Raw genomic sequence first — 236,640 nt, forward strand, 5'->3', positions numbered from 1 at the left:
CACCGTTCCCTCTATGTAGGGCAAAACCTCACAGAGAGCAGGATGTCCATTAATACAGTGACACCAAGATGGCCTGTCTCCTCCTGGACACTCCATTGCCATGGTTACCACCCTCATGATTACAGTATGTCACCCATCAGCGACTCTGAGCCAGAGGGGAATCCCCCTGAGGATGCCATAATGCAGCCTCAACACCACCACCACTCTCTGTTCCAGTTGGAACCACAGAAGCTAATTGCTCATCTCATTACTGGCCTGTGAAGAATTGGCCATTCCAGCTAATTAGGATAAAACAGTGACAGTCATTTCCCCGAGCTGAAATGACATCATCGTCGGAGACTCGCCATCTGTTGTCAGTCTGGGACCAAAGGGTCAAAGGTTGTGGGTGAGGATGGGACTGATGATGATGCTGTGTTTATATAGACTCCGTAAGGAACTGACCTACGCTGTGGTGAAATACAGTGGGGCAAAAAAGTATTTAGTCAGCCACCAATTGTGCAAGTTCTCCCACTTAAAAAGACGAGAGAGGCCTGTACTTTTCATCATAGGTACACGTCAACTATAACAGACAAAATGAGAAAAAAAATCCAGAAAATCACATTGTAGGATTTTTAATGAATTTATTTGCAAATGATGGTGGAAAATAAGTATTTGGTCACCTACAAACAAGCAAGATTTCTGACTCTCACAGACCTGTAACTTCTTCTTTAAGAGGCTCCTCTGTCCTCCACTCGTTACCTGTATTAATGGCACCTGTTTGAACTTGTTATCAGTATAAAAGACACCTGTCCACAACCTCAAACAGTCACACTCCACTATGGCCAAGACCAAAGAGCTGTCAAAGGACACCAGAAACAAAATTGTAGACCTGCACCAGGCTGGGAAGACTGAATCTGCAATAGGTAAGCAGCTTGGTTTGAAGAAATCAACTGTGGGAGCAATTATTAGGAAATGGAAGACATACAAGACCTCTGATAATCTCCCTCGATCTGGGGCTCCACGCAAGATCTCACCCCGTGTGGTCAAAATGATCACAAGAACGGTGAGCAAAAATCCCAGAACCACACGGGGGGACCTAGTGAATGACCTGCAGAGAGCTGGGACCAAAGTAACAAAGCCTACCATCAGTAACACACTACGCCGCAAGGGACTCAAATCCTGCAGTGCCAGACGTGTCCCCCTGCTTAAGCCAGTACATGTCCAGGCCCGTCTGAAGTTTGCTAGAGAGCATTTGGATGATCCAGAAGAGGATTGGGAGAATGTCATATGGTCAGATGAAACCAAAATATAACTTTTTGGAAAAAACTCAACTCGTCGTGTTTGAGGACAAAGAATTCTGAGTTGCATCCAAAGAACACCATACCTACTGTGAAGCATGGGGGTGGAAAATCATGCTTTGGGGCTGTTTTTCTGCAAAGGGACCAGGACGACTGATCCGCGTAAAGGAAAGAATGAATGGGGCCATGTATCGTGAGATTTTGAGTGAAAACCTCCTTCCATCAGCAAGGGCATTAAAGATGAAACGTGACTGGGTCTTTCAGCATGACAATGATCCCAAACACACCGCCCGGGCAACGAAGGAGTGGCTTCGTAAGAAGCATTTCAAGGTCCTGGAGTGGCCTAGCTAGTCTCCAGATCTCAACCCCATAGAAAATCTTTGGAGGGAGTTGAAAGTCCGTGTTGCCCAGCGACAGCCCCAAAACAACACTGCTCTAGAGGAGATCTGCATGGAGGAATGTGCCAAAATACCAGCAACAGTGTGTGAAAACCTTGTGAAGACTTACAGAAAACTTTTGACCTGTGTCATTGCCAACAAAGGGTATATAACAAAGTATTGAGATAAACTTTTGTTATTGACCAAATACTTATTTTCCACCATAATTTGCAAATAAATTCATTAAAAATCCTACAATGTGATTTTCTGGATTTTTTTTCTCATTTTGTCTGCCATAGTTGAAGCGTACCTATGATGAAAATTACAGGCCTCTCTCATCTTTTTAAGTGGGAGAACTTGCACAATTGGTGGCTGACTAAATACTTTTTTGCCCCACTGTATAGTCACAGTCCCCATAGACTATTATGAGAGGAATTCAGGTAATATTCCCCTTATGGTGTTCTGTTTTAATGTTGAAGGCTGGGAAGGCCTGCAATTAAGCAGAAATATTGCATGGGGATAGGGAAGTATACAAAGAGGGAGAGTAAATATGTGGATACACAAAACATTTCGAGCACCTGCTCTTTCCATGACATAGACTGACCAGGTGAATCCAGGTCAAAGCTATGATCCCACCTGTTAAATCCACTTAAATCAGTGTAGATAAAGGGGAGGAGACAAGTTAAAGAAGTATTTTTAAGCCTTTAGCAATTGAGTGAGGGAATGTGTATGTGTGCGATTCAGAGGGTGAATGGGCAAGACAAAATATTTAAGTGCCTTTGAACGGGGTATGGTAGTAGGTGCCAGGCGCACCGGTTTGTGTCAAGAACTACAATGCTGCTGGATCTTTCACGCTCAACAGTTTCCCGTTTGTATCAAGAATGGTCCACCACCCAAAGGACATCCAGCCAACTTGACACAACTGTGGGAAGCATCAGAGCCAACATGGGCCAGCATCCCTGTTGATTAGCTTTCGACACATTGTAGAGTCCATGCCCTGACAAATTGAGGCTGTTCTGAGGGCAAAAGGGGGTGCACTCAATATTAGGAAGGTGTTCCTAATGTTTTGTACACTCAGAGTATGCGTCTGGATGTTTCATGGATTTCAGCAAAGACGAGCTGCTGAAATTTCACCGAGCGGTTGATATGGGGTGCTCAGAATATAAACTACTGTAGCTAGCTAGGTGAATAAAGAAAATGCTATAGACAGCAACATCCCTTTAATAAAGTTTGTTAACTTTTTCTAGTGAGTCAGAAAATCTACTCTAATTGAATGGAAGGTGCTGTCCTGAAATCTGTCTTCTCGACAAAGTAGTTTAAATCCCACACGTTGAGCAATTACTTATAGTCTGAACAAACACACAAACAAACATTTCTCACAGTGAGCCAGCACAGTCTCAACAAGGAAAACCATAGAACGCAATGATGCAGTTCTCCCCGCCTCCCGTGTACACAGAGATCATTTATCACTGCTTATCAGTGGTGAACATAAAGCCTCGGCTGTTGACAGTGTACCTGATGTTTGTGACAAGGTAATTCATCAAACACATCACGGATCGCTTTGTCAGAAAACAAACGAAAAACAATTAGATACCCTCCTGTTCCCTGTCACATTATTCAAATTGATTGGATAGCATAGCAACATAGACAAGCGCACAAAGTAAACCTCTAACCTTGACTACCTCTCTAGTGAGGCTTACCTTGCTTGTTGTTTAAAAGATCAACAACATGAGAATTCAGTGAGATTGACGTAGAACTGAGTGGATATGTGGATGCCACTTACGGTAATAACTACGTTCTTTAAGTGCTCGCTGTCCATTGTCTGTCACGCACCACATCTCCCAAAAGATAACTCCTGCTCTACCTCTCCCTCCCTCCTTTCTCTTCCCGTCCCTCTATTTCTCTCTCCTTCACTTGTTTGAGAGATGAGGTGGATCCAACATTGCATTTTCAAATGTTAATTAATTATCCTCTGTGTCTAACCCATCCAATCCTTCTCTCACACCCCCAAACCTCTTCTATAACCACCCACACGTGTGGGCCTCATTAAGCCTCCATGGTCGGTGGCTTGTCATTCCCCTGTGGAGCACCATGGGTACTTGGAGGTGAGGGAGACACACTTGAGGGATCAGAGAGAATCTTCACACTCCTCCAACCTCGTCTCTCAGCGATAATAGTGTCAGACCATTTTCCTTAACAAGTGACTCTGTATCCTGTGTCCCTAGAGCCAATTTGCAGTTTGCCCTAGTAAAAAAGTCCTATAGGATTCCGAGAAAAAAAATCCTATAGAATTTTGGAACCTATCTAATCTAATTTTTCTATTGGATTCTTGTATTGGAATCCTATAAAATTGTATAGCATAAAATCATATAGGATAGAATTCCATAGGAGTCCAATAGGACTGGTTCCAAAATCTGATAGGATTTTGTTATTGGATTCTTGTATTGGAATGCTATAGGATCCTATAAGATAAAATCCTATAGGATAGAATTCCATAGGATTCCAATAGGACTGGTTCCCAAAATCTGATAGGATTTTTTTTATTGGATTCTTATATTGTAATTGTAACGGCTGCTTCCAACTCACACTCTCAAACACATAGATCCCCTGAACGCAGCTCACTCTCCAGATCCCAATCACCTGAATTCTGATCACCTGTTCACACACCTGTATGTCATTATCACACACTATTTAGTTCAGTTCTTTGCACCCCATCGCTGTGAGGTATTGTTTGTTTTGTGACACGCTTCTATTCAGAGTGCTGGTTTTCCTGTAATTTAATCCTCCCGTGTATGATAGTGTTGGCCTGCCTCACGACGCCTCTTCCCTGCCTGTACTTTAGCCTATCGGATTTCCTGTTATCAACCCATTGCCTGATCTCCCGGATGACGTTACTAGCCTTTTCTCTGCCTGTACTGTTACCTTTTTGGACCCCTCTGCCTGCCCCTGGACCCAGCTACCTTCCTCCTCCTGTTTTCCTTCACAATAAACACCTGCTGTGCCCTGCGCTTGAAACCAGATCTCTGTCTCCTATTGTGTTCATTACAGTAATCCTATAAGATCCCATGAGATTCAATATTATAGGATAGAATCCCATAGGAGTCCAATAGGACTAGTTCCAAAATCTGAGGATTTTTCTATTGTCATACTGCAAATTAACTTGAAGCCTTGACTTATTCCCATTTTGTGAATATGGGTTGAAGAGGTTGAGAACCTCAGGGAATTATCACTGGTGTGAGTAGGTAAAGATATGGAGATTGGGCTTTAGAGACATGGGAGAGAGGCTGTTCCACAGTTTACTGGTCTTTCATCTTGATTGCAGTTTAACATAAATGTTCCGGTTTCTGTGTGATATTTAGCTGTGAGAACTGTGTTTATCCAATTGTAGTGTCCATACACTGTGGTCTGAAATAACAACGAATAGAATAATATCAGTACTATGGCTTGACAGGTTATAATAACTAAGCAGGGTGAATGAACGGGCTGCTGCACAGTCACTACGGGAGCTCTTTCTAGAGCGGCAGATTAAATTGTGCATTAAAGCATTTTTTACTCTGTAAATGGGTAAACTAGTGAGAAATACAGTGCATTCGGAAAGTACTCAGACCCCTTGACATTTTCCACATTTTGTTACGTTATTCTAAAATGTGTTACATTGATTTTATTCCTCATCAATCTACACACAATAACCCATAATGACAAAGCTAAAACATATTTTTTTTGTAAATGTATTTACATACACTACCATTCAAAAGTTTGGAGTCACTTAGAAATGTCCTTGTTTTCAATGAAAACATACATGAAATGAGTTGCAAAATGAATAGGAAATATAGCCAAGATATTGAAAAGGTTATAAATAATGATTTTTAATTGAAATAGTAATTGTGTCCTTCAAACTTTGCTTTCGTCAAAGAATCCTCCATTTGCAGCAACTACAGCCTGCAGACCTTTGGCATTCTTGTTGTCAATTTGTTGAGGTAATCTTAAGAGATTTCACCCCATGCTTCCTGAAGCACCTCCCGCAAGTTGGATTGGCTTGATGGGCACTTCTTACGTACCATACGGTCAAGCTGCTCCCACAACAGCTCAATAGGGTTGAGATCCGGTGAATGTGCCGGCCACTCCATTATAGACAGAATACCAGCTGACTGCTTCTTCCCTAAATAGTTCTTGATTAGTTTGGAGCTCTGCTTTGGGTCATTGTCCTGTTGTACGAGGAAATTGGCTCCAATTAAGCGCCGTCCACAGGGTATGGCATGGCGTTGCAAAATGGGCCTTCCTTCTTCAAGATCCCTTTTACCCTGTACAAATCTCCCACTTTAACACCACCAAAGCACCCCCAGACCAACACATTGCCATGCTTGAAAGATGGCGTCAAGCACTCCTCCAGCATCTTTATTTTTTTTCTGCGTCTCACGAATATTCTTCTTTGTGATCCGAACACCTCAAACTTAGATTTGTCTGTCCATAACACTTTTTTCCAATCATCCTCTGTCCAGTGTCTGTGTTCTTTTGCCCATCTTAATCTTTTCTTTTTATTGGCCAGTCTGTGATATGGCTTTTTCTTTGCAACTCTGCCTAGAAGGTCAGCATCCCGGAGTCGCCTCTTCACTGTTGACATTGAGACTGGTGTTTTGCGGGTACTATTTAATGAAGCTGCCAGTTGAGGACTTATGAGGCATCTGTTTTTCAAACTAGACACTCTAATGTGCTTGTCCTCTTACTCAGTTGTGCACCGGGGCCTCCCACTCCTCTTTCTATTCTGGTTAGAGGCAGGTTGCGCTGTTCTGTGAAGGGAGTAGTACACAGCGTTGTACGAGATCTTCAGTTTCTTGGCAATTTCTCGCATGGTATAGCCTTCATTTCTCAGAACAAGAATAGACTGACGAGTTTCAGAAGAAAGTTATGTGTTTCTGGCCATTTTGAGCCTGTAATCAAACCCACAAATGCTGATGCTCCAGATACTCAACTATTCTAAAGAAGGCCAGTTTTATATCTTCTTTAAGCAGAAAAACAGTTTTCAGCTGTGCTAACATTATTGCAAAAGGGTTTTCTAATGATCAATTAGCCTTTTAAAATTATAAACTTGGATTAGCTAGTACAACGTCCCATTGGAACACAGGAGTGATGGTTGCTGATAATGGGCCTCTGTACGCCTATGTAGATTTTCCATAAAAAAATCAGCCGTTTCCCACAACAAAAGTCATTTACAACATTAACAATGTCTACACTGTATTTCTGATCAATTTGGTGTTATTTTAATGGACTTTTTATCCCTTTGTGACCACAAACCTTTGAACGGTAGTGTAAGTATTCAGACCCTTTGAAATTCAGCTTAGGTGCATCCTGTTTCCATTGATCAGTCTTGAGATGTTTCTACAACTTCATTGGAGTCCACCTGTGGTACATTCAATTGAATGTGCATGATTTGGAAAGGCACACAACTGTCTATATAAGGTCCCCCAGGTGACAGTGCATATCAGAGAAAAAACCAAGCAATGAGGTCAAATGAATTGTCCGTAGAGGTCCGAGACAGGATTGTGTCGAGGCACAGATCTGGGGAAGGGTACATAAAATATTCTGCAGCATTGAAGGTCCCCAAGAACACAGTGGCCTCCATCATTCTTAAATGGAAGACATTTGGAACCACCAAAACTCTTCCAAGAGCTTGCCGCCTGGCCAAACTGAGCAATTGGGGCAGAAGGGCCTTGGTCAGGGAGGTGACCAAGAACCCGATGGTCACTCTGACAGAGCTCCAGAGTTCCTCTGTGGAGATGGGAGAACCTTCCAGAAGGACAACCATCTCTGCAGCACTCCACCAATCAGGCCTTTATGCCAGCGTGGCCAGATGGTAGCCACTCCTCAGTAAAAGGCACATGACAGCCCGCTTGGAGTTTCCCAAAAGGCACCTAAAGGACACTCAGACCATGAGAAACAAGAGTCTCTGGTCTGATGAAACCAAGATTGAAATCTTTGGCTTGAATGCCAAGTGTCACGTCTGGAGGAAACCTGGCACCATCCCTATGGTGAAGCAAGGTGGTGGCAGCATCATGCTGTGGCGATGTTTTTCAGCGGCGGGGACGGGGAGACTAGTCAGGATCAAGGGAAAGATGAATGGAGCAAAGTACATCGAGATCCTTGATCAAAACATGCTCCAGGACCACAGACTGTGACGAAGGTTCACCTTCTAACAGCACAACAACCCTAAGCACACAGCCAAGACAACGCATGAGTGACTTCTGGACAAGTCTCTAAATGTTCTTGAGGGGCCCAGCCAGAGTACGGACTTGAACCCGATCTAACAACTCTGAAGACACCTGAAAATGGCTGTGCAGTGACGCTCCCCATCCAACCTTGCAGAGCTTGAGAGAAACTCCCGAAATACAGGTGTGCCAAGCTTTTATCGTCATACCCAAGAAGACTGAAGGCTGTAATCGCTGCCAAAGGTGCTTCAACAAAGTACTGAGTAAAGGGGCTGAATACTTACGTAAATTTCATTTATTTTTATTTTTAATACATTTGCCAACATTTCTAAATATCGGGTTTTTGCTTTGTCATTATGGGTATTGTGTGTAGATTGACGCATAAAAAAAAAGATGTAATAATTTTTAGAACAGGGCTGTAACATAAAAAAATGTGGAAAAAGACACAATACTTTCTAAATTGCGCTCATTTCCTGTACGTGGACTGTATGTGTTACACAACCTCATGTTTTGACCACATCGAATGGAAGATAATTGCTCATGCTTTTTTTCCTCAGATTGGTAATATTAGTAGAAATGTTTATAGTTATCACAATGACGAAATCGATTGGTTAAAACAGATCAAAATCATTGGTTTTGTTCCTTTGATTTTGTCACGTGCTGACGATCTTAGGAGTTGGCATTCTACTATTATTTCTATCTGAAATGGCAGGGAAAATGTATGGTGTTCTCTGTATAAAAGTCGTTGTCCTCACGCCTATACAGTGCATTCGGAAAGTATTCAGACCCCTTGACTTTTTCTTCATTTTGTTTAACGTTACAGCCGTATTCTAAAATTGATTAAATTGTTTTTTCCCTCATCAATCTACACACAATGCCCCATAATGACAATTAACCACAGGTGGACTCCAATCAAGTTGTACAAACATCTCAAGGATTATCAGTGGAAACGGGATGCAGCTGAGCTCAATTTCGAGTCTTATAGCAAAGGTTTTGAATACTTATGTAAATAAGGTATTTCTGTTTTTAACCATTTGCAAACATTTCTAAAAATTTGTTTTTCGATTTGTCATTATGGGGTGTTGTGTATAGATTGATGAATAACACTTTTTATTTAATCCATTTTAGAATAAGGCAGTATTGTAACAAAATGTTGAAAAAGTCAAGGGGTCTGAATACTTTCCGAATGCACTGTATACAGTATACTGTATATTTTTTTGATACATACAGGGGTCCTAAAATTCCAAATCAAATAGCTTAATAATCCATGATGTGTCCACCTTAAAACAATTCCATATGTTAGCTTAGTAGACTCATTATGTGCCCATTGAATGACAGATGTCATTATGTAGGAAGCCTATTTAAAAACAACAAGTTGTGAAAAAGTCTGCTTACTGTTTTACATTGATCATTTTGTTTAAAATAATTAATCTTCACTGTCCTCTGTTGAACTTAAAAAGGTCAAATCACGGGAATTCTGATACCGAAATCCGAATGCAATGTGTTGGCTAATATTTGAAGCCAATTAATTTTTTTTAGATGAAAAACTGGATATAACTAGGCCTATTATAGGGTTACTGTATGTATTTAATAAACTAGTAGGCCTATCTTCAACAGATAGGACAAACATTCATGCTCTCCTGCCTGAGTTTATGACGACGCTACATCAAACACAGTAACTTGAAGCAACCACATAAAAAGCTTCGAGGCAGGTTTTCATTGGCCAGTCAGTGATCAAGCCCCTCGTTACACCTACAACTTATTTATTCGTAGAAAGCCTGCCTCTTTACGTTAACGCCAGGAGCGTGTCCAGCAGGACACAACGTCTTGGAACATTCAGATAAAAAGGTGTTATGTCGAACGAACATGCCTCTATTGTAATGTGATGAAGTTGGACCCAGGAGCAGAGAAGAGACCAGACAAGGAATCAGTGGATTAGGATAAACATAAATATTTCTGACACACCCACAACTCAACTGTGTTGAGTGAGTGCACTAAGATTTACTGTTGGTTTGTTGAAGTAAAGCCCTGAGACTGTACATTCACAGGAGGGAAACATATTTCAGAGAAACTCTTGCTGCCACTTGGCTGAGGCAAGGATGTCCCAGCTCTGAGTGTCACAGTGAAATGTATACCATATATTAAAGGCCCGGTGCAGTCAAACACTAGATATTGCTGTGCTTTTACATAACTTTCCACACTAATACTGTAAAATTGTGAAAACGATGATAATGCCCTTTTCGTGTAAAAGCTGTTTGAAAAGACCTGCTGAAATTTCAGCCTGTTTTGGTGGGATGGAGTGTTGGCCTTTCTGGTACCATCCCCAGGCGGCAAATGAGTTAATAGACCAATAAAAAAGAGAGTTCCAAACCTCTCTGCCAATAACAGCTAGTTTTAACAATAGTCCTAGCTAAATTCTTGCTTGTGAATTTGCTCTTTGCTAAGAAGCTATCTTTGTTAATTTTTTTACCATTTTAATTGAAAACGATCACATTAAAGTACTTAATATTACCCAGAAATGATTTGATGTTGAGATAAAAACAGCTGCATTGGACCTTCAAAGATATACAAACAGTGAAGAGAGACAGGAAAGTCAGAAGAAGAGACGGTTAGCTAGTAGGGCGTGGGCCAGACTCAAACCCACGCCAGCATTGGCGTACATGGGTGCTCTGAAGGCAGCGGCAGTAACCACTAGACCACCCTAGGCCATGGAGATGTGCTTATCTTATCAAACGCCTGTTTTCATGCTGCCATTGTTGAATATGATCAAATCTGAAGCTTTGTAAGTGTGTAACGTGGAGACTGCTCCTTCTATGAACTGTACTGTAACTGCTGTACCAAAACCAACAACAGGTAGAGCAACAGCCATGCATCAAAGTTTAATTACATTTTATTTCCAGTGGCCAGTTCTGCTCCACTTCACCGCTCTCAACCCTGGCAACTGTGAATGATGCATAGCCCAGTCTTGGCTAAACTTAAAGCCTTTCAATAAAATATAACCTCATATTTCACTGTGAATTATTCATGATCTCTGTTCACAAGATCCGGGGGGTTGCGGTTCAGACGTGAGCTGCTATTGAAATTCTCTCCTCTTCCCCAGACGTTGGTAATCTCCATCTATTAGTGAGTGTTCTGCCCAGCCTTTCACCCATGGTCACAATTCATTTCAACGTGTTAATAAACCTCTAGCCAGATTCACAGGCTGAGAAAGAAAACAAGCCTTTCACTTAATGTCGGTTCTATTACTGGCCTGCTGAGAGTATTAAATACTGTGGGGCTGATATTCTATTGAAATGTGATATTAATCATGGACTCTGCTGGGCCACGTCCACAGCACAGTGGCAAAGGACCAGGGACTCCAGGGATTTTATTATTATTGCCATTTTATTCTTTATTGCTTTGTGAATGTGGTGTTTTTTGATGTGTGTGTTGTAGTGGGTTCAGTATGATGGGAAAAGCACAGTGTACACAGCAGTTGGTCGGTGCGGTTTCTTAGTGATTAATGGCTAGTGGGGATATGTGGCAGGTTGACGTTTATTGTCATGAATCTTGCCATGGAGGCAGAACTGAGCGATTTCCACTAGATGGGCCAGCTGCAAAGTCAAAGTTGTCGATACTGTCCCTTATTCATACCCCTTGACTTATTACACATTTAGTTGTGTTACAGCCTGAATTTAAAAAAAATTATAATTCTCACCCATCTACACATAATATCCCATAAAGACTAAGTGGAAACATGTTAAGAAATGTTTAGCATAGAACAAAAAAATGAAATACAGAAATATCAAATTTACATAAGTATTCGCACCCCTGAGTCAGTATGTTGCAGAAGCACCTGTCTTTCTGGGTAAGTCTCTAAGAGCTTTCCACACCCAGATTGTGAAACATTTGGCCATTTATTATTTTCAAAATTCTTCAAGCTCTGTCAAATTGGTTGTTGATCATTGCTAGACAAACATTTTGAGGTCTTGCCATACATTTTCAAGTAGTTTTAAGTCAAAACTGTAACAGCTACTCGGGAACATTCACAGTCTTCTTGGTAAGCAACTACAGTGTAGGCCTTGTGCTTTGGGTTATTGTCCTGAAAGGTGAATTCATCTCCCAGTGTCTGGTGGAAAGCAGAACCAGGTTTTTCTCTAGGATTTTGCCTGTGCTTAGCTCCATTCCGTTTCTTTTGTATCCTGAAGAACTCCGCCGTCCTTAACGATTACAAACATACCCATAACATGATGCAGCCACCACTGCTTGAAAATATGGAGAGTGGTACTCAGTAATGTGTTTTATTGGATTTGCCCCAAACATAGCACTTTGTATTCAGGTCAAATTTTTTTTTTTTTTCAGTTTTACTTTAGTGCTTTGTTGCAAACAGGATGCATGTTTTGGAATATTTTTTATTCTGTACAGGCTTCCTTCTTTTCACTCCGTCAATTAGGTTAGCCGGCAGGTAGCCTATTTGTTAGAGCGTTGGGCCAGTAACCAAAAGGTTGCTGGATCGAATCCCTGAGCTGACAAGGTAAAAGTCTGTCCTTCTGCCCATGAACAAGGCAGTTAACCCACTGTTCCCCAGTAGGCTGTCATTGTAAGTAAGAATTTGTTCTTAACTGACTTGCCTAGTTAAATAAAGGATAAAATAAAAAATTTTTTTATTGTGGAGTAACTACAATGGTGTTGATCTGCCCACAGTTTTCTCCTATCACAGCCATTACACTCGATAACTGTTCCTGCAGTCAAATGACCAAATCGCCCTCTGGTGGCCTCATGGGTGGAATGTCATTAATATTTTTCATGATTAATAAACATTATTTTTTACAAAAACCCGGTGTTTTTGTGTCAAACGGTTTTGTTATATTTCAGTCTTCTGTGATGTATATAAAGTGTAATATTGGGATGAAACCTCAAAATTGAATACATTTCAACTCTATATCTGACATGGTACAGGTGTCTTCTTTTTTTAAACCTATAACCATATGTGTAAGGTGTATACTTTTGTTTCAAAGTTAAAAAAAATATGAAATTCACTGATTGACTGAGGGACCGTACAGATAAATGTATGTGTGGGATTCAGAGATGAGGTAGTCATTCAAAATGTATGTTAAACACTTTTATTGCACACAGAGTGAGCCCATGCAACTTATTAAGTGACTTGTTAAGCAAATTTGTACTCCTTAACTTATTTAGGCTTGCCATGACAAAGGGGTTGAATACTTATTGACTCAAGACATATCAGCTTTTAATGTGTTATTCATTTGTAAAAATGTCGAATGACATAGTACCACATAATGTCAAAGTGGAATTGTGTGTAGGCCAGTGACAAAAACATCTCAATTTAATCCATTTAAAACTCAGGCTGTAACACAACCAAATGTGGCATAAATCAAGGGGTATGAATACTTTCTGAAGGCACTGTATTGTTGATCTCAACATCAACTGTTCAGAGGAGACTTCGTCAATCAGGCCTTCATGGTCAATTTGCTGCAAAGAAACCACTACTAAAGGACACCAATAATAAGAAGAGACTTGCTTGGGCCAAGAAACATGAGCAATGGACATTAGACCGGTGGAAATCTGTCCTTTGGTCTGATGAGTCCAAATTTGAGATTTTTTATTCCAACTGCCGTGTCTTTGTGAGATGCAGAGTAGGTGAACGGAGGATCTCCGCACGTTCGGTTCCCACTGTGAAGCATAGAGGAGGAGGTGTGATGGTGTGAGGGTGCTTTGCTGGTGACACTGTTGGTGATTTATTTAGACTTCAAGGCACACTTAACCAGCATGGCTACCACAGCATTCCACAGCGATACGCCAATATCCACATTTTGTAATGGTACTGTATTTCCAATTTATTTATAGAGTCAGTTATGTAGCCTCTCCCACCGTCTACCAGACAATACAAAGCCTTTCAGAAGACCATATTTGAGTTTACCAACTTTTATTATTGCTTCAGCAATGTAAACATCTGAACAATCACCAGTTACACTCAACCTTGAAAGCGAGGGGATTCAAATCATCAATACAAAGTAATACATCTCCTTGAAATAAACTGCTTTGGTTGTGCCACTACATGACAAATGAACTCAAGTAAGCAGTTATAGATTGGAAAGTGAGTGGTGGACATGAGCAGCTCAGTAGAAACCCCCAAACAGCATGTCTTAGCTTGTTATAGGAGGCCAACGGTGCTTAATGCTGGGCTGCATTCACAGGGCTCTGTCTGGGGCGAACACGCTTCACTGATTCCGAGGAGAAACAGAGCACAAATGAGAAAGACCACAGTCATTCTCTCTCTAAAACTCTCCATTAGTCCTCCCTCTTTTGTGAGTAAGTACTGAGACTGCCCAGTGTGTCCAGGAGCACTATCCACTGTTCCCCATCTCTCTCACATGAGCAATTTGTCTGTCTCCTGGCCACTGTACGGAAGAAAGCTCCACTGTCAAGACGTGTGTGTAGGTGGCAGAGAAGTCAAGCGCAGGAGGAACAAGCTAGGTGGAACTGGAGTAGTTTAATAAAATATAACACCAAAAACACCAAAACTCCAAAAACCAAAGTACAATAAAAAGGAAACATGGGTACCAAAACCCTGTTGCGCACCAAAAATGACAACACGCGCAAAACAACAAACAATCTCTGACAAGGACATGAGGGGAAACAAAGGGTTAAATACACAACATGTAATGAATGGGATTGGAACCAGGTGTGTAGGAAGACAAGACAAAACCAATGGATAATGAAAAATGGATCAATGATGGCTAGAAGACCGGTGACGTCGACCTCCGAGCACCACCCGAACAAGGAGGGGCATCGACTTCGGCAGAAGTCTTGACATCCACTCCATCATTCTCCACTCATTTTGTTAAAAAGAATCCCCAGACCAACACATCAGCTAAAACACAGAGGCACACACACAACTAAACAAGACACGCAAGCGGACTTGCACACGCACACACAGACATACACAACCACACACATGCATGCGCGCACAGACACACAGATGTTGCTGAGTGTAGCTTCACTATCTGGCAGTGCCGCTAACTGTGTATTTCAGATTGATTATTTCTGCGTTGACATGTGTTGATTAAGGGGTTAGAACCTACTGTATGGAGTGACGTTAACAGGTGCTCCACCTGCAGTGGAGGCCATCACTCACGTCACACAGTACGGTACCAACACTAGGCTGTACCAGGTTGGGCTTTACATCACTCCTCAGTCAGTACTGCTGATATCATGATATGAGAGAGAGAGAGAGAGAGGGAGAGAGAGACAGAGAGATAGACAGAAAGAGAGAGAGCGATAGACAGAGAGAGAGAGAGAGGGAGAGAGAGACAGAGAGATAGACAGAAAGAGAGAGAACGATAGACAGAGAGAGAGAGACAGAGAGAGAGACAGAGAGACAGAGAGAGAGAGAGACAGAGAGATAGAGAGAGAGACAGAGAGACAGAGAGATAGAAAGAGAGAGAGCGATAGACAGAGAGAGAGCGATAGACAGAGAGAGAGAGACAGAGAGAGAGACAGAGAGACAGAGAGAGAGACAGAGAGAGAGACAGAGACAGAGAGGGAGAGAGAGACAGAGACAGAGAGAGAGACCGAGAGAGAGGGAGAGACAGACCGAGAGAGACAGACAGAGAGAGAGAAAGAGAGAGACAAAGAGAGACAAAGAGAGAGAGATACAGAGACAGAGACAGACAGAGAGAGAACAAAGCCTCACATAGAGCCAGTAGAAAAGGAATAGAATTTCTGTTTAAATCTCAGAACTCCGACTGATAACACCCAGTCAGTCATGTCATGTCTCATCGGCAAAACACTAGTTTCTGATTCTGAAAATCACTCTGCTCTCGGTAGCTATTGGCTAATACGGCAAAGTTGCTACAGCTAGCTCTTAGTGCAAGCTTGTTTGAATGGCCATACGGTAGCTATTTTGCCAGCTTGTTGATGAAGTTGTACGGCACCAAAGTTTTGGGACTGTTAAAAAATCACATGTATCTGACTCTGAAAGCTGGCACTGTGCCTTGCTACTTTGTAATATTTGACCAACGCGATAACGTTGCGGAAAGCAGTCAGCTGTGCTGTAAAACTCAACGCACTACTCACGGCAGAACAGATATAATGAAAGCTAATTCGTGCATTAGCTAGAACGCCCCTACACTAGCTAGCTAGCTAGAGGGAGTATTCAGCATTGAGTGAACTGGCGTTGTTAGCATCACTGCCTTTCATTTCATATGGATTGATTTGATACTGGTTCAGACAGCAAGCAGACATTTTTGTGCACATTTCAAACTTCATAAATACTGATTCTACCACCACAAAACATATTATTTTATATAGAATTAGGTAGACTTGCTCATGAAAAAAAAGTAAATATTAGCTACAGATTAACTCTGACTCTTTTGAGGATCAAAGGGGGTTCAGTGGACGATGTCCCCTTGGTAACATTTTGACGATGAAAGGAGGTTCAGTGGATGATGTCCCCTTGGTAACATTTTGATGATGAAAGGAGGTTCAGTGGATGATGTCCCCTTGGTAACATTTTGACGATGAAAGGGGGTTCAGTGGATGATGTCCCCTTGGTAACATTTTGAGGATGAAAGGAGGTTCAGTGGATGATGTCACCTTGGTAACATTTTGACGATGAAAGGAGGTTCAGTGGATGATGTCACCTTGGTAACATTTTGACGATGAAAGGAGGTTCAGTGGATGATGTCCCCTTGGTAACATTTTGACGATGAAAGGAGGTTCAGTGGATGATGTCACCTTGGTAACATTTTGAGGATGAACTATCAGACAGATCAGTGCAGACGGCCTTCACACTTTCTGAAATATTTTTTTACATGATTGTTTAATTTAAATGTTTTACCTTTATTTAACTAGGCAAGTCAGTTAAGAACAAATTCTTATTTACAATGACGGCCTACACCGGCAAAACCCGGACGACGCTGGGCCAATTGCGCGCCGCCCTATGGGCCTCCCAATCACGGCCGGATGTGATGCAGACATGAGACAATGATGTAGACTCAACAATATGTTTGTCTGATCAGAATGGGGACAGACATTAGTAGTATTAGAACTACTAATAACAAATTGGTCGTCAGCTTATTAATGCCTTCTATACTTCTGACTACTTTAGTCCCCTGTGTCCCAAAACAGGATCCTATCATGATCTCACTAGAACTACTAATACCAAATCCTGTTCAACAAGAAATGATGACCCACACTTATGGAGCACTAATATTACCAAAGGGATCAAAGGTCAACCAATAATAGGCCTACAGGTAGACTGTAGAGAGGTCATACATCACAACGAAGATGGACACAAATCCGAAATAAACTGACCTCTCTAATGGTGTCAAATGGAAATGAAATTACCATTTGAGTGGTACTGGTAGCGGAATGAACATACATGGCAAAATCCCTTATGTCTGGATCACTTAGGGAAAGAGAAATTACTCCGGTCGGTGTGCAATGTATAAATGGGTATTTCAGACTGTTACAATTAGGTGTCTGTGGCAGAGAATGGAAAATAAAAGCATTTGGGTGAGAGATAAAGAAAAAGAGTATTTGGAAGAAAGTTAGACGGAAGAAGATGGAGCCTGTGATAGATTGCATCAGAACATTTTAAGTATCCCATTTAAAATAATAATGTGACTAGACGCAGTATTGTGTAAAACACTTGATTTGATTAGATGCTCTCATGTCTGCCTAGAGCTGTGCCCTAAAAAGTAACATGGGATTTCATCTGCCAAATAATCAATATTCACTTAATAGCCTCTTAAGAATGGGCCCCAGACATCATCCGTTGTGACTGACTACAATACAGCTGCCATAGCAGTGCTGTACTACCCCCTTTTGGCAGCTTTCACAACTGAAAGTCACAACAGAATCCTGAGGGTCTGCTGACTAGCTGAGGGTCTGCTGACTTGTGAGGCTACTCTGAGCCTGACAGAGCGTGTTCTGCCGGGTTGCAGTTCCTATGGTGCTGGGTTACAAGACGCCAAAGCTTTTTAACTGGTTCTGCTATCAGAATCCATGCGTTATAGCTGATCACAACAGACCAGAATCACCTCTCAGAGTAGAAGCTTTTTGAAGTTGATTTGGCAGTGTGTCAGACTGGCAGTTATGGCTGAGGCTGTTACCACCTCAGTGTGAAATTAGTGCCAACCAGTTATTATTGGTTAATCAGTGCCAATCAGTTATTAGTCCTACAGTAAAAAAAAAAATAATCCATCAAACATTTTACAAGACAGCAGATACCAGACATCTACACTGCTTTGTTCAGTGCCTTCGATCTGTTGTACATGGCACCTAGTGTGGCTGTTTCTGTCGGGGTGTTGCTGTTGAACGACTGAGGCACTAACACTGACTTGAGATTCAGCAACATGTGCCAAAGGAATTACTTCATTGCTATGTTGTGCGACCTCTGCCTTGGCAGGAATTGGATAACTGGGATAAACTTTGATCACAGGTACAGCCTAAATGTTAATAGGTAATCAAGCAGTGTAAACCTACATTCCGTGTGGTGGGTTGGTGAGCAAGAGGTTGAAAAGGCAGAAAGGGTACGGTTGTAATGACGTATGTACAAGTCGCTAGTTCATACTGTATTCTGAAGAGAAAGGCCTTTACCTGACTCTACCTGAGGAAGAGGATGCTCCAGCAGGGACCTACAGCAGCTCTGGAGGACGAGCTCAGCTGTCCCATCTGCTTTGAATTCTTCCAGGACCCAGTGAGTCTGAAATGCCCAACACAGCTTCTGCCGCGGCTGCCTGGGAGCACCAGCATGGATACAACAAAAGCTGCGCGAATGCCCCGTCTGCGGGCGAAGGCATTCCGTGGACGATTTACATCCCTCCATGTCCAACATGAAACTAAGGAACATAGTGGAGGCCTACCTGCAGAGAGAGGAGAAGGAGGGGAATGAGGGGAGAGCAGTGTGTCTTGTGCTGGGTTCCATACATAACAAGAAGCTCAGGTTTTTCTGTAAGGAGTGTGAGGAACTTGTTTGTGCTGTGTGTGTGGAGACCGAGCTGCATGCCAAGCATACACACCTGTCAGTGAAGGAGGAAGCGCAATGGCGTAAGGTACTGTTCTCGCAGGAATACACATCTACTTGCAGTCTTTTCCACTTGCTAACCAAGTTCCCTTCGGAACTCAATATATTCAATATACTGTAAACACAGAATAGTTGAGAAACTCGTTTTTATTTCCATCCTTCTTCTACTGTAACCCCTCCTTATCTCTCCACCACTATCCCCCACTCTCTTCCGTTATCTACCCAGAGGGAACTCACGGCACTGCTCTACAACCTTCCTGAGAAACTGGAACTGGACATAAAGCAAGCGAGAGCATCAAGAGAGCGTGCAGCACAATACATCAAGGTATGTCGCTAGCTAAATAACACAAAGATATTTACACAGATACATGTCTATCTTATTGTACTGTTCCAGACCCAGGCCCAGACCACAGCAGGACAGATCAAGAATGAGTTTGCGAAGCTCCACCAGTTCCTGAGAGCGGAGGAGGAGGAGGCCAGACAGGCAGCTCTGAAACAGGAGGAGAGCAAGAAGACAGGGTTACTGACTGAGAGGATCAACCGCCTCACCAGCGACGTGACTTCCCTCTCTGAGAGAATCTCAGACGTACAGTACAGGATGTTAAACAGATGATGTCTCATTCTTGCAGGTTCATCTCACATATTTTAACAACGTTCTATATTCATGGTACAACTGTTAAATGTACTGAGGCTTTCTCAAATTATTTTTTTATTTTTTTACTGAGATCCACGTGTTTTTTGTTTCAGATATACAAGGACTTGAAAGACACGTATGCAACATTACAATGATCATCATAAGTCAAATATTTGATCAGTCTCCAACATTATTGACACAAAATGTGTGAACTGTATGTAATTTCAGTACACTGCAGGATCCAGAGCCTTTATCAGGAACACTGATAGATGTGGCCCAACACCTGGGCAACCTGAGGTTCAAGGTCTGGGAGAAAATGCAGAAAATGGTGCAATACAGTGAGTACACAGATTTTATAAGCAACAGTCCACATTTTGAGGTTAACCATTGACTTGCTTCCATGGCGCAGCACATTGATCCATTTATAAACATTACAGTCCAATATCCAGGCTCCAGCCTATAGCACTCTTTCATAGCCTTGAATACCAAGTGAAGCAACAACAAAATGTACCTTTTCTGAGCCAGTCTGATTTCTCACAAAAAGCTGACTCATGTTGGGATTCCTGACTGACCAGTGATGCAAATTCCTTAAATAAAAATAATTTTACTTAAGTCGTATTTTGGGGTGGATGCATTTTTTTTATTGAATCGCATTTATTTTGGTTAACAGACATATACAACAAAATGTACAATGTGAACAAACTTAACAGTATTAATGAAAATGCTTGTCTACAACGTGGTCCTCATTGTTTTTACCTTTAACATACAGTTGAAGTTGGAAGTTTGCATACACCTTGACCAAATACATTTAAACTCAGTTTTTCACAATTCTTGACATTTAATCCTAGTAAAAATTCACTGTCTTAGGTCAGTTAGGATCACCACTTTATTTTGAGAATGTGAAATGTCAGAATAATTGTAGAGAGATTTGTTTCAGCTTTTATTTATTTCATCACATTCCCAGTGGGTCAGAAGCTTACATACACTCAATTAGTATTTGGTAGCATAGCCTTTAAATTGTTCAACTTGGGTCAAACGTTTTGGGTCGCCTTCCACAAGCTTCCCACAATAAGTTGGGTGAATTTTGGCCCATTCCTACTGACAGAGCTGGTGTAACTGAGTCAGGTTTGTAGGCCTCCTTGCTCGCACACGCTTTTTCAGTTCTGCCCACAAATGTTCTATAGGATTGAGGTCAGGGCTTTGTGATGGCCACTCCAATACCTTGACTTTGTTGTCCTTAAGCCATAGTGCCACAACTTTGGAAGTATGCTTGGGGTCATTGTCCATTTGAAAGACCCATTTGTGACCAAGCTTTAACTTCCTGACTGATGTCTTGAGATGTTGCTTCAATATATCCACATAATCTTCCTGCACCAGTCCCTCCTGCAGCAAAGCACCCTCACAACATGATGCTGCCACCCCCATGCTTCACGGTTGGGATGGTGTTCTTCGGCTTGCAAGCCTCCCCCCTTTTCCTCCAAACATAACGATGAACATTATGGCCAACCAGTTCTATTTCTATTTCATCAGACCAGAGGACATTTCTCCAAAAAGTAAGATCTTTGTCCCCATGTGCAGTTGCAAACCGTAGTCTGGCTTTTTTATGCCATTTTGGAGCAGCGGCTTCTTCCTTGCAGAGCGGCCTTTCAGGTTATGTCGATATAGGACTTTTGTACCTAGTTTTGTACCTGTATCCTCCAATACCTTCACAAGGTCCTTTGCTGTTGTTCTGGGATTGATTTGCACTTTTCGCACCAAAGTACATTCATCTCTTGGAGACAGAACTCATCTCCTTCCTGAGCGGTATGACAGCTGCGTGGTCTCGTGGTGTTTATACTTGCGTACTATTGTTTGTACAGATTAACGTGGTACCTTCAGGCATTTGGAAATTGCCTGAGGCCTTGGTTGATTTCTTTTGATTTTCCCATGATATCAAGCAAAAAAGCACTGAGTTTGAAGGTAGGCCTTGAAATGATGACTCATGATATCAATTAGTCTGTCAGAAGCTTCTAAAGCCATTTTTTTGAATTTTCCAAGCTGTTTAAAGGCACAGTCAACTTAGTGTATGTAATCTTCTGACCCAATGGAATTGTGATAGAGTGAATTATAAGTGAAATAATCTGTCTGTACTTGTGTCATGCACAAAGTAGATGTCCTAACCGACTTGCCAAAACTATAGTTAGTTAACAAGAAATTTGTGGAGTAGTTGAAAAACAAGTTATAATGACTCCAACCTAAGTGTATGTAAACTTCCGACTTCAACTGTATATAATGATTAAAAGGCAAGACAAAATTACAAACAACCATAAATACATTCATTTAAATTGACATCCTAAAAAGTGCCACTATTCACTGCACTTTTCCCTATCCTTAAAAATCAACCATATATTAATTTCACATTTCAACCTTAAAAAAACTATTCATTGCACATCATAACTATTATTCAAATACTGTGACGATCGTCATAAGGAGCAAGGTGCAGCGTGTTGAGTGCTCATGATAAATATTTATTATTATACTCAGAACACAATACAAAAACAATAAACAAAGAAACACGAATGTCACGTTCTGCAGGCTTCACTGAGCAATACAAAAACAAGATCCCACAACACCAGGTGGGAAAAACCTACTTAAGTAGAGACAACGATTAGAGACAATGAGGACCAGCTGCCTCTAATTGGAGATCATCCCAAACAAAACCAACATAGAAATACAAAACTAGAACATGAACATAGAAATACAAAACATCTAAAAACACCCCCTGTCACGCCCTGATCTACTCTACCATAGAAAATAACATCTTACTATGGTCAGGACGTGACAAATACATACACCTGACCAGCAGTAGGGGGGGCACAAGGGGCAGTGGAGTGGTTTCTCTTACTTAGACAACCTTGTTCAAATGAAAACCTTTGCCTGCTTTTTAAAGCTATTTTAAATTGTTCTTTGCTTGATCTCCAAGGGGAGGCTATTCCATAGACCAGGTATTCCCAAACTGGGAAAAAATTCTTCACATTTTCAAACAGTATATTTATATTTTCCATCGGGGCTATACATTTGGGTGAGTTTTTTCCCTCGCCTGAGTAGCCTCGTTTCACTGCCAAAAATAAAATTAAACTATCTAGTGTTCAACAAAATAACAACACAATGTCAAATACAGGTAGCCTAGTCCAATAATTAACATCCAATCACATTAACCGTTACTCTCTTGTGGGAGTTCCACTAACAGTCCGTATGTAGCCAAATGTAGCTGCTGCTCATTCTGTTTGCTCGAAAATTGATAAATGGTAAAAAAAAAAAAGTAAGGCCCACGTCCATAGACACACAAACCAGCTCTACTGGTAGTACTGCTACTACCAGCAGTACTACACCTGCACCTGTCAACGACACAAGTTGTTCTGCTTCCACGAGCACATCCAATGCTAGCATCAGTAATTCTACATTTGTTGTTAGCTCAGCTAGCATGGACACTGACAGTTGTGAATCTGATGCAGCTGAAGAGCTACTGCCCCCTTACCCGGGAAAGCACTGAACAGCAGACAGGGACGTTGGACCATCGAAGAGGCGCAAATATGATGAGAACTACATTGAGTTGGGGTTTCTTTTATATTGGGAGTAGTGCCTTTCCTCAGCCACAGTGTGTTGTATGTGCAAAAGTACTATCTCACAACTCGATGAAACCTTCAGTCATGCGCAGACATTTAGAAATAAAAAATGGCAATTTGAAAAATAAGCCATAGGACTTTTTGGAGTGAGAATTAAGATGACTTTCAAATAGTAAGACATATATAAAAGCAACAGTACTACTACTATTGTGGAGGATTTATTGGTGTCATGTTCAATAAAGGTACAAATTCTGTTTACTTCGATTCCATGCCTCAGTCTTTAAGTGGAGCAAATCAACACCAAAACACTGGACCAGTTTGCCAGCATTCCAGACAGCGTCATCAGTCCCTAGCCCAGCCACCCTACGGTAGGTACACCAGCTCAGAACAAGCACACATCTCTCCATCATGGCTGCCACCTGGACCCTGGAGGATGACATGTCCTGCCCTGTGTGCTGCGATGTTTTCACTGACCCTGTGGTGCTGGGCTGCAGCCACAGCTTCTGCAGGAGCTGCCTGGACAACTACTGGAACACTCAGGTCATCAAAAAGTGCCCCGTCTGCCGCCTCCATTCCCTAACCGACGCTCCACCCAGTAACCTGGCTCTGAGGAACATCGTGGAGACCTTTGCGAGGGAGAGGAGCCACAATACCACCAAGCAGGAGGAGACGAGAAAGGGGGAGAAGGAGAGCCAGGGAAGGAGGGAGTCAGGAGGGAGGAGTGGGTTGGTACGGGATGGGGATGAAAGGTGCAGTCTCCATGGGAAGAGGTTGTTGTTGTTCTGTGTGGAGGACCAGGAGGCTCTGTGTGCGGTGTGTCAGACCTCCAGGAGACACAGGAGCCATCAGCTCTGCCCTGTGGATGAGGCTGCTCAGGAACTCAAGGTATGGCTAGTACTGTCTGTCATTTCAGGGCCAGCAGCTGCATGTCACTTCGCTAGGCTGGTCTGGTTGTGTTACAGTAATTCGTCTGTTTACTGTTTTACTGTAGTTTTGCAATTACCGTGAGTAGGTACTGTAAGTCATTTATGATAAACAGATGAGCCCGTGTGACTCACTTCGTAGAGCAGCTTACAACGCCAGGTTGTGGGTTTGATTTCCATGGAGGACAAGCACGAAAATGCATGCACTCACTACTGTAAGTCACTCTGGATAATAGTGTTTGCTTAATGACTTAAATGTTATGTAAAATTCCACCTTATTGGGATTATTCACTACACTGAAACTATAGTTCTGTTTGCTTAGTCTTGTTATTTAGCAATGTGTTGTTCTTTTTCGTGTTCTTATCTGTGCATCAGATGAGCTCATGCGTTTTGCAGGAATGTTGGCATTGCAGTTTCTGAGAATCAATCAAAACGGTTTCGCCGTAGGTAGAACAAATATGATATATTGACATTAATTCTGTCTGTTGTGTCTAATAGCACACAGGCGCCTCAATACCCGAAACTGTATGTGGCCTAAACCCCTTGACTTCTCTCGTCCTCTCTCATCGCCTCCTTCTCAAAACCCATTGGAGGAGAAGGTCCGAGGGGAGGGACCTCTGACTTTCTCGTCCAGTGGAGAGAGGACACGAGGAGTCAAGGAAATGCAATTGAGATTTTCCTCTGGTATGTGGCCAGGAGGAAGTGAAAGCATCTATCATCCCCCTGAGGAGGAAGTTGGAGACATTCCAAAAGTTGAAGGAGGATTGCATGAAAACAGCAGAACACATCAAGGTAAGTACTATGGAACAAACAATTATACGGAGAAATAAAGTTTACTTTACTCTCAACATTTTGGTTTCCTAGCCTTTTTCAACAGTTTTGCACTATGAAACCATTTTCATATTGTATCAGAAAGTATGAGAGGTCACCCACTGACCCTTTGACCTATTGACCCCCAGAGCCAGGTCAAGCAAACAGAAAGAAAGATAAGAGATGAGTTTGTGGAGCTGCATCACTTTCTGCGTCTGGAGGAAGTTGTCCGGCTGTCTGCCCTCTCTGAGGAGGTGGAGATGAAGACAGTTATAATGACAGAGAAGATTGAACACCTGGCCAAGAAGATGACCTCCCTGACCAGCAACATCAGAGAGATAGAACAGAATATAGAGGCAAACGACCTTCAATTTCTCCAGGTACAGAGACACTTACTGTAAACATACACATTCTAAAATACTATACATTTGATTTTCAAATTTAGCCATTTTATCTCACACAACTATGTTCTTTCCCCAGGCTTACAAGAACAACAAAGCAAGGTAAGGTACTACTTTTTCAAACACATTCTGCCTGCTTTGAGGTTACAGTCCTTTACTACAACAGCCACTCCATCTGTATTTTTTGCTTCAGGGCCAACTGTACATTGCAGGATCCAGAGCCTGTATCGGGGGCATTGATCGATGTGGCCCAACACCTGGGCAACCTAAGGTTCAAGATCTGGGAGAAGATGCAGGAGAAGGTGCAATACAGTGAGTAGTAGACCAGAGCAAATGAATGGTTATCAGATCCTAGATGCTCAGAGTACCACACTTTAAAATGTAAATTGTTATATAGCATTGCAGTCATAGCTGTTTGTCTTTCCCCCCCAGCCCCAGTGACTCTGGACCCTAACACCGCGGCCCCCTGGCTCTCTCTCTCAGACGACCTGACCAGTGTGTGCGTCAGTGGAGAGAAGTCTCACATCCCCAACAACCCAGAGCGCTGTGACACGTGTGTTTGCGTGCTGGGGGCCGACCCCTTCAGTTCCGGCAGTCACTGTTGGGAGGTGGAGGTGGCGGGTAAGACCAGATGGGACCTGGGGGTCCTGAGAGAGAGTGTGCGTAGGAAAGGGGTCCTGAGTGTGAACCCTGTCCACGGGTTCTGGGCCCTGTCCCTGAGGGACGGCGGCCAGTACAGCGCCTGCACCATGCCCTGGACCCGTCTCACTCTGAAGAGGAGGCCCAGAAGGGTCAGAGTGTGTCTGGACTATGACGCGGGAGAGGTGACTTTCTATGACCCCACTGACATGTCACTCATCTATACATTCAGGGACAAGTTTAAAGAGCCATTGCTGCCCTACCTCTGTCCCTGTGTGAGTGACAGTGGCCGCAATGCTGAGCCACTAAAGATATGCCCTGCCAAAGTGTCATTGGTTCATGATGTTGGTGATTGTCATGTCCTGACCCTTGTAAGAGGTCATTTTCTATAGTAGAATGGTCAGGGCGTGACAGGGGGTGTTTTGGGTGGTTTTTCTATGTTGTCTATTTCTATGTTTTAGTTCTAGTTTGTCTATTTCTATGTTGTGTTTGTTTGGGTTGATCTCCAATTGGAGGCAGCTGATCCTCGTTACCTCTAATTGGAGGTCATATTTATGTTGATGTTTGTCCCTCCTGTTTTTGTGGGTGATTATCTTTTGAGTAGTGTGCTTTCCTCTCTGCGTCACGGTTTGTTGTTTTTTGGGTTTCAAGTATTTAGTGTATTGCATTTAGTTTCACGGAATAAATAAATGTGTGGAACTACGAACACGCTGCATTTTGGTCCGATCCTTTGAACAGCCGTGACAGAATCACCCACCAAAAAAGGACCAAGCAGCATGCCAAGGAGGAGCAGGGATCCTGGGCCAGGGAAAGGAGAGAATGGAGGACGTCCTGGACATGGGAGGAGGTAATGGCAGGGGACAAGACCCTGTCATGGAAGCAGGTGGAGACAGCGAGGGAGGAACGGCGACACTACGAGGAACTAGCCCAACGAAGGAAGCACGAGAGGCATCCCCCAAAATAAATTTTGGGGGGGGGGGGCACACGGGAAGTTTGGCAGAGTCAGGGTGGAGACCTGAGCCAACTCCCTGTGCTTACCGTGGGGAGCGGGTGACGAGGAAAGCACCGAGCTTTGCGGTGATGCGCACTGTATCGCCAGAGTGCATTCACAGGCCGGTGCGATCTGTGCCCACGCCCTGCATTAGTCACGCTAGGTTAAGCATCTAGCCAGAACGGGTTGTGCCAGCTCTACGCTCGAGATCTCCAGTGCGCCTCCATGGCCCAGTATATCCTGTGCCTGCCCCACGTACCCGGCCTCCAGTGCGCCTGCCCAGTCCAGGGTGTCCTGTTCCTGCTCCCCGCACTCACCCTGAGGTGCGTGTTACTAGTCTGGCGCCTCCTATGCCAGCCCCATGCATCAGGCCTCCAGTGCGCATCCTCAGTCCGGAGCCTCCAGCGACGTTCCTCAGTCCGGAGCCTTCAGCGACAGCCTGCAGCCCTGAATCTCCAGCGGCGGCCTGCAGCCCTGAATCTCCAGCGGCGGCCTGCAGCCCAGAACCTCCAGCGGCGGTCTGCAGCCCAGAACCTCCAGCGGCGGCCTGTAGGCCAGAACCTCCAGCGGTGGTCTGCAGCACAGAGCTTCCGGTAATGATCTACAGTCCGATTCCTCTGATAATGATCCACAGGCCGGTGCTACAGAAGCGGAGGGATCTGCGGGCGGAACGGGGTTACGCCCTGAGCCGGAGCCACCTCCGTTGCTGGAGGATCGGAGGGAGAGGAGGGTTCTGGGTGTAGCACTAGAGCCGCCATAGACTTTTGTCACCCTCCCTACCCTCCCTTTGTGTTTTGTGGTTGTTTTGTTGGGTTTTGTTTGTGTGCAGTCGGGGTCTGCACCTTTGGGGGGGGGGGGTACTGTCATGTCCTGACCCTTGTAAGAGGTCATTTTCTATAGTAGAGGGGTCAGGGCGTGACAGGGGGTGTTTTGGGTGGTTTTTCTATGTTGTCTATTTCTATGTTTTAGTTCTAGTTTGTCTATTTCTATGTTGTGTTTGTTTGGGTTGATCTCCAATTGGAGGCAGCTGATCCTCGTTACCTCTAATTGGAGGTCATATTTATGTTGATGTTTGTCCCACCTGTTTTTGTGGGTGATTATCTTTTGAGTAGTGTGTTTTCCTCTCTGCGTCACGGTTTGTTGTTTTTTGGGTTTCAAGTATTTAGTGTATTGCATTTAGTTTCACGGAATAAATAAATGTGTGGAACTACGAACACGCTGCATTTTGGTCCAATCCTTTGAACAGCCGTGACAGTGATAAAGTTTTGTAGATTACAATATGTATTTTTTAGAGGAGACATTGCTAATGCATCCATATGTCTCACTATCTATTATTAACACAATGGATGTATATTTTCTGTATATATATGGATGTATATGTGAATGGAACAATTCTTATCCTATATCATAAGTCATATTTGTGTCATATGTGTCAAATGGCAAGATAAATTAAACAAAAAAGGTGATCATTACTCAACATTAGTGTTAATATTCTGTAAGACTTGTTCTAAATGCTTATGAATGATCATGCTTATAAATGTGTATAAATACAACAATTAAAAACTTTTATGTTTATGAATTACATGATTTATTCATGGTTTATTGTTTATTCGTGAAAGTTCTTAATAAAGTGTTTCTTGTCAACATTGAGCTTTGTCAGCCTCCTGGAGGTGAGTGACAGATGGGTGTCCCAGCCTGTGCCTGATAACGCTGAGCGATTCGACAGCTCAGTGAGCGTGCTAGGCTCTGTGGGTTTCTGCTCAGGCATTCACAGCTGGGAGATGGAGGTGGGGCCTAAGAAGGCCTGGACTCTGGGCGTGGCCAAAGAGGGTGTAGCCCGGAAAGGCAATGTGATGGTCAGCCCAGAGGGCGGGATCTGGGCGATGGGGCTGTGGAACGGGGAGCAGTATAGCGCTGGAACTGCCCCCCCTGGGTACCCATTTGGTTCTTAAGAGGAAGCCCAAGAGGATCATGGTCAAGCTGGACTATGAGAAAGGAGAGCTCTCCTTCTACGACTCCAGTGACATGTCACTCATCTATACGTTCGAACACAGGTTCACAGAGAGGCTGTTCCCCTACTTCTCTCCCTGTCTCAACTCTGATGGCACTAACCCTGGAGTGCTGAGGATCTGCCCTGAGAAGGTCTCTGTGACTGTGGCACCTATTCACTGAGGATATAACCTGGTGATTCTATTTCATGATCACATACTGAAGCATCTGTATTGGTAAAGTCTGTCACAGTGACTCCAGTGTATTGATTTTGTCTGTCTATCGTTTTGTATATTGAGGTGAATATCCTCACCTCCACTGGTGACGTGATGTCTGTGACACCAATGTGTATTCCGGAACTTTGTCTGGAGCAAATATAATATTTGCTGTTCATTTATTTATAGAGAACAAGTGTCATAATTTAATTCCCTACTTCTTGGTGTCATGTTCAATAAAAGTACATATTTCGTGTACTTCGATTCCATGCCTCAGTCTTTAAGTGGAGGAAGTCAACACTGGACCAGTTTGGCAGTATTCCAGACAGAGTCATCAGTCCCTAGCCCAGCCAACTTACGGTATGTACACAAGCTCAGAACAAGCACACATCTCTCCATCATCAAATCAAATCAAATCAAATTTATTTATATAGCCCTTCGTACATCAGCTGATATCTCAAAGTGCTGTACAGAAACCCAGCCTAAAACCCCAAACAGCAAGCAATGCATGTGAAAGAAGCACGGTGGCTAGGAAAAACTCCCTAGGAAAAACTCCCTAGAAAGGCCAAAAACCTAGGAAGAAACGTAGAGCGGAACCAGGCTATGAGGGGTGGCCAGTCCTCTTCTGGCTCTGCAGGGTGGATATTATAACAGAACATGGTCAAGATGTTAAAATGTTCATAAATGACCAGCATGGTCAAATAATAATAATCATAGTAGTTGTCGAGGGTGCATCAAGCACATCCGGTGAACAGGTCAGGGTTCCATAGCCGCAGGCAGAACAGTTGAAACTGGAGCAGCAGCACGGCCAGGTGGACAGCAAGGAGTCATCATGCCAGGTAGTCCTGAGGCATGGTCCTAGGGCTCAGGTCCTCCGAAAGAAAGACAGAAAGAGAGGCTGCCACCTGGACCCTGGAGGATGACATGTCCTGCCCTGTGTGCTATGATGTTTTCACTGACCCTGTAGTGCTGGGCTGCAGCCACAGCTTCTGCAGGAGCTGCCTGGACAACTACTGGAACACTCAGGTCATCAAAAAGTGCCCCGTCTGCGGCCTCCATTCCCTAACCGACGCTCCACCCAGTAACCTGGCTCTGAGGAACATCGTGGAGACCTTTGCGAGGGAGAGGAGCCACAATACCACCAAGCAGGAGGAGACGAGAAAGGGGGAGAAGGAGAGCCAGGGAAGGAGGGAGTCAGGAGGGAGGAGTGGGTTGGTACGTGATGGGGATGAAAGGTGCAGTCTCCATGGGAAGAGGTTGTTGTTGTTCTGTGTGGAGGACCAGGAGGCTCTGTGTGCGGTGTGTCAGACCTCCAGGAGACACAGGAGCCATCAGCTCTGCCCTGTGGACGAGGCTGCTCAGCAACTCAAGGTATGGCTAGTACTGTCTGTCATTTCAGGGCCAGAAACTGCATATCACTTCGCTAGGCTGGTCTGGTTGTGTTACAGTAATTCGTCTGTTTACTGTTTTACTGTAGTTTTGCAATTACCGTGAGTAGGTACGGTAAGTAATTTATGATAAACAGATGAGCCCGTGTGACTCACTTCGTAGAGCAGCTTACAACGCCAGGTTGTGGGTTTGATTTCCATGGAGGACAAGCACGAAAATGCATGCACTCACTACTGTAAGTCACTCTGGATAATAGTGTTTGCTTAATGACTTAAATGTTATGTAAAATTCCACCTTATTGGGATTATTCACTACACTGAAACTATAGTTCTGTTTGCTTAGTCTTGTTATTTAGCAATGTGTTGTTCTTTTTCGTGTTCTTATCTGTGCATCAGATGAGCTCATGCGTTTTGCAGGAATGTTGGCTTTGCAGTTTCTGAGAATCATTCAACATGGTTTCATCATGGGCAGAACAAATATTACACAGTACCATTCAAAAGTTTGGACATACCGTGGAGAGAAGCCTCACACCGACACACGATTGTTACATTGTAGAATAATAGTGAAGACATCAAAACTATGAAATAACACATATGGAATCATGTAATCCTGTGTTTGGCCCCAGCCCCAGTGACTCTGGAACCCAACACCGTGGCCCCCTGGCTCTCTCTCTCAGACGACCTGACCAGTGTGTGCATCAATGGAGAGAAGCCTCACGTCCCCAACAACCCAGAGCGCTGTGACACGTGTGTTTGAGTGCTGGAGCCCGACCAGTGTAATGGGACATTTCTATTGTATGTGACCTCATAACTGAGGATGTGACTAACTTCATGAAACTGTGTGAAACTATCCTATTACAAGTTTCTGTTCTTGGGAGTATCATCCTGTGTTGCAAACCAGCTGCACCTGTGTCCTTGTATAGATAAAAAACAAGAACTAAGAGTTCCGTTCAAGAACCGAAACTATTAAGATATGTGTTTATCACCCAATGCTTCGGAATGCAGACGGTCTGCATTGCGCTGTGTAACTCTGTTATTCTCCTGAACTTAGAAAAGTAAAGAATTGTACAACATCCACCACAATTTGGTGACCCAGATGGGACTGACGTATCGTTGACCAGTGGCTCCTGCGGCTATGAGGGTAAACTGCCGGCAGAGGCTCGCTGCGCTGTGAGTCTAGGGTAAATTCCTCCTCGTCGAACGAGGGAATGGAGAGACCCGCCTGACGTCCACGGGAGTTGAGGGTCAGCGATTGCTCAGTAGATTTTTTACTAAGCTTGTGAGTCACCAGTCGAAGATGCTTTATGAATGAAATCACTTTGCGCTAAGTGATAGAGAAAATGATCATTGAAATGAGAGGAATTGTGCATTCCTAAATCACTTCGCGCTCAGTGATTGAGAGCTCTACCGCATAGTGTGATGCGGGTGGACTGGTTAGGACGTCATGTTAGACTAGAATATCAGGTTAGGGATAGATTAACCAGTGGACAGGAAGAACTGTTTGTCATACAGTTGAAACTGAAGTTCATAGCAAAACTGTGTTTACTTTTTATGCAGGTAAGATACCAATTTGGATTAGTTCTCCAGTGGTTCAATTATAAGGGCACAAGGCGAGACCCAGATGCAGATGGTAGAGTCCTTGTAGTTCATTTATCATACAAAAGGAGTAGGCAAGAGAATGGTCGTGGAAAGGCAAAAAGTCAAAACCAGATTCTGAGTCCAAGAGGTAAAGAGCGGCAGGCAGGCTCGGTGTCAGGGCAGGCAGAAGGGTCAGGCAGGCGGGTACGGAGTCCAGAAAAAACAGGCAAGGGTCAAAACCGGGAAGACTAGAAAAAGAGAATAGAAAACAGGAGCACGGGAAAACACGCTGGTTGACTTGAAAATGTACAAGACGAACTGGCCCAGAGAGACAGGAAACAAAGGGACAAATACACTGTGGAAAATAAGCCACATTGTCAGTGTCAGTATAGTGGAGGTGAGGATAGAGTCAAGCGCAGGACACCGAACTGAGTAAAATAATGTAATTTTCTCTAGAAAACTGATAAGTCAAAATCCACGCAGGGATAAACAATCTTGACAATACACAACTAACACGACGAACAAGAAAACAATAACGCACAAAACATCATGAGAACCAGAGGGTTAAATAGGGAAAATAATCATAACGAGATGAGAACCAGGTGTGAACAATCAAGACAAATGGAAAAAGAAACATGGATTGATGGTAGCTAGAAAGCCGGTGACGATGACCGCCGAACGCCGACCGAACAAGGAACAAGGAGAGGCACCAACTTCGGCGGAAGTCGTGACAGTACCCCCCCCCCCCCCCCCCCCCGACGCGCGGCGCCAGCAGTGCGACGACACCGGCTTCGGGGACGACCCGGAGGACGAGGCGCAGGGCGATCTGGGCGGCGACGGTGAAATTCCTGCAACAAGGAAGGGTCCAGTATGTCCTCCGCCGACACCCAGCATCTCTCCTCCGGACCGTACCCCTCCCAATCCACGAGGTACTGAAGACCCCTAGCCCGACGCCTGGAGTCCATGATAGTTCTCACAGTATACGCCGGGGCCCCCTCGATGTCCAGAGGGGCCAGGAGAACCTCCCGTACCTCAGATTGCTGGAGAGGACCAGCCACCACCGGCCTGAGGAGAGACACATGGAACGAGGGGTTAATACGATAATTAGGGGGAAGCTGTAACCTATAACATACCTCGTTCAGTCTCCTCAGGACTTTAAATGGCCCCACAAACCGCGGACCCAGCTTCTGGCAGGGCAGATGAAGGGGCAGGTTTCGGGTCGAGAGCCAGACCCGGTCTCCCGGTACATATACCGGGGCCTCACTACGGTGGCGGTCGGCGCTCGCCTTCTGTCGCCTGATGGCCCATTGCAGGCGTACATGGGCAGCATTCCAGGTTTCCTCCGAGCGCCTAAACCAATCATCCACCACAGGTACCTCGATCTGGCTCTGATGCCACGGTGCCAGAACCGGCTGATAACCTAGTACACACTGAAACGGAGTGGAGGAGTGGCGGAGGGAATTTTGGGCCATCTCTGCCCAGGGGATAAACACCGACCACTCCCCCGGCCGGTCCTGGCAATAAGACCGCAGAAACCTACCCACATCCTGGTTAACTCTCTCCACCTGCCCATTACTTTCGGGGTGAAAACCCGAAGTCAGGCTGACCGAGACCCCCAGACGTTCCATGAACGCCCTCCAGGCCCTTGATGTGAACTGGGGACCCCGATCAGACACTATATCCTCAGGCACCCTGTAGTGCCGGAAGACGTGTGTAAACAGGGCCTCCGCAGTCTGTAGGGCCGTAGGGAGACCGGGCAAAGGAATGAGACGGCAGGACTTAGATAACCGATCCACAACTACCAGAATCATGGGGTTTCCTTGTGACAGAGGAAGATCCGTCATGAAATCCACCAATAGATGTGACCATGGCCGTTGTGGAACGGGTAGGGGTTATAATTTCCCTCTGGGCAGGTGTCTAGGTGCCTTACACTGAGCGCACACCGAGCAGGAGGAAACATACACCCTCACGTCCTTAGCTAAAGTGGGCCACCAGTACTTCCCACTAAGACAGCGCACTGTCCGATCGATGCCAGGATGACCAGAGGAAGGTGAAGTATTAGCCCAACAGATCAATCGATCACGAACATCAGACTGAACGTACTTACGTCCAACTGGGCACTGGGTGGGAGTGGGTTCCGCACGTAATGCCCGTTCGATCTCCGCGTCAACCTCCCATACCACCGGTGCCACCAGGCAAAGAGCCGGAATTATGGGAGTGGGATCCATGGATCGTTCCTCTGTGTCATACATGCGAGACAGTGCGTCTGCCTTAGCGTTCTGGGAACCTGGTCGGTAGGATAGAGTAAACACAAAACGGGTGAAAAACATGGCCCACCTTGCCTGGCGAGGATTCTTTCTCCTCGCTGCCCGGATGTACTCCAGATTGCGGTGATCAGTCCAAATGAGAAAAGGGTGTTTAGCCCCCTCAAGCCAATGCCTCCACGCTTTCAGAGCTCCCACTACAGCCAACAGCTCCCGATCCCCCACATCATAGTTTCTCTCCACCGGGCTGAGCTTCTTCGAGAAGAACGCACAGGGGCGTTTAGGTGGCGTACCCGAGCGCTGAGACAGTACAGCTCCTATCCCAGCCTCGGACACGTCCACCTCTACTATGAACTGTAAGGAGGGATCAGGATGAGCCAACACTGGAACCGAGGTAAACAGAGCCTTCAGTTGATTAAAAACCCTGTCTGCCCCAGCTGACCACTGCAGTCGCACCGGTCCCCCCTTAAGCAGTGAGGTAATGGGAGCCGCTACCTGCCCAAAGCCCCGGATAAATCTCCGGTTGACAAACCCTAAGAACCGCTGCACCTCCTTTACCGTGGTTGGAGTCGGCCAATTATGCACGGCTAAAATGCGGTCATTCTCCATCTCCACCCCTGACTCTGACAGACGATACCCTAGGAAGGAGACGGACTGTTGGAAGAACAAACATTTTTCAGCCTTCACATACAGGTTATGCTCCAGCAGTCGACCAAGCACCTTGCGCACCATAGCCACATGCTCGGCGCGTGTAGCGGAGTAAATTAGAATGTCATCTATATACACCACTACGCCCTGTCCGTACAGGTCCCTGAAAATCTCGTCAACAAAGGATTGGAAAACTGGTGGAGCATTCATCAACCCGTACGGCATGACAAGGTACTCATAGTGCCCAGATGTGGTACTAAATGGCGTCTTCCATTCATCTCCCTTCCGGATACGCACCAGGTTGTAAGCACTCCTGAGATCCAATTTGGTGAAGAAGCGCGCCCCATACAAGTACTCAGTCACACTGGCTATAAGACGCAGAGGGCAACAATACTTCACAGTGATCTGATTTAAACCCCTATAGTCAATGCACGGGCGCAAACCTTCATCCTTCTTCTTCACAAAAAAGAAACTCGAGGAGGCAGGTGAAATGGAAGGTCGAATGTATCCCTGTCCCAGAGATTTGGCGACATATGTTTCCATAGCCGCCGTCTCCTCCTTAGACAGAGGATACACGTGACTCCTGAGAAGTGCAGCGTCTGCCAAGAGATTTATCGCACAGATTAAATCGGGTACGTTTTTTATCCAGCCGTGAAAATACTGCCCCCTAGCCATAACAGGTTAAGGGGGCTAGGGGGCAGTATTGACACGGCCGGATAAAAAACGTACCCGATTTAATCTGGTTACTACTCCTGCCCAGTAACTAGAATATGCATATAATTATTGGCTTTGGATAGAAAATACCCTAACGTTTCTAAAACTGTTTGAATGGTGTCTGTGAGTATAACAGAACTCATATGGCAGGCAAAAACCTGAGAAGATTCCAAACAGGAAGCGCCCTCTCTGACAAGTTGTTGTTCATCTTGGCTCTTTTTATTGAAGACTGAGGATCTTTGCCGTAACGTGACATTTCCTACGGCTCCCATAGGCTCTCAGAACCCGGGAAAAAGCTGAACGATATCGAGGCAGCCTCTGGCTGAAACACATTATCGCGTTTGGATAGTGGCTGGTCAGAGTACTCTGAGACTCACGCTCGTGCACGAGGGCACGAGATGTATTTATTTTCTCTCTCTTTGTACGTATACACGCTTTCCCGGTCGGAATAGTATCGCTTTTTTACGAGAAAAATGGCATAAAAATTGATTTTAAACAGCGGTTGACATGCTTCGAAGTACGATAATGGAATATTTAGAATTTTTTTGTCACGAAATGCGCCATGCTCGCCACCCTTATTTACCCTTTCGGATAGTGTCTTGAACGCACGAACAAAACGCCGCTGTTTGGATATAACAATGGATTATTTGGGACCAAACCAACATTTGTTATTGAAGTAGCAGTCCTGGGAGTGCATTCTGACGAAGAACACCAAAGGTAATCAAACTTTTCTAATAGTAAATCGGAGTTTGGTGAAGGCTAAACTTGCTGGGTGTCTAAATAGCTAGCCCTGTGATGCCGGGCTATCTACTGAGAATATTGCAAAATGTGCTTTCACCGAAAAGCTATTTTAAAATCGGACATATCGAGTGCATAGAGGAGTTCTGTATCTATAATTCTTAAAATAATTGTTATGTTTTTTGTGAACGTTTATCGTGAGTAATTTAGTAAATTCACCGGCAGTGTTCAGTGGGAATGCTAGTCACATGCTAGTCACATGCTAATGTAAAAAGCTGGTTTTTGATATAAATATGAACTTGATTGAACAAAACATGCATGTATTGTATAACATAATGTCCTAGGGTTATCATCTGATGAAGATCATCAAAGGTTAGTGCAGTATTTAGCTGTGGTTTGGGTTTATGTGACATTATATGCTAGCTTGAAAAATGGGTGTCTGATTATTTCTGGCTGGGTACTCTGCTGACATAATCTAATGTTTTGCTTTCGTTGTAAAGCCTTTTTGAAATCGGACAGTGTGGTTAGATTAACGAGAGTCTTGTCTTTAAAATGGTGTAAAATAGTCATATGTTTGAAAAATTTAAGTTTTTGCATTTTTGAGGTATTTGAATAACGTGCCACGGGATTACACTGGCTGTTGAGTAGATGGGACGCAAGCGTCCCACCTAGCCCATAGAGGTTAAGAGCCTTCTGTTGCCACGAAATAGTGGGGTCATGATAAGCCAACCAGGGAAACCCCAATACCACTGGAAACGCAGGAGAATCAATCAGGAAAAGACTAATTCTCTCCTCATGACCCCCCTGCGTTTTCATGCATAGAGGAACCGTGACCTCCCTAATCAGACCCGATCCTAAAGGACGACTATCTAAAGAATGTACAGGGAAGGGCACATTAACAGGAACAATAGGGATCCCTATACTACGAGCAAACACACAATCAATAAAGTTCCCTGCTGCGCCTGAATCTACTAGCGCCTTATGCTGAGAATTCGGGGAAAAGTCAGGGAACTCTATAGATATATACATGTGCGCAACAGGAAGCTCTGGGTGAGTTGGGTGCCTACTCACCTGGGATGATCCACCAGTATCCTGCCTGCTGCCTCGATTTCCTGGGGTACCTCTCCAGCACCGACCAGCAGTGTGTCCTCTGCGGCCACAGGTAGGGCAGGAAATAGCTCCATAGGTGTAGAATCGGAGGTACTGGGGGATGGAATGGATGGACCCTGATTTGGACGTCCGCGGGTAGCCAACAGGTTATCCAGCCGGATGGATAAATCCACCAGCTGGTCGAGGGTAAGTGTGGTGTCCCTGCAGGCCAGCTCTTGACGGACGTCCTCTCGTAGACTACATCGGTAATGGTCGATCAGGGCCCACTCATTCCATCCCGCGCTGGCAGCCAGGGTCCTAAAGTCCAGTGCAAACTCTTGTGCACTCCTCATCACCTGTCTGAGATGGAATAAACGTTCACCCGCCGCTCACCCCTCAGGTGGATGATTGAAGACTGCCCGGAAGCGGCGGGTGAAATCCTCATAGCGGACCAACGTAGCGTCTATACTCCGCCTATTCCGCGTTGGCCCACTCACGGGCTTTCCCAGACAGACGGCGGACATGCTCTCGTATCTTGAGGGCACTGAGTGAACGGTCGCCAGGTATAGTTTCATCTGGAGCAGGAAACCCTTGCACCCGGCAGCCGTTCCATCATAAGCCCCCGGAAGCGAGAGCCTAATCCCACTGGGTCCAATTGACGGAGGGGTGGGCAGCGGTAGGGGTAGTGGTGTTGGTTGAGGTGATGTGGATGAAGTTGTGGGAAAACCCCCTTATTCCCAACGCTCCATGGTGAGCAGCACGCGATCCATGGCTGTGCCAAGATGTTGTAGCATTGTCGAGTGCTGCTGGACTTGTTCCTCTGCTGGTACCGGAGGAACTGATACGCCTGCTGACTCCATAATATGGTGCGTTATTCTGTCTGTGTCAGTATAGTGGAGGTGAGGATAGAGTCAAGCGCAGGACACCGAACTGAGTAAAATAACGTCATTTACTCTAGAAAAAGTCAAAATTGACAATCTTGACAATACACAACTAACACGACGAACAAGAAAACAATAACGCACAAAACATCATGAGAACCAGAGGGTTAAATAGGGAAAATAATCATAACGAGATGGGAACCAGGTGTGAACAATCAAGACTTAATGTTGCATCACAGCGTGGCGCGAAATACAAAAACCTCAAAAATGCAATAATTTCAATTTTTCAAACATACGACTATTTTACACCATTTTAAAGATACGACTCTCGTTAATCTAACCACATTGTCTGATTTCAAAAAGGCTTTACAGCGAAAGCAAAACATTAGATTATGTTAGGAGAGTACATAGACCAAAATAATCACACAGCCATTTTCCAAGCAAGCATATATGTCACAAAAACCCAAAACACAGCTAAATGAAGCACTAACCTTTGATGATCTTCATCAGATGACACTCCTAGGACATTATGTTATACAATACATATATGTTTTGTTCAATCAAGTTCATATTTATATCCAAAAACAATTATTTTAAGAATTATAGATACAGAACTCCTTTATGCAATCGCTATGTCAGATTTTAAAATAGCTTTTCGGCGAAAGCACATTTTTCAATATTCTGAGTACATAGCTCAGCCATCACGGCTAGCTATTTTGACACCTGCCAAGTTCGGCGCACACTAAACTCAGAATTAGTATTAGAAATATTATATTACCTTTGCTGATCTTCGTCAGAATGCACTCACAGGACTGCTACTTCCACAAGAAATGTTGTTTTTGTTCCAAATAATCCATAGTTATGTCCAAATACCTCCGTTTTGTTCGTGCGTTCAGGTCACTATCCAAAGGGTAACGCGCGAGCGCATTTCGAGACAAAAAAGTCAAAATGTTCCATTACCGTACTTAGAAGCATGTCAAACGCTGTTTAAAATCAATTTTTATGGTATTTTTCTCGTAAAATAGCAATAATATTCCAACCGGACAATAGTGTATTCATTCAAAGAGGAAAAGAAAAAACAGCGTGCACGTGGGACCGCGCATATCCAATCTCTTTGTCCCCAGGCAGACCACTGAGAAACTGAGCTACAATACTCTGCCCGGAGACAGGAGACGGCTCAATCCGCTTTCTGAAGGCTTTAGACAGCCAATGGAAGCCTTAGAAAGTGCAACGTAACCCCACAGATACTGTAGTTTTGATAGAGGATCAAAAGAAGAACTACAAATTCTCAGACAGGCCACTTCCTGCTTGGAATTTTCTCAGGTTTTTGCCTGCTATATGAGTTCTGTTATACTCACAGTCACCATTCAAACAGTTTTAGAAACTTCATAGTGTTTTCTATCTAAATCTACTAATAATATCCATATTCTGGGCAAGAGTAGTACCCAGTTTAAATCGGGTATGTTTTTTATCCGGCCGTTAAAAATACTGCCCCCTATAGCGAAGAGGATAACAAATGGAAAAAGAAACATGGATCGGTGGTAGCTAGAAAGCCGGTGACGATGCCCGCCGAACGCCGCCCGAACAAGGAGAGGCACCACCTTCGGCGTAAGTTGTGACACACATCTGGAGGAGGTTGGTGTCAGACAATCACAAGAACAGGTGAAACAGATCAGGGCGTGACATCAATGACAAATTAGGCAATATTTTAGCAGCCATGCAATTATGTGGTTTAGGTTGTAGGAACTGATCACTCCTCTATTTTGTGTGTGTGTGTGTAAGATAGGAACTCAAGATGGGATCATCCTGGAGAAAAAAGTGTTCTCCAGCCACCACATGCTACACAGGGCCGTTGAAGGGGATGGTAAGCAAATGGGGTCCGAGTGTTGTCGAGGACGTGTCACAATGGCACCGCTTAGCGAATGGAGATTTTCCATCAGTGTCGCTAAATTGAAATTAGTCAGAGAACAGTTGGAGAAAGTAGGGAAAGGCAAGAAAAATAATACACGCTGGGATAAAGTGGGAAGTTGAAGCCGAGACAAGGACAGAGAGTGAGAGAGAGAGAGAGAGAGAGGGGAAAAGTGCAGAGAAGTTTGCAGAGGTAAGGATGAAAGCTGAAGAAAAGGCAAAGCAAGTAGGAACAGACGTAAAGATGAACCGTATCAACATCATCCATCACCCACCTCAACAGCTACCACCTCCACAACAAGAACCCCCAGCAGCAGGAGTACGGGCTGTGGGGGCAGACGGCGGAGAATCTGAGGATGACGAAGAAGGAAAAAGACACGACGCTGGTCACCACACACACTGAGTACCGGGGTAAAATACCAACACCTCAGAGCCGCCCCCGCCGAGACCCTAAGCCTCCCCAGCGACTGGTCACAGAAATGACCTGTGACTTTATCCAGACTTACCCCTCCCCTGTTTTCACACCACCCTCTGTCGCACTGTTTCCCCTGATGTCAATACCAAATCCAGTGGCGGGCCGTGATGTGAACGCCACTCCGACCATCCTAGTCCAGTGGAATTGGGAAATGGGGGAGATGATGGACATCGTGAAGAAGCTTCCCCCTCCCTCTCATAGCAGGGCACAGCGGTGGACCCAGTTTACCACCATGATAAAGCATTAGCTGGGCAGTTGGCAGTTTATGAGGGAGGGTACAGAGGGAACTCAGGAGACAGTTGAAGAGGAAGGGGGGCTGGAAGAGCAAGAGGAGGAAGGGGCCGCGGAGGAGAAAGAGGTGGACCATGGAGGTGCTATAACTGCCAACAGCCTGGCCACATTTCAAGAAATTGAAATTGCCCCCAGAACAGGGGTGATGTGGGTGGCTATGATGAAGCTGAGGACAGTGATACATACTATCCACCACCACCACATGTGACAGCATCTAACCCACAGGGTAGAGGGGGAGGCTGGAGATAGGCTGTGGAGGAGGTAGAAGGAAAAGACAGCCAACAATGCCACTTTGGTGAGTACCCGGTTTTATCTTCTAACAGCGCAGATTCACCTAACATGGATGTGTGTGGGCGGTGTGAAAATGTCTTTCCTGGTCGATTCAGGGGCAACCACCTCTATTTTATCTAAATGCAACAATTTAAAAGATCCATTATCAAGAGATGTGTCACGTCTACTCCCACTCCTCCCCTCCGGCGTTCGACGTCGCCGTTTTACTAACCACCGGTCCTGACATTCACCATTATGCGCACCTGCGCTTCATCATTAGGCACACCTGGACTCCATCACTTCACTGATTACCTCTCCCATATCCGTCACCTCCTTAGTTCTATTCCTTAGGCAGTATTTACTATGTTTTCCATGTCTGTACACTACTCCTGTGTCTTGTTTTGTTCCATGTTCCATGTTCCGTTTGTTCCAGGCCATGATTGGTATTATTCATGGTATTCCTCTGACCCCTTTGACCTACTGAATGCATTTGCTCGACCAGGCCAAACTAACCCGACCACTTACACTGCACTGCCAGATGTAGTAATGGTCGAAGGGACCATTTGTTTTTATCACTGTGGCATTGTGTGACAGAGCAGGAAGAGTTGACAATAGGTCATGTGTATGAAGAAACTTTGGGTGTGGTAGCTGATGTGAACAGTTTTTCTCTGGGCCCCAATCAGTTCCCCATGCAGTATCTCTATCTCCAAGATGGGGGATACCAAATGGGAAGAATTTGGTACATGCGTGAGGTTTGGCAACAGACTGGGAGGCTCAGCCATACGGGAGAGCATTCTCCTCTGTGGTTGGGGCTCACAGAACGTATGTGAACAGCACGCACACAGTGCACAGAGGGGACAATGAAGCCCCTGTTCCTGTTTCCCTTGCACCTAACCAGCCCGCCCCTGACAGCGCGCTGTTGACTCAGGTTCTGGACTGTTTATGGGCAAGGGCTAAATATGACATAGGGGAAATGAGAGGAGCAACGCCTGTGACCGTCTCTCCTAAAGGCACATATCGGCCCCACAAAGCACTGTACCGCTTGCAAATGGAGGAGGAGCCAGGCATTGGCAAAATCCTGACCTCTCTGTTGAGCAGGGGGGATGTTGTCACATGTATGTCATCACCTTGCAACACGCCAGTTTGACCTGTTAGAAAATCATCTGGTGAATGGAGAATGGTACAAGATAGAGTTGTTAACGACGCAGTGTGTGGCAGGGCCCCAGTTTTGCCAAACCCAGTCACTATCCTTTCTTCTGTCCCGCCAGATTCAAATTGGTTTACAGTTGCTGATTAGGCTGCACTGCTACATTTCCTGGCTGATAATGGCCACAATGCCTCGAAAAACCAATTACAATGTGTCCAACAGACTGTTAAATATTTGGGACACGTTATCACACCAGGAGGCAGAAGGGTGAAAGCTATTTTAAAAGTTCCTAATCCAAACACCAAGGAACATATGTTGTCACTGCGAGGAATGGCAGGTTATTGTAGAGTTTGGTTCACCTCTACGGGATCGGTATTTACCTGGGGGACAATACTGCTTAGCCCTATTTACCTGGGGGACCATACTGCTCTACGAAAGAAAATAAACGATGTAGGAGAGGCAAGCGGTCGAAGAGGAGACCAGGATCACAGGCCGTGGACACGGAGCTACAGCAGGACGCGGTAATTAACCTCTCCACAAAAGACATTACTGACGCTCAAGTCTCAGTCTTATCTAAGGGTCTCTCTTTTGTACCTACATGTACAGATAAACCATTTGATACGAAAGTAGATCTGTTCAAATTCTTCCGTAAGATTAAACTTAAGCATGTGTTTTCACAAAACACTGTTTCGGGCCAAGAAACACATCAACGAACTGGCACACATTTTAAGCCCAAAAGCAAATTCTGTCCCATAGTTAACAACTCTTCGATTAATACCTATTGTAGGTTAGTCGAACAAGAAGCCATGTCAGTGTATACGAGACAAACAAACCACATTCAGAAAAATCTCACTAGAACAGAAGAACAGGCACTTAATGAATTAATGAAAGATTCATCGTTGGTTATTAAACCTGCAGACAAGGGGGGTGCTGTGGTTGTTTTAGACTATGAAAAATATAAAGAAGAAATTCAGAGACAACTCAGTAATGAACGTTTCTATAGAAAACTAAGTGTTGATCCCACACAGGTGTTCCAAAGGGATATATGCTCTAGTTTGGAGCAAGCCCTATTAAACCACCTTATCTCAAAACCTGAATATGAATATCTTTGCTGCAAATGTGCCATACATCCATGCCTTTACATTTTACCGAAATTACACAAACCTAAAACACAACAAGGCAATTATCCAGGCAGACCAGTGGTTGCAGGAATAGGCTCAATGCTAGAGCCATTGTCGAACTTTGTAGACGCTTTTATTAAAACTCATGTGCAAGCATTGCCATCATATGTAAAAGACTCTATAGACTTCATAAACAAGATCTCACCAATAATGGGTTTGAAAGAAGACTGTATTCTGGTCACATTAGATGTCGAGAGTCTATATACCAGCATTCCCCATGCGGGGGGGCTGGCAGCACTAGCTCACTATTTGGGAGACAGAGATACTAATGAATATCCACCAACAAACTTTATTTTAGAGCTGGCAGAATATGTTTTGAAGTATAACTATTTTAGGTTTGATGATGAATACTACCTCCAAACGAATGGAACGTCGATCGGCTCCACATTCGCTCCGAGCTATGCTAACCTTTATGTGGGTCTATTTGAAGAACGTTTTGTCATTAACAAAAACGAAAATCCATTTTTGAATAAAATCCTGAAGTGGTATCGATATATTGACGACATTTTTTGCATATGGGAAGGAACTGAACAAGAGCTGTCAGATTTTATGGCACTACTCAATGACATGGATCCCAATCTCAAATGTACTATTGAAAGTGACACTCAACATGTTCATTACCTCGATATGTGGATTGAGAAATCAAATGGAACCCTGTTTACAACTCTGTATCGAAAAGAAACAGACAGAAATACTCTACTACAGGGGGACAGCTTCCACCCTGAGCCATTAAAAAGAGGACTTCCTAGAAGCCAGTTTTTCAGACTGCGCCGTATATGCTACTCCAATGATGATTATCTAGAAAAAGCAGCGGAGATGCGCACTAGGTTTCTAAGAAGAGGCTATTCGCCACAATGTGTGGATGAAGCTCTTCATTTGGCATTGGGAAAAACACGAGATGAATTGTTACAAAAAAGACAAGCTAAAGCAAAAGAACAGTCCGTTATGTTCACAACCACATATACTTTGAATTCGCGAAAAGTGGGAGGTGTGGTTAAGAAACATTGGCATATTTTATCATCGGACCCAGCTTTGCCGGCTGAATTTAAGAATCCACCACTCATTGTGTATAGGAGAGGTCGCAATTTACGCGATAAATTGGTTCATGCCAACTGCCAGCCACGAAAGAAAATCAGCCAGGCTCTTTTACGCCCTCTACCAAATGGTAGCTATAAATGTAGAGGATGCGCACAGTGCAACAATATGATGAAGTGTGAATATTTCTGCCACCCACACACAGGAAAACGGTTTCAAATTAACGATATCATCACGTGCACCACCACCCATGTTATTTACATTATTAAATGTCCATGTGGGCTCTGCTATGTCGGTAAAACCTCCCGCTCTCTCAAACAGAGAATTAGTGAACATAAAAGTTAAATCAGGAGAAACGACAGGGATTATCCAGTCGCAGTACATTTTAATGACCGAAAGCATGACATTTCTACCTTTAGATTTTGTGGTATAGAGAAAGTCAAGATATCAGACAGGGGAGGTGATATTAATAATACTCTGAGCAAAAGAGAATGTTTTTGGATTTTCACCCTCCAGACATTATTTCCTAAAGGACTTAATGATGAAATGCCTATGTATGTTATGTTGTGAATTTAAAATATGTTCCTATTTAAGATTACTTTGTTTTTTCGTATGATGTACCCAATGATTAATGAAAACTTGCTATGCCCTCGTTGTGATTTTATGGACGTGTTCGGTGCGTCTTGTCTATACACTTTTGTAATATTTGTGAAATGCATATTGTTATGTTTGGTAGCACTTATTTATTTTTCCTTTGCCTCCAACTCCTTTCCATACGTGGAACGGATGTGGATGGGGCTAGGTCTACATAGAGGTGCTGTTTTCAGAAAATTCACAAAAGCTCTGACGAAGGCCGTTAGGCCGATACGTAAGCTTATTAAATATCAGTGATACTATCAAGAACAGTGTGCGGTTTCCTTTTTTCCTTCATCCTGTTTCAACTGTTGCCATGCACCTGCAATAAGATTGCTCAGATGTGCAAGCCACTGCGAGGAATGGCATGTTATTGTAGATTTTGGTTCACCTCTACGGGATCGGTATTTACCTGGGGGACAATACTGCTTACCCCTATTTACCTGGGGGACCATACTGCTTATCCCTATTTACCTGGGGGACCACACTGCTTACCCCTATTTACCTGGGGGACCACACTGCTTACCCCTATTTACCTGGGGTACCATACTGCTTACCCCTATTTACCTGGGGGACCATACTGCTTACCCCTATTTACCTGGGGTACCATACTGCTTACCCCTATTTACCTGGGGTACCATACTGCTTACCCCTATTTACCTGGGGGACCATACTGCTTACCCCTATTTACCTGGTGGACCACACTGCTTACCCCTATTTACCTGGGGGACCATACTGCTTACCCCTATTTACCTGGGGGACCACACTGCTTACCTCTATTTACCTGGGGGACTACACTGATTACCCCTATTTACCTGGGGGACCACACTGATTACCCCTATTTACCTGGGGGACCATACTGCTTACCCTTATTTACCTGGGGGACCATACAGCTTACCCCTATTTACCTGGTGGACCACACTGCTTACCCCTATTTACCTGGGGGACCATACTGCTTACCCCTATTTACCTGGAGGACCACACTGCTTACCTCTATTTACCTGGGGGACTACACTGATTACCCCATTTACTTGGGGGACCACACTGCTTACCCCATTTACTTGGGGGACCACACTGATTACCCCTATTTACCTGGGGGACCATACTGCTTACCCCTATTTACCTGGGGGACCATGCTGCTTACCCCTATTTACCTGGGGGACCATACTGCTTACCCCTATTTACCTGGGGGACCACACTGATTACCCCTATTTACCTGGGGGACCATACTGCTTACCCCTATTTACCTACCTGGGGGACCACACTGCTTACCCCTATTTACCTGGGGGACCAAAACATGGTTTATGTGCTCAGCTGAGCTACCCTTTAATGCTGAAGACAGTAATGTTTGACCTGTTGCACACTTACAAATGCGCTTGTTGTAGACAGAGGTTTGTCTCAGTGGGAGTGGAATATTGGCTGAACATCCAGACTCTGCGGTGGCCAGGTGTTCTCTCCTAAGCAAACACACTCTGAGAGCAATTGCTTTGCTGAGAAAGGACGCACTTTGCTGTCTTTGTTTTACCTAATCCTTAGCAGAAACGGGCAAGTTGGAACTGTACATGATGTGTGAAGGGTTGAAGGTTTTAAACTCAGTTTCACAAAGGATGAGATTTACATGGAAGAATTGCTACATTTACATTTAAAAAAATTATTGTTAAGGAATTAACAACAGGGAGGAGTGTAAAGGGACATTTTAATTGTATGTGTCCACATAACCGAGGATGTGACTAACCTTGTCAAACTGTCCTATTATAATCTCCTGTTCTTGGGAGTATCATCCTGTGCAGCAAACCAGCTGCACCTGTGTTCTGTCTAAGAACAGAAACTATGAAGACATGTCCAAATCCTTATTTTATAATATCCACCACAAGAGGTGGAGGTGGCGGGTAAGACCAGATGGGACCTGGGGGTCCTGAGAGAGAGTGTGCGTAGGAAAGGGGTCCTGAGTGTGAACCCTGTCCACGGGTTCTGGGCCCTGTCCCTGAGGGACGGCGGCCAGTACAGCGCCTGCACCATGCCCTGGACCCGTCTCACTCTGAAGAGGAGGCCCAGAAGGGTCAGAGTGTGTCTGGACTATGACGCGGGAGAGGTGACTTTCTATGACCCCACTGACATGTCACTCATCTATACATTCAGGGACAAGTTTAAAGAGCCATTGTTGCCCTACCTCTGTCCCTGTGTGAGTGACAGCGGCCGCAATGCTGAGCCACTAAAGATATGCCCTGCCAAAGTGTCATTGGTTCATGATGTTGGTGATAAAGTTTTGTAGATTACAATATGTATTTTTTAGAGGAGACATTGCTAATGCATCCACATGTTTCACTATCTATTATTAACACAATGGATGTATATTTTCTATATGGATGTACATTTTTGGGGTATATGTGAAATGAACAATTCTTATCCTATATAACATCTGTGAAAGGCCGTACCTATTCACTGACGAAATCCTAGGCGGGACAGCACGAAATGAGACGCAGAGACGTGACTTCAACAAAAAGAAGGAAACTGTATTGGGAGTTCTTCTTTCAACTCCCCCCCCCCCCCCCCCCCCCCCTCTGCCCCTTCAGTCAGGCCCTTAAGAGAGCACAAACAATAATCAGTCAACTGGCCCCAGGTGAGCTCATCAGTAGTGGCTGTACTGTGGCCCACCTCCAGGAGAGAGCGCAGTCGGACCACTTGATCCGGCTGATCCCTCACACACGTCATATTTTCTTCCTGTGTTTGTCAACGACAACAGAAATTAAACAGAAATGGTGATCATTACTCAACATTAGTGTTAATTTTCTGTATGACTGGTTCTAAATGCTTATGAATTATCATGCTCATTAATGTGTATAACTACAACAAGGAAATACTTTTATGATTATGAATAACATTTATTCATACCTTATGAATGGTTTATTGTTTATTCATGAACATTATTAATAAAGTGTTTCTTGTCAACAATGAGCTTGGTCAGCAAACATAGGTGAAGTCTTATTTGAGTGTTCCAAGACTCCAACTGATAATGCCACAGTCATGTGATGACATAAGACACCATTTCCTTATATGGAAGACATTTTAGACACCATTCTTTAATCCTGAAATCCACCCTTGTCAAAACTGAGTGTATGCCGTGCCTGTCACTGTGTGGGTGTATGTGTTCCTGTCTGATCACACAGTATAAAAGCAGAGGTGCTCTCTGCCCCTCCAACACTTTAAACCTCAGATTTATCCATTGCTAAGAGAAGTCTTCGACTGAGACCAACAATGAGAGCCTACCTGGTCCTGCTTCTGCTGCTCCCTCTGTGCACAGGTAAGTCACACTTACTTACTTCACTTAGTGCGTTGAGTTCCTTGCCGAACATAGGTCATCAACGAACTGCTTCCAACCCCTTCTATCTCACAGACAAACTGCTTCCAACACCTATCTCACAGACAAACTGCTTCCAACCCTTTCTATCCTTAGCCAGTTGTTTGAGTTATTGTTGCCATGTCAGTCGCTCTATCTTAATGCCTTGCTCTGTGAGGATGCGGGTGGAGGAGTAGATAAAGGTGGTCTCGGGCCTTTCTCTCTTGCGTTTAACTTGTGGGCTAAAGGTAAGAGTCTGTTTGTTGATCCACGCAACGCACATTTCTTCTTAGAGTGTTGCCTAACCAGCACCACTTCCTCCTCTTCATTTGTGCTTCAATAGGTTCTTGTTTTTGATTTCCACAGTCAAATGTTGCTGATGGTATCTGATGGTATCTGTCTAAGTAAGCTTTAGAGGCATCGGTTGGTGAATGTTTGTACTTTTTAAAACCTCTTAGATGTAAAGTTCCCTATTTAGGGGAGTTTGAGCGGTTCTGGACCGGTTCCGACCCCAATTGTTGCGCTCCGTGAACGGCGCTCCGTGAACGGCGCTATCTTTGGTTGTCCCACTTCCCATGCTGCTCTTAGCTCTCAGCTGAGATGCAGTATGTGAAATCTGACACCTCATTTTGCATAAGGAGCGACATATCACACTTTCTGGCCGATCCAGACAAAGGATCAAGTTCCTCTGGCTGGGAACCTCGCAGCTCCGCTCTAAACCAGATGGATTTAGAGCTCTCAACGTGAAAGAATATCAAATCATTTCGTCGAATTGAAACAAGACCAATTTCTCATGGTCACAGAGGGACGATCACTTTGTGCTTAAAGCTGAAGTTGTAACGAGGCAGCAGGCATTTGAACGGCGTCTCTGCGTCGCACAAAGTTTGTTGGGCAGAACTCTCTGTGGTCAGTTATATGAAATGGTCCCAATTTTGTACTGTCACCAAGTATGATCATATTTATTTTACAGTTATAAGGTGCAATCTTATAGTTAGTCATTATAATTAATACAATATTTAGAAAGCATTTCAATCCCTATTCACACTTTTATTGAACATTTTAAAATATGATTTTTCATATTTGTATTTGTATAGTGTACTTGAGATTGTGTCCTCAAAAGTGACTACACCTCAGCAATTTATTACTATTTTTACCAGAAAGGTGATATTTTTATCTTTCTGACAGTATAAGAAATGCTAAGACCAATGTTCTCTTTTCCAGATGAGCCCTGTTTAGTACATCAAAATACAATATAGACAAACTACACATCCATATACACATTAAAATACACTTTTATTATTCACAGCAATACATGAAAAGCGAAACACAATCATAGAAAACGGACAAATTCTTCAGTAAAAAACTTTGCATGGTAGGTGTTCTTGAAGGCTTCCCTGGCATCTTTCAATCTATTTACATTTACATTACATTTAAGTCATTTAGCAGACGCTCTTATCCAGAGCGACTTACAAAATGGTGCATTCACCTTATGATATCCAGTGGAACAACCACTTTACAATAGTGCATCTAAATATTTTAAGGGGGGGGGGGGGGGGTTAGAAGGATTACTTTATCCTATCCTAGGTATTCCTTAAAGAGGTGGGGTTTCAGGTGTCTCCGGAAGGTGGTGATTGACTCCGCTGTCCTGGCGTCGTGAGGGAGCTTGTTCCACCATTGGGGTGCCAGAGCAGCAAACAGTTTTGACTGGGCTGAGCGGGAACTGTGCTTCCTCAGAGGTAGGGGGGCCAGCAGGCCAGTGGTGGATGAACGCAGTGCCCTTGTTTGGGTGTAGGGCCTGATCAGAGCCTGAAGGTATGGAGGTGCCGTTCCCTTCACAGCTCCGTAGGCAATCACCATGGTCTTGTAGCGGATGCGAGCTTCAACTGGAAGTCAGTGGAGAGAGCGGAGGAGCTATTTCAAAGGCTTTCTCAAAGTTCCAATTTATGGGTTGTTTTATGATAATCCTGAGGTTGGCAATTTGGTCTCTGAAAGATCTACCACTTCTCCGGGGTTGGGGAGTAATCTGTTACATGTAAGGGATTACAAAAAAAACGGTATCTGTAATCCGTTACATTACCAGCAAAAATATTGTAATTAGATTACAGATACTTTTGAAAAACTAGATAATGACTTTGAGGATTACTTTTACATTCACAATAGATGTTTGCAAAAAAAATCGGAGACTTCTCTGTTTTCTCAAGGACATTCAAATAAGCATTGAAAAAAGGCGCAAATTTAAGTTTGTTCCACCTGAGCGACTCTGACCACAAGTCAGAGACCACTATGATGACACACCAAATGTGCTTGATGGATCGTGGGAAAAGGGCAAAATCCAAGCTATGTCTTCCAATGGTGCGACTGCTGTCGGCATCCAAAGATGATCCAACTTGAATAAACGTTTGGTAAGGATAACAGCAGTGGTGTAGTCTACGGCAATACGGATATCACTTATTATTGATATTTACATAGCGCATTGATGTGATTGTGAATAACACTGCTACTCTCTGATTTAGCTATTTGCGCCTTACGGATTGTGGTTGTTGAGGATGGCTGTTCACAAATTCAAATGTGTATTTGAACCCAATAATAGTTGAATTCAAGAAGTTTAAGCTGCCTATCAATCATTGTTTTTGAAAACAGTGGACAGCCAGTGAAAAATGCACTCTTGCAACAGATGCATAGTGCGGATCCCAGCCTATGAGCAATGAAAGCCCCACTTTTTTCCCCCAATCTAATTCAGGCTGGTAAACATCAATAATCCATAGATATAATGGACACAAACTCAAAAGGCAATCTGTAGTTGCTTCAGCCATTTTTGGACTTAAATTATATATGATATATATATCCATTGATTCTTGAAGAATATAATTTATGTCTCATGAGCTTAGTTCAACTGTCACGCTCCATGAGAACCCAAAATATAAGCTTGTTTTTCTCTGTTTGTAAACATTGTAAATGTAAACAAACACTGTATAGCCTCATAACATGGTTAAAACAATAATTGTGATATCATGGATGGTCAGTCCTTGCATCTATAGCTCTGTCTGTTAATCCGAGAGTGGTTACATTTCTCCAGGCCCATCACTCTTTACCAAAAAAACAAAACGGTTTCCCCGCCTCTTATCTGTGGATTTGCCCTTTAAACAGCTGCATATTGTCAAGATATCAAAGTGTCACCAACAAAAAGGTGAACAATAGGCCTATAGCAAATGTAGCATATGACATTCACTTTTCACATGTAAATAGCACTTTTCAGTAGTGCTCAAACATGCCATTCCATGAGCGCAGCATTTATTTTTCAACTTGAATCAATGAGCCCAATCAGTCCTCCATGACAACAAGATCATAAACAGAGTAGGGCTGGCTAATAAGTCCTTAGTTTTGAGGTTATCCTCAGGTAAGACAATTAGGCTAATCTATACATTCATATTTCCATGTCCTATTCTTGAAGATCAAGAGATATAACATTTATTGGAATGACTGGAATTCTGACTTTGGCTTTTAATGTGAAGATATAATTTAATCATATTATTATCTGTAGTAGAAAGTGATGGGTTAGAAGAAGCCTAAATTACCAATAAAGTAAAATTTAACATCCATATATGGCCAGCTATGTAAACTTGAACAGATTTATCCTGCAGTAGATGTCGTTCAATTGGTAACATACATTTTTGTCTTCTTCTAATGCCTCTTAAGGGGAAAGTAATCTAAAAGTAACTTAATGTAATCAGATTACGTTACTGGGTCTGGGTAATCTAAAAGTGATGTTACTGATTACAATTTTGGACAGGTAACTGTAACGGATAACATTTAGAAAGTAACCTATCCAACCCTGCACTTCTCAAACCAGCCTAATGTTTTTCATCCACCACCATCCTATAGGAGGATGTGATTGAACACGTTTCCTGGTGTTGTCCAACATTATCCTGAGGTAGCTTTTACACTCCCTTAGGTCTCCTTTCTTCTGTATTTTGAGGTCTAACACATAACCCAAAGACACACACACACACACACACACACACACACACACACACACACACACAGCAGCTCACACACACGCAAGTACAGTACACACATGCACATCTGAATTCCTGCTCTGCATCATTCATAACCGTGCTGGCAAGAGATTGAAGTACTTCCTCAGACCACATCATTATGCCATTACGTTGGTTGTCTCTGGTGATCTGTGAACCAGCCTAAACATACCGTAGTCATTGATGAGACCTAACCCTGACCCTCTTCCCTCTCCCTTCCCTTGTCATAGCCGACTACACCATTGAGTGTTACGGTGAGGACTTCCTGATGCTGAGGAACCAGCTCCTACAGTGCTCAAGCAAAACAAAGCAGGCCTGCTACACCAGGAGTGAGTATCACCACCAATAGTCCTTCACTTGGCTCCCGCTACACAAGGGCCGTGTCCATCCCTCTCTCTCTCTCGTGAGCTCATTGGAGGAGAGGAGAAAAAGGGGCCCACCCCTTGGACTTCCTTCACCAATAACCTTTCGAAAGGGAGGCGACGAATTCAGAAACGAGGACGGCGGAAGCGAGGATTTGACAGCTAGTCACGTTTTCAGACAGCCCAGGACTGAGCAATATTACTTGTTCTTGGCAAGGCTGGTTCTTTGGATCAATTGGTAGATGACATTGGCTATCAGATATGCCCATAATTACGATGGATTGCAAAATACAACAGTTAACACAACGTTTGGACCTTCAACAGGGCAACATCCAATTATCATGGACTTCTGACCATAACAAAATCAGTGACACAATAATGAATTATTCAACTGGGATACAAAAAACATAAGTGATCAAATCCGTAGCCTAACAATAAGTCTTATTGAATAAAACAGTTTGTGATAATAAAATCCTTGATCCTAGTACATCTTCTGATAAAGACCTTCATCCTACTACATCTCCTAATATGTTGTGCCTCCTCTACAGAGTCTGGGGAGAAGGGCTGTGCTAGGCTGGAGTTATGCTCTCGAACAGGCTGGAAGTGCTGCCATCAGAACCGCTGCAATGCCTAGAACTGATTCCAGGGGACACTAACTCCACGGCCCAGGACAGGCAGAGGAAGAAGAGCAGGACAGATGAGAGAGGATCTGTGATATCAGCTGACAGTGACTTGCTGTTTAGCACTTGGTGATTGAATGCGGTTGTATAAATAACTTGAGAAAAATTACTTTAATTTGATGTAAAGTCACATGAAATAAAGTCTTACGAAATTTTAACAACATATCTCGGGTCTGAAATTCTGCTATAGTATACATCATTTCATCAGTGTTTTGTAAGCATGCAGAACTATTCAAGCAGGACTCACAGGGTCACTTTACTCAAGTTATTCTTTCAAATGTGGCATGCTGAATCACGCTGCTCATAGGGACGCTCTTGCATCCTTCCCTTTAGCGGTACAGACAGACAGAATTTTCTCCTGTGTGTGTGGTGCCTGGCAGTCTGTGTGGTAGTCAGTCAGCAAGATCTGCTGAATCAGAACGACACCACTCCTCGGTTTACCCACAGAGTCTAATACCACAGCCAGAGAACTCTGTCCACTGTTTACCCACAGAGTCTAATACCACAGCCAGAGAACTCTGTCTACTGTTTACCCACAGAGTCTAATACCACAGCCAGAGAACTGTCCACTGTTTACCCACAGAGTCTAATACCACAGCCAGAGAACTCTGTCCACTGTTTACCCACAGAGTCTAATACCACAGCCAGAGAACTCTGTCCACTGTTTACCCACAGAGTCTAATACCACAGCCAGAGAACTCTGTCTACTGTTTACCCACAGAGTCTAATACCACAGCCAGAGAACTCTGTCCACTGTTTACCCACAGAGTCTAATACCACAGCCAGAGAACTCTGTCCACTGTTTACCCACAGAGTCTAATACCACAGCCAGAGAACTCTGTCCACTGTTTACCCACAGAGTCTAATACCACAGCCAGAGAACTGTCCACTGTTTACCCACAGAGTCTAATACCACAGCCAGAGAACTCTGTCTACTGTTTACCCACAGAGTCTAATACCACAGCCAGAGAACTCTGTCTACTGTTTACCCACAGAGTCTAATACCACAGCCAGAGAACTGTCCACTGTTTACCCACAGAGTCTAATACCACAGCCAGAGAACTCTGTCCACTGTTTACCCACAGAGTCTAATACCACAGCCAGAGAACTCTGTCCACTGTTTACCCACAGAGTCTAATACCACAGCCAGAGAACTCTGTCTACTGTTTACCCACAGAGTCTAATACCACAGCCAGAGAACTCTGTCCACTGTTTACCCACAGAGTCTAATACCACAGCCAGAGAACTCTGTCCACTGTTTACCCACAGAGTCTAATACCACAGCCAGAGAACTCTGTCCACTGTTTACCCACAGAGTCTAATACCACAGCCAGAGAACTCTGTCCACTGTTTACCCAAAGAGTCTAATACCACAGCCAGAGAACTGTCCACTGTTTACCCACAGTCTAATACCACAGCCAGAGAACTCTGTCTACTGTTTACCCACAGAGTCTAATACCACAGCCAGAGAACTCTGTCCACTGTTTACCCACAGAGTCTAATACCACAGCCAGAGAACTGTCCACTGTTTACCCACAGAGTCTAATACCACAGCCAGAGAACTCTGTCCACTGTTTACCCACAGAGTCTAATACCACAGCCAGAGAACTCTGTCCACTGTTTACCCACAGAGTCTAATACCACAGCCAGAGAACTCTGTCTACTGTTTACCCACAGAGTTTAATACCACAGCCAGAGAACTCTGTCCACTGTTTACCCACAGAGTCTAATACCACAGCCAGAGAACTCTGTCCACTGTTTACCCACAGAGTCTAATACCACAGCCAGAGAACTCTGTCCACTGTTTACCCACAGAGTCTAATACCACAGCCAGAGAACTCTGTCTACTGTTTACCCACAGAGTCTAATACCACAGCCAGAGAACTGTCCACTGTTTACCCACAGAGTCTAATACCACAGCCAGAGAACTCTGTCCACTGTTTACCCACAGAGTCTAATACCACAGCCAGAGAACTCTGTCCACTGTTTACCCACAGAGTCTAATACCACAGCCAGAGAACTCTGTCCACTGTTTACCCAAAGAGTCTAATACCACAGCCAGAGAACTGTCCACTGTTTACCCACAGAGTCTAATACCACAGCCAGAGAACTCTGTCCACTGTTTACCCACAGAGTCTAATACCACAGCCAGAGAACTCTGTCCACTGTTTACCCAAAGAGTCTAATACCACAGCCAGAGAACTGTCCACTGTTTACCCACAGAGTCTAATACCACAGCCAGAGAACTCTGTCTACTGTTTACCCACAGAGTCTAATACCACAGCCAGAGAACTCTGTCCACTGTTTACCCACAGAGTCTAATACCACAGCCAGAGAACTGTCCACTGTTTACCCACAGAGTATAATACCACAGCCAGAGAACTCTGTCCACTGTTTACCCACAGAGTCTAATACCACAGCCAGAGAACTCTGTCTACTGTTTACCCACAGAGTCTAATACCACAGCCAGAGAACTGTCCACTTAACGGACCCAACTAGAGACTGAAACATCCAGAATTGACTAGGGAAGACCGTGAAATGAATAACCTCTCCACTATACAGACATAGACATACACATGGACGCATGCGTGCGTGCCCACATACACAGTCAGCAGGTCAGGTATCAGAGGATTCAGATTGTTTTGTGTCAATCTCGTCACAGTTTGGTTTTCAGGATCAGTGACTTGTCGTCAGAGCTTGACAAAGTCCACATTTAATCCTTCCTCAAACATCTATGTCCCTGAGCCTGTTTCAGGGACATAGAGATGTTTGAGGAAGGATTAAAAGGTGGACTTTGTCACGCTCCGACAACAACTCAATGTTCCTGAAAACACAACAGTGACTCAATGTAAACTGAAATTATGTATTGAAGCGAACCCTTTCATACCACAAAACATTCACACCAAGATCAACACATAGATCAGTGGAAATACTCAAACATAAAAGCGTCTCTCTGTTTTAAAATGTTTATTTGCATTTTTTTTTTTTTAAATCTTCAGTATTTTTCTAGAGACAGAGCGTCTCAAACATTGTCACGTGAAACATGTTTTTTTTTGTTTTTTTGTCGTCATTCATACAGTATCTCATCACCATCAAATCATTTCAACATTTCATCAGTATCCCCGTCATCGTGGATGGTCACAACCATGTTTATTTTGAATATCACAAAAGGTTGTACATGTCTGTGTCCCCCCCCCCCCCCCCCGCGCTCCTTTATGCCCTCCCCCATTCCAACCACGGTGTCCCTACCTCCCCCATCCCCCCCCCCCCCCCCCCAGGACACTTAGACATTCATTCACAAGGCTGAGGTTTCAGACCAGTCAAGGAGCTTTGTGTTTTCAACTCACTTCTCTCCTTCCCCTTTTTTCCCTTTGTGTCTTTTGGATACTAGCCATCTAACTCAAAAAACATGGTTCTATACAAGCCCTTCAGAAAAACTTCCTCTAAAAAGATGGTTGAATAGAAATAATGGCCCTCTACCTCTCAAAATCCTTAGATCCTTGTCAGGGCCCAGTACACGGGATGCCCTGGTGTCCAAACCCTCCACACCTTACTAATCCTCCCTATCTTCAAAAAAAACATTTCCCCTCCCTTTAACCAACACAGGCAAAACCTACCGAACCCCCACCCCCGAACCCCTCTCAACGTGGACATTATGTCAAGGCCATTCGTCAGAGCAACATTCAAAGTACATAACGGCTGTAGGCCCCCCGATTGGTAGACCACTAACCAAGTCTACAAGGGCGAGGTGATTGGCCATGAATACACTGTAAAAACAAGAGGAGCGACACCCCCCGGAAAGCCAGTTCACTGTCCCCACCATAACAACCTGTCATGGTAAGAAGAGCACATTATGCGGACTCGAGAGAGACATTATTTCACACTGTATTGTACGTGCTTGGCCTGTGGATGAGCTGGAGGAGTGTGCCCCCTAGTGGTAAAAGAAAGCAATGAAAAACGGTTCAGAGGATCTATCTATATCTCAAGATGAAGAGACCAGATATATACACACAGGCATACCATTATATACATAAAGTAGCCACACCTGAAAGTACAAAATGAATGAGTATGGGAGGGGAAGATCTAGCAAGACCACATGCCCCCCCCCCTGGGAAAACTGCTTTGTAGCGTTCCGGAAAGACTCCAGATATCGTAAGGTACGAGTTAGTTTATAGATTGACACCTGTAATTGAACGAGGTTCAAAAAGCGTGTTCACGTTCCATGCACTCAGCATTCTGGGAAGGAAATCCCATGTTCACTACAACCACAGAACCACAGGGGGAAACAAACTACAGGACCAACTACAGAGAAAATCGACCTATAGAAAAGCATTCCCAAGAAGGAAAAAAAACAGTTGATTTGCAAAAACAAAAGAAATCTGAAAATGCTCATAATATAAAAAGAGAAAGAGGTTCTTTGTGGGCCAGCTGGAAGTCTACATATTTGAGGGCAACGCTAGAATAACATCGGCATAACATCGACACAACCATGCCCTCATGCAGTCTTTCACTACGATTGATAACGTCTCTACCTCTTCACTGCAACCCTGTCAATGCCACATTACCGACTTTAGTACACCATTACCGACATGCACTTTACCTTTCACAGTCAGTCCCATGTTCACTACAACTACACCGTTCTACACCACATACCTTTTTACAAAGTCCTCCCGCTTCCTTCTGATAATGACAAACCTGGAAAATGACTGTACTTACTATCAAAATCTTTACTGTGCATTGCCACATAGGCCTTAGTCATGGGTATGCATATCCCTTCTATCGTCCTTCAGTCTTCCTTGCTATAGAAAGCCTCCACTTTCTCTCCCTAGTCACGGACGGACAATTAAAACGCAATCTCTCAATTCTCTATCCTCTACTTCCAGGCGACAAACAGAAGAGTCTCCCTCTCTCTCTAAATGTACCAGCGCATTCCCACCGAAGGGAGACAGAGAGGGCTGTGTAGAAAAACACAGAGGGGGCTCTCTCCCTCCCTCTGCTGGCTGTGTATTCCTGTGAGAGTGATCCAGTCCTGATTTCTGCAGAAAGGGGGGGGGGGGGGGGGCGATGAGCCGGAATGACACAAATGTAGAAAACGGCGGTTCGCAGACTTTTAAGACTTTTTTTTTTCAAATCTTTTTTTCTTCTTAAATACATCTCAGTCCATTCCAGCAGAGAAGGAACAGTCCCCAGGATAAGATTTTAAAAGGTATAAATCCAAAAGGGAAATAAAAATAAACAGGAAAAAATGGTAGCATGTTATTGTAGGGCGAGCAGGTGAGAGTCTGCTGGGCACTGGTGGCTGGTGGTTCAGTGTGGTCATTGTGTCCATGGTCACAGGATATCCTATGGCTCATTTTTAACCTTTCTGGCCACTACGAGGCTGGATGGATGAGTTTCCTGCAGGGACTCTGCTAGAGAGAACAGCTTATTGCCATGGAAAGGCAGTCTGCATGCATGTCAGCCCTTACACACACACACACACACACACACACACACACACACACACACACACACACGTCTTGCGCAGCTAACCTTGTGGGGGACATACAATTCAGTCCCATTCAAAATCCAATTTTCCTTAACCCCTAACCTGTACTCTTACCCAAAAACCTAACCCTAGCTGCTAACCCTAGCTGCTAACCCTAAACCTAATTCTAACCCAGACACTAATTCTAACCTTAACCCCCTAGAAATAGCATTTGACTTTGTGGGGATCAACAGTTGTTCAAATATTTGTTTGTTTACTAGTCTTGTGAGGACTTCTGGTCCCCAGAAGTATAGTTAAACACGCGCGCGCACACACACACACCTGTTTGAAAGCCCAGAGTGATGGAGTATGTTTTCATCAGCTGTATGTGATGGTATATGTGATGGTATATTACTGGTTGTATGTGGTCGCAAATGATGCTATGGTGTGTTATTGCAGGTTGTTGCATTCTCGAGTAAGGATTAGATGAGTATACGTTTCTATGGCAACATAGCTTAGACATGTGATCAATATTGAATAAGGGCTGGACTGAGGAGTGAGCATTAGCAGACACGACTTAACCGTATGAACCAGAACAACCACAGCATTCTCTCCTCACACTCTCACAACGTCGGGTGATCATCTTTAAAACAACATAAACCACTAATATCACTGCCTTGTCTCACGTACACCCTCCATCCTTCTCCAAATAACGCAGACATCAAAAAGAAACAAAAAGAAGAGCATGAAGATAAAACTAAAACTGAAAACAAAAAGAGACCTGAACAGAGATGGAACCCTCCTGAGAGACGCAGCGACATCGAGGCGCCTCCAGGGGGGAGCGCTGAGCAGGTGTGAGAGCTGGGCTGCGTCACAACTGAGGCTCTTCACGAGGGTGGGGTGAAAGGGCGGCCCTCGTCGCTAGGCGTGGCCGTGTCGTCGCTGGGGTCCAGGCTGTCCTTGAGGCTCAGCGTGCTGTCAGAGGGGGGCGGGGTTAGCTCGGCGGGGGGAGGGGTTTCGGGGGAGCTCTCCTGCCGTCCGTTGGTCGTGGGGGAGGTTGGTGTGGGGGGAGGTGTGACAAGAGCCACTCCCCCGCAGTGCGCCGCTGTGGGGTCAGAGGTCAGGTCGAGGACGGTGGGCGGGGTAGGGGTTGGCGTCGCGGCCGGCTTGGTGGGGGTGGGCGTCAGAGGCACCGCTGGGATGGCGGCACGGAGGATGGAGTTATGTAGGAGCCCCTCCCCTAGAGAGAGGGAGGAGTCACTGGGGACCAATGAGGGGGTCTTCTCCACCAGACGCCACTGCATGACACTGGTATCCTTCCCGCCCGTGGACACCAGGTGACTGTCGTTGTGCATGAAGGTCACATTGGTCACGTGACTGCTGTGGGCGCTGTATTTGTGGCTAGGTGCCTGCGGAGGAAGGAGCCATGTGAGCACATTATATTAGGATTTGAAGCCAATATTACAGTAGGCAATACTACATACAGTATGTATACCACAGGAGGTTGGTGGCACCTTAATTGAGGAGAACGGCCTTGTCGTAATGGCTGGAGTGGAATGGAATAAATGACATCAAACACATGGTTTCCATTATTTGATGCCACGCCATTCGCTCCGTTCCAGCCATTATAATGAGCCATCCTCCCCTCAGCAGCCTCCACTGATGTATACCGGGACAGTACTGTTGAGTAGTAAGGGGACTCTGCTGGTGCTTAGGGGCCAGGGCCCGGCTTACCTTGGGTCTTGCGCAGGGGTACTGGAAGAGGTGCACTTTGCAGAAGTCATCAGCCAGAGCGATCACCTTCCTGTTGTGGGACCTGATCAGGGCGTTGATGTCTGTACCATCGGAACCCTCAGGCCACACTCCTGGAAGACACACACACGGGTTGTTTTGACCCGCTATCGTAGCAGTGAAACCTGCCCTGAACTTTAGCCTCTGTTACTAGCCAGCTATCAACTGGTACTCTACCCTGCACCTTAGAGATATGTACATAGTCATTGAACACTGGTCACGTTAATCATGTTTACATACTGTTTGACCCACTTTATATGTAGATACTGTATTCTAGGCAAGTGTTATCGTATATAACTACTGCTGTACACAGATTTTCTATTCATGTACTGTCCCTACTGTCTATACACACCATCATACACATTTATATTCAGGACTTTGACATTGCTCATTCTAATATCTGTATATTTCTTATTTCCTTTCTTACATTTTCGGGGATTTGCGTGTATTGTTAGGTATTACCGCACTGTTGGGAGGAACATAAAGATTTCACAACACCCGCGATAACATCTGCAAAATGTGTGTACACAACCAATTTGATCGGATTTGATTTAGTGTCCTATCCACATGTTCAAGTACGTGAAGCCATGTGAAAAGCACACCACCAGGGGGCAGACCAACACTATAGGGGCCTTCATCCACACTAACGTGCACAGTAAACACTCCCCATCTTACCTTCTCCCTCTCACAGGGAGATACAGGTACATAGAAATGAATAGTGATCCCTTTACACACATATGCAATCTCTATTCTCAGGGGTCTTATCAGTTCCAGCATAAGCGAGGGACAATCTACTGGCTGAGAACTGAGGAATCTGACAGTTGAGAGATAACTATTTTTCCAGCCTCCTAAAGAACTAAAATATGTGGAGTCGGGGGGGGGCTGGTGTCGGGCTCTATTTTTTTGCTGGGACTGTCCCTCCCGAGACAATGAGAGAAGAAAGGGGCGGGGAGCGATAGAAAGAGATGGACAGAGAGAGAGAAAAAGAAAGAGGGAGGGAGGCAGACAAATAAAGACGGAGCTAGGGAAAGATGTGGGGAAGCACTGCGACGCGCCGTACTGCAGTGGGACAAAACCTGTAGTGAAACAGAGCAGGGTGAATTCTGGTAGCAGAGTTCAAACGGAAAGGACACGCGTTTGCTGCTATGCGCCGTTACAAACTTGCGTAATACGGATACTTTTTTTTTTTTTTTTGAAACAGATTGAGAAAGAGAGCAGAGGAAGACAGGATGAAGAAGAAAAAAAATAGGGAAAAGCAGAAAGTCAAAAGTGCGTAGGGCGAGTCCCAAACCACACTTTCTGTTCAGTAGCAGGTCTCACAGCCACAGAGGCTTTATCCACCCACAGCAGTGAAAATAAAAACACACAGTCTACACAGATCCGGCATAGCACAGCCACGAACAGAGCCAAAGCATTCCTGCCATATCCCTATTGCCCAAGTAGATACTGACCGAAGACATGGTAGCCCAGCACACAGGTATAGGTGGTCCAGTCGATGTCCTTACACTCTGAGCGGTTACGGATGTACTTGCAGCCGTTTGGAATGTCCCCTGCAAAGAGGATAGAACCAGGGCATAGGTTAAGGGAAATCTTCACAACAGCAGCGTTGGCTATTACGTAGGCTGTTTAAGAAAAAGTTCATGGGAAAAATAATCATTTGTCTGATTGCTAAACATCCCTTCGTGGATCACTAATTTAGCACCATGCTCCATCAATGAAGCTGCTGCTGCAACCTTACTAAGGCATGACACTCATTCGAAGGTGTGTTTTACGCACAGTAGAGGATCTCGTAGTCTCCTGAGTTGGACATGATGAACTTGTTGTCGGGGGACCAGTCAAGATGTGTGATGTAGCTGGAATGTCCCTGTTAAACCACACAGAAGGCTGGGTAGGTGATTTTAGGAGGAGAGATTGAAACAGTTCACGGTACATTCATGGAGCTAGAGACAGGTACAGCATGCGCAGCGCGGGCTAGCTTCGTTTTGCTAATCGTTTCAGAGGAGATTGTTTGCCTTTATTAAAACTAGCCCACGCAGCGGTTAAGTGCACTATCCTGGGAGCGAGCTCCAGTCTTCCATCACAGCCCATTGGAGGAGACACTGTGTGCGGCTGTCCTCCCCCCACACTCAGAGTCAGGGAGGGAATCTCTGTTTGCCTATCTTGGCACGTTGTTTGATTTCCTTCAGGTCTGCAGGCTTCCATCCAACACACAGACCCATACACACATGGAATCATATCATACACACAACATGGAGTCATACACACACACACACGTCTCTGACATCCTGCCAAGTTAAGGCTAGTCACTCCACAGCTGCTGAGCTCACTTTCTCACACAAACGCATACAAATCTGAATCCCATACTGACCGAAACACACACACACACACACACACACACACACACACACACACACACACACACACACACACACACACACACACACACACACACACACACACACACACACACACACACACACACACACAGAGTAGATGTATTTCTGTCTTGATGCATTTCCCTAATTATACATGCAATCCTAGGCACTTCCTTATCTGAACTAGAGGACTCGTATACATATTTGCATGTGTCCCTAGAAATCCCTACAAATAACTGCATATACTTATACTGTATATCTGCTTGTCTCGCTGCTTTGCTGTGGAGCTGTGGTTACAGACAGGGGCCCGGTCCTCTGGCAACGCCAATAAAACCTCAAACCAACCTTCCCACAATGTCTTTATTCCCTCTGGAGCCCTGAGCCTTTGAACCGTACCAAATGAGAATCTGGCTTTAATGCTCTCTCATGCAACCCCAAGCTTGTTTTTCAAAAATCTAAAATGTAACTGCTGTGCTCCTGATCTCTGATCTGTTATTAAACTACCCAACCCAAAGCGCTATACTGCCGCATGCTCTGCTGTGGCTGCCAGGCTATGTACGGTAAGTTGCCTGGGGGTTAACATTGGTAACGTTACGTCCCACAATAGGGTACCAAGACCATAGTGGTCAAGCACCAGAAGCAATGACCGTGACCACAACCTGAGCACCGTGGTCCTGGCCATTGGCATCCAACGCACAGATGACCAGAACTCCACAGGCATGGAGAGGGGGAGAGAGAGAGAGAGAGAGAGAGAGAGAGAGAGAGACGGACGAAAAGAGAGACTACATGAATAACGGGGACATGAAAGAGAGGGAGAAGAGTGAAACGGGGGAGAAAGAGCGCGAGAGAGGCGGGAGCCACGAGTGAGAGACACTACATACAGAGAAAGAGAGAGGAGAGAGGGAGGGAGACCACATTGAAAGAGAAATAGAGAGGTCGCAGACTGAGCAGCAGCCAAGCGGAGGCTAGAGGAGGTGTAAAACAACAGTGGAGTGATTCACACGGGCCCTGTGGGTCTCCAGACCGCTGTAGAGTTGACCTACTGGAGTCCCAGCACAGCGTACTGATCACCCTCTGTATACAGCCACCTCTACCCTGCTGGGGGTCGCGTCTTTCTCTCTGTGTATGTCTCGCTCTTTCTCGCTCGCACTTCAAAACAATTCAAGTCAATTAAAACGAGCTTCGCTGGCATAAAAGGAGCAACCCGACGGTGCCAAGGCAATACAAAATGTGTTAATAATTCATACTCTCTCTCCCTCTCGGTTTTCTCTCCTGTTGCTTTTCCTGTGATTAATACACTGTGAAAGCACTGATCAAATCCATCTCTCCAGCTGCAGGGAGACAGCACTCCCCAGGGCCCCCCCAAACACACACACACACACACACACACACACACACACACACACACACACACACACACACACACACACACACACACACACACACACACACGTCATTCAACACACCACAGCAGTCTGCATAACTCACTTTGATGAAATGCCTTTACTGTGGCTATATTTCTAAGCTAAAGGCCTCTTCCATGCTGGGTACTGAACTACTCCATTTCCTGTCATCACAGGTTCACTGAGGAGGTCAAATATACAGTCAGTAGACAAAGACAGAGTCTCTTTGAGGAAAATTATCTTCACACATGCATATAGGCACACACACACAGAGACACACACACACGCACACACGCAAATGGTGCTGTACTCACAATGCACTTCCCGCATCTGGTGTACTTGCGGCCTTTCTCCGACACGGTGTGGAGGTAAATGAAGTTGTCATGTGATCCCACTGCCAGCAGGGTGCCATCTGAGGAGGGAGTGAACAGGATTGTGGGTAAATGATCCACCGCGTTCTATTATCCTCCCAAATCCAATGCTACAGTTTGGATAGGATGTAAGACCAGCTCCACCCACCTACGGAGAAGCGCATGACTGACAGCTGCTCGTTGCCGTCTGTGTGAATGGCCACCAGGTCTCTGGTCTCTGCATCCAGAGCGTACCACCTGGGACACACGGGGGAGGGGAGAGAACAACACAAGAGGATTCAGAAGAAGGGACTTTTCCCATACAGGAGGAGAGATGGGACAGATAGACACTAATGTGCTTCAGAGTTAGAGATGGGGTTCAGCTGAACTTACTTTCCTGAGTGAGTACCGATGGCCACAACAGCACCACTGGGGTGAAAGTCGGCACAGTGGCCATGCTCCTGAGGGAAAGAAAGAGCAAGGGAGAGAGAGAGAGAGACACAAAATAAATGTACGTTTGAAATGTAAGGCCTGACTCCTAACTTGAGATTTGTTTGCATCTCAACGGAAAACTTAGATCAACATTTCAATTTTGTCTGTGAATAAAATCAAAAGGGTAGTGGATGAGTGTGGATTCTTAAATCTGATGTACAGAATAGTTCCCGAAAGGGAGGTATAAGTTCTTACATCCAGGAGCCTGTTCCATTCCAGGGAGTGGTCCACAGAGTTCCACAGGCACACCTGCCTGTCCTGGGCACAGGTTAGGAACAGGTCCTTGAAGGGGTGCGACGCCAGCCCCCATAGCTCGTCTGTGTGTCCCTGGGGGCGAAAGGTCAGAGGTTAGAAAATAATGCTGATGGGGTTATGCTTTCATTCAAAGTGACTTAAGTACTTAACACGACCTACTGAGAAGTAAACACATATTCTGCATATTCTGTATGTTGCCCATTTAAAGTGGGAATCAAAACCCAGATGGCCTCCTTCCCACGGGGCTAGCGTGCCTCAGAGGACAGAAGAGGGCGGGATCAGTTGGGTACCCTCAAAAGACGGGAGAAATACCTCCGCCTAGGCTGTTTATACAGCGTTCAAATCACTGGGAATAAACGAAGACAGTTATACAACACGGCTCTCTGGAAAATAGCAGCGTCTCGCCCGCTCTGCTCTCTGGGAAAGCAGCTAGTGAGGTGGCCGACACTGGCATCCTTACAACAGGGCTGGTATAGCAGGGCCCTGCAGTCCTGAGATGCCTTTAGCTATGTAGCTAAAGGCCCCGGATGTTTCAGGCGTGCCACACCAGGAATATTTAGCGGTGGTGGTCAGCTAGTCAACAGTGAGAGATAGAGAGGACGAGAGAGAGAGAGAGAGAGAGAGAGAGAGAGAGAGAGAGAGAGAGAGAACGAGCGAGCGAGCAAGAGAGCGACATAGAGTGAAACCTCTCACCTGCACTTCCACCTGGAAACCGTCATTAAATGTCCCCCTCAGGATGAAGTTACGCGAAGTGCCCACCAAAAACTGCTCCCCCTTGCCCTCGGCCACAGCGCGAATGGTTCCATATTGATCGGGGACCTGCAGTGGAACAGATGCACCGAGATGTATAACAAACATCTTCCCAAAACAGTTCCCAAATCTGATCAACATTGAATGATAGGTTTATCATCCTATTGAACATGTGGTATTTGACATATATGATACACTGTATATCAGTAAGTATATATGTTTGTGCATAATCCATGGTGTTCTGGTGTATATGTGCCTGTGTTGTATTCTGTATGGCTGTGACTGGCAGCATTATGTTCTGTGTGGCCCACTGCACCTCTATGTCCCTCTCTGGGTTGAGGTCGTGGTCCCAAAGAATGATCTTGTGGTCCTTGCCCCCTCCGGTCAGCAGGGTCCCGTTCCTCATCTGACACAGAGTGAACACACTGCCGTCATGGGCCTTGATCTGACGGCTGATCTGGTACGCACCTACAGGGGGGACGAACAGAGGGGAGGGGAGAGAGAGGGAGAGGGAGAGGAGAAAGAAAATTGCCCAGAAGGAAAGAAGAGGGAGAGAGGAATGAGAAAGGGAGTGAGGGTGGTCGTAAAACAGCTCACAGCGGAGAATTCTGGGAATAGGATACAACAGATATTTGACCTTTGCTAATGTAGTTTATGTGCCACGGTACAGGCCAGCTCATTGTTCCCTCTAAAACTCGGTTGCTCAGTGACTTTCAACGTGGCACAGTCATAAGAACAAATCAGTTCGTCAAATTTCTGCCCTGCTAGAGCTGCCCCGGTGAACTGTAAGTGCTGTTATTGTGAAGTGGAAACGTCTAGGAGCAACAACGGCTCAGCCGTGAAGTGGTAGGCCACACAAGCTCACAGAACGGGACCGCCAAGTCCTGAAGCGTGTAAAAATTGTCTGTCCTCGGTTCCAGCACTCACTACTGAGTTCCAAACTGCCTCTGGAAGCAACGTCAGCACAATAACTTTTCATTGGGAGCTTCATGAAAGGGGTTTCCATGGCCGAGCAGCAGCACACAAGCCTAAGATCACCATGGACAATGACAAGCATCGGCTGGAGTGGTGTAAAGCTCGCCGCCATTGGACTCTCTGGTGTGATGAATCACGATTCACCATCTGGCAGTCCCACAGACGAATATGGGTTTGGTGGATGCCAGGAGAACGCTACCTGCCCCAATGCATAGTGCCAACTGTAAAGTTTGGTGGAGGAGGAATAATGTCTGGGGCTGTTTTTCATGTTTCGGGTTAGGACCCTTAGTTCCAGTGAAGGGAAATATTAATGCTATAGCATACAATGACATTCTAGACTATTCTGTGATTCCAACTTTGTGGCAACAGTTTGGGGAAGGCCCTTTCCTGTTTCAGCATGACAATGCTTCCGTGCACAAAGCAAGGTCAATACAGAAATTGTTCATCGAGATAGGTGTGAAAAAACTTGACTGGCCTGCACAGAGCCCTGACCTAAACCCCATCAAACATCTATGGGAAAAATTGGAAGGCAGACTGCGAGCCAGGCCTAATCGCCCAACATAAGTGCCCGACCTCACTAATACTCTTGTGGCTGAACGGAAGCAAGTCCCTGCAGCAATGTTCCAACATCTAGTGGAAAGCCTCCCCAGAAGAGTAGAGGCTGTTATAGCAGCAAAGGGGGGACCAACTCCATATTAATGCTTGACGAGCAGGTGTCCACATACTTTTGGCAATGTAGTGTACTTGCAGATTATCACTCCTCCTGTAATAATACTAAATTCTATGCTAATAACACAGACAGATGCACAGCAAGAGGCCCATTCCTCGAGTCTAGCCAGACTGAAACTGAGGCAGTGGAATTCTCAATGGAGGTAATATTGAGTGGCAGAGGGAGGTTATGTGCTAGAATGAATATGCATCAGACAGCGTTTCAGTCTCCGTATCGCTTCTGCTCCCCCACGTTGGCATGACCTCCATCCCTGCAGAGCTCAGACAGATGTGGACACACGCACACACACACACTCTCCCACCATCTAACCAGCAGGAGGCACTGTGGCCCAGCTCCACTACAGCAATTTGAGCAGAGTTGGTCAATAAAGAGATGAACAGTTTATCCCTGGCATCTGGCCAAAGTTCTGTTCATCCTGTTCTGCAGCATGCCAAGCAAAACCATTACTGCTCAAAACCCCCAACACCCCCCCCTCCCCAGGCACTCTGGCCTGCCAACAATCACACCCACTATTCTTCTCCTCTACCCCACTTTTCTTTCTACTTTTCTTCCCCGTCTTTCTCTTTCTGTGTCTCCTTCCAGGCGGTATTTCTTTTCTCCGATCTCGAATCACCTCTTTCAGTTGCTCTTCTCCGTGTCTTTGAGACTCACTGAGAAGGTAAAGCGCTTGGTATTACTCATTTGGGTATGTCTGATACGGTCAGACGGTTCTACCAAAGTGACTAAGTTGAACACAAATATTCATATGTACGTGGATCATGAGGGACAGCGCCATGGTCCAACCAACTGTGCCATCAGTGGCACTATACGGGCGGGTGAAGGGATTGTGTGAGGAATAAATTACATTGTATTGTGTAAGGTGCTGGCTCCACTACGGGCTGGCTCTATTAGGTCTAGAGGCCTGTTTGTGAGGTATAAATTACATTGTATTGTGTAAGGTGCTGGCTCCACTACGGGCTGGCTCCATTAGGTCTAGAGGCCTGTTTGTGAGGTATAAATTACATTGTATTGTGTAAGGTGCTGGCTCCACTACGGGCTGGCTCTATTAGGTCTAGAGGCCTGTTTGTGAGGTATAAATTACATTGTATTGTGTAAGGTGCTGGCTCCACTACGGGCTGGCTCTATTAGGTCTAGAGGCCTGTTTGTGAGGTATAAATTACATTGTATTGTGTAAGGTGCTGGCTCCACTACGGGCTGGCTCTATTAGGTCTAGAGGCCTGTTTGTGAGGTATAAATTACATTGTATTGTGTAAGGTGCTGGCTCCACTACGGGCTGGCTCTATTAGGTCTAGAGGCCTGTTTGTGAGGTATAAATTACATTGTATTGTGTAAGGTGCTGGCTCCACTACGGGCTGGCTCTATTAGGTCTAGAGGCCTGTTTGTGAGGTATAAAGTACATTGTATTGTGTAAGGTGCTGGCTCCACTACGGGCTGGCTCTATTAGGTCTAGAGGCCTGTTTGTGAGGTATAAAGTACATTGTATTGTGTAAGGTGCTGGCTCCACTACGGGCTGGCTCTATTAGGTCTAGAGGCCTGTTTGTGAGGTATAAAGTACATTGTATTGTGTAAGGTGCTGGCTCCACTACGGGCTGGCTCTATTAGGTCTAGAGGCCTGTTTGTGAGGTATAAATTACATTGTATTGTGTAAGGTGCTGGCTCCACTACGGGCTGGCTCTATTAGGTCTAGAGGCCTGTTTGTGAGGTATAAAGTACATTGTATTGTGTAAGGTGCTGGCTCCACAAGGGGCTGGCTCCATTAGGTCTAGAGGCCTGTTTGTGAGGTATAAAGTACATTGTATTGTGTAAGGTGCTGGCTCCACAAGGGGCTGGCTCCATTAGGTCTAGAGGCCTGTTTGTGAGGTATAAAGTACATTGTATTGTGTAAGGTGCTGGCTCCACTACGGGCTGGCTCTATTAGGTCTAGAGGCCTGTTTGTGAGGTATAAAGTACATTGTATTGTGTAAGGTGCTGGCTCCACAAGGGGCTGGCTCCATTAGGTGTAGAGGCCTGTTTGTGAGGTTTAAAGGTCGAATGCAGCCATTTTTATCTCAATATCAAATCATTTATGGGTAACAATTAAGAACCTTTATTTCTATTTTATTACAATGATAAAACCTTAATAGCTTCTTAGCAAAGAGCAATTTCTCAAGCAAGAATTTAGCTAGGACTGTCTGGGAGTGGTCTTAGTGTGGAAGGGAAAACTGAAAACTAGCCGTTATTGGCAGAGAAGTTTGTTACTCTTTCTTATTGGTCTATTACTATTAACTAATTTCCCGCCTGGTGATGTCACCAGGCAGGCCAAAACTCCATGTCACCAAAACAGAATAACATTTCAGGCAGTCTTTTCAAACAGTTATTACACTAAAAGGGCATTATCATAATTTTCACAATTTCACAGTATTAGTCCAACCTCATAGTGTGGAAATATCAACAAAAGAAAACACAGGAAAATCACATTTTTGACTGCAATGGGCCTTTAAGGTAGTGTAAGCTAGAAGGTATAAAAGGTGTGTGGTGTACCTTTGGGTCCCTTCCCTGGGGTCGGCTCCACTGTGCTCCTGCTCCATATCAACATGACGCCTCCAGAGTCTCCAGTCAGGATGTCCCCGTTGTTGAGGAAGGCCAGACACTGAACAAACTTGGGTTTCTCGTATTTCTGAGCAGGAAGAGAAGTTGAACGAGTTATTTCATAATAATTGCATTGTGGATGTGTTTAAGGGAGACTAGAGAAAGAGCAGGTGTACGTGTAATGTTATATTACGTAAGGGATGCATCCTTTTCTGACATCACACCATTATTCAAGGCACTTAAGGTGACACGGTTATTGTGACGCCAATCTGTGAAAACAACCGTTAAGTGTACTTCTCTGTTTTGCTCGGCTCACGCAGATCTTTACGCGCTTTTAAGTCCTGAACAAGTGAAATACTATACAAGTCCTTTTTAAAGAGTATTAAGGTGTGTCCTCACCCCGAAGATGCCCTGCTTGCGTGCCAGCGAGGTGCCAGCCCAGGTCCAGAAGAAGATGTGGGACTTGCCACAGGTTACTATGGTGTTGGCATCAGTAGGGTGGAACTCCACCACAAGCACCACCTCATTTGTAGACTAGAGAAGGTGAAACAGAGATCGTATACAGTTAAAAAGAAGATCCATTTTTATAACCCAATCGTCAAAAAGGCAACGATTGACGTATTTTACGCAGAATTACACAGTATAAAACACCCCAGGTATCTCTGACCTTGATTTCAGCGATCTTGGATTTCTTCTGCCAGTCCCAGACAGTCAACATGTGGTCGTTGCAGTCATCAATCACCGCCAGGTGTGTGCCGGAGTCCTGTAGGAGAAAGCCAGGAGGAAGCAAGGTGTCTTCATGTCAGTAAAGCTTGTACCAAACACAGATCCTATTGTCTGCAATTCAATAAATCTGCCATAACATAATTCCAGTTTATGCCTGCAACTCTTTGATAGTGCATATTAACTGTTATATGCTGTAGGTCGGTGAGAGGGCATGGAAGATTCTAAACATGAATCAACCTGTTGCATAAATGGCCATAAAGATAGCAGGAATAACCAATAAACTTCTGAGCGGTTAACCATTAAGTCGACTTGGCATATGGTATCAGCAACGACATACGATGATGGCTCATCATCCTTCATTCAGGATGTACTCGTCTTTAACAAAGCAAATCCACTGCTTAGCTAGACCTCCGATAGCATAACAGGATAATGATTCACTTAACCTAGAATGTGTGTGTGTGTGTGTGTGTGTGTGTGTGTGCTCGTTTTTATGGAAATGGGTCATGGCGTATGCGTGTGAGTGTGTGCGTGCGTAGTTCGCTTGTGAAGGGAGCCAGACAGTAAAAACAGAGTCCTGGAATGTGCTAACGGAGGACAGGGAGAGAATAGTAACGGTAAACTACTACTGATTAGAGAGCATATGAGGTGCTCAACACCACAACGACACCACTCGGGACCCGCGAGCCTGATCACGAAATGGCTCGGTTCAGAAACACATCCCCCAGAACCCCAGACCTGATTCTAGAACAGCTTATCTAGACCCACTAACCACTGGCTGCGATGTGATTATGTTGAACTATGATATGTAGGATCTGTACACATCCCAGGATGGGGTCTCACATGAATTACTACACTATCGTACCCATATTTCCCATAATGACTAAAACGTCCTGGATTATATCATTAGAGGTGTTAGGATTGGTGCTAGTGGTGCCCACCGCTTTGGAGAAGGCCAGGGAGCCCACCCCTCTCTCGAAGGTGCCCAGGCCGATGACCTGCAGGGTGGACAGGCTGACCGAATCCCACACTCTCACATGGGGCTGCAGTGGCTGCAGGGGGAGAAGAAGAGAACGCACACGTCATTGAACTCTCAGTGTAGCCAAACTCAGACCCTATGGTTGCATTTAAAGTGTATTCTTCTTGACAGCATCCTTTCCTTGTTTCCTTCCCTTCACAATCAGTGGCAGATGAGGAGAGGCCAACACAACATTTGACCAGCTCTCAGCTTTTCACTGTGTTCCCTAATCAGAAACGTGCGTGTCTGTGTCTCGGTTGGGTCGCGATACTCCTTTCCAACTTCCTTTGCTTGTCTCCTCATCTTCACAAGCACTGGTAGATAAAATAACTGGATTGAATCACACCCAATTGCTTTTTACCTATCGCATCCTCTAAAGATCAGTGATCATTAAGGAAAAGTGGAAGGAGGTGAGGAAAGGAAGCCATTTTGAAGTCTTGAGAAAGCATTCAACAGTTATAGTCAGTTAGTTGTAAAATATCTGGCTCACTGACAGACAGGATCCTCGCCTAGGGAATCATTCGAGGAAGGTTAGAGCCAGTTTGACATGTTTACACCCAGAGAGCTTAAATATAATGAGTTGCATTAGAGAATGGATTATTGGTATGCTTGAGTAAACATGAGGTACCGGTGTCTGGATGTGCCCGTCAAAGACATGAGTGAGCCTGATTGTGCAACGCAAGCAGAAATACTCATACTGTACACAAGAAGAGACATTGTGCAAACAAGGATTATGTTTTTAAATATGACCACAGAGAGACATGTCATTCTGTATTTGGCAGGCTGGTATAAGACTACTTAAAGGACTGCTCCCATTTATTTGGGTATTTGTTTCGTTCGTCCATTGTTGACATAGTCCCAAAATGTTTTGCTCGTCTGCATTCAGGTTTTCAAGATATGTACGTTTCAATATGATGTAAAATGCATCATACAGGGATGATTTATGTATTTGCGTATTTTGAAACTTACATATCTTGAAAACTTGAATGCAGACGAGCAAAACATTTTGGGACTATGTCAACAATGGACGAACGAAACAAATACCAAAATAAGTGGGCGTTTTCCTTTAAGTTCCTTGGAAAAACCCCTTGGTGTCACCTAGGTGACATGTGAAGCCCTGTGACTTGCCCAGTTGCCTGTGTGGATGTATGACGGGGAAGAAAACAGGTTGAACAAACATGAAACGTCACACTGCCGATCATATTACTAAAAGACTTAGCAAGCAGAAAGATGAGGGGTGAGGAATGGGTGAGGAGGTGGGACAGTGACTCACCCGCCCATCCTTATCCACTCCTGCAATCTGTCCCGTGGCAATGCGGATCTTATCAGGGTGAACAGCAAGGCTGAGAGAGACACAGAGAGAACGAGATCAACAACAAAAAACAACGAGACATGTCTCGTGCGGAGGAAACTACCTCCCCGTTGAAAACACCCACAGTCAGCAACAATCAGTAGTGATAAGTGGAGCACGTCAGGTGTAAAACGAAGCCAGATGAGAGATAGCTGTTTGACTGAGCAGGCCTGTGTGCATGTCTGGCCCACGGCCTGATGGGAAGAAGCGAGGCGTATCGTTTCAAACGTAACACAGGTCTGAGTCAGCGCGCCGCTATCGCAGAGACTCATTTGACTCCCCCCCCACTTCTCGCTCACCTGGACAGAAGACATTTACATCTCATTTGCATAGTGTGTTTATCTGAAGAGGCTCCTGAGAGGCTGGGAGCCGGAGCCGGTGGAGCTGGAGGTGTCAGTTACACGGGCGGTTAGTGTAGGAACCATTGTGTCTGTGGCAGGTACTTGCTTAATCCGGATGAAAGGTTTTGTATGAAGTGTTTATACAATATTCAGACACTTGGGGACATATCATACTACCTTCTGTATCTAGCGTCTCTTATCTACTGTCTCCAGGATACGCAGCCCATGATACCGCGTAGGTTACCGTATGAAATGGACACCATACTGCACAACCGAGTCTGACCAAAACTCCCAGTTGCCACCAACTCGCCGTTTTGTGTAAAAACAATTCAAAACAAAACAAACCAAAAAAGGAAATGACAGTGGAACAGGATACCAGCTCACCATTTGACGCTGTCTGTGTGGCCGAGGTAGTGGCGCTGTGTCCTCTCCTCACAGTTGAAGAGCACTACCACAGAGGCAATAAAGTAAACACTCTCCCCTGTAGGGAGCAGGTACACGTTGGCTCGGCAGTCTTTCCCCCTGTAGCCATACCTGACATAGGGAGTCAAGGAAACACAAGGGGCCTCAAACGGGACATCTTAATAGTATAACTGGCTCATTCTACTAGTCTCCTTTTGTTCATCTGCAATGTGAAAACAACTGGAAAGGTGAAAGTGAAGACCTAGAAGACATCCACCATTTTGTTTTGATCCACAGACAGACAACAGAAGGACCGAGGTCAGGGACATACAGAGTGAGAGCGTTTGGGACCAGACCCTGCTGAGACGAAAGGATACACCCACTCCAGTTTGAGTCTCTCCGGAGGCAGCTCTGTGCGCACGTCCTCATAGTTCTCCACGTCGGCGGGGATGAACATGGTGATGGGTCGACCTCGCATGAACATCTTGATGTAGTCTCCCTCTGCGGAGGAGACCGACAAAAGAATGTCGCTAGCTTGCTAAATCACGACCGCCATTTTGACTTGTTACATACAGAGGAAATCTGTTGGTACTAAACCCATGCTTTCGCACACACATTCAACATTCAGTATTCGGCACAGGTAAACATATTAGCAGGGGCAGACCTGGGTTCAAATACTATCTGAAATGATTGAAAATACTTTTGAAGTATTCAGGCAGGCTAGAGCAAACACTCAAATAAGTATTTGAACCCAGGTTGGGGTGGTATTTCTCACACAAGAAAACGCTGTTAAGGTAATAAAGGTTAAAATGTCATGAGACCGAGACTGTATGACATGAGTTTAGTCCATTAACAGAAGAATTTCAGCAGCCTGACTGCTCACCACTGCACACATAATCACTTGGTTTGAGAACACTTTTTTTTTTCCTTTTTTTTTTTACATAAACACCTCAAAAAGCCTAGAAAAAGCCTTATGAGTTTGGTATATTTCTTTTTTGTATTATTATTTGATATACTGTTCAGTTAGTGTGCAGCACATGCTTTCCACTCGTCGAGGGATGAGATACTGTACAGACAGACGAGGAGACAGACATGGACAGACTGAGAGAAGCGGTGGGTGCCGTGCACCGGCGCAAAGCAGTGAGTCAGCAACACCAAACCCAGCTGAAATAAGAAAACGTGAGAGGGGGATAGAAGAACGAAGAGAAGAGGAGGAAGACAGAGCAAAAAGAGGGGTGGGGGGGGGTAAGATTTGTGGGAGACTGGGATCAGTGGAATGTGTGCGTTTCCCTCGTCCACTTTTCCAGCTCTGTGGGGTTAAGGCTCTCCTCTCCAAGTGAGAAGACAATAGGGGGAGAGGGAGATTTGGTGGAGAGGCACAGAATTTCAACATTGCTCATAAAATAGTGAGGGCTTTCTTCCAGTTTTCTCAAATTGAGGGGGAGGATACAGTAGAGCCCAGCACTGAAGGATCAGAATCTATCACAGGAATTACGTAGTTATGACCAGCTAGCATTTACTGGTACAAAGGGACACAAATAAGTGTAGCCATGGTCTGCGATATTCTTATTTAACTGATGGTTTCCCCTCTATATCTGTGTCAATTAATGCCGGTAAAAGGCCCGAATTAGCTGAATTTTAGTCCTAAGTGTCGGTCTGTCTGTGGAGCTAATCGAGTTAGCTAGCGCCCAGCCCAGCCATCTCAGAACCAACCACATTCCTCACATGACCTGCCTGAGCCAAGAGAAGGACACTTTTAGCCGGACGACACTATGTTAAGTGGCAACGGGGCACAGTGGGGCGTGGCATACTGGCAAAGCTATGCCCTTTATTTAGGCTGGGCATCGCCTGAGGACAATGGCATGGAGGAGGGTGAGAAAGTATGGGGGGGGGGATTTCTGTATTTGAGGGAGTGATAGAGGACAGAGAAAGATGGAGAGAAATAGGCGAGTGAGGGTGCAGAGGGGAGCGAAAGATAATGTCTGTACTTGACCCAATGAAGGGGGTGGCAAAGAAAGGTAGATGAAGAGATAAATCAGCCGAAAAAGCGGAGGGTGGAGAAGCGCTCGCTCCAAGGGTGCTAGCTCTCGCTCGCTGTTGTCAACTTACCAGCTTGGCTGTTTTTCTCACGGGTTGACATTTTGGCTGGTCATGAGACAGAAACAACATCACTCAAAACACACACGCACACAATGACGAGCTCGAATGATCTGAAGAAGACAACGATGACTAGTTGGGTGTACACAATAGGATAAGGACACGCTGGAAAGAACCACAAGACTCTTTGAAATACAGCTCGTCTTACCTAGAGGCACTCTAAAAACAGAAATACTACAGTGTAGCATTTTCATAAAGGCCAATGAGAACATACTTTAGTTCACTTTGTATCATATTGTACAAAGTTCCAATTGTTCCAAAAAAGTGCCGAATCGTGTGGCTATACTACAGTGCATAGGTCTCGTGCTTCCATTATGTGGTGGTGGATGGTTTACATGGAAAAGACAGTAAACGATATGGGAGTGTATTCACCTTGGCTGATCACTGGGTCTTTATGCCTGGAAGAGAATGGAGAAATAGCAATTAGGTCAGCCCATGACTTGATGTCGACAAAAAACAAAGTGACCGGTTGACAGTCTGGTCAATTTAGCAGCATCTTATATTAATAAGGGACTTTGGATGAAAACAATATAGGGAATGAAGGGGTTGTCATAGTGATTCGAGGATAGTGTCATGTCTGAAAGGTACAGCACTCTCATATACCCCATAAAACGAATGCAGTCCAGTATCAGCTCTTGATTCAAAACATGACCAGAATTCAATTCTGATGTACCACTGTATTTGGATTACGCTGCCACACATGCGTTTACACTGTATAAGAGTTGTGAAGGGGGTCCCATCAGCCACTCACTTGTCTGCGTTCTTCACCACCTTGGCCAGCAGTTTGGAGGTGGAAGCAGCCTTCACCAGCTTGTTCCTGCTCTCCTCGCCACTCTCCCACGTGCTGCTCTGAGAACGCTCTATCCCCGTGCCCCGCTTCGCACTGTGACCCCTACACACACACACACACACACACACGGAGGAACGCACATGAAAACCAACAGCTGTATAGCACACAGATGGATCAAGAGAGGAAGAGAGAGAGAGAGTTAGCTAGACAGAGAGAAAATAAGGAGTATGGAGGAGTGCCATGGTGATAAGGGAGACTGGTTTGAATTGGCTATTGCTACTCATTTTCGATATGTTAAACTGGAAAAAGTGCATTGAAGTGTGTAACTGTGTTATTTTTTGCAGTCTACATTATACTTACGGCCCAGAGTTTGAACTTGACCAGGCCCCCATGTAACCCTGACAAGGAAAAACTCTGTACCCTTAATGAACATTCATTTCACCCATGACAACCCTCCTGTTGGGTTAATCTGAACCTGAAGCACCACACACAAACACAGAGAGATGGCACCCAGGTACGCATTAACGCAACCCCTCAGTGCTACAATCACTGCACCCCAAGCACAGGTTAGTACACATTGGCTGGCCGTCCAACTCAAGCCCCAGGGTTCAGGAGACAGAGAAGGCCGAAATGTTAAGAACCACACCGCAAGTGTAAAGTTAGAGGAGGAGGAGGTTGGGTAACATTGCAGAATGAAAGGTTTTGGAGAATGGCTAGAGAGAGAGAGAGAGAGAGAGAGAGGAGAGAGTGAAGAATACCACTCCTCGTGCGAAGCTGTGAGGAGGAAGGGTTATTTGCAAGACGTAATGTTTTGGATCACTTCTGCGTGGCGTCTGCTCAACCTCCAGGGGGCAGTTGTGACGCTGAGGGGCAGATGGTACTGCGGCAGACGGTTGGGGGGGAGGGGCGGTTTAATGATGCCTTACACTGCTACTTTTACAGAGTCTGTACTCTGTCCTTATCTACACTATACCATACGTGATTTAGCAGCCGATTTGATCCAAAGAGACTTACAGTCATGCGTGCATACATTTTACATACGGGTGGTCCCGGGAATCAAACCCACTACCCTGGCGTTACAAGCGCTGTGCTCTACCAACTGAGCTATAAAGGAGCCTGGAGACGGAGAGACAGGGACGGCGAGGGAAAGACACCTAGGCATCCTCTGCTTATTTTAACTGCCTGCATGGAATTTGACAGGAAAAGAACAACCTGGACTGAACAGAAGTGATCCATAACCCCACCACAAACACATGTGTGCGCACACACACACACACACACAAAGGCCTGGGGCGGGCAAGAAGAGCACACACAGGAGTGAGGGGCGAGCGAGAGGAAAGCTAACAGTCCCACAGATGGATCTGGGGGCAGAGCTGAAACGCTTCACTCTAAAGGGGGGTGTGTAGGGGGGGGGCAGGAGCGGGTATGTCAATAGATATGGGGAGAGAGAGAGATAGAGAGAGAGCGGGAGGGGTGACAGATGGATGGAGTGGTAACTAAAAGGAAGGATCCATAAAGGGTAGACGAGTGGTATAGTATCATTGCTATACAGCACATACGTAACGTTGGTTAAAAGCCCTGAATGGTGCACTCACTGCATCTCAAGGCTTTATTCTAGCTAAGCGAGTGTGAATAGAAGCCTATTTGAGACTACCATGCCATCCATTCCTCTGGTTGGATTGGAAAGGGACCATTTAATAGGTCAAAATCACCCTAAAATACTCGCATGCCTCTCCTGCCCAGCAAGGGCCCTGCATGTGCACTGCGCTGCTCAGAAGCCTGGTCCATTTCATATTGGGTGGACACGCACAATTGCTAGCAGATGAGCTTTCCAGCAAATGTGTCTGGCACGTCAGCGGTCCTGACTAATAACCTGATACTGCCCAGTCTAATGGGCAGGGATGGGTTCCCAGAGTGCTCTTTGTAAAACTGAATTGGTTTTCAATGTTTCTGAGAATAATTGATGTTGATCTATGGTATGGGTCATGAGTGTGAGGCTGACCAGTGCTTTGATTAGTGAGTGCAGTCGGTCTATGGGCTGGAGCTTGTGTATGTGTGTGTGTGTGTGTATCCTGACTGGTACGGAGCACAGCTGGTACATGACAGACAGGGCCTCTCCTATTCCGAATGATACAGTGAGAGGGCTCACACTGTTGCGGATGAGTGCAGAAGGGACATCTGCAAACCGTTCCACTCCTCTCTTCTATTTTCCTCTCGTCTCGTCTGAATGAAAGGGCTGTGCTACAAGTAGCCTAAAAGGAAAAAAGGTAGGTAGTGTTGAAAGCAGGTGGAGAAGCGAAGGTCTGCAGTGGCGGAGTCTGTACGTGGAAAGATAGCTGAGCGTACAGGTGAGAGACGGCGACAGACGGGAGGCGGTTAATAACGTGAGTGATCTGAGAAGCAGGCCGCCCCCGCCCCCAGTGAAAGGTAAGCTAGGGTCAAGAGCGTTCAGAGTGTCGGCAGGGCATTGGGTTGGTAAGGGAGATCAAAGTGTGCGTCGGCAGAACCTTTTGGCTGGGGAGGTGCCCTTGCTCTCCTGGGCCTGCCTTTGGGACTGAGGGGGGTGTGGGGAGAGTGGGTGGCTGGAGCTGGAGGGGGACGGCGAGGGCTGCATGGGGCTGGCAGGGGGGGCTTTATCGTTAGCCTGGTTGGGCTGGGAGGGCCCCTCCTGCTTCTCCTTGATGCCCTCCATCGGAAGGGTGTCCTTTTTCCTCTCTGCTGTCTGACCGCTGTGGAGACAACCAGGGGGTTAACAAAACAGGGGACACAACCAGTGAAGACAGGGGGACAGAAACTCTTCTAAGAGGACAAGCTGGTCCTAACTCTGTGCCTATGCGAGCAACTTCACTACTGCGAAGACTTGCAAAGCCCCGACTTCCTCAATAGGCAGTGTAAAGCCGACTCAGCATATTTGATTAATGTCTAGTTACTCATTGAGGAAGTGCTCAGCCACAGGTGTACATACAGGCTGTGACAGGTACCCAATCACAACATTATTATCCTGAAAGAACCAGGGTAAATGTACAGGCTTTATTCTGTTGAAACACTGCAAGTGTGAACACGTGATGAACATTAAAACAGGTTGACAAATGAGATTAATGTGGCGTTTCAGAGCAAAACATCATGTCAACACAGGCACTTCATCAATGGCTGCCCATCTGATATGAGCAGGTCTAGAGTTGAGTAATGACTGTTTTTGAATGGGAAGTGTGTGTGTGTGTGTGTGTGTGTGTGTGTGTGTGTGTGTGTGTGTGTGTGTGTGTGTGTGTGTGTGTGTGTGTGTGTGTGTGTGTGTGTGTGTGTGTGTGTGTGGTACAGTACCTCTTGGCTGCTGAGGAGAAGGTATCCTTCCTGGCGACGGACACTGTGGAGCTATCTCGGTCTCGATGGCTGGGCTTACGGCTGCTGGAGCTGCCGTTGGGGATGCAGGACATCGAGTAGGCCTCGCGCAGGGGATTATGGCCTACAGGGAGCAGGAGAGAGCACATTCAGAAGGGACAACTACAAGATATACACTGAGTGTACAAAACATTATGCTCTTTGCATGACATAGACTGACCAGGTGAAAGCTACGATCCCTTATTGACGTCACTTGTGTAGATAAAGGGGAGGAGGCAGGTTAAAGAAGGATTTTTAAGCCTCGGGATGGTTGAGATGTGGATTGTGTACGTGTGCCATTCAGAGGGTGAATGGGCAACAAAAGATTGAAGTGCCTTTGAACGGGGTATGGTAGTATGTGCCAGACGCACTGGTTTGTGTCAAGAACTGCACCGCTGCTGGGTTTTTCACGCTCAACAGTTTCCCATGTGTATCAAGAACGGCCCACCACCCAAAGGACATCCAGCCAACTTGACAGCTGTAGGAAGCATTGGAATCAAAATTGGCCAGCATCACTATGGAACGCTTTCGACATCTTGTAGAGTCCATGCCCAGACGAACTGATAGCTGCCCTGAAGGCAAAAAGGGGGAGGGGGGGGGGGGGGTCAAGGGTCAGAATCTTTCATTGCTAGGTATTACTGCACTGTTGGAGCTAGAAACACAAGCATTTTGCTCCACCTGCAATAACATCTGAAAATCTGTGTACGCGACCGGTAAACTTTGTTTTTGATTTGAGTAAAGGGGAGACGAGTATAGGGGATGGGGAGTGGTTGAACAAGGGAGTATGACTGCTCGACAGACAGACAGACAAACAAGGGTCTGATCTGAGGGAGGACAAAGGAAGGATTAGGGAGAGCAGATTCCTGGCTAATCCCATCTCACCCCCCTCCCTCACCCCGTTAACCAGACAGCCTAATTGGATAAGGAGGGAAGAGGGAGCTCATAGGACAGAGAGTAGGCGTCTCGGTGAGATAAACCATTGATTAACGGTCCTCATGCAGAGAGCCGGAACACACGCTAGATACACTATAAACAGCGGTACGGACACCATGATGCAACACACCGTAGGAAACACACTCATATGAGATTCCTAAGTAAAGTGAATGATGAGTATTTGATACAGCCGAGATTCTAATGGATGACAACACAAACAATGCCATGCCATCTCGGAGAGAAGACGAGATGAACGCACTCTTCTTCGGTGGGGTTTTAATTGAAGAAATAAACTCAGTCCTTTCGAAGCACTTCTGTAAGAAGTACTGTGTGTGGAGTACGTCTGTGCCCTGACTGGAGGACGGGTGAGGGGCGGGGTTATGTTCGGGGGCGCGTGGTGTCCCAGGAGAGGCCTGATCCCGTGTCGGCGACACATGGCCCAGTTTCACGGCCCATTACCCCCCCCCCCCAGTTCAAACACACACAGCATGGTGGAGGATCTGGTCTCCCTCTGCAGGGCCGGGTTAGGGGGATACCCCATCCACCAACACCCCCCACCGCCACCTCCCTGCTCTCTCCTGTCTCATCCCCTCCCCCATCGCCATCAAGGCCAAAGACAGCCGGAGACTAATTAGGAGAAGACTGGCAATGCCAGTACACAAGGCCTGAGGGAGAGTCAATGAGTCTGATGAATGAATAGTCAAGCAAAATCAACCCTGGCCTATTCTAACGGCTGTGTATTAATAATGATTGATGCCTTGCAAGAGGCAGAGTCTTCATCCATCAACCTGGCTTCCTGATCTGATAGACCTATTTATCTCTCCCATCGAACTGCTGTGATTGACAGGTGTGTGTGCGTGTGTGTGTGTGTGTGTGTGTGTGTGTGTGTGTGTGTGTGTGTGTGCGCGCAGAATGAGTCTCAATGCTCACACAGTCTTACAACAAGAAAACCTCCCTATGGATTGGCTTCCTCATTCCTGATAATAAATGATTTGGAAAAGAGGAAGAAAGGGTGGGAAATAACTGGAGCTGGAAAGTTAAAGATAAGGGTCAGGAAAAAGAGAAAAGTGAATGAGAGAAAGGGATACAGTGCTGAGCAGATCAATCAATCAAATGTATTTATAAAGCCCTTCTTACATCAGCTGATGTCACAAAGTGCTGCACAGAAACGCAGCCTAAAACCCCAAACAGATGTCAGATGTCTGATAAAAACCCAAGAATGTACGTAGTAGAGGGGAAAGAAAGACTGAACAAGAGACAAAAAGAGAGGAAGAGATTTCTGGTAATTGAGTAAGGAAACGGGGGTCTCAGGAGCAGGAAGGGGCCCTGTTTGGGGGGGGGGGTGGTGGTTTGCAGACTCTCTGCAGAGTTGGCCTTGCAGTCAGAGAGCATGGGTGTCTGAAGAGAAACTGAACTGAACCACGTGATTTCCTTAGCTTCCTGTCTGCTTCAGTCCCGGATTACTGCCCACGTCACTGAGAGAGCAGGGCAACAGAGCTAAAATATTCAAAGCACCACCGTTGTACGTGTCAAACTGCCAGTGCTGTAACACATCAGCTCAATAACCTCTTAACTGCATCCATGTACATTTCCCAGGAGTGCTTATTAACCCACTACAACAGACTTCACACACACAACAGACTTCACACACACACACACACACACACACACACACACACACACACACACACACACAGCAGGGGTTGCCAGCAGCCATCGCTATGGCAATAGATGGTATTAAATAGGAGAGTGATGTCATAATGAGATAAAAAGGTGACCAGCCAAATAAAGAGCTGACCGGAACGAGGGATCAGAGGGTGTGAGAGGGAGGAGAGATGGATGATGGATAGAGGGATGTGCAACGAAAAGGCTAAGCAAGGGTGACACGGTGAGCACTTCAATTAGGGCTGTGGCGGTCATTACATTTTGTCAGCCGGTTATTGTCATGCAAAAGACTGCCGGCCTCACGGTAACTGATCGTTAATCAGCATTAACACGTTTAGCATTTCCAGGCCTCCCCACATACAAGCCGCTGATGCATGCCTTTGGAACATCTGTACTGAACCAAAATAAAAAACGCAACATGTACAGTGTTGGCCCCATGTTTCATGAGCTGAAATAAAAGATCCCAGAAATGTTGCATACGCACAAAAAACGCATCTCTCTCAGGTGTGGCATATCAAGAAGCTGATTAAACAGCATGATCATTACACAGGTGCACCTTGTGCTGGGGACGATAAAAAGGCCACTCTCAAATGTGCAGTTTTGTCACACAATACAATACCGCAGATGCCTCAAGTTTTGAGGGAGCGTGCAATTGGCATGCTGACTGCAGGAATGTCCACCAGAGCTGTTGCCAGACAATTTTATGTCAATTTCTCTACCATAGGCTGCCTCCAATGTTGTTTTAGAGAATTTGGCAGTATGTCCAACCGGTCTCACAACCGCAGCCCACTTGTAACCACGCCAGCCCATGTCCTGGCTCCCAAGAGGGTGGGGCCTATGCCCACCCATGGCTTCGCCCTTGCCCCGCCATGTGAAATCCACAAAGGTCCTATTTTCTAGATTTAAAGTTATTCGGCAACTTTAGTTGTGAATGATACAAACCTCAGAATGTCTTAGAAATCAAAAGATATATGGGCTGCATGGTGCGACTACAGTCTATTGAGGATTTGAACAAGCAGCAAAAACAAAAAACCCTGCGCTCCGTTCCTTGCCTCAGGCTGCACAGCTGCTCTCTCATCAAGTGATCATATTTTCACCCATCATTATTCTCAATTTAACTATTCTCAATTTAATCTGGTCTTCACTAATATGTAAAATTAGTTTATTAGTAAAATAACAATTTTAAAATGGGCAGGAACAGAAACAGGAGAAAAAAAAGTGCAGTGCATTCAGAAGGTATTCAGACCCCTTGACCTTTTCCATAGAAAACAAATCGTTGTTTTTTTCTCGCTCATCCATCTACACACAATACCCCATAATGACAAAGCGAAAACAGGTTTCTTTACATTTTTGCACATTTATAAAAAATACAAAACTTAAATATAACATTTACATAATTACTCAGACCCTTTAATGAGTACTTTGTTGAAGCACCTTTGGCAGCAATTACAGCCTCGAGTCTTCTTGGGTATGACACTGCAAGCTTGGCACACCTGTATTTGGGGAGTTTCTCCCATTCTTCTATGCAGATCCTCTCAAGCTCTGTCAGGTTGGATGGGGAGAGTCACTGCACAGCTATTTTCAGGTCTCTCCAGAGAAGTTTGATCGGGTTCAAGTCCGGGCTCTGGCTGGGCCACTGGAGGACATTCAGATACTTGTCCCGAAGCCACTCCAGCATTGTCTTGGCAGTGTGCTTAAGGTCGTTGTCTTGTTGGAAGGTGAACCTTCGCCCCAGTCTGAGGTTCTGAGCGCTCTGGAGCAGGTTTTCATGAAGGATCTCTCAGTACTTTGCGCCGTTCATCTTTCCCTTGACCCTGACTAGTCTCCTAGTCCCTGCCACTTTTTATTTGTTGTTTACTTAACCTTTATTTAACCAGTTAAGTCAGTTAAGAACAAATTCTTATTTTAAATGACCGCCTACACTGAAGAACATCCCCACAGCATGATGCTGCCACCACCATGCTTCACCGGAGGCATGGCGCCAGATTTCCTCCAGACGCATTCAGGCCAAAGAGTTCAATCTTGGTTTTTATTCAGACCAGAGAATCTTGTTTTTCAGGGCCTGAGTCCTTTAGGTGCCTTTTGGAAAACTCCAAGTGGGCTATCGTGTGTCTTATATTCAGGAGTATCTTCCGTCTGGCCACTCTACAATAAAGGCCTGGTTGGTGGAGTGCTGCAGAGATGGTTGTCCTTCTTGAAAGTTCTCCCATCTCCACAGAGGAACTCTGGAGCTCTTTCAGAGTGACCACCGGTTTCTTGGTCACCTCCCTGACCAAGGCCCTTCTCCCTCAATTGCTCAGTTTGGCCGGGCGGCCAGCTCTAGAAAGGGTCTTGTGGTTCCAAACTTCTTCCACTGAAGAATGATGGAGGCAGCTGTGTTCTTGGGGACCTTCAATGCTGCAGACATTTTTTGGTACCCTTCCCCAGATCTGTGCCTTGACCGAATCCTGTCTCAGAGCTCTACGGACAATTCCTTCAAACTCATGGCTTGGTTTTTGCTCTGACATGCACTGTCAACTGTGGGACCTTATGTAGACAGGTGTGGGACTTTCCAGATCATGTCCAACAAATTGAATTTACCACAGGTGGACTCCAATGAAGTTGTAGAAACATCTCAAGGATGATCAATGGAAACAGGATGCACCAGAACTCAATTTTGATTCTCATAGCAAAGGGTCTGAATACTTATGTAAGTACGGTTTTTCTTTTTTTATATACATTTGCATGCCATGGACTCTGAGATCTTGTTCCCGTACCTACCTAGTGCTTAATTTTGGAAACAAGTGAAATCTGTTCGGGAACATCAATAGTAACGTTTTCGCAACTAAACATATTTCACTAAACCGTCTACGCACTGAAGAAAGGAATATAGGAGATTGCGGAGATGGAAACGCTCGGTGGCGAGATATTATGCACAGATGAAGGTAATGTGTCACTCACTTCATTACGAAAAATTAAAAAAATATCCTGATTACTAGGATATTCAAAATCAAATGCAAATTCACTAACTGTAGGCAAACTTTAAACCGCCAAGCATCCTCAATGAAGCAACAGCATCGCCTAGGGCTATATGACCTCTCCCAGACTCATGGATAGACAGTTTGGAGTGTAGCATAAAGTAACCAGTCCATCCAGTATGCATAATAATACAGTCCACACTCAACTGCGATTACTTGAGTTGGTTTAATTTTGAAGTATAGGCTAGACCAATTATGTACCAAGACATCTTAAATCAGTTTTGTTTTATGTTTTTCTTCCATGCATAATTTGCGGTAGGCAATGTATTGTATAACGGCAGAATCGTCATTTGAATTCAGGGTTTTTTCGGGCTTGGGCTCAGAAGCATTTTGATTGAATCATCACCGTAGAAAGCGCTGTCCATTTCGTTGTGTTAGGCTTTAAAACAGCATCCACAACAACCATGTTTTACACTGTTTTAAAAGTATGATAGACCTACTGTTCTGATGATAAGTGTTTGATGTGATTTTCCATTGTATTTGCATTGATGTTAGTGGTTAGAGGGACAATAGAGAACTGAGTACCAGCCCATTAGGACCTGATGGTAACAATAGAGCCCTGAGTACCAGCCCATTAGGACCTGATGGTAACAATAGAGCCCTGAGTACCAGGCCATTAGGACCTGATGGTAACAATAGAGCCCTGAGTACCAGGCCAGTAGGACTTGATGGTAACAATAGAGCCCTGAGTACCAGGCCATTAGGACCTGATAGTTAGCAAGTTGGGTACTACCAAAACATGTTCAGAGTGCATAAAAAAGGGGATTACCGTGACTCAAAGGTCACGTGGAATTTTACTGCAGTCATGGGCCGTGACTCATGACTGCCGGTGTGGTGGTAATACAGTCACCACAACAGCCCTACTCCAATCCTACCATTCATACAGTAAAGGGTTCAGTTTTTTTGCCTTTTTTTATATAGTAAGGCACTTTTTAAATGCATCCTTTGTTTCCGGGTTGGGAGTCGCTGGTATCACATATCCGGTATACATTCTGTATATTTTTTAATTCATTCCGGATTAAATACATTTTTGGCCATTGGTTAGTTTTGTGGCGCTATATTATTTATCATATATATTGCTCTTCCATATAAAACCCACTGAAGAAGAAGAAGACACACCCTCGTCCACTTACCCTTGCTTTATGCCCTTGGAGGAATCCCCGTCACCATCTTGGTGGGCGGTACAAATGATTAGCCAAGCAAGGGAAGTTTGCAACATAAGCCCCTCAGCCCTCGTTTTTAGTGGGCTTTGCGGGTGTACAATTATGTTCACCCCGGGGCCTGAAACTCCCCATAATTCAATTCGCGATGATTGTACACCCACTAACAAAAGTCTACGAAAACTTCAAAACATCATCAATAGAGAAGTCAACATACAAGTGTAAGTAAAAACAAATGTAAATAAGTTAGAAATTGTGCTACTAATGCACATGATGGCACAAACACGTCTTGTAAAAAGCTGTTTTTGTTTGGAAATTGTAGAAATAAAACATTTCCCTTCTTCAAGTTCCAGCTAGGCAGGCTAACGTTAGTTAGTTAATTTGCAAGCTATCATACAGTAGGCATATATTAATAATTATAAAAATCCCAAAAACTTCACAGATCTTCATTGTAAAGGGTTTAAACACTGTTTCCCATGCTTGTTCAATGAACCATAAACAATTAATGAACATGCACCTGTGGTACGGTCATTAAGACACTAACAGCTTACAGACGGTAGGCAATTAAGGTCACAGTTATGAAAACTTAGGACACAAAAGAGGCCTTTCTACTGACTCTGAAAAACACAGAAAGAAAGATGCCCAGGGTCCCTGCTCATCTGCGTGAACGTGCCTTTGGCATGCTGAAAGGAGGCATGAGGACTGCAGATGTGGCCAGGGCAATAAATTGCTATGTCCGTACTGTGAGACGCCTAAGACAGCGCTACAGGGAGACAGGGCAGACAGCTGATCGTCCTCGCAGTGGCAGACCACGTGTAACAACACCTACACAGGATCGGTACATCCGAACATCACACCTGCGGGACAGATACAGGATGGCAACAACAACTGCCCGAGTTACACCAGGAACGCACAATCCCACCACTAGTGCTCAGACTGTCCGCAATAGGCTGAGAGAGGCTGGACTGAGGGCTTGTAGGCCTGTTGTAAGGCAGGTCCTCACCAGACATCACCGGCAACAATGTCGCCTATGGGCACAAACCCACCGTCGCTGGACCAGACAGGACTGGCAAAAAGTGCTCTTCACTGACGAGTCGCGGTTTTGTCTCACCAGGGGTGATGGTCTGATTCGCGTTTATCTTCGAAGGAATGAGCATTACACCGAGGCCTGTACTCTGGAGCGGGATCGATTTGGAGGTGGAGGGTCCGTCATGGTCTGGGGCGGTGTGTCACAGTATCATTGGACTGAGCTTGTTGTCATTGCAGGCAATCTCAACGCTGTGCGTTACAGGGAAGACATCCTCCTCCCTCATGTGGTACCCTTCCTGCAGGCTCATCCTGACATGACGTTCCAGCATGACAATGCCACCAGCCATACTGCTCATTCTGTGTGTGATTTCCTGCAGGACAGGAATGGCAGTGTTCTGCCATGGCCAGCGAAGAGCCCGGATCTCAATCCCATTGAGCACGTCTGGGACCTGTTGGATCGGAGGGTGAGGGCTAGGGCCATTCCCCCCAGAAATGTCTGGGAACTTGCAGGTGCCTTGGTGGAAGAGTGGGGTAACATCTCATAGCAAGAACTGGCAAATCTGGTGCAGTCCATGAGGAGGAGATGCACTGCAGTACTTAATGCAGCTGGTGGCCACACCAGATACTGACTGTTACTTTTGTTCAGGGACACATTATTCCATTTCTGTTAGTCACACGTCTGTGGAACTTGTTCAGTTTATGTCTCAGTTGTTGAATTGTCACGGCTGTCAAAAGGAGAGGACCAAGGTGCAGCGTGTGTGTAGTTCCACATTTTATTTACTCTGTGAAACTATGCAATACATAAAATAACTGAATAGACAAAACAACAAACTGTGACGCAGAGGAGAAACAAACACTACTCAAAAATAATCACCCACAAAACTCAGGAAGAAAAACCACTACTTAAGTATGATCTCCAATTAGAGTCAACGAAGACCAGCTGCCTCTAATTGGAGATCATCCCAAACAAACCAACATAGAAATACAAAAACTAGAACCTAAGAACATAGAAATAGAACACATAGAATAAACCAAAACACCCCCTGTCACGCCCTGACCTACTCTACTATAGAAAATAACATCTTACTATGGTCAGGACGTGACATGAATCTTGTTATGTTCAGACAAATATTTACACAAGTTTGCTGAAAATAACTGCAGTTGACAGTGAGAGGACGCTTCTTTTTTTGCTGAGTTTATATTTAATATTAGTAGACATGCACTCATAATTGACTGTTGCGCATATAAAGCACACACAAGTTACCGATGGCTGAAAACACAATCATCGCGGGATGAACGACTGACCAATTTCCAGCCAAGGGTGGTCCATTTAAAAATCATTCCTTCCTCCCTCGCCCCGCAAGTGTATACTCATCAAACATCATGATACGTCATCAGAAGTGTCCACTTAATTTGAGGGCTGAGGGGATAGGGTGTGTCTTTTAAGTGTTTGGACCGCAACAAAGAAGATGAAGAAGAAGGAGACAAAGAAGAAAACGAAGAAGACGAAGAGGACGAATGTCAGAGATAAAGTATTTCTGAAGAGGTGCACACCAATGATACACAATTCTTTCCCAGTTACTGAGTGTTGGTCCCATTAGCCAATCGGATGGAATGCAAGGGGAGGGAGCAGGACGAATACGGATAGCCAGGGGAAGGAAGTTGAAGCTCAGGAGAATTTGAGTGAGAGGCAAAGGCGAATGCAAACTTTTGTACATATGTTTTAAAACAATCCCCCAATCGTTTACTTTTCCAACCTTACCAGCCAGAGTTGGTTAGTTGTGTGCACTATTTAGTAGGATGTGATTGTTGATGTAAAGATGAGTGAGCGAGTTGTAGTTCTCTCGTGAGTTGTCATGTGCTAGCTAACCTGTCAGTAAACTACCTAGTTGGACGGGTAGCTATCACCAGCAGGTTGTTTTCCACGAGGACTGTGTGCACCAAGCCATTTATCCCTCTACGAGCTAGCTAGGTAGTGTAAATAATCTCAGTAGTTTCTATATTTGGGACTTATTGCCAACTGTCCTGGGCAGTAACCGCTTCCTCTATACATTTTTCACAAGGAGACCAGTTAGATTGCGTCCACATCCCTGCACGCTGATTGGGTTCCTCTGAACCGAAGGGAGTTTTTCCTTTGGAGATCAGACAGCCACGGCCCCGCGAGCAGCTAGGTTCCTCTGAACAGAAGGGAGTTTTTCCTTTGGAGATCAGACAGCCACGGCCCCGCGAGCAGCTAGGTTCCTCTGAACAGAAGGGAGTTTTTCCTTTGGAGATCAGACAGCCACGGCCCCGCGAGCAGCTAGGTTCCTCTGATCAGAAGAAACGTAACATTGTGAGTGAGGAGCAGGTGTCAGTGCGTATCTTGTTTTTGGTGGGCTGCGTTCAGCCTGACTACTTCACCAGTAGTGTCAGGTCTGCAACGTTAAAGGGGTATACCAACTACTTTGTACCGGTACATTTCTTTCGGGTTCTTTTACACTTTCAATTGTGTATTTCTCATTGTGATTTTATAGTGTACTTACTATTCCTGATTTAGTGTCAGTAAGGTGATAATTATCTGCAAGAGTATACCAGTTTAACTGTATTTATCAACTTTGATAAGGTCTTTTAGATAGATGTTCACCACGGGCAACAATAACTGGCGACTCATTTCCTGGTGACTCGTTTATGGATAAATATGTTCCACTCATCATTAGTTTATCCACTAACCACTGCATTTAGACTCATTACAGTCCTTTAACGGTTTTGAGAAAAAATTGTTGCTGCGTTCAAATATCGCCGCACTGTACCCGTCACTGTGTCATCCTGTGAACCCCATCAATGCTGCTCGCAGCTATATTTATGAAACACATTCTCTTCATGGTGACATATCCTGAATAGGTAGAGAAATGGGGACGGGATCTCTCTTTACCAAGGAGCCATGGCTTCCCAGCCAAGACACTTCCCGAAGAGAGAGACTTCCACATGATCATACAGTAATTGGTTTCATTAGAGAAAGTGAAATGTCAGGACAAGGCTGCCCAGTCACCACACACAGATAATGTTCGACTTCCCAGAATTAGGTGCACGCACGTGAATGTGCGTGGCCACAAACACACACACGGGCTCACACACACATGGGCTCGCACACACACGGGCGCGCACTCACACACACGGGCGCGGACACACACGGGCGCGCACTCACACGCACGGGCGCGGACACACGCACGGGCGCACGCACACGCACAGGGAGCGCACACGCACAGGGAGCGCACACGCACAGGGAGCGCACACGCACAGGGAGCGCACACGCACAGGGAGCGCAAACGCACAGGGAGCGCAAACGCACAGGGAGCGCAAACGCACAGGGAGCGCAAACGCACAGGGAGCGCAAACGCACAGGGAGCGCAAACGCACAGGGAGCGCAAACGCACAGGGAGCGCAAACGCACAGGGAGCGCAAACACACACACACACACACACACACACACACACACACACACACACACACACACACACACACACACACACACACACACACACACACACACACACACACACACACACACACACACACACACACACACACACACACACACACACACACAGGCCCAGGAGACAGATGGTCTTATTGTGTGCAGATGGACAGCTCTGGAGTCAGTTAGCCAGGATACGGGTGAGTGGGTGGTGGTTATTACTGAAGCGTGATTACAGAACCCAGACGCTCGCCAATGACTCTGGGCGCGACACATTTTATCGCTCTCCTTCTCTCCTTCTCCCTCTCTCTCTCTCTCTGAGAATGTCATCTCTTTCTCTGCCTCTCTCTGAGAGTGCATTCAATCTCCCTCTGTCTTTCTCGCTCCCTCTTTCTCTCTTGCCCAGTCGGGGAATGATATTCCTGACAGGGACAGCCACAGGAATTCCCTCCCCCTCCTGCTGGCTGGGCATACGAGCCTCTACTTTGTCACTGAGCTCAGAGAGGACCTCAGTTTGTTATAGTGTGAGAGAATGGAGCGGGATTTATTCCCCACCGACAGATTTCATTCCCAGTGAGAGACTGGATTGTGATTATGTTCCTGTGTTAGATTGTGATTGAATTGAAGTCGTCAGCACGTGTTGTGAAGGTGTGTGAAGGTAGAATAAGCACGTTCCTTGCTGTGACCTCTCTGGTAGACGGTATTAACCGTGGTATTGCAACACTCCATACTGGCCCTTCCGCTAGCCCCAAGCACGCGCTCACACACACGCATAGGCCTACACAGCTGCGATCTGAATGGAAACGTTTTGCACCGGGAGTCAAGGTCGGAGTGAAACTGTTAACAGATCCAGGTTCTGGCGCCGCTCCAGAACTTCCTTTGTGTAAACACAAGCGGAGGAATACAAGATAGCTGACTCTCACAACTACGACCTGGCGAAGGAATCCAAGGGAGAGGGGCCAAACGAGCCATTGGGAAAGTGGAGATGAATGGAATTTACAGTGCTAGAGCATAGGTATGGTAAGTTGTACAGAAGCGAGTGCAGATGGATTTGACAGTGCACGATCATCTTATGGCGGAGAGATGATGTTTCAAACTGTCCCGTTGTAGGGTTTCTAGAGGGTTTAAAAAATGTAGAATCATGAGAGCACATCGGATGGTGACAGTGATGGTGACTGGTGGTTTCGGTGAGAGTTCAGGGGTGGGGGGGTGGGGGCTGAGGTGACCGACTACCTTTGGCGCTGGTCTGTTTTTTGCCGGTGGCGGCCGTGTCCTCGGAGAGCGCTAGGCGTCGCAGCACGTCGGCCAGCGCCGCCTTCATCACGGTGATCTCATCCTCCTGCTGATGGACACGCAGCTCCAACGACGACAGACGATCCTGCACGTCAGACGCACTCGCCGCCGAGATACTGTCATCTACACAGAGAGAGAGAGAGAGAGAGAGAGAGAGAGAGAGAGAGAGCGAGAGAGAGAGAAGGAGGAGACTGGGTTAGATACTGTAGACAACAAACATTTAGATATCTACCCAGCAAAGAGACCCACGCCCGCAAACACAGAGAAGCATGAACAGTAGGGCTGGGACGATACCCGTATATAAAACCTGCTGTATGTAAAATATTGCGCGCTATTGTTTGGAAAATAAATAAATGTGACTCTGGATGACAACATAATGATGTTTGTTTCCAACATTAGGGCTGTTTATCTAAAGAAGTTAAATCCGCTTCGTGTTTTGCTTCCTTGCCACGATACTAACGAGCATTAAGATGCTGGTATGTATATATGCACCAAACACACACAGGCTGTGATAAAACTTCCATGGGTGAATTCTGAACACAGGAGTGTGTCACTGTGTAGGCCTACTTGTCGCAAACTGGTGACTTCCTGAAGACCCTACTGTGAAACAGAATGGGAAGTGAGAAAGAGTGCAAAATACAGGCATGATACTGTAAGCAACAGAACCTACTGGACTCTGATTTCTTAATGGACAGTGTGTGTGTGTGTGTGTGTGTGTGTGTATGTGTGTGTGTGTGTGTGTGTGTGTGTGTGTGTGTGTGTGTGTGTGTGTGTGTGTGCGTGTGCGTGGGGGGCTCTACCTCTAAATACAGGGCACATGTTCAACTGCTCAAAGTATTTGTGGGTTGGGGCTGCTGCCAAGCCTAGCTGTGGTTTAGGGCCTGATTGCTGGACGGGATGGGGGTAATTTGGCAGTGGAGAGAGTGAGGGGGCCTCAAAGCCAATGTTGGCCTGTTAAAGGGGTACTGACAACCCCCCCCCCCCACCTCCCTTTCCCCAGAAGACCCCCGTCAGAGGAGTTTGAACCCCCTTTCCACATGACACAAAAAACAAGCATCAGACACACTCACAATTTAAGAGTGGTAAAGAGAAAACAGACACCGGCATAATAGTTCAGAGCAAACTATTAACAAGTTAAACACATTTCTGTCTAACAGCTCAAGCCATGAGAGCACTTAACCCCGAACTCAAAAGTGGATTATGTTTGTGGCACTAACAGATCAAGCTAACTTTTACTGTAAGCCCAAAGCACCGTTTCTGGCCAACAAAGTTCACGGTTTTTTTCTTCTTCATATTGTGGCTGTAAGGAAATGCCTCACCCCTTGACTATGTGCAGAGAATGATAGTAATATGGCACATGCCTGGGCAACGTAAACAAGCCTGTGCAAGGACACAGTCAAGGGGTGAGGCATTTCCTTACAGCACCGAGAGGTCAGTGAGGGCAGAGGTGGTGAGGCAGTGCCTGATAGCAAGCCCCGGATGGCTGGGCAGCAGTAGACCGGAGGGAGGGAGAGAGGGAGAGAGAGCGCCCAGGGGAAGACTTAACCCACCACTCTCTCACTAAGCACACACACACACACCACAAACAACACCACACTACAGAACAATGGGCCTCTGTACACTGAGGAGACCTGAGCCAGGAAAACTAGCCCAGCACAGAACCAATCTACTTCTACAGGGAATGTAAATCAAACACAAAGCCATCAGATAGACAAAGCCAGGGAAATTAGCTCAAAAGGATAACGCCACCACTTTTAACATATGGGTTGCTATTATTTGGTATTTTATTAGGATCCCCATTCGCTGTTGCGAAAGCAGCAGCTACTGTTCCTGGGATCCACGCAAAGCATGAAACATGACGTAATACAGAACATTAATAGATAAGAACAGCTCAAGGACAGAACTGCAACAATTTAAAAAAAGAAGAAGCGATGCACTCGTAGCCAACGTGTGGAAAGCGTTCTACAGGCATACTGACCAACGTTGACTCCAATTCTTCCCACAGTCGTGTCAAGTTGGACAGATGTCCTTTGGGTGGTGGACTATTCTTGATACACACGGGAAACTGTTGAGCGTGAAAAACCCAGCAGCGTTGAAGTTCTTAATACACTCAAACCGGTGCGTCTGGCACCTCCCACCATACCCCAGTTCAAAATCACTTCAATCTTTTGTCTTGCCCATTCACCCTCTGAATGGCACTCATACACAATCCATGTCTCAATTGTCTCAAGGCTTTAAAATCCTTCTTTAACCCGTCTCCTTCCCTTTCATCTACACTGACTGAAGTGGATTTAAGAGGTGACATCAATACGGGACAATAGCTTTCACGTGGATTCACCTGATCAGTCTATACATTGGAAAGAGCAGGTGTTCCTTATGTTTTGTACACTCAGTGTATATTTAGATTAAGCTTTGTCTGGGCTTGATAGCCAACTAAGCTGCAGGCTAACTAGGCTGGGCATTGCATCATGGGAGACTAAATATACCCCGGGAATCATATTATGCTGTAGAAGAGGGGAATAGAAAAGTTTCGGCCACACTTTTACTTGACACACAGCGTCATAACACGGTCATAACCATGTCATAACAGCTGACATAAGCTGTCATAATATGGCGATAATACTGTCACGAAACATATTTAGCCACGTTATGACATATATTGCTTTATTTTATGGCTGGTTATGACACCTACATAAGAGTGTTAAAACCCACAAACCCTACCACACAAGGCAAAACATTCCATTACACCATAGCCTACTTGTCAACAGTATGTTTGTTATATAACATTTTCTGAAATTGAACATATTAAAGTATCATTGTAACTGCGCACACATTGATGTCGGACATGCACCTACCCCAATGCTCTGTTGCTGATGACTGGGATGTATGGAGAAGCATATTTAGCAGCAGGACAAGACACCTTCTTTGTGACTGATGACCGACATAAGGGCATGTACGTGATAGGCCTATCTGGCTTATATGATTATGATGGTCATAATGCTTCATGACAGTGTCATAAAGTGTATGTCCTACAAGTTATTTAAAATATGATGAAATGTGACTGTAAAGAATTCATTACAACAACGACAAAGGACTTAAGGAACTAAAGGAAACTTCTTGGCAGGGAAAAAACACATTTGAATAAATGTGGGTTTTGAGATGTCATCACCAGCCATAAAACCATACAACATATGTCACAACAGGTTGGTCATGACAGTGTTATGACATATGACATGGTTATGACCGTGTCATAACGTGTTATGACGCTGGGTGTCAAGTAATGTGTTACCGAAAGTTTCAAAAGGACAAAAACAAGGATTCGTGCAGCATGACTAACAAAAACAATAAAACAGAAAAATGTGTATAATCTCACAGTTGTGCACATATACAAACAGCATAATAACTGGCTAGAAAGTGGTTTAATTGTCCCTTAATAAAAGCCTTAGTACATAACTGTCAATCAACTGACTGTCAGACAGAGCCAGGAAAATTAGACCATCATAGAGCTAATCAACCAGACCACCATTACAGACTAGCTGAGCGCCGAGCCACCACCCACCAGAACGCCCAACTCAGTGAGTCCAATCAATACACAGGCTCCGGATGTAGTGTCCCGAAGCTAGCAGGTGCCCAGACTCAAACACGCACACCACACACACACACACACACACACACACACACACACACACACACACACACACACACACACACACACACACACACACACGGTTGTGATAAGAGTTCAGCGGGCGAATCCTAGGCACAGAGGAGCTTTGTCTGTCTCTCTCTCGCTTTCTCTCTCGCGGTCTGTCTGATAATACTGTACTGTTAAAACATGTGTCCCTCTCTCCTCGGGTCTCATGTAATACACAATGTCATGCGCATAAAGGACAGACAGTGGTGACTTACAGACAGCGGTGACTTACAGACAGTGGTGACTTACAGACAGACAGTGGTGACTTACAGACAGCGGTGACTTACAGACAGCGGTGACTTACAGACAGCGGTGACTTACAGACAGCGGTGACTTACAGACAGTGGTGACTTACAGACAGTGGTGACTTACAGACAGCGGTGACTTACAGACAGCGGTGACTTACAGACAGTGGTGACTTACAGACAGTGGTGACTTACAGACAGCAGGCCTCAGTGTTGGCTGCTTGCAGTGTGAAAGGCTTTGCCTTCATAATGCGTCTATCCAGATTTACTGAATCGCTGCTTAGATGTGACACAGGGCTGGGGGAAGCAGCCAGAGGGTCTGTGAGATTGTAGGCTACAGTGTATTCTCTAGTCCTCCTTTGATACTGACTCCTGACTTTGATGTGAAACAAAAGCATGTACTACAGCATATACTACAGCATGTAGTACAGCACTGTGCAGGTGGCACACAGACAGCGGTGACTTACAGACAGCGGTGACTTACAGACAGCGGTGACTTACAGACAGTGGTGACTTACAGACAGTGGTGACTTACAGACAGTGGTGACTTACAGACAGCGGTGACTTACAGACAGCGGTGACTTACAGACAGTGGTGACTTACAGACAGTGGTGACTTACAGACAGCAGGCCTCAGTGTTGGCTGCTTGCAGTGTGAAAGGCTTTGCCTTCATAATGCGTCTATCCAGATTTACTGAATCGCTGCTTAGATGTGACACAGGGCTGGGGGAAGCAGCCAGAGGGTCTGTGAGATTGTAGGCTACAGTGTATTCTCTAGTCCTCCTTTGATACTGACTCCTGACTTTGATGTGAAACAAAAGCATGTACTACAGCATATACTACAGCATGTAGTACAGCACTGTGCAGGTGGCACACAACACACATAGAGAGGGAACAACCCCCCTAACACACACACAAAAAAAAACACGCACAGCCAGATTGTTCTAGCAACTTCATTGGGGGGGAAGGATGTTTGAAATTCTTTTTACATTTGAATCACAAACCATTTTTGAGAAAATCATGATGAAAGTGGCCATTTTAGACCTATACATGCCTCCTGTAAGACATTATGATCTGCATACATGATACAGACAACATCTTGGTGTCATTATACTATTTATAGTGTGATTCTGAAATAGATTTCTCACATTTATTTATTCATTTACATTCAATAAAAGTACCCTTTTTGATTTTGTTCATTTTTAAGACGTAGAGTGTATTGCTCCAAACAGTATACACTACAAGTACATAACATTTCCAGAGTGGACTCTACTAATTATGAAGGGATGATACATGTTATGAGTCCCGCCAACACACTGAATGGGAAAATGGATTCAAAGGAAACTCCCTCTGCTGGTGACTTGCTGAATGTGCAATCCTAAAGGAGGGCTGTGATGGGTTAATAACCTGTAATGTCAATTTCTATGTAGAAAATGGGTCATATTATTAAAAGTACCAGAGAGCCCACTGGAAATGACATGTTTTGAAGAGCATATTGTTACGAACAATATGTCTAAATATAAGATCAATCAAAAAGGATCGTTTTTATATATTCATATTTTCAATGTTGAATAAATTAATGTGAACATTTATTTTTCAGAATCTATACATAGTCCATATGTATGGTTCACAGGTCATATGGTCTTACAGGAGGCATGTATAAAAACCACCTAAAATGGGTAATTTCATCATGATTTACCACCCAAAAATGGTGATACAAATGTGAAAAGCAAGCAAAACATTCTTCTTCTGAGTGAAGTTCCTATGCGAGAATTGCCAGAACAATTTGAGATACCAAACATATTTTACACTCCCACTGGCATGGAATCGCCCTACACCCAGACTCTGCTGTCAATCACTGACATCTTGTTAATAACGAAACACCATAGTTACACCAATACCTTTATCAAATATATTTATAGATCAAAGACACAAACTAGAAATGCAAGACAAAAAAGGTAGAGAAGTGCCTTGTTGGCTAACTAACTGGATACAAGAAGCAACATATCAGTCACATCGAGTTCACAGTGATGAAACCATGAGCTCATTTGTCCTCCCTGACTCTGCTCTTTTGTTTCTTTCGCCTCAATTTCCCCTCGGCTAAGTCTAGCTTCAATAATGTAATCTTATCATAACCTCTCCACAGCTTGACGAAACACTCCCTTGAGAAAAGAATACAGTAGAGCTGCACTCTGCAAGGCAACGTTCAGGTGCATGAGTAAGTCGGTGTGTGTGGGGAGGTTGCGTGACTCGGGTACTTGGATTTGTGTAATAGAATATACATCAGACGAGAGGTGGCATTAGGTTACCGTTCGATTGAACGTTAGAATGGGCAAAACGAGTGACCTAAGCGACTTTGAGCATGGTATGATCGTCGGTGCCAGGCGCACCGGTTCCGGTATCTCAGAAATGTCCTGCCTTCGGTGCTTTTCACGCACAACAGTGTCCAGGGTTTTACCGAGAATGGTGCAACAAACATCAAATACCAGTCAGTGGCAGCCCTGTTGGCGAAAACAGCTCGTTGGTGAGAGGTCGAAGGAGAATGGCAAGAATCGTGCTAGCCAACAGGCGGGCCACAAACAGGAAAATAATGGCACCGTACAACAGTGGTGTGCAGAACAGCATCTCAGAACTCACAGCTCGTAAGTGCTTGTCACGGATGGGCTATTGCAGCAGACGACCACACCGGGTTCCACTCCTATCAGCTAAAAACAACAAGAAGCGGCTCCAGTGGGCCAGAGTTCACCAACACTGGACAACTGAGGAGAGGAAAAATATTGCCTGGTCCTATGAATCCTGGTTCCTGTTGCGTAATGCTGAGTGTAGAGTCAGGATTTGACGTAAGCAGCATTAGTTCATGGCCCCATCCTGCCTGGTGTCAGCCGTACAGGCTGGTGGAGGTGGTGTAATGGTGTGGGGAATGTTTTCCTGGCACACGTTAGGTCCCTTGATATTGAGCAATGTTTCCATGCCCCGAAGAATTCAGGCTGTCCTGGAGGCAAAGGGAGTCCCGGTACTAGACGGTGTACCTAATAAACTGTGTATATATGTAATACAATAGGGTAGAGCTGGGTGATAAATTGCCTGAATTAGTGCGATAACGATAAATAGAACGATACATTTATAACATTACAAGTGCACTACAGTTTTAATTGATTTATTATCCTTTAAACCAATACAACTAGGGTTGGGCAGTCTATTGTATATAACCGTATCCCAGGGTATTTTTGAAATACTCTTGGTATGATTTTCCAATACCGTAAATAAAATAACTTGTGCACTAGGTAATTGATAAAGCAGTTCACGTTCATTATGTCGCCTGTTAGATCATTTTTCATTATAAAGTTTACCGGTACTGGTTTCCAAAAACAGTTGTTTGAGGCATTTGTTTACAAAGAAACATAACGAGCAGAACGGGCTTGGTGAGGTGAGTCACTCCTGCGGCAGCGCAACTTAACACTAGAACCGCCATAGGCCAACAGCCACCGACGTTCGATTTTGTAAATAAATAAAAACTCTGTCCACATTTTTTAAAAAGGTATGTCCTGAGTTTTCATAAAATGTTTGTATTTTACATTGGTCATTTGTCTGATAAGAAAACAGAAAAGTATTTAGAGCCTTTTTACAGCTTTTTTCCCACAACTATTCAGAACTTAACCCGCTAAGAGAATGTGCTGTAGGATGTAGGTACCCAGCCAGACGCTAATGCGTCTCTCTGTCCCCACTGAGTGAACGAAAATAAATGGGCGATAATTGTGCCCCTTACTTCATAACTGAATTTAGTGACAATATTAGGCTTATCAGTTGTCAAATTGTACATGAAGCGTTGGGCGCATCTTGTAATTGACAGATGCCGGGAAAGGGGAATCACATTATCAAATCCTCCTTCAGAGTCACATGCAGGTAAAACATTTTGACTTCTATATAGTATCAAAAAGAGCATATTCTGCAGTTTCTATGACACTTACCTTTGTCAAATAAAAGGTGCAGCTCTATTTACAGATTTCACTTTTTCCAAGAATAACCGTGCTGTCCATGCATTCAGCACGACTGGGAAATGCAACTTTTAAATTGACACATTACCTGTTAGCAAAGGTGTCAGCTAGAGACGATGTGCAGGAGCTTGCAGGGATATGTAGTTTTGGATGTCTACTTTGATGCTAATTAGCATTTTCGAATCTGAGAGTAAATAGAGCCGAATATATTGATAAAAGTCACCTTTTCTTAGAGAGTTTTACACAGTTATCAAAATGTCACGCCAGGGTAAGCCTACACGAATCACAGCCCATATTTTAAGTGTTTCTAAAATCTCCTATGGGAAAAATGAATGGTGGAAAAACGATTGGAACGATTTCCCTGTTTGACCGCTAGGTTTTATGGGTAGTATGACTAATACTGTGGTAGTCTATACAGCGTCTGATACAAACAAATGACTCTTTTATATCTTGTCATGAATATATTTCCACTAATTTTTCTTTAAGGAATTCATCCATTTCAATTGTTCATGCACAAATGAAGTTGATCAAATGGATTACACTGTAATGTTTTTATTGCAAGGGAAAGGAAAATAGGCTAATAGGCCTACGTTTTTTTCTAGGACTTCGTAGAATTATACAAAACATATCCTTCACTCTATCTAAACAAATAACTATTATTTGTATTAATATATTTCCACTAATATTTCTTCAAGCAATTAATCCTTTACAAAAGTTGATGCACTATGTATCAAGTGCTGGTGCTTATGATTGCGCACCTTGCGGGTTGATATGCATATGCTAAAGGTAAACAACCCAGAAACATTCTCTAGCGGGTACTTATAGGCTGTAAGGCTAGGTGGTTCTAGTGTTTAGTGAGGTGATCAAGTTACACTTATGAAATTCACTAGGCTACTAATGTTTGCCAGCCATATATATACATATATACAGTTGAAGTCGGACGTTTACATAGACCTTAGCCAAAAACATTTGCACTCAGTTTTTCACAATTCCTGATGTTTTATCCTGATAAAAGTCCATGTCTTAGGTCAGTTAGAATCACAAGTATACTTTAAGAATATGAAATGTCAGAATAATAGTAGAGAGAATGATTTCTTTCAGATGTATTTTCTTTCATCACATTCGCAGGGGGTCAGAAGTTTACATACACTCAATTAGTATTTGGTAGCATTACCTGTAAATTGTTTAACTTGGGTCAAGCGTTTCGGGTAGCCTTCCACAAGCTTCCCACAATAAGTTGGGTGAATTTTGGCCCATTCCTCCTGACAGAGCGGGTGTAACTGAGTCAGGTTTCTAGGCCTCCTTGCTCGCACACGCTTTTTCAGTTCTGCCCACAAATTTTCTATAGGATTGAGGTCAGGACTTTGTGATGGCCACTTCAATACCATGACTTTGTTGTCCTTAAGCCATTTTGCCACAACTTTGAAAGTATGCTTGGGGTCATTGTCAATTTGGAAGACCCATTTGCGACCAAGCTATAACTTCCTGACTGATGTCTTGAGATGTTGCTTCAACATATCCACATAATTGTCCTCCCTCATGATGCCATCTATTTTGTGAAGTACACCAGTCCCTCCTGCAGCAAAGCACCCCCACAACATGATGCTGCCACCCCTGTGCGTCACGGTTGGGATGGTGTTCTTCGGCTTGCAAGCCTCCCCCTTTTTCCTCCAAACATAACGATGGTCATTATGGCCAAACAGTTTTATATTTGTTTCATCAGACCAGAGGACTTTTCTCTAAAAAGCACAATCTTTGTCTCCATGTGCAGTTGCAAACCGTTGTCTGGCTTTTTTATGGCGGTTTTGGAGCAGTGGCTTCTTCCTTGCTGAGCGGCCTTTCAGGTTATGTCGGACTCGTTTTACTGTGGATATAGATACTTTTGTACCCGTTTCCTCCAGCATCTTCACAAGGTCCTTTGCTGTTGTTCTGCACTTTCACACCAAAGTACGTTCATCTCTAGGAGACAGAACGCGTCTCCTTCCTGAGCGGAATGACGGCTGCGTGGTCCCATGGTGTTTATACTTGCGTACTATTGTTTGTACAGATGAACGTGGTACCTTCAGGTGTTTGGAAATTGCTCCCAAGGATGAACCAGACTTATGGAGGTCTACCATTTTTTTCTGAGGTCTTGGCTGATTTCTTTTGATTTTCCCATGATTTCAAGCAAAGAGGCAATGAGTTTGAAGGTAGACCTTGAAATACATCCACAGGTACACCTCCAATTGACTCAAATGATGTCAATTAGCCTATCAGAAGCTTCTAAAGGCATGACATCATTTTCTGGAATTTTCCAGGCTGTTTAAAGGCACAGTCAACTTAGAGTATGTAAACTTCTGACCCACTGGAATTGTGATACAGTGAATTATAAGTGAAATAATCTGTCTGTAAACAATTGTTGGAAAAATTACTTGTGTCATGCACAAAGTAGATGTCCTAACCGACTTGCCAAAACTATAGTCTGTTTACAAGAAATTTGTGGAGTGGTTGAAAAACGAGTTCTTCTGACTTCAACTGAATATATATATATAATATAATATAATATTATATTATATTATATATATATATATATATATATATATAAATGCATCTTATAACTATTAAGTTAAATAGCTAAGAAATTCTCTCCAGCTGGGTTTTACTAAGTTGCTAATGTTAGCTAAGTGGCTAACGTTAGCTTGCAAGATAAAGCTTATTGTAACAGCAGCAGAGACAACCCCTTTCTGGATTAAGAGCACTGCTGTCTAATATATGTATTGTGTGTGCCGCACACTGGGTTTTGAGATAGCTACTTGCATAACTTTATGAGCTGGGTTGTCTGTCTTAGTAAATGTTCACATGCGCTCGTTAGCATTTACCTAGCAACCAACCATGGGAATTGCTTAGTACTTGTTAGCATTCTGCTAACTGAGATTTTTGGGTCATTTTTTGGGGGTGTGTAAAAAAAAAAATTGCCGGTGATATTGTATATCCCAGGGAGGCACAGACACGGTATGAAGGTATGTAAATCTGGATACCGCCAAACCCTAAGTACTACTAGTTTGATGGTTGTAGCCATCAATTGTTCCATTAACAATCACCCATATTAGCAAACGTATTTCATTTCAAACATAACAATTCCTCTAGTATAGGCTACTGCAAAATGCTCATGATAAGTGATTGGTATGGCCGGTGTCGATTCATTTTGGTTTATCGTCCCAGCTGTAAAATAGGACACAATGTATAGGATGGGCTGAATTTGCATTTATTGATACAGAACGTTTTTAAGGCCCTGTGTGAATCCCCAGCCTAGCCCAGGAAGGAGGAAACCTTGAGAATTACTCAGGAAGAGATATGGTGAAAGAGGCCGGATGTGAATGGTGATATCCTTCTCAGTAATAGATGCCACAATCTACTGTGTAACCCACTCCAGCACGATAACACACTTGTTGTTATCATTAGAGCATTGCAAAAACTCTAAAGACTGATTGGAGGATAAGTAGACTATTACACAACACCCTGTCAAAACATATCGTAGAGAAAATGTGCAATTCAAAACCTGACTCCTCTGCCTCTGCTACCTATCCTGTTGTAGTCTGTGTGTTGAGAACACATTTGGTGTTCTCAAGTCATGTGAAAGTGATTACTGAGTAATAAGCACATGAGAAGTGAGTAATTGCACTTCCGAATATCTTTGTGAATGTTTTCTGTGGGATGATATGTTCAGTGTGTGAGTGTGGAAAGTTGTTAAGAGGCTGAGGGACTAGAGAGAACAGATGCTGCTAAAGGACAAGGACACTAGCTGGGACCTGCTGGAAGTGGCATCACAAAAGGAAGTGAGGACACGCAGGAAGTGAGATCACACAGGCTACAATCAAAGCTGGAGAAAGAAGGAGAAGAGTGAAGCAATCAGCAGTCTGAAATAATGATTTCTTAAGAGGGAGCATAAGCACAAAACACACATCCTGTCAAACAGGAAGCAACACTATACAATTAATCAGAGTTGTTTTGGTTTGAACACTGAATGGCTGCTCGAATGGTTGGTGTTGACACTAACAACTAACCAGGGTCTTTCCAATGCTTGCCTCACTACTGATGCCTTCCTCAACTACTCTGTGTTTCCAGACATGCTCCAGGGCCCACATTCAAAAACTGTAGGAGTGCTGATCTAGGATCAGGTCCCCCCCCCCCACGTCCATATAATCGTATTGATAATTATCTAAAATGCAAAACTTATTCTATATCAGCATTTATAAACTGAGACACTTCATGAACACGGACTTATGAAGATGGTCTCCCTCTAACTGAGTAAGCCTGTATTTATCCATGTTAGTCCCATTGACAGGAGGTTTAATACAGCTCAACACTTCACCCAGGAGGTCATCATCTCCAGTTAAGGATCTTACTGGGAAGACTGGTTCCGGTTGGCTCCAGCTGCACATACTGACTTTGCAGGGTAAAGGGTCATGACATCTGCTCTCTCCCAGCCCAGGTCGCCGTCCTGTCAGTGTTTGACAAACAGGTTGCTACTGGAGGTACACACTCGTCTCCCTCGACCTCCCCTTCTTCCATCTCTTCATCGAACTCCTTCTCACAGGTTTTAATGAAGGAGGCACAGCAATGCTGTATTTACATATTGTAATGGAATTATGTGTGCTTCTGTCCCCTGGGGTATATCTGCAAGAGTACAGACACACACACACACAGTGTGTGTTAAGACAGTGGCAGAGATCAGTACCTGTTCTAAAAATGGGACTGGGTTAGAGAAACCACACTAGACTCATGCATTCAAATGCACACATAGGAGCCATTTCAGGCTTATTTCCTGTCCTCACACACTCTGGAGGCCTGGTTATTCAGATTTATTACAGCAACTCACTCCATTAATACTTAATCACCATTACTGATGCCCGGTCTGTAGTATCTAATCCTGTTAATGAACAAAGACACTCTCTCTCTCACACACACACACACACACACACACACACACACACACACACACACACACACACACACACACACACACACACACACACACACACACACACACACACACACACACACACACACACACACACACACACACACACACACATCAAGGAGAGGAAATAGGAGTGTTGGAAGAAAAAAAAGATTATTTTTTTAACCTTTATTTAACTTCTTTGGGATAGGGGGCAGTATTTTCACGGCCGGATAAAAAACGTACCCGATTTAATCTGGTTACTACTCCTGCCCAGAAACTAGAATATGCATATAATTAGTAGATTTGGATAGAAAACACTCTAAAGTTTCTAAAACTGTTTGAATGGTGTCTGTGAGTATAACAGAACTCATATGGCAGGCCAAAACCTGAGAAGATTCCATACAGGAAGTGCCCTGTCTGACAATTTGTTGTCCTTCTGTTGCATCTCTATCGACATTACAGCATCTCTGCTGTAACGTGACACTTTCTAACTCTTCCATTGGCTCTCAGAAGGCGCCAGAAAGTGGAATGGGGTGTCTGCAGTCTCTGGGCGAAGAACAGCAGGAGAATTTGTGAGTGGTCAGCCTGGGGACAGTGACACTGGAGATGCGCGTCCACGAGACTACTCCATTTTTTTCTTTCAGCCTTTGAATGAATACAACGTCGCCCGGTTGGAATATTATCGCTATTTTATGAGAAAAATTGCATAAAAATTGATTTTAAACAGCGTTTGACATGCTTCTAAGTACGGTAATGGAATATTTAAAAAAAAATTGTCACGAAATGCGCTCGCGCGTCACCCTTCGGATAGTGACCTGAACGCACGAACAAAACGGAGCTATTTGAATATAACTATGGATTATTTGGAACCAAAACAACATTTGTTGTTGAAGTAGAAGTCCTGGGAGTGCATTCTGACGAAGAACAGCAAAGGTAATCCAATTTTTCTAATAATAAATCTGAGTTTAGTGAGCACCAAACTTGGTGGGTGTCAAATTAGCTAGCCTGTGATGGCTGAGCTATCTACTCAGAATATTGCAAAATGTGCTTTCGCCGAAAAGCTATTTTAAAATCGGACATAGCGATTACATAAAGGAGTTCTGTATCTATAATTCTTAAAATAATTGTTATGTATTTTGTGAATGTTTATCATGAGTAATTTAGTAAATTCACCGGAGGTTTTCGATGGGTATGCTAGTTCGGAACATCACATGCTAATGTAAAAAGCTGGTTTTTGATATAAATATGAACTTGATTGAACAAAACATGCATGTATTGTATACCATAATGTCCTAGGAGTGTCATCTGATGAAGATCATCAAAGGTTAGTGCTGCATTTAGCTGTGGTTTGGGTTTATGTGACATATATGCTTGCTTGGAAAATGGCTGTGTGATTATTTGTGTCTATGTACTCTCCTAACATAATCTAATGTTTTGCTTTCGCTGTAAAGCCTTTTTGAAATCGGACAATGTGGTTAGATTAACAAGAGTCTTATCTTTAAAATGGTGTAAAATAGTTGATTGTTTGAGAAAATTGAATTGTGGTATTTTAGTTGGTTTTGTATTTCACGCCGTGCGATGCCATTGGCTGTTGGCTAGGGATTCCGCAGGCGGAACGGCGTCTGTCCTTAACAGGTTAACTAGGCAAGTCAGTTACGAACAAATTCTTATTTACAATGATGGCCTACTGGGGAACAGATTTGTACCTTGTCAGCTTGGGGATTTGATCCAGCATCCTTTCGGTTACTGGCCCAACGCTCTAACCACTAGGCTACCTGCCCCACCCGGCCAAACCCTCCCCTAACCCGGACAACACTGGGCCAACTGTGAGCAGCCCTATATGACTCCCGATCACAGCCAGTTGTGATACAGCCCGGGTTCGAACCCAGGTCTGTAGTGACGCCTCTATTACTGCGATGCAAATTCCTTAGACCACTGCGCCACTCTGGAGGCCTTGTGTAAAAGCATAGTATCATGTGTAATGTACTGATTTATGACCCCAGTCTCCGGCAGTATATAGTGTCACACTAAGCAAAAAAAGACGCATGCAAAAACACAGACAAGCTAGCACGCACGCACGTACGTACACACACACTGAAGTCTGAGGTTTTAGCCTCCATAATGAAATGTGGAGCACAGCCATGCTTTGACAAAGTCTATCATCAATCTCCTCTCATCTCTCACTCTCCTGCACTTAGTCAGTTCCTATAAGCCTTGCCACTTGCTCTCTCACACTCATGTTTGGATGGTATCCATTGATGACAGTGATCAAAAACGTCTTCTTTTTGCAAACTAACTCAATGCTATGTGTATGAGCAAACAAACAAAAAAACATCTGTCTGCCATTTTATGAATTAATTTTTGCTGGGTGTGCGTAAATGAACTGTATGGGCAAGTACAGTGCCTTCGGAAAGTATTGAAACCCCTTGACTTTTTCCAAATGTTGTTAGGTTACAGCCTTATACTAAAATGTATTAAAAAGTTGTTTTCCCCCTCATCAATTTAACACAATACCCCATATTGAGGAAGCAAAAACAGGTTTTTAGAACAGGAAATATCACATTTACGTAATTATTCAGACTCTTTACTTAGTCCTTTGTTGAAGCACCTTTGGAAGCAATTACAGCCTCGAGTCTTCTTTGGTATGACGCTACAAGTTTGGCACATCTATATTTGGGGAGTTTCTCCCATTCTTCTCTGCAGATCTTCTTGTCCTGTTGGAAGGTAAACCATCACCCAGTCTGAAGTTCTGTGCACTCTGGAGCAGGTATTCTTCAAGGATCTCTCTCTAATTTGCGCAGTTCATCTTTGCCTCAAACCTGACTAGTCTCCCAGTCCCTGCCGCTGAAAAACACCCCGACAGCATGATGCTGCCACCACCATGCTTCACCGTAAGGATGTTGCCAGGTTTTGCCCAGAAGTGACGATTGCCATTCAGGCCAAAGAGTTGAATCTTGGTTTCATATGACCAGAGAATCTTGTTTCTCATGCCCCGAGAGTCTTTAGGTGCCTTTTGGCAAACTCCAAGCAGGCTGTCATGTGCCTGTTACTGAGGAGTGGCTTCCATCTGGCCACTCTCCCATAAAGGCCTGATTGGTGGAGTGCTGCAGAGTGTGAGTGTGCTGCAGCAGTGCTGCATGGTTGTCCTTCTGGAAGCTTCTCCCATCTCACAGAGGAACTCTGGAACTCTGTCAGAGTGACCATCAGGTTCTTGATCACCTCTCCGATTGCTCAGTTTGGCCGGGCTGCCAGCTCTAAGAAGAGTCTTCGTCCATTTAAGAATGATGGAGGCCACTGTGTTCTTGGGGACCTTCAATGCTGTAGACATTTTTTGGTACCCTTCCCCAGATCTGTGCTTCGACACAATCCTGTCTCAGAGCTATAAGGACAATTCCTTCGACCTCATGGCTTGGTTCTTGCTCTGACATGCACTGTCAACTGTGGGACCTTATATAGACAGGTATGTGCCTTTCCAAATCATGTCCGATCAATTGAATTTACCACAGGTGGGCTCCAATTAAGTTATAGAAACACCTCAAGGATGATCAATGGAAATAGGATGCACCTGAGCTCAATTTCGAGTCTCATAGCAAAGGGTCTGAATACTTATGTAAATAAGGTATCTGTTTTTTTCTTTTAATGCATTTGCAAAAATGTCTAAAAACCTGTTTCGCTTTGTCAATATGGGGTTTGTGTGTAGATTGCTGATGATAATAAAAAATACATATATTTTAGAATAAGGCTGTAACGTTACAAAATGTGGAAAAAGTGAAGGGGTCTGAATACTTTCCAAAGGCACTGTATGTGAGTACACAACAGTGTATATGTACAAGAGTGTGTGTGTATAAGTGGAGTGTTAATCGTAATGGTGCTCAGATTCCTGCGGGCTGCTCGTAGGGGCTTTTAATTGTTTTCTGCATGCGGCAACATGTTTGTTGTAAGACATTAGGCTGTGCGGCCAGGCCAAGTGTGTGTGTGGGGAGAGGGGGGAGAGAGAGAGATCGAGAGAGAGAGAGAGAGAGAGTGACAGAAGCAGGGATCTGATGATGGATGAGATTGGATTAGCAGAGAGAAGCTGCACACACAGCCCAGCGCTCAACTGTAATTTACAACTCTATCACTGTAATACACTCCGTGTTACTAAAGACACACGTTACAGCCTTGTCAAAGGACACTGCACATTCACTATGCACCTACATACTTCACGGCTCGATCAGAAAATTCTATACACTAGCTAGTCGCCATAAACACACACTTTACAGCTCTTTCAGTGCACAAACACAAACACACACTGGGGAAAGAACTGTAAAGCTCGAATCAGGCCATCTGTGAATGCTCTCAGAGTGGTGATTCTCCCAGATGGCAGAGAGCCTAACACACAGCACCTCCTGCTCTATTAAACCCTAACTCTTATACACCACACAGATACATAGTGTGTGTGTGTGTGTGTGTGTGTGTGTGTGTGTGTGTGTGTGTGTGTGTGTGTGTGTGTGTGTGTCTATAGACCTGTATCTGCATATGTCAGAACATATGTCTGCCTATTAGTATGCATGTGTAAATCTGTGTGTACGATAAAGTGAGAGGGGAGAAGAGAGAAAGACAGAGGTAAAGTGTATCTGTAATTGTTGACTGCCTTTGTGTTTTCTCCTGCCTCTCACTCAACACCACTATTTTTCTTTCATTTATTTTTGTTTGTCTTTAATTTGAGGAGGGTGTGTGCTTTGAAGGAAGGTGGCATGGGGGAGGGGGGTACGAAGAGCGAGATCATTTGCCCAAATGAAGTGTTCTAACATCTCCCACAGCCCTAAAGGCATCCACCTGCTTCCAAATCCAAAACACTTCGGAACAGTTTGTGCATATATTATGACAACCTTTTGTGCCGTTTTTGTTCATTTTGGTCTTCGGCAGTTTCTTTTAGGACTGTTCGTGCACACAAAATGTTTTCTTGAGGCGAGCCGAAGTCTGTAGCTGAAGTCTACACTAGGGATGCACGATATATCAGTGAACATATCGGAATAGGCCGGTATTAGGTAAAAATGCCAACGTCGGCATCGCCCCGATGTCTAGTTTAACGGCGATGTGCAAAACCGATGTCAAAGCTGACGTGCATACCAATATAATGTAGGTAGATGCAGCATTCCTAACCTAGCCCACAATGTCTGCTGTGTGGATCGAGCAGTCAACAAGTCGAGCAGTCATTTGAAAGAGTAAGAAAATTTCAGCCAGACAACTCAAAGGTCGAAATCCATTAACGCCAAGATAATGGAATTCATTGTCCTTGACAATCAACCGTTCTTTGTCGTGGGTGATGTTGGCTTTCGCTGACTGGTAGAGCAACAGTACACACGTGCGAGTGCACCAAGTGTGCTATTCTTCAGATGTTGCCCTACCGGAGTTACACAGTAATAGCGTCACTGCTATTAGCTTCACGACTGATATTTGGACCAGCGATATCAGCCCCATGAGCATGTGGAGTCTGACAGCACAGTGAGTCGTCGAGGATTTTGTACTGAGGAAAGTTGTATTGCATGCTCATAAATGTGCTGGTTGTCATACCGCTGCTTCCATTTCAATGGCATTTGAGAGCATGTTTGAAACTGGAACACACTAGCTAGCTCCATTCGAACAACTGACTCGAGAAATAAGCTCATCAACTGCGCCTGCAGCAGATGTGATACCCTCTGTCATGGCATCGAAACACCTGCTCCACAAAACTGCCAACACAGGCTGTGAACAAGCGATTCGGTGGCATTCTCTCTTTACTGTGTCACCACCATGCTCGACGCTAGGTACAAGGACCGCTACTTCGATGCAGATAAGAAACAGGGTTTACGTGAAATGTTACAGACCCAGCTGGACAAGATGGAAACGGACACAGTGACAGTGCGCACCAAGGAAGAGGCCACGGACAGACAGAGCTGAAACTTCACAGCTTGACATGTATGATGAAATCCTGGTTGAGAATGAAACGACTGAACAAATGAACAACGAAACAGCACACCAAGTAGTGAAAGAAATAGGTTTTGATTATGTTTTACGGGTAACGGGGACATACGTAAATGCCACCAAAATAACTTTTTGGTCAGTGTGGTGTGGTGTAGAGGTTGACCGATTATGATCTTTCAACACCGATACCGATTATTGGAGGACCAAAAAATGCCGATACCGATTAAATCGGCAGATTTTTATATATTTGCAATAATGACAATTACAACAATACTGAATGAACAATGAACCCTTTTATTTTAACTTAATATAATACATAAATAAAATCTATTTAGTCTCAAATAAATAAAGAAACACGTTCAATTTGGTTTAAATAATGCAAAAACACAGTGTTGGAGAAGAAAGTAAAAGTGCAATACGTGCCATGTAAAAAAGCTAACTTTTAAGTTCCTTGCTCAGAACATGAGAACATATGAAAGCTGGTGGTTCAATATTCCCAGTTCTTCAATATTCCCAGTTAAGAAGTTTTAAGTTGTAGTTATTATAGGAATTATGACGCGTCGACTATTTCTCTCTAAACCATTTGTATTTCATATACCTTTGACTATTGGATGTTCTTATTGGCACTTTAGTATTGCCAGCCTAATCTCGGGAGTTGATAGGCTTGAAGTCATAAACAGCGTTGTTCCTCAAGAATTGATAAGAGCTGCTCGCAAACGCAGGAAAGTGCTGTTTAGTGCTGAGTCAATTGGAGGTGTACCTGTTGATGTATTTCAAGGCCTACCTTCAAACTCAGTGCCTCTTTGCTTGACATCATGGGAAAATCAAAAGAAATCAGCCAAGACCTCCGAAAAAAATTTGTAGACCTCCACAAGTCTGGTTCATCCTTGGGAGCAATTTCCAAATGCCTGAAGGTACCACGTTCATCTGTACCAAAAATAGTACGCAAGTATAAACACCATGGGACCACGCAGCCGTCATACGCCTCATGAAGGGGACGCGTTCCGTCTCCTAGAGATGAACGTACTTTGGTGCGAAAAGTGCAAATCAATCCCAGAAGAACAGCAAAGGACCTTGTGAAGATGCTGGAGGAAACAGGTACAAAAGTATCTATATCCACAGTAAAACGAGTCCTATATCGACATAACCTGAAAAGCCGCTCAGCAAGGAAGAAGCCACTGCTCCAAAACCGCCATAAAAAAGCCAGACTATGGTTTGCAACTGCACATGGGGACAAAGATCGTACTTTTTGGAGAAAAGTCCTCTGGTCTGATCAAACAAAAATAGAACTGTTTGTCCATAATGACCATCGTTATGTTTGGAGGAAAAAGGGGGAGGCTTGCAAGCCGAAGAACCCCATCCCAACTGTGAAGCACGGAGGTGGCAGCATCATGTTGTGGGGGTGCTTTGGTGTAGGAGGGACTGGTGCACTTCACAAAATAGATGGCATCATGAGGGAGGACAATTAAGTGTATATATTGAAGCAACATCTCAAGAAATCAGTCACACCAGCTCTGTCAGGAGGAATGGGCCAAAATTCACCCAACTTATTGTGGGAAGCTTGTGGAAGGCTACCCGAAACGTTTGACCCAAGTTAAACAATTTAAAGGCAATTCTACCAAATATCCTATTGAGTGTATGTAAACTTCTGACCCACTGGGAATGTGATGAAAGAAATAAAAGCTGAAATAAATCATTCTCTACACTATTATTCTGACATTTCACATTCTTAAAATAAAGTGGTGATCCTAACTGACCTAAGACAAGGACTTTTTACTAGGATTAAATGTCAGGAATTGTGAAAAACTGAGTTTAAATGTATTTGGCTATGGTGTATGTAAACTTCCAACTTCAACTCTATATATACAGTAACAGTCCAAAGTTTCATAATACCTAATCATTCAAGGGTTTTTCCCTTATTGTTACTATTTTATACATTGTAGAATAATAGCGAAGACATCAAAACTATGAAATAACATATGGAATCATGTAGTAACCAAAAAAACTGTTTGAGAAATCAAAATATTTTTTATATTTGAGATTCTTCAAAGTAGCCACCCTTTGTCTTGATGACAGCTTTGCACACTTTTTTGGTTCCTACATGATTCCATGTGTTATTTCGTAGTGTTGATGTCTTCACTATTATTCTACAGTGTAGAAAATAGTACAAATAAAGAAAAACCCTTGAATGAGTCGGTGTCCAAACTTTTCACCGGTACTGTATATATATAATTTATAAGTCAAAAAACGGATGTAACAAATACAGATTGCCCCTTTAAGTCTATCAAAAGTGTGCGAGTTTGAGCATGTGTCCATTAGGCCTATTGATTTTACCAGCAGGAATTAGATTGAGGAATAAAAGCCCCACTTTTATTCCATAGGATGGGATCCGCACTATGCAGCTGTTTCAAGTGAGCATTTTTCACTGGCTGTCCATTGCTTTTAAAAACAATGATTGATAGGCAGCTTAAACGTCTTGAATTCAACTATTGGTTTTAAATACACATTTAGATTTGTGAACAGCCATCCACAACAACCACAATCCGCAAATAGCTAAATGAGAGAGCAGCAGTGTGATTCACATCAATGCGCTATGTAAATATCAATAATAAGTGATATCCGTATTGCCGTAGACTACACCACTGCTGTTATCCTTAACTCCAAGCATTTATTCAAGTTGGATAATCTTAGGATGCCGACAGCAGTCGCACCATTGGAAGACATAGCATGGACTGTAGCCTAAAAAATCCGATTTATTCCTGCTCTTTCCCGCAATCCATCAAACACATTTGGTGTGTCATCATAGTGGTCTCTGACTTGTGGTCAGACTCGCTCAGCTGGAACAAACTTAAACTTGCACTTTTTTTCAAAGCTGATTGAATGTTATTGAGAAAACATCCTTTCTGAATTTAAAAGTAATTATCTAGTTTTTCAAAAGTATCTAATCCGATTACAATATTCTTTGCTGGTGACGGATTAAAGTTACCGTTTTTTTTGTAATCCCTTACATGTAATCCGTTACTCCCCAAACCTGGACACACCGCTATGATCTATGACACTCCCCTCCTTCTCTCTACCTAACTCAGTCACACTCCATCTACAGCCACGTGCTCTCTCACTCTTCACTCTCGGATTCATATCCTCCCTGCTATAAAGACAGACATCTAGATGGCTCTACTTCCTCAGACCTGTCCTCAGTCAATCAGAAGCAGTCTCACTGGGGTGTGCTCTCTGAATAAATAGTGAATGGACTGGAGAAAAGTCATACTGGTCCCAAACACAGACAATCGGGGGTGCAGAGGTAATCGTATGAATGAGCAGCTGGTCACACAGACCGGTAAACAGCCGCACACACAGGGGAACTACAGCGGGTTGTGAAATGGGCTATTCTCTTTCACAGTAATCTACAACTATCTACCTACCTACTTCTATAGTTTCACTATGACCCACACAAGCTAAGAAAGTCATAAAGGTATTGTCTGTTAAAACCACTTGCATGTAATTTCTGGTAAACCACACAGATGGTATTGCAGTAGAGAGATTCTGCAGCAAACTCCACTTCAAGTGCATAGCTGGGGGAAACCCCATAGAGTGCACACGCCAATGAACCACATGGAGCTGGCACACCATTAACCTCCAAACATCTCTCTCTGGAATAGTACTGAAAGCAATTCTACGGTTATAGTACAGTACATTACCGGTGCAGTGGTTGTTGAGCAAGGCGCTGGTGGTTGTAGAGTTGCATGCTGGGGCCACAGACAACAAGCCCTCCTCCATTCTCCTCTCACTGCAGACACACACACCCGCAGACGGATACACACACCTCTCCCTTGACAAGATCCAGGCAGCTTCCTGCCTTTTTTTTACTGTCCGAGAGTGTGTGAGTGAGTACCCTTGCCTCGCTGCTACACGCCTGCTGTGTTTGTGACTGTGTATACGTGTGTGTGTGGTAGACTATTCTTCTCGTCGTCTCAGGCAGTCCTGTTTTTCCTCGCTCGCTCTCTTTTTCTAGAGTCTATTTCCTTTCCTTCTTCTTTTCAATCTGGTTCTAGTCTTCCTCGACTGCAGTCAGAAGGATTCCTGGTTGTCTGTGTGCAAACAGAATGCTTTTAGTCTCCCCCTATTTCTCTCTCGTTTGTGTCTGCTCTCTCTGGCATACACTCACACACAGTGCCACCACTGCACGCTCACACAAAGCCCAGAGCGAGTGAGTGAGCGAGAGAGTGAGGCAGGAGGAGGAGATCAAGATTTTAAAACAAAAATCCTTGGCTGGCTCAGGGAGTGGCTAAAGCCGAGCTGCGCTGCTGCTGTTGGCTCACAGAGCTTTAACCCCTGGAATGCCGACAGCAATAAGGCTCCTGTCAACATAGAGAGAGAACGAGGAAGAGGAGGAAGAAAGAGGGGGAGGGGAGAGCGCGTAGAGGTGACATTATAGCGCGAAGAGAATAGTTCCTGCTTCACTTACTCATTGATTTCTACAGCTGTCTGGGCTGCATCGTTAGGTCTCCAAACATGCCGACTGCGAAGCTGTTAGTCACCAAAAAACGTTATTCATTCACGTCTCCCTCGCCACCAAAAACACGTTCATTAGATTTCAGAGAGACAAAGTCAGAATCCTTTAAAATAATATATTATTATTATTATAATTTGTTGTTGTTGTTGTTCTGGATTATTATCATTCTTTTAAACATTCAGGGATGTATGTGGTAAGACCAAGACATCTCGAAGGAAAAAATAAACAGAGGATTGAGGAACAAGTAAAACATTTTTTATTTTTTTTTTATCATTATTTTCAAAAGTACTTTTCTTTATTTAGTAGACTATGTATAACTAAACAAAATCTTAGTGATCCAGCAGAATGCCATCCAACACAGGGAACGAGCCACGGTAACGGTGGAACAGTCCGGCACAGCATCGGAGAGAGAAACTAAAAAAACAAATATAATCAAAACAGAATGATTGAGGCTTTCTGTGAAGGCCGTCGCTAATAGAACCAATACGAATGCTAGAACCTGATTGTGGGTGGAGTTTGTTGCCTGGGCTGTCAAGCCCTTCTATTTGCCGGTCATTTGCTTAGCTGCCACCGCATACTCCTCCCCCATAGCGGACAGCACAGAGACTATGATATCCTCAGAGGTGGCAAACCTCTGATTTATTTCCTTGCCCTGGTTTGAATCACTCGCCATTGTCACTCATGAGGGACATGAACCCATCAGTGATGTTCAACAGCTGGAAATCGGTCCTCTTGACGTGGGGCCACATCCATGTTGTGGGTGGAGGGACACAAGTCCTCATACTTCTTGTTGGTGAAGATGTCAATGCCCATCATGTTAACCTTGGCGTGTCCGTGCTTTCCGGTCTTGGAGGTGGACATTTCCACAATCTTGCAGGGGTGGCCCTTCAGCAGCACAAAGCGGTTCTTTCGCAGGGCAGGGCATTGCATAGGAATGGGGGTGGAGGCGCCAGAATCTCCAGTGGTGAAGTCAAGTTTGGGGTCTGCCATGGTGTGACAGATTAAGAGCACTTCCAAGAGAAAGAGGAACGGGACTGCGCAAGCGTGGCCAACTTTACTCGCAAAGTCAGATTACACAGCTACGATATGCCTCACAAATTATGTCATTACTATCTTAAAGAGACAGCGCACAATTTAATAAAAAGAGATTGCTTCCTCTATGCAAATGTTGTTGATCAGTACAATAAAATAATACGTTCTCCTAGCAGTTGCCAATAAAATAAGTCCTAAATAGAAGGGAATGTTTGTCATCTGTAGCCCCATGATATCAGCAAAAACAAGCTCAACTCAATGCATGCACACGCTCCTTTTGAATAACATCCATTCATCTGTATTGTTAACAGTCATTTAGCAGACGCTCTTATCCAGAGCAATTTACAGTAGTGAATGCATACATTTCATATATTTTTTTTTTCTTCTCCGTACTGGTCCCCCGTGGGAATCGAACCCACAACCCTGGTGTTGCAAACACCACGCTCTACCAACTGAGCCACACGGGACATTGTGAAGAGTCCTTGGCTACATTTTGATTTACCCAGTTTATCAATAGACATGTACCTTTCAAATAAATGATGACCATTGTTTTTTTTGTTTTTTTGTAGTTCGATTGATAAAAACAAAGTCAAATTGACCGTATGATTGATTCATTAATGCATACATTGCTGTCTCAAAAGCATTGACATAAAAATATTAAAATGTGATGATATTGAACTCAAAAGATGGCCAACGATTGAACAGAGCAGTAAGCGGAGCCTGTCTGGATCAAGTGCCATTCTGGGACTTTAGCTAATACTTGTTCTTTTGTGGTATCGTTTTGGAATTGAGTATCATGATGGTGTCAAGCATCACAATACTAAACCTGGTGTCGAAGTCAGAATTCTCGTATCGTGACAACACGAATACTTACGTCGAGGTTATAACATCACTAGAATTGATTTCTTTATTTTACCTTGATTTAACAAGGCAAGTCAGTTAAGAACAAATTCATATTTTCAATGACGGCCTAGGAACAGTGGGTTAACTGCCTTGTTCAGGGGCAGAACGACAGATTTGCACCTTGTCAGCTCGGGGATTCGAACTTGCAACCTTTCGGTTACTAGCCCAACGCTCTAATATAGGTTTGTTGTGAAAAATATAAATGTTCCTTGTTGAAAAAAAATTCATTTTAACTGTCTAATCTAAACTCCATGATCAGCACCTGGTCTGGTCGAAATGAAACCCACTGTTCCACACGGCTGCAGGAGCACAGCCAAAACACTGGGCCTGAGGGGGAGACAGAGAGCACAATGGTAGAAATACACATTCCGTAAAAACACCCATTCTCACTAAGATTTTAGCAACGTTTGGATGGAACAGCGCGCAGTATGTATGTAGATAGGTATTCTGTTGACGTGCGCGAGGCTCTTTAAGACCGCAGGCTACTCCTGCTGGATACTTAGCAGACGGTTGAAACTGGACCCTCTTCCCTCGGCTAGTATTATTTTTTGAAATCTGAGGCTCGCAGGGAGAGCAGGTCCCAGCCGATGGCAGGGATTTCAACCAGAGAGAACCATTTTACTCTCCACTGTTTGAGAAAGACCGAGAAAGCAAGACAGCGAATTATTTCAAGGCAGCACTCTACCAAGTTGGAAGGAAAACTCTAAACAGAAAGGGGACTGGTGGCTAGCCAGGAGGAAGAGATGGGGGGGGGGGGGAGAGAACGAGGAGAAGCCATTGCCACCATACTGTACATCTACAATGGGCTCTACAATGACTCATGGTATGGGCAGTGAAGTCCAGTATGGGTAGCTGAAGCCCAATATGGCGACCAGAGCATGGGCGCATGGATGTGTCGAAAGGAGTGGGTGTACGGAAAGTGAATCAGCTATTTTGGCAGATTTGTTGCCACTCAATATTGTTTTGCGAGGCTGAAAGGGCTGTACTACTGCGGTAGCTATGTGGCAATATTTTTCTCTCACATAGTTTTATTTCAAGTAGGATAGCAGCCTACACAATAAATAATATTGTTCACCATGTAGATGTCACCTTGATACTTACATACAGTCTACTACTCAATGGGGAGGGAATGAACGGCAACAACACGGCAACAACACCAGGACACAGTGCCCTTCGCTCCCGCTTGACAAGCACTACTGTCCGTGGGAAGTAGCTACCTAGTAGCTACTTAGGGTGACAGTCACAGTAAACACTCGCATACAACGCACGAAGCATAAAAAATAAACAATCCTCAGTTTTATAACTGAAAATGTACAATTATTTGTGTAAAACTAACAATGAAATACGACCCAGACTCATCCTCTGGCTTAAAAACAAAAGTCCAAACTCTTGCGGACAGTAGCTCAATGTACGGCAGTTGCATGGTAAGAAATGGAAGGGGAAAAAACAGAGCTCAATCAAAACTGTTTAAGATATAGCAGACACTTTCGATACACCCACTCCTTTCAACACACCTACTCCTTTCAACACACCTACTCCTTTCCCCACACCCACTCCTTTCAACACACCTACTCCTTTCCCCACACCCACTCCTTTCCACACCCACTCCTTTCCACACACCCACTCCTTTCCACACCCACTCCTTTCCACACACCTACTCCTTTCCACACACCTACTCCTTTCCACACACCTACTCCTTTCCACACACCTACTCCTTTCCACACACCTACTCCTTTCCACACACCCACCCCTTTCCACACACCCACTCCTTTCCACACACCCACTCCTTTCCACACACCTACTCCTTTCCACACACCTACTCCTTTCCACACACCTACTCCTTTCCACACACCTACTCCTTTCCACAAGCCCACTACTTTCCTTTCAACACACCCACACTCTGGTCGCCATATTAGGATGCAGCTACCTCCTTATCAGTAAAGTGGTTAGGGTACGGCAGGGGTCGGCAACAGGCGTCCTGTGGGCAAAAACCGTACCGCCAATTTTTGGGGGCCCCCAAAAGTTTGTTAAATCACCGGGAATTCAGCTAGAAATTTGTTTAATTTAGGAAATCTGTTGCCAATATTCCCCCAAATAAAATAAATTGACATTTGTTCATGTCTCAATGTAATCAAGGTATGAAATGAATATTTGAAAATAATACATTTTTTGGCTTAGTGGTCAATTTGCAGTGTACAAATTATAATTATTTTCCAGCCCCCTGGCCATTCACTCTGAAAAAAATCGGCCCGCGGCTGAATCTAGTTGCCTACCCCAGGGGTAGGGGTGTATGGCTAAAGCAGGTGATAGGAGGAAGGGACCAGTTTCAGCAGTGTGAAAGGTGAGGTAGCCAACTGTGACACTGAAGTTGTCCTCAAAAGATGTAATGAGCTTTAACAGTTGTCAGTACAAATGACATTAGCACAGTGACAGACAAGTAAACTGTTGTGAGATCAAAAGCCAAGAACACAGAGATCTAGGGAGGGGACATTTCATCTCATACCTAAGCACAGTCAAATCAAGTCAGCCTGTGAGGCCCCTCAAACATGTAACACAACTCCCATTATGCTTGGGGAGAGAGATAAGGAGTTGTGATCTAGTTCACAGTCACCCCCCCCCCCCCCCCAAAGAAAAATGAAAATATGTGTTCCTGCTCTCTACTGAAAACGCTCGTGCCACACCAGGGGTTAACGGCCATCTGAAGGAAGATGAAACCTAGACGTTACACCCTGTGTAGAGAGGAATTGCAGTGAAGTCACAAAAATAGAGCTGACAGGAAAGAGGAGGGTGGCAGGAAAGCAGACAGGGCCTGACACACACTTAAAACTGAAACACTGCAATCAGAACACTTAGGGTACTCTGCTACTCTCTCGAACAAAACTCTTCACCGTGTCGGAGGCTAAAAGGGAGTTCTGAAACAAGGACGTCTTAAGGGGTGACTGGTGGCGTAAAAACAGCCTCTTCAGTCCTCATAGAGTTAAAGGGAGAGTTGGGGATTTTGGCAATGATGCCTTCGATCTACTTCCCCAGAGTCAGATGAAATCGTGGATTCCATTTTTATGTCTCTGTGTCCAGAATGAAGGAAGTTAGAGGTAGTTTTGCAAGCCAATGCTAACTAGTGTTAGCACAATTAACAGAAGGCTAATGGTGTCTGCTAGGGATCTGGAAAAGTTATAGGAGGAAAGGTCCCATAGCCACAGGGGCATATATATGTTAACTGAGAGGTACTAGTGGCAGATTTTAAATACCTCAAATTCAAATTTGGTTGGGTGAGACTAGCAAAGGCGCTGAAAAACGCTAAACTACACCATCTCTTCCTCTTTAAACCAATTCTTCTAGCGTTCTTGTTATTTGATCTCTCCTGATTCGCCCGCTCTCCTCCTCTTTTCTCTCCTGCTCGCCCTCATCTACGCGTCTTAATCCGCCTAATGGTTTTTTTCGACGGGGCATGTCGGGGCATACGGGAGGAATAAAACACTATCTGCTAATCTTCCTCGGTAACATAGTGTTACTTAAGAGGAAATCACTGCCAGTGCCAGTCTGATGAGTTTACCCAACCTGCGGGCTCTGTTCTGGCTCTCTGTGGCCCCAGGGAGCGGCGCCAGCTTCCCTATCTCCCACACAGGCTGCATTATAAGAGGCCAGAGTGCAGCGCCTTGGTTCAATGAAGTGTCATGGCGCCCTTTCAAGTGACACACTCAAGCGCAGAGGAGGAAGCACCTGGCATGGAGTCACGGCACGGACGTCCATCAACTACCCCGTGGATAAGGTACTGTATACTACCATTTATGTGTGAGAGTGAACCTATTTCTTTTTTGTATTAAAGTCAGCAGCCAGTGTTTACACTTGTGCATGTTTCAGACAGTAATACTACACAGAAAGCAAAGGGGAAATCACATACTAGACAGTGTGAGGGAAAAACAGGGGGAGTGAAGAAAGGCGAGAGAGATGAAGAGACACAGAGAGACAGACAGGTGGCGTCTGAGGCAGATACATGATGGCTCCCTAAGGACGGAATGGGGTCAGAGGTTAGGGTCGCAGGAGGGAAGGATGGAAGGGAGGAAGAGTGGGAGGAGAGGGGAAGGGGAGGAATGTGTGTTGAAAACCACAGAGCAACGTGTTGGACAGAATGAGACACGTTCTTAGGAAGCCCGCCACATGCTAGGAGAAACACATGTCTGTCTGTCTGCCTGTCTTGCAGGATTCCACACGTTGACAGACAGCAAGCCAAGCATTACAGCATTATATAATACACACAGTGTTATACAACCCAACACGATGCAGCATAATATGCTGCAGTATGACACATTAAATGAACGACGCAGCGCAGCAGAGTGACTGCTAACCAGGAACAACAATGGAAGGTAATGTAGGACTAATCAGCATCTTTCCCTCAGGACTCTCAGCCTTGGTTCACCAGTGTGCAGCTCCCTTCAGGCACCAAGCCACTCTCTAAATCTGTGTTAACAGAGTTGACAGAAGGTATATATTGATGTGAGACATTCCAACAGGGTAGAATATGAAACACGCAGTTTGATGAGCTGTGTGCGTAAGGGGTTTGTATCTAATGTCGGGGTTATTCGAGGCTCGGCTATGCTTGATATGTGAAATGTGTGTGTGTGTGTGTGTGTGTGTATGTGTGTGTGTGTAGGAGGTAGACATAGCTGATACTGTTGTGTTATTCTAAGCCCCTGTTCAGTAGTGTTAAGCCCAAACTCCCTGACCCCCTCTGGTACACCAGCAGCGGATGGATGGGGGGGGCTCGCCATGCTATGCCCACCACTCCTGGCCCTTGGCAGCTTCGCCCACATTCCTCACGGCCCTGTTTGCAATTAGACTGGCACTGGACCCTCAGACTGCGGGAGCCATGACGACCTGCCAGCTAACGCAACCACGCACCCATGGTACAACAGAGTAGCTACACCCATGGTACAACAGAGTAGCTACACCCATGGTACAACAGAGTAGCTACACCCATGGTACAACAGAGTAGCTACACCCATGGTACAACAGAGTAGCTACACCCATGGTACAGAAAAACCTACACACTCAACCACCCAGGATACCTAGCTACTTTAAAAGCTACATTGTATACAGAACACCAGCATGTGAAGTTCATAGGAGTATGTCAAATCTGGTGTCAAATGAAAGATAAGAGTCTATATTTTTATATGCATTTTTTAAAAACATTTTCTGTCCTAAATATTAGGAATAAGCAAACAGACAGAAAAGGGGTCTTAGAAAAAGTCTTAAAGGGATTTGAAATATATCAAAAACACAGAATAATGCTGAAGAAAAGACCCCTGACAACTAATATCAACACTTATATTTCGTTTTTTTGAAAGAATTTGCCTTGTGTAAATTTAAGAAACATTACCCTGTGCCTTGAAATTCTGTTACCCAAAACCCTGAAATCATTAACTTCTTTGCTTTATCTTGGCCAGGTCGCAGTTGTAAATGAGAACTTGTTCTCAACTAGCCTACCTGGTTAAGTAAAGGTGAAATAAAAAATAAAATTAAGATATTTTCTCATTTCTCTCCCTCATGAGGGAGGAAAATGAAAGTTCACAGAAGTGACAAGGTAGAACTACCAATTCGTTATTGTAATTTTACTGATATCTATTTGGATTATGAATTATTAATTACTATCATTTACGGTATTGTATTTTTCTTTATTGTACTGTACTCTACTATACTGTGCTGTACTCTACTAAGCTGTACCTTGATGTCCAAACTTGTGAAACATACGTCTAAAATTGGTTCAGATTTGGTCTTTTCCGGACCAACCAAATTTGGTCATTAAGATAACAGCCAGTGTGAAGAATAATACGCAGATATGCAAAAGTGGATATTGCATATTTAGGGTACATGACCACGAAGAGAATGACATTCATATCCATGATAATGCATTTCTGTATAGTACAGATCAGGGACCCATGATGAAATTTCATTACCGCAATTCTGTTAGCAGGTATAAATCAGTGGAGGGGATAACGTCTCATAATATTGGCCAGAACGGAGCAAATGGAATGGCATCAAACACCTGGAAACCATGTGTTTGATACCATTCCACCAATTCCACTCCAGTCATTACCACGAGCCCGTTCCCCCCAATTAAAGTGCCACCAACCTCCTGTGGTGTAAATCCACTTCACTTACTGTAGTTCAATAACCAGTGCTTGACTTGGGCCACTGCTAGTCTGTGAATCTGTGAGTGACAGTAGGCTGTTCGAGATTGCTCAGATTGAAAAAGGTGCATGATGCGCGGTTCCAAATTGTCAAATTAAGGTTTGTAAGGTCATGAAAAGTCATGGAAATTAGTTTAATAATTTTTGTTGATGGAATTCATGAAGGCACACTTTAAAACATCATTAGAAACTTAAAAATCCACATCAACCATCATCGGAATGACACTTCGGTGCATATCTATCTGTGCTGCGTGTGCCGTTGCCCATGGAGAGAGAGCGCAACAATTCCGCAGGTTGCTGATGTATCCCGAGGGGTCCGTGCTGATTGGACGGAGATTGTGACAGCCGGTTAAATGGCGTCCCTTGACAAGCCAAGAACAAGATGTCAGGAGAAGTGCAGTATTATCAGAAGGAGAGGTATACTTGGAATACAGAGGAGGAATGGAGGGGAAAAGAGAGGCAGAGGAGGTCTAAGAGAGAGAGGGAGGAAGAGGTTGAGCTTGAGTCGGTTAAAAATTGTGGGGGAAAATGGAGATGTTTGTTAAAGAAGAATGGTAGAAAGTGTAAGTAGAGTGAGCTGAAGACAGGAGGAGAAATGGAAGTGTATGAGGGTGAAGTATCGGAGGTGGTAGGTGTGGTGAAGGGTCAGGATAAAGGTGAGTCTGTGACAGTAGGAGTGAAGTTTTTTTTAAGTGGACTCTTGCCTTTAGGCTGATCCATTTGTGGTTTCAGGGTAGGTGAAAACAGAGTTGGGTGCTGTGGAATCGGGGAGGGTAACCAGAAGTGTTCTTGTGATAATTGTTTGTGTTTCTGCTGGTCAGAGGGAGAAGGCGCTCCGTGTTAAACGAATGGGGACAAGAGATGTGAATTGTTTTTCTCTCAAGAAAAGGGCCCCATTGAAAGGAGTGGTTACTGGGGTAGCGGTAAATGTAGAAGTTCACCAACTGAAGGGGAGGATTCCTTGTGTTTGTGATGTTTGTCGTTTGCTGCGACGCAGACAGGGTGGCATGAGTGGTGAAACAGAAGTCATTGTCTGTTCTTTTGAGTTTTGATGTTGAGTCTTTGCCCGACAAAGTGATGTTAGAATATATAAATTATCCTGTACAAGCTTTTGTGCCGAATACATTACATTGTTCCAGGTGTCAAGCTTATGGGCATGTGGCAGCAGTGCGTAGGAGTGTAGTTTCTAGGTGTGAGAAGTGTGCAGAAGGGCATGAGACTAGGGTTGCACATTTTGGGGAATTTTCAGAGGTGGAAACTTTCTGTGGAAATGAACGGGAATATGGGAATTAACGGGAACATATGCAAATTAATATTAATACCATTTAAATGTAGATGTTTTTTGCACTGGATATATTTACCATATCATATGGAGACAGGAACAAACCTTTTACCTTATAAGTAGACATAATTGCAAATGATTAAATCTTTTCAATAGAAATAAAAAAAACAATTTAGTTACGAATTGAACTTTAATTAAATGAGTTGACTCTTCACATTGGATGATTTCACTGAACAACAAAAGGTCATATTTATTGACCCCCAATGATCCATCGGATCTCTCAAAAACGTTTTGAACATACATCTGTAAAATGATAGTCTAGAAACGAAAGCTTTGGTTGTCTTCCTCTCAGGCTTCCACATCTTCTCCCTGGACCTCCTCAATGTCCACCTCTTGAACATCAGACACTGAGGCCTCATCTTCACTGTCACTTTCCAATCTTGTTGAGGAAGGCTCGTTGTCAGGCTCAAAAAGCCTCAAATTTGCCCGGATGGCTACCAATTTTTCAACCCTTGTATTGGCGCCTGCAGCGGGGGGCAAAAACAAGGACCAGTTGTGCTCTGAGGCGGCTGATGTTGGTGGGATTTGGATGATGATGGAAGCAACAGGGGAAAGAGCCTCAGATACACAAAGTCCCTTCAACCAGGTGGCTGATGAGATATCTTGGCACGACTACCATATTGCATCTCCATCCCAAAGCCCTTGCTTGGAAGTGTTCTTTGCCAGACTGCCAAGAACCTTGCCCTCATCCAGACCAAGGTGGCGAGACACAGTAGTGATGACACCATAAGCCTTGTTGATCTCTGCGCCTGACAGGATGTTCTTGCCAGCATACTTACGGTCCAGCATGTACACTGTGCCGTGTATGGGCATCAGGCAGAAGTCTTCACGCTTTTTGAGGTATTTCAGAACTGCAGTTTCCTCTGCTTGGAGCAACAGTGAAGTGGGCAGGGCAGTACAGATTTCTTCTCTTACATCTGCAAGCAGAGTCTAAACATCAGACAGGATGGCATTATCTCCCTCAATCCGTGCAATGGCTACTGCTATAGGTTTCAGGAGTTTCAGGCTGCTTACCACTTTCTCCCAAAATACATCATCCAGGAGGATCCGCTTGATGGGGCTGTCCATATCGGCAGACTGTGATATGGCCATTTCTTGGAGAGACTCCTTCCCCTCCAGGAGACTGTCAAACATGATGACAACACCACCCCAACGGGTATTGCTGGGCAGCTTCAATGTGGTGCGCTTATTCTTCTCACTTTGCTTGGTGAGGTAGATTGCTGCTATAACTTGATGACCCTTCACATACCTAACCATTTCCTTGGCTCTACTGTAGAGTGCATCCATTGTTTTCAGTGACATGATGTCCTTGACGAGCAGATTCAAGGCATAAGCAGCACAGCCATTGGGTGTGATGTGAGGGTAGGACCCTCCACTTTAGACCAAGCAGCCTTCATGTTCGCAGCATTGTCTGTCACCAGTGCAATTACCTTCTGTGGTCCAAGGTCATTGATGACTACCTTCAGCTCATCTGCAATGTAGAGACCGGTGTGTCTGTTGTCCCGTGTATGTGTGCTATTGTAGAAAGAATACTGGATGAGGGGTGGAGATGATGTAGTTAATTATACCTTGCCCACAAACGTTCAACCACCCATCAGAGATGATTGCAATACAGTCTGCTTTCTCTATGATTTGCTTGACCTTCACATGAACTCTGTTGAACTCTGCATCCAGCAAATGAGTAGATAAAGCATGTCTGGTTGGAGGGGTATATGCTGGGCGAAGAACATTCAGAAATCTCTTCCAATACACATTACCTGTGAGCATCAGAGGTGAACCAGTTGCATACACAGCTCGAGCAAGACATTCATCAGCATTTCTCAGACTATGTTCCTCCATCGAGTCAAAAAAACTTCTGATTCCAAGAGGACCATGAGCTGTTGCTATCGATAAGGTGTCTGAGTCATAATTTTCACCTCGAATAGAAGTAGAGGCACTTTTGTCAGAGGTTGCTTGTTGTGAGCGCTGACGGACATTTACGCACTTGGCCAGATGATTCTGCATCTTTGTTGCATTCTTCACATATGATTTGGCACAGTATTTGCAAATGTACACAGGTTCTCCTTCTACATTAGCTTCTGTGAAACATCTCCACACATCAGATAGTGCCCGTGGCATTTTCCTGTAAAGATTAGAATAAAAAAACAAAAAAAAACAATACAATTCCATGTACAGATAAATAGTTCACCTTATGTTGTCTTAACTTGTTGGGGCTAGGGGGCAGTATTTGCACGGCCGGATAAAAAAAACGTACCCGATTTAATCTGGTTACTACTCCTGCCCAGAAACTAGAATATGCATATAATTAGTAGATTTGGATAGAAAACACTCCAAAGTTTCTAAAACTGTTTGAATGGTGTCTGTGAGTATAACAGAACTCATATGGCAGGCCAAAACCTGAGAAGATTCCATACAGGAAGTGCCCTGTCTGACAATTTGTTGTCCTTCTGTTGCATCTCTATCAAAAATACAGCATCTGTGCTGTAACGTGACACTTTCTAAGGCTCCCATTGGCTCTCTAAAGCCGCCAGATAGTGGAATGGGGTGTCTGCTGTCTCTGGGCGAAGAACAGCAGGAGAATTTGTGAGTGGTCAGCCTGGGGACAGTGACACTGGAGATGCGCGTTCATGAGAATTCTCAATTTTTTTCTTTCAGCCTTTCAATGAATACAACGTTGCCCGGTTGGAATATTATCGCTATTTTACGAGAAAAATAGCATAAAAATTGATTTTAAACAGCGTTTGACATGCTTCTAAGTACGGTAGTGACCTGAATGCACGAACAAAACGGAGCTATTTGAATATAACTATGGATTGATTATTTGGAACCAAAACAGCATTTGTTGTTGAAGTAGAAGTCCTGGGAGTGCATTCTGACGAAGAACAGCAAAGGTAATCCAATTTTTCTAATAGTAATTCTGAGTTTAGGTTGTCCCAAACTTGGTGGCCGGGCTATCTACTCAGAATATTGCAAAATGTGCTTTCGCCAAAAAGCTATTTTAAAATCTGACACCGCGATTGCATAAAGGAGTTCTGTATCTATAATTCTTTAAATAATTGTTATGTATTTTGTGAACATTTATCATGAGTAATTTAGTAAATTCACCGGAAGTTTGCGGTGGGTAAGATAGTTCTGAACATCACATGCTAATGTAAAAAGCTGGTTTTTGATATAAATATGAACTTGATTGAACAAAACATGCATGTATTGTATAACATAATGTCCTAGGAGTGTCATCTGATGAAGATCATCAAAGGTTAGTGCTGCATTTAGCTGTGGTTTTGGTTTTTGTGACATATATGCTTGCTTTGAAAATGGCTGTGTGATTATTTTTGTCAGGGTACTCTCCTGACATAATCTAATGTTTTGCTTTCGCTGTAAAGCCTTTTTGAAATTGGACAATGTGGTTAGATTAACAAGAGTCTTGTCTTTAAAATGGTGTAAAATAGTCATATGTTTGAGAAATTGAAGCTATAGCATTTTTTAGGTATTTGTACTTCGCGCCACGCAATTCCACTGGCTGTTGACTAGGGTGGGACGCTTGAGTTAAGGGTAAAAAATGACCCACCACTATGTTAAACAGCAGAGAAACCCCCCTAAATGATGTTTTTTAAACTAGAAATTTGATGACTTTTTCTAGATTGAGCCCAACATTAGAAAAAGTGAATCATCGCCTTTGTTCATATTTCCATGAAAGCTGTACACGACAAGGGTACAAAGATTGTCTTAGGGTCATTTTTGACTCGGCAGTTATAAAATTAAAATCACACACACACACACACACACACACACACACACACACACACACACACACACACACACACACACACACACACACACACACACACACACACACACACACACACACACACACACACACACACACACCTACTGATTGAACTCTAAACTAAAACGTTCTTGGCATGTGCAGCATCTCCCCTCCACGACCCCACACGACTCAAGTTCACAGACAAAATAAACACAATTTCTGACAAAATAAACATTTCTTGAAAGCACTGTTTACTAATGGGGAATGCAGTCAGACGCTATAAAGGTGCTGCAGATGACAGTCCCCCAAGTTCTCTCTTTGCTGAAGCCATGAGTGCACGTTTCAGTGCCCAACAGGTTGTAGATCAGATTTTTTCAGATGTCCAGGAGGAACAAGAGAACAATGATTTAGAATAAGAGGAGGTATCTGAAGAAGAAGATGGGGAAGAATACAACCCAGAGCACGATGCATCATCTTCAGATGAAGCCCGGAGAAGAACCAGGGGATGCGGGTTGTGCTTGATGTGACAGATGGACTGAGGGGGCACAATGTCACGTGTGACTATTTCATCACCTCTTATGAACTCAGCCAGCAGCTCCTGAAGAGGAAAATCACCATGGTTGGCACAGTTACAAAGAACAAGCCTGAGCTCCCCCCTGCACTCCTCGCAACAAGGGGGAGAGAGGCGTTCTCATCAAAGTTTGCCTTCACCCCCACCACCACTCTAGTTTCTTACCTCCCAAAGAGGAACAAGAATGTGTTCCTCCTGAGCACACTACACACTACACACACGGCTGAGATCAGTGATCGTGAGGACAGGAAGCCAGCCATCATCCTGGAATACAACCACAAAAAAAAGGAGGCGTAGACAACCTGGACAAGGTGATTGGAAATTACAGCTGTAGGAGGATGACTGCCTGCTGGCCCCTGGTCATCTTCCATAACATCATTGACGTGTCCTCATAGAATGCCTTTGTGAAATGGAACAAGATCAACCCTACCTGGATGCCTGATAAGCGGAACAAGAGGAGGGTGTTCCTGGAGCAGCTGGGAAAGGCACTTGTAACCCCACACAATCAAAGAAGGGAGCACCTCCCCCGCACAGCAGCCTCTGCAGCGCTTGTGAAAGCTGTTCAAGAGGCTGAATCTTGTCCTGATCCACCTGAGGCTGCAGCTGGGGCAGGCAAGAGGAGGAGATTAGAGGTCGACCGATTAATCGACATGGCCGATTAATTAGTGCCGATTTCAAGTTTTCATAACAATCGGTAATCGGCATTTTTGGGCGCCGATTAATAGTCAAAGGTAAATTAAATACAAATGGTATAGAGAGAAATAGTCCTATAATTTCTATAATAACTATAACCTAAAACTTCTTAACTGGGAATATTAAGACTCATGTTAAAAGGAACCACCAGCTTTCATATGTTCTCATGTTCTGAGCAAGGAACTTAAACGTTAGCTTTTTTACATGGCACATATTGCACTTTTACTTTCTTGCTCAGAACACGAGAACTTTTTATACTTTCTATTTTAGCAATATTTAAACCAAATTGAACATGTTTCATTATTTATTTGAGACTAAATTGATTTTATTTCTGTATTATATTAAGTTAAAATAAAAGTGTTCATTCAGTATTGTTGTAATTGTCATTATCACAAATATACATATAAAAATCGGCCGATTAATCGGTATCTGTTTTTTTTTTTGGTCCTCCAATAATCGTTGTCGGCGTTGAAAAATCATAATCGATCGACCTCCAGAGGAGATGCCAATTCTGCCCCCAAAAGAAGGAGAGTAAAACAAATACTACTTGCTGCACATGTGAGAAATACATCTGCAGGGCCTCCCGGGTGGAGCAGTGGTCTAAGGCACTGCATCGCAGTGCTAGCTGTGCCACCCAGAATCTCTGGTGGCCACCCGGGAGGCCCTGCAGATGTATTTCTCACATGTGCCTTAGACCACTGCGCCACCAGAGATTCTGGGTTCGAGACCAGGCTCTGTCACAGCCGGCCGCGACCGAGAGGCACATGGGCCGGCGCACAATTGGCCCAGCGTCTTCCGGGTTAGGGAGGGTTTGGCCGGCAGGGATATCCTTGTCTCATCGCGCACTAGCGACTCCTGTGGTGGGCCGGGCGCAGTGCACGCTGACCAGGTTGCCAGGTGTACGGTGTTTCCTCCGACACTTTAGTGCGGCTGGCTTCCAAGTTGGATTGCATTGTGTCAAGAAGCAGTGCGGCTTGGTTGGGTTGTGTTTCGAAGGATGCATGGCTCTCGACCTTCGCCTCTCCCGAGTCTGTATGGGAGTTGCAGCGATGAGACAAAACTGTAACTGCTACCAATTGGATACAACGAAATTGGGTAAAAAAAAATTACAAATTTGAAACACATCTGCAAAATCCATGCACACACACTTGCATACTGTCCTGCATGTGCTAATTAGAGTTGATTGATTTATGTTCTTCACATTTTTGTTTGTATCTATTATCTTACTTATTGTTGTTGTTAATACACCTTGTGGGTGGGGGCAATGGTTAAAAAAATGTGAGAAGACTAGTATTTTATAGTTGAATTCCTCACTGTACAGTATATAAGAATATATCACTATGTTGCCAAAAAGTTAGATTTATTGTTTCCCTTCAATAAAATATATTCAAAACTACTTTCTGCACATTTCTGCTACTTTCTTAGGCTATACAAGTGCTATCTCTTGCTAAAAAAAAACATGTTTACACCTATGCAGTACCTTTAGCAATAATAATAATAATTCTCTACTTTAGTAAAGAAAACAATTATGACAGCTGTGTTGTAATAAAAATGAGTGGTGTCCACAGATTAAATGCAGTCTTTCTGCATTGTGAAGAGGGAAAACCCAGATATTCACAAAGTTTGTGATGAATGACAGGTTGTTTCTTCATGCAAAATAGATTGGGTTTAAAATTCAATTAAGCTGCTTTATTTTAGGGGTTTAGTGAAGGTGGGTCATTTTTGACCCTTGGGACAAGGGGCGTATACAGAATTTTAGGACTACACAAGGGTTAAGCATAAGATTAAACAACTCCTTTGTCAGATACATGTTTTAAAATGAAACATGTATGGAAACAGGTGAATTAACACTCCTCAGTTAGCAGGCTCAAGCAAGCTAAAACCCACATGGTAGCAAAAACTAACTAGCAGAAATTGTTAACAAGTTTAAACACACTTCACTGTAGGCTATTATTTACTAGTTTACTAGTTAACAAAAAATAATGTATGTCATATAAAATATATTCACCTCACCCAGTATTGTAATCAAAACTAAACCAGAAAGCATGTAGTCCTTGGCTCAGACAGTGTAGTAGTGTGGTATCTCATTAGTGTGCAAGATCTTGAGAATCAGCTGTATATATGTTGGAAGAGTGCACTGCACATGTGATGGAAGAATGCACTGTGCATGCAGAGGGTTGCAATTCCATTGAATTGGGGATAGTTTAACCAAAATATGCCATATGACCTATAATTGCCTTATGTGTATACCACCAAAAAAAAGTTCCCTGTTATTAGCTAACTTTTTTGATGAATTTAAGCAAAATTCCTGGGTTTAACTTCCCATGGAAAATTTCCGGAAACTTCCGGAAATTTACCGAAAAGTTTCCGACCCTTTGCAATCCTACATGAGACAAAAGGAATGTGTAGCATGTGTTAACTGTAGGGGTGCCCATGGGACTGGGGATCAGAAATGTCCCGTGCGAGAGACGCAGGATGTGGTTTCCAGTGTTAGAATAGTGAACAAAGTAGATGAAGATGGGTCTTGGGGGAGGGATCCTGAGAGGAGTGGTGTGAGTAGTAGATCTGTACCAGTACAGAGGGATAAACCAACAAAGTGATAGATGTTTCAATAAGATTAGATTTTTCGGCATTTATAGCAATGGTTATCAACTGTACTGCAGGGATGGAATGTAAGTCGCAGAAAATTGAGGTTGTGGTGGCAGCTGCAGAGAGATATTTGGGTGTGCGAGATTTGACGTCAGAAGAGTTACAGGGTGTGTTGAGTGGTGGTGGTGATGTCTAGGTTGATAGGCTACTTCAAAGCAAGGTATCTCATCTTTTTGATCCCAAATTCATTGAATGAGGGAATAATTGTATTAAGACAAAAGTACTTGGTTGTAATGTTGTAATATTTTATATCAAGCGTCGCGGGCAACCATTCTCCAGGTTAGCTAGCTACTGGGTGTGCAGGCTTTTGTTCAAGCCCTGGTCTAACCACATTGTAGCCTAAACATCAGCTGCTCAATAGGACCTTGATAAGCAGACTTGGGTGTGCAGGCTTGGCTTTTGATCCAGCCCTGAAACACCCAGGAGCTTTCCAGACTGAGTGTTGAACACATGTTGACAACATGTGACTAACAGTGCAGTTCTACTCTGTGGGGGGTTAAGTGCCTTGATCAAGGGCACAATAGCAGGAGATGGTACTGTAGGCCTACATGGGATCAAACACAGCGGCCTTCCAGTGTCAATAATGGTTACTTTTTCATGTCGGCTATAATAATAGTCATGGAGAAGTAATAGAAAATGTGGATAAACACTTAACAGTGAATAATCAGAGGTCTATAGCATAATGTAATTCGTGAAGTTTGGTGAACATATGTGGCTCAGTTGGTAGAGCATGGCGTTTGCAACACCACGGTTGTGGGTTTGATTCCCACGGGGGACCAGTATGGGGGATTTTTTTTTTTTTAAGTATGAAATGTATGCATTCACTACTGTAAGTTGCGTCTGCTAAATGACTAAAATGTAAAAAATGTAATTGACTGACTTGGAAAAAGACAGCTCCTGCACTTCTTTCCCAAGTCAATAACAAAATAGATTTTTTTTCAAAGTCAAGGTGTCATAGCATAGCTGACACCCCATTGTTTCTGCAGACATCTTTGACTCTTAATATTTAACAGAGTTTTTGGAAAATGTGGTCACATAGAAAACTCAAGGAGATTTTACAAAACTTTGCATCTGCACAGTTCTTCCAGTAAATGTGTTTTCGTAAAATTTTCTGTGGAAACTGTTAAAAGTACTTATTGTGCAATGAGTTGTATGGTTTATTAAACTTAGAAATCAAATGGTTTTTATAGTGAAATCTGTGTCTCAGCGCAATTCTGTTACTGTGAAATTGCCCCCAAAAAACGTGGGATGCATGCCAGCAAAGCCACTACACAACACTAAACAATACATGAATTGCACTATACCACTGCTACACCTGGCCATCAGCAGAGCCTTGTCTGGCAGCGAAACTGTTCATTCAGCCTCATTTACTGCCTTTTAAAAAAACATAGCTTATATGGCTGACTTGCTTAAACAAATGTGGTTTCTACTGACAATTGAGATATACAAACTATGGCATAAGGGGACGACAAGCGGATCAAAGGCAATCTGTAATTTCGATTAACTTCTCTAGGGTAGGGTGCAGTATTTTGATGTCCGGATGAAAGGCGTGCCCAAATTAAACTGCCTGCTGCTCAGACTCAGAAGGTAGGATATGCATATTATTAGTGGATTTGGATAGAAAACACTCTGAAGTTTCTAAAACTGTTTGAATGATGTCTGTGAGTATAACAGAACTCATATGGCTGGCAAAACCCTGAGAAAAATCCAACCAGGAAGTGGGAAATCTGAGGCTTGTAGTTTTTTCAAGTGATTGCCTATCTAACACACAGTGACTTAGGGTTCATTTTGCACTTCCTAAGGCTTCCACTAGATGTTAGCAGTCTTTAGAAAGTTGTTTGAGGCGTCTATGGTGAACAGAGAGTGAACAAAGGAAGTTGGAAGTTGTTGACTCAGGAAAGGACATGAGTTCATTGGCGCGGGTTCACGTGATGATGTAGCTGTGTTCCATTACATTTTTCAAGATATTGGAATCGTCCGGTTGGAATATTATTGAAGTTTTATGTTAAAAAGGCCCTAAAGATTGATGCTATACATCGTTTCATATGTTTTTACGAACGTAAATAGAACTTTATTTGACTTTTCGTCGTAAAATTTTCGGCGCGCTTCCTACATTTGGAGTAGCTTAAAACCTCTTACATCTAGACGTTCCGCTAGCGGAACACCTGCTCCAAAATCCAATGATGGGCGTGGCGCGAAATACAAACTCCTCGAAAATCCGAAAACTTCAATTTTTCAAACATATGACTATTTTACACCATTTTAAAGACAAGACTCTCCTTTCTCTAACCACACTGTCCGATTTCAAAAAGGCTTTACAACAAAAGCAAAACATTAGATTATGTCAGGAGAGTACCCAGCCAGAAATAATCACACATCCATTTTTCAAGCTAGCATATAATGTCACAAAAAACAAAACCACAGCTAAATGCAGCACTAACCTTTGATGATCTTCATCAGATGACACTCCTAGGACATTATGTTATACAATACATGCATGTTTTGTTCAATCAAGTTCATATTTATATCAAAAAACCAGCTTTTTACATTAGTATGTGACGTTCAGAACTAGCATTCCCACCGAACACTTCCGGTGAATTTACTAAATTACTCACGATAAACGTTCACAAAAAGCATAACAATTATTTTAAGAATTATAGATACCGAACTCCTTTATGCAATCGCGGTGTCCGATTTTAAAATAGCTTTTCGGTGAAAGCACATTTTGCAATATTCTGAGTAGATAGCCCGGCCATCATGGCTAGCTATTTTGACACCCACCAAGTTTGGCACTCACCAAACTCAGATTTACTATAAGAAAAATGTGATTACCTTTGCTGTTCTTCGTCAGAATGCACTCCCAGGACTTCTACTTCATCACCCAATGTTGTTTTGGTTCCAAATAATCCATAGTTATATCCAAATAGCGGCGTTTTGATCGTGCGTTCAAGACACTATCCGAAGGGTAACGAAGGGTGACGCGCCCGGCGCGTATCGTGACAAAAAGAAATCTCCATTACCGTACTTCGAAGCATGTCAAACGCTGTTTAAAAACAATTTTTATGCGATTTTTCTTGTAAAATAGCGATAATATTCCGACCGGGAGTCGTTGTTTTCGTTCAAAGACTGAAAATGTAAACATGGAGTCGTCTCGTGCATGCGCGCCCCCGTCTCATTGTTCTCAGATCGACCACTTACCAAATGCGCTACTGTTTTTCAGCCAGAGACAGCAGAGTCATCATTCAACGTTCTGGCGTCTTCTGAGAGCCTATGGGAGCATTAGAAAGTGTCACGTTACAGCAGAGATCCTTTGTTTTGGATAGAGATGGCAAAGAAGGCCAAGAAATGGTCAGACAGGGTACTTCCTGTACAGAATCTTCTCAGGTTTTGGCCTGCCATTTGAGTTCTGTTATACTCACAGACACCATTCAAACAGTTTTAGAAACTTTGGAGTGTTTTCTATCCAAAGCTAATAATTATATGCATATTCTAGTTTCTGGGCAGGAGTAATAACCAGATTAAATCGGGTACGTTTTTTATCCGGCTGTGAAAATACTGCCCCCTATCCATAACAAGTTAATGAACGCGCAAACAAGGAGGTATTTGGAAATAAATTATGGACTTTATCGAACAAAACAACATTTATTGTGGACCAAGGATTCCTGGGAGGGAATTCTGATGAAGATCATCAAAGGTAAGTGAATATTTATAATGCTATTTATGATTTTCGATGACTCCAAAATGGCGGGTATTGCCTGATGTTGTTTTCTGAGTGCCGTACTCATATTATTGCAAAGTGTGCTTTCCCCGTGAAGCTTTTTTGAAATCTGTCACAGCGGTTGCATTAAGGAGATGTTTATCTATAATTCTTTGAATAACAGTTTAATATTTTATCAACGTTTATGATGAGTATTTCTATAAATTGATGTGGTCATTCACCAGAAGTTTTTGAAGGAAAAACATTTCTGAACATTACGGGCCAACGTAAAATGGGGGTTTTGGATATAAATATGAACTTTATCGAGCAAAACATCCATGATTTGTGTAACATGAAGTCCTATGAGTGCTATCTGATATAGATCATCAAAGGTTAGTGCTTAATTTTAGCTGTATTTCTGGTTTTTGTGACGCCTCTTCTTGCTTGGAAAATGGCTGTGTGGCTTTTCTTGTTTAGGTGGTGTCCGAACATAATCTAATGTTTTGCTTTCGCCGTAAAGCCTTTTTGAAATCGGACAATGTGGTTGGATTAACGAGAGTTATCTATAAAATGGTCTATAATACTTGTATGTGTGAGAAATTTGAATTATGAGATTTTGGTTGTTTTGAATTTGCCGCCCTGCTATTTCACTGGCTGTTGAATAGTGTGTCCTGCAGGTGGGAAGGTCACGTCCCACATACCCAAGAGAGGTTAAGACATTAATGAGCAAGCTAGGACGGACGTAGTCAATACAACTATTTGTTCAGCACTTTTGAAATGTACAGCGACCTAATTCAGAACATGGGCCGTTCTTACAGTATTCTCCCTGTACACCAAGTCAGAACCGTAGGATAATTAAAGGGGGCATATAAGCAGACAATGAAAGCTCTTACAATATTCAATGTTTACATAACTAAATAAACAGGTTACAGGCTACATGTGCACCACCAAGTCAGAACAGTAGTGAAAAATACCAAATTATTAGGGTGAGGCACATGGGCTACTAACACAACATACACTTAATATTACCTTTTTAGCTACAGTATACATATCTCCCTGGCATTTTTCATAATTTATGCAACAGCATACAAGACATTTTTGGACTCACCTTCTGCTGTGCTCACTTGAACAGGAATGTGGTGCGGCGGTCCTTTGTGGGCAAATTTTGTCAAAGTCTGGCATTCTCTGGATTTATGGTGTGTTCAAGACAGCTGGGAACTGGGATCATGATGACGTCAGTGATCTTCAGGTCATAGCTCTAGAAAGAGGCCTGAGTTCCCGATTTACAATTCCGAGATGAATGAAAGTTCAAAACGCATTTTCCCAGGCGTAGTTCATTTTTCCCCGAGTTCCCAGTTGTTTTGTACTCACTGAAGTCAGATTTTGCAGTTCCAAGTTAACAGTTGTTTTGAGCATGGCACAAATCATGCTTCATTGACAGTGTGGCAAATGTTGAATGTTTTTCATTTTAAACTAGGAAGAGAGAACCTTAATCTTAGACTTGGGACCACACAGCCACAGCGACTCCACTGAATAGAAGGCTAATGATTGCTTTGCAATGCTTGCAGTTAGCCACTGATTCCTTCCAAACCACTCTTTGTTGAATTTGCGAATTCCAACTTGTGTAATCTTTATGTCCAATGGCCGATGAGCACAGATATGTTTTATCTATAATTTATCTTCATATAACAGGGCTCCCGAGTGGTGCAGCAGTCTAAGGCACTGCATCTCAGCGCTAGAGGTGTCACTACCGACACCTTGGTTCGAATCCAGGCTGTATCACAACCGGCAGTGATTGGATGTCCCATAGGGCGGAGCACAATTGGCCCAGTGTTGTCCGGCTTTGGCCGGCGTAGGCCAGATTTTCGAGGTCTACCCTTAGACTTGGCAGTGATGTAGTGTCCCCATGAGTGACAGAACACTCAGCTAATCACGGAACAAGCTCCGTATTTTCTGCTGGCTTGCCCCACCACCACAGAAAGCACTGAGCTAGGCTGAAACACCTGCATTTTGGAGCTGATTTACTCAAGAAAACAACAAAAAGAGACCATGTTTGTTTGCGGCTTTATTAACTCAATTATATATTTTTTTAAATGACATTGTTTGCAAACTGATATGTGACACGTATTAATGCCAAAATTACATGCAAAACAGGCAAGCCCCCCCTCCCCCCCAAAAAACAGCCTCTGCCCCACCTGCCCTGAATGACAGGTCAGCACTTGCCCGTACCATACTTTAGCACCTCATGCTATCTATTGTTATCTTGAACTCACAGGTGCATTGCAACAGTTTTATTTGCAGTTTTACTTTACAGCTATATCCTGCTTTGACATTCCCCCCCACGCACACAAAGAGGTAGACTCACCATAGCTCTATGCCTAAAGTAACAGGCCCCATCCCTGCCCGTGCCCCCTGGCCCTGCCTGAGCCAAATCACAGGTGTAGAACCATTTTGTGTCTGAGTCAGGGGGAAACCGATTGAATGAGCCCGCTGAACGCAAATCTGAGCAAACAAATGAAATACTGCGGAAATGAAACTGGAAACATGCCAATGTTGGCAGACTCATAAAACAGCCATGGAGTATATTGCTCTGTGGAATCGCTCCATGGATTATTATACAGTGCTGTGTAATAGTTGATTTTGACCTCCTGATCCTAGCCCGGGTGTCTGGGTCTCAACCCTTATAATCAAATGTGCAGAGGGCATTGAGTCTCTATCACAACGGCAAACTACAAAGTCCCATAGCCTGTTAACAAAACATATGGTAGATGTGATTTCATGTCCTTGTGAATATGTCTGGTCTTTGAGTAGTGCGGGTGCTTACAATACACAATGAAGTTAATCATTAACTTTGAATAAGGCCCATAAAATCCCTCCTTTTGTAAAACTATCACAAGCAGCTGAAAATGGGTTTTACTATCCCTCACTAGGATAACGCAGTTTCACTACACACACGCACACAGTCCAGTGCTCACATATCCTGTCATGGAACAATTCCACACACACACACACACACACACACACACACACACACACACACACACACACACACACACACACACACAGGGTCCACCAAGAAATCAAAGCCGCCACAATGTAATTGTAGTAGTAGAAATTCATGTTTAAATGTAAAAACTGTGTGTAAGACAGTGAGGGAGATCTTGATCAAATCCAGTGATTCCTCACAAAACCCAGACAAAAGAAGACCATGATTTGGGGGATTTTCATGAAATGTAATCCATTATTAATAAAACATGGAAAATACTGTATATGGACTATTCTATGGATTACATTTTGTGAAAATCCCCCAAATCATGGTATTTTTGTTGTTGTTGTCTGGGTTTGGTGAGTAAACACTCTTCTATAACGAGGTTGTTCTGAATCTGAGCCTTATTTTCGGTTTTAGACCACCCTGCAATTGGCTGAAACACACATACACACATGCTGGGTCTGTTTATCAGTATGCATGAACATATGCATGTACGTACATAAGCAGGTGTGTGTGTGTGTGTGTGTGTGTGTGTGTGTGTGTGTGTGTGTGTGTGTGTGTGTGCTTGCAGGAGTTTGTGTGTCTGTGTCTTCAGAGGGCCCTATATTACAGCCTTTTAAAAGCAGCAGGAGCCTGGATTCAGGCCTGCAGTACAACTGAAACATCACTAACTGACACTTACTGACAAGCCAACACTCATCTGTCTCTGACTTACTGCAGTACGCAGACACCAGCTTTTTCACCTAGTTTAACTGCTGGAATCTTGGGCCTTTGTGCCTTTCCAACCCCAGTAATAAAATAAAAAAACAAGGGGAAAAACAACAATTACGCTAAAAACCTGGGCAGGGAACGGAAGAGAGAAGCAGGGATCTGGAAGCTGTGTGTTCCTGCTTGCCTCCCATTCCCGGAAAAGCAGCATCTGGACCTAGGGAGCTTGGAGAGGGAGGGAAGGAGAGGGGTGGTTGAGGTCGCATGGACGACCGAACATCAGAAAAACAGCCAAAGTAAGACAAGGGCTCCACAGAGAGAAAGAGCTCTCTTCTCCTAGCCTGAAGAGTTGTTTGTGAGTGCTGTGACAACCTCCATAACTCTACCAAAAACAGCTGAATATCTGCAATAAGCCCATTAAAACACGAAAGTGTGTAAACATTATTTAAACATGATGTAAAGAAGCAATTCCCCCTTGCCTATGGCCACAACACCAATGTGCCACAGTATTTCTGGGTTAAACAGAGGCACAGGCATGGTCTTTTTTCCAAGATCCAAGCTGTAGTATGTGTTTTAAATGTTAAAGCCAACTGACTGTTGCAAGTAATGGATATAATACCAGACTGATTTTCAAAGTACTCTCAAATCAATTTGTTCACTTTAAAATGCATAGCATGGGTTTTATCCGTCCAAGGTCAGTTCATGGGGCAAATAGAGATCTAAATGCTAAGTGTTAGGTAGTTTGAACCCCTAAGGCCTCCAAAACCAGCTCTGTATCCTTAACCATAGAACTTTAGCACCTATTTCAACCTCTCCACAATATGTTGAGACACTCCACAGGCCCCAAGCTATCAGTCAGTGAGACAGCACCACCTATCTGCCAACCAATGACACTCCACCATCTGCACTCCTCAGGACTACGGCGAAAACCTCCACTGTGGTTGGGTGGGTGACAAGAAGACACACCCTTCCCCCACACTGCTCACCTGGTCATAATGTAAATACCTCTCTCGTTCTCTTGTCTGTCTGCCCAGTTGCCATGGAAAAGTACCATAGGAAAGTTGGTCTTACTGCAGCAGAGGTCTCCCCCTCCTCTCTCGGTCTGTCTCTGAAATATTCCCCATTCTGACTTAGCATTACTGCACTGAGCAGGAAGACAGAACCGGTTAAATCACTGTGGGGCAGAATAAGGTCATCACCCTGCACCACTCTACCGCAGGGCACCGCCGCATTGGGTTCTAACACAGCAGAATCAGTTGCTCTAGTGGTGTACCGTGGTCCTGTATCTAGTGTTAATAGACTGAAACTGTATATTCATGTATAGTCTATTCAAATGTTGAGCGAGTGCTAGGCAGTGTTGAGGTAAATGCACTACGCAGTACATTCATCATTTATTGGTGATAAAAGCAAAAAAAAATAAGCATCTGCAGCACAAAGTAGTCATAGAGAGGGACAGAACAGGGGAAATTCCACAGAACGAAATGACGCTAACTCCAATTTTTCACATTAAAATATCCCTCTGTTTTTTTTATGAGACCATGTTTTCTAAAAACTCTTAAATATCTTCTTCTGAATTAAGATTCAAAGATGTCTGCAGAAAGAATGGCGTGTGAGCTATGACATGACACCTTGAGTTTGAAAACATCTCTTTTGGTTATTGAGTGGATTTAGACCTGGTAACAACTTACGGTAACATTATTACATTATGGGTCCCTGATCTGTACCACACAGAAATCCATAATTATGGATATGAATTGTAATTATCTTAATGGTGATGTATCCTGAATAGGTATACAAAGGTAGAGATTTGCAATATAATATACAGTACCAGTAAAAAGCTTGGACACACCTTCTCATTTATTTTTACTATTTTCTACATTGTAGAATAACAGTGAAGACATCAAAACTATGAAATAACACATATAGAATCATGTCGTAACCAAAAAGTGTTAAACAAATCAAAATATATTTGAGATTTGAGATTCTTCAAAGTAAACACCCTTAGCCTTGATTACAGCGTTGCACACCCTTGAAATTCTCTCAACCAGCTTCACCTGGAATGCTTTTCCAACAGTCTTGAAGGAGTTCCCACATATGCTGAGCACTTGTTGGCTACTTTTCCTTCACTCTGTGGTCCAACTCATCCCAAACCATCTCAATTGGGTTGAGGTCGGGTGATTGTGGAGGCCAGGTCATCTGAGGTCGGGTGATTGACCTTAGCCCAGACAACTCTTGCCAGCCTGCACAGCGTGATTCAAACCAGAGCATATCGGACTTATTTTTCTCCATATCTCTGGATTCCTACCGCAAGCTCTGAATCTTTTCACCTAGATCATCGCAGCTAGCTAGCTGCTATCCGAGTGGCCACTCCTGGCTAACGTCTCTGTCCCGAAGCAAGCACCAATTAGCCTGGAGCTAGCCTATGCTAGGCCCATCTCCCGGCTAGCTGAAGAGGTCCATCAGCCACTCCTTGGGCCACTATACCTATTTTGCCAATTGGCCTGGACCCTTTTACTAGATGTCTGAATCGCCATGTCTCCAGCCTGCCTAGCCACTCACTGGACCCATATGATCACTAGGCTACGCATGCCTCTCCCTAATGTCAATATGCCTTGTCCATTGCTGTTTTGGTTAGTGATTATTGCCTTATTTCACTGTAGAGCCTCTAGCCCTGCTCAATACACCTTAACTAACCCTTTAGTTCCACCTCCCACATATGCGGTGACCTCACCTGGTTTCAATGCTGTTTCTAGAGACTATATCTCTCTCGTCGTCACTCAATGCATAGGTTTACCTCCACTGTATTCACATCCTACCATACCCTTGTCTGTACATTATGCCTTGAATCTATTCTACTGTGCCCAGAAACCTGCTCCTTTTACTCTCTGTTCCGAAAGTACTAGACGACCAGTTCTTATAGCCTTTCGCCGTACCCTTTTCCTACTCCTCCTCTGTCCCTCTGGTGATGTAGAGGTTAATCCAGGCCCTGGAGTGCCTAGCTCCACTCCCATTCCCCAGGCGCTCTCATTTGTTGACTTTTGTAACTGTAAAAGCCTTGGTTTCATGCATGTTAACATTAGAAGCCTCCTCCTTAAGTTTGTTTTATTTACTGCTTTACCACACTTTGCCAACCCGGATATCCTAACCGTGTCTGAATCCTGGCTTAGGAAGACCACTAAAAACCCTGAAATGTCCATCCCTAACTATAACATTTTCCGACAAGATAGAACTGCCAAAGGGGGCGGAGTTGCAATCTACTGCAGACATAGCCTGCAGAGTTCTGTCTTACCATCCAGGTCTGTGCCCAAACAATTTGAGCTTCTACTTTTAAAAATCCACCTTTCCAGAAACAAGTCTCTCACCGTTGCCGCTTGCTATAGACCACCACCTGCCCTCAGCTGTGCCCAGGACACCATATGTGACTTGATTGCCCCCCATCTATCTTCAGAGCTCGTGCTGTTAGGTGACTTAAACTGGGAAATGCTTAACACCCCGGCCATCCTACAATCTAAGTTTGATGCCCTCAATCTCACGCAAATTATCAATGAACCTACCAGGTACAACCCCAAATCCGTAAACACAGGCACCCTCATAGATATCATCCTAACCAACCTGCCCTCCAAATACACCTCTGCTGTCTTCAACCAGGATCTCAGCGATCACTGCCTCATTGCCTGCATCCGTGGCGGGTCTGCGGTCAAACGACCACCCCTCATCACTGTCAAACGCTCCCTAAAACACTTCAGCGAGCAGGCCTTTCTAATCGACCTGGCCCGGTAATCCTGGAAGGATATTGACCTCATTCCGAATAGCCCCCGCGATATGCAACTTTTCAGGGAAGTTAGGAACCAATATACACAGGCAGTTAGGAAAGCAAAGGCTAGATTTTTCAAACAGAAATTTGCATCCTGTAGCACAAACTCCAAAAAGTTCTGGGACACTGTAAAGTCCATGGAGAATAAGAGCACCTCCTTCCAGCTGCCCACTGCACTGAGGCTAGGAAACACTGTCACCACCGATAAATCCACGATAATTGAGAATTTCAATAAGCATTTTTCTACAGCTGGCCATGCTTTCCGTCTGGCTACCCCTACCCCGGTCAACAGCCCTGCACCCCCCACAGCAACTTGCCCAAGCCTCCCCCATTTCTCCTTCACCCAAATACAGATAGATGATGTTCTGAAAGAGCTGCAAAATCTGGACCCCTACAAATCAGCCGGGCTAGACAATCTGGACCCTCGCGTTCTAATATTATCCGCCAAAATTGTTACAACCCCTATTACTAGCCTGTTCAAACTCTCTTTCGTAACGTCTGAGATCCCCAAAGATTGGAAATCTGCCGCGGTCATCCCCCTCTTCCAAGGGAGAGACACTCTAGACCCAAACTGCTAGAGACTTATATATATCCTACCCTGCCTTTCTAAGGTCTTCGAAAGCCAAGTTAACATACAGATTACCGACCATTTCGAATCCCACCGTACCTTCTCCGCTATGCAATCTGGTTTCCGAGCTGGTCATGGGTGCACCTCAGCCACGCTCAAGGTCCTAAACGATATCATAACCGCCATCGACAAGAGACAATACTGTGCAGCTGTATTCATCGACCTGGCCAAGGCTTTCGACTCTGTCAATCACCACATTCTTATCAACTCAACAACCTTGGTTTCTCAAATGACTGCCTCGCCTGGTTCACCAACTACTTCTCAGATGGAGTTCAGTGTGTCAAATCAGAGGGCCTGTTGGCCGGACCTCTGGCAGTCTCTATGGGGGAACCCCACTGGGTTCGACTCTCTTCTCTGTATACATCAATGATGTCACTCTTGCTGCTGGTGATTCTCTGATCCACCTCTACGCACATGACACCATTCTGTATACTTCTGCCCTTCTTTGGACACAGTGTTAACTAACCTGCAGACGAGCTTCAATGCCATACAACTCTCCTGCCGTGGCCTCCAACTGCTCTTAAATGCAAGTAAAACTAAATGCATGCTCTTCAACCGATCGCTGCCCACACCTACCCGCCCGTCCTGCATCACTACTCTGGATGGTTCTGACTTAGAATATGTGGACAACTACAAATACCTAGGTGTCTGGTGGACTGTAAACTCTCCTTCCAGACTCACATTAAGCATCAACAATCCAAAATTAAATCTAGAATCGGCTTCCTATTTCGCAACAAAGCATCCTTCACTCATGCTGCCAAACATACCCTCGTATAACTGACTATCCTACCAATCCTTGACTTCGGCGATGTCATTTACCTAATAGCCTCCAACACTCTACTCAGCAAATTGGATGCAGTCTATCACAGTGCCATCCATTTTGTCACTAAAGTCCCATACACTACCCACCACTGCAACCTGTATGCTCTCGTTGGCTGGCCCTCGCTTCATATTCATCGCCAAACCCACTGGCTCCAGGTCATCTATAAGTCTTTGCTAGGTAAAGCCCCACCTTATCTCAGCTCACTGGTCACCATAGCAGCACCCACTCGTAGCACGCGCTCCAGCAGGTATATTTCACTGGTCACCCCCAAAACTAATTCCTGCTTTGGCCGACTTTCCTTCCAGTTCTCTGCTGCTAATGACTGGAACGAACTGCAAAAATCACTGAAGCTGGAGACTCATATCGCCTCACTAACTTTAAGCACCAGCTGTCAGAGCAGCTCACAGATCACTGCATCTGTACATAGCCCATCTGTAAGTAGCCCATCCAACTACCTCATCACCATACTGTTATTTATTTTACTTATTTTTCTCCTTTGCACCCCAGTATCTCTACTCGCACATTCATCTTTTGCACATCTATCACTCCAGTGTTTAATTGCTATATTGTAATTATTTCACCACTATGGCCTATTTATTGCCTTACCTCCCTTATCCTACGTCATTTGCACACAATGTATATAGACTTTTTCTATTGTATTATTGACTGTATGTTTGTTTATTCCATGTGTAACTCTGTGTTGTTGTTTGTGACGCACTGCTTTGCTTTATCTTGACCAGGTCACAGTTGTAAATGAGAACTTGTTCTCAACTAGCCTAGCTGGTTAAATAAAGGTGAAATAAAAATTAAATAAAATTGATGCAGCAATATACTCTTGGGCATGTCACCTGAAAATACCTGTGCAGTGACGCTCCCCATCCAACCTGACAGAGCTTAAGAGGATCTGCAGAGAAGAACTGGAGAAACACCCCAAATACAGGTGTGCCAAGCTTGTAGCGTCATACTCAAGAAGACTCGAGGCTGTAATCACTGCAAAAGGTGCTTCAACAAAGTGCTAAGTAAAGGGTCTGAATATTTCAGATTTGTATTTTATTTTTTATACATTTGTAATTTTTCTAAAAAGCTGTTATCGCTTTGTCATTCTGGGGTATTGTGTGTCGATTGATGAGGGGAAAAAACAATTTAATCAATTTTAGAATAAGGCTGTAACGTAACAAAATGTGGAAAAAGTCAAGGGGCTTGAATACTTTCCAAATCCACTGTATACACAGAGTCATATTCACACACTGAAACCGATTATACATTATAGCCCTACTGACACACATTAATCAATGCTGTATCATGTATTAACTGCCCTTACAAAAAAAGATTTCAGTCAGAGTGCAGTATAACTGCAGTATGCTGCAAATACTGCATCGAAAATACCACAGCTGACTGCAGTTGCTGCAGCTTCAAAACAGCAGTCTCTTTTTAGTAAGGGTGTTTTTTTTGCTTGACTGCACTGACCCACCAAGGTCTAGGCAAGAAGCAAGGAACTCGCAACTATATTCAATGTGCGGGACAAAATTTAGGCTATGATTAAGAAGTTGGCGCTCTTCTCTGTCTGCATTAACAAGGACAACACACAGGTCTTTCCATCATTGTATGATTTTTTTTGTGAGCAAATGAACTCAAGCTTACGGACAATGTCAATGTGATATAGCGAAGCACCTGAGTGAGTTGGGTGCACAATTACGCAGGTACTTTCCCAAAACAGATGACACAAACAACTGGATTCGTTATCCCACCATGCCCTGCCTCCAGTCCACTTACCGATATCTGAACAAGAGAGCCTCATCGAAATTGCAACAAGCGGTTCTGTGAAAATTGAATTTAATCAGAAGCCATTGCCAGATTTCTGGATAGGGCTGCACTCAGAGAGAGTATCCTGCCTTGGCAAATCGTGCTGTTAAGACACTGATGCCCTTTGCAACCACGTACCTGTGTGAGTGGATTCTCGGCCCTCACTAGCATGAAAACTAAATACAGGCACAGACTGTGTGTGGAAAATTATTTAAGACGGAGACTCTCTCCAATACAATACAACATTGCAGAGTTATGTGTATCCTTTCAAGCACACCCTTCTCATTAACCTGTGGTGAGTTATTCACAATTTTCAGTGAACCAATCAAGTTTTATATGTAAGATGGCTAAATAAAGAGTAAAAATATTGATTATTATTATATTATTATTTGTGCCCTGGTCCTATAAGAGCTCTTTGTCACTTCCCACGAGCCGGGTTGTGACAAAAACTCACACTCATTCTTATGTTTAATAAATGTATCATATAGTGTGTGTGTGGCAGGCTTACAATGATGGCAAAAAACAACATTTGAGAGTGTGCTGACCCTGGTGCTAGAGGGGCTACGCAGCTGGAGGTTGAATGTTTGAAGGGGTACGGGACTATAAAAACTTTGGGAACCACTGTTCTAAGGTAACTTTAATACGGTAGCTAGTGTCAGCCTAAGAGCTCCCATCTAGCTATGGTTCAGCTAAACGTCAACATGTTTATGTGAAGAAAAGGCGCAAATTCTGTGTGAAGAATTCTATGAGAAACAGTGATACACTGAATGAGCAAAAATTATAAATCCCATATTAGTTTTACACATTCAGGCCAACTCACAAGCTGTATTGTGCAAGTAGGCTTACTATTGAAACAGACAAATGAGTCAGAAATTCACAGGTTTCAGATTTGTCTTCCAAGTTTTTACCCTTTTAAATCAAGTACACAGGCACCTAGCACTGTTTGCAGTAGAGGCTGCTGAGGGGAGGACAGCTCATCATTTTTTTGTATTTAACTAGGCAAGTCAGTTAAGAACAAATTCTTATTTACAATGACGGCCTAACCCGGCCAAACCCGGATGACGCTGGGCCAATTGTACGCCGCCCTATGGAACTCCCAATCACGGCCGGTCGTGATACAGCCTGGAATGAAACCAGGGTCTGTAGTGACACCTCTAGCACTGAGATGCAGTGCCTTAGACCGCTGTGCCACTCGGGAGCCCAATAATAAAAGCTGAAACGGAGCATTTTAGAACAAATTGCCTTTTGGAACATTCACACATAGGCCTACTGCTGTATGCACATTTGAAGAAATAATAGTTTATCAACATTTTAAGCTAAATATTCTGATCTGTTCCACCATTTCCACTATGGTGAAATGCATCGTGGGGATTAAGAAGTGAGTATACGCAATGCCCACTGATAAATAAGTGGGTATACGCCACGTACCTGTGTAAACCCTCCACTACACCACTGGTTTGTGCCTACTGGCTTGTGGCTACTGTGATATTTAGGTTCAATTTGAGCTGCGGACCAAAAATGACGCTTTGCCAGCCACGGATGTCAAAGTAGAAATGTTCAACATTCCGTTCCTCAGACTCTCTCCTCAGACTCTCTCCTAGTGCAAATAGGGCCTTACACCCACACTGTTAACTGCTCTAACCGTCAGTTACACACTAATATAGTTGTCACCCAGGCCGCCGCGGGGTGCCAGAATGCTCTCTGGTTCGCTGGTACATAAAGTGTTGTCTAATCCTGGATAAATGGCTTTTAGGATTGCCCTGCTTTGTCTGGATGTACAGAATTACTGATACAAACAGGAACACAGGGAACACCAGAAACCACCGCAGCACCGCCATCAATTAAGACTAAGGCAAACAGACAGTAGAACAGTTATGGATGGGCCAACCCAGTGCGGTACTGAGGAGCATTGGAACCCATTTTCAGCCTGGATTGAATTGATGACCTCAAAGAGCTGCACAGTGCACACACACACACACACACACACACTCACGAGTGCACACACACGCACACACGGTGGAATTAATTGAATGACCTAACAAATAATATCAGTGTAATGATGTTAATCCTAATGTCTAATGTGCATTTACAGTAACCATGTGGAAAATGATCTGCATTACTGGAAACAGAGAAACATAACATAATTATTGATGTAGTATCATTTTCATATGACTAAAACTCATATTAATGCCTTCAATGGTGAATACTACTGATACTGTACACTAACGTATACTGTAGTCTTACCCTAACCCCCTTTCCTGTAACCCCAAAACCCATGCATCGCCCCTTATCCTGCAGCCCTCCCTGTGATCTGGCTCCCTCTAATCCTACCCCCCTTTCTGTTATCTGCACACACACACACACACACACACACACACACACACACACACACACACACACACACACACACACACACACACACACACACACACACACACACACACACACACACACACACACACACACACACACACAGCTCCCTCCTCCACTAGCATCACATCCCTGCCTAATCCTGATAAGAGATACCCCACAGAGAATCACCACGCGCCCCGCAAACACATAACCTATCTGGACCCCTCTACCCTTCCCATCTACCCTCCCTCCATCCCAGCCCCTCCCATCCCCTTCTCTCTGTCCTGTCCCCTCCTCCACATCCTGGCTGGTCTTGCAAGTAACTGAGGGGATCAGAACCTCAAGGCCGCATTAAGAGGGGACTGGGGTGACGTATATCCAAGGCTTTAACCTTTCGGTAGCGTCCCACCTGGCCAACATCCAGTGAAATTGCAGAGCGCGAAATTCAAAAATACTAAATTCAAATATTTAACATTCTTGAAAATATATGTGTTAAACATCAAAAATAAAGCTTAACTTCTTGTTAATCCAGCCACCGTGTCAGATTTCAAAAAGGCTTTACGGTGAAAGCAAACCATGCGATTATCTGAGGATAGCGCCCCGCATACAAACACATGAAAATCATATTTCAACCAGGCAGGTGCGACACAAAAGTCAGAAACAGCGATATAAAAAATGCCTTACCTTTGATGATCTACTTCTGTTGGCACTCCAAAAGGTCCCAGTTACATCACAAATGGTCCTTTTGTTCGATAATGTCCTTCTTTATATCCATAAAAACTCAAATGCATACAAAATGAATCCCAAACGTTACTAATACAAACAAGTCAAACAACATTTATAATCAAACCTTAGGTATCCTAATACGCAAATAAACGCTAAAATTTAAGACGGAGAATCGTTATTGTCTTTACCGGTGAAGAATACCAAAGAACGTGCTTTCTTCCACGGGCTTGGAAACACTACAGCCAAAATGGGAGCCACCTAGAAAAACGACAATTTCTGGGTCATTTTTCCAAAAACCAGCCTGAAACTCTTTCTAAAGACTGTTGACATCTAGTGGAAGCCCTAGGAACTGCAATCTGGGAGGATTTGGCCTTATAATTAAAGTAATAGCCATTGAAAAAAGTGGTAAGCTGAATTTATTTTGGGGGGGATGGTTTGTCCTCGGGGTTTCGCATGCCATATCAGTTCTGTTATACTTACATACATTATTTTAACATTTTTTGAAACTTTAGAGTGTTTTCAATCTAAATCTACCAATTATATGCATATCCTAGCTTCTGGGCCTGAGTAACAGGCAGTTTACTTTGGGCACGCGTTTCATCCGGATGTCAAAATACTGCCCCCTACCCCAGAGAGGTTAAATTAAACATGTTCACTTAGAAAAGTTAGGAGCACCATGAAATGTAGGAGCACCAATAAGATAGATGTTTTAATTGATTGAGATATAGCCTACATTGGGCCTATATGAATCCTACAATTTTTGAAGCACTTCTCCTGAAGAAGATATCACTTTACCTTTTTTTCTGTGCCACCACATGCTGGCATATACTGGTAAAGTTACCAGGTTGTTAGTAGGGCTGCACAATATGTGCAAAATATCTCATTGCGATTTTTCAACCAAATATTGCAATTTCACCTGCAATACAGATTTTCAAAACCTTAGGTGAACTGTTGGAATTATATAAATAGAAAGATTATTCTAATTCTATGGTTGGTGTTGTTGGGCATGACAACAAATAAAAAGGTCAGGAAGGAGTTACGACAGGGTAGGAACATAAGTGATGGTCAGTTTTTCCCATCGGATCCTTTAAAAAAATTTTTTTTACATTTATTTAACTAGGCAAGTCTGTTAAGAATTCTTATTTACAATGACAGCTTACACCGGCCAAACCCGGACGACGCTGGGCCAATTGTGCGCCGCCCTATTGAACTCTCAATCACGGCCGGTTGTGATAAAGCCTGGATTCGAACCAGGGTGTCGGTAGTGACGCCTCTAGCACTGAGATGTAGTGCCTTGGACCGCTGCGCCACTCAGGAGATAGATGTTACATTTAGGCAAAGATTTTAGAATAGGCCATCTGATTCAGAACATGCCGTTGATTCATATTTAGAAGCAACGTGGAAAGCAGCATCATTCTTGTTGAGTGCATGAATTGACAGCTTGTTGAGAGAATAAATAGCGCCAAGGAACTGTGTTCTTTGCCGATGACACAACAGTGGTAGTAGGCCTGATCACCGACAACAACGAGACAGCCTATAGGGAGGTGGTCAGAGACCTGGCCGTGTGGTTCCAGGACAACAACCTCTCCCTCAACGTGATCAAGACAAAGGAGATGATTGTGGACTACAGGAAAAAGAGGACCAAGCACGCCCCCATTCTCATCGACGGGGCTGCAGTGGAGCAGATTGAAAGCTTCAAGTTCCTTGGTGTCCACATCACCAACAAACTATCATGGTCCAAGCACACCAAGACAGTCGTGAAGAGGGAACGACAGAACCTATTCCCCCTCGGGAGACAGAAAAGATTTGGCATGGGTCCTCAGATCCTCAAAAGGTTCTACAGCTGCACTATCGAGAGCATCCTGACTGCTTGCATCACTGCCTGGTATGGCAACTGCTCGGCCTCCGACCGCAAGGCACTACAGAGGGTAGTGCGAACAGCCCAGTACATCACTGGTGCCAAGCTTCCTGCCATCCAGGACCTCTATACCAGGCGGTGTCAGAGGAAGGCACTAAAAATTGTCAAAGACTCCAGCCACCCTAGTCATAGACTGTTCTCTCTGCTACCGCACGGTAAGCGGTACCAGAGCACCAAGTCTAGGTCCAAGACGCTTCTAAACAGCTTCTAACCCCAAGCCATAAGTCTCCTGAACATCTAGTCAAATGGCTACCCAGACTATTTGCAGTGCCCCCCCCCCCCCCCAATCACCCCCTCTTTACACCACTGCTACTCTCTGTTGTCATCTATGCATAGTCACTTTAATAACTCTACCTACATGTACATAATACCTCAACTAACCGGTGCCCCCGTACATTGCCTCTGTATCGGTACCCCCCCTGTATATAGTCTCACTATTGTTATTTTACTGTTGCTCTTTAATTACTTATTCGTTTTATCTCTTATTCTTATCCGTTTTTTTTTTTTAACTGCATTGTTGGTTGGGGGCTCATAAGTAAGCATTTCACTGTAAGGTCTACACCTGTTGTATTTGGCGCATGTGACTAATACAATTTGATTTGATTTGCTGCCTGCTTGTGTGGCAGGGGGCGGGGCATGGTGTGTGTGGCCCAGGAACTTTTATTGGATTTTCTTTTAGTCGCACTGGTGTGTGTGTGTCTGTGTCTTCTATTCTTGTGGGGACCTAAAATCCTCAAAAGTCCCCACAAGGACAGTTAAACAACGACAATTCTCCCTTGTTGGGACATTTCCCACCTTCCCATGACGACAAAGCCTATTTTAAGCTTAGGGGTTAGGTTTAGGGTTACAATTAGGGTTAATGGTTTGATTTTAGGTCCCCACGAGGATAGAATAACAAAATGTGTGTGTGTGTGTGTGTGCGCGTGCATATGCATTAGTTTGTGAGTATATCCCTGGTGAACTGTGGGCAGGAAATCTGCACTAGATGCCACTGGGGGAAATCACTCTACTTCCTGGTTCTGGTTGTACCTAGCGATCACTGGAGGATATTCAGTACCCCTAATGAGCTAATTCCCACACACACACACACACACACACACACACACACACACACACACACACACACACACACACACACACACACACGAGACAGCCTACAGGGAGGTGGTGAAGGCACTCGGAGTGTGGTGTCAGGAAAATAGCAGTAGAGAAGGTAGAAAGTCTTAAGTTCCTCGGTGTACATATCACCGACAAACTGAAATGGTCAACGCACACAGACAGTGTGGTGAAGGGGGCGCAACAGTGGTACTGCATATCCTCCAGTGATCACTAGGTACAACCAGAACCAGGAAATGTAGCTTGACACCGAAAACCCTCACCCGCATTCTGTCGGGCTATAGCACTGCCTGGTACGGCAACTGCACCACCCACAACCGCAGGGCAAACAACCTGCCCCACAGGACACCTACAACACCCGATGTCACAGGAAGGCAAAAAAGATCATCAAGAACATCAACTCCCCAAGCCACTACCTGTTCACCCCGCTTCCATCCAGAAGGCGAGGTCAGTACAGGTGCATCAAAGCTGGGACAGAGAGATTGAAAAACAGCTTCTATCTCAAGGCCATCACATTGTTAAACAGCCATCACTAGCACAGAGAGGCGGCTGCCTACCTACGGACATGATATCATTGGCCACTTTAAAAAATGGAACACTAGTCACTTTAATAATGCCACTTTAAAAATGTTTACATATCTCGCATTACTCATCTCATATGTGCAGTTGAAGTCGGAAGTTTACATACACCTTAGCCAAATACATTTAAACTCAGTTTTTCACAATTCCTGACATTTAATCCTAGTAAACATTCCCTGTCTTAGGTCAGTTACGATCACCACTTTATTTTAAGAATGTGAAATGTCAGAATAATAGTAGAGAGAATGATTTATTTCAGCTTTTATTTCTTTCATCACATTCCCAGTGGGTCAGAAGTTTACATACACTCAATTAGTATTTGGTAGCATTGCCTTTAAATTGTTTACCTTGGGTCAAACGTTTCGGGTAGCCTTCCACAAGCATCCCACAATAAGTTGGGTGAATTTTGGCCCATTCCTCCTGACAGAGCTGGAGTAAATGAGTCAGGTTTCAAGGCCTCCTTGCTCGCACACGCTTTTTCAGTTCTGCCCACAAATTTTCTATAGGCTTGAGGTCAGGGCTTTGTGATGGCCACTCCAATACCTTGACTTTGTTGTCCTTAAGCCATTTTGCCATAACTTTGGAAGTATGCTTGGGGTCATTGTCCATTTGGAAGACCCATTTGCGACCAAGCTTTAACTTCCTGACTGATGTCTTGAGATGTTGCTTCAATATATCGACAAATTTCCCCCCCCTCATGATGCCATCTATTTTGTGAAGTGCACCAGTCCCTCCTGCAGCAAAGCACCCCCACAACATGATGCTGCCACCCCCATGCTTCACGGTTGGGATGGTGTTCTTTGGCTTGCAAGCCTCCCCTTTTTTCCTCCAAACATAACGATGGTCATTATGCCCAAACAGTTCTATTTTTGTTTCATCAGACCAGAGGACATTTCTCCAAAAAGTACGATCTTTGTCCCCATGTGCAGTTGCAACCCGTATTCTGGCTTTTTTATGGCGGTTTTGGAGCAGTGGCTTCTTCCTTGCTGAGCGGCCTTTCAGGTTATGTATATAGGACTCGTTTTACTGTTGATATAGATACTTTTGTACCAGTTTCCTCCAGCATCTTCACAAGGTCCTTCTTGTTCTGGGATTGATTTGCACTTTTTGCACCAAAGTACGTTCATCTCCAGGAGACGGAACACGTCTCCTTCCTGAACGGCATGACGGCTGCGTGGTCCCATGGTGTTTATACTTGCGTATTATTGTTTGTACAGATGAACATGGTACCTTCAGGTGTTTGGAAATTGCTCCCAAGGATGAACCAGACTTGTGGAGGTCTACAATTTTGTCCTGAGGTCTTGGCTGATTTCTTTTGATTTTCCCATGATGTCAAGCAAAGAGGCACTGAGTTTGAAGGTAGGCCTTGAAATACATCCACAGGTACACCTCCAATTGACTCAAATGATGTCAATGAGCCTATCAGAAGCTTCTAAAGCCATGACATCATTTTCTGGAATTTTCCAAGCTGTTTAAATGCACAGTCAACTTAGTGTATGTAAACTTCTGGCCCACAGGAATTGTGATACAGTGAATTATAGGTGAAATAATCTGTCTGTAAACAATTGTTGGAAAAAATACTTGTGTCATGCACAAAGTAGATGTACTAACCGACTTGCCAAAACTATAGTTTGTTAACAAGAAATTTGTGGAGTGGTTTAAAAACGAGTTTTAATGACTCTAACCTAAGTGTATGTAAACTTCCGACTTCAACTGTATCCATCACTATCTTGTCTTTACTATCTATTGCATCTTTGCTGCTCTGTCACTGCTCACCCATATATTTTATAGTTATATATTCTTATCCCATTCCTTTACTAGATTATGTGTATTAGGTTTTGTTGTGAAATTGTAGATATTACCTGTTAGATACTGCTGCACTGTCGGATCTAGAAGCATAAGCATTTCACTACACTCGCAATAACATCTGCTAACCATGTGTATGTGACCAATAACATTTGATTTGATTTGACACACACACACACACACACACACACACACACACACACACACACACACACACACACACACACACACACACACACACACACACACACACACACACACACAACTTTTAGTAAAACAAAGAACAAACTCCCAGCAGTCGGTCTCTGGGAAGCGCTCCAAGCTGTCCCTCCTTCCTCCTTTCCCTCCCTCCCTCCATCTTTCCCCTCCCTCCTCCATCATCTGTTCACAGTAAGAGCGGAGACATGTTGAAAGAAAGGCAGAATCAAAGGCTGTGCAGGTCTCTCATTCATCTGCACAGATGTTTACAAACACCCAGCACATGTACCATGCCACACACATACACACAAGACACACAACCCCTGTAACAGACAGGACCTCCAACACGTGCCCTGCAGCTGCATAAACAAATACATATGCACACAATCAAGTTAGAAAATACCACAAAAACATCCTCTAAAACCATGGCTAAGAACACCATGTATATAAAAGTATGTAGACGCTTCAAATTTGTGTATTTGTCGATTTCAGCCACACCCGTTGCTTACAGGTGTATAATTTTTTTTAGCACACAGCCATGCAATCTCCATAGACAAACATTGGCAGCAGAATGGCCCATACTGAAGAGCTCAGTGACTTGCAACGTGGCACCGTCCTAGGATGTCACCTTTCCAACGAGTCAGTTCGTCAAAGTTCTGCCCTGCTAGAGCTGCCCCGGTCAACTGCATGTCCATTTGGTGGTAGCATCTGTCTGCCTTTAAGTAGCGCAGACAAGTCTGGGGCAACTGACTGAGTGTCTGAGTGTCTGTCCGTCCACGCTGCTCTCGGTCTCATATAACCACTCAAAGCCTGACAAGGTTGAGCAGGAGAGTCTTGTTTATTTTAATTCCAGCAGTAATGTAATACATTGTTATGGAGAGGGAAAAAATGTGGGAAGTTGGGAGGCGACATTCCTGCATCTGGAACCGCTCTGGAGTATGTGCATCCCGCTCCGGATCTTTGCTCTCTCTCCCTCCTTCTTTCTCTCCCTGCTCTTTCTCTCTCCCTCTCCACTTTCACCAGGATGGAATTCCGTAACCTGATCCTCTGGTTGTCTTTAGTGCAGCTACCAAACACACAAAGATCCTGAGGCACACACACACATGGGTTCAGTGTAGTGGGGCAGTGAGCAATGCCACACTGACCCATATTCACTCAGAGGGAAAATATTTGATGTATTATATTTTACACTGTAGGTGTAAACACATATACCACAAGTACAGCAAATGTCAAGAACACACAAGCGGTGCTGATTTTGTCCCAAAATATGGTCTTAACATTCACATAATAGATTTTCCCCAAACACAAACACTAGTCAGCAGCATGTGAATGGGACAGGGGGCAGGGGGCATGGGGTAGGTACAGGGCAAGGGAGCAGGGAGTGAACACTAGCACCTGGCTCCTGGAGGATCCACATTTAACCTCTTTAACCGCTTTCAGGCTTACACTCTTAGAAAAAAAGGTTATTTGGGGCTCCATATAGAACCTTTTAGTTCTTTGGACGAGATTAAAGAACCCTTTACTAAAAAAGGTTATACAGTGCATTCGGAATGTATTCAGACCCCTTCCCCTTTTTTACATTTTGTTACGTTACAGCCTTATTCTAAAATGGATTAAATACAAAAATGTCCTCACCAATCTACACACAATACCCCATAAGGACAAAGCAAAAACAGGTTTTTAGAAATATTTTCAAATGTATTAAAAATGGAAAACTGAAATAGCTTATTTACATAAGTATTTAGACCCTTTACTATGAGACTCGAAATTGAGTTCAGGTGCGTCCTGTTTCCATTGATCATCCTTGAGATGTTTCTACAACTTGATTGGAGTCCACCTGTGGTAAATTCAATTGATTGGACATGATTTTGAAAGGGCACACACCTGTCTATATAAGGTCCCACAGTTGACAGGGCATGTCAGAGCAAAAATCAAGCCATGAAGTGGAAAGAATTGTCTGTAGAGCTCCGAGACAGGATTCTGTTGAGGCACAGACCTGGGGAAGGGTACCAACTAATTTCTGCAGCATTGATGTTCCCCAAGAACACAGTGGCCTCCATCATTCTTAAATGGAAGATGTTTGGAACCACCAAGACTCTTCATTATTTAGAGAGAGGCAGAGCTGCATGTGAGCTCTCACATTTTTCAACATGTCTTTTACAAAAGGATAGATTTGGAGTTAGATAAACCTGGACTTTTTGGCAGGGACATATGCAGGATGCTACCCTCCACAGCATGGCCTTCGCTCCAGATCAAAACTCCAAACCTACAACCTAATTTTGGCCAAAATTAACCGGATAGATTACTGCTACCAAGGTTTCCTGTTTCCAAGCTATACGGAGTGTGCTCTAGCAAACAAACAGCAGAGACCTGAGGACACCCTCCAAGCTGGAACTGATTGCGTAGTGTTTGGTCTGATGCTACATTGAAAGCCAAGAAGAAAAAGAGAAATGAAAAATAAAGTACATTACAATGATAGATTTTACTTTATGGGGACTGAATGCTGAGTTAAGGCTGCCAGGCTTGATGGGACAGACCAAATACAACTTCAATTAGCACTTATGTGTGAAGTGAAAGGTGTCGAGGCCTTTGGGCCCAACAGGTGGCAGGAGTCTTTGAAGTCCCCTCCTGTCTGGTACAGGTACCCCCACCACCCTCCCCTCTCTCCCGAGCTTTCGCTCTCCTCCAGCACACACGCACTGTTGGGGCGAGTGACTCTGACCTTACAATGGCTAGCCCCAAGTTGTTATATATTTCATTTTTTTCTTGTGCATTTTGCTATTTGCCTCATGTCTCCTGCAAGCTTTGATGACTATGAACTTTCTTTACCCAACCGTGGGACAGACTTAGTTCCAACACTCGGGAATATGACTCTCCATTGGTTACACTGACTTTTGGCCTCCCATCCTTTTCTAACCACCTCTCGCCAGCTTTGTATTCATGTTACCTGATGAAATTGTTGTACAATATGATCTTGTTGCCATCTGATGCACATTCAGATGTCATAAATCAGCACTGCAGAGCTCTCCCTGTCCTATGCCGTGCCTTGATTGTATTACTGTTGATGATATCTGGAAATGTGCTTGTACACCCATCTACTGTTGCTAGCCCCAATTCTGACTTGTGCTCGATCTGCTTCACTGACTTCTGCTCTCGTAAAAGCCTGGGTTTTCCGCACGTTAACACTAGAAGCTTATTACCTAAAATGGATCAATTGAAAGTGTGGGTTCATAGCTCCAAACCAGATGTGTTGGTTATTACTGAGATGTGGTTAAGGAAGAGCGTTTTGAATGCTGATGTTAACCTTTCTGGTTATAACTTTTTTCGGCAAGACAGATCTTCCAAAGGTGGTGGAGTGGCAATCTTTACAATGGATCACCTTCAGTGCTCGGTTGTCTCTACCAAGTCTGTCCCCAAACAATTTGATTTGCTGGTTTTAAGCAATTATTTAAAAACGTTCAAATAGCTCTTTGTTGTCAGTTGCTGGGTGCCATCGCCCTCCATCAGCACCGGCCTGTACCCTACATGCCCTAAGCTCTCTCCTGGCCCCTTACACTTAGTCTGAATTTGTCCTGCTAGGTGACCTAAACTGGGACATGCTTAAAACCACCTGACCAAGTCCTAAAGCAATGGGACTCCCTAAATCGCTCAGATTATTACCAATCCCACAAAGTATGACTCCAAACACCCAGAAAAGGCTACTCTCCTCGACATTATCCTCACAAATAATCCTGATAGGTATCAGTCGTGTTTTCTGGAATGACCTTAGTGATCACTGTTTTACAGCCTGTGTTCGTAATGGCTGCTCAGTGAAACGACCTGTCCTGATTTGTCATAGAAGCTTGCTAAGAAATGTTATGAGCAAGCCTTCCTTCATGAACTGGCCTCTGTAAAAAGGTATAGAATCAGCTTGATCCCCTCTGTCGAAGACGCTTGGATCTTCTTTCTTTATATTTCCAGTGGTATTGTTAACAAATATGCCCCCATAAAGAAAATTAGAATTAAAAACTGGTTTACCCCCTGGTTCAACCGTGATCTTGCAGAGTTACTCTACCTCAATTGCATTTGGCAAATCGCTCGGCACATGCATACTCAGGCTGACTGGCTCTCGTTCAGGCAAATGAGAAATAAGTGCACTCAGGCTATCCGGAAGGTCAAAGTTAGTTACATTCAGGAGCAGTTCTCTCTCTGGGTCTAACCCCAAGAAGTTCTGGAAAACGGTTAAAGATCTGGATAATAAACCCTCCTCCTCACAGCTGTGCCTTAATGTTGATGATGTGGTTGTTACTGACAAGAAGCACATGGCTGAGCTCTTTAACCTCTCTGGGCTAGGCGGGACGAATTCGTCCCACCTACACAACAGCCAGTGTAATCCAGTGGCGCGATTTTCAAACACCTTAAAAATCCTATTACTTCAATTTCTCAAACATATGACAGCTATTTAAAGACAAGACTCTCGTTAATCTAACCACACTGTCCGATTTCAAAAAGGCTTTACAACGAAAGCAAAACATTAGATTATGTCAGCAGAGTACCCAGCCAGAAATAATCAGACACCCATTTTTCAAGCTAGCATATAATGTCACAAAAACCCAGAAGACAGCTAAATGCAGCACTAACCTTTGATGATCTTCATCAGATGACAACCCTAGGACATTATGTTATACAATACATGCATGTTTTGTTCAATCAAGTTCATATTTATATCAAAAAACAGCTTTTTACATTAGCATGTGACGTTCAGAACTAGCATACCCCCCCCCCCCGCAAACTTCCGGGTAATTTACTAACAATTTACTAAATTACTCACGATAAACGTTCACAAAAAGCATAACAATTATTTAAAGAATTATAGATACAGAACTCCTCTATGCACTCGATATGTCAGATTTTAAAATAGCTTTTCGGTGAAAGCACATTTTGCAATATTCTAAGTACATAGCCCAGCCATCACGGGCTAGCTATTTAGACACCCGGCAAGTTTAGCCTTCACCAAAATCAGATTTACTATAACATAAATGTTATTACCTTTGTTGTCTTCGTCAGAATGCACTCCCAGGACTTCTACTTTAATAACAAATGTTGGTTTGGTCCCAAATAATCCATCGTTATATCCAAATAGCGACGTTTTGTTAGTGCGTTCCAGAAACTATCCGAAATGGTAAATCAGGGTCGTGCGCATGGCGCAATTCGTGACAAAAAAATTCTAAATATTCCATTACCGTACTTCGAAGCATGTCAACCGCTGTTTAAAATCAATTTTTATGCAATTTATCTCGTAAAAAAGTGATAATATTCCGACCGGGAATCTCCTTTTCGGCAAACAGAGGAAAAAACACAAAGACGGGGGCGGCCAGTGCATGCGCCTAAGCCCACAGTCCCTTGATCGGCCACTTGAGAAAGGCGATAATGTGTTTCAGCCTGGGGCTGGAATGACGACATTTAGGTTTTTCCCGGGCTCTGAGAGCCTATTGGAGCCGTGGGAAGTGTCACGTTACCGCAGAGATCCTAAGTTTTTGAAAGAGATGTCAAAGAAAGACAATAAATGGTCAGACAGGCCACTTCCTGTAAAGGAATCTCTCAGGTTTTGACCTGCCATTTGAGTTCTGTTATACTCACAGACACCATTCAAACAGTTTTAGAAACTTTGGAGTGTTTTCTATCCAAAGCCAATAATTATATGCATATTCTAGTTACTGGGCAGGAGTAGTAACCAGATTAAATCGGGTACGTTTTTTATCCAGCCGTGTCAATACTGCCCCCTACCCTCAACAGGTTAAATCACCACTTCATTAAGTCAGGATTCCTATTTGTTTCAGCCATGCCTCCTTGCCAATCCAACATTTCCTCATCTCCCACCCCTTCTAATACGACTATCCCCGATGCTCCTCCCTATTTGTCCCCCGCTACAAAGTTTCTCCATGCAGGAAGTCACTGAGTCCAAGGTGCTAAAGGAGCTCCTGAAACTTGACCCCAAAAAAACATCTGGGTCAGATGGTTGACCCTTTCTTCTTTAAGGTTGCTGCCCCTATCATCGCTAAGCCTGTCTCACCTTTTCTGGGGAGGTTCCCATTGCTTGGAAGGCAGCCACGGTTCGTCCTTTATTTAAAGGGGGAGATCAAGCTGATCCTAATTGTTATAGGCCTATTTCTATTTTGCCCTGTTTATCAAAAGTGTCAAACTTGTCAATAATCAACTGACTGGCTATCTTGATGTCTATAGTATTCTCTCAGGTATGCAATCTGGTTTCCGCTCAGGTTATGGATGTGTCACTGCAACCTTAAAGGTCCTGAATGATGTCACCATTGCCCTTGATTCTAAGCAATGTTGTGCTGCTATTTTTATTGACTTGGCCAACGCTTTTGATACAGCTGGCTAAGGAGTATTGATTTTTCTGAGGGGTCTTTGGCACACAGCAGACAACACAGGAGTGGCTTCAGGACAAGTCTCTGAATGTCCTTGAGTGGCCCTGCCAGAACCCGAACTTGAACCCGATCGAACATCTCTGTAGAGACCTGAAAATATCTGTACATCAACTCCTCATCCAACCTAACAGAGCTTGAGAGGATCTGCAGAGAAGAATGGGAGAAACTCCTCTAATACAGGTGTGTAAAGCTTGTAGCATCATAGCCAAGAAGACTTGAGGCTGTAATTGTTGCCAAAGGAGCTTCAACAAAGTATTGTGTAAAGGGTCTGAATACTCTTGTAAATTGGATATTTCATTATTTTTATACATATGCAACAACAACAAAAATTCAACATTTTTACTTTGTCATTATGGTATGGTCGGTGCAAACACAACCCATCACCTAGTACCACTATTCCAATTTTCAAGCATGGTGGTTGCATCATGTTATGGGTATGCTTATCATCGGTTTATAAAAATAAACAGAATATCACTAAGCACAGGCAAAATTCTTGAGGTAAACCTGGTTCAGTCTGCTTTCCAACAGACACTGGGAGAAAAATGCACTTTTCAGCTAGACAATAACTTAAAACACCAAGGACAAATATACACTGGAGTTGCTTACCAAGACGACATTGGATGTTCCTGAGTAGCCTAGTTGCAGTATTGACTTAAATTGGCTTAAAATCTGTTGGAAGAGTTGAAAATGGCTGTCTAGCAATAATCAACAAACCAACTTGACAGAGCTTGAAGAATTTAAAAAAATAATAATATACAAAACATTGTACAATCCAGGTGTGCAAAGCTCGCAGAGACTTACCCAGAAAGACTCACACATGTAATCACTGCCAAATGTGATGACATGTATTGACTCAGGGGTGTGAATACTTATGCAAATTTGATATTTCTGCATTTCATTTTGAATTAATTTGCAAAAAATTCTAAAAACATGTATTTACTTTGCAAAGTTGTTGCTGAGGTCTGATTGGCAAACAGCACGGTTCATACACACCTGTGCTGTTGCAACGTAAATGCTATTGTAGCTAGAATGAGAAAAATAAAGAAATGTGTTTCATAAAAGCAGACACTCTTAAAACCTGTTGGGGTGTAGGGGCAGTATTTTCACGGCCGGATAAAAAACCCAAATTAAACTGGTTACTACTCTTGCCCAGAAACTAGAATATGCATATTATTAGTAGAATTGGATAGAAAACACTCTGAAGTTTCTAAAACTGTTTGAATGGTGTCTGTGAGTATAACAGAACTCATATGGCAGGCAAAAACCTGAGAAAAATCCAACCAGGAAGTGGAAAGTCTGAGAATTGTAGTTCTTCTTTTGATTCTCTATCAAAACTACAGTTTCTGTGGGGTCACGTTGCACTTCCTAAGGCTTCCATTGGCTGTCAACAGCCTTCAGAAAGTTCTTTCAGCATTCTCCTGTCACTGGGCAGATAATAGGAGCTCAGTCAATCAGTGGACTGCCTGTGGACAAAGGGATTGGATATGTGTGGTCCCGTGAGTGCGCCGTTCCTTCTTTTTCTTCTTGAATAGATATGCTATTGTCCGGTTGGAATATTATCGCAATTTTACTTTCAAAATACCATAAAAATTGATTTTAAATAGCGTTTGACATGCTTCTAAGTACGGTAATGGAACATTTGGACTTTTCGTCTCTGATACCGCGCTCAAGCGTTATGCCTTTGCATAAGTGATCTATACGCACGAACAAAACGGAGGTATTTGGACAAAAATATGGGTTATTTCAAACAAAAACAACATATCTTGTGGAAGTAGCAGTCCTGAAAGTGCATTCTGACGAAGATCAGCAAAGGTAAGACAATATTTCAAATACTAATTCTGAGTTTAGGTTGCCCCGAACTTGGCGGGTGTCTGTATAGCTTGCTGTGATGGTTGAGCTATGTACTAAGAATATTGAAAAATGTGCTTTCTCCATAAAGCTATTTTAAAATATGACACAGCGGTTGCATCCAGGAGTAGTCTATCTATAATTCTTTAAATAATTGTTATATATTTTGTCAATGTTTATGATGAGTATTTTTGTAAATTGATGTGCACATTCACCGGCAGTTTTGGTGGGAATACATTTTCTGAACATCACGCGCCAATGTAAAATGCTATTTTTGGATATAAATATGAACTTTATCGAACAAAACATACATGTATTGTCTAACAATGTCCTAGAAGTGTCATCTGATGAAGATCGTCAAAGGTTAGTGCTTCATTTAGCTGTGTTTTGGGTTTTATTGACACATGTCCTTGCTTGGAAAATGGCTGTGTGATTATTTTTGTCTATGTACTCTCCTAACATAATCTAATGTTTTGCTTTCGCTGTAAAGCCTTTTTGAAATCGGACAATGTGGTTACATCAAGGAGAAGTGTATGTTTGAGAAAGTTGAATTATGACATTTTGTTGTTTTGAATTTGCCGCCCTGATATTTCACTGGCTGTGTCCCACAGGTGAGACGCTAGCGTCCCACGTAGCCCACAGAAGTTAAACCCTTCTTCCATAAAAAAATAACCCGCTAGAACTGATGTACATCAACAAAATAACGGCGACAAACGCACTGGAAAACCGTTTAAATCAACTTTGGGCGCACTAGAGCGCATTAGATAAATTCACTTGGAAGAGGTATGCCAACTTTGCTTATGGAAAACCGTATCAAGCGAGTTAAGGGATTTGCGCATGCTCAGTTGTTGGGTCTCGAGCGGAAATTTGAAATGGAACTCCTTTGCGTGCTTCTGTTATGGGAAAAGTTCCCAATGAAACTGACATTAAAAATGTGGAGAATGATACATTTGCATCTATGCTATTGTAGGCTACTGTAGCCTGCATTTGATGCGATATCACTGGAGTCATTGCAAATCAATTTGTGCCTCTTGTGTAGACTACCTGGACCTGGAGAACAGATTTAATAAACCAATAACTTCAGTTTATTGCTGCTGTAGCCTTTATTATTCAGTTATTAATGTTTAGTTAATTAAATTGAAAGTTATGAATTGTGATCATGGTCGCAGCTTACCGCAATTGCGATCAGCTCAGCTGTTGTTAGAATGGCTGCATTAGATTGTTGGTAACAGTCCGTCAGATTAGGCTACAAGCTAATTCAGTTCATGTTATTAACGCATCCTCAGTAGCCTATTCCAGCATGAACCTATAGGCTATTGGGCAACACAAACACTTCCTACCTCGAAATTGCCTCAAGCTGAAGAAATGACAAGTCAATCACCCAAATAGGCCTAATCATTTACATTATCCATTTAGAACGTTCTAAATGGAACGGTTACTCAATTATATTCATAGCTCAATATTACTATTTAATAGTAGTAGCAACAATTCATAAATGGCATCATGTAGGGTTCTATATGGAACCATTTTGGTTCAGTAAAGAACCTCTAGGGTTCTGATCATTCTATAAGGAACCTTTTTTCTAAAAGTGTAGGAGCCCCGTTAACTGCCTTGGCATTGACCTGGCACAGTGACACTGCCATCCACTCACACCCAGTACATACAACCACATGAAGTACTACTGAAGTACATTTATGATGCTGCTTATATCAATAACTAAGTCCTCTGACTTTATGGGTTTACAGCAAAGGTTACCAACCAGAGCTTGATCCTATTTTAGCAGTGGTGTGAATCTTTGATTTAATTCAAAAACAATATGACACACTATCAATACACAGTTAAACAATACATTACAGCTGCACCCATATCTATCACTGCAATGCCCCAGCAAACCTCGTGCTCTGTCACTTCTGTTTACAAATGTCACAGTAAATTATTGTGCAAGAGAGATCCTTCCTATGCAGGCAGAAAATCAATCCCATAAAGTAACATTACATATGTTTGAAAGGGTCAAGCAGATACAAAGTTTCTTTACACTGTGGGCGCATATGTGACATGGTGTTGTTTATGCCCTGAGGGCAGTGTGTATATGAAACTACGTGGCGTATGTCTGTCTCTACTGTAAATATATCATAAGTGATTGCATAATAGTACTTATGTAAAGCAACGGTGTGTGTGTGTGTGTGTGTGTGTGTGTGTGTGTGTGTGTGTGTGTGTGTGTGTGTGTGTGTGTGTGTGTGTTGCACTGACTAATTCAGCACTACAGTAAGCGTTGAGAACAGGCTGGCACAGCATACGGACACTGCAGAGCGGGTATGATGACTGAGCATGTATGCCGTGGCGTGCTATGCACCCAAAGCCTCATAGGCTGCGTGGGAACCCTCTCTCTCACACTCTCCTCCTCCTCCTCCTCTGCAGTGCTCTAGGGCTTGGCTAAAGTCTGCATCCTTTAACTTTACTGCATTCAAACATGAAGGTTGAGGGAGGGAATGAGAGCGAGAGAGAGAGAGAGAGAGAGAGACTCTTACCGCATTTAAATGGGTAGGACAAGGACAGAATGACACTACCACCACTCACTCTATATCAAGTGTGCATAAACACACACACTGACTCCCACTGCCACAAAAAAAAACTAACTATGCACACATGTGTAGCCCAACAACAGCAAGAATGTAAGTGACATCGAGAGCAACTGACGCCATGCATGGTGCATCATCGCTGTAATCAAAGAGAAACACTGTCGGAAGTCACCTGCAGTTAACTCAGAGGTGTTTTATAGACCATCTGTGACTATCTTTCCTATGGGGTGTGCAATTTACAGAATTGACAGTATTCTGTGGGATATTGTATTATTGTTTACATAGCCGATCAGTCTTTGAGATTCATAAAAATGTGATAATAAGGAAGTTGGAACACACACCTTATTTGTGCATATTCTAATCATAATCACTGCCTGGTACCATGAAGAGGAAGTTTAAGTCATTTTGTTAGAATATCAGTCAGTTATAATGTCATTGTGTAGGTCTATATTAGAACCTTTAGACGACCCCCTTCTTGGACTGCCACTCATCTGACACGTCCCTTTGCTCTCTCTCTCTCTGTCTGGCTCTCTGTCTGTCTCTCCGTCTCTCTGTCTGTCTCCGTCTCTACACACACACACACGACCCTACGCGCACTGGCAGACTGACTGGATAAATAAATAATTTCCTGTCGAATCGTTTCTTCAACCCACAAGTCTTTGTTTCGGGCGGTTTCAAAGGACTCCTTGCCATAGCAATAAATGGCAATTGACGTAGATACAGCATGAACTCACAACCGAATGCGTATGAGAGAATAGCACAATATCCCTCGCATTGTTTAGAACCCTATTGCGGTATTTGGTAGCCTATGTCAAGTGAAGCCTACTTGCGATATCCAGCACAGAAAAGCAAAGCAATAAAATAAGGACACTCATAAACGTTAATGTTTTGCACTTTAACACATTGCAGGCAACCTCTGTCTGGATGTCAGAATTCCGGTTGTTACAACGTTAACATCTGTTACAACGTTAACTCCATTGGTTTAATAAAGCACTGACACGTGTAGCCTGTACATTAAGATAGGAGACTTGGATGTACTATAGACTATGTGAATTCTATTAATAGGCTAGACTTCGTCTTTAACTTACCCAAACTGCCGGCGAAACCGTCCATTTCTGGGAGAAATAGCCGAGCAGACGCCGATAAATATTCCTGTTATGACGGGTCCTATTCTGCAGTCGTTTCCAGTCCTGTATTTGGCAAGTAGTGGGATGTCGGCCTCTATGCGGGCTATCCAGACAGGCGGTCAAGGCGGAGATTTCTCAAGCCAACTGTTCTCGCAGTGGTCGCGGCCGTCTCGTAGCAAACTTGGGCTCTGCCGAGTCGCAGTGAATTCTCAGTCCGGAGCAACACCGTGGTTCTCTGGCCAGTTAATCACGCTCTCTTGCTTGACTCCACGATCGTACACCTCCGCCGGGGGAGGGAGGATAGGGTTTCCACTAGTTACCACCGTCACAACGTCAGTATTGTCTGTTAGGCTATCCTAAAAATTCATCAAAACTATAATTAGCTTTTTGGTCTTAATTCAAGGTTAGGGTGTGGTTATCAGTGTGGTTAGGTTTAAAATCACATTTTGAGAAGATTCCTTTTAGAAATAAACGAGGTTTATGACCTTCTGGCTGTGGTAACTAAGAACGACCGGAGGATAGGCAGAGTTTATCAGACTCCGCCCGCTTTGGCACGGCTTGCTTCCCTTCCAGACCGGAGCCGAGTGGCTAACTGGCGCGCCTCAATTTGACACACAGCTGAGTGTAATACTGTTTGTGTAATGGCGTTTTTCTTAATCGCATACAAGCGTTTTTTAGGTCAGTGATGGGCAACTGGCGGGCCGAACTCCCTTTTCTTTTTTTCTACCCGGTCGGGGTCTCAATATACTGTTGGCAGTGGAAGCTGCTGAGTGTAGAACGGCTCATAATAATGCAGGGAACAGAGTAATGGAAAGGCATCAAACAGCTGGAAAACATGTGTTTGACGTATTTGATACCATTCCACTAACTCCGCTCCAGTCGTTACCACGAGCCCGTTCTCCCCAATTATGGTGCCACCAACCTCCTGTGCTGTTGAGAGTGAGAAAAGTACGATGCAAAAGGTGCAATTTAGACATTTCGGTTGTTGCTGAGGAGTTAGAAGCAGAGCTGCCATATCTGTCGGCGCCATCTAAAACCCGCTTGTGCATCAGCAGTTTTTCTCTTATTATTTCAGTCACTGACAGTCACTCAATTGGCCCATGTCAGCTAACAATTTTTAGTCTTGTCAGCTATCTAAACGTGTAGTAATCATGGTTGAATCACCGACCAGGACTGTCAGTGAACACATGCATCTATGTTGAATCTAAGCTAACAAAGTAAGTTACTCTATCATTTAAAAAATCCCAGTGAACAAAATATTTTCTTTGCAGTCACTAATGATGATCAAAATACAACTATCAAAAGGTGCAGATGTATGGGAAATTACTCTCCTTTTATGCATATTTCACAAAACAATTGAAATGGGTTATAATTCAGTTAATAAAGATTGTGCATTATAAACCATCAATAAATAGTGTTTGCCAAACAGTAAGCCAATATTTACCTTTAGTTATTAACCATTTATAAATGCACTTACAAATGATTATAAGATTAACCCTTCCGTATCATCATGCAACCTTATATTCAATAGTTGAACGATAGTTATTTTCACTTTTGGTTGTGAAGCACTGGCGCTGTCCCAGGAACAGAAGAGGTTGGTTTTCATGTGTTTTTCATCCTGGGAAAAATATGATTTGTCCCCCTCAATATATCACTGAAACTATGTAATTTAAATAATATTAATAATACGCAATGAAAGCAATTGTGCTGATTATAGACACTTATAGCGCGTTGTTAAGTTTCAAAAGATTGCAACCCCCCCACTCTTTGCCTCACAGTGGTTTGATCCACTGCCAGTTCCTTAGCTTGCTAGGTAACAGAGAGGTCGTATCTACTGTCTGAAAGGCACTCAATGCACGTAACTGGTGTGAGGTTAATCCAGTCAATCGCGCACACACACTAGCTGAATATGCAGAGCTAGCGCGCAAATATTAACTATTAAGCTAGCTAGTACCTATTCCATTTATGTGGCGTCGTCAAAGATGGAATCAGCATGCAGATGATGTAAATTAGTGCTTCAAAGTCCCTGTGATAAGGTTAGCGATAAACTGAAATCCAAACTGAACAGAACTACACTCTCTTCTACCATTGTCTTAAATATATTTAATGGTCTCGTTGCAAAAGCTAAATTGTCGCAAGTGAACTTTTATTTATTTAATTTCACCTTTATTTAACCCGGGTAGCAAAGATTATAGCAAACACCACTGAAACGGAATTGGTGCTCTCTAGCTTTGCAAATTCAGCTATTGTTGGAAGCCAGCCAATATGAAACAAACTATTAAAATTACAAAAGGTTGCAGCATATGTTGTGTAAATGGTGAACTCATACAGCTGTCAACTCTTGTCATTTTAATCCGTTTCACATTTGCTAGCTACCTTTTAGATCGAAGCCCAAATAGAATGATAAAAGATAAGATGATAGAAGCCCATCTCCTACTGTAAATAACCTACACACTGTGTGTGTGTGTGTGTGTAGCCAGCCAGCCAGGTAGAAAAATGGCAGAAAAATAAAAGACGGACATCAGAGTATTTTTCAGTACACCAAAACGCATAGTAAGAACCCTAGTAGCCTAATATCTCAAAGACTAGTTGATAAAATGTTCATAAGAAAGAAATACAATTCTAATGGAAATGTTTCACAATGATGTCCTTAGGCAGAGCAGGCAACAGATGGCACACAGACAGCAGAGTTGGGGACAGATATGCAGGGTCAGACTGGCAGAGACAGGAAGTCTCAGGTAAGTTTGTTGAGTCTTTGTTTGGCAACATTATGAAAGGTTCTACATTTTTTTGACTTGGAAAATAGGAACATAATTGGAAAATGCCATGGATACCCCCACTCTCAACTTAAACTGGTGACTGAACTAAGATTTGTTAAAGGCAATGGTATTGCTGTTGTGTAGTTTTGGGTACCGGTAGTTAGGAGTACGGCAAACACCTTATTTCTTTGGTTCCTCAATATACATTTACCATATTACAATGTAGGCTATGTGTTACAGCACTACTTTTGGTGTCCCCCTCAGGAATTGCTCTTGAGAAAATTTCATGTAATTGTCCCCTCCAAAGTTGATATCAGATTTTCGCCCCTGATTTTACCCCTGACCAGATTATATCAACACACATCACTTTTCTGTGGTAGTCCAAGTATGGTGAATACTCCTGTGTGAAATGGTAACCGTAATACCTTTGGTTGGTGAAACAGTGGAGGTATCCTCTCACAACGTTGAATGTTTTGGTCTTCACACCCACCATTAATTGACTGAACATGTTTAATTAACAAAGTGTTAAATCTTCTCTCATGTATGTAGTGATGGGTGCTCAATACTGACTATAAGTATGTCTATGCTCTGAGTGAACTCTCAAATCATCTATAAATAATTTACCCACATGTGTAACTGCTAAAGGTATACCTTATTTTAAAGTGACAGACCTATTAACATTTAACTGAGTTATCAACATCTATAAACGCTAAAATGATACCTTAAATGTGGGACCCCGCCAACAGCCAGTGAAATACCAGAGCGCCAAATTCAAAACAACAAAAATCTCATAATTCAAATTTCTCACATATACAAGTATTATACACCATTTTAAAGATAGACTTCTCGTTAATCCAACCACAGTGTCCGATTTCAAAAACACTTTACGGCAAAAGCATAGCATTAGATTATGTTAGGACAGCACCTAGACAAGAAAAACCACACAGCCATTTTCCAAGCAAGGAGATGCGTCACAAAAACCAGAAATACAGCTATAAAATGAATCACTAACCTTTGATGATCTTCATCAGATGGCACTCATAGGACTTCATGTTACACAATACATGTATGTTTTGCTCGATAAAGTTTATATTTATATCCAAAAACCCCATTTTACATTGGCGTGTAATGTTCAGAAATGTTTTGCCTCCAAAAACTTCCGGTGAATGAGCACATCAATTTACAGAAATACTCATCAGAAACTTTGATAAAAGATACAAGTGTTATGCACAGAATTATAGATAAACTACTCCTTAATGCAACCGCTGTGTCAGATTTCAAAAAAGCTTTACGGCGAAAGCAAACTTTGCAATAATCTGAGTACAGCGCTCAGACATCAAAACAAGCCATACAGATACCCGCCATGTTGTGGAGTCAACAGAAGTCAGAAATAGTATTATAGATATTCACTTACCTTTGATGATCTTCATCGGAATGCACTCCCAGAAATCCCTGTTCCACAATAAATGTTCGTTTTGTTTGATAAAGTTCATCTTTATGTCCAAATACCTCCATTTTGTTTGCGCGTTTAGTCCTGCACTCCAAATTCACTAAGCACGCGAGTTTAGTCCAGACGAAAAGTCTAAATAGTAACATTACAGTTCATAGAAACATGTCAAACGATGTATAGAATCAATCTTTAGGATGTTTTTTTATCATAAATACTCAATATTCCAAACGGACAATTCCTTTGTCTTTAGAATTGAAAGGAAAGGCAGCTCGCTCTCACGGCCATGCGCATGATTGAGCTCATGCCAATTTTCCATACACCTGACTGAATCATCTCTTATTCTCTCTCCATTCACAGTAAAAGCCTGAAACAACATTCTAAAGACTGTTGACATCTAGTGGAAATCAGTCAGGTTTCAAGGCTGGTCATTCAACTGAGACTGCTCTTCTCTGTGTCACGGAGGCTCTCCGCACTGCTAAAGCTAACTCTCTCTCCTCTGCTCTCATCCTTCTAGACCTATCTGCTGCCTTTGATACTGTGAACCATCAGATCCTCCTCTCCACCCTCTCCGAGTTGGGTATCTCCGGCGCGGCTCACTCTTGGATTGCGTCCTACCTGACAGGTCGCTCCTACCAGGTGGCGTGGCGAGAATCCGTCTCCGCACCATGTGCTCTCACCACTGGTGTCCCCCAGGGCTCAGTTCTAGGCCCTCTCCTATTTTCGCTATACACCAAGTCACTTGGCTCTGTCATATCCTCACATGGTCTCTCCTATCATTGCTACGCAGACGACACACAATTAATTTTCTCCTTTCCCCCTTCTGATAACCAGGTGGCGAATCGCATCTCTGCATGTCTGGCAGACATATCAGTGTGGATGACGGATCACCACCTCAAGCTGAACCTCGGCAAGACGGAGCTGCTCTTCCTCCCGGGGAAGGACTGCCCTTTCCATGATCTCGCCATCACGGTGGACAACTCCATTGTGTCCTCCTCCCAGAGTGCTAAGAGCCTCGGCGTGACCCTGGACAACACCCTGTCGTTCTCCGCTAACATCAAGGCGGTGACCCGATCCTGTAGGTTCATGCTATACAACATTCGCAGAGTACGACCCTGCCTTACACAGGAAGCGGCGCAGGTCCTAATCCAGGCACTTGTCATCTCCCGTCTGGATTACTGCAACTCCCTGTTGGCGGGGCTCCCTGCCTGTGCCATTAAACCCCTACAACTCATCCAGAACGCCGCAGCCCGTCTGGTGTTCAACCTTCCCAAGTTCTCACATGTCACCCCGCTCCTCCGCACACTCCACTGGCTTCCAGTTGAAGCTCGCATCTGCTACAAGACCATGGTGCTTGCCTACGGAGCTGTGAGGGGAACGGCACCTCCGTACCTTCAGGCTCTGATCAGGCCCTACACCCAAACAAGGGCACTGCGTTCATTCACCTCTGGCCTGCTGGCCCCCCTACCTCTGCGGAAGCACAGTTCCCACTCAGCCCAGTCAAAACTGTTCGCTGCCCTGGCACCCCCCCCCCCCCAAAAAAAAGGATATAGATGTACTATTGTAAAGTGGTTGTACCACTGGATATCATAAGGTGAATGCACCAATTTGTAAGTCGCTCTGGATAAGAGCGTCTGCTAAATGATTTAAATGTAAGCCTTAGGAAGTGCAATATGACCCCCCAGACACTGTATATTGGATAGGCAATCACTTGAAAAACTACAAACCTCAGACTTCCCACTTCCTGGTTTGATTTTTTTCTCAGGTTTTTGCCTGCCATATGAGTTCTGTTATACTCACAGACATCAATCAAACAGTTTTAGAAACTTCAGAGTGTTTTCTATCCAAATCTACTAATTATATGCATATTCTAGCAGGCATTTTACTTTGGGAATGCTTTTCATTCAAGCTACTCAATACTGCCCCCCTTTCCTAGAGAAGTTTTAAAGTGGTAATCCACTGACCATTAACAAATGACTTACCAACATATATAAATGCTGAAAGATATACCTTTAAAGGTTGTGGAAATCTACTGACCATTTATTAACGAGTTAGTCCTACCAATATTTATAACTTCTAAAAATATACCTTAAAAGAAAGTGGAAACCTTCTGGCCATTTATTAATGTGTTGCAAACATTTATATAGCACATATAATCTCCTCAAACATGCAATACGTAGTAAGAACAAAATGTAATTTAATAGAAACATACATTGGGAATTTGAATTGTAGCGACTCAAATCTGTAGCCTATCATTGGTCTAGTGAGTAGCCTAGCTAATTCAGATGAACACCCCTTTTTTTAACATTACAAGTCAGAATAGAAATTCACAACAGATTAACTATTTAAAACACAACATAGGGTCTCATGGTCCCCTTCTCTGTCTTCATCTGTTTGTTTCTTGTTAAGCATTTTCCCATCCTGGAGTCTGATACTTTATGGGAATCTATGGGAGAGAAGAGACATTTATGACAATTTAGCATAGACACTACTATAATCATTATCATGCTTTCCACAATTTAAGTTTAGCTAGTTTTGTTAATAGATAGCTAGTGTTTAACATTACTTGCTAACACTAATAGCTAGCTACCACAGATTAAAGAGGTTAGCTAGTTATCAACATTTTTGCTAATACACTAGCTAGTTAGCTAGCCAGCTAGCTGGTTAGATAGTAAGTTAGTCTTAAAATTGGACCCACTAGTGTGCTGACAAAGGATTGTAGCTAGCTAACTTACCAGTTACCTGCTAGAGACAGTACCTGAGTTCAGAGGTTAGATAACTAGCTAGCTAGTGTGCTAATCCCAAAAAAGTAGCTAAACAAATAGACAGGTTGGTTGTTTAGCAACAAAAACATGGGGCAATACAGATGGGGTTGGCTTAGATTGTTGACAACTTGTAAGCAACATTTTGTCTCCAATGTTTATTGAAACCATAAACACATTTACACAATGAGCACTTTCTCCAATACATCGTTATAGTTCTTGGTTAGCTAGCTAGCGGATGTTAGCCATATTAGCAATGACATGAAATCAGTCAAAACACTTCAAAACAAGACATGATATCAATAACAAGATGAAACGAGATGAAACGATCCACATAAGATTCCCCACATGGGAGTATCTTGTCGTTCTTCTTAGCAATCTGGCCATCCAGAATCACAACAACACGCTGACTTCTGCCCCATTGAAGCGTGCACATTGTTTTTGTGACGTTGTCAGTTTACCCATCTATTGAATGGAAATGTAGTTATCTTGCTGGCAGCTAACGTTTTCTAGCTAGTGAGCGAAGCTAATTAGCCAGCAAATGTGATCGATTTAGCTAGCTAACTATATCATCCCAAAGATTATCGCGTGCTAGCAAAATTTCGATATAAAAAAATACGTTTTAGGTTTTGCCTAATTCTAGCTAGCTAGCTAACCTTTCCTAGGTAGCTAGGTAGGACAGAGGCAAAGATATTTACAACTAACCCAAAATATACGTACCCAAAAAAGTTTATTTGTGTCATTTACAGTGGAAGCAAATTAAGCATAGTGGACAAGCAAGGAGGTCCGCAAAGCCCAGCGAGAGCTAGCGAGACCTTATTGGCGTGTTGTAGCATGAATTTGCATATTTCCGTTAGGGAATACCTTCTCTGAAATGCGCGTGTGCACAAAATTAATTAGACCTTGCACTCTTTCTAAACAAAGTATATTTTTTGGGGGGCGCAAAGCGTCAAGTCTATAAAACTTGTATTGAGATCAGATGTTTCATCGATGAGCAAATTAGCAGAATGTCAGCCTAATTTCAACTAGTTCCATCCTCTCCCACTACCTACGACGGGACTTCCTCTCACTACCATATTTGGTGGTGAGAAAACGTTCTAAATGGATGCTTCAGCTTTATAGCACCTGTGACGCGTCTGGATTAGTCCTTCTGTCTGTGACAGAGGTGCTAGCAAACGTTAGTTAGCTAGCTACAGAATTGCAAAGACAATGTACCCTCTCTCCTCTGTCAACATTGTTATCTTGTGAACAACATTTCTTTCACATAATCTCTTCTGTCCGGCCTTTGCACACTTCTCATAGCCACGTCCATCCTGATTCTTCTTCAATGAGGTTTCACGGAGGTTGACGTCCCAAAAATATTGCATTACCGCCACCAACTAGACTGGGGTATGAATCCCTTATACTTTGCGTGGAAAAGGGGACAAAGGGAAAACATTTGAAATAAGTAAACAAATAGACTACCATCTTAACCACCACTCATTAAAAACCCACCACCCTACTCCACTATTTATCGCGTTGTGCAGACCATGGACCACTGGGAGAGACAGGAAGTCTCTCCAGTGCCTCGACCAGCGCAACAGGGGTTACCTCTACCCGTCCCTCCCCGATCCAGTCCCAGTGGGATGCGTCTCTTCCTTCCCAGGGAGTATGATGGGACGGCAGCACGGTGCCAGGGGTTCCTATTACAGCTGGACCTATACCTGGCCACCGTTCACCCAGCTCCCTCGGGAAGGGAGAGGGTGTCCGCCCTCGTCTCATGCCTCTCGGGGAGAGCTCTGGAGTGGGCAAATGCCGTGTGGGGAGAAGGAGCCGCGGCATTGGACCACTTCGAGGAGTTCACCCGCTGCTTCCAGGCCGTCTTCGACCATCCACCCGAGGGTTTTCCTGAGTTTTCCCCGCAATCCCAGCATAAGGCGCTCGTCGATTCAGGCGCGGCTGGAAATTTTATCGACAGAGCGTTCGCCCTTAGTTTAGGGATCCCCATTATTCCTGTGGTTAGACCTTTCCCGGTACACGCTCTGGATAGTCGACCATTAGGGTCCGGGCTAATCAGGGAAGCCACCATCTCCCTGGCCATGGTGACGCAGGGAGGTCACAACGAGAAAATCAGTCTCTTCCTCACTGACTCTCCTGCATTTCCCGTGGTGCTAGGCCTTCCCTGATTAGCTCATCATGACCCCACCATTTCATGGCAACAGAGGGCTCTCACGGGGTGGTCGAGAGATTGCTCAGGGAGGTGTGTAGGGGTTTCCATTGGTGCTACCACGGTGGACCAGGTCTACCAGGTCTACACCGTGCGCACTCCCCCAGAATATGCCGATTTGGCTCTCAGAAGGCGACTCAATTACCACCCCATCGATGGGGGGATTGTGCGATAAATCACCTGGTAGACGCTGCACTTCCCAGGAGTCACATGTATCCCCTGTTGCAAGCGGAGACGGCGGCTATGGAGACACATGTCTCTGAATCCCTGCATCAGGGGTACATTCGGTCCTCCACCTCACCCACCTCCTCGAGATTCTTTTTTGTGAAGAAGGAGGGAGGTCTGCGCCCGTGCATTGACTATCGAGGTCTCAGTCAAATCACTGTGAGGTACAGTTACCTGCTACCTCTCATCGCCACGGCGACTGAGTCAATGCACGGGGCGTGCTTCTTCACTAAACTGGATCTCAGGAGCGCGTACAACCTGGTGCGTATCCGGGAGGGAGACGAGTGGAAGACAGCGTTTAGTACCACCTCAGGGCATTATGAGTACCTCGTCATGCCGCACGGGTTGATGAATGCTCCATCAGTCTTCCAATCCTTTGTGGACGAGATCTTCAGGGACCTGCACGGGCAGGGTGTAGTGGTGTATATCGATGACGTTCTGATATACTCCACTACACGCTCCGAGCATGTGTTCTTGGTGCGCAGGGTACTTGGACGACTGTTGGAGCATGACCTGTACGTCAAGGTTGAGAAATGCCTGTTCTTTCAGCAGGCCGTCTCCTTCCTAGGGTGTCGCATTTCCACATCACGGGAGGAGATAGTGAGTGACCACATTTCAGCCGTGCGTAATTGGCCGACTCCCACCACGGTTAAGGAGGTGCAGCGGTTTTTAGGGTTTGCCAATTACTACCGGAGATTTATCTGGGGTTTTGGCCAGGTGGCTGCTCCCATTACCTCACTGCTGAAGGGGGGTCCTGTACATCTGCAGTGGTCGGCTGAGGCGGACAGGGCTTTTGGGCATCTAAGAGCTCTGTTTACCTCGGCTACCGTGCTGGCCCATCCGGATCCTTCTTTGGCGTTCATAGTGGAGGTGGACACGTCCGAGGCTGGGATAGGAGCTGTGCTCTCTCGGCGCTCGGGCACGCCACCAAAGCTCCGTCCCTGTGCTTTCTTCTCGAAGAAGCTCAGCCCGGCGGAGCGGAACTATGATATGGGGGACCGGGAGCTGTTGGCTGTGGTTAAAGCTTTGAAGGCGTGGAGACATTGGCTTGAGGGGGCTAAACACCCTTTTCTCATCTGGACTGACTACTGCAACCTGGAGTACATCCGGGCAGCGAGGAGACTGAATCCTCATCAGGCAAGGTGGGCCATGTTCTTTACCCGTTTTGTGTTTACCCTGTCCTACAGACCAGGTTCCCAGAATATGAAGGCAGAGAGGAGACACAGAGGAGCGGCCCATGGATCAGACTCCCATACTCCCGACCTCCTGCCTGGTAGCGCCGGTCGTGTGGGAGCTCCCCTCCAGTGTCCCGTCGGGCGTCTGTGCGTTCCGTCTGCTGTCCGTGACCAGTTGATCTATTGGGCCCACACGTCACCCTCCTCTGGCCATCCAGGGATTGGTCGGACGGTGCGCTGTCTGACTGGGAAGTACTGGTGGCCCACCTTGGCAAAGGACGTGAGGGTTTATGTTTCCTCCTGCTCGGTGTGCGCCCAGTGCAAGGCTCCTAGGCACCTGCCCAGAGGTAAGTTACAACCCTTACCCGTTCCACAGCGGCCGTGGTCGCACCTATCGGTAGATTTCCTGACCGATCTTCCTCCCTCACAGGGTAACACCGCGATCCTGGTCGTTGTGGATCGAGTCTTGTCGTCTCCTCCCTTTGCCCGGTCTCCCTACGGCCCTACAGACTGCGGAGGCCTTGTTTACACACGTCTTCCGGCACTACGGGGTGCCTGAGGATAATGTCTGATCGGGGTCCCCAGTTCACGTCAAGGGTCTGGAAGGCGTTCATGGAATGTCTGGGGGACTCGGTCAGCCTTACCTCAGGTTTTCACCCCGAGAGTAATTGGCAGGTGGAGAGAGTAATCCAGGATGTGGGTAGGTTTCTGAGGTCCTATTGCCAGGACCGGCCGGGGGAGTGGGCAGCGTTCGTGCCCTGAGCAGAGATGTCCCAGAACTCACTCCGCCACTCCTCCACTAACCTCACCCCAATACACACTGGAAGGGGGTATCAGCTGGTTCTGGCTCCTTGGCATCAGAGTCAGACCGAGGCTCCTGCGGTGGACGACGGTTCCGGCGTGTGGAGGAAACATGGGACACCGCCCATGTCCACCTTCAGTGCGCCGTGCTGCGCCAGAAAGTGGGCGCAGACCGGCCCGCAGTGAGGCCCCGGACCGGGTCTGGCTCTCGACCCAAAACCTGCCCCTCCGCCTGCCCTGCCGGAAGCTGGGCCCGCGGTTTGTGGGGCCATTCAAAGTCCTGAGGAGAGTGAATGAGGTTTGTTACAGGTTACAGCTTCCCCCCGATTACCGTATTAACCCCTCGTTCCATGTGTCTCTCCTCAGGCCGGTGGTGGTTGGTCCGCTCCAGGAATCTGAGGTGCGGTTCCTCCGCCCCCTCTGGACATCGAGGGGGCCCCGGCGTACTCTGTTCGTTCCATCCTGGATTCGAGGTGTCGGGCCGGGGGCCTTCAGTACCTCGTGGAGTGGGAGGGGTACGGTCCGGAGGAGAGGTGCTGGGTTCCGGTGGCGGATGTGTTGGACCCTGAACTGCTGTGGGAGTTCCACCGTCGCCGCTGGAGCCGCGCGTCAAGGGGGGGTACTGTCACGACTTCCGCCGAAGTCGGCTCCTCTCCTTGTTCGGGAGGCGTTCGGCGGTCGACGTTACCGGCTTTCTAGCCATCGCCGCTCCATTTTTTTCATTGTTCCATTTATTTTGTCTTGTTCCCTGCACACCTGGTTTACATTCCCTAATCACACTGCATGTATTTATTCCTCTGTTCCCCTCCATGTCTTTGTGTGAAATTGTACTTTGTTACGCATTTCGTGTGTACGCTCCAGGCTCGGTTTTTCCCATTATTCCGTGTTTTTTTCACAAACTCTTTCGCGCCTTGCACTTTTACCTTTGGCTGGAGGTTTTGACGCAGTGGCGTCTGTGTATTTTATTGCCTCTGACTAAATAAAGTGTGCGCCTGTTCACAACTCTCTGCTCTCCTGCACCTGACTTCTCCACCAGTAGCGCACACCGTGACAACATGTCAATGTTTCCTATGGTCTGCCATAAGGAACTCTACTTCAGCCCTTCTGTAGCCGTAGAACCTCATACAGAGACAAACCAAAGATAGTTAACCCCATCAAACAACAGAGTCAAAATGACAAGTAACATCATAAGGGACCATTAATCAAAGTAGGCCTAAAAAAGTATACACTTAATGGTACTCTACAGGGTGCTATTGAAGTGGAAAAGAAGAAAGAAAAACATTGTGTGGACTGACATATAGGCCTACAAGTGCTTGGACTTTTCACAATTGACAATTACAATCCAAGATCTGTGGTTAATTGGTGGTTGTCCTTTCCCAGTAGAAGTCATGAAAATGACATCACAACATCTCAGTCTGGCGCCAGACACTGACCCATCTGACCTTCTGACCAAAAGACACTTGTTCCATCCCACTGACCAGCTGGCAACATCAGGAGGTAAGCCCTCAACCTTTGACAGAGCCAGTCAACCAAATGCCAGAGTAGAGAGAGATGTCATAGTGAGAAACTGAGGGGGCTAACTCTGACAGGAGTGAAGACTGTTTACAGGACCACAAGCCAATAAAACCTTTCTCTCTCCACATGCTCTGTTAGCAGATATAGGTCATGACGTGCGTGTGTGTGTGTGTGTGCCAGTAAGGAATCCTGTCGGCAGCTTCTATCTCAGTGGAGTAAATGAGTCTCAGCAAACACCCTCCCTCTCACCCCTTCATCCCCTGTTTCCTGGCAGTGTGCCCCCCCCCCCCACCCGCCGTGCTCAAACACACCTACCACAAAGCCCCCCTTTCTTCTGCTTTTCTGAAGGATGGAGGGAGAGAGGAGAAAGGACAGGACCCATCATTCATCCTCTTCCAGGGTCCAGAGAGAATTGACACTTGGGGCCTGCCTGTGGTTTCTCCAGTGGGGTAATGATTGTGGGGCTACTTTGAAGGCAGACAGATGATGAGTCATCACAAAGCCAGCCTGGCAGGCTGCACAACCAGCTTCTTCACTTTGGCTTGATTGGAACTGACAGGGACCGTATTAAATGTTTTAACATTTACGATGAGTCACTCAATGCATTGTACTACTTTTAGCCCAGTTATTTTTGCTGTCACATGTATTTTAGAGGCACATTCATAGTAACTAATACTCTAAAGTAGGCTAAACTGTACAGTATGTGTAAATGTCAAAGAGACAAGTTCAGTGGGTCTGTGGCTGCAACTGGTGTACATGCTGAGGTCTTAGTGGAGGTTTTGAGGCAGAATTGCAGATCTCTAAATCTGCCTCTTTCTTATGGGGCAGAGTACCATTAAAGTTTCTGCTCAGCGAGATGTTCGAGAGAATGAGTGATAGAGAGAGGCCTCTAGGAGGGGGGCTCTCCCAAGGATAAATATTTGTCACTGTTTCAATTCACAGTAAATCTATAATCCACTAGGTGGCCCTACTCCACACACTATTGTTTTTGATAATGACTCAGTAAATCACTGCAAGTAAGACAATTACAGTGGCAAGAAAAAGTATGTGAACCCTTTGGAGTTACCTGGATTTCTGCATAAATTTGACATACATTTGATCTGATCATTTGATTTGATCACATCTAAGTCACAACAATAGACAAACACAGTGTGCTTAAACTAATAACACACAAATGATTGTATTTTCTTGTCTATATTGAATGCATCATTTAAACATTCACAGTGTAGGTTGGAAAAAGTATGTGAAGCCCTAGGTTAATGACTTCTCCAAAGCTTATTGGAGTCAGGAGTCAACTAACCTGGAGTCTAATCAATGAGACAAGATTGGAGATTTTGGTTAGAGCTGCCCTACCCCACAAAAAACACTCACAAAATGGTAGTTTGCTATTCACAAGAAGCATTGCCTGATGTGAACCATGCCTGGAACAAAAGAGATCTCAGAAGACCTAAGATTAAGAATTGTTGCCTTGCATGAAGCTGGAAAAGGTTTCAAAGGTATCTCTAAAAGTCAGTCCATGGTAAGACAAATTGTCTATAAATGGAGAAATTTCAGCACTGTTGCTACTCTCCCTAGGAATGGCCATCCTGCAAAGATGACTGCAAGAGCACAGTGCAGAACGCTCAATGAGGTGAATAAGAATCCTTGAGTGTCAGCTAAAGACTTACAGAAATCTCTGGAAGATGCTAACGTCGCTGTTGACGAGTCTACAATAAGTAAAACACTAAACAAGAATGGTGTTCATGGAAGGACACCATGGAAGAAGCCACTGCTGTCCAAAAAAAACATTGCTGCAGGTCTGAAGTTCGCAAAAGAGCACCTGGATGTTCCACAGTGCTGCTGAAAAAATATTCTGTGGACAGATGAAACTAAAGTTGTGTTGTTTGGAAGGAACACACAGCACAATGTGTGGAGAAAAAAAGGCACAGCACACCAACATCAAAACCTCATCCCAACTGTAAACTATGGTGGAGGGAGCATCATGGTTTGGGGCTGCTTTGCTGCCTCAGAGCCTGGACAGCTTGCTATAATCGACAGAAAAAATGAATTCCCAAGTTTATCAAGACATTTTGCAGGAGAATGTAAGGCTATCTGTCCACCAATTGAAGCTCAACAGAAGTTAGGTGATGCAACAGGACAACGACCCAAAAGACAGAAGTAAATCAACAACAGAATGAACAGAAGAAAATACGCCTTCTGGAGTGGCCCAGTCAATCCTGACCTCAACCCGATTGAGATGCTGTGGCATGACCTCGAGAGCGGTTCACACCAGACATCCCAAGAATATTGTGGAACTGAAACAGTTTTGTAAAGAGGAATGGTCAAAAAATTCCTCCTGACTGTTGTGCAGGTCTGATCCGCAACTACAGAAAACGTTTGGTTGGGGTTATTGCTTCCAAAGGAGGGTCAACCAGTTATTAAATCCAAGGGTTCACATATTGTTTTCCAACCTGCACTGGGAACGTTTACACAGTGTGTTCAATGAAGAAATGAAAAATTATAATTGTTTGTGTGTTATTGGTTTAAGCAGATTGTGTTTGTCTATTGTTGTGACTCAGATGAAGATCAGGTAAAATGTTATGACCAATTTATGCAGAAATCCAGGTAATTCTAAAGGGTTCACATACTTTTTCTTCCCACTGTACAATATATTCCTCATAGATGTTTAATATTGCCTATTTGTGTATTATAATGAAATGTGTTTTTAGTGTAGATTGGTGAAATCCTGCAGAGAATATATCAATGTATGATATTAATGTTCAGTAGTACTCATTTACAGCCTGTTGAGATGTTCTGATCAACTTTTACTTGAGCAGTGGCTCGCTCTAGTGGTTGTTGTAGATCATTTCACTGAAAGAACTTCCAGCACTTAGAAATCTTAGTTTGGCTTACTGTGTAGTCTCCCTAGGCAGACGGGTTGCCTCACACAAAGGTCTTAGATTTCCAAAACTTCCTGTGGGATTTCAATCGGGCTGAGAGATTGTGTGATTGCAGCCATTCTGATCCATCAGTAGGTCTATGATCTCAAGTTTATGTTAAATAACATACAACTGCACTTTAACCATTATACAGGACATTCGGAAAGTATTCAGACTCCTTTACTTTTTCCACATATTGCTACGTTAAAGCCTTATTCGAAAATGGTTTAAATCATTTTTCCCCCTTATCAATCTACACACAATACCCCATAATGACAAAGTAAAAACTGGTTTTTAGATATTTTTGCAAATGTATTCAAAATAAAAACTGAAATAATACATTTACATTGGGTTCAAGTCCGGGCTCTGGCTGGGCTACTCAAGGACATTCAGAGACTTGTCCCGAAGCCACTCCTGTGTTGTCTGCTGTGTGCTTAAGGTTGTTGTCCTGTTGGAAAGTTAACCTTTGCCCCAGTCTGAGGTCCTGAGTGTTCTGGAGCAGGTTTTCATCAAGGATCACTCTGTACTTTGCTCCATTCATCTTTCCTTCGATCCTCACTATTCTCCCAGTCCTTGCCGCTGAAAACATCCCCACAGCATGATGCTGCCACCACCATGCTTCACCGTAGGGATGGTGGCAGGTTTCCTCCAGACGTGACGCTTGGCATTCAGGCCAAGAGTTCAAACTTGGTTTCATCAGACCAGAGAATCTTGTTTCTCATGGTCTGAGAGTCCTTTAGGTGCCTTTTTGCAAATTCCAAGTGGCCTGTCATGTGCCTTTAACTGAGGAGTGGCTTCTGTCTGGCCTCTCTACCATAAAGGCCTGATTGGTGGAGTGCTGCAAAGATGATTGTCTTTCTGGAAGGTTCTCCCATCTCCACAGAGGACCTCTGGTTCTTGGTCACCTCCCTGACCAAGGCCCTTCTCCCCCGATTGCTCAGTTTGGCCGGGCGGGCAGCTCTAGGAAGAGTCTTGGTGGTTCCAAAAGGCCACTGTGTTCTTGGGGACCTTCAATGCTGCAGAAATGTTTTGGTACCATTCTCTACATCTGTGCCTCGACACAATCATGTCTCGGAGCTCTACAGACAATTCCTTCGACCTCATGGCTTGGTTTTTGCTCTGACATGCGCTGTCTACTGTCGGACCTTACACAATCAGGTCCATAAATACTTGGACATTGATCAAGTTATTATTATTTTAGCTGTCTACCACAGCATATTGGAGTTGAAATTAAATAATGAATATGAGCTGAATGTGCAGACTTTCAGCTTTAATTTGAGGGTATTTACTTTTTATATGTGGTCCTCCCTTTTTAAGGGACCAAAAGTAATTGGACAATTGGCTGCTCAGCTGTTCCATGGCCAGGTGTGTGTTATTCCCTCGTTAGTTAATTTACAAGTAAGCAGATAAAATGTCTAGAGTTGATTTCAAGTGTGGCATTTGCATTTGGAATCTGTTGCTGTTAACCAAAGTCCAAAGAGCTGTCGCTGCCAGTGAAGCAAGCCATCATTTTAGGCTGAAAAATAAAAACAAACCCATCAAAGAGATATAGCAACAAAAAAGTGGTGTGGCCAAATCAACTATTTGGTACATTCTTAAAAGAAAGAATGCACTGGTGAGCTCAGGAACACCAAAAGGCCCGGAAGACCACGGAAAACAACTGTGGTGGATGACAAAATAATTATTTCCCTGGTGAAGAAAAACCCCTTCACAACAGTTGGCCAGATCAAGAACACCCTCTAGTTGGTAGGCGTATCTGTGTCAACAATCAGAATACAGAGGGTTTACCACAAGATGTAAACCAATGTTAAACATCAAAAACAGGAAAACTAGATTGGAATCAGCCAAAAAAACATCTAAAAAAGCATGTACAGTTCTGGAACAACATCCTATTTACAGACAAAGATCAACTTGTACCAGAATAATGGGAAGAGAAGAGTATGGAGAAGGGAAGGAACTGCTCATGATCCAAAGCGTACCACCTCATCTGTGAAGCATGGTGGAGGTAGTGTTATGTCGTGGGCATGTATGGCTGCAAATGGAACTGGTTCTCTTGTATTTATTGATGATGTGACTGCTGACAAGCAGCAGCAGGATGAATTCTGAAGTGTTTAGGGCTATATTATGTGCTCAGATTCAGCCAAATGCTGCAAAACTCATTGGATGTCGCTTCACAGTGCAGATGGACAATTACCCGAAGAATACTGCGAAAGAAACCCAATACTTTTTTAGGCAAAGAAGTGGAATGTTCTGCAACGGCCAAGTCAATCACCTGACCTGAATCCAATTGAGCATGCATTTCAAACGCCCCAAGAACAAGCAGGAACTAAAGACAGCTGCAGTAAAGGCCTGGCATCACCAGGAATGATACCCAGCATCTGGTGATGTGTATGGTTTCCAGACTTCAGGCAGTCATTGACTGCAAACGATTTGCAACCAAATATTAAAACTCACAATTTAATTTATGATTATGGTTGTTTGTCCAATTACTTTTGAGCCCCTAAAATTGGGGGGCTATGTTTAAAAATGGTTGTAATTCCTACATGGTTCATACAATAATTTTGACAAAACCCTTAAATTAAAGATGAAAGTCTACACTTAAAGCACATCTTGATTGTTTCCTTTCCAATCCATTGTGGTGGGGTACAGAGCCAAAATGATGCGAATTGTGTCACTGTCCAAATACAAGCCTGTATAGACTGTAGGTATGTGCCTTTCCAAATCATGTCCAATCAATTGAATTTACCACAGGTGGACTCCAATCAAGTTGTAGAAACATCTCAAGGATGATCAATGGAAACCAGATGCACCTGAGCTCAATTTCGAGTCTCATAGCAAATTATCTGAATACTTAAAATATCTAAAAACACTTTTTACTTTGTCAATATGGGATATTGTAGGTAGCTTGATGAGGAAAATATTTTATTTAATCCATTTTAGAATAAGGCTGCAATGTAACAAAATGTGAAAAAGGGAAGGGGTCTGAGTACTTTCTGAATGCACTGTATGATTTTCTATCCTAACCCCCCCACCACCCACACACCAATGTGTACCTCCTCGTACATACATAACCAGCTCTAATATGTAGTCTACACTAGTTCCTTCTATGGGAAAACCAATCTCCTCCAAACGCTATTACCATGCTACTCTGAATGTAAAGTTACCACGGGACTGTTGATGAATTCTTTACCATAATAATATCAATAAGGGTGATAATGATGATTACCGTGGACATGGCAGCCAGCTGTTGCGCTGTGCTGAAAGGCCTGTTTATGCGGTGGGGCCCTCATTAGCCATGTTTTCATAACCTCCTTATAACGTAATATTTCTTACGCCGTTTTAATTGCCCCAGAGTTGGGCTGCTGAGAGATTGTGATAATTGTCCACGCTGCTGTTACTCCATGGTGTGATGGAATGTAGAGGCAGTAACCTACATTAAGCACAGCAGGCAAGGGAGAGGAGAGGAGGGGGTCAGTGAAGGGGCTTTTCTCCTATCCTGATAGAGCTCATGCAAATATGTTTAATTTATCTCTGGCTCAGGCCTTATTTACACGAAACATCTAACACTGATTCTGCACTGAATGTCGCTGGATCTGGTTTTGACACAATATTGTATCTCTAGCACTGATATGTATTGTTCCTTTGTTACTGAGTGTATGATTTAAGTAGACGGCAGTCGCCGCCGATTCTAGGTATGTGGTCTTTCTCTGGTGTTTCAGTTATTGACTACTGTGTCTATTGTACGGTAACTAAACAGTAAACACTCTATTTGGTTTGAGTGTTGGTACAGTGCCCACTGGAAAAAAACTGGTTGAATAATTTCTACCCCAAAAAATCAATGTGATGACATTGAATCAACATGGAAAACTGATTGGATTTGCAAAAAGTCATCAACATAGGGGCATTTAGTATTTTAGTAACTTCTAACCTGAATCCAATGACATGGTGACATTTGTTGTTGATTTCACATTGAGTTCAAGTTAGTTGGCAATTCAACCAAATGTAAATCAAAACTAGATGTTGAACTGACGTCTGTGCCCAGTGGGTGAGCTCAGTATTCTGGGTTATAGTTGAGGCTAAAATGGTGCAGGGGCGGAAATCCCGGGGGGGACGGGGGACACACGACCCCCCCATCCTGGGAAAAATATGATTTGTCCCCCCCAATATATCACTGAAACATAACTATGTAATTTAAATAATATTAATAATACGCAATGAAAGCAATTGTGCTGATTATAGACACTTAATAGCGCGTTTTTAAGTTTCAAAAGATTGCGACCCCCACCCTTTGCCTCACAATGGTTTGATCCACTGCCAGTTCCTTAGCTTGCTAGGTTACAGAGAGGTCGTATCTACTGTCTGAAAGGCACTCAATGCACGTAACTGACGTGAGGTTAATCCAGTCAATCGCGCACACACACTAGCTGAATATGCAGAGCTAGCGCGCAAATATGAACTATTAAGCTAGCTAGTACCTATTCCATTTATGTGGCGTCGTCAAAGATGGAATCTTTGCTATCGTCAATTTATTCCAAGATCAGCATGCAGATGATGTAAGTTAGTGCTTCAAAGTCCCTGTGATAAGGTTAGCGATAAACTGAAATCCAAACTGAACAGAACTACACTCTCTTCTACCATTGTCTTAAATATATTTAATGGTCTCGTTGCAAAAGCTAAATTGTCGCAAGGGAACTTTTATTTATTTATTTTATTTCACCTTTATTTAACCCGGGTAGCAAAGATTATAGCAAACACCACTGAAACTGAATTGGTGCTCGCTAGCTTTGCAAATTCAGCTATTGTTGGAAGCCAGCCAATATGAAACAAACTATTAAAATTACAAAAGGTTGCAGCATATGTTATGTAAATGGTGAACTCATACATCTGTCAACTCTTGTCATTTTAATCCGTTTCACATTTGCTAGCTACCTTTTAGATCAAAGCCCAAATAGAATGATTGAAGATGATAGAAGCCCATCTCCTACTGTAAATAACCTACACACTGTGTGTGTAGCCAGCCAGCCAGCCAGGTAGAAAAATGGTAGCCTAATATCTCAAAGACTAGTTGATAAAATGTTCATAAGAAAGAAATGAAATTCTAATGGAAATGTTTCACAATGATGTCATTAGGCAGAGCAGGCAACAGATGGCACACAGACAGCAGAGTTGGGGGCAGATATGCAGGGACAGACTGGCAGAGACAGGGAGTCTCAGGTAAGTTTGTTGAGTCTTTGTTTGGCAACATTATGAAAGGTTCTCAATTTTTTTTACTTGTAAAATAGGAACATAATTGGAAAATGCCATGGATACCCCCACTCTCAACTTAAACTGGTGACTGAACTAAGATTTGTTAAAGGCAATGGTATTGCTGTTGTGATTAGTTGTGTAGTTTTGGGTACCGGTAGTTAGGAGTACGGCAAACACCTTATTTCTTTGGTTCCTCAATATACATTTACCATATTACAATGTAGGCTATGTGTTACAGCACTACTTTTGGTGTCCCCCTCAGAAATTGCTCTTGAGAAAATGTCATGTAATTGTCCCCTCCAAAGTTGATATCAGATTTTCGCCCCTGGCATGGTGTGCACCTCAGTGTCACACAGGGAGCCCAGGCCCATGTTAGTAGAGCTGAGAGACCCCTGGCCAGGTTTCCTGCTCTCATCACTCTCTCCCCCCACTTTCCATCTCTTCAAAGTTCATACTCCCTTTACACCCTATGTACCCCCCCCCAGACCCTATGGTCTCCATGTGCGACAGCAGCCCCATGACCCCCACTCTCAACCAGTAATAACACTCCCCTCTCTATTCTCCCCTCTGTCAGAGAGTGCAGCGGAGGGAAATGCCGACGTCAAATCCGAAAGAGAAAGCAAAGCACGATCACTCTCCCAAGTCTCTGTTATTCCACTTTCCCCACATCCCCCTCTTCCCCCTGCCCTCGTCTTCTCCTCCCCTTCTCCCTCGCTCAGCGGGCCTGTTGAGAGAGTTACATTAGCGAGCCGAGAGATGGAGCGCAGATAAACTCACGCTGGCAGAATGGAGTCATTAAGGAAGTGTTGATGGAGGGGGGACTGAATTGCAGTGAGGAGGAGGGCTGGAAGAGGAGAGGAGAAGAGGAGGAGAGGGAAGTGCCAGGAGCCTCATTCACAGCTTTTTACACTTCGGTTTATGTACATTATGTACGTTTCACAGGGCTTTTACCATTGAGGGCTCATGATGTGAATGAACAGAGCCTGTCTCTGTGTGCCCTGCGCTTTCACTTTCAATAAATACTGTCAACATTGAAATATTCAATTACTGCTCTTCACTCACTCTGAGTCTCAGAACACAGCAGACTGTCTGAGGCCCTCTAGGCCTTGTGAGGGGCGACAGGAGACTACATACTCATTCACGCAAGTCCCCTTTGACAATAAGATAATAAAAGGTCTGCGAGGGAGCATGAATTTGATTACTCTATCAAAGAGCATGGATTGGATTATTGATTGACAGAATATTGTGTGTGAAATTGCAGTTGGGCAGTATAGCTATTCATGTAATCACCGCAGCGAGCCAGCCGTTTTTGGATAAGCTGAATCACCAAGGCATTGGCGAGCAACGCAACCACTCTGTCATGCTCTGCCTGGCACACACAGCCCTTTCCCTCTCCCTACCAGCCTGTCTTGTCTGTCTGTGAGACTGTCAACCCTCTGGATTAGAGCAGGGAGCTGACAAACCACAGAGAACTGAGAGAGCTCCACTTCCCTTTCCATCTGAACAAACACACAGGGTGGGAGAGTGGGTAGACAAATCCACACACACACACACACACACGGACACACGCATATGCATGTTCGCGTACGCACACACACACACTCCACAGCTCGTTGCTCTGATATATACATTATTCCCATAAATATTTAAGAACGCGTGTAATGGAACATACCAAAGCTAGGAATTCTTTTCTCCTCCATTCCTACTTGATGTGAGAATAACCAGACCCAGGAGTGGTGTAGAATGACGTCTCTCCACTAGATGGCGAGAGGGGGCTGTATAGTTAACCATGATTGCAGGGTTGGAGTGGGTGTGTGTGTGTGTTGTGTTTTGGGTTCTTCTGCTCTGTATTACAGTTTTTTCCAACTGCTTACACACGTTTTCAAAACTGTCTCCTTTTTTTAAAAACTCTACACACAATTCCCTAAACAGCACACACAAAATGCAAAATGCCTGACATCGCCTTCAAAATGTAACACTGCGTTCAAAATGCCATAAACACATGTCAGGTTGAAGCATTTGCTTCGAATGGCAAACACTGCTTTCATAATAGTACATTTTAGGATATACCATGTAAACACTGTTGTTCTAAATCTAAAGCTCTTTGGTCTTTCATAGGCTTATATCTACATTTCAATACAATGTTCTACAGTGAAAGTAATCTGCTGAGAGGGGTAACAAGTACACTGTAAACACCAATGCAATGTAGAAACAGAAAATATTTATTAGGCCAAACATTACTGTTGTATACAGTAGCATACAACAAAACCAAAAGTATATTCTTTAGAATACAGTAAAGAACACAATTGTGTGTGTGTGTGGGGTCCCGGGGGGGCAGTCCAGGAATTGGTACGGGGGGGGGGGGGGGGCAGTCACCAGTGCTAAGCTAGGCTTCATCTCTTCTCCGGGCTGGGTCTGGCCACAATACTTCGTCCACATCACAAGATACGTTTTCTCTTGCCAAACATCGAGGGAAGTATCTCCTAGCATGGCGTATCCAACCTTGGACAGAGGCAACCTCTATGTCCCCACATGCATCCTCCATTGCCTATGCGGGCATAGGGTTGGCGATCATACACTTTCCAGCGCCAGGCTGAGAATAATTCCTCTATGGGATTTAGAAAAGGTGAATATGGGGGTAGGTACAAAACTACAAATTGTGGATGGGTGGCAAACCAGTTTTGGACCAGAACAGCCCGGTGAAAACTAACATTGTCCCATAAAACCATAAATCTAGCAGGCTCCTGATCTGGATCAGGGACAAGTATTGTGTAATTTGCATCCAGAAAAGTGAGCATATGGCCGTTGTTGTACGGACCCAGTGTGGCATTGTGATTGAGGACCCCGTTTTGAGTGATGGCAGCACACATTGTTATATTACCCCCACGCTGTCCAGGGACATTGGTAATTGCCCTCTTGTCCTATTGTGTGTGTGACCTGGTGAATAAGTGTAGCATTTTGATTGGTTGTGTTTGGAAAAGGAAAGCAAGTCACTTCCTGGTTGATTGTTGTGTTTTAGGTAGAGAATTGTGTGTAGTGTTTTGAAAAAAGTGTTTTATGCAATTGACAACTGAGTCAAAGGCTGAGAAATAGCTCATGGTTTTGGATATTTGGTGTGTAGTTTTGCACTTTGAGTGAGAGGTTTCAAAAATCGTGTGACATGAAAAGATTTTGTGTGTAAGAAAAAACTGTAAGTCCTAGTCCTAATTACCCCTACCATCCAAGACCTCAACTCACACCCTCGGGCACAGAGCAACTACCTTCACCACCCCCTCTCCCACCCTCAGTCCCATACCAGCAAGGTTATTATAGTTTTGTGTTTTTATATGAGTTTTTATTTCTGTTTGTTTTAAAAATGTGTATTTGAAATTCTGCTTAGTTTCAGTTAGTTTTCAGATTTGATTTAGTCTTTTTTTTTTTTTCATTTGAGTTTGATAAAAACATTTTCTGTCGTTTCAGTTCTAGTTTTAGTGTTAGGGACAGAAACTAGCCTCTGTGTAGAAGGCTAGGAGCCGTTTATGTCTTGTAGGCCTAAAGTTTGTGTTTTATGCGGATGACACGTCATACTACTGGTGATGGTCATAGGTTTGGTTAGGCTTCAATTCTAAATCAATCTTAGGCTACATTCCAGAGCTTAGACTTTGATTACGCCTGACAGATCTTATAATGCCTGGATAGGTATTTCAAGTATCAGCTAACCACATCATATGTTATAACAATCTGTCAGTCAATGACACAGTCGATGACGTGGCACGCAACCATTGGTTGATGCATGCAACGTCCGAGCAGGGGAGCGCAACCATTGTCTGCTAATTGCCCCCGCAGTGCCAAGGTGGTGCCCCAGAGCGAATCATCTCACTGGAAAATTCTGCTTATTGCCCCTGCCGCGACCAGGAAAAAATTGCCAGTGAGTTGTTTCGCTCTTGGGCACCCCCTTCACCAGACCAGAGTGGCCCCGCCACGATCAAATCAAATCAAATCACATTTATTTATAAAGCCCTTACATCAGCTGATATCTCAATGTGCTGTACAGATACGCAGCTTGAAACCCCAAACAGATCAGGATAAAAATGTGATAGCAGATGAAAATGCATGTCATCAAAGACGGAAGGCAGGCGGCAGGAGACGAGATCAGGTGGGACCATTCTATCCAATGAGAGGGCAGATAGGCGTGTGAACAACAGTCACAACTAAGTTGTTTTTCTCAAAGTTGCCGAATGCCACGTGCATACACCTACATCAGTACATTTGTAACAGTCTAAACATGAATCTATTTGATCAAATAAGCCTCAAGTAATTTGACACTCTCTCATAGGTCTTCTTATCTCACGGGGACAGATTTTACTCTCGCTTTGCCTCTTCCTCTCCGGTGATAGCTCACGATAGTGATGCACAAGGTTTTACAATGTTTTTTTGTTGTTTCATTTTTGTTCGTATTGCAGTCTAAGATAATAGTGTAGTGCAGATGGCCTAGCCCTTGTTCCCCCATGTGTTCCACGGTGCAGGTTCTGTGTGCATGATAGCCGCTCATTGGTTAATGGGTGTGCCATGTTCAGGTTAGCCAGTTGTCTAGTTTTTCCCACAGTTGAAGTTTTGCTGGCATGTTCATGGCATGGACGTGGACATTGTTCTGTGCCCGAGCAAGAGACAGAGCATGTGTTATCACACTTTTGTATAAGAACATCTCCTGAATGCCAGTATCTTCATGTGGATCCCCATCGTCATTATACTATATCATTTGAGAAGACCTTGTTGCCGTGGCCCTTCTTCACCCACGCATCAGTAGCTAGGAAGAGCTCTATCCAGCAACACCACAATAGTTTTCTTCATTATTTTACTTCACTAAATGTTTTGTTTTAGTTGACAACGATAACCTTGCGTACCAGATCCCTCTACACTAGCTACCCCTCGCTCCCTCGCCGTCGACCTCTCTCAGACATACGTTCTTATTCTCTCTGCTCCATCTCTCCTACGTGTCTCTCCTTCAGTTGTCATCTCCCCTCAGCCCTCCTCTACCCTGTGCCTGCTCATTCCTCTGCTTCACCCCCCTAACCATCAGTCAAGCACAATATGCCAAGATGTGCGAACGGCCCATGCCAACTTTTTTCCCCCCATGATAATCTGAAAAATTGAAATTTCCACCACAAACATTTCAAATGATTGTCTAACTGCTCCCAGCTGTGTTGTCGAGGCGGTGGTCCGGTGCGGCACGGCGTTGACAACTGAGTGAACTGAGAAAAATGAATTAGCAGGCCTGTTTATAAGTTAAAGATGTGACCCTACCAACAGAATACAGTACAGAACTATCAGCACTGAGCCTGGAAAGCCACAGCCTGCCTGTAGTTAATAGCCACCCTGTTAGACAGCTCTGATAGCTAATTATAAACTGGGTAGTTCGAGCCATGCTCTAATTACGTTGGTAACAAGTTTATAATAGCAATTGAAACCTCTGGGGTTTGCGGTATATTGACAATATACCATGGCTAAGGGCTGTATCCAGGCACTCCACGTTGAGCCGTGCATAAGAACAGCCCTTAGCCGTGGTTTATTAGCCATATACCACACCCCATCGGGCCTTATTGCTTAAATATACAGTAGTCAGTAGCATGCATCAACAGCAACTTAATCCTACTGTTAATGTACAGTAGAATTACATTGCGGGTCATTCTACAGGTGTGGTGTGGTTTGGGTTGGAGAGGTGCCCTGCCAATTGATCATGGAGGAGTTGAAATGTGTCTGTCTAGTGTAACTGTCCAGATTTCTGATATACTATGTGTGTGTTTACCACATCATTACCTGATCATTTGTTATCAGGAGACCTTGGCATTCACATTAACCTTCCCTGTGACCCAACATCCCCTAGCCCCCCTGTCCACCCTCCATGCAGGATGCACCAGGAAATGAGGAGTGTGCCGATGTGTGTGGAGAGATGAGGGGCTGCAGGCTGCTGGCAAGGGCTGCTAAATGCTGCAGAAGGGTGTGGTGCTGGACCCACATGGGCGATCACACAGCCACCCCTCCGGACCCCCACCCCACACCCCTCCCCAGACCCCTGATCAAAGACCTGGCTCACCCCTGGCTGCCGTGACAAAGTGCCCCCAACGTAAACAGGAAGGCCTGCGTACATGAAAACATTGAATCATTTTCCATTTTCCTCCCCGAACAGCCAGTGGAGCAGACACTACTCTTAGGCTCACTACAATCAACAGCTTGTACTTAGAAGTGTTGAGTTAGTGTTTACAGGTCGTGCATATGTTACTTCCTCACTGTCTTCAGTTGAATATAATGAGGGTCATTTCAGCAGTGTGATTATTGTCATTTAATGAAGGTTTCCACTTTCTTCACGATACTTATATAGGAGATTATTAGTTGTGGAGGAAAATGCATTGACATCAATCTAACTATCTGTCCTCTACTGTACCCTTTAAATCCCTTTCCCAGGCTCGCTTAAAGTCGGCGGCGGTAATACAGGATGTCAAGGTATTTGTGGTCAATCTTGGCTAGACGTGAGGGACCAGATCAGATGAGCAGTAACAGGTCGGGTTATCTCACTAAAACATGGGGTTTTCAAAAGTACATCTACTGTAACATCTGAGAGAGGGTAGGATGAGAGAGAGAGACTAACAGCAACATACAGACAGTGCCTGGTCTATCTCAGAACGGAGAGTGTGTGTGTTGTTGATCAGGTTCCCAGTTATAGAGACAGAACTACTGTATAATTTCTTCATTATATCACAGACCCACCAGAGGCCTGGAGAGGGGATCAGGTCCAAATCCACAAACGGATTTGGCCACTCTGCAGTAATCAGGCAGCCTTAAATCCTTCCCAAGTGTGTGTGGAGATAATGTACAGCATCGTACCATGGCATTTGATCAAATTCTCTCCGCTAATTCAGCAAATGTACATGGGAAAGCAAACACAGCCACAACTCAAAAGCCAGTTTGACAGCATTTGGCGGTGGTTTCATGGAGCTTGTCCCGTGTGTGTGTAAGTGAGACACACACACACACACACACACACACACACACACACACACACACACACACACACACACACACACACACACACACACACACACACACACACACACACACACACACACACACACACACACACACACACACACACAGCCTGTATTGAAAACAAATATGCTTGGCTTTGGGAAAATACAATAAACTTTCCCTGGATTGGAGTGCTTCCACTAAGCAGGAATTGAGCGTGAGCCCAGTGTTTAGGTGTTGAGTCTGGACTGAACCTCTGTCCAAAACCTGCTGTTCACATTATTGGGCTCCGAACCCCTGACTGTCACAGTTAAAAGCAGGGCTGGACTACCGCTTTTGGGGCCCCGGGGCATCGACCGCCAGATTTTTTGAGGGGAAACAGCTAACTTCCTGCATTTCAACACGTGTGTAGGAAACAAATGCAGTTTAAAAGCACATTTCCTCAAATTCTACACTTTTTGCCATGGGACAAAGATGTGCTTTGTTATAGCTCATCTCATGCTATTGTTCACATTTTGCCATGAGGCTGAGAGAAAATGTTGCTGAGCTAATATCCTGCAATGAATTATTTTTCTCTCATTTGGCTGAGAGATCATTTTACCCTTTTAAAGCTAATTTCCTGCAATTCTACATATTTTTCTATCATATTCCAACACAACTCCCCCCACAAAATGTAAATAATAATACTAATTTTGGTTGGGAGGACCCCTGGAGGTCGGGGCACGAGCCCTGTGTGCCCGTTCTATAATCTGGCCCTGGTCAAAAGCCTACTAACAGTTTTATAACACTTTTGGCCTGATGTAGTTTTTAATTTATTATTCGTTGTGGAGATAGTTCTGTGGATCTCTGAAATTCAAAGAAACATGCCATTGAATACACCAAAGAGGCTTTGAATTGGAGTAGCGATAAGGGTGGAGACTGGTTTATAAAGTACAACAAACAGAGGGGAGGATGTATCGGGTTTGTGTGAGATGAATAAACAAGATGAACGGGGGATATACACAAGGCCACCCAGTGGACATAAATAAAGGAATAAAACAGGCCAAGGAAGAGACAGATGGAGGGAAGGGAAAAAATGATACAGACAAGAAGCTATAAAAGCCACTGCTGGATTTGCTACTGGAAACATACTCCCACTCCAAGCGATATACCAGTAATTGCGCTGGAGGGGATGGCTGCCGTTTTACAGGCTCCTAAAAGCTTCTTAGGGATAGCACCCTTTTATTCAATTTTCGCCTAAAATGGCATACCCATATCTAACTGCCTGTAGCTCAGGCCCTGAAGCAAGGATATGCATATTCTTGGTACCATTTGAAAGGAAACACTTTGAAGTTTGTGGAAATGTGAATTGAATGTAGGAGAATATAACACAATAGATCTGGTAGAAGAAAATAAATAAAAAAACTATTTTTTTTACCATCTTTCAAATGCAACAGAAAGGTCCCACTTCTAGCCATCACTCTGGTTGTAATTCTGATGGTGTCCACAAGATGGCAGCAGTGTATGTGCAACGTTTCAGACGGGTAACTTAAAGTATGAGCGAACTACATGACATTTAGTGTGAAGTAACCCAGGTACATTTGGGCAAAGGAGACTTTTGCATTCATATTACATTTTTCTGCAAGAATATCATCAAATCTGTATACTTGGACTTTGATTAAGCTTTTCCAGTATGAGTAGCCATATTATAAGTTCAACATTTGCAAAACAACCAGTTTTCATAACTTCATAACTCTGAATATTCTTATAATTTTTGTCCAAAAGGAAAAGGCATGCTGTCGCACAAGGTTAGCAGCTACATTTTGCGACAGATACAGGGTTTCCTGTAGATAGCTCATTGGTTATCTAGCTAGCTTTGTTTGACCCCGATTGGTGCTAATTTGACAAAGTTAGAGTTGATCACGCCCGCGTCATCGGCGTGTCATGAAGGCGTCGCTCTCTGACCAAATTTGGTGTCCTATAGGATATACTACACCCCTAATGATATAGTGAAGTCTAGTTACATTCTAGGATCTCTGAGTAATACAAACAAATGTGATTTGACTGGTTGAAACAACGTTTAGGGTTAGATTTTCACAGATTCCTTTCTTTGCAAATTGAACGAGTGGAAATACAAAATCGATCGTGCATGCTATATGGACTTTTTTAGGATATGAAAAATGATTTTATCTAACAAAACAACACTTCATGTTATCTCTGGGACCCTTTGGATGATAAATCAGAGCAAGATTTCAGAATGTAAGTACACATTTCACCTTCAGAGGTGAATTTATAAAACCTATTGCGGTGAAAAAAGTGTTTTGTTGTTAGGAGCTCTCCTCAAAAAATAGCATGGCATTTTTTCGCAGTAATAGCTACAGTGCAGTTATATTAACAAGAATTTAAGCTTTCAGCCGATATAAGACACATATGTACCGACATTTGTTGTTTCTCTAAAATCTGCGATCGTTACACAAGGCGCTGCATGATTTACAACTGTCCCGTTGATGGGACACCGATCATAAGAGGCAACTGTGCTATTTTGTTAGTTTTTCACATTGTTTGTAACTAATTTTGTACATAATGTTGCTACTCCTGTCTCTTATGACCGAAAATAGCTTCTGGGCATCAGAACAGTGATTACTCACCTCAAACTGGACAAAGATATTTTCTTTAATGAGTCCAACGTGAAGGATATACTGCTTTGTCAAGACAAGGCCCAAATCCCCATCATCAGTTTGAAGAAAAGACAGAGGAAAAGGGGGAGGAGGGCGGGGCGCCTTGTAGGAATTCGCCGACTAGTAGGTAAACCACCACTTCCCTCTGTATTATTGGCCAACATGCAGCCATTGGAAAACAAACTGGACGATCTACGATTAAGAATATCCTACCAATGGGACATTAAAAACGGTAATATCTTATGTTTAACCGAGACGTGGCTGAACGACAACATGGATAATATAGAGCTGGCTGGCTTCTCCGTACATTGGCAGGACAGAGTAGCTACGTCTAGTAAGATGAGGGGTGGGGGTGTGTGTCTATTTGTCAATAACTGCTGGAGCGCGATGTCTAATATTAAAGATAGTGTGGTCTACAATTTATCTACCAAGAGAGTTCTCATCTATATTATTCGTTGCCGTCTATTTACAACCACAAACTGATGCTGGCACTAGAACCGCACTCAACGTGCTGTATAAGGCCATAAGCAAACAACAAAATGCTCATCCTGAAGCGGCACTCCTAGTGGCCGGGGACTTTAATGCAGCAAACTTAAATCTGTTTTACCTCATTTCTACCAGCATGTCACATTTGCAACCAGAGGAAAACAAACTTGAGACCACCTATACTCCACAGCAAGAGACACATGTATACAAAGCTCTCCTTCACCCTCCATTTGGCAAATCAGTCCATAATTCTATCCTCCTGATTCATGCTTACAAGCAAAAACTAAAGCTGGAAGTACCAGTGACTTGCTCAATACGGAAGTGGTCAAATCAAATCAAACTTTATTTGTCACATGAGCCGAATACAACAACTGTAGACTTTACCGTAAAATGCTTACTTAAAAGCCCTTAACCAACAGTGCAGTTCAAGAAGAGTTAAGAAAATATTTACCAAGTAGACAAAAATAAAAAGTTAAAATAAAAAATAACACAATAAGAATAACAATAATTAGGTTATATACAGGCGGCACCGGTACTTCCCTCTGTAGCGCCTTACGGTCAGATGCTGAGCAGTTGCCATACCAGGCGGTGATGCAACCGGTCAGGATGCACTCGACGGTGCAGCTGTAGAACCTTTTGAGGATCTGGGGACCCATGCCAAATCTTTTCAGTCTCCTGAGGGGGAAAAGGTTTTGTTGTGCCCACTTCACCACTGTCTTGGTATGTTTGGACCATGATAGTTTGTTGGTGATGTGGACACTAAGGAACTTGAAACTCTCGACCCGCTCCACTACAGCCCCGTCGATGTTAACGGGGGCCTGTTCGACCCGCCTTTTGCTGTAGTCCATGATCATCTCCTTAGTCTTGCTCACATTGAGGGAGAGGTTGTTGTCCTGGAACCACACTGCCAGTTCTCTGACCTCCTCCCTATAGGCCGTCACATCGTTGTCGGAGATCAGGCCTACCACTGTTGTGTCGTCAGCAAACTTAATGATGGTGTTGGAGTCGTGTTTGGCCACGCAGTCGTGGGTGAACAGGGAATACAGGAGGGGACTAAGTACACACCCCTGAGGGGCCCCATTTTCTTTAATTTGATGTCGGCATGTTCTGAGCCCGAGTGAGTGGACGTCTCTTTCCCTGCCTAGTGGTGGGGAGTAGGAGGCTCCGGAGGCTGCAGCCAGAGCCGTGTGCTGTGGGCCTTCCTTATTACAGCTTTTCCAATGGCTGCAGTACAGCATACAGAACTCAGACTGACTCCACCGAAGTCCCAGATTCCATTCTCCCTGCCCCACAGATCATACCAACCCGACCTGCGGAGGAGAAAGGGAGGGTGGGTGATAATTAAACCAGCCAACATTCCAACACTATCTCACTACTGTGGTGGGTGAAGCTGTCTGTCTATGAGCAAAGACAGAGCACTTGATGATTAAATATCTTTGACTGTGTATATGCTTACCAAAATATTATCTCCTTGTAGCGCCATGAATATATACTGAACAAAAATATAAACGCAACATGCAACAATTTCAAAGATATTACTGAGTTACAGTTCATATAAGGAAATCATCAATTAAAATGAATTTCACGACAGGGGAGGGGCGTAGGGGCGTGGATCAGATAACCAGTCAGTATCTGGTGTGACCACCATTTGCCTCACGCAGCGCAACACATCTCCTTTGCATAGAGTTGTGTCAGCGTTCCATCATTGTTAGAACCATTTCCATAGTCTAACCATCTGCACTGTTCAACTGAACCAGTCTGAGCACCTAGCTAGACGGTTGACATCTGCTCTCTCCTTCATGCTAGGAGTTTTTGTTGCCACGTTTAAAAGCCATATCTGACAGTGGCCACAGCAAAGGCAGTAAAAAAAATATACAACACACAAACGCTAGATTGAATTTCATGTAAAGAGACGATCTCGCATTGAAATGCACTTCCATTGGCAGGCCTTTCTGCTGTCAGTCCACTTCTGGTTGTGTAAGAGCCAGTTAAGGACTATAACATATGGGGAGAGAGGAGAAGTCTGTCAGTGGTTGACACTTTAAATACCTGCTCGTTAAAACTTTACACCGGAGAGGACAGAATGTATTAGAGAGAGGCACAAAGTACACATCAAACTGATCCTAAACATGTCCTCTCATCTTTGTCTGTTCCTCTCTTTAGGAGACTGAAATGACCTTGGTGACGCACTTGATACATTTTCATGCACGCTGTACCCAGTAGTGCTCTGTGACGTCAAAATATTTGGGGGTAATTAATAAAATGTCTCACTATTGTCTGAAGCAGGAAAGATCATGGACAAATGATATAAGAGGACAATGAAATATTGTCCTTGCCATAACATTTTCACAAAAGATGCTGCTGTGAACCCTGCTGTTTAATCAACTGTAATCTGAGTTTACGGCAAACACATATAGCAAGCCTCACCAAAACCGCTCCATACTTTCTCTTAACTCTTGACCTTTGCCTTCAGGTTGGAATTCAGTGTAGTTAAACCGCCCCGTGTTTCCTGAGCACTCCAGACGTCAGCTAGACAGTTCGGCCATATTTCTAGAGGATGAAACAAACCCAAATCGTCATTATAAACATTTTTCAGTGGCAGGATTAAACTATTAGGCCTGTCTCTAGGGCATTGTCGTGTTGGTTTGAAAAAACGGCTGCGTCTGCTGTGAGTCAATCATGTGGGTGTTCTCTGTGGCTTCGCCGGGAGGCCTGAAAGGCTTGTAAAATAGCAGCACGCAAAGCAGCAAACCTCCCGCCCATCTGTCTGTCTCTGAACTCATCGACTACGAGCTCTTCATTATTCAAAATTTAGTTTGAGTAGAAGTAATAAGGGAGGCTCTATTGTACCTTAATGTCAATGTACCAGATATATCTGTCATGGTCTAAAATCAACTGGCATTGGTTGTTGTGTTTTTCATGAAAGCGTTTCCCTTTGTGTTTGTTTGACTTAGAGGCTTTGTGTGTGCATGTCTGTGCCTTTTTTCGCTTGCATGCATGTGTGCACGTGTGCATGTGTGAACGGCTGTGTCTGGGTGCGTGACTGTTTATGTTTTATATGTGTGTGCGTGTATGCGTGCGTCTGTATGTGTGTCTGGCGATGTGTTAGTACAGCATGGCAGTAATTAGTGTGTACAGGAGGGGTTTTACTGTGGTGTGATGTCACCCCTCAAGTGGAGGCTCCCAGGCTTCTACCAGGGAGAAGGGTCTAGGCCTGACTCAAGGAACTGCTACTCCTGGAATTGTAATGGGATCGTTCATGTGGGGAGTAGAGGCCTTGCAGATTGGTAACCACTAAACAGCCAGCACACAGCAGAAGACATTGAACTCACAGGTATCACACTGGGATCCTATACTGGAGTGAGAGGAACTGAGACGGTTTTGAGATTGCATCCAAAAGATGTAAGTTAGTGTGTGTTTCTCTCATTAATAAACCCTCATTCTTCTTGGAATGGGCAGAGCAGACCTAACACTGCTGGCAACATTCTGTGTACTGTTGTTGACAATATCAACAAGGAAGAGGACAGTACATTTAAGGCCCTATCCCCTGTAGTAACTCTTCTGATGGAGGCATTGATCCATCAACTGCCGTGGTGGACCAGTAAGCCAGTGTCTCACACTCTCTCCCCATCTGGGTCAAGGTTCAGTTCAGAGGGACCAGCCCCTCTCTCTGTCTGTGTGCCTGGCTCCAACCTCTAGAGTGTGCTCTGCTCTGCACACACGTGTTGGCCTGGAGTAGCTATATCCATCACAGTCACAGCAGAACCATGCCGGGCTGCTCTGGTGAGCCTTAGGGCGGGCCGATCTGTCAGGAGCCTGGCTCACATCAAAACAGCCAAAAAGTGAAACTAGCGCAAAGGGCATCGTCATGGCAACATGACAGTAACCAATGCACTAGGTCAAAGGTTGAGTGTCTGGAGGTGAAGCTTGAAAGGCCAGAGGAAAACCATGGTTTTACTCCCACACCTCTTGCATTAGTGTTTAGCATAGAGCTGTGTTTAGATGTATAGATCAGCAGGAGTTGTATTTCCTATGAGGCTACCTTAATGTCTGGTTATGCTTTTCTGTATGTCCAACCAAACTACCCCATCTGTCGTTTTCACTTGATCTCTTAATTGATCAGTGGGCTTGAACTTCCATTGCTCAATTGATGTCATCCATCTCCCCTACTGATAATGAATTACAGGGATTGAAAAGGCATACTTCTGGTTACTTTCATGTCACTTCCAGAGGGATCAATGTGAAAGTCATTGCTTGAGAAATTTTGTGAAAATATTGGCCTCGTATTTGTCATTCAGTGGGAGGCGGGTTGTCATACAAAAATACTCAATATTTTTACACACACGCATGGGTGCACACATTCAAACACACACACACACACACACACACACACACACACACACACACACACACACACACACACACACACACACACACACACACACACACACACACACACACACACACACACACACACACACACACACACACACACGAAGCCTCACCTCGTCTCAGCAGTACAGCTTATTTTCCGCTACATTAGGAGCTCTCCAGCAGTATCTGTCTTGCAGATGGACTGCATTAGAATCAACCAGCCCTCTGCTGCACTATCTGCCTCTTTCCCCAAATGTACACAGCATATGGCCCATAAGCAAATCATTTTCCCTTCTGTGGTGGGACCTGGGAGAGGGGAGCAGGATGGAGGGGGCAAGGCTTGGGTGTGGGCTAAGACAGACCATCTGAAGCAGCTCCCTCACTCAGAAAGCTAAGCTGCTCTCCTCGACTGATCTGGGCTGTGGTCTGTCGGATCTCACTGAAGTTTTATTTCACCTTTTAGCCAGAATACTGAGAAGGAGAGAGAAGGGGAGAGAGCAGAGCCCTGTAGCATCTCCATTTGAAAATAGCAACACCTGGAAAATAAACAGATGAGAAGGACCTTTGTTTGTTTTATTTCTTCCCTAATCTTGATGGTTAATTACAGAACGTGAAATAAGGGGGAGGAGAGTGTTGACAGCAGTCAGCGTTGTATAGAGACCACACTACAGTAAACAACACTTGAGGTTTGACATGAGCTGCAATTTACAGAGAGAGAGAGAGAGAGAGAGAGAGAGAGAGAGAGAGAGAGAGAGAGAGGAGGAGAGAGAGAGAGAGAGAGAGGAGAGAGAGAGAGAGAGAGAGAGAGAGAGAGAGAGAGAGAGAGAGAGAGAGAGAGAGAGAGAGAGAGAGAGAGAGAGAGAGAGAGAGAGAGAGAGAGAGAGAGAGAGATCTCCCAAGGATAAATATTTGTCACTGTTTCAATTCACAGTAAATCTAATCCACTAGGCGGCCCTACTCCACACACTATTGTTTTTGATGAGTCAGTAAATCACTGCAAGTAAGACAATTACAAGATTGATTGGTTAAAGCCTGAAGTGAACATATCAATATATGATATCAATGTCTGTTGAGATGTTCAGATCAACATTGTGTCCGTCCCACATTGACGTTATTAGCCACATTAGTGTCCTGATTATCCGTGGAATTCACCCAGGAAGTGACCTTTTGAAGTTTCTTGCTGGACCAGATGTAGTTTGCGGCTGTCTGTCCTCAAAATGGCCGTTATCAGAAGGACCGGTCTGCGTCTAGACTGAACCGAAGGAGCAGACAAGCATTCTCAGACGGATGATGAGACAACTCTGAGAGTTCGAAGTGGAGTGACTTCGCAGTCTTGAATTGATCAGATAAGAGCGAGCTGTTAGGTCTGCGATTCTTTCTGCTGACATGGCTTTTGTTCCCTGTACAGATCGAGGACATCAGAAAAGATTCGAACCAGATTTAAAAGTGATCACCAAATGGCATGATATTTGAGCGAAGCTAAGAATAAATGGTCGGAGTAGGAGCAGCAGAAAGAGCATTAGAAACAGTACCAGCGTAGCACTAAGGTAGTACAGTAGAGAGTGCGTTAACAAGATCTTCTCAGTGAGGCAGGGCTCCTAGGACATGTTCCCTTGTGCTCAGGAGTGGACATTCCCCTTGCATGCAGTCTCTGTGTGTGGAGCTCTCTGTGATCCTACCTGCCCCAGCTAGCCCCGCGCAACGTGACACACGATTTTGCCTGCCGTTTAGAAAACCCCAGTTAAGCTCTAAGTGAACTCGGGTGGATTATCGATTGGATCCGAAAACAAATGGTTATTTCTTCACACGTTCGCCTATGGTCCTGCTGCACACACTGGCACACACTGACTTGATTTACTGTGGATTAGAGAGGTGACATGAGGATTACAGCACAGCAGACCTTTTTTCCCCTTGTCTCTTCCACGACACATTGCACAGGGATATGTTGGACAGGTGTTCTGCATTGAAGCGAGGCCTACGGTAATCTGCAACATTGGCCTTACCCAGACTCTTCCCTGCTACTCCTTATATGTTTGGTCAGGCAACCGCACTCTCTCTTTCTTGACTTTCTCCCCTTTTTAATCTCTCTCTCTCTCTCTTTCTCTCTCTCTCTCTCTCTCTCTCTCTCTCTCTCTCCTCTCTCTCAATATCTATTTTCTCTATCTCACTGGCTCGCTCGCTCGCTCTCTCTCTCTCTCTCTCCCTCTCTCTCTCTCTCTCAATATCTATTTTCTCTATCTCTGTCTCACTGACTCGCTCGCGCTCTCTCTCTCTCACTCTCTCTTTCTCTCGCTCTCTCCATCCCTCCGTCTCTTTTTCTCTCCACCTCTGTCCTCTCTCCCTCCTCTGTCATCTCCAATAGAAATATTTCTAATGACGGTGAGTGATCCCGGGTCATAATTAGCAGAGTATTTATTGGAGGGTGGGGAGGTCAGGGGTCAGTATTTAGACAGGCTCTCGTTACTCCCTGATATTAAGGCTAATCGAGACGACTCTGTGTGCTGCTCTGTCCTTCTCTCCCTGGTGCCGGCTGGTCTTTGGCCCGTGAGCCTGATTGCTCCCAGCTCATTCCCAGCCGGGATCATGGTGCAGTCAGTCAGTCATTATGGAGCTATTTGAAATAGGGTGGGTCATCAAGAGGATTCAAAGATGACTGCTGGGGTTATGTGTGACTGAGAGGGAGTGGATTCAGCGGTGGTGCTTTTAAAGGAGTAGAATAGACCTTTGTGTATTCCAGTGTTATGTGGAGGGTTTTTGGTTCCAATTGTATGTGGATATTTGGTATTTGTCATTGATTGACATCAGTGCTGATGAGAGACTTGACGTGATGCCTCAAGTAGAGAAGGCCCCTCCTCACCTCCAACAATGTTATTCCATAGACTCCTTTCTGTCAAACTGTGTCAAAGCAATGTATTTTACTCATTCAGACTCGTCTTACTTTCCCAGGGAGGACAGGGCCGTTAAAGGGGACAGACAGTGCCCAGTGTGACCACTAGAGGGCAGACCCAGTATGGCAAGCAGACTGGCAGACGGCCTACTCACTCACCACTCACCATACCTGTACCAGACCTGTTTCACTGGCTTCACCTGGGACTACAGATACTTCCTTTTTTAAAGTTTTAGTTCACATTTTCCCAATTTGTATAAAATGGCCCATTTACTCAAGTTATGGTGTTCCCCCTCAAAACCCATCTACGGCAGGGAGCCATTGGCCTCTCATTCTGTCTACACTTGGATGGTGGTGAACATAGCTCAAAGAGGTAGCACATCAGAAACAGGACGCAACAGAGTTCACAACTCTGTCATTTTCAGCCGAACAATATTCAGCCTCATTCTTTGTGGAATGTTTCTAGAGATGAGAGGGATGGGATGGGGGGCTGGCGGTCTGAATGGAGACTGTGTTTCAGACGACTATCCTATTAGTCTCTGATGTAGCTAATAAAGTCATACGCTATCATTTACAGGGGCCTGCTTTGATGTTGTTCTAACCGCCAGGAACGATTGAGTCATCTCCAGGGGCAACGGACTCTGTCCAAGCTTGACCTAGTCAGGTGACATAGGAGTAACACTTTCACCAACATCCAATGGAATAGAATAGAACAACTGCATTGTCCACACAACGTGGAAATAATTGAGTCAGTAACAATGCATCGCCGTTGCATATTCTACTATGCGAGTGTATCTCTTTGATTCCGTCATTTAGGACTATGGTTTTATGATCTCGGACCCGCCGTGGCCCCAGTATGTGTTTGATCACTTGTCTGCTGCAGCTCTGAAAGGACATCTGCCCTCATGGCTTGACGATGCTCTTTGAAGTTGGCTGAAGTAAAATAAAAAAATAAAAAATAAAAAACACGAAGACCACATCAGAACGTCTGTCTGTCTGTCTGTGGGACAGGAAAGACTTGCTTCATGTCATGGTCAATTACAGGCCAGTCTCCATAGCTTGCCCCCTTTAATTAAAGAGGTTGCTCTCGCACACAGAAAGCCTTTTTGTTCTTCTCTGGGTGAGGCTTATGGTCAAGGGTTCTGATGTCATTGCATGGTCAGTTCCCTGTTGCTGCTCTCCTTACGCCTGGGATGGGATGTCTCCTTTCATCTGCTCACCTCCATCTTTGTCTTCATTGGTAGCCCTGCTTTTATATCAAAGGTGCTGGTGTGGCTGGTTCCCCTATACCAGCCACTGATATGTACATAGCTACCTCAATTACCTCGTACCCCTGCACATCGACTCGGTACGACCCTGTGTGTATAGCCAAGTTATCGTTACTCATTGTGTATTCATTCCTTGTATTATAATTGTTCTATATTTTTCTCTCTCGTTTGTTGGGAAGGGCCCGTAAGTAAGCATTTCACTGTTAGACTACACCTGTTGTTTACGAAGCATGTGTCAAAGAAAATTATATTCTGTCTTTTTATTTGACTTGATCTTCTGTTTTGCGAGGCAGGTCTTCGAGACAGGATGCTGCCGTCTCAGTGCTGCTCAGCACACACACACACATCTGTTATTCCTCCAGCTGTCACCACGGCAACAGAGCTGGACTGTCTCAAGGTTCTGAAGGTTCCAGGTGAAAATAAACAAAGTCCAGGAGCAGAATCGACCCGGAGGGGAGGGGAGGGAGAGCGAGAGGGAGGAGAAGTTCTTAGTTCTCACCAAGGATTCTCCCCACATACGTCATACGTGACCTACCATATTGTCATGCATTCCCTTATGACAATAGTTCTCTCTTTCATTCCATCTACCGTTTCAGGTGCAACAAATGAGCTGTGTCCCTGGTCCTCCCAGATCCAGAGTGTGTTTGCCCCGCGTCTCAGTAGCCTGAGCTGATTACTGGGGAGCCTATGAAACACTCAGCAGACCTCCCCGTGTTGACAATACTGGTCTTTGTGGTTCGTCCCTGGCTGGAGTCAGAGCCTTCTGTAACCAGAGCAGAGCGGTGGAGGCCATCTGGCCCGTTTAGCCCTACATTGAGCAGACGGCACATACAGCACAGCACTACAGTTGGTTGTGTCAGGGGATGGATGCCCTGCCCTGGGTCCTGTGTGTGTGTGTGTGTGTGTGTGTGTGTGTGTGTGTGTGCGTGTGTGTGCGCGCGTGCGTGTGCGTGTGCGTGTGCGTGTGTGTGTGTGTGCGAGCGAGCGCGAGCGTGCGCATGTGGGATCAAACGCACCGTGATAAATTCATTACAGTGAGGCTGTTACTGTACAAAGAACACAGGGCCTGAATATAGCCTACAGTAAACACACTAAGCCACCGACACTCAAATACACGGAAAAAGAGATAGCGAGAGAGTTAGAAAAAAATGCTGTCGCTTCTGGATTTCATTTTCAATAATCCTCAAGCCTAGTCAATTCATCGCTTTTATACGCGCTCATATTTTTCACTCCAATGTAGCATAGCCTATGAAACAAAAATGCCTGTGATAGACAAAATGTATTTATTAGGTGTATCATGAGAAAGGAGTTGTTGTGGGTTTCCTCTAATTTAGTCTAAGCTTTTATTCGGTTCTAGGCGCTTTTGTTAATACTCCACCATGCGCAGCTCCTCATCGCGGGCCCGGAAGATACTTCCTGTATCTAACTTTGTTGGGGGTTATCTATGATATTGGCTCGTCCAAGCGGGGCTTTTGAGCAATGACTTGTATATATAAATAGACAAAGCCATCGATCACATGACACCATTCCTTCCTATGGGAAGACTCAACGGGGCATTGAAGACGAATGAAGCCGGTTAAGATGGCTAAGACATAACATGAGTAGTTTGAGCTACTCCAGGAAGTGGCGTTGCAGGCTAGCTCAGTGCTGCCCCCTCTCACTGAGTACCTCAAGTTGAAGGCCGACTGGGCTACTGCACGCTGCCATTAGCAACTAAATGATCCTTATAACTTCTTCTGTGTGCGATTTTTTAAATAATCCGTTCAAGGACATATGTCTCTTGTATTAGAAGCAATTATTGGTATCATGATTGTCTTAGTAGATTGACCACAACCATTTTTTCATTCACTATAATGGGGTATCCTGTTTTCTGCAATCAATGCCTGCAGTACCGCGGTCAGCATTGGAGTCGAAGGGAGTTAAATGAGAGGGGGTAGTAGTTCTCCCCTGCTTTTGTGTCATTGGCAGTGTTCCCGACCAGTCATAGAGCTATACATACACTGAGTATACCAAACATAAGGAGTGGATTCAGTGGTGGTGCTTTTAAAGAAGTAGAATAGACCTTTTTTTATTCCAGCGTTACGTGGATGGTTTTTGGTTCCAATTGTATGTGGATAACAGGTACATTTGGAACCATTTGCCCTCGAAACGTCGGGGCATGGACTCTACTTTGGTGTTGAAAGTGTTCCACAGGGATACTGGCCCATGTTGACTCCAATTCTTCCCACAGTTGTGTCAAGTTGGCCGGATGTCCTTTGGGTGGTGGACCATTCTTGATACACATGGGGAAACTGTTAAGCATGAAAACCCAACAGCTTTGCAGTTCTTGACTCACTCATACCAGTGCACCTATAACCCGTTCAAAGGCACTTCAATCTATTGTCTTGCCCATTCACCCTCTGAATGGCACACACACACAATCCACGTCTCAGTTGTCTCAAGGCTTAAAAATCTTTCTTTAACCTGCCTCCTCCCCTTCATCTACACTGATTGAAGCTGATCTAACAGGTGATCCTAGCTTTCACCTGGAAAAAGCAGGTGTTCTTAATGTTTTGTATACTCAGTGTATACTTACCTCGCCTTGTCGATGTGCAGTGTTGTATCACTATGCGTACCTTATTTCCCCACATATTACTGAGCTTGCTGTGTAATCACTGAGGGTCTTGCTCCACGTACTGAATATATCAGGAGATTGCTTTGGATCACATATTGTTTCCAGTGTCTAATCACTGCATGTTCTCTTGTAGGCTGGTATGCCTCCCCCTCTTGACTGATTTTAACCTGCAACCAAATGATTGTAATAAAGGAAAAGCACATGAACTGCTATTGTAGTCTGCTTGGTTCATGGCCAATGGTTGCTACCCAAATCTAAGAACCTGAGGTTTTTTTACACACGAGTGCATCTCATCCAAAACAGATATTGTAAATCAAGAAATCGTGTCAATAAAAAAAATTGTCAGGCTATTAGTGCGTGTGTGTGTCTGTTTCTGTGGGTCTGTTTTTCCTCTTCAATTCCCAGGTTATTTCTCGCCTTAGCTTGAAGCGGTATTTCCCTGATCGCTCAGAGGTCAGACTGGCCCGCTGCCAGGTTGTAGACATGACGATAGAGTATAAAACACAGCCCTTAGGACACCAAGAAGAGGTGGGCGTGTGTGTGTGTGTGCGTGCGTGCCTGTGTGTGTGTGTGTATATGCAGGTTAAATGAAAATAAAAATAACAGATTGGCCATGCCTGCACGCCAGTGTCCAATTAGTTATCTGCAATGATAAATGCCTGTATGGGTAAGTTGGGACTAGCGAGATGACTGCTATCTGTGTAGTGGGTGATGTCCGGGAGGCAGGATAGGAGGGTGTTTGTGTGGACAGCTGCTGACTCCTTAGTGTGTGATTTATGTCTCCATGTTGCAGAGTGCTCTCTCTCTCTCTTTCCTCTCTCTCTCTCTCTCTCTCTCTCTCTCCCTCTCTCTCTCCCTCCCTCTCTCTCTCTCTCCCTCCCTCTCTCTCTCCCTCTCTCTCCCTCTCCTCCCTCTCTCTCCCTCTCTCTCCCTCTCTCTCTCTCTCTCTCTCTCTCTCTCTCTCTCGCTCTCCCTCTCGCGCTCTCTCTCTCGCTCGCTCTCTCTCTCTCTCTCTCTCTCGCTCTCCCTCTCGCTCTCTCTCTCGCTCGCTCTCTCTCTCTCTCTCTCTATTGAGCTGTTTCTGTCCGGCTCCGTGTTGGATGAGAACTGGCTGTGCTGCGTCATAAATCAAACAACCCCCTCTTTCCCAACCGAAAAATCTCCTCTGTCACTTTTTACATTTTGGATGAAGTGTTCTTTATGCCACGTTATGCTCGCTACAGTTCCCATCCCTCTGAATCTCGAGTCTTGACACAGTGCTTTCTCAGTACATTTTAGATCATTTGCATTTTTTATAGCGTTAGAATGAACAGGGCCATAAACTATGAGGAGCGATCATACATACAGCCACGTCTGAACAGGGCTTTGAAAGGTTCACATTCAGTAAATGGATGCCGTGAAATAGTCAAATGACTGTGCTTCATGGTCTATTGATTATTTGACATCCGCTGTATGTCAGTGCATTTTGTTTTGGTGTAAATTCACCCATAGGTCATCATTTCCCAGGCAACAGAAGGAGAGAACTGAGAAAGTCCATTGCAGTTGGACAATTGGACAGCGTTTTCAATGGACAGTGTTTTCCTCGTTGAAACAAATTGCCTACATATGTGGGATCTTAATTTGACCAGTTTCGTCGCAGCTCTAAAATAATCCTGCAGCAGGAGAATTTAATTATTCAATAAATTAAAATCATAATTTCGAACATGAAATTTGTTTTGATACAGTGCGCTATAGTATGGATGTAGTCTACGGCTGTATTTCGGATACACTTGTATGTCGTAGTGAAGGCCAATATCTATCTTGTGTTATTAAGCTATATAAAATGACAGTTGTTGATGGTGTTGGCTGCATTTCAGTTAGATTTTTGAACAATTTAATGTCACATTAGTAGCAGCTACTGTGGTAGGACATGTATTATGTCTGGTTCTTTAGCGTTTGAGCGAGTGAGAGAGAAAGAGAACTGGTTTAATTGAATTTCCCGCGGCATAAGAAAATTCTCATCGACAACAGAGTGATCAAATTAAGATACTATATCTGTAAGTCAATTACTGTGTCTGGCTCTCTAATATTGATTTAGCTAACATCCTGTCCTTTGTGGAGTTGTTGTGTGGTTAATGAGGGACATTTTGTATTAAGGGGACTGAAAGTGGCTAGCAGGCCAGATTCCCCTTGCTCAACATGCCTAACTGAGCGGGTAGAGACCAGAGCCTTTGGCATGAGGCCGATGTGGGCTAGGCTAGGCTATGTGTTACGAGGACCACAGATGTTCCTGTAATCTAGTGGGTGTCCTGCCCTTCGCATAGTGAGAGCCCTTAACAGGACATGAAGCAAGATGAAATGAAACAGATGTCTAGCTGTTGCCTGTGAGAGGGGAAGAGCGTGGACACACACCACACACACACACACACACACACACACACACACACACACACACACACACACACACACACACACACACACACACACACACACACACACACACACACACACACACACACACAGGTCCAACAGGTCCATCATCACAAACACAGATATGTCTCTCTCTCTTTCTCTCTCTCAACCACACACACACCCACAAAATGTGTTTTTACAATAACACTTTACATCACCAGCAAACTTCCTCCTGGAGCCGTGTTGGCATGAGACAGGAAGTCGCCGTGCTAATATACAAGTGATATTCAAGAGTAGAAAAGAGGTGGCATGGCGGGGTGAGAAGGCTATCCCAGGTGCCCCAGCTGCCCTGGAGATTAGAGAGAGATTAACAAAGGGGTCACAGCTCTGGCGTGGGACACACAGCTGGGGAGACAGACTCCGGCTGGCCTGGATGGGCGGCAGTTTGGATAGTACTATTATGACTCCATTACTGCATTTGATGTAAGTAGAACAATAGTACCAGTTAATGCATCTGATTTGGAGAGACATACTTTACTTTTGAAAGTAATTGTTTAGCCATGGATTTGGCGTAATTCCATCAACCACTTACAAATTTAACATCAAACGCTTCAGCTGCTGGAAACTTCCTCACATCCTCCTTGGACAGACTCCTTCGCACCCTCTCTCCTTCTTCCCCCTTTCACCCTCTCTCTCGTCTCCGTTCTCTCTCACACACATCCCTTCTGTGGCGTGGTCAGTGTTGGCCTTCTGTTTCCTGGGGCATGTGTATCACGGACAGACTTCCTCTCACTGTCAGTCACAAATCACAGACAGAACACACTGGTCAAAATCACACTGTTTTATTATCACACTGCGGCCCTGTTCGGCACCGGTGCTAAATCTTTGGGCCATCAACTGAAGACTTGGTCTGTGAGAATGAGATCTTCAAAAGAAATGGCAAACATAGCTTGTAGTAGAACTGTTGGTCATTTGTGATGAATTCATTTGCATAGGAGCAGGACTAAGGCTAGATTCTTCCTCCATGGTAAATAGACAAGAGGAGAACATAAGAAACCAGACAGTTGATCCAGAGCCCATTCACTCCAAGTTGAGTTGTTTGCTGCAGTCATCTGATCGAAGGTCTCCTACGGCACAACCCACACACGCTCACAAAGAACTCCATTCACCATTGATTATCACTGACAGTGTTTTCACTGTTTAATTGAGAATCATCCCTGCTAATACTGGCTCCTGACTTCCTCTCTAAACCACATTTGCATCACTCCAATCACCTCTTCCCCTTTTTCCGCTGCCCTGTCCTCCTTCTAGTGAGAGCAACCTAGTGCCAGCTAAATGGCCTGAATTGCACAAGACAGCAGACCTTATTAGGAAGCATGGAACTTCTTCTTCCTTTCCGCGACATATCATGTGCAGAATGATATCTTACAGCTTTAGTCGTAAATCCACACACATCCATCTTTCTTGAACAGGGCAAATATTTAGACATGCATTCAGCAGCAGTTCCTGATTCAGGGCTGCTGGAATCTGGAGACTAGGGGAGAGTTGTGGATGTGGTAGATGATACAATATGTCGCTGATGTATAATGGACTAAGGTACATAAAAATAGATTTTATCTCAATGGGACTAAGCTGGACAAATATTCCTACAAGTCCTACATTTTTGCACATACAATATCACTCAGTGACGTCGATGCATAATTTACACCAATATCTGAGTTACTCACTTGTTGCTCAAGTTAAGGATTTGGCGTGGAGTTCACATCATCACATAGCCTCTGTTTGGGCAGTCTTCGCTTTATTGTCAATGTATGTTGAAAATGAGCGAACTGGTGTTGGTTGAATTATGCCCTGAGCCCTGTGGTGCAGCTCTGAGCTGAGGACTGCATGTAACTTTGAGCTCTGTGAAGGAGAGCTTACCATTCTGTGTCTCTTGGAGTTCTGTTTGAGCACTGGGGATTTTTTCCGCTCTGTGAGAAACATGAAAAGGCCTCAACTGGCAGAGGATGGAGGGTTTTCTGCTTCGGAGTAATCCTGAGTAATCCTCTGAGACTTTGTGGCCAGTCTCAAAAAAACTTCACCCAGATCCACTCGGTATCTTAGCAACCGCATGCCAACAACACCTCATTATGCCGTGAAGACTGGAGACAGGGAGTGTGATAGAATGAAAGAACCAGTAAGAGAGGGAGGAAGAGAAAGAAAGAGATGTCTTTAGTCAAGAATTTTAAATGGACTCTCTCACAATTGACACTAGCCAGTGTTTAGGTGCCAACGGCGGAGCGAGCGTGTCAGCCCATTGGGGAAAAGCAGCCAAATATCACCTTGTGTCAATAATTTGTTTATTTTCATTTGCGTTTGCTGGCGTCCCATCGTCTGAGGCTAAAGCATTTCAACACATGCTCACGCTCTCACCTTCCACAGAAATGCAATCCCAATCACGCACCACCACCACACACACACACACACACACACTCACACACACACACACACTCACACACACCACTCTCAGAGAATGTGTTAGATTATATTCCTGTGCTATATACAGTATGTGGACTTGCTGCAGTAAGTTGAGCTGAGGGAGGGCTGGCTGTTAGTAGTGCTGACAGGGCGTTTGACTGTACCTCCACTCAGGCCTGGTGAGGAATGGGCCTGTCACAGCCCTAGAACCGGGCCCAGCTGTGGGCCTGTGTGCATGAGACGCAGGGCTCTGGTAACTGGGCCTGACACATAGCAAGGCGAAAGCTTTCAGAGCCTCATCCATCATGCTGTAGCCAGGCTCTGCTAGCCACCCTGATCACGTCAGCAATGCAATGCTCCACTCACTGCCTGGCCTGCTAAGCCCACCACCACATACCGTTCACTACCATTTAGACCTATCCTTCAGCTCCAACACACAGCTGCTAATGTACTGCTAAAACACTTCACAGGGCCAGGGAGAGTCCCCAGCATGGAGCTCACCCAGGGGGCTCAACAGGGGTGAGGCTGAGCTGGGGAAGTACTTGTCAAGATGGCCGGTATGTGTTCACACTGGTGGACATTCTGTAAATGTATTTCCCTATGTTTACTACTTGAGCCTGAGGCTGTTATTCACCCAGACCCAGGCCAGATAGGAATTAAACCAGCAGACCGTCCATCAGAAAAACACTCTGGTTCCTGTGTTTGACGGGCGTCCTGAATACGGAGGGCAGGGGAAGGTAGGGCAGGATGGGCAGGATGGGCAGGATGGGCACCCAGGGGAGAGATGAGACTGCCCAGTGAAAGAGCGGCAGCAATGAGGAATTTCACGCCTGCTGGTTGGGAGTGGAGCCCCCTGAAAGAGGCAGTCTGTGCGAACATCGGCCCCCGTCTGGGTGGGGGGGTGGGGGGGTCACCATTGTGGGGGTCCGGAGAGGGGATATGGGAGTGACATCATCATCGTTAATGCCAATGAGAACAACAGCTGTCTCATAGAGTGCATATGGAAGCCGCTGTCTCTTCTATTCATACTTTTCTGGTGTTAATTAAGTCTTGAGAATAAGTTATAGTTCGTTTATTACTGCTGTAGCATATTGTCAACTATCACAAACAATATCTAACCCTTGGCAATAACTGAAATTGAGTCACCAAAAGTTGTTTTGTCTGCTTGAATGGTGATCTCTCTCTCCCTCTTTTGCTCTATCGGGCACTTGGTCTCTCTCTCTCTCATTCTCTCTTTATTTCTCTCTCTCTTTCTCTGAAAGGATGAGTTGTTGTAAAGAAAGATGTTTTACTCTGAAAAAAAGCATCTGTCCCTTTCTCTGAGCTACAGATTCAAACAGACCTTGGGTTCTTTTGGGTCACTGCTGCCATTCTCTGTCCTGTGCGCCAGTAGCCTCATCAGCCAATCAGATGCCTGCTGTTTGAAGATCTTTACCACAAAGACATTCTTTGAAGTTATTCATTGTGACAGTGCTCAGCTGACATCTTTAAACCCAACGCACTAAAGCGCAGCTTATACTTTAACCTCTTGGGGCTAGGTGGGACGCTAGCGTGCCACCCGTGGTGCACTCCATCAACAGCAGGTGCATTTCAAGAGCGGCAAATTTGAATCCAAATAAATGTCAAAATTCAAATTTTTCAAACATACAACTATTTTACACCCTTTGAAAGATAAACATCTCCTTAATCTAACCACGTTTTACGATTTCAAAAAGGTTTTACGGCGAAAGCATAAATTTAGAGTATGTTAGGACAGTACATTTACAAGAGTTGTGTGTAATGTTTTGTCAAGTCAAAGACAGGGTCACCAAAACCATAAAACCAGCTAAAATGATGCACTAACCTTTTACAATCTCCATCAGATGACACTCCTAGGACATTATGTTAGACAATGCATGCATTTTTAGTTCTATCAAGTTCATATTTATATCCAAAAACAGCGTTTTACTATGGCATTGATGTTGAGGAAATCGTTTCCCTCCAATAACCGGCAGTCAAGTCAGCGTTACAAATTAAATAATTAAAATTAGAAAACATTGGTAAAATATTATATTGTCATTTAAAGAATTATAGATTTACATCTCTTGAACGCAATCAACTTGCCAGATTTAAAAATAACCTTACTGGGAAATCACACTTTGCAATAATCTGAGCACTGCGCCCAGAAAAATACGCGTTGCGATACAGACTAGACGTCATGTTGGGGAGATCTAAAATCGAAAATACTATGTAAATAATCCATTACCTTTGATTCTCTTCATCAGATGTCACTTCCAGGTATCACAGGTCCATAACGAATGTAGTTTTGTTCAAAAAAGCTCATCATTTATGTCCAAAAATCTCCGTCTTGTTAGCACATGATCTAAGCCAGCCGGACTTCTCGTCATGAACGAGGGGAAAAAATATATTTACGTTCGTTCAAACATGTCAAACGTTGTATAGCATAAATCATTAGGGCCTTTTTTAACCAGAACATGAATAATATTCAAGGTGGACGAATGCATACTCTTTTATAACGTATTGGAAGGAGGGTACCCAACATGAACTCGCGCGCCAGGTGTCTAATGGGACATCATCGTTCCATGGCTCTTGTCCGGTCAGATCTCCCTCCAGAAGACTCAAAACACTTTGTAAAGGCTGGTGACATCTAGTGGAAGCAATAGGAAGTGCCAAAATATTCCTCAGCCCCTGTGTTCTTCAATGGGATAGGTTTAAAGGTAATACAACACATCAGGTTTCCACTTCCTGTCAGAAAATGTCTCAGGGTTTTGCCTGCCAAATGAGTTCTGTTATACTCACAGACACCATTCAAACAGTTTTAGAAACTTTAGAGTGTTTTCTATCCATATATAATAAGTATATGCATATTCTAGTTACTGGGTAGGATTAGTAACCAGATTAAATCGGGTACATTTTTTTATCCAGACGTGCAAATGCTGCCCCCTAGCCCTAACAGGTTAACTCCAAGGTAGGCTATACAGTATCGTGGCGGGTTTTCTTCTTTTCAATATTGGAATTGCTCTCAGATCTTCTGGACAGTTTCCTTTCAGACTTGCTGCCATGCGTTCAACCGAAATGCAGATTCCACTTCTCCATTGAATCTTTGTTTCTTTCCTTTTAATGTGAGCAGTGGGTGAAGTGGCGGAACGGGCTGATCAAACGTGGACTAGCCTGGGTGCTTGGAACCCTTTTGTCCCGCTAGCTTGTACAAACACAGTCCCCTCTGGCTCACTCAGAAAGCATAAGAGGAGGAAAAGATGGCGTGGATATATATAAGGTGTAAGGATATATAAGGTACAGAATATCATGATACACTATATGTTGATAAAACTGTCAGTTTGGTCTACACAGCCATAAAGGTGGCCAATAATGGATAATACGACACTGTATATTTTTCTGTTTTCTTTTTGGGTCCTTGCTTTGAATATAATCATGGAATAAATCAGAATACATCTGTTCATGTACATTATTCTTTTCAGAGATTATTTTGTTTTATTTCTGGCATCAAACATATTCAGGTATTACACAGGGACACAAAAAGATGGAATACTGATAGCGAAAGGTGCCGTGAACATGCAATTATGATTATTGTCATTGTAATTTGCAAGACATTATCAAAACCTGGGGAATGATTCTTGCTCTTGCTTTGCTAACAGTTAAAGTCACTTATCTGACTGTAGAACTCGTGCTGGACAAACACTCCTCCCCGCCCTCCCTTCGGCAAATCAGATCACAACTCAATTTTGCTCCTCTCTTCCTATAAGCAGAAACTCAAAACAGGAAGTACCCGTGCTAAGGTCTATTCAACGCTTCTTTGACCAATCGGAATCCTTAGATTTTTTGGATCACGCTGACTGGGATGTGTTCCGGGATGTGTTCCGGGTAGCCTCTGAGAATAACATTGACGTATGCACGGACACAAGTTCATCAGGAAGTGTATGGGGATGTTGTTCTTACTCGGACTATTAAAACCTACCCAAACCAGAAACCGTGGATAGATGGCAGCATTCGCGCAAAACTGAAAGCGCGAGCCCCCGCATTTAACCATGGCAAGGTGACTGGGAATATGGTTGAATACAAACAATGTAGTTATTTCCTCTGTAAGGCAATCAAACAGGCAAAATGTCAGAATATAGACAAAGTGGAGACGCAATTTAATGGCTCAGACACGAGACGTATGTGGCAGGGTCTACAGACAATCACGGATTACAAAGGTAAAACCTGGCAAAACACTGACGTCTTGCTGCCGGACAAGCTAAACACCTTCTACGCCCGCTTTAAGGACTGTGGGCTCTCGTTCTCCGTGGCCGACATGAGTAAGAAATTTAAACACCCCTCACAAGGCTGCCGGCCCAGACAGCATCCCTAGTCGCGTCCTCAGAGCATGCGCAGACCAGCTGGCTGGAGCGTTTACGAATAAATTCAATCTCTCCCTATCCCAGTCTGCTGTCCCCACTTGCTTGAAGATGTCCACCATTGTTCCTGCACCCAAGAAAGCAAACGTAGCTGAACTAAATGACTATCGCCCCGTAGCACTCCCTCCTGGCATCATGAGAGGCTAGGATCATATCACCTCTACCTTTCTGACATCCTACTATTACTTCAATTTGCTTACTGCCCCAATAGATCCACAGACAATGCAATCGCCATTGCGCTGCACACTGCCCTATCCCATCTGGACAAGAGGAATACCTATGTAAGAATGCTGTTCATTGACCATAGCTCAGCTTTCAACACCATAGTTCCCTCCAAGCTCATCATGAAGCTCGAGGCCCTGGGTCTGAACCCCACCCTGTGCAACTGGGTCCTGGGTAAGAAACAACACCTCTACTTCGCTGATCCTCAACACAGGGGTGCGTGCTCAGCCCCATCCTGTACTCCCTGTTCAACCATGACTGCATGGCCACGCACGCCTCCAACTCAATCATCAAGTTTGCAGATGACACAACAGTAGTAGGCCTGATTACCAACAATGATGAGACAGCCTACAGGGAGGAGGTGAGGGCCCTGGTGGAGTGGTGCCAGGAAAATAACCTCTCACACAACATCAACAAAACAAAGGAGCTGATCGTGGACTTCAGGAAATAGCAGAGGGAGCACGCCCCTATCCACATAGACGGGACCGCAGTGGAGAAGGCTTCAAGTTCCTCAGCGTACACATCACTGACAATCGGAAATGGTCCACCTATATTGACAGTGTGGTGAAGAAGTCGCAACAGCCACATTTGAGTATAGTAACTAATACTATTCCATACTTGGCCCGTCTTACTGGTTTGATTGTTCTCAGTGATTGTCTGTTCAACAAGCTCTCACAGTCTCACTGCAGAATTAGACATTTATCCACGTTGCTCCAAAAGTCCCATTTCAAAGTGTTTTTGACACCCTGGGTTGCCCTTCCTGCTCTGTAACATTTCATTTCTCCAAACGTCAAATTTCAAAGTTAAAGGTGATGTTTAGGCAGTCATTCCGAATGGTTGAGGTAACCTAAGGGTTAAGATTTGGGATAGGTAAAAAATAAAAACGATTACACCCATGTGCCATGCCCATCCACAATGCCATCGCAAAACCCAAGTCTGCTAGATGGTAATAGTGTTGCCCTTAGTGTCTGGTTTTGGAGGCACTGTGTGTGTGTGTGTGTGTGTGTGTGTGCGTGTGTGTCGTGTGTGTGTGTGTGTGTGTGTAGTGTGTGTGTGTGTGTGTGTGTGTGTGTGTGTGTGTGTGTGTGTGTGTATGTGTGTGTGTGTGTGTGTGTGTGTGTGTGGATATCACAGGTGTGTGACTGATTCTGCTATAATATTTAGATTTACCTGCGGCAATGCACCAAATTCAGGTTTCAGCAGTGGATCCTTTCTTGATAAATCGACCTGCTGAAGGACAAACAGAGTTGTCTGGGCTTATCGCCATACAGATGGCTCTGAGTGTTCAGTGGGGTTTGGCGGTGGCTCGCGCCTGGACGTGCCACGGTGGTGATGAAGAAATGCTGGCTGATCCCCAGTCAGGGAGAAGCAGTAACTGAAAGATGGGAGAATATAGGGATTATAACCTCTCCAGTGGGAGAGAGATAAAGAGAGAGGGGGGGTTAAGGCAGGGCTCTAAGGTGTGTTGATGAAAAGCAGGAGGGTGATATGCGTTTCCTAAACTTGATAACCAGTGCTGTGCTCATTTCCATATCTATGTGTTTAGGATCGTCCTTTAACAGTATGTCTCCTCAGGGACTACCTGACGTTTAAACATATCCTGGTACATAGAAATGGGTCTGGTCTTCATTTACTCCTTTCACGTGGGTAGGTATATCCACATTTCATCATATGTTCGAATATTACATCAGCTGTGTTTGTTACTTCTAGACAGGAACGAAAGACTGCACAAAGATTGGCCACCGCTGTTTTTGTAGGTCAAGACTCACGGCATGGGAACATGGCCATCTAAACCTATACAATCCAAGTTGCTAATTTATTGGTGCTTGGGAGATGTGGTCCCACTATTCCCTTTTGGCTTATGTGGACATCTCAGACCTAGAAGTAGCATTCCATTAGTGGCTCAGTGAGGGTCAACTGACTTGGGCCCGTATCCACAACGTATCTCAGAGTAGGAGCGCAGATCTAGGATCTGTCCATTTAATCTTATCCATTATGTATTTTTTTTAAAAGATCAGCGCTCCTACTCTGAAACACTTTACTGTCCCACAAGTCCCCACACCCTCCCTCCCGGAACCAGACCCCAGACCCTAGATCCCAGCGTCAGATAAACCAGGTCTGAAGGGGTTATTAATTAAAGCCTGAGAGAGTGGCCGACCAACTGGCCGCTCCACTGCTTGACCTCTGACCCTGACCAGCTGCCATGACCTTCCTAACCACATTCCCCTGATAAGACAGGAAGATAAAGAGAGAGGGGGGGAAGAAAGGGGGGGGGGGGGTGTCCAGAGCTGTGGAAAGGGAAGATAGAAGGGGTGAGAGAAGGGGGAGGTGTGCATAGAGAAGTTGAGGTAAGGTAGGGGTGGAAGAGGGAGAAGAGAGTAGGGTGGAGAAGAGAAGAGAGACTGAGTGGGTGAGATAGGAGAGAGGGAAATAGACGGTGGGTGAGAGATAAGAGAGGAAGATAGATGAGTCAAAGAGGAAGAGAGAGAGAGTGGGTGAGAGAGAGGGGAGAGGAAGAGAGGAGGTAAGGGGAAGGAGGACAGTGTGCATCTCAGCTTTCAGGCGGGCTGCCCTGGAGGCAGTGTTATCAGACCTGTCACTATACACTGATAGGACACAGTGTTCTGGTTGTCCCCGGCTCCAAACAACACATGTAAGGACTCAGCATTTGTGCCTCCAGTGATAGTGAAGAAGATACTGGAGATAAGAGTGCTGGATTAATTAGTGTGTCACTCACATGAACTCACACACTCAGACACACACACACACACACACACACACACACAACCACACAAATTCACAAATACATTCAGACACACACACACACACACACACACACACTCCCCAGACATACCTCCCATATTCCCACACACTGACCTCACAAACAGACTCAGAGAGCCTCCCTGATGTATCATGCATTGTGCAACATTAGGAGTGTACTGTATCACCGTGTTAGTCCAGAGGAGATAGAGTCATGAAGACAAAGGGAATGCAGCCAGTGGTCTCTGACAATTCCATGTGAGTTATTGCAGTTGAGATGATTGTAAATCAACGTTGTTTCCAGGCCTGTGACGGAGTTAGGAGTACAGAACTGTATTTGCCAGGGAATGCATCGGTCCAGTACAGGGAGTTAAAATATGCTCTGGTGTCTTGGCTTGTACAGAAACACACACACGCACCCAAAGCACACACGCATACACACACACACACACACACACACACACACACCAGTGGTGGTCGTTAATGTTTAAGATAAGAGAGGAAGATCTTTTTTTAAATGAGCATGGCCTTGTTTCTGTGAAAGCATATTGGATGACTGTCATTCATATTCCGTTCACTCGGCTCAATGTAACATCGACAGGTTTAGGCTGCTACATGATACTAGAATTTCCATGTACCCATCATGAGCATTTCGCTACACTCGCATTAGCGTCTGCTAACCATGTGTATGTGACCAATAAAATTGATTTGATTTGATGAGGACTATACAAATGAAAGTTTATAACGTAGGTGCGATAGGTCGAGAGACAAATTGGAGTAATCAAGGTGACAGACAGTGACACGTTCAATATCGCCTTGCACGCTCTTGCCTGCATCTAGCTAATCTAGGGTGTAATCATTAGTCCAATAGTTGCAAATAAGTGTTTCTATTGGACAAATTCAGTTATGTTTATCCCTGTTTCGTTCTGTTTGATTCCTTTTAAGGAACATTTTTCAACAGAATCGGCGGAATGAATACACCCCTGATCACACGCAAACTCAGTTCACTTTCATAGCAGCCACATACAAACACCATGATCATTTTGCTTGTTGTATAAATTCTTTATCTCATCTACGTGCTCTCCTCCTCTTACCTTTTCCCTTTGCTTGTGGACTTCAGTGCACAACACATCAGATCTCTGTGACCAGGCGAAAAAAACATTCCAAGCCAAACCTTCCTATCATAACCTCTAATCGCTACACACAGCCTACATCGTTGTCACCATATTTGCTAACGTCATAGTAAACCCGCTACAATCATGCAGTACAGTGTACAGTCAGCAAGAAGTTTAGCAGTTACACTGGCAAGCCACGTGGTAATAAATGTATAAAAGCTTACCTTGACTTGGAAGAGTTCCATTGTTGGATAGCCATAGCCATCTAGCTAACATAGCATCCCTCTGTGTTCAAGCCAGCTAGCTACATTCATTAGCTAAGTGAAAGTTAAAAGAAATACTACGAAATATAGCTATCTCTCTTTCTCTCTCTTTCTCTTGTTTCTCCTTCATTTTAAAAGAAATGTATTTGTTCAAAACTGTTTTTCTCTCTTTGAGTCAACTACTCACCACATGTAATGCACTGCAGTGCTAGCTAGCTGTAGTTTATGCTTTCAGTACTATATAAATTCTCTGATCCTTTGATTGGGTGGACAACATGTCAGTTCATGCTACAAGAGCTCTGATAGGTTGGAGGACGTCCTCTGGAAGTTGTTATAATTACTGTGTAAGTCTATGCAAGGGGGTGAGAACCATGAACCTCCTAGGTTTTGTATTGAAGTCAATGTACCAAGAGGTGGACGGAAGCTAGCTGTCCTCCGGCTACAACATTGTGCTACCCTACATACAGAGTGCTGTTAAGGCTACTGTAGACCTTCAATGCAAAGCAATGTGTTTTAATCAGCAGTTATTTGGTTACATTAATATATTTAGCACAGTTTTATCTAAAAAGGATAACTTTTTTCATGTTTCACTTTTTTTTTAATGAAATTCAATCAGGAGGATGGTCCTCCCCTTCCTCCTCAGAGGAGCCTACACTGACACACACACATAAACACACACACAGATTGAAATGACTGTAAGTAAGGTTACACAGCTCATTTCGCTACATACTATATGACACACACCCCCGGAAAGAGGAGAATGTCCATTTTCTTGCTTATCCACCCATGACATCGTATTGTAATGACACCTTGCATTTCCAAGGTTTCACTGGAAATTCAAACCACAAAACATTACCAAGGACCTAATGATTTATAGGACAGATTTATAAAACTCAGTAAAACTAAACACGTTTCCTGACAGCTCAGTATGAGTTTGAACCTGAGGTACAGTTTGAAGCTTGGAGTTGTTTTTCTTCCCAACTCACCCATACCCAAGCCCTCTCTGTCTGTCAGGCAGGCAGACTTCCTTCCCTAGTTGGCACACTGGGCAGTGTGGGCACAATGAACTCAGATGTCCTCGCCCTGGGTGGCATGGTTGCGTGTGCTGGGTGCCCAGACAGTGCCTTGCATGCCCACGGCGTGTGCTGATTACTTCCTTGTCAAGAGCCAGTCACCCACAATGCCCTCTGATAGCATCAGGACTGATGGGAATCTGGTGGGATTTTTCCCGGCTCCATGCTCCTCTATGGCATTCCTCTTTCCTAAAGAAAAGGCTCTTTTTAGGTTTGTTTAAGAATTGTTCAACGCAGTTGTTCCATGAACAATGTTTTCTTTGTCGTCAAAAACTTGTTTAGAATTGCTTTGTGATAATGACGTCTGTGTGTGTGTGTGTGTGTGTGTGTGTGTGTGTGTGTGTGTGTGTGTGTGTGTGTGTGTGTGTGTGTGTGTGTGTGTGTGTGTGTGTGTGTGTGTGTGTGTGTGTGTGTCCTCCCTCATTCTGTAGTATCTCTGTGTGTGTGTGAGTGTAGAATGCAGGGCCGTATAGAGAGCTGGGGAAAGGGGGGGAGTCAGGAGAACCTGGGTGACTGCCAGACAACCTTGGAACGACCCCTGACTACATCAGACAGAGAGACAAACAGAGAGAGCAGGAGGGAGGAAGCGAGAGAGGCAATTCAGAGCTTCCATTCTACTCCCCTCTCCCTCGTCACCTTCTCTGTGCCACACACGTGTTGCAGCCTTGTAAGCCTGGCGCCTTGTGGGCCCGGGTATTAGGGCATTAGGGATGAAAGGGCAAGGGCCGCCACCCTGACTCCCTTTATTTGAGTCTGTGTGTCTCTCTATCATTGCCTCAATCTACCCTGAATCCAGTCAGTCTGTCTGTCTGTTTGTCTGTACCTCTCTCTCGCTCCCTGTCTCTCTCCCTCTCTCTCTCTTTCTCTCTCAATTAATCAAATTCAATTTATTGGCATAGAAAGTATTACCAGATACATTGCCAAAGCAAATATATAGAAACTTATCAAATAAATGAGTAATAACGATTAAGAGGACAACACAGTAATATTGAATGTGGACAATAATTCACTAATGATCGAGGCAAAGGTAGCAATGTTATTGCCCTGGCTGGTCATTCCACTTGCTGTCCCTACACTCACAGAAAACAAAATGCCATCTAGAATCTAAAAGGAGAAGCCTTTGAAGAACACATTTTGGTTCAGGGTATAACTTTAGATTTTTTTTTGAAGAACATATAACCCAAAAGAGCTCTACCTGAAACCAAAAAGGGTTCTACCTGGAACCAAAAAGCATTCTCCTATGGGGACAGCAGCGGAACCCTTTTGGAACTTTTTTTTGTATGAGTGTATGAGTGTGGCAGGAAGCTACTTATTTACATATACTCTCTCTGCTCTCTCTGTATCTCTTTCTGGCACCACTCCCCATATTGGGACTATGCAGTCCTATCTGCATGTCACGTCCTGGCCAGTATAAGGTTAATTGTTTTTGTAGTTTGGTCAGGACGTGGCAGAGGGTATTTGTTTTATGTGGTTCGGGGTGGTGTGTTTGTGTAAAGGGTGTTTGATTTAGTATTTCCGGGTTTTTGGTTGATGGTCTATGTGGTTGTATTCTATGGTTAGTCTGGTGTGTGTGTTTCTATGTTTGGTTAATTGGGGTTGGGACTCTCAGTTGAAGGCAGGTGTTGTCTATCTGCCTTTGATTGAGAGTCCCATATATTAGGGTGTGTTTGTGTGTGTGATTTGTGGGTGATTATTCTGTGTATAGCCTTGTGCCTTACCAGACTGTTTATTTGTCGAGTGTTCGTTTTTCGTGTTTGTTATTTTTGTATGTTCATTTTTGAGAGTAATTAAAAATCAAGATGAGCATTCACGTACCTGCTGCGTTTTGGTCCTCATTCACCGACAACAGCCGTGACACTGCAAAAAAAATTATTCTGAGATAATTGGTTTTAATGTTCCGAACCCTCACTGGTTTGAGTAACGTCAGCAATTTCTATATCATTTTCTTTTGAATTTAACAATATGAATTGGGGTATTTAGCGTACTATATAGAACATTGAACAGAACAAGGCTATGTCAATAAGCCTTGTTCAGACTGCAGGCCTTAATGCTCAAATCAGTTTTTCTTTTTTTCTCCGTTTTGGAATACTGACTGTCCAAAACAGCAAGTTAACAAGTGACCACATCGGATGTGTGTGTTCAGACAGCAGTCATTTGCTGACATGGCTACGCTAGTTGTCATAGTAACGACTGGTGTGAGCGCAGTGGTGTAGGCTGATTGGTGGTGGTGCTCTGCTTCCTATCACTCAGCAGTTATGTAGCAAGCTAAGCTGAGAACAACGCCTGCCATGGACGTTTCCTGGTTGCTTTGAATGTTCAAAGTCATAGTGTAGGAACACTCTTAAAACCTCAAAGGATAAGATGATCTGTCTTTCAAAGTAGTTATTTTTTGGCAAGCCACAGCAGTCATTTAGCTAGCTAGGTAGCTGATTACCTTTCTTGTACATTCACTAATTTGTTTGTAAATAAATAACAAACTAGTTAGCTACCACATATCCTTGTCAAACTGTCAACAGAGTAGCTAGCAAGCAACAAGCTATGCCAACAGTATAAAAACACCTTGAGGGCAAATAAATCAGTTACATGGCCAAGAATCAGATTTGTATGTAACTTCAAACCACCTACGAAGGTGGTTTAAAATGTGGCTTGAAATAGCCAATTCCATGTGCTTTTTGACTGTTCAGACTGCAGGAAAAAGAACAGATTCGAATCGGATATGCAAACATTTTCGATTTGAGTCACTTCAAACTGCCAATGTGAAGAAGTCTTTACTCTTGACAAAAATGCAGATAGAACAGTACAGTCCCAAGCTCTTGCATTGGCTCTCACAGACTCTCATCTGTGATTCTGCCCCCACGAACACCTACCCTGTGTGCCTTTGGAACCACTGTCCCACTGTCACATTCACTCACTGAAAGAACACCATCAGTCATAAATGACAGTAAATGGACAATTACGGGATGGACATAACCAGAAGATCAGTTCCCTGCTTGTCAGCTGCTAGCTATCTATTGGCTCCATAGTTAGGGGTCTGTCTCTGGGGACACACTTGCTCTCTCCCCTCCCAAGGTGTTGACAGTCTGTTGTTAACACAGTACACAGTGGGGTTCCTGGTAAGACATCTCTCTCTCTCTCTCTCTCTCTCTCTCTCTCTCTCTCTCTCTCTCGCTCTCGCTCTCGCTCTCTCTCTCTGCCAGGCTGTGCTAGCTTGCCACACTGTCAGCTGAGCTAGACTATACCCCTTAGGCATCTGGCTCCACGTCTAATGCAGCCAAAGTCTGTTTACATTGGTTGTGAGTTAATCACATGATATGTGGCTTGTTCTCCCATTGGATAAAGTCTGTCTCGTTTTGATTACATAATATTCCAGATATGTAGAATGGCTTGTGTGTGTTTTCTAGTTGGTGATGAGTAGGTATAACCTTCACTTCTCTATGCCTGAGAACCACAGTAAAGTGCACCACGTCCGGTGTCTCTCTGTCTCTCTTAGGTTTTTAACCGTTTTTACAGACTTCTAAATCACTTTAAAGCTACCGGTTGAAGTGAATGTGTGTAATAGTTTGGTAGTTGTGTAATCAGGTGGATTGTTTATGAGGAGAGATTTCTGGGAAGTATAAACAGTCATTGAAGTGCTAAGAACACACTGTAGAACTCAGAGCTGGCCAGTAGCAGACCACAGGACGTTTCATACCAGCTTCTGGTTCTGTTTCTTCTCTCCCATCAGAGATTCTAAGAACTACCATGCGAAGCAGCAATCCAGATAATTAGCCTTTGCCCAAGAGTGAGCTGAGAAAAGTAAGTGTTACTCAGTGGAAGCTACTCAGAGGAGGAAGGGGAGGACCATCCTATTCCTCTAGCATTAAAAAAGTTGTCCTTTTTACATAAAACTGTACTAAATATATTCACGTCACCAAATAACTGATTAAAACACACTGTTTTGCAATGGTCTACAATAGCCTCAGCAGCACTCTGTAGGGTAGCACCATGGTGTAGCCGGAGGACAGCTAGCTTCCTTCTTCCTCTTGACGGTGCATTGACTTCAATACAAAACCCAGGTGGCTCATAGTTCTAACCCCGTTCCATAGACTTACACAGTAATGATGAAGACTTCCAGAGGACGTCCTCCGACCTATCAGAGCTCTTGCAGCATGAACTGACATGTTGTCCATCCAATCAAAGGATCAGAGAATTGATATAGTAATGAAAGCATAAGCTACAGCTAGCTAGCAGGGGAGTGCATAACGTGTGGTGAGTAGTTGACTCATAGAGAGAGAAAGACAATAGTTGAACAGTTTGGAACAAAATCATTTCTTCAAAAATTAAGGAGAAGCAGCAGAGAGAGAGAGAGTTGAATTGTATGTTTTTCTTCTTCTTAGCTTGCTTGTTATTTACTTAGCTAGCTAATGCAGCTAATTTAGCCTACTCAACAACCTGACTCAAACAGAGAGGAATGCTATTTATGTTAGATAGCTGGCTAAGGCTATCCAACACTGCAACTCTTCCAACTCAAGGTAAGCTTTCGGTTTTATTCATTTATTGCCACCGGGGCCCACCAGTGTAACTGCTAAACTGCTTGCTGTACACTGTACTGCGTGATTGTACACATGGATTGGATTGTGTGTTTACTAACGCGTTAGCTGTGTAGTGGTAAGCGGTTATGGTATGAAGGTTTGGCTTGGAGAGGTGTTTTTGCCTGGTCGCAGCCAGCTGTTGTGTTGTGCACTGAAGTCCGCAAGTGAAGGAAAAAGGTGACAGGAGGAGAACACGTAGATGCGAGAAGGAACGAGCAAAGTGCCAATGCTGTATGTGGCTGCTATGAAAGTGAACTGTGTGTGCGGTTGATCAGGGGTGTATTCATTCTGCTGATTCTGTCGCAAAATATTTCTTAAAAAGGAAGCAAACGGAATGCAACTGTTTGAACTAGTGATTACCCAGATCAGCTAGATGCAAGCCAGAGTGTGGAAGGCGGTATTGAATGTGTCACTGTCTGTCACCTTAATTACTCCAATTTGTCTCTCGATAAACTTTCATTTGTAGGCAGGGTTGTAGCAACCTTATGATGGGTATAGGAAACATTTTAGCATCATGTGGTAGCCTAAACCTATGGATGTTCCATTTCGCTGGGTGAATGGAATGTGAATGACTGTCATCCAATATGCTGTCATAGAAATGGTCATAAATGCTGTAATAGATCATGCTCATAAAGAATAGTCTTAAATGGCAGCGACCGCCACTGGAGTTACTGGTTCTTGGAAGTGTTTGTGTGTGTAAGGCGGGGGTGCAATGCGCGTGCACGCGCGTATGTATGACAGCGAAAGAGAGTAAGTAAGAAATGTTGAAAGACCAAAAGAAAAAGAAAGACCGTGCAGGTAATACCACTTTCCTCTATATCCCTCCATCCCCACTCACCTCCAGGCCACTTGATGCCTAGATTGAATATCATGTCCAGACGTTCACATGTAGTCACCACCAACAATTGCTGCCATTGTTGCCTCTCTCAACAGTGCTAGACAGAGAGACACAGGATAGCTGAGACAAAGGCGGGTTTTGAGAGCCCCTGTGACAGAGGACAATGCTGCTACTGTTGTCGGCCCTTAGGGCCACAGTTGGGCCTATGGGGCAAGTGCAGCCAGCAGCCACTGTGAGGTGCAAATCAGTGGAGGCTGCTGAGGGGAGGATGGCTCATAATAATGGCTGGAACAGAGTAAATGGAGTGGCATCAAACACCTGGAAACCATGTGTTTGATGTCATTTATACCATTCCACTCCGGTTAGTACTACAAGCCCGTTCTCCCCAATTAAGGTACCACCAACCTCCTGACACACACATGCACACACATACATGCATGCAGGCAGCCACAAACACATAACACACACACACACTCCGACTGATGTTCTGCATTGAAGTGTGATTCATATGGTGATCTGCAATAATGCCATTGCCCAATGCCTAACTTCCTTCTAGATCCAACCTGCCTATAGCTGCCATGTCCCTGTCTGTCTCTGACATATCTGTCTGTCTCTCATTAGCAGAATTTAGCACCGAGGAGGCCCTCTGGCCCTCCCTGCCCCTGCCCCTCCAGCCCCACTCTAGTCCCCCCTGGCCCCCAGGCTCCACCCCAGGAAAGGCCCTAATCCCCCGGGCCAATAAAACACAGATGCTGCGCCTCTCTCTGGAGACACTCACCTCGCTCTTCCTGTCCCTCACACAAAAAACGCTAGGCCAGGGGTAAGTCTCTCTCTCTCTCTCTCTCTCTCTCTCTCCCTCCTCTCGTTCCCTCTCTTTCTCTATCCTCTTTCTCACTTCCACCCTCTCTCTCTCTCGCTGTCTCTCACTCTCTCACCCCTCCCCTCACTCTCTCTGTCTCTCACTCTATCCCTTTCCTTCTCCTCCCCCATTTTTAACTGGCACCGAAGCAACAAAGTTTTCCCTCTAACGTGAAATCAACCAATTTCAGACCTGTCCCTGTTGATATGAAGCACTTGGCAGGTGTCTTCTTATTTGTTTAGTGTCCAGAAGCAAGAAAGCGGTCTTCCCACCAGCTTATAATACACAGCAATCACACACATTCACGCATCAACAGCCGCAAACAAGCTAACACATACAAGCTCAGATAGACAAACACGCTCTAAACAAACCGTTAGCGTCACCACACACACGCTCACACACGCGCACACACACACACAAAAACACATGTACAGACACACAGTCTCTACACAGACACATTTCGTTACATATTTGCTGGTTGGTTTGTTTTGGAGCGATGTTTTTTTGGGGGACGGCTGGCCCTGGTTTACTGGACTCCCAGGCTGTCTGTTATACGGAGAACAGCTGCTGGTACACTGGAACACACCAGTCTATTAAACAGCACAACCAGTGGTTCCATTCCAGGGGGGACTACATGCGTGACCACAGCCCTATACCTGCTGTGAGTGGGGTCGGTGGGGAATGTGTGAGAACGTGAACGTATATGATTAATAATGTCTACAGTGTATCTACTCACATTGATTTACTCACATTGCTCCCCTGGGACAGGAGAGGTAGATTTAAGCAGTAAGGCCTGAGGAGGTGTGGTGTATGACCAATATACCACGGCAAAGGGCTGTTCTTAGGCACGACGCACCGCGGAGTGCCTGGACACAGTCCTTAGTCGTGGTATATTGGCCATATATCACAAACCCCCGAGGTGCCTTATCGCTATTATAAACTGCTTACCAACGTAATTAGAACAGAACATTTTTTATGTTTTGTTATACCCGTGGTATATGGTCTGATATGCCACGTCTGTCAGTCAATCAGAATTCAGGGCTCGACCCACCCAGTTTATAATGTTGTGTAGCTCTGTGCAGGTCAACTTATGTTAATGACAATCACTTTAGTGTGTTGTTTCAGTAGATCGCACCCATGCTTTACCGAGACTCCTCCATTCTTTACCCAGTCCTCCTTGCCACTCTTCTGAAAAGGTCCTCCACATTTTGTGTGTGTGTGTGTGAGTGTGAGTGTGAGTGTGTGTGTGTGTGTGCGTGCGTGCGTGTGTCCGTGTGTGTGTGTAAATGTGCATATGCTTGTCACTCCCTGTTTTTCTGCCCCAGTTACCCTGTGACCAAAATCTCCACTGATTAAGTTGTAGAGAGTATGTGTGTGTTGACACAAGCAGCCTTTGAACACTCAATGGGAAAAAAGGATTCCCCTCTATAGGATGCTCCCAGAGTCCCATGGCCTCCCTCTCTCACTGTTTAACAGCCTTTCCCTTTGTCCTGCCCACTCTGAGGTGAAAAGGTCAGGGGCCAAGGGTCACACGGACTCATTTCCACTGGAACGGTCAGACAAAGAGCCTCACTCACTCACTCACACACACACACACACACACATATACACACACACACACACCACACACACACACACACACACACACACACACACACACACACACACACACACACACACACACACACACACACACACACACACACACACACACACACACACACACACACACACACACACACGAACAGGCCCTCCCTACATGCACACTTCATGAAGAGTTGGGAGGAGTAAACCAAAGAGTGTGTTCTCTTCATTAAGATGTTGTTTTCTTTCCTGGGTGCTTGAAGGGCCCCTTCAGGACTTCCATTGGGGGCCCTTAGCCCCACAACCAGGCCCCCACTCCCCCACTCCCCCAGCCCCCTGGCTCTGTGCAGCTCTTTAAGCCAGTGACCCAGAACCGGTCCAGATGGGCTGCAGGCCCATGCCAGCTTCAAGGGCCTCTTTAACTCGCACTCCGTCCAAATAGTTCCATGATTGTAAAATGATGTTTATTCTCAAAACACACACACTCTCTCTTACTCCTTTTTTTGCAGACTTTTTCCTTTGCATTATTCCCTCTTGCATTTTTCCCTCTCTAGAGGTGAAGAATGAGAAACCCATCTCCATGTGTTTGTGTGGTTTTTCTTCTTTTCACAATGGGGCCAGTACTTTGGGGTGATTCCAGAGAAATGTGTCCTCAATCATTTCATCAGTTGACAGGTACATCAGATGGGATGGGCATTCACTAGGCCAATCAACACCATCACAGGCTGTACTGTACCCCTACAGTAATAATCTGTACTGTTTACTAATCCATTATCTATCATCTATATACAGTGCATTTGGAAAGTGCTCAGACCCCTTGACTTTTTCCACATTTTGTTACGTTACAGCTTTATTCTAAAATGGATTAAATTGTTGTTTTTTCCCCTTCATCAACCTACAAACAATACCCCATAATGACAAAGCAAAAACAGGTTTTTAGAAATGTTTGCAAATGTAAAAAAAAGTATTCGAATTAAATATCACATTTACGTAAGTATTCAGGCCCTTTACTCAGTACTTTGTTGAAGCACCTTTGGCAGTGACTACAGCCTCGAGTCTTCTTGGGTATGGCACTACAAGCTTGGCACATCTGTATTTGGGGAGTTTATCCCATTCTTCTCTGCAGATCCTCTCAAGCTCTGTCAGGTTGGATGGGGAGCGTTGCTGCACAGCTATTTTCAGTTCTCTCCAGAGATGTTCGATCGGGTTCAAGTCAGGGCCACTCAACGACATTCAGAGACTTGTCCCGAAGCCACTCCTGCGTTGTCTTGGCTGTGTGCTTAGGGTCTTTGTCCTGCTGGAAGGTGAACCTTCATCCCAGTATCAGGTCCTGAGCACTCTGGAGCAGGTTTTCATTAAGGATCTCTTTGTAATTTGCTCTGTTCATCTTTCCCTCGATCCTGACTAGTCTCTCAATCCCTGCCACTGAAAAACACCCCCCACAGCATGATGCTGCCACCGCCATGCTTCACCGTAGGGATGGTGCCAGGTTTCCTCCAGACGTGATGCTTGGCATTCAGGCCAAAGAGTTCAATCTTGGTTTCATCAGACCAGACAATCTTGTTTTTCATGGTCTGTTTCCTTTAGGTGCCTTTTAGCAATCTCCAAGCGGGCTGTCATGAGCCTTTTACTGAGGAGTGGCTTCTGTCTGGCACCTCTACAATAAAGGCCTGATTGGTGGAGTGCTGCAGAGATGGCTGTCCTTCTGGAAGGTTCTCCCATCTCCACAGAGGAACTCTGGAGCTCTGTCAGAGTGACCATCGGGTTCTTGGTCACCTCCTTGACCAAGGCCCTTCTTCCTCGATTGCTCAGTTTGGCCGGGAAGCCAGCACTAGGAAGAGTCTTGGTGGTTCCAAACTTCTTCCATTTAAGAATGATGGAGGCCACTGTGTTCTTGGGGACCTTCAATGTTGCAGAAATGTTTTGGTACCCTTCCCCAGATCTGCGCCTCGACACAATCCTGTCTCGGAGCTCTACGGACAATTACTTTGACCTCATGGGTTGGTTTTTGCTCTGACATGCACTGTCAACTGTGGGACCTTATATAGACAGGTGTGTGCCTTTCCTAATCATGTCCAATCTATTGAATTTACCACAGGTGAACTCCAATCAAGTTGTAGAAGCATCTCAAGGATGATCAATGGAAACAGGATGCACCTGAACTCAATTTCGAGTCTCATAGCAAAGGGTCTGAATACTGTAAATAAGGTATTTCAGTTTTCCATTTTTTATAACTAAAAAAGTTTTTGCTTTGTCATTATGGGGTATTGTGTGTAGATTGATGAGGGGGAAATCTATTTAATCAATTTTTAGATAAGAATGTAATGTGACAAAATGTTTTCCAAATGCACTGTATATACTACATAGGGTTTTTCTGTAATTAAATAAGAATATCTGTAACTCAAATAATCACTGACACACACACAGAGAGACACACCCACACACACACACACACACACACACACACACACACACACACACACACACACACACACACACACACAGACGACACACAC

At 44.2% G+C, this 236,640-nt stretch overlaps 3 protein-coding genes and 1 pseudogene across 6 annotated transcripts; 2 read left to right on the plus strand and 2 right to left on the minus strand.

Moving 5' to 3' along the window:
• Window positions 1–21,790: 21,790 nt before the first annotated feature.
• On the plus strand, window positions 21,791–28,471 carry LOC106576750 (E3 ubiquitin-protein ligase TRIM21). The gene is made up of 6 exons (XM_045700753.2): window positions 21,791–24,013; window positions 24,748–24,843; window positions 25,011–25,241; window positions 25,342–25,364; window positions 25,456–25,574; window positions 25,695–28,471. Exons 1-6 carry the CDS (start codon window positions 23,537–23,539, stop codon window positions 26,291–26,293), a joined length of 1,545 nt encoding a protein of 514 aa, XP_045556709.1. The 5' UTR covers window positions 21,791–23,536; the 3' UTR covers window positions 26,294–28,471.
• Window positions 28,472–48,385: 19,914 nt separating this feature from the next.
• LOC106576749 (uncharacterized) lies at window positions 48,386–53,910 on the plus strand. The gene is made up of 3 exons (XM_045700755.2): window positions 48,386–48,637; window positions 52,938–53,036; window positions 53,618–53,910. Exons 1-3 carry the CDS (start codon window positions 48,592–48,594, stop codon window positions 53,701–53,703), a joined length of 231 nt encoding a protein of 76 aa, XP_045556711.1. The 5' UTR covers window positions 48,386–48,591; the 3' UTR covers window positions 53,704–53,910.
• A 2,791-nt stretch (window positions 53,911–56,701) lies between these two features.
• Window positions 56,702–169,775, minus strand: eml4 (EMAP like 4). Of its 4 annotated transcripts, none has more exons than XM_014154117.3 (24): window positions 169,195–169,775; window positions 93,557–93,739; window positions 81,009–81,150; window positions 80,195–80,416; window positions 77,649–77,789; window positions 77,270–77,295; window positions 76,850–76,885; window positions 75,118–75,241; window positions 74,723–74,872; window positions 73,920–73,989; window positions 72,570–72,680; window positions 71,573–71,668; window positions 71,305–71,439; window positions 70,858–70,993; window positions 66,949–67,100; window positions 66,576–66,701; window positions 65,823–65,954; window positions 65,529–65,596; window positions 65,305–65,393; window positions 65,100–65,197; window positions 62,784–62,871; window positions 62,459–62,557; window positions 60,951–61,081; window positions 56,702–60,625 (listed from the first exon to the last, which is right to left on the minus strand). In XM_014154117.3, exons 1-24 carry the CDS (start codon window positions 169,217–169,219, stop codon window positions 60,104–60,106), a joined length of 3,102 nt encoding a protein of 1,033 aa, XP_014009592.1. In that variant the 5' UTR covers window positions 169,220–169,775; the 3' UTR covers window positions 56,702–60,103. The 4 variants fall into 4 exon arrangements, with proteins under 4 accessions (XP_014009592.1, XP_014009590.1, XP_014009593.1 ...); XM_014154115.3 differs by lacking the exon at window positions 169,195–169,775 and adding an exon at window positions 116,136–116,668; XM_014154118.3 differs by lacking the exons at window positions 80,195–80,416; window positions 169,195–169,775 and adding an exon at window positions 116,136–116,668.
• LOC106576748 (eukaryotic translation initiation factor 5A-1 pseudogene) lies at window positions 117,108–119,409 on the minus strand (annotated as a pseudogene).
• Window positions 169,776–236,640: the final 66,865 nt, after the last annotated feature.

This window comes from Salmo salar, chromosome 18, assembly GCF_965601325.2.
Source record: "Salmo salar chromosome 18, fSalSal1, whole genome shotgun sequence".
Classification (NCBI taxonomy): Eukaryota; Metazoa; Chordata; class Actinopteri; order Salmoniformes; family Salmonidae; genus Salmo; species Salmo salar.

Bases quoted from the DNA above. Each gene is read 5' to 3' on its own strand.
- LOC106576749 (XM_045700755.2), top strand. From the start codon at position 48,592: ATGAGAGCCTACCTGGTCCTGCTTCTGCTGCTCCCTCTGTGCACAG. The intron at 48,638-52,937 runs GTAAGTCACACT...CCCTTGTCATAG, and splicing joins GCTGCTCCCTCTGTGCACAG to CCGACTACACCATTGAGTGT. The intron at 53,037-53,617 runs GTGAGTATCACC...CCTCCTCTACAG, and splicing joins GCAGGCCTGCTACACCAGGA to AGTCTGGGGAGAAGGGCTGT.
- LOC106576750 (XM_045700753.2), top strand. From the start codon at position 23,537: ATGGCTGCCACCTGGACCCTGGAGGATGACATGTCCTGCCCTGTGTGC. The intron at 24,014-24,747 runs GTATGGCTAGTA...GTATGTGGCCAG, and splicing joins AGGCTGCTCAGGAACTCAAG to GAGGAAGTGAAAGCATCTAT. The intron at 25,242-25,341 runs GTACAGAGACAC...TTCTTTCCCCAG, and splicing joins ACGACCTTCAATTTCTCCAG to GCTTACAAGAACAACAAAGC.
- eml4 (XM_014154115.3), bottom strand. From the start codon at position 116,214: ATGGAGGAGGGCTTGTTGTCTGTGGCCCCAGCATGCAACTCTACAACC. The intron at 65,955-66,575 runs GTGAGAGGTTTC...TTTCGCCCCCAG, and splicing joins GTTTCCAGGTGGAAGTGCAG to GGACACACAGACGAGCTATG. The intron at 65,394-65,528 runs GTAAGTTCAGCT...CGTGTGTCCCAG, and splicing joins ATCGGTACTCACTCAGGAAA to GTGGTACGCTCTGGATGCAG.